The 288,358-nt window shown below is 40.4% G+C and overlaps 1 protein-coding gene across 16 annotated transcripts; it reads right to left on the bottom strand.

The window, feature by feature from the left end:
• Window positions 1–52,188: 52,188 nt before the first annotated feature.
• Window positions 52,189–272,260, bottom strand: LDB2 (LIM domain binding 2). 16 transcript variants are annotated; one of them, XM_037399736.1, is made up of 10 exons: window positions 271,732–272,260; window positions 193,752–193,854; window positions 171,812–171,895; window positions 104,726–104,898; window positions 99,448–99,570; window positions 97,788–97,871; window positions 63,759–63,882; window positions 62,488–62,639; window positions 56,179–56,321; window positions 52,189–53,473 (listed from the first exon to the last, which is right to left on the bottom strand). In XM_037399736.1, the coding sequence occupies exons 1-9, from the start codon at window positions 271,861–271,863 to the stop codon at window positions 56,217–56,219; spliced, it is 1,080 nt and encodes a 359-aa protein (XP_037255633.1). In that variant the 5' UTR covers window positions 271,864–272,260; the 3' UTR covers window positions 52,189–53,473; window positions 56,179–56,216. The 16 variants fall into 16 exon arrangements, with proteins under 16 accessions (XP_037255633.1, XP_037255643.1, XP_037255581.1 ...); XM_037399746.1 differs by having other exon boundaries at window positions 62,494–62,639; XM_037399684.1 differs by lacking the exon at window positions 56,179–56,321 and having other exon boundaries at window positions 271,732–271,807; window positions 271,916–272,256.
• Window positions 272,261–288,358: the final 16,098 nt, after the last annotated feature.

The raw sequence follows: 288,358 nt of genomic DNA, 5'->3' as shown, positions 1-288,358 counted from the left end.
GTCTTTGCACAGAGGCAGGGAAAATAGCGGGGAGCACAGAAAGGCATTGGAGAGGAGGGATTTTTAAAGACTTTACAGTTCCTTGAAAGTTTTCAGACCATGTCTATCATGGGAGACCAGTCCAGCTACACCCGTGTGTTCCCTGTCCAAGAGCTGAGCTAATCTGAGCACACCAACAGGCGTTTGTGTAGGAGGGGAGTCCAAGAAGAGAGCCTTGCAGTCTGGCGGGGACAAACGATGCAGGACAGGCGTGTGTGCAATACCTGCCATGTCCTAGACCCGCCCCCCACCCCCGCCCACCCCCCCCCCCACCCCCACCCCCGATCCTCCTGGCAGTGGAGGGTCTGGTCCTGTGCAAGGCTGGGGCACCACATTCTTCCTGCTGAGAGTCTTTGGACTCTTTGTTTTGTTGTCCCTGAGGAATGTGGGGAATTTCTACTGACTCCTTTCTTCTCCAGGCTGAGGAGATGTGCTGGTTTTGGCTGGGCTAGAGTTAATTTTCTTCCCAGTAGCCAGTATGGGGCCATGTTCTGGATCTGTGCTGGAGACGGCGCTGGTGGCTCAGGGAGGTGCCAGTGGGTGCTGGGCAGCGCTGACACAGAGCCCAGCTGACCTGGCTGGCCCAAGGGACATTCCGTGCCGTACCGTACCGTGGCATCATGCTCAGCAGGCAGAGCTGGGGGTGGAGGAGGAAGGGGCAGACGCCCCGCTCTCCTGGGGGTGGCTGAGCCTGCCCGCAGCTGGGGAGGAGGGAACGAATCCCTTGCTATGCTTTGCTTGCATGCACGGCTTTTGCTTTACCTGTTAAACTGTCTTTATCTCACCTCAACGAGTTCTCTCACTTTTACCCTTCTGATTCTCTCCCCCATCCCACTGCAGGGGCAGTGAGCGAGTGCTGTGTGGGGCTCGGTTCCAGCCAGGGTTGAACCACGACAGAAGACTGTGGATAATTTGTAGGTACTGGATTGATGCCACACTGCAGAGACTGCAAAACCGCCTCAGCAAAGGAGAGAATTCCGTACACATATATGCTAAAATACAGCCTGTACAGAAACTTACATAGCACAAAATAGGAAAAGAAGTGTAAGAAAATACTGACAAAAGTTACTGCATAAAAGTTATTCAATTTACAAAGAAATTCAAAAAGCTGCTTGCAAGGACACAAGTGTGTATGTTATAAAATAAAACTTACGGCACTCTCTTAGCAGTTTAATTCTGAGTAATATTGGCTAAACTTTGCTTGGCCTTCAGCTGAGAAGTAAAAAAAAGGTAGCATCTTAGAGTTACATACAATATTACTTCAGTGCCACCCTAATCCGTAACGGAAGCATTAATCACTGTGTCTTTGTCATGGCAGCAGGGCGGTTTGCAGTCTGTCCATGTACTTGATTTATGAACAGCTGATGGCCATTGAACTGCAGCAATCCTCCAAACAGTGTTTTGTACTTCCTTCTGCTTTGAGTATAAAGGTGACAGAACACCGACATTATATTCCATATAACGTATACAAGGTTAATTTTGTAAGCTCCTTCATTTTCGCCTCTCTTTGGTCTGGTTTTCATGTCTTGCTCTTTCCTCCTCCCGCACAAAATGCGTTGCTGATCTCAGACCCCCAGCTCACCACCTTGCTTAAAAGCCCGGGCTTTCCTGTGCTCAGGAGCAGGATCAGCACACTTGCATCTTCCAGCACTGTCATGATGAGCTTGTGTCCCAGCTGAGCAAGAAATGGCGTGGTCCTCCAGCCTATTTTCCTTCATCTCTCAATAGGTTTTGTCTTGTCCCAAGAGTTTCATGAGCAATTTGGAGTTTAAAGATCTGATGCAGATCCTTTTGGGCATCAGTCCCCAGTATGGCCAAATTCTGCTTCACATAGTTGCTTTGGAAGGAAAAGGAGGGGGGCTAGATTTGCATTTTGTTTTGTAGATGCCTGAGAGGTGGGATGCTCAGCCTGAGTTCCCATTTAGAAACACCTGGCAGTCAAAGGGAGGCCCCTTTCCAGTGCTCCCCCCTGGCCCCAACAGGGTGCATCTCGAGTCCGAAAGCATCAGGCTCCAGTCTCACCAGTTGGAGGGAAGTGGTTCCCTGCTGGTGCAGACCCGCGGTGACAGGGCAGCTATGGAAACCCACACACTTAGTGAATATGCTCCCTCTGCATGGGTTTTCTGTTGCGGTCTGCTCTCTGGGGGAATTCTGCCCATTTTGGATGAAATATCCATGTTTCCCTTTCTTGATGTTGTCTCATTCCTTAGGCCCCCTTTGTGCTCTGGTCCGCAACTTTTAAAAGCCAAGGCTACATCCAAATTTCTGTTAATCACAAGCCTATGACAGTGCAGCGGATTGCTGCATTCGGTAGTGTTTCGGGGCTTATTGCTTTGTAAACTGCACTGTTCACCATTGCCTGTAACAAAGCACTCCTTGTTGGTTAATGGGGTCTAGAAAATAATGGTTAAATTTAAGCATTTCAAATTCTCAACAGTGTGTTAAGAAAAAAAAAGAAAAGGCCAACTGCTGGAAAAGCTAGTTTTTTTAGTGCTTTATCTCACCTCTCTTGGTAAGAGAATGAGGGATGTATTTGAAATATTTGAAGCGTGGTTTGAAGATATAGTGCTGCCCTACAGGAATCCCTGGCATCAAAGGGTGTATAACGAGGCATAATGGGGTGAAATTAAGCCATAAAGCTAGCCAGGTAAGTGGCCTTTCATCCTGGAAGTACGTTCCAAATGTTCATAAATGCAATAGTGATTGCAAACATTCTTTGCAGACAATTACTACGGCCAAGTAGGGCGGGCTCGGTGGGGAGGGGAGGGGGGGGGGGCTGAGCGGCACCCTTGCCCAGCCGGCAGTGCTGGCTGTCACACAGCCCTCTGCCACCCCGGCTGTGCCAGGGGTGTCCCCTTCCCCTGCTGGAAGCCCTGACCCCTGTAAAGCTGAGCTGAACCGAAGAACTATTACGAGGTTCCACCTCACGCTGGTGAAAAAAAACCCCTAGGGTGGGACCAGGACCAGGGCTTGGCCCCTGGCACGCATGGTGGGCAACGCTGGGCTCATTGAGCGGGGATGCAAAGCAGATCACGGCTGCCAGTGTACATTAACTATTTAGGCTATAACCACCATAAGTGATGAGAACAAATTACTGGCCCATTTCTAATGAGAGGGAGTTTGGGAGAAAACATGGAGATGAAGCAGAATAGAGTCAGGTGGTGGGGCTGAAGAGGGTGGCACTGCTGGTTTGCTTTACCTCTTTTGGTTTGCTGTAATGTCTCAATAAAGATCTTGTATTATCATAATTATTTTTAAATTACTGCAAATTTTAAAAATAATAATATTGAGTTAAGCAGAAAACGACTTCGGATCCACCGTCACCCACGAGATGGAGCTGTCAGCTCAGGAGCGCGGAGGATTTCCTTTGTGTTACTGAAAAATGAAACGCTTTTGCTCTCACCCCTCTCTAATTTTTATCTTTTGCTAATATAATGCAGATTGATTTTATACATTATTTATGGAGCCCAGAACTGGTATAGGGAATGCTGTCACTCATTTTAATGATTTAGATATGGTTTTTATTATTATTATACTGGATAGACTTTGGGAAACCTTCATTTGGATCCCATTTAGAATACAGGAAGTTGCCCAAAGCTTGGATGCGAACCTTAATTTACTGAAATCCTTGTAAGGCTGAGAATATTTACTGCTGGCATTTATTGCTCCTGTGAGAGTCAGAGCGAGGGTGAGTGGTGGGTGGAGAGAAAGAAAGGGAAGGAAAGACAACTGTACCTTCAGCCAAAAAAGCGAAGAACATATGCTGGAGTCGTGCTCGGCTGTGCGAGTGCAGCAGCAGGGCAATCTGCCTGTGAGCCCTTTGCCGGGGTGAGGAGGTGCCTTACTGCCTCGGAGGTTCAGGAGAGCTCTGCCAGGGCTTGTGCCGCGAAGAGCTGAGGCTGCTTTTCTAAAGCCTCTCTTTATAAAGTGGGCTTCACAAGCAGTTAGGACACTTGGCTTGATGCGCCCCTGAAAGGATCGGGCCCTTTTTCTGCTGCAGCAGAAGTCCCTTTGGACTTTCTTCTGTGTGCTGCAGGTAAAGACTGTAGGAATTTTAGCTGTGTGGATCTGCAGCAGTTCCGGGGGTGCCCAAGGGAAACCAGATGTGGAACCCCGGGCAGCCCTGGCTGGAGCAAAGCAAACCCACCGCTGGGGTGCAGGGGCTGGAGAAGGTGACCCAGCAGCCAGCAGTAATGGAAGCAGGAAAAGGTCTCCTCTTTTTCCTCCTCTCAGTTACTTTGTGCCTGCACAATAATAATAACCCTATACAAATTTTAGTTGTTAAAACCTGTAGAGAAAAACATTCCTAGGACAGGGGCAGTCTTTGCTCAAGCTACCAGTGCAGGTGTTTTCATCAGGCTCTAGCCTTTCCGAAAATTCTGCACTTCAGGTAAAAGAACAAGTGCCCCAGTAATTCCCACAGTGTGTTTTACTTTAAAGAAAAGCAGAGCAAAATGTTTAAAGTAATGTTTTTGGTTTTTTTTAAGGTATTTTCTTTATGCCCCCCTATTTCTCCAGCCCACTTTCATTCAGCTGCTTAATTTACCTTTCAACCAGTCTCTCTGGTGGATTGTTTTTCCTGCATCACAACGGTACAATGGCTAATAAAGCAGCTGGCAGGAGGACGATGGAAGGGACCATGCCAGCTATTGCGCCTATTGTGGAAAAAAACAACAGTGAAACTTTGATATGTCTTCACTGAAATTTCCTCAGAAACCTGTATATTATGGACCAGAGATTTCTTAAATGGAAACACTGTTTTGTGAATCTCTAAAGAAATGTGATATGTTTTCTGAAGAGCAATATAATTTAAGAGATTGCCTATTTACATGCAATACCCACAACTGTTTGTTACTATTATTACTGAAACAGCTTTTGATGATATACCGTCATTATTTTGAATTTAGGTATGCTTTGTTAGTATTTATTACTATCACTGTGAAAGGATCAAGGAGTTGCTTAACTAGGCGTACCAGTACATGGGGAGAAGACAGTTTTTCTCTAGGAGTTCACAGCCGGAGTATGGCCACAGAGGAAAGCAGGCTGGGGTAAGCAACTGGGAGGTGGTGAAAGCAGACGGGGTCAGCTTGTGGAAAGCTGTCCCTCGCTTACGGGCTATATGTTGCATGCAACAGCAGAGTGAGTCCCAGATACAACAGATGATTGCTAAGGTGTCAAGTCTCAAATATGGCTCAGAGAACGTGATTGAAACAGCAAGTACATAAAACTGGAAGATCTGTGTTCATCTAGATGCTTACAGTATAATTATAATCATAGCACCAGATTGTCTTTCGCATAAACACCGAACATCTTTCCAGTAAAGACCTTCTGAAGTACCTCCAAAGACATGCGGGTAGTTCAGATATGCAGTGTCTGCTTCTAGAATTAGGAAAACTGAAATGAAGTGAAGGGATTTGCAATTGCTTGTGGACTGCAAGGTTAGTGATCATTCTTATTTCTTTTTGTGTGAGTGGGAGGGCACCCATCTTGAACAAACCACTAGATGAACAGTTGTTCCTCTTTACATTAAGATGTCTTTTCACATTAATTTAAAGGACTCCACTGCAAAATATGGCAGCATAGTTTCATTCTCAATAATCTTATAACAGTTTCAATTTTGAGAAGATATTTAAGCATTGGAATAGGTAGAAGAATGTGGGAATTTTATGATTAGAGCTGTTTAGAACTAGTTGGACAAACATCTGTTGGGGATGACTTAGGTATAGCTGATTCTCCCTTGAGGCGTGACCTCATGATGAGATGACCTATTTACTCTGTTTTCTAGGACTTGTGTGAGACTAGCTGTAGGTGCTTCAAAGTGGAAATATTCTGTGTCAAAACAAAGAAAAAAGACCAGCTGTGTTGAAATAAAGTTCAACTTAAGCTTAAGCTAAACAAGAAATTTGTAGGAATCCAAAGTCAAACATAAAAAAAATAGTATCTAGAATTCCAAAAGAAGATGAAATTTTAAGAAAATATTTAGAAGATAGCATGACAAATGCTCAGAAACGGCATCCAAGGAACCTCAGCTGTGCCGTATAACAACATTACCCAATAAAATTATTCCAGTGAGGGGCATTTTTGTGTTTCTAGTTCTGGATTTGAATGTTTGCCTAAAAATAGAAATTATCCTTTTTTTTTTTCCCCCTTTTTGTGTCATCATAGTGTTCCCATTAAGAATATAGCTAGCAGCTACTTTTGTTAAGAGAAGCCTGTGATCTCAGCTGCAGGAAGAACAATGGAAACATGCTGGTCTTCCCAAAATGCCCCTGTGGATACAGACTTCTTCTGCTCTGCCTTTTCATCATAAACTCTCTTCACACCAGCACCGCAAGCCTCACAGCAGCCAGGGAAGAGCAGGGTCAGGCTGGATTTCTGGGTACCGCCGTCACTTGGCGCAGGCTGGGCATGTGCAGGCGGTGTCTGCAGGTTGAGCTGCAGGATGTCAAGGCTGCCGTTCTGCATTGCCTTTGCCGCGCTGGTGCCGTGGGCTGGCCGACAGCCTGTAGACCAGATTTCCTGGCATCTTTCCCAGAAGGGCAGTCATCCCATATCTCATCCCATAAACTACAAAGGTAGCTGGGACGGACGGACAGCCTGAGTTTTGCATGCTGTGAGCGCTGGGAGCTCAGCTGCTCCCTCAGCTACTCCTCAGGTACCGGTGGGCTATATTCTGCTCCTCATAGTATGGTGGACTATATTTTGCTCATATGACCACTTATTCAAGCAGCGTATAGATGCAGCACTGTATTGGGACTTCACTTCCACTTAGGAGAAAGCAACCATTTTGAAAGACAAGCTTCCCACATTCTGCATGAGATTTTCTGCAGAAGAACTTCTAAATATAACAACATTTGGGGAGGAAATGGTTGTTAGTCCTACAACACTGTCTTAAAGTGTGGAACACAGACCTCCAAAGTTTTAACTACTTGAAGAGTGTAAAGAATCATCTATTTTACTAAGATCACATAATCAGGGCCATGGAGTACTACTTTTATTCAAGATACCCTTTAAAATAAAAATTAGCTCCCAAACTGACTAACCTGGTTTATTTATAAAACCCTAAAAATGTATATCTATTTTGTGCTTTCCCTGTTAACAAGGTCGTTACATTTGGCAAGGCTGTGACCATTTTTTTGAGGTCTTAATTGACTGTGTGATGGATATGCTGAAGAAGAACCAGGACCTTTGAGTTGACACCATTTTACTTCAGGATATCAAGTGCTAGAAAGACATTGTCTTGTTGGTTCCATTTGATGAATTCTTGCAGGTGGGATTCAATTGAATGTGCAACAAGCAGTGTACAGTGACCTGATTATTTATCTTGTCAAATGGAGTCCCTGGACGTAACTATCAAGTTGCCGTTGACACTGGAGTATGACCGGTTCTGTATTAAACTGTCCAGCTCTGATGTGGAGACTGCAGCAATTATTTACTGAAGAATCATGACACACAGCACTGAGGATGTTTGAAAGATGTGAAATAGAAGTATAGAAGTATATATAGAAGTAATGCTGCCTCAGTAGCCTTTCTGAAGGTATCCCAACCTCAAATTTTCGCAACACTGCTCTAAAACGTCATGTTTATATCGGCTTTAGCACAAATTAATGGAACATGCCCACAGTTGCAGAGGTTTTATTCTTTTTGTTCATTAGCTACTTCCTTCAGTGTAGCGGGGTATGGTCAGCTAATGAAATATCTAGATCTAGCCCACCAACAGCCTTCATTAGACTTCTTTAGCACAGTCGTGGTGCCACTGCAGCTGGAGGCATCTCCTTCTACTGGTGCCATATGTCTGTGCTTTAACCCAGCAGGCAGCTGAACACCACACGGCCGTTTGCTCACCCCCCTGCAGTGGGATGGGAGACAGAATCAGAAAAAAAGGTAGAACTTGTGGGCTGAGATAAAGGGAGTTTTAAGAGGATAGAAAAGGAAGGGAAAATCCTAATAACAACGATAAAAGCAGATACAAACAAGTGAGGCACAGTGCAATTGCTCACCACCTCCAGACCAATGCCCAGCCAGTACCCAAGCAGTGGCCCACCACCCCCTGACCAGCTCCCCCCCAGTTTTATAATTGTCTTATAAGTTTATAATTTATAATATGATGTCCCATGGTATGGAATACCTTTTTGGCCAGCTTGGGTCAGCTGTCCTGGCTGCGTCCCCTCCTGGCTTCTTGTGCACCCCCAGCCCTCTGGCTGGCACGGCAGCATGAGAAGCTGAAAAGTCCTCGTCTTAGCGTAAGCACCGCTCAGCAACAACCACACCATCAGTGTGTTATCATTATTCTCATCCTAAATCCAAAACATACCACTATGCCAGCTACTAGGAAGAAAATTAACTCTATCCCAGCCGAAACTAAGACACCTCAGTTTCTCTGTTAGGGCTTTTTCAATAGGCTGTTGAGTTTAGGCAAGTATGACATGAGGAGAACTTCCAGTCATTTATGCCAGCTTCAGACAGTGGTACTGGTTCCAGAAAACAGACTAATACTAGGGGCTCTTGACGTGCCCAGTCTACCTCCTACTACTCAGGCACTGTCGTATCTACCTTGCTTGGTGAAGACCAGCCATAGAGGATGATAGTGACTGGCTACATCTCTGATGTAGCTCCGCTCTTCAGAGTTCACTGACCTGACTCTCTTTGGATCCTGTATAATTACAACAATTAGATAAAACAATAATTAGTAACTTATCTTAATTACAACCTAATTTTGTAAAATACACCTTGTGCAGAGGTTTTCAATTAAATTTTAACCACATGGAGAGTTGAGAGAGTCTGTTGTTTTAAGATTGTTCAGGACAAAGAACAGGTGCTAAACTTCTTTAAATGACCAGTTTAATTTTAACATAAAATAACAGATTTGTTCATTGATGCTCAGAACGCTCATCCCATTTTTAAAGGATGAGTTTGGACAAGGTGTGCCCATTTTTTATACATAATAAAAATGGTGGATCTCTGCTTTAGAAGCAAGAGAGAAATCTTCCCAAACGGTAGGGTTGTGACCAGGGCCTCCATACCAGAAGAAAGGACCCAGTAACTTTGTGGTGAAGCGGGGGAGGTGAGCCTTTTTCAAAGAGATTCTTGAAGGTGAGACCTTTAACAGAAGTTTTGCTGTGAGTTGGACCCGATGCGGGGTGTCATGGCAGTTGGGCTTTGCCTCTTCTTGCTCATACCTCCAACAGGCAGCCCCAGGAGCAGGAGGGACTGCATGTCCCTCTAGTGCCACACTTCGTCCCTGTGACCACCACAGGTTGTCTTCTGCTTATCCTTTAAGTACCCTGGTCATCATAAACCAGCGTATGATCCCAAGCTATGAAACCACACTGCATTTTAGACACAAGAACCAGCTTTGAGAGGTCCCCTCTGTTTGCAGAAAAGCTAAGCGTCAAAAAATGCTGCATATCAACACCCATCAGAGTCTGTGATTCCTGGCATTCATGGGGATTAATTGGCTGTGTGAAATCTGAGAATTATACAGGTTCACTGCTAGAACTAAGTCACAATTAGTGCCAAGTGCTTTTACCACTAAAAAAGCCCCATGGATTAGGCCTTTCAGAATAAGGGAAACCTGCTTCTGAACTTTTTGCCGCAGTTGGATACTCAGTCATAGAATAGTCTACATACTGCCAGTACATTTACAATGTAAACGCTTTCTTTTCAAGGTCAGGGTTTTAAAGCACTAGACTGCTATTGAAACTGCAGGGGCAGAGCCTGAACAATTCTACTGGTTTTCTAAAAATAAGGAGCTTTATAGCTAAACTGCAGGATGTATTTTGAAAGAAAGAGTCTCAACATTTTACTTCTTACTGCTACTTGTATCCCATCTCTACCAATTTTTGGTGCTTTTACACAAAGGCACATCTATCGCAAGGCATGGCATAAAATCAACACGCTTCCATTCTAGTAGTTAAGCCCAGTCTTACAATATTTGTGATGTGCCACAATATTCAAATGAATTAATACAAAACCTGACCCACCAAAGGGAATATAGCTTTCAGGTAAAATGACAGAAAGGGAGAATGCTTACGTGGCCAATTCAGACTTCTTATCTGCAACTATTATGTTGAATTTTACATTTCAAAATGTCATATTTTCATTTAAAACCTGCATCCCTCAAATACCTCACGAAATCCTGCAAGGCTCTGAGGAGTAAATGAAGCAATTGCCTCCTTCATTATAAATGATTAATTCTAATAAATCAGGGCTTAGTATTCCCAAACCTTTAGAGCTCTCTTGTTTAGCTTTTGCAGTGCTTAAAAATGTTTATTGACTGAAAGGTGAAAATGTTTTTTCTTATTATTGGAAAAGATTTGCTGTTAGCTGTGATATCTTAAAATACCAAGGAATAAATTCTGGTTGGCTTGTAGCTAAGTGTACTGACAGAAAAACACCGAGGTGTCAGCACCCTTAGAAGGTTACCAAAAAGTTGTCTGGTGTTGCAAGTGAAAGATCATATACCTGCTTATATGCATACTTCCCTGCGGCTGTGGCAAATGGTCATGTGTTTTCAGGTTGAGGGGATGGTTCGATGTGTACCTGGCTGTTCCTGCTGCAGATCTCAGGGTAAGGAACTTTGGCCGTAGCCTAGCTGAGTCTTTTGCCCAGCCCAGCTGCTAAGCGCAGTTCCGATGGAAAGCCCCATGAGTGAATGGAAGTGCTGTGGTCTTTCTTCCCAGGTCTTCACTGGGCACCAGGACTGAGGAAAAGCAGATGATAGTGAAACCCCACCTGTGTGGATAACAGTGACTTGTCTCTCATTTTCTTCTGCAAGATTTTCTCTTTAGCTTTTAATATCAGATTTAAAGGTGAAATACTTAACCTCTATTTTATATGTCTGAAAGATCTTGTTCTTCAATTCCAAGCAAGTCTAATACTGATGTGTTATCCATCATTAGCCAATGTGAGTAAAAGGAGATCTTTTACATACAAACTCTTCCCCTCCCTCCCCCCCCCCACCCCCACCCCCCTTTGGTCATTTAATATTACTGTGGCGATACATGTGTAGATACTGTACATGAACAGTTATTTTTACATGCTATTGTACCTTTGATAAAATATCTGCTTGAGTAAGTATGAAAAACTATGCAAATGAAACTGTGTTCTTTTGCTCCAAAATTTATAGTTCTAAACATAAATCTTTCCTTTTCTACTTATCCTAGCTTTTGTCTTGAAGAACAACTTTATGGTCAGACAAAGTGTGGCAATTTAGTTATCTCAGTCCAAGTATGTCTTGGCTGAATTTAGGTACTGGACTGTAAAATTTCATTTTTCTTCTCTAAACATATTCAGTTGCATCTACATCTTTCAATTTATTTATTATTTTTTTTTTAGTGGTTCTATTAAGGTTTGAAAAAAATATTATGAGAAAAGTAGCAACTCTTTCAGAAATAACAATTATCTTTGATGAAATTGCTGCAGTTTTTAGGACAAGACTCAACTATTAGTATTTTTAGAGTGCAAATTGTATTGCAGAGCTATATTCAATGCATCCTGATTTCATTCCTTCTTGAACCAGGTACACTAAGAAAACATTTCAATTCTTTAACATATGGAAATGTACATATGGTTTGCTATTACTGCTGCCCAGCACAAAAGCCAACATCTCAATCTGTGCAAAGAAACAGGAGGACAGCTAGTGGCTGGGCTTGAAGCATGAAACAGAAGGAAGGAGAGGGAGTGAGCAGGGGAGGGACTGTGCGTATGTCCAGAGGAGTTAAATAGAGCATCCGTCATAGAGATGAAGGACCAAGACTCACATTCTTCCATATGATCCAAGAAACTGGCTTAAACTCAGCTCTACCAGATCCCTAATGGCCAAGTTATTTGGTCATTCTCTTCTTTCCAAATGTCTCTTTTTAGAGATATACTATTATGACTAAAGAAAAGATTTCCATTGGAGCTGGGATGTGCTATATGCTCTTCATGTTAATTAACCAGTGTTCTGTATGTTCTGCTCCTTTTTTTTTTGTTCCTGTGGTAACTATATGAAGTTGGACAGGACCAGTGGGACAGATGGCAAGTTTCATCCTAATCTGACTGAGGTGATGGAAAATGTTGGTTCAGGTTCTTGCTGTGAATGAGAGCAGAGCATGGCTGCAGGATGTGTCTCACTCTCAGGCTCCTGCTGCAGGAGCATAGAGCATAGCTGATCAGAGTCGGGTGTCCAGATTCAGGTGGCGCGGCTGCTTCAGCTCCTGGGGCTTGTCCTGTCCTCTGAACCGCAATTGTACCTGGTAAAGCAGCGCTTGTCTTCCTCCAGAAGTGTTCTCTGCTCCCACAGGCTCCTAAGTCAAGAATGGAGATGGTATTAGATGGCAGCCATCTATGAGAAAGATATTTCAGTAACTAAGTTACTTTGAGGACTTTTTCATAGCTTTTTCTGAAATCAGTGGAAATACACATACAGATTCCTCTGCAAGTCAGCCCTCAGGAGTTTCAATGGGAAAGGAATGTCTGGGCATCATCTATGTTACTAAATTCTATTTTTGGTGTCTCCATAGATTTTAAATTTTTGCAAAAACATGCAGCAAACATGGAATTTATTGATTTTAGTTCATCCAGGAAACGTGCCATGGTACAAGATGGACCGAACATAACAGCTGTTTTGGTTTTGCTTTTCAAATGTTAACAAGTATATGGCAATGGTCTGAAAACTGTTAAATAGATCAATAAATAATTCCAGTGGTAGCATATTGAATTTCAATAGTCAGTGAAACACTTTGAAAATGCTGAACTTTGCTTTTCTAATGACTAAGTCTGTGTCACTTTACCATACTCAACTTTAGCAATTATCATCAAGGCCTTCTTCAACAAGTTTCTAATTTTTATCAAATGTAATTTAATGCAGTAGTGAATTGTTGATACGATACCTATTCTTTATTCCTTAAGGAGTTTAACCCGTAAATTATTATATAACTAAAAAATGTGTGCAGAGGATTTTTGGTTAAGCCTAAGGAATAGGAGAGGAAAAAAACCCAGTATCTGTGACGCTCTTGGGATATAGAACCGAAAGTCCCCTGATGTCTGTCTGACATCCAGAAGGCTGGCAGTATCCAGTCTTTAGGGAGCAGCTCACCTATCCCAGCTTGCCTGGGTAGTAGGATTTGTTCAAGGACCTTTGCTGTGGTTAGTCTGGGTTTACATGGCAAGACCTCAAGTACTTGAGGGCTGAAGGCTGCAGCAGCCAACCTTGCCAGCCTGCCATCTCAGGGTCCCGAGCTGCAAGATTATCAAAGGGAAGAGTCAGACACTGAACATGTGTTCCCAGAAGGAACAGAAGACTTCCAGACCTGACCTGGGAATCACAGGTGGCTTTCCAGGAACCAGTGCCTGGAGAAATAAAGCACTGCAAAGCACTGATTTTAGAAGTTAACTGAAAATATTAGTAACGGACTGCTGCAAATCAATTTGTGTAACAAAAATACTGAATGAAAGAGGTTAAAGAGCAGCATAATTTTATACATGTAACAGAAAGAAACCTAATCCAAAAATTCTTAAAGGTTGTAAACCCCATTAATAGATGGCTAGTTGGTGGGTGCTAAATCTTGTTCAAGCTTTTGCTGTTAAGGTGTGGCAAAGTGAGGATCTTTCTGCTCTGCAGGTGAGAACCTCGGCAATCGTGGTTGTTCAGCTGCGGAGGACTGCTGCTGTAGGGCACTGTAGATCTTTATTATCTCATCCTTAATATCTTATTATCCAAACATTGATACAGGCTGCATTGTTACAAATAACGCAAGTGAATGTAATGCCAGGCAGACTGGATCTAAGTGCATTAGTGAGTATTCTGGGATTAGCTAAACCAGCCTGATCTCACACTGTGGTCAGTCCTATCTGCACCAGTTAATTCCTTTTTGTCATTTTGATTTTTCTTTTCTTGTCATTTCTTCTGGCTGAACTCTGGCAAACAGACTTACTTTCTAAAACGTTCTAGGAGGAAGTCTTATAAAGTATATCAATACCTGTTAGCATTGCTACATCTCTTCAGGGATACTCTTTCTCTGTTCTCTGCCTTATTCTTTCTGTCAGGATCAATCTTTTTTTTTTTTTTTTTTTTTTTTTTATATACTAATGTTTGTACAGCACCTAGTCTAATATGGTTTTGGTCTCTCAGGTGCAGCTGCATGGAGCAGTAACCCAGTAGGATATATGAAGTATGCAAGTGTAATTTAGGGCCCTGGCTAATGAGAAATGAAAAGGGAAACAACAGAAGTAAGAAACCCATTGTTACCATCTGAGGTAGTTAGAATTAGCTACTAGAGCAGGCCCTGAACGTGTGGTCAGCAGGGAGTGTACCCATCAGATGTGTTCGTATTAGGTGTGAAAAATACCCTGACAGTGCTGAGAAGCGTAGAGCTCTGGGTGGTACCTAAACAGGCACCAGGCGAAGCTTCTGTCAGAAGAGGAGTGTTCACGGCAAGCCAAATGGGTTTCCCACAATGGGGAAATATTTCTAGGAGTAGGTTTATAGTAAAAACAAAATAAGAATTTCTTAATTCCGGCATAATGCTCAACAAAGCTCCCATGTTTCATGTGTCTGTTGCCAGGCTGGAAATTAAAGGGTACAATTATAGCCACCAAAACACAAAAGTTACAGATATTTTATGCTTTCCTCTTTGCAAGCCCTTCGATAGCTGCTGCAGGTAAACAACCTGGCACAGGTAATACTGAGCCTAAAACCTACGCTTTCCTATTAAGACTAAATTGTCTGATGACAACTTTTTACAGCTTCCTTCCCTTTCACAAAAAAATAAATTAATTGGCCATGCAAATCCTTTTCGTACCATACTGTATTGTTCCTCATTCCTGCATAAATTGCCTTCTCTGGATAAATAACATGTAGTAAATTTGTATGGCTCAAAGAATTTAGTGCAATCTGTCTGGGCTGGGCTGGTTGCTCTCACCCTGGTTTGTCCCTCTCCCTGCCACCCTCCCCACCCCCACACCTCCCACCCCACCCCGGCTTCCTGCGTTTTGCGGTAATGCTTTAATGGTTTTGTGACCTACTAAGCATGAACACTGTGGAATGTGTGTGGGAGCTGTAGTTCGCTACCTATATTTTAATCCAAATGCAGTACTTTAATAAAAATATCGGTTTAAACTTCTAGGTACATGAAGTATTTTGGTGTCATCAGATGTGTTTGTAAAATCCCTTCAGTCCATTGGGAATTAATTACGTATGTGGAAACTAGCAAACTCTAGAAGAACTATTTAATATTGAGAAAAAATATACCAGCCCAATGGCTAATGCAACAACTTTTGTAACATAACAGCAATAAATTTTCTGCATGCATGAGATATGCTGATAAAGCAGAAAGTTTAGTAACTTATACTGCTGCAAGTTGCATGATCATCCATAATCCCACTGCTTCCAGTAGGTGTACTGGGTACTGAATACTTCTGAATAAACATGTCCATGTGGAAAATTATGGGGTTTTTTGCCTTGCACATAACTTAAAAAAGGGTATTCACATTTTTGGCAGTAATTTTTGCCTGTGAAAGGGGTATGTGTTTAGGTCTCCACAATAATAATAGGAGAACTATTATTTGCCGGTTTTCAGATAAATATTTATACATTATGAAGTATTAATAACTAATTATACATTGAATCAAATAATCAAGTTTTGTTTCACAGTGAAAATGTTTATGCCATTTGATTTGTCTTCATAGTTCTTCCTCATTTCTGTATATATATACATTAGTCAGCACCAGGCAATTCAAATTGGTGTGAAAATATTATCTCACATGCACATTAAAATGATTTATATGATGGAATCAGTAAAAAAAAACCAAAGTGAACTATTTATCACTGAAAAAGATCATAGTTTCTGACACTTTATTTAGTTCATTTATATAACCTGAGCCAGTGCCTGAACTGAAACTAACTCCTCTGGCCTGCAGCAGAGCTGGGCTAGCAGGGACAGACCGTGAACCAGATCTTTGATCTTGATTCCAGTTTTGGTGCTAGCTGAAACTGAGAGCTGCTTTTTCAGTTCAACTCCACACACTGAAGCCAGGGCTGACCTTTAGGAAAGTGGAGATTTCCCTGCAGAGCCCGGGTTTCAGCTCAACTCTGGCCCATTTGCAGAAGCCTTAACAAAGGTCTCACAGTTTACTAACATCACGATTCCTATAAATTTACCTGATTACTGTAGATCTAAAAGAGGTAAAGAGAGGTTTTTGTGGGTTTTTTCTTCTTTTTTTTTTCTTTTTTTTTCTTCCTTTCTCTTTGTGTAGGTGCTCCTGTTACTGAAAGGTCTTGTCTCTTTAGGGAGTAAAATCACTAATCCAGAACATGTTCAGACTGTTCTGCTCTACTCAGAACTACCCATAGCTGTATAAAAGCATGCCATGCTACATTGTGCAACACCGTACAAAAATTTCTAAACTCGTGGTGGGAGTTTCTGATATTGTGTTTCTGATATTATTACCACTTATTAGCAGTTATTAGCATTCCTGGTCCTGGAGCAAGCTTGGACGGTCACTGCTTTGGGGGTTATTTGTACTGAACTTGGCCGAGCTGCGCAGAAATGCTTGTAGCCTGGGATCGATCCAAGCCTGGATCATAGCCTAGTCTGATCCTCCTGAGAGGAAAAGTTTTTCCCATGCCCCAAATACTTGCTTTAACGTTGCCTACACTCATGTCTAGGCCGGGGTGCTGTCCCTTTGGTGACACTCTATGCATAAATATTTTTCTTGCCGCCTCATGGAGTGATGCTGCTTCCTACTCCTCATTAGAAGAAGTGTTACTGACCCCCAGCACACCCCATATTGCGCTCTACCCCAAAGGTCATCTTCACCCAAGTCGAGCCATCTTAGCTACTCTTCCCAGTCTAGGTCATACCCTAAAACCACCTCAGAGGCAGTTCTGTCTTTTCCGTACTTCTCCTTCAGGCATCATGCTTGTCAAGAGTCTTTTGGGCTTGCCTTTGTGGGGAGGTTTGATGCAGAAGAACACAAAGTCAGGAACTGAGATTTGTGGTGGTTTTGCTGCCTGAACTTCTCGTGCTCCCACTCTGCGAGCCGGGCTCTAACAAACTTCTCAAGGGGAAAATCCCAAAGGGAAGGTCATTCAGTGGCTGAGAATCTGTCACAGCTCCTCAGCTTAATGTGAGAGAAAAGGGACGGCGGTGTTGCAGCGCTGGGGACTGCCAGGCACGGTGCTGACCTCGGGCTGGTGACAATACACAAATTCAACCTGCACCCCAGCTGTGGTGGAGTTTCACTTCACCTCAGTATGTATTTTGTTTAAAGCCCTCATTTGCTCCTTTGTTTTTGTTTTGTGGGGATTTTTTTGTTTGTTTTCTTGTATGAGTGTGCAGGTAAGGCTTAGATAAGGAAAGGAACAAGTGCCTAGTCCAATCCTGCCTGCTGTTCAGATATGTCTCTCGAAGCGACACTGCTCGTTCCCATAGGATGCCCCAGATAAGTCAGCAATACTCCGCTGTCAGTAGCATGAAGAGAGACACCTTGCCAGCGCAGCGAGGGGCCTTGTCCTCCCTCACAGATGAGGCAGGCAGTGCGTCCATTTAGAGTTTGCAAGGCATTGCTCACTTATATGGACACTCTCTCCTGCTTTGGGAGTTTTAAGCAGCTTTAAGTTCTGTTAGTAGATGAAGTTTTGAACGGATCCCTTCTGCTCTGCCAAATCTCTGCTGCACCAGTTTGGCCAAGCTGTTGGTTTTATTTGCTTTTAGGCAGATTTGCAGTTTGTTAATGCACTATAAAAAGCCTAAATATCAGATTTTACCATCTTCACATTTCAATTATGGACACTTTCACTTCCTACAAATAAAATTCTCAGCGCCCTTATAGTCCAAATTACCCATGTGCATGACCTTTATATTTGCTGTTTATTTAGGAACAAGACTGGGGAATTTCAGACCATTTCAAATGTTGGTTTTGAGATACACTCTTGGTATAATTTTTGGATTATTCCTTTTTATCACATCTTAACTTTGAATATCAGAAATCCTTCTCCTGTGGATAGGGGTAGTTATTGCCAACCTAATTTCAAATGGACTTTAAAAATTCACTCTTTTTAGCTCTTTAGGTTTGATTGTGAATGGCTTGTAGGATTATAGCTTCTTAGTTTTAATGTCTATTTTTGAATGCTCGTTTGGGGTCAATGGTTAGAAACTCTCAGTATCATTTTTAGTGCTGAAATATCCTTTTGATTTACGTGTCTGAAGCCACAAAACCTCTTATTGTTATAATTTTTGAAAAATTGCCAAGATGCAGCCAAATCTTTCACTGCTTGCTGCACAGAACTGGTTCTTGCCTTCGTGTCGTGTACTGTAGAATTCATTATTGTAATGCCTTGTTTACTTACATTTCTTTCTGATGATAATAGGCTTTTCAGCCTTCAGCATTCAAGGCCTTTGTCCACAGAGGAAAGAAAAGAAAAATCAGGCAAAACATCAGGCTCTTTTCATCAAGCTTTTCAATTCTGATTTCAAAAGTTTGCTGTTAACCATTTCAGTGTCACGAGGAGGAACAAAGACCTTCACAATAAAAGATCCAGAAGCAGAAATACCTCTGCAGGGAAACAGCTTTTGTCCATAAAGCTGTTCTGATGCAAAGCATATCTTCCAAGACGTATATGCCCCTTTCAGTAGTAAGGGCTGCCTACCTTCAAATATATTCTCCAGTGTATTTCTTTCGATAAAGTCAAAAAGTGAAGTGGTAGCATCCTTTCTATTGACATGCTGTGTACGATCATTAACGCGGCAAAGAAGCAGATTTAACTACTGATCTATACTTCTCTAAATACATGAATTTTCTTGTATGGTCCCTGTAAGAATGGCAGCCAAGATTAATGGGTTTCAAGGAGCGGTTGAAAAATTCTCAACCATTTTTCTTTCTTTTAAAAACCAAAATATTGTCTGAAAAATTGCTGGCATTGTCAATCAAGTTTTGTTTTATCAAAAATGTTTTTTTTTCACCTTTCAAAATAGAAAATATTTTAAAAAATGTTATTTTTAGCTATACACATATCTTACGTGACTATTGCAACAGTAAGAAAAGCTTTCTTTACCACCAAGAAACCTGCAAGTCAGAAAGTGCATATGTGCTTCTTAATAAGTAGGCTTCTGTTTTTCAGATGATTTTTAAAAGCTTTCTATTTTTTAATACTAACTTCACCGCTGTTCTAGTTCCTCAGACTTTCCTATTTTACTACCTGCTTCTCCGTGCCTATAAGATTGCTGTACTGTACCAGTTTGATATCATTGATGCATGGCTCAGGAGAATGTCTCAGAAACGTCTTTTTATGCGAGCGAACACAAGTAAACCATCTCAAAGTACAAGGCAAGGGGAAAACTTGTCTTTCTCACGCTGAACTCCCATCACATTTTTGCTGAAAAGATCTGCTCATCATTTGAACCCTACCCATTCTGGGCACTAGAACGTGGTGTAGTTCGACATGACGGAACAAAACAAATGTGTCATCATGCATTTGATGGCCACATGCAACAAATTAAAGTTCATCATCATCCTAGTATTAATTCCAGACTTTTCTGACTGCTCAGTGCTTGCCTTTGCAACCGTGAGTTCTTCTGGCCTGTCTCCATCGTCTTTAGTGATTTGTTTGGCCACTCCTGTTATGAGATCTTAGGACTTTGCCAAACAGAAAACAGCTAGGCTGAAATTTTCTGTGCTTCACTTCTGCACTAGGGTGATCCTTTTTGGAAAGCTTGGGCATCAGTATTTCAGATGGCTTTTCCAGAGTTAAGATGGATTTCTGACTTTCCCAGAGTTGAGATTCACAAAGAAATTATTTTTTCTAGAGTCGAAACGCTACTTTTCAAAAAAGTCTCTGTCATGTTCATATTTACAGCAGAACTTGAAATCTGGCCAAGGGGGTTGGTTTTGTGTCAATGACATTCATTTTTTTTTCAAGCTCATGAAAATTCGTATCTGTTTTCTTCTCGTCCTGTTGAGACACATCAGTTTTGTGGCTAATTGTCAGAAGATTTAATCTAAATTGATTAGGCTCCATCTTGTTACAGCTTCTGCCTGCCAGTTAGACCATTCTGTGCCTGAGCCATCCTCCAGCATGATAAGCAACACATATTAAATATGAGCTGCCCAGACTTCCCAGCAATGCTACAGCTCTGTTAAAAGCATTTGCCCAGTGAGAATAGTGGCACTTCCAATGCAAGCAACATCCCCCTTCTGAAAGACCTGTTGGTCTATAGCAGTGGTGCATCGTCTAGTAGTTCGATGAGGATTGTCAACTCTGAAACTTCCTCTCGAATTTATGGTTATTTTTGGGTTTTTTTAGCTTATGCTTAAGCTCTGGCTAGTTGCTTTTGAAATATCCAAGCTATGCATACGAGTACCTGCGCTTCCCCATACCATGGAACAACACGGTCCATCTGGAAGAGTGTCACAGGCCCCATCAGCGTTCTGGGAGAATATGAGAATATTTTTATCTTTTCCCATCACTTACATAGCATTTACTGATGGCTAAATACCATTATTTGAATTTCAACCATAAAAAAAAGCAGGAGCATATTTAAATATGGAATTTGATTGTTTTAATAAACTGCACACATTTGAAAATAAGACAGTTAGGTTTCTATTTTACTGTAAAGATAAACGAACCTTTATGAGTTGAGGTAAGGATTCATAAAAATAAACATTACCCTGTGCTTTATAAACATCTTATCGATGTACAATAAACTAATTTTATTCATAATGAGTCTTGTAATACTATAAAGGCGAGAATCTGAAATAAAATATGTTTGGAAATGTATGCTTTAATGAGTGCATGCTGCAAGCACATCCATCTGTAAAGCTGAACTTTAGCATTCAGGTAATAACTGTGCTGTCAGTTTGGCATCTATTTTACAGTCAGCACTACAGCACCGAAATAATTAAGAAATATTAAGTGTCTTAAGATCCTCCATTTGAAATTCTGCATTAGAAACAGAGTTTTCCTAAGTTATTTTTGCTTGCAGTGTTGGCACATGAGGATGCACATCTTCTCCTTTAAGGCTCTTGTTCTGGGAGCCCAGTGAAGTCCCCACATTCTGTGCATTCCTGTGGGTTTTGAATTGCGCTTAATGGGTGAACATATGAAGCCATGAAATGCTTTACCCCCAGCCATAAATTATTCATACCAATAGGCCACTCCTGCTGCTCCTACACAGGCTGGGGAAGCTGGTGAACAACACATGGAGAGACTGATATTCCTGAGTGCTTTAACATGAATCATGTTGGAGAAGCATTAAGACAGCCAGCGTTCCCTAAAGATGCAGTGTATGTGCTTTCTTCTTGGAGCATGTGCTCATAAGAAACCCTCAACTTATTCTCCAGCTAGAGTGCATTCAAAAAGATCCTTTTGAGTATATTAAGTGGAAACACTTCAGCCTTCATTAGCAGGCCTCAAAGTGAGCAAGTGCATTAAAGAAAATATTGGCACACAAGTTAGATGTGATCCTGAGCCTGCACCAAGCAGCTTTCAGAAAGCATTAAAGCAGAGCTGAGACTGTGGCTTGCAAAACACCAACTTCATCTGACAAAGAGAAAGAGAGAGAGAGGGAGAATGAATGTGTGAAGCAAAGGCAGGGAAGTTCTTTGGTGTGAGGATGCTGCATCCCCATACTTCAGATCAGCTCAAGCGTGCAGCAGAGACCTGCAGGCTAGCTGGGACAGTATGGTGGAAAACACAAGAAGTCTACGTGGACGGCTGCTAGCTTTCAGGTTATATATGAAAGTCTTGACTATAGTTTTTTCCCATTTAATTTTGTGATGACAGATGTCAATGGGATTTGCACACATATGTTAAGTGCTTTGTTGAATTAGGGCCAATGGCACTGATGGTATCAGTATGTGAAGACCAGATAGTAGGGGTGTAATAGACTCATGTACCAAAACCCAGAAAGCTGGTGTTAAAAACTGCAAAGTTAGTCAAATGTTTCATCTTAGCACCCACAGGCGGGGGAAGGCAGATATATGAGGTTTTAAGTAAGAACTCTGAAGAGGTTTTTAATTGCTTTTTTTTTTTTTTTACTTTGATGTTCTTTTTGTCCTTGATTCCTTTTTACTCATGTATTTAAAACTAATAACAGTACTATTTAAAATATTTTTTTTGTACACCAGAAAATATGAAGCTGTACAACATAAAACTAAAACAATTATTTCTCCCATTAGGAATTATTTTTTGATGAAAAAAACAGTTAAGTTAAACTTAAAAGAAAGAAGATACAGTTCTTCAAATCTTCAGCGAGAATCAGAGGAAAAGCCCTCAGAAATGAAGATCCATTATAGAGGCAGATCAATCTAAAGGATAAGGTCCAGGCTCTCGTGTAGAATTTAAAGATTAGTGCAGAATCTGGCTGTTTCCTCATCACAGTTTCATGTTTGCTTGTCTTAAAATAAAAGAGACTAAAATTGGTTGAATTTCCTTACATCTATGTAATTAATAAATCCTCATTAGAAATCAATTAGCTCTGATAATTCCCATTGGTGCCATGGTTGATAAACTGAATGCCAATCAGTATAATAAAACCAGTGGAATCAAATTTCTTGTTGTTCAAAGTGATGATCAACTACTCAGCGGTAAATTTAATCAGAACACATCAACATCAATCAAACATACTAGTGCTTGCGAGCTATAATGACCTGCTATGTCTGACAAGTTATGGATCCTGAAACAATTGTAGAGCATGCACACATTTAAACATATGGTTTACACATACACGGGCAAGCAGTTTGAACATGTAAGAATGCAGAACTTCCATGAATAAAGTAGTATAGGCTTGTAGTAAATGTGCATTGCTTGAACAGCCTATAGTTTCTAAAATCCGTACTGTGCTTTATTGTTAACGGATCCAAGAGACTCTTATAATCAATGCCAGCTTTTTTGCATGTCCTATGAATGCATCCACACTGCCTGTTCAGACAGAAAAGCTTTAGTCTCATCCCCCTTGCTGGTAGGCAGTAAGTAGGGAGAAAAAAGGACCTGATACATTTTCCTGGATTTTCTTTCGTTAAACAGTAAGGAGGAGGTAAACTGGGGACCCTCACCTGTTCAGAGCCCGCCCACCAGTGGGGACTCAGTCGGATTTGAGATGTCCTTCTGGGGAAGAGCCTGGCAGGACTTGGGAGCAGGGACACTGGCTACAATCAAATTAGCTTCCAGAGCAGTTCTCAAATCTGTGTTGGGAGTCATCACAATTCAGGCTATTTAATGAAGCATTTGAGCTCAGGCATATAGGATGTGTGGGAACTTATTAATTCCTATGGTGGAAATACAGACTTCTCTATTCAGGTCTTGACATTTAAGATGCATATATTTGCAGTGTTTAATTCTGCACTGTACATGTTCGTAGTAATGACTGAAGTTCTGAAGTGTTTTGAAGAGTATTTATTTGATATTAAGAGAAGCATTTTAATTTATCTTCAAATAGACCACAAGTGTACATCAGAGCCGTGTACATCTGTTCAGGGTTAGTTTCTATGGCTGAATGAGTATTTTGTAGTAAATAACCTACTTAATGGATTTAACCTTTCTCTGTTTGCATATTTTCTGAAGATACTTCATAATTTTCTTGGATTAGTGGAAATTACTCTTTCAATAGGTTCGCTGAAGATCACCTGTAGATTGTTTACATTTAAGAGACTCACTATTCAAAATGAAAAATGTAAGATCTTTCTAAACATCACTTGCCACATATCATTATTTCTATTCACAAATTAAGAGAGATTTCTGATGAAACTGCTCCAAGCTAGAAGTTTAAATCCATGTTGTGAATAGTGTCATTATTCTCAAACATTCTTCAACACTCCTGCCTGTGAATTCATCTGAGGGAATAGTCAGAGAAAGTAAACAGAAAGAAGACAAACAGCCAAGATGCATACACTATTTTACTTGAGTGAATATTCTTAGAAAATATTTAGAAGTATTGGCTCTGCTATTAGTTGTATAAATATTCATACAAATCTGTCTATCAGATTGCCTCCCTGAAATTACTCAGGCTTTTTTAGGAACTTGGAGAGAAAAGTCTCTTAAAAATATATTTCTGCACATTTTCCAGAAGTATAATAGACTGGCTATGGCCTTATAAATTACAGGCTTTCCCATACTCATCCAGTCATGGGGCCAAATCTCAAAGTTAACTTTAATGGGATTTTGGCTCAGCGAGGTTGGAGGAAGGGCAGCAGAATTTAGCCTATGATTTATACTGCTTTCAGAAATTGCCCAGTGAAAAAAAAATACAGCAATGGTACTTACGTAGTATAGTTGCATGTGTAATTTATTTTCTGCATAACCCACATGAAATTTAATAAGATATAAAAAAGTCACATTTTTAACTGAAGTCTTACAAATTCTAGCTTTAGTGAAAATAACTACCGGCTTCTCAAATGAGTTGATCAAGTAAGGTAAAAAAGTGGAAAACATCTATTCATTGCAGTGTGGGTTATTTGGCTATTTTTATTTTTTAAAAAGGGAATTGCATTTCACAAAACACACTAACATATGATAGAAATTAGGAAATGTGCTGTAGCTGTGTTCTCAGCGGGGTTGAAAAATGAGAATGCTCTGGCAGTCTAGGGAGATAGGGTTCAAACTCCAGGGCCAGGAGTTATATTAGTCTCCAGGAGAAAAAGACTGATTTTCATTAAAGACAGTGGTACCCACTGACTCAAAAAAAAAAAAAAGAAGAAAAAAAAAAGAAAGAAAAAAATCTTGTGGATTTAGAAGTTTCCTTTGTAGAATATCATAAGTTGGGACAATTGCCATAAAGAAAACTTTTGTAAGCTATCGGCTTTCGTAACTTTTCCATAGGTTTTTATACACAATTGTGTGTGTGTGTGCTGATCAGATACCAAGAGAAGGCAGCAGTCAAGCCCTGATATAGTCAAGGTTTGTGGCAAATAAACAGAATTCAGTGAAAAATATTGTTTGTGGACTTACAGAGGTAAACCTTAAAGCAAAACAAAATAAAAAAACAAAGCAGAGAGCTGCCTGTGTCCACTGGGGATTTCATCCAGCCTGCCACCCAAAGAATAGCTGTCACTCACAGGAGCTTTGCTGTGCACCTAAGACTTAAGCAGAAGAAAATTATATAAAATTATATATATGATTTTACTTAGGTCCAGTAATAATTCCTATTATGGAACATATATATTGATTACAGACCTAGGAACTATAAAAACAAAACAGAAGTGCTCCAAATTTTAGTTGCCAGCAGTTCAGTAAAACTTGCTCCATATAGCCACAGGGCTAATATGCGCTTGTTGTTTTCTGCAACTGTAGCACAGCAGCTGAGAGACACTGGGTTTACATTTGGAGCAAGAACGACTCAAATTAGATACTGGGAATAGATTGCCTGGGGCATCTTTCATGCTGGAGGTCTGTAAGAAGGAATTAGATAAATAATTGTCAGAAATGCAACAGATATGGCTAATCCTGCCTTGGTGCAAATGACTGCCCCCCCCCCCCCCCCCCCCCCCCCCGCCCAGCTTTTCTGGACTGATGATTTAAAAGACAAAGCTATGCGTACAAAGCTACATCTTAGGTCAAAGCTATATATTCAATAAACAATAATTAGGAACTCTTAATTATTATATTCTTTTGACACCTAAAATTAGTCCAAAACAGAGATTTCAATTGTACTGTTAAGGTTTTAAATTTGACCCAAAACATGTATTTCCCTATAATTAAATACAAAGATAATCACAATTATTATTTTTTTTTCTTTAAACACGGATGCTGTTGCCTTATGCTCAAAGGTCTGCACTAAACGTTTAGAATTCCACTAAGGGCAAAATCTGTCCCTTGCATGCAGTGTTCTGAGAAATGAGGTCAGGCATTTCCCAATCCCTGGCAAGAAAACTTTCTGACTCTACTCCACCACAAAGCATCCAGAATTTCCCCTTGGGTTCCAGTCAAATTGTTCAAATGCTTTGGAAAAATGTATCTTTGACATCCCAAGAAAAGGAATATAGAAAAGATGTTCTCATAGCATGAAAGGGTTAGAACAGTCTTAGATTTGAAGCAGAATGTCTAGCAGTTTCCAAGCTATTATTTTTTATTAATTAAAGCAATGGGTTTCAGAAGCACTAAAGGACTTTGCAGAGTTACAGCTTCTACTGTAAAAACACAGATGTGAAAGTCCTGTTGTTATTGACACTGCTGACACGTGACCAGTTTTCTTGTAGGACCCAGAAATCATCAGAAATCACCACTAATTTGGCATGGGAATGATTGAGCTCCCCCTGCCTGATTGCGGGAGACTTCCAAATTCCCCAGAGCTTCTTGGTCCTCAGTTTCAGACATCAGGTGCTCACTTCAAGCACTTTGAAGGCCTCCTGCGTTTTCACTCAGTGATTGGTCCTATATGTTTGTGTCCTGAAACTAATGCAGCTCATCCAAGCCTGCCAAGCAGTACCTGGTCTGCTGGGAGGTCTGGGGTCCTTCTCTGACTCACGAAGCCTCTCATTCTGTTTCTTTATGACTAGCCAATATCTGGGCTGAGCCTACCCACTGCAAAATCACGTTGATGCATTTCCACTCCAACCCTCCTTCCATACCCAGACTCCAGCAGGCTGAATGGGACCTCTGGAAGTCCTCTGGTCCAGGCCCTGCTCAGAGTGGGTCCAACCATAAGTCTTCCCTTCTGTTTTTTCTGGGAGTCTGGCTTAAATACTAACTTTGTCCACTTTGTGTACTTTCATTTTTTGGTTGCTAATACATTGTTTATAAAAAGAGTCCTTAAAGTCTTGCTGTGGACAGAAACGGGCTAGCGCCTGCCATGGTCACAACCAAGGGAGCAGGTCGCTCAGGGCACTGGCACTGCTATCCCCTTACGTCTTCATAGAGCCTCTAAGCTCAAAGAATGGCTTACACAAGAGGTGTCAGAAAAAAGACTGAGGACTCAGGGTTGGTGGCGAGGAAAGAAAAGGCAACACTGAGTCGGCGATGAATTTATATCCCTACATTGTGTACCTGTCTCAAGCAAAGGGGAAAAATGAGGTAAGCAAGGGCCACTCTCACTGTGTTGGACTGGAGAAAAATGGAAACCTACCCCTCCATAAAATGGCAATAACTATAAAAAGTTAACAAACGTACCAGTTTTGCCTGGGATCTTGCCTGGGTAAGCAGACAAGACCGCCTGCCCTGCAAGGTGCTTCAAAGCAGCTGTAAGTCAATACAACGGACAAGGAGAAGCTTTTCCTGAGAAGGGAAGCCTTTCTCTGTGTACATGGCTGGCCACCATTCTCCCTTCTTCTGTCTCTTCTGAACTGCTCCTATAAACTCTAACACTGAGTTTGGTACTGGAAGGACAAGGGTAAAATGTTTGTAGGATCACAAGGTGGTCACAAACACCAGACAAGCCTTCTTCAGAAGCTTTCATTCACCTCAACAATAACATTTTTGTTTAAGCTTGAAGTAAGTAAATGTAGTAAAACAATTAGAGCTAGGTAAATTTGTCATCTTAAAAATGCAGAATTATGCTTACGCAATTAGCTGTTTCCGAGCCATATTTAACAGGGCATAAGACAGCAGAAAAATAGCACTGCTTTGCGACTTGTCCTGGAGCTGGAGAGCCCAAGGACCAGAGGGTTTCAGTGCGGCTTAACACCATTTCGTACCTCTGTCCCCACAAGGCCAACCTCTCCATACGCACCCCTGCTACTGCCACCTCCAGTAACCACATCATGCAAACCTGTCTGGAGATTTTCCTCACTCAGACAAAAAGAGAGCTTTTCCACCCCATTTATTCCATACTGGAAAGCAGTCACAGAAAATCATTTGTTCAGCACATGATTATATATTAAGGACAAGTGGTAACAGGCTGCTTTAGCTAAGGTGAAGTGTCTTGTTAATATATTATATGCTAATGTTAATATTTTTATTTAATATTTCTTTTTTGTGTTTAGATAAGAATTCAACAAACTTTCTCAATCATCTCCCACACGTCAGTTTTTTGAATATCGTGCGCCTTGTCCCTCACAGCACTATTCACACATTAGGAAAATATTGACACTGTGTCGTTATCCTATTTGTGCAAAGACTTCATCTGCTGTTGACATGGCTGTTCCTCTAACCAGCTGTAAGAGTGCTGATGTGTCGTACAATCAGCGACAAACGTTTATGAGCCTGACCCCACAGCTCTTAAGTGTGCACAGCTCCCATTGATTGAAGTGGAGTTTTATGTGTTTAAGGGCAGCAGGATCAGGGCAGTTCAAGAAAACGATCCCGGCTTGCATTCATGGAGGACAAAGTGAAAACTCTTGACTTTCAACAGGGTGTCGCTTACTGGCACTTCCTACGCCATGTTCTTCTTCATTTTTTGGCTTTATATAGCCATTGATTATCCTAATTAAGAAACTGCTTGACATTGTTTAGATTGAGGGTGACAATTTTTTTTTTTTTCTTTTCAGCATATGACACAGCGGTTCGTGGGAGCTCAGCCCCTGCCAGGTTTCCAGGATCAGGCCCTGACTGATCTCATTTTCAGGAAAACTTGAGATTAGAAAAACAGTCTTTCTGCCAGAAAGTGAGACATGTAGATTTGGTTGCTTAGACCAGAAAGATTAGGCTTACCCTCCAGAGTTTCCTGATCAGTTAAAGATGTGCCTCTTCAAGAGGCTTTTATCCCAAAGCAGCATAGTTTCCCCCCTTTTTACTACTCTGCGTTTGTCTCTAACAAAAGCTGGCATATATTTGCTTTCTTTGCTGAAAGACCTATTTTCCCTTATTTAAAAAAGTGTCAAGTCTGCCCGTTACCCCTTGCTAACGCAGAACTGCAGACTGGGCAGCCCAGCAATTGTCATCCAGCCAGTAACTCGCTGAGCTCCCAGGCAGACAAGTCAGACAAAGCTCTCGCTGTGAGCTACGCCGGGATCCATTTCTGAGGCAAGGCTCGTGGGAGACAGCCAGAAACCAGGAGTATGAGCTGTTACACCTTCAGCTTCTTCCCCTCCTCTGGGAAAAGAGGATGTTCGTATACTGGACACAGCAGAAGGCAGTAGTGGGTGTTTGCTGGGCCTCTAGTGACTTTTACAGCTATTGACAGTTTTCAGAATTTTGTATGAGAATGAAATCTCACCGATTTATTACTATCCTGGTTTTCCTACCTCATGATAAATATATGAGTCGTACCACAAGGCAGACATACTACATGTTGTTTGTGTTAAAATGGCAAGCATATTCCTCCCACCTTAAGCAACAAATTGAGGGGCTTAAGTTAAAAGCCTAATTTTCCACTTCTTGCCTGAGCAATGGATTCAGGTGGATGCCTTTGAGGGGCCTCTTGGATTTTTGGGTGGGCTGAATCAGCTAATAGAAAAACCTTTCTCTCTTCCCTAACGAAGGCAGCTTCACCTCCTAACTTATTTTTGGTGAGAGACTGAGTACTTTAAGCTCTTCCCCCACATCCAGACTGGGTTCAGAAGTTTTGCAGTGCTGAAGCAAACTAAGGGAGGAAGCAGGGCAGATAACGATGAAGGAGTGTCAAATAACAGACTTACGTATATCATACCGAACAAGGACTTTCTGGAGGCTGTATTTTATTTTTATGGGGTGTGTGTGTGTAATTTAGAATTCATTTAACTTTTAAACTGCCAGTGAAAGGACAAAACAGGGAGCAACTTAAAGTTCACATTTGCTTGGACTCACCTCGCCTTGAGCACAGTTTTTCTTTGTTGCTCATTTTTCAGAAGAAAAACTACCATAAGAATCATTCCAGGGCATAAAGCTAAGATTTGGAAGTGAAATTTCTCAAAGCTTTGGAGTATATGAAGTGAAAAATGCGCTTCTGCCTGTTGGGGAGGTGGGGAAGGAGAGCAGCTTGAATATAGACCCATTTCCTTCATGTCCTGGCATAGTCAGGAATCTGGGTTTTCGTTTAACCCCACACATGTCTGTTCAGCTGCTCTCCTCTCTCCTGGGCACACAAGAAATGGAAGGAATGAGCGAGAGAGGAATTTATTTCATTAACAAATGGGGAGATTTTATTTTATTTTTTTTAAAGTGTCACAAATTTAGACAATGAATGGAGCAAGCAGTCATTATAACATCTTGTCATTTCTGCTCTGCCTTTCCTCCAGCTTTCATAGGCTGTACTGACACGCAGCTATCTGCAAATCTGTAAGGTATGAATCATCTCACACATTGCCGAGGTGAAACCTGGCAACTATTTAACAGCACCACTGCAACACTACGGAACATTTTAAGACAGGAAATTAAGAATACCTGAGCCAAGTAAAGCCACAGGGGGAAGGTTAGATGGACAGAATTTAATTACCCATGTTGGAATTTGGCCAGGACACCAAAACTTATACCCCAAGCCTCCTGTAAAGTGCCATCAGACCTTTAATACTAACAACTGGTCAAAACATCAGCTTTAGATCTGCTTCAAACAAGAACAGCACTAAAAGTCATCCAAGACCTGCTGAGGTATTAATTTACTACTGACTGACAGGAAAGGGTACAACATACCGAATCACGCAAACCAGCTACAGCGCAACAAGAAAAATACGTTTCCTAGCAGCACTGGATGCTTTTCTTCTCTAGCAGTAGCTTAATATCTTTAGGAGAATTTGGAGTATTTTCAGAAATGCATCAAATGACTTGGTAAAATAACCACAACACTTTCATTATCTCACAAGTCAAAATATCCTTGTGCTCCCTTTGCAGAGTCCCCAGATGTATCTCAGCGCTCAGCCTCTTGTTTATTGCCATTTGTAGCGTGGAGAAGAGGCACGCTATAGCGAGTAACAGTGTGTGGACTTTAAAAGGAAGATTAAAGCCTGAAAGTCTATGCTTTTTCGCTTCTCACATTATTTTTCTAAAGAAAGTTGTACACTATTTAACATTTATTTGTGGTGAAGATGAAAAATTCTGTGGGTTATCTTTTCTAGAAGAGTAGCATTTCTACAAATCATGGTTCTTGAAATTCCTTAGGCTGAGGAATTATGTCAGCCCTGAAAAGCATGGGTTCATTATTCACATCGTGTTACTTTGTTGACATAATTCCCTAACAGACTGGGACATGAGGTGTCCCAGTTTGATACTTCATCCTACAGTCACTGCTTTCGCCTTCTCTAAATAGTAAACACTTCTGTGGCTGAGTTCCTGTTTTTAAAAAAATCCTTTGAGCAGTATATCTCTATGAAAAAGAAAATCTGGGTTAGCTGTGGGCCACCAGCAATTTATCAAGCAGTATTAGTTATGTCTGTGGGATATTTTTCATTATCTGAGGATTATTAATAGAGACACTATATACATAGTGATTATTCCCTCACTAATAATTGAGATAATATCGATACGGAGCCTGGATTCATTACACCTTAGTAAAGAGACTATGATGTGAAGGGTATTTTTTCCCTCCAATTTGTAATCAAAAGTTATTTAATAGTAAAAATCAGTCTTTACTTATAACTGAGGTTGCAATCTCTGGGAGTTGGCAGAGCCAGCTGCTGGGCTGCTGGGAGCCAGACTCTTTTTGATCTTCATATTGAATGGTTTCCTTTGATCACCTAGACAATAGATCATAAAAGAACAGAGCTTTTACCCATATCTGCCTAAATTTGCAGGTAAATAATGAGATGGTCTGAACTGCGGCTGGAGTGTAAGATTTTTAACAAACAATTCTCCCCTTTGAAGTAGGCTTAGTAAAATTAGCATATAAATGAGCAATGCTGCTACATAAGGACATGTGGATGAAGAAGAAGGATAATTGGACTGAAAGGGTTAGTTTCCAAATGAGGTCACTTGCTAAATGACCGGCAGTTTGACTACAGGTGGGTTTGTTTTCTGAATTAGAGATGAGATTTTAACAGTGGGGTTTGCTCAAGTTGGGGACCTCCAGACAGCATGGGGGAGGACTGGAACTTTGTAGCTGGCCTGGAAAGTGCAAGGTTGGGTGGGAGACAGGGCAGACATAGACCATACCTCTGTGGGAACAGATATCCTAACTGATGCTGTAAAGTCAGGCTGTAGTGCATTACACCAATACTTGTCCCTATCAGCTTCAAGTATGCAAAGCTATTATCCATAAGTCTCTTCAGAGCTCTGTTCGCAGTGCCTATGAAGAAGGACCAGTATGCTGAAATATCTGCACCGGTGGGTGCTGCCAGGGGCTGCATGGGCTGAACTCACCGAACTCAAAAAGCCAAAACAAGGGTTTAGTGTGGTGGTAAACAGGTTAACGTTAGGATCTTTGAGACTCACCGCTCTTCATTTCAAGGTGAGTGGACTTACCTACGCCAGTGGGAAACTGCCACCTCATTGCAGAGTACCTTGGACTCTCTCCTCTGTGTGGCCAGGACAGCCTCCCTGTCTGTCAGAAAATGATCTTGTCTTTCCAAGGCAGGGACACATGGCTGGAGCTCTCTCAGTAGTGACGCTTTCAAATTTACTACATGAAAAGAAGCTAAATTAAGTAATATGTATTTGACTCAGCTTTAAAACAAAAATTTCTTACTGTGCTTGAAAGAATTATGATCATTTCACTGGAACCTGCTTCCTTATTCATTCTATGAAAAAAGATTGAGATTGACAGGGGGCAGTAGATGGAAGAGAGTGTGACCCCGAGTAGCAGCTGAATAGCCAGCAAGATAGTTTTTTTACCACACAGAAAGCACTAAGCTCAAATCCTCCATCATTAATATGGAGGAAAGAAATTGTGACAGACACACTCAGCCCCTTAACCAAACGGGCAGTAGTTTGGTCCAGGCTCAGAGGAGGTGAAGGACTGAGCCTGAGCAGCTGCTGCTTGGTAGCTGGGCCAAGAACTCCTTGAAGAAACCCACAAGGGAGCAGAGTGACACAGTGAACATTGATGCGTATGAACTTGGGACGACTATCGTGATCAACACATGAATGGCGGGGTGGCTCTTCCAAGACTCCTTGATCAAGGAACAAAGAAAGTTGTGGGTACAAGGACTCTCAGGCATGCCTTTCCCATTGCATACAGTCTGAGCCACACGCTTCATTCCCTACCTATGACAGCCTGGGCTGAGCCTTCTCTGCCAGGCAGCGTGGCTGCAGGACAGTCATCTCACCTTGAACTGGGACGCCCCTCAAGGTTGCCTCTCAAAGCAGAGACCTTTCACCGGTGACAGATCTTTGGATGAGTCCAGGTTGAGTGCTCCCTGAACGGCGACTGGGCTGCACGCCAGGTGACTCCCCCCTTGAGCAGGGATGCTCTCAAGGTTTGACATTCCATACCTGGAACTAGCTGAGACAGAGATCCTTCCTCACCCAAGGCAGAGAGACCCCTTCTTTGCAACAGGTCCTCGGTAAGGGACTGATAGCATGTGGAATTAATAGTAATGAAATCCATGTAGCCAATTCCATTAGACATAAACCGTTGTCCAAGTCTGAGACCAAGACTGGACTCAGCTGCACATAAGCTCCACCAAGACCTTTAGAAAGGAAGGGGGTCTGCTCTGAGCCTTGTGACTCAGCAGGAAGGCTGCCCTTAGCCTTTTGTGTCTCTGGTCTCTGTGTAAATCAGTCTGGCTCGATTCTAACTGGATTTTCCTTTGTTTCTTCCATGTAGTAAGTAATAGAGTGAACCTTGCCATTGAACTTTCTGAAGTTACGCTTTTATAACAGCATATTACAACCACTTTTGCCAATACCTTTGATGGTGGTTCTTTAAGTGATCTAAATCACTCATTTGTGACAAATTCATGTAGTTGGCAGGATCCTAGATAAGAATTCATGACAAATTGGCATAGTCAGCAGGATGAAAATAGTATCACTGGTTACTTATGGAAGCATGGAATAAGTCAGAGTCTCAAATTCTCAGAAGTATGGGCTTGTGATAACTGGCACAATTGGGAAGCTGTGGAAGAGCAGCTAAAGGTGGCCAGGGATTGAAAGGATGGCAAGAACAATAACTTATTTGTAAAAATGTTAGGCACCTGCCTAAAAGCAGCCTGTCAGGACAGGCTAAAAGATAGTAGAGAAAAACAAGACCGGAGAGAGGAAATAGAAGGCAGGAAAGCAGCTGAATTATTACAGTCTTTGAAAACTGAGCAGCTGCAGAAACAGTTACAGAAAGAAAAGGAGAAAAGACAAATGTTGGAAGAAGGTGTCAAAATATTCTTATATAAGCTCCCTATCCTCCTGACATCATAAAAATTAGGAAATTAATAGTGTTCCTAGAGGATTGGGATGGTGATATTTGGGGTGATCCTGATGACTATGATGAGGGAAATTATGACCCCTTGTTCCCCTCAGAATTCTCTGAATATCTGGTGGAAACCCATCATTAAAGCAGGACACATTGTGATTTCAGTTGGTCCTCGATGACAATTGTTAACATTTCTAATAGATACAGGAGCACAAAGTTCAAGATTAACACAACAGGATGCCGAGAAGCCAGGTGTGTGACCTGGACAGTGGAGAGTTAAAGTCACCGATGTAAATGGAGCAAGTGTTATTTGCCAAATGACAAAAGTTAATTTATGGTTCCCAGGTGAGAAGTACATATGGGCTACTCAAAAAGCACAATGAAAATATTTCAGATTTTGATGTTTTGGCTGGATGAAACTGGTGCTTGCCAGATGGCAGTGTGTGGCTTATCAGTACAAGTACCAGCCCCAACCCTGGCAGAAACTGGGAGGCTACGGTGTGTATACTCCACACCCCTGCAGTCCTGATTCAAAAATTACCAACGTACTGTAGTATCCAATTCCTGCTGTGGAACAAAATGAAATTTCTGATGTAATAACAGACTTGGAATAACGGCACATTATTTCCAGAACCCACTCCCCATACAATTCACCCATATGGACAGTCTGAAAGTTGGGTGGGAGATGGCAACCTGACAATTGATTATTGGTGCCTAAATGCCAACACAGCTCCACTAATGGGTGCAGTACCCAATATTGCAACTTAACTGTCACAATACAGGCAGCCACACATCCATGGATGGCAGCGCTAGGTGTCAGAGATATTTCTTTATGGCCCTTTTGCAGGACAAGGATAAAGAGAAATTTGGTTTTACTTGGGAAGGTGTACAATGCACCTTTAACAGGCTCCCACAGGGATACAAACATCCACCCTTGATTGCTCACACTGTGCTTGCTGAACTTTTACAAACAGTCTCACTTCCTCAGAATGTGGAACTGTACCAATATATAGGCAATATTCTAATCTGAAGAAATTCCCCTGGAAAGGTGAGGGAAGCAGCAGCAGCATGACAAGCGCTAAACAAAGCGGAAGGTGAGATCCCACCTGAGAAACATAGGGGATCAAGCAGAAAAATAAAGGGTTTGGGTACTTGGCGGACCGTAGGCAGTGCAGTGGTTCCTCCAGATACATTAAGAATAGAACAGCTGCAGATGCCTCACTCTAGGAAAGAATTATAACAGCTTATGGGTACTTTAGAATATTGGAGAAACACATACCTGGATATTCTCTCATTGCTTGTCCACTGCACTCACTTTCACAAAAGTGGAAACAGAACCCAGAACATGATGAGGCAGTCAAAACCCTAACACAGGAATTAAAATGAAAAATGTATCAGTCATTGGGACCAGTACACTCCCACTACCCTATTACAGCAAAATGGGGTTTTGCTGAACATGGTACTTCCTGTAACTTATTTCAAACTGGCCCTGATGGATCAAACAGACTTTTATTATTCAGCTCAACTGCATTTAAAGAAACAGATGTACTCTGAGTGGGAAGAAGGACTTCTGTCTCTAGCCTGAGCAGTAAAACTAGTTGGGAAAATGCAACAGAAACAGCATGTGCAAACCCAAAGGCCACCGAGGTCCTTTGGTCTGCCTTCTCAGTGGAAGCAGGGGAAGGAGATCCACACGGCAGCAAAGATGCAAGTGTTACTGATGTATCAAAACCCACAAAAGTGCCTGAGAATTGTCATGTAGGAATTAGGGCTTCTCCCTCCCAAAAGCTGGCAGGGTCAGTAGTGCAACTGAAGTGCATCTGTGTTGTAGCACTCTCAAAACTAACTGGCTTCAACAAGGCTTTTTGTTGAATCACATACCAGGTTAACTTTAATAAGTAGTTCCCACACCTTGCTCCAGCATCGCCACCAATCCCCCACAAGGTTTCAAAAGTTCACCTACTGTCTGTGCTGTTTCTTCCTACTCTTCAGGACAGTTCACCATGCCTCTTGCCTCTGCTGTGTCCAGATTCTTTCTTCTCCAGCTTCTCTTCCAGCCAGCCTCTCCTCATCCAGGCTCCCTTTAGTCTCCTGGGGCCTTTCCTACAGCCAGTGTGCTCTCTCTCTTCTTTTTGGGTCTCTCTTCATCCAGTACTCCTCTTCACCACCACCTTAGAGCTATTTAACTACATAGCAGGAACCAGCCACAGCTGCACATTATCCACATCAGCCAACCCACCACCCCTGAAGCCAGCCCATAGCTGTATATTATCAATGGTAATAAACCCAGCTTCATTCCTCTACACATCTACACCAATGCACGGGCAACAAACAGGAGGAGCTGGAAGCCATTGTGCAGCAGGAGAACTATGACATAGTTGACATCACAAAAACATAGTGGGATGACCTGCACAACTGGAGTGCTGCAATGGACAGCTATAAACTCTTCAGAAGGGATAGGCAAGGAAGGAGAGGTGGTGGGGTAGCTCTGGAAGTGTTTTGATTGTCTAGAACTTAAAGATGGTAACAATAGGGTTAAATGTTTATGGGTAAGAATCAGGGGGAAGGCCAAGAAGGAAGGTATCATGATGGGAGTTTGTTTTATGCCACCCAACCAGGATGAAGAGGTAGAAAAAGTATTCTATAAGTAGGGAGAAGTCTCACAATTACTAGCTCTTGTTCTTATGGGGAACGTCAATTTATGAGATGTCTGCTGGAAATGCAATACAGAAGAGAGAAAACAGTCTAGGAGGTTCCTGAAGTGTGGAGAAGATAACTTCCTGACACAGCTGGTGAGTGAGCCAGCCAGCGAACGGGCCCCATTGGACCTGTTGTTTGTGAACAGAGAAGGACTTGCGGGTGATGTGATGGTTGGAGGCCGTCTAGGGCATAGTGATCACGAAATGGTTCTCAGAGAAGTAAGGAGAAGGGTCAGCAGAACTGCCACCTTGGACTTCCAGAGGCAGACTTGGTCCTGTTTAGGGCCTGGTTGATAGAGTCTTTTGGGAGGCCGTTGGACCCTGAAGGGCAGAGGGGTCCAGGAGGGCTGGACATTCCTCAAGAAAGAAATCTCAAAGGCACAGGAGCGGGCCATCCCTATGTGCCAAAAGATGAGCTGGTGAGGAAGAACACCAGTGGGCAAGAACACTGGCCTGGCTGAACAGAGAGCTTTGGCTAGAACTCAGGAAAAAAAAAAAGAGAGTTTATGACCTTTGGAAGAAGGGGAAGACAGCTCAGGGGGACTGCAAAGATGTCATGAGGTTATGCAGGGAGAAAATAAATCCCATTTGCAAGAGCAGAACTCTGGGCTCGTATCCTAGCTGTGACACAGATTTCCCTTTTCATCTCAGACACGTCATGTAGGCCAAGAGTTTTGCTTTTACGCATCAAATGTAAAAACTTAGACAGGTAAAGAACTGCTTTACTTTGCTGCACGGAGCAAGTGTTGGCCCCAAGACAGGAAAAATTATGAAGCTACTCTCACAGACTCTCCTCAACATAGATTAAAATGACAAACAAATCACCCAGTGAAAGCACTATCCCTACATATCAATCAGGGAAAAACTTTGTGGTCTACATGGCAAGTTGATTATATGGGGCCATTCAAACCCTCCATGGAACATCGATACATCCTCACAGGAGCAGAAGTAGTCTCTGGCTTACTTACGGTGACTAGGTGACAAAAAGCTGATGGACAAAATACAAGGGCTATCGTCTTAGTTCTGAAGTCTACCTACTCCTGATACCAACCAAAGTGAGAATGGCTGACACTTCTCATGCAAGGAGGTGCAAGAAAGGGCAAAACAAGAAAAAATTCAAAGGGTATTCCATAGTCCATATTACCCTCAATCAAGTGGGATGGTAGGAAGAGCTAATGGCTTTTTGAAAAAGAGCCTTAAGCCACATGAGGCCCAGTGGGATACTTGATTTTCCAAGGTACTTCATCAACTGAATAACTGGTATGGGTCCACAGGGAGCCCTGTGAGCCGAGCACTCTGCAAAAGCTGAGTTTAATGCTCCACCTTCTGACAGAATAAAGTATCCGATAGCTTACAGCCAGGACAACCTGTTATGGTAAATATCCCACAAATTGTAACTGCCTATGACTCTAACTAAACCTTAGGGCTCACTTGCCTGGGAGGTTACTGATAGCAGTTGTGAAAAACACAGAATTACTGCATGGTGGATTTTTCCTTCTTTCTAACGGGGTAACCTGTCCAGAATACCCCACTGAGACCAGTCTACTTTACTTCTTTGTCTTGCAGCCTCCTCCAAGAGGAAAGTAAAATACATCATCCTGTTGCTGCTGAAGATTTTTGGTAATTCTTGCTTCCCCACAAATGCCTGCCTGTCTCAATTGAATTGTCAATCAGGAAATCAACTGCAATTGTGTCAATAGAGATAAGCCACCCATCTTGTTATTAACTGATGATAACATAAACATGAGTTGTGAAACCTGACCACCTGTTAATAAAGGGTGTGTATGGTGTTATGATAATTCACAGTAACTCTTACACACCATACAGAAAAGGCTGTGACATCATTGCTCAATATATAGTGAAGGGACAGAAAGATGTTGCAATATCATGCAGATGGAGCACTGTAAAGAGATGCATGATAATACTAGGAACAGCATCTCTCAGAATCACTAAACCTATCACAATGATGTCAGTACCCACTTAGAATATTTCCCCAGTTTTATTAAGAAGCCTTACTGAAGAAACCCTAGGGTGGTCTCAAGCTCATTTTAAGTATACCCGGAGTATGGGAAGACACTCTGATAGGAGAAATTTAGATCTTTCCACCGTGATCATGCATGGAGCTGAAGTATACTTAGAGAACAAATGGAGCTCAAAGATTAAGCTTATGGCAAAGTTCCCCAACTTCAGGGAATGGCAGGGGAAGAAATTAAAATAGGATGCTGGATAACCCATCTGTCTACCCATGAGAAGGCATTCTGTGGACAACATTACATCAAACCCAATAATAAAAGATATGAAACTTTGCACCTATGAAAGGTTGCACTGTTGGAACAATTTTACCTTAGTACAACCTGTTGTATTTTGCCTTGGGGCTCATCATACCATGGGACTAGCATTTAGATTTACAATAGATGTTACTGAGCCCAGTACAACAACATCCACTCCAACTCCTGGGCCTTTGATCACATGATCTCCCCTGATCATGAAAGATAAGAAAACTCTATCCTCACAAATTTCCAAAATTGGACCTTACGCTATTACATATACAGGCCAAAAGTGAGTGTTGCTTAATCCGTTGTGGTCCCTCAAATGAGTCATCTATCAATGCAGATCAATATCTCTGCAATTAAACCTACTTGCTCACCATTCTTAAGTACGTCCTGTGCAGGGTGGTTAGTGTGGCTGCACCCTCACCTCTCCAAAATGATCAACAAGGGATGTGACTGGTATTTTAGGAACAGGATTAGGAGTATTAAACAGCATGATGCTGAAGCTTTAGCAAACAAGACAAGCTCAGCAACAAGTAATTTACGCAAATCAGAATGCCCATTGCAATCTTCACTGTTGGCATTGGGAACTAACCAGTGGCTCTTATCTGATATATTACCCCAACGGGAAAGAATTAATGAAAAGGAGCACCAACTGTGGATGCACTAGGTGCAGCCCAGATAAGATCTCTCCTGTTCATAGTTGTATTCAGGCTTAACTGTGGATACAATCTGCTGTGGCAACAATTGTAAGAGAAAGTGGAGAGGGCACCTTGCCCACTGAGATTCAAAAAATAATCTGGGATAATGCAACTAAATTTGAAAGGGAATTCCAATCTTGGTGGCATCTAGTTAATTTCACTTATAACCCTACTGAGAGTAAAGCCACAGCTTTTGTTTTGACAATATGCAATGCTTCCATATACCATATACCAAATCATTGCACTGGGATTAAATTACAATGGAACTGTCCTCTATCCATTAGAACATAGAGTATGGGCCCAACAAAATGTGAACAAATGGAAAACTATTGATGTTGATGCATGTGTTGTACAGGAACAACAAGGATTTATTTGTGAAAGTCATACCATTAAAGCCCAAGACATTTGTCTTCATGCTAAACAAAATGTTTGTCATTTTGAAACACATCCTGATGAAACCCCTGAAACAGAACTTTGTATATGTTGGAAATGTATGTGTATGTATGAGAACCCTTTGTGATTCTATATTTACAGACATCACCCCCCTAGAAACATATAACCACTCAAATATCTGTATTTATAATTTCACCAAAATTATGGGATACAACTTTAACTATTCAGCTCCTATCACAACTCCCCATTTGCTACAATCTAGCTATATATCATATCACAATTTACTGCCTGCCTCCATTAGAATGAATTTACATTGGTAAGAAAACTGTTGCAACATGATGACCTGAGTCAATTGCTTAAACTAATCCAGAGCAATGCACAAAGAACCCTGATTACCATCCATCGTGATGTAGAGAAGGTACACCATGTTCTAGGAAGAGTGAGTAAAGATGGAGAACACCATTGGTGGGATACCTCATTCAGATGGTTACTGACAGCAACAGGAACTTCAATGCTTCATCCAGTTGTGATTTTATTTTCTCTAACATTATTAAGCTTATTACTTATAATCATTCTATATGTAAAGATTTGGTAAATAATGAAGCAAATACTCTTTGTTCATCATGAGGAATCCCCCCAGTAATGTAATTAACAGTAATACTTCATACTAAAATATATTTCTTACCATGAATCTGCAAGCATGCCAACATAGTATAAAAATAACATTAATATTGACACTTAAATAAACAGCTTATCAAATAATGGGACCACTGATCTGCAACATGCTCCATATTTGTCACATAGATTCAAGAGTTAACTATACTACCACTCTATGAGTCGATAGAGCGGATTGACTGTAGTCATGGGGTGGAGTGTGACAGACACACTCAGCCCCTTAACCAAACGGGCAGTAGTTTGGTCCAGGCTCTAGAGGAGGTGAAGGACTGAGCCTGAGCAGCTGCTGCTCGGTAGCTGGGCCAAGAACTCCTCGAGGAAACCCACAAGGGAGCAGAGTGACACAGTGAACATTGATGCATATGAACTTGGGACGACTATCGTGATCAACACATGAATGATCAAGGAACAAAAGAAAGTTGTGGGTACAAGGACTCTCAGGCATGCCTTTCCCATTGCATACAGTCTGAGCCACCCACTTCATTCCCTACCTATGACAGCAGGGCAGTCATCTCACCTTGAACTGGGACGCCCCTCAAGGTTGCCTCTCAAAGCAGAGACCTTTCACCGGTGACAGATCTTTGGATGAGTCCAGGTTGAGTGCTCCCTGAACGGCGACTGGGCTGCACGCCAGGTGACTCCCCCCTTGAGCAGGGATGCTCTCAAGGTTTGACATTCCATACCTGGAACTAGCTGAGACAGAGATCCTTCCTCACCCAAGGCAGAGAGACCCCTTCTTTGCAACAGGTCCTCGGTAAGGGACTGATAGCATGTGGAATTAATAGTAATGAAATCCATGTAGCCAATTCCATTAGACATAAACCGTTGTCCAAGTCTGAGACCAAGACTGGACTCAGCTGCACATAAGCTCCACCAAGACCTTTAGAAAGGAAGGGGGTCTGCTCTGAGCCTTGTGACTCAGCAGGAAGGCTGCCCTTAGCCTTTTGTGTCTCTGGTCTCTGTGTAAATCAGTCTGGCTCGATTCTAACTGGATTTTCCTTTGTTTCTTCCATGTAGTAAGTAATAGAGTGAACCTTGCCATTGAACTTTCTGAAGTTACGCTTTTATAACAGCATATTACAACCACTTTTGCCAATACCTTTGATGGTGGTTCTTTAAGTGATCTAAATCACTCATTTGTGACAAATTCATGTAGTTGGCAGGATCCTAAATCAGGATTTGCAAGAGACATGGACTACTTTTCTGTGGAAAGCATCAGCATCCTCTAAAGCCACGCTGTCCTCTGGCCCACGTACTGTTAAAATCATCTTTGCTCTTCAACAGGAGATGAGATCACTGTCCTTCCAGTGTAACCCACATGTAACACAGAAGGCTGAGGACTGAGTCCAGTTGTTTTACATCTTAAATGAGTGTTAAGGGCAACATTTTTTGCCAAGATATAAATGACATTTCAGTGCCTTGTGAATGTGACCTGACGAGAGGTTCTGTACATCAGATTTCCCCCATCATAATTCTCCTTTCCTGGCCTTGGAGACCAGTGAGGACAGGACTCTCACTGCACTGGAGAGTGCAGCATCCATCTGGGATCTTTTGCTTGCTGCTGGAGCAGTCAGGCTTTTTCAGGAGGTGGGCATGGGCGCAGTGGTCTGCAGCAGCCATCAGGGAGGAGCCAAGTATGTGCTCTGACATGGATGTCTGAAGCAAGAAGGGGATTTGGGGAGGCTTTTTGGAGGTGCTTGAGGCTAGGGAGCTCTGTGTCGGTTTGGACAGGGAGAGTTTCATGCAGAGCTTTAGGAAGAGCAGTGTGGGATAGCAGAATCTGTGAGATCTCCAGCTGGGACCTGGGTTCCTGAGAAGGACCAAGGGATGTGGAAGATTGTGATGGATGGGTGTGGAAACAGGAGCTTTGGACAGGAGAGGGGGAAATCTGAGGCAAGGGCTGAGGTGGAACAGCAGTGGGATCCAAATGAAAGGGTTTTATTAAAAACCTCTTAGATGTTGGGTTTGGGGCAAGATAATCTTCTGGCCCTTCCTCCCCCCATCCCCCCCCCCCCCGCCCACCCCTGCCGTTTTTTTTTTTCCAGCTGCTGGGAACAGGGGTAGCCTAGCCCAACTAAACAGAGCTGATTCATTTCAGAAAAATAGGCATGAACTTTTTCTGCATTTCTAAAATCTTTCTGTCCTCACCTCTTATATTTATTAGTTCAAAGTGATTCACCAAAAGTTGACCTGAATTTTTAAACTACTTTTCTTCTGGCAAATAAACTCTTCACTAAAAACATATGTGCTTGCCACTACACTAAATGCATGCAGTCTATTTACTTGCTGTTTTGCTGATGGCTGGCCCCTTCCCAGCACTGCAGAGGAGATGGAAGGCATTAAGAAAAGTCTTGAATATTGTAGGTTGAATGTTCTGCAAAAAAAAGTGGATAGGGATGATAAGAATGAAATCCTAGAACTGTTAAGCGGAACCTGGAAGATTTTGCTAAAAAGTTTCTATCAAAAAACCACAATAAAATGGAAGTCATAGAAATAAAAACCATGGACAGCACTTTGAAACCACACCAGTGTGCCTCCATAAATGCATTGGATTTAATAATTAAATAAATAAATTTTAAAATTTCCTTCGTTGTAGGCAATGCACTTGAATGGCTCAGCTCATGGAATGACCTTGTAAATATACATTCCGTAACGGCTCTCTCTATCACATGGAGGAAAGCGGCAGAGAGAGCTGCAGATACAGGGACACAGCATCTGCTAAAGCTTCACTGCCTGGCTGCTGCACTGGCACACCTACCATCCCTGCTGAGGGTGCTACTCGGTGGGACCGAAGCCAGCCCTGTGCTGACCTGCTGCTCTGAAATCTGCAGGCAGCGAGGCCAGGTACACGGGTCACTTTTATAGAAGCAGGAAGGTGGCAGAGGAGCTGAATGTGGAGCTGGTGTTCAACAGCCCCCTCAGCACAAGATGCAGGGGCCCACGAAGAAGCTACTGGGTTGGTTCAAAGCGTTTTTAATAGCAAACAGGGGTGAGGAGGCAAGGCAGCGATGGCTTCAAAAAGGCACTGAGCTATGCTGTGCCAATAGCCTGATTTGGAGACACCACCAGAAGAGTTGTAGAAGGGTCTGCCTGTCCTTAGGCCATCGGAAGAAGGGTCTATTTGCTCTAACGACGTTTCCCAGTGCAAGGGGCAGGCTGGTGGCTCAGGCAGTGGCAGGGCAGAAGGGGCAGTTTCCACTCTGTGGTACAAGGTGCTGTAACGGCACAAGCGACAGCTGCTCCTGGGGCTTCCCTAGGACTGAAAACGTAACTCAAGGGATGACGGAGAGTGGAACAGAAAAAAAAAGCTGGTTTTTTTCTGTATAGGGCATCCATTTGGTGGTACTGGAAGGGAAACGTTTCGCTAGGAAATCAGAATAATCATCAGGGAAAGACATGGGAAACAGAAAAATCACAGGCTGAAGTAGGCATAGTAAGAAAACAACTGGGGGTTTGAAAAATTACCAGAAAAGTGATATTCTCAAGAGTGCAAGCAATCGCACAGGCTCCACTGAAAATGAGGTTAGTTTTGGAAATTAACATCACATCTGTCTAGTTCCAATAATCCTTGTCCATTTTAAAATGGAGCTCACGCCACAAGATACCTGCTATAAATAATCAAATACATTATAACCTGGACATATCCTCTACATCGAATAATCCTGCTATAAAAACTGAGAATAAAGGAATTTGCTGGATGACTAGCACTTAAGAAATTGTTCCCTGGTGGGTTATTTGCAGCCTATTCTCTACTACAGTAGGAGTTTATGTTGAATAACTCACAGCTGTGGAAATACCTGCACAATGGAATTTGATACTGCTAATAAAGGGATCCAAATTGGCACAGCTCCACTCAAGACTCACTAATGTTGAGACATACAAGTGTCTTGGGTCATGTAAAAGACTGAGTGGCTTCAGCGCAGGACGGTGGATGCTCAGGCAGAGGGGTAGTACCAGCCAGTGAAAGCTGGGACGGGGGCAGCTAATCGCCCCGCGCTGCAGGCACCGAGGGGTCAGCCCTGCTCGCTGCACGGGGTACTCGGAAAAGGCAGAAAACCCACCCAGGTACTAAAAGCCACGTTACACTCAGGGTTGTTCACTTCTGGTCACATTTAAAGCACCAGCTGCCACAAGAGCATCCTGAGATGTGCACTTGTACCTGGGAAGCCAGAGCTCACAACTGCTCATGCTGCTTTTTTTTAAAAAAAAAAAACTTTTTTTATTGTGACTTTCCTGGATTAGTCTGTTTTCAAATACTGAAGGGAACTGGGGAAGGAAGGAGAAGAGAAAGATGGCATTACTGATGCTTTGGGTGATCTATATCATTCGTATGTCCTTCAAGCTACTACTCCGCAACATTTACAAGCATATTTCTGTAGAGACCTGGGGAGGACGTGATCTGTGTAATTCACTCCGCAGCATAGTGGTTTAGTCAGGAGCCTTGAGAAGGGAACCTCATCAGCCCACCCCCGGGTAGATCGGAGCTGCTTGTATCTGATACTCAACTTTTAGCTCCAACATTTTTTAACTGTTTGTTTTAAATCAAAACCAAATTTGCCGTGCTTGGACCTTCATGCAAATCAAGTCTGGAAAAAAAAATTATCAAAGTATAAGTTAACATTTCAGTACCTGGAAGGAACTGAAAGAAAAAGTGCATTCAAACCAAACAAAGAAGTTCTGGTTTAATAAAATAAAATTTAAAAAAACTGTGATTTTGAGATATAACTAGAAATGATGATGATGATAAGAACAACAATAATAATAATTTAATATTTTTAATTATTTCTGTACATGTATTCTAGGTGTTTCGCAGCAGCCTGCAGTCACATAGGCAGCATATTGCAGTGAAAGTCAAACGTCCACAGACCTTCCCACTAGGGGAGACACTGGCCTGGAGGAGAGTGCAGGGTACTGGGATGGAGGGTGAGGTGTAGGTGGATGGGTATAATAGTCCCAGAAGATCTGTGACTGCAGCCAGGCCTTTAATGAGACAAAATGACTCTACTGATTTCAAGGTAGGACTGTCCATGTGTTTTGTTTTACCTCAAAGGTTATTTCAAATTAATCCATCTGTTAATCAGTTAAAGGAGATTGTTGCAGTTTAAGAAACCAGAATAGTTTTGGCACTGACCTACATTATCACTGATGATTAAAAAATAAATTAATAAAATGGATAAAAAATAAAGTACAATGAATTTCCCATTTCCCTTTGGAGTCTTGACCTTGCAGCTAAGTGCTCACCCTGCCACCTGGCAGTGCCTAAACAAGGCCCATCTCGGGAAGGTTTTCTCCATTACTGATTGCAATTTTCTTCCCTGGTATACGGGCTTTTCTTGGAAATTGCCATCTTGCAGATTGCCACTTTCTGAAGTGTCGAAGGCAACTCCTTTCTTCCCCAGTGGTTCCCCTCCATACTTGAGAATTGGCTACACTGCAGGCCTCACAATAAAATCATAGGACTTGACAACTCTGTTTCCATTTTAAAAGCCCACATCCCACTCTTACATGGTCTTGAGCTTCAAAATGTTGCCTCCCTGTGGAGTGCCACTGTTCAGTCACTCGTTATAAACTGGCCCTTAGTATTTTTCCCCCCTCCCTCACAGGAATGCAGCTGGCACCTACAGTAAAACCAAATCCTGCTGCATGAAATTTGTGAGTTAGGCTCTTCGCAAGGGAGCTCTGACTTAAAAAAAAAAAAAGGGGGGGGGGGGGCGGTGGTGGTGGTGTGTGTGTTTAAAAGTAATACGTTTTCTGGCAGGAAGAAGGCTGATTTAGGTTATATTTTTTGGAGCCCTTAGGCTGAAATAACAGCAAAACTTGGAAGTTTGATAAACAAAGCCCAATTGAAACTCCCCATTGACACAATGGCAAGCAGAGGAGATAGCTGTGATATGCAAAAATGAAATTGCATTGCTCCTGCAGAGCTTGGGAATCACAATAAAGGTTCTTGATCACTGTCCAGGGACACCTTAGCTATGAGCCCAATTCCTATAAATTGAGCTTCTGCAGCACTTCACACCTGATTCACATCGGAGGAGCTGGTGATTTAAGCACAGAGACAGTCATAGAGCTGCTGAAAAACCTGCATTAAAAGATGGCTGTCTCAGTTGCTCACCTTTTGTTATCACCCTTTGGAACATGAGTTTAACCTCGAGGGGACACTTCAAAGAAAACAGCTGAAAATTCCCTTTCAAAATGGAGTTTGCAGTCAAAGACAGACATAGCCCCAGTATCCATCACAGTTCCTAAGCTTCGCACCTTCTGTCTGCTGAATTTGATCTCTCTTGGCAACCTAGGAGCAACCCACCTTGGTTTTGATGAGTTTGTCTGTGCAGAGTACAGGCAAGTCCTGCATTTTGTTTGACATGTAGCCAGAGGAAAATGGAAAGTTAAAAACTTTGAGCAAAAAGGCAAACAAATTTTCATAAGCTATCAAAGACAGATGAAACAAAATTGAATGGAAAAAAAAAACCACCACAAAACCCAAACCCTCAACCCAGCATCTGAAAGCACCAAACACAGCTCTTAAAAGCTTTTCCAGTACTCAGACCCCCCCCAAGAGATCACTCAGGGAGGATGAAACTACGCGATGAAATGAGAGCTGCAGCTGAATGTGATAAGGAGTGTTAAATGCCTTCTTCATATCAAGCATTTGCTAAAACATCTCCTAATGCACTACAAAGGAGATGCTAGCCTTACACGTTACAGCTGTTCAATACAAAATTATACATAGTATCTCAGATGAATTCAGAGTTGTTGAGACAGAGCTATTAATTAATCTGGGGAGATACACAACTTGAGGATCTCCAGAGATCAGACAGAATTCCTTTTAGCATAATACAAAATACTGCTCTCACACACACTCTAATGACAGTTCTGCATGCCACCCTCTAACTGGTAAGATCTTGGACACCTGGGAAGTATTTGTAATAAAACAAATTACAAGCAAACAAACAAACAAAATCTCCACTCACATAAAATCCCCACAACCACACGCAGAAAGAAAAGAAAAACAACCTGAAGAATTTGGGGCTCCAGCTATGAGACCAGTCCTAGAGGATCCTAAATCTGGGTGCCAGCAGGTGTGGGGGCACACTGGGCAGGCATTTGACTGGGTTCAGCTGAAGCAGGTTCCCCTGCTAATGGGCAGTAATGGCATTCAGTGCCTGAGTTAGCAGCAATGCATTTAGTAGCTTATCCAAACTGAGGCTTATCAATTCCATCCTGCTCCTTGTAAAGTTGATGGAAGCACAATCAGGAGTTTCTTGGGGAGCTGGAGTGTTTGTGCTGTTGTGGCTGGATGCTTTTAATAAAGTTTTTGATTCTGTATTCACAAGTGTATTAATCTCTGATGTCATCTTTAGTGCATAATGGTGTTTTAAAATGTGCTTATGGATTAAAGCTGCCCATAGACCCATTAAAATTATTTCTTCATGTAAGGCATATAGTTCTTTTATTTCAGAAGTGACTCACAGGGTCATGGCATAAATGCTCCTACAGTTAGATTGCTCCACCACCTTTCCTAATAAAGCTTCTCCCTTTGCACGAACTGGTACTAGTCACTGTCAAAATAACATGCTAAATTAGAACATATTTTAATACTGTGAACATTCAGTGTAAATTAATATTTTCTCATGAAACATAGCAGCATGGTCCATAAATTTAGAGACTTCCATAAGTGACTCTTTATCTAAAGGTACCATCTGCCATTCTGCAATGCTGGGGTACCACCAGACTTCCTAATAGAAGCATAATGATATGCTAGAGTAACACCAGTTCAGTGGGATGTTGAATATTCAGTAGCTCCTCTAATATAGTAGAAGATTCAGGCCTTAGCCTTGTATAAAAATACGCTGTCAAAAAGCTCGAAAAAACACAAATCATCCAGTCCTACACAGTTAAACCAGCTGCTGGGGTTACTTGTGCTCCAGGGCAGCTTTAATTTGGACATGCAATATATCACCACCATAGGGCTACTTGATCAGAGTTGCAGTCTCAGGAAATATTTTCAGGACTATTCAATTTCCATTAGCAGTTTCTCCAGGATATATTAGGCACAAACTGGGTTTCCTTCAATATCAATCATTCATGTTTTCTCTTTCATCCTGTCTTTGCTAAAATGGGATTTTCGTGGAGGCCATGAAATTGCAAAATTTAGTCTGTTCTTACATTTAGGCTCCTTTAATGGTGTTTTGCAGTAAAGGCTGGGTAAGGAACCTCTCTCCACCCTAGTGTTAAAGAACACCCAGTAAGGCTCCGTATTTTGCCTTCCCATTCAGCGGTTTCCTTCCCCTTTACCCCATCTCTTTCTGCACACTTCAAGACTGATTATCCTTGGCAGCTCTCTGGTAATGGGTACTTTTGCTTTGTTTCTCAAGGATGCAAGTTGGTTACACTTTCCAAGTGTGTGAGAGTAGGACCTTCTCCAGGACCAAGGCTAAAAATTAGTCACTCGTGACTTTCACAGAGCCCTGTGATGCTGCAAGCATACAAATACTAGTTATACCTCCCAAGGTCCCTTCAAAATTGAATTGCCTTACAACATTATTACATTCATACACACCAATGCATAGATGATGAAACCCGAGGACACCTTCTTTCTGAAAAGACAACAAAGCTGCAAATATAGCTTATTTTTGCTTGTTGTGAAAAGGGAGAAAGAAGAAACTTTAAGAATGGAAATATTTTCATGAGGGGCAGCTGGTGAGACCAGCTGATGACTGATGTGAGTTGGAAACTCTCTGAGAAGTAGACTTTGCTGACCCAAGGCAAACAAACAAACAAATAAAAAAATATCCCCAAACAAAGCAGTTCAAAGAATAACCAAAACCCACCAGAGCTGATGATTCTTGCATGTCCCGAGTCCTTTGTAAGAGCAACCAGTTCAGTTATCAGTGTTCTTACTCAATCACCTTACTAATTATATGATTCTGCTTTTCTAAGTAAAATCCTGGAATTTCCTCCCTCTGATTTGCGAGGTTACTTCTCAGGGCTAGTATTTCCCCCCATTTAGCTAAAACAAACAAGAGCTTACTCTTTGAACATATTTCAGCATCATGAGATAAGCTTCCTTCCTCCTTTTAATAATCGCAGGGCTCCCCAGAGGAAAGCATCAACATTATTTTCTTCCAGATTCTGAGAGAGATACATGTTCTTGTGGGTGGTGAGAGCAGGTTACAGTAAAATGAATCACTGGTTTCAAGCTTTCATTCTTCAGGCTGAATCCTCGGCTCTCACGAACCTGTTACTTCAACTCACCTGTGATCTTTGCTCACCTCTCCCACTTCTCTCTATCAGACGGTCACGGATCACACAAAAGCCACTGTGCCATGGCACTGCAGCCCACAGCCGAAAGGCACAGCATCCAGTAGCTGGTATGATCACTGTACCTTGATTCTCCACCTGTAAGGAGTGTTTCCCAGGACAGGGCACCAGCACACGGGATCAGGCACAGGATCACAGGCTCTGTCTTGATGAGTTCACTGTGTCATTTGAAACACGGTAAGAAAAGCCCACGCAGCAGCCCAAGGCATGGGGATGAAGGGAGCAGCAATGCCGAGGCTGTGTGGCCAGCTGCTGTACACCTCAAACCACTTCGTTGAGCTGGCCCATTTGGACATTACTTTAATAAATAAGTGAATAAATAAAATCAGCTATCTTTGATTGTTATTCACCCCAACAACAACAGGGTGAATTGATAGCTTGTAGATGGGGTTTTTGTGGAGATATGGAGAAAGTGTCCTTCCAGATTAATTCAAGGACAGCACTCTGAGGAGCCTGTTGCCCATTTTTCAAGCGTTCCTATGTTTATTTACTGAAACAACAGGAGTAATATGACATCATAAATCTTTTAAAAATTGAAATAGTAGTGCCAGTCTCGAAAGATTAATAATAAGGAATGCCTTTTAGAGTGTGCTCATGGAAATGTAATATGAATGATTAGTGTTTTTGAACATTAGAATTACAGTCTATAATTGTAATGTTATAGCGGCTATATAGGAGCCGCTGATCCCTTAATGGAATACATTGTGAATTTAATTATTTACACAGAAAAATCAGGACTGATACAGTCACTGAATGATAGACCTATGGTTTCCTACAACCCCTGAGTGTTATGAAGGAGCAGCATTGCTATCTATGCCGATGCACTCGGTCCACATTTGTTATTCAGTTAGGTTTAAATTCTACCCTATAGTTGATATCCTTTGTGCTCTAGATCCTACAGAAACCTGGAGTGCCTTTTAGGCTGTCTTCCTGTGAGGCTTACTACAGATGCTAAAATTCATGGAACGAGGATTTTACTTGCAGGAGAGCGGGGCCCACGCTGGAGACTGAGGCTTGTTCTTCGGGCAGGGAGGGAGCTGAGCTGTCCCCTGCTGTAGGACCAAGTGGCCACACAGGGTGCTTTGCCCTGTATTTCTTCTACAATGGTGGTTTCAAAACTATGTGGTGGAATCACGTCCAGCAAAAGCATGCTTAAAAAACATGTATATACGCTTGCGAGACACATTTCCCTAGGGTGGCTTCTGGGTACACGTACAGCCACCCAGAAAAAATCCCCAGCACTTCTTCAGATGCTTTTATGATGTCAGTAATATTAAAAGTACAGTTTCAGTCAAGAGTAACACATCAGTCCCCCGCACAAAAGGCAGGATGGTGTAGGTTCAGTATCTCTGTCGGCAAGTCTCCCTGTAAGCAATTGCCGCCCACAGGGTGCACCTTGCAGGGCTCCTCAGCTGCCTCGGGGTGCTGGCATGTGCCTCGGGGTGCTGGCGTGTGCCTCTGCACCTCCCAGCTCAGCTGGGTGGCTTTACACGCTGGGCTGTATTCGCAGTGGCCACACCAGTCCAGAGGTTTTGCCTGCTCCCATGAACAACTGATTCGATAACAAAGGGAAGAGAGAAGGAGATTTTTTAAAATCTTCTCAGCCCCAGTTGAGGGACTCATCATAAAACTATCCATCAGAATTTAGCAGAGTGGAAATCCCTGCTCTGATAAGCCCCAGCCCCGGCAGGTGAGGGATGCAGAGTTCAGGATGGAGGTGCACTTGCTGGATGCCCCACACTCCCCTGTGGGTGGCTGTCGCGGCTGTTACTGACCTGTGGTGTTACACCTCATTAAAGTTAAAAAAAGAGCATCTACCCAAATTGAGCTGTAAGCGATTCACACCTAAACTACAGGCTTTCCTTTTTTGCTGGAAAAAGACTTGTGATTCAGTGAAACGCTAATTCCAAAAATTCCTAGTGCGTGATCCTGCACATGGGCGTTGTGTCTTTTGTATGCAAGGAACTGTAAAATCACTGTGTAAGAGCATATTTGTTAACACAGTTTATTGGCACACTTATTGGCAAAGCATACATAAAATACAGTCGTATTATATAACACACTGACTCACTGTGTCTTTACATGATGAGTTGAACATATTAATATGTAAATGAAAAAATTAGTTTCTTTTATAAAGTTTCACATAAATACACCGGAATAAGAAAAAAAAAAAGTAAAACAAAAAATGGTTTGAGGGCTTTACAAAAATATTATACAAGAAATATACTATGAAAAGAAATAACAACAAAGTCAACTCAGATACAATAATAAAAACACAAAAGTTTTAGATTTATTAAGCTGCCCACAAAGTTAATGGATTACATGGCTTTAAAATATCTGGATCAACAGCAATTTTACAAAGCGTAAACTCTCATAGGACTGGGTGTCTTTTTCCACATAAAAATATTTCTCATGTCTTTGATGAAAAAAAGACATTTCTTGTTTCAGTATTTTTATTAAATGATGGAAAGAGTATCTACTGGCATCAGCTAAATGTAAATTAAAAATACTGGATCCTTTAAATGATTAACCAATAAAAAAAAAGTTAAAGAAAGAACAAAAGTTACTTTAAATTACTTTTCCTTAAAAGCTGATCTTTTTCTGAAACAAGAAATTTCAGGTGCAAGTTGAAAAGCAGAAAATATATTACAATTGTAAAAAGTTTTACATAGTTACGTTAATGAGATCCTGAGCACTGATGACTTGTTAAAATATGGCCATTGTTTGATGAGGAAAAAAACAACCCCTTCCAATAAAATGCATTGTCATAAATTTGCCATGAGATGCTATTTAATTTTCAATTATTTTAATTGAGGTCAGTGCCAGTATCATGTATGTGAATGCTTCCAAGAAATGTATATGGAAGCTTATACAAGAGTTTTCCCTACTTAAAAAAAATCAGATAGCTTTAGTTTAGAAATAGATACTGTATCTGTTGAAAGGTGTTTTTTCTAAATTTTGTTTTGAAGGATGGTGTGAAAGTGTAATTAATAACCCACTGACATACATTGCGGTGGGTACTGCTCCAGAATAACCTATTGGGAAGCTTGTGGTGTGGGGTTTTCAGATTTAGTCTCCTGGTTAGCAGGAGGTTTGCTGTTCCACGGGCTGTTATTTCCCAGTGCAGGTGAATTGTTGAAATCTTCTTCATCATCCATGCCATTTGCTGCATCATACTGTGTATTCTCTAATCTAGTGATAAGCCTTTCGTCTTCATCCCCAAATTCGCCTCCCATCAGAGTTGGTTCTCCTACCACCATCACATCCTGTGAACAGCACCCAATATTTGTTATATGGAAACCTTGAGAGAGAAAAAATCAACTTAAAAAAATTATGTTAGAGAATTTGCATCTCTTAACTTTGTGATATTTGAACAACAGAGTTAAAAGTTCCTGCATAGTAGGAACCAGGAGACAGGCTTACACTTTATTTCTAATTTAAAAGAAAAACTACCACATCTCTCTAACTGCATGCTCATGGCTCCAGATATCAGAAACCCCAGAACTAAAAAGCAGGTAGACTGAAAAATGTGCATGATTTTAAGCAAATAAGCAGGCTACGAAACTGCCTTAAACTCCTGCTTGAAATATTTAGCTTATATCCAGTAATTTTTTCCTGAGCCATATTATTTGGAAAGGCACCAGAGTGCATCTTAGTTGGAACTTGGCGATATGCGTGTTTTAAAAGTAGTTTAAAAGAAACCGCATTTCTTATCCTCAGCCTTCTCAAATGTGGAGCACAGCACTCTAATAAAGATGGTAACTCTCTTATCCACGGCCAGCCAAGCCCTTTTACGCATCCAATATACTTGACATTCTGCTACTTAATTATGGTAATTAATTTAGGTAAAGTTTTCGATAAAAACAATGTTCACACTGATTTGACAATTTGCATAGCTAATTAAGTCATTAGCAAAAACCTGCTGATTGCCAACAAGCCCTGAATTTACCATCTGTTATTTCATGGTGCCTGTCACCTAACTCCATGTAGGCAACCCTGCCGCCAATCTGTGCAGTAAGAGGACCAATCTGTCCAGCTGGTACCGTAAAAGGAAGATGAAGAGTGCTAATTATAATTACACTGATGAAGCTAGTAGTCATCAAAAACTGAAGCATGCAAGAAAGAAAGAATTCATCTAATCACTGCTTTAAGTACAAATTGTCCTTCCATGAAAACAAGTAAACCGCCTACTGTACTCCAGTGCATCACAGATTTGCTGCAAAAAACCTAACCAGCATGGGATAGAAAGGTGCAAACTTGAGATTGGAAAGCAAAGGTGCAAAGCCAGAGAGCTCTCTTGTTCTCTCTGTTCAACGGAGAATCAGGCTGCTGTGCTAACCGCTAAAGAAATATGTGGGATGCATCTTTTCATGCAGCTCAGGTGGCAGGGCATCAGCTAGCGTTTGGTAAAAGTGCAGTAATTCCAGCTGTCTAGCTTTGTACCCGCTGATTTAACAAGCCCTTCCAAGAATCCTAGCGAACAACAGATTCATATTTTAAAGGATCTGTTCCTCCTTACAAATGTAAAAGCATTTGTAAAAAGCAAACAGAAGACAAATGTTTGCATTTAATAAGTTTTCTTTTTAATCAGATACGTACTTCCTGCACCATGACACCATACGAATTGTTGCAAGTATTTAGTTTCTCAATATCCCTCAGCAAAGGCTGACATGCTACAGAAGAACATTTATATCACATTTTCAGCCTGTGCTACGTGAAAAATTTGCGAGTAGATGGGAACTGTTATATGATTTCTTCTTTACATTGTCTATATTTTGTTACTCCATATATCCATAAAATAATTGATTAAATAAAACTCACACACAGCTTTGCAACATAGAAGTTTAAAAGACAAAGTTGTTTATAACCAAGTTTATTCTAATTTATTCCATCCCTCTAAACAACAGGCAATGTATAGCGTGCACTGCTGAACCAGACCTGACCCCGTTGTATTGCGAGAGCGTTAATGACAAGAGAGACCTGGCAGAGGACAGCGAGTTGGGTTGGAGTGTGCAGTGTGATACAGCAGGGCAAAGGGACCGCAGTGGCTGAAACACAGGATCACAGACCGAGGTGGCAACCGTTCCTTTTACTTCAATGTTCTTGAGGATGGACCTCAAGTTCTCCCTGTTGCCTTACTAGCAAGAGGTGGGCAACTTGGATGAGACTTAGAGAAGCGCATCAAAAATAACTGTGGGGCTAGGACAGCTGGCTGGGGAGGCCACGTGGAAGAATTACGTATGCATTACGTCTACCGAATGGTTGGGAGGGGTAAATACGCTTCACAGCTGCAAGTGCTGAAAGGAAGAGGATCGCTTTAGGCCAATCCGATGAGATGTAAACTAGGGTACTAAGATGACGTTAAGTAAACGAACATGTAATCCCCACTGCCAAGACAATGTTCCTGTTACTGAGAACTGCAGACTGAGGATTAACGACCCCACTGGAACAGTGCTGCTCAGGTTGCCTAACACTGGGCTGGGAAAAATCTCAGTCTGTGGCAGGAAACTTCTGTGCATCAGCGGGGAGGTGTTCAGTGACTGCGTAAGTATTTCCATCTCTCATTTCTCAGATTCTTTGCAAATATTATTCCTTTAGTATGATGATGCCCACTGAGAGGACAGTTTGCACTTGTATTTCTCTCCATGCTACTGAGACTCTCTCTCTCTCTCTCTCTCTCTTTCTGGGAATTAAACTACAATTATATTGAGGTTAGTGGAGTTTTCCCTCATTCTATTTAAAGGATAGATATCACAGCATTAGTTACAGGACATTTGAAAAAAAAAAAAATATATATATTCTTGACAATCTTGCCACTTGTAGCTATGTCAGGCAAAAATCGTGTCTGAGGAAGCGCACATGCTGGTTCCTCCCCAGAGAGGATTCTGCTCCTCAGACTGAAAGCTGAAGCCCCCACCGAGTGCACCCCATTGAACCTCCACTCACTAGATCCCGTGCAATGACCACCAACCTCTGAGGAGGACTGGAAGTGACTCCTTTTAGAGCCCCTCAATGCTTCTCCTTAAATTGGCCCGTGGGGGTCAGTGCTGCTGAGTGACACAGGGCTCCATCCCTCCCAGGGTTGAGGCTGCAGCTCTGGAGCGCTCCTAGCTCCTGCTCATGGAGTGAGAAGCAGAATCCAAGAATTAAACCCTAGTCTCTTGCATGGCAGCACACACTGCTACGGCCTAGTTATGGTAGCACATATTTGACTAGATTAGTTGAAAAAAGATTTAGACTGTAGTCACTTGATCTTATTAATTTACTCGGTGATTAGAAACAACATTTTTGGTCAAGGAATGTCTCATGATAGTAAAATATGGTTGCAGTGAAGCACTGTAAATAAATCAGTGGATGTTTTACATCATGTGATAGAAATGTATTATTTAATAATATAACCACAAAAGCAGCTTTCATGTATATCATACCTTTCATCCTGAATAAGCCTAATTGCCATCCAAACTTAAATCGATGCACATAAACTATACACAGAGATCACTTCACACACCACTCAAATGCAAGCACTTCTATTTAACAGACCGGGCATTTCTCAGGCTTCATCTTTTCTATACCTGGCTTCGAGTTTAGGTCTGCTATGGCCAGTTACGTAACTAAACTTTTTAATTTTGGATTTTAAAGGTCATCCTGTGGCTGAACAATGTCTTACTGGAATCTGGAGGTAAAAATGGGTGGTGGGCCATGTAAAATTCCCTGTCCTGCGCCTGCCATCTTTGCTGCTGTTAATACGTGGCCCCGCTCAGCATGTGAGAGTGATTAGTTCCTAGCTTAGGTGTCACAGTCCCCAGAAGTAGGCAGTGCTTCACCAGCCTGGGGTAATTAAAACCACCTGAAACTACCAAGTATATTGTTCAAGCAAGTCTTATACTCCAAGGAATGAAAGTTGCACTAGTTTAAGCATCCACCTCTAAGTGCTAAGTCAAAAGAAGAAGGGTACCTCCTCCTGATCTTCCTTCCTTCTTATGGAACTGTATTAGTGGTGATTATTTTAATAACTGACCTCTTAGCTCCTTGCCACAAAAATTATTAATGACTGAGAGCCCCATCGCTGCCCACATCCATAATGGTCAGTGCTTCCAAGACAAAAACATTGGACTGACACTTGTGTTGATCTATAGAAACAGAACTGACATTTTAATTAGGTTTCAAAGTAAACACTTTCTAGAGGAAAACAGTTATCTTTCACATCCCATCACAGGCCTCTCTGTTAACTTGACATTCTGGTCTTGTTTGGAATATTTTTCCTAAAGTAAAAAAGCTGGAAACAGATTTGTTCACTCTTATGGCTAAATCTTAGATTCTGAATTGCATAGTTCTGCGACATGGGATAATTTCCGACACTGCTCTTCTGACCCTGGGCGCTGTAGCTCTGGTACTATGATAGACATTACAAACCACCTAAACCTACCCCTCTTTGTGAAACATGTAAGAAATCACATTGCTCCCTTCCACATCAGCAGGTTTATTTACGGATTTGGATTTTGAGGAGCTTAGAGAGAACTACAAAGAGAAGGAGAGATTATTGAGGTGTGTTACTTGCTTGAAGAGCACAAGGAGGCTTTAATTGAGACTCTGGATGTAACAAAGAACATTTGATTTACTTAGTGGCATGTAGGCATACATTGGTCTTCCCAACACAAATGATATTTCACTGGGTTCATGGTTATAGTATTACAGATCTTCATTAGTAAATGCAAGCAAAACCCACCTGTTAATTTCTATGGCTGTGACTGGGAACAGTCTAAAGCAATGGTTCTTAGAGTTTGTGACAGTTGTGCATCATTGTCAAATTTCCTAATTCAAATAGTTGAAAATGGATCAATGTGCACTGTTCTTATTAAACGTAACAGAAAGTGATAGTTAAGTGATAATGGCTGTGTGGACCCCTTCTGATGATCTTGCATACACCTGCAAACTGCAGATCCCAGTGTGCAAGTCACTGTTCTATGTACAAGGGCCTGGGCTTGCAAGATAGTTTCATTTGATACACAAGAATATGAAAAATGTAAATGAATCCAATTTTATCCAGTAAAGAGGCTTGAAAACCAAATAAAGACTTGGGAAAACACTGCAGCTAGCTTCAAGTATTAGAGGATATTACTACTGTGTAAGTGATAAGGCAATGACACACCCCCAAATTATATAACTGATTTCTCTGAAATCATATAAATGCTAACATTAGAAGGGCAGGGTTTTGATGAACCTTGCAGAAGGAGTCTTGCCCATCTTTGCTCTTTGTTTAGAAGACAGAGGAAATTGATAATTCCAGTTTCAGCACACCGGGTTAACATTCCTTTCAAAGATCAGATATGATCAAGAACATGAACAAATCTAAGAGCAGTTCAAATTACTGGCATCTGCTAAGACTAAGACAGCTGAGTGGACCACAATTTCTGGGTCTCTGTTCTGTCAACTTTCTTTACACATTAGAAACAGCCAATGTATTTGTGAAAAGCACTGGCAGTATTGAACCTGCACCCATGAAAGCCCGAGAGAAGAAAACTTCTGGTGAGAAAAAATATTTTTATATTTGTGCTATTGGAGCGACTTAAGTGGCACTTGGTTCTACTTCTAATACCCTACAGCGTGTTGCCTCAGCACCTATAGGATTCAGGTCAAAAGCATCACTGGACAAGTAACAGGCCAACATAGGCATGAGCTGTGTGGTGCAATCATGCAGCACACTGGCTCACTATATTTGCTTTAAGAATGTAGGAAATATGTAGGAAATACACAATATGTAGAAAAGGTGTTAAACAAGGGACTTGAGCAGAAAGTCATATTGACAAGAGATGCTAAGGGTCTGCAATCAGTAGCATGAGAAATAACAGAGCCGGAGAAACCACTGGGTTTTCCCACCACTCTAAGGGAAAATGAGTGTAACAGAGTGCAAGTGACTGTCAAAAGGGAAAACTTCATATTTTATTTAGCAGAGTTGAGACGGTATAAAAAAATAGAGGTAAGAGAACAGGCTGAGACTTGACCCTTTTCAAATTGCTGATGAGAGAGAAGATGCATACCCACCCACTGGCAGAGACCCTTCAGATGCTTTTGAAGAGTGTGTTATTAAAGATGTATCAGAATGGGTCAGCACAAAGTGCTAATAAATTTAAGGCAACACAAAGGGCACAAATGATACTGATTGATTAGGCTTCAGCAACTGGACTTCAGGGTGCAGTGCCAGCCTGACCTGTGCATGGAAATACAACCACATCATTTCACTTTCTGGGCTTGGCCCCATGTTGTCAGCACAGTTCCTGCCTGAAGAACTGATCAGAAAATAACACAGGTAGAGGCAATGGCACAAACTCCTATTACTGAAGAAGAACGTATGTGATAAGTACTGTTCCATCTCATGGAGTAAGGTTTGCTTAGCCCCATGTATTTATCTGAAGGTCTGGAAGGGGCTAGGGGGGAAATGATACGTTCCTCTGAAGTGTCAAGCTTTGTCATAGCTGATGGTACTCCAGCTGCTTTCCGGTCACTGTCCTGAACAAGGAACATCTGCCTTTGCAGACAGGAAGACCTCAATAAAGAAACAGAAGTTAATAGTGTGAGTGAGAAATGTGGATGAGGTGTATGGTAAGTTCACACATTTGCCAGGGTATACACAGCATCACTGTGGGAGCAAAACTGAATAATTACTAATGTCCTAAACCAAGAAACACGACAGAGAATAGAGGCAAAGGAAACATCCTCTAATAGGATTAATTTACTATCAAAGAGAAAACAACCTAGAAGCACAAAAGTCACAGGAAATTAGGAGTTAGATTCTGTTATGGTGGAGAGACTGTCTTTGCTGGCTGGGAAGAAATCAGTGGAGAAAAAAAGACAAAGCTGGAGCACATGACTTCACATCAATTCAGGTTTGGTGTGGGTATGGGGTTATTGTCGGGGTACTCCAGAGAGGAGGATGGGAAAAATGGAACTCAAACTAGCTCTGTTATGTGAGTTATCTGGACAGAAGATTTGATTCTTTTTCTCTAATAATGAGGGTGGAAATGCTTTTAACACTGGAAATGAATGATTTCAGTAACATTTTTTTCTGCTGAGCAAGGAAGTCCCATTCACGGAAAGCTATATGGCCAAATGAAGCTTTTCATTAGTTGAAAACTGCAAAATTGTGTTTGAGGATATCTTGTCTGCTACTGCATATAAAGGAAATCAAACACTAACCACTGAATGATTAGCTTTAAGGTAAAGTTATCAGAAACAGAAAGCAAGTTACTGCTCCCTGCACCTAACTTCAGAAAGCAGTGGCATGCCTGTAATAAGGCCCACTTCAAAGAATACATAATTTTGAAGAAACATGGTATCATCTCTGTATTTAACTGAAAAGTGTTGAATAGTTTTACACCAGAATATCCTACTGCTAAAATTATTTTGAGTTCTGTCTACTCGACAGGGTGGCCCAACCATTAATTCCATCTGGCTTGCTATCTTTGCTGTGGGGAAGATGGGAAGAGCTGTTAGTATGTCAAATTGAACAGCTAAGCATTTTCCACTTTGCAGAGGGAAAGGAGAAGCATCCTATAAATGGAACCTGATCCTCCATACAAAACAGTTTGGACCATCTTGCTACTACAGTACAGAAGGCAAACAATATTGAAAAATACTGACTATGCAGCATCCTGAAAGTCAATGAAGACCAAAAATCCATCCCTCATACCATGATAAATTTCACCATTATGTCTCAGAAGCTCAACTATCATCTCCATCAGGAAAAGTAGCCTTGAATACTTCATCTGTCAGGAGCAGCCTTTCAGTACCTGAAGTCAGCCTGAGTATCAGTGGGAATGACAGGTAACTATCAGAGGGCTCAATTACACTCAAACATACAAGTACACCTGGCTACCACTGAATCCAACAAGTCATCTCTCCAGGGAGAAGCAGACTGAAGAGAGGCAGGGGGTCAGATTCTGGCCCTACTGAATTGAACTCAGGGCAGGCAGTAGCCAAGAAAAAGTGATTTTACTGTCCTTTAAACTCAGAGACAGCAGGGAACTAGCTGGTTGCTCAGTTTTGCACTTAATTGTTGTTTTTTTCTTAAATATGGTCGATTATTGATCTAAAGGGCTTTCTGGCAGACACAGTCTGCGAGGCAGAGTGGTCCCTGCCACCAGGGGATCAGGTAGCTGGCCTTCTGACTGCTTTGTGCTGCCAGGAAAACCCAGAGATGCCTATATTAGGGAAAGAATCTGACTGCAGGGATGCGAGCCATGTGAAAATTTTAATGTGACAAGGAGAAAATATGAGTTTAATGTACTGAAGCCCAAAGCTTCATAAGCTAGTGGATTGCTGAATCAGTTGCTAAACAAAAATCTTCATTTCATTTCGCTGGTGTTAGTCTACTCTTTTTTTATCTGGGTATTCAAGCTTCCTAGGAAGTGCCTGCTTTGTGCTAACAAAAGGCCTATATTCTTTGTCAGGCTTCAGAGGAGACCTAGCCCTTTCCTATCTGCTGATCAGAAATCCAATAAAAATCCCTGCATGTTATTCCCAAGATACCATTTTATAGTTCCTATAATATCAAATTAACTCCCCCAGCTTTAAAATACATAAGCTTTCTCCTTATTGACTAAGGCACACTTTGTCACAATTTGGGGTCTGATTACCCCTATATTGTGTCTAAGGCAATAAACGTGACATTGTTAAAGTGCTGGTACAGTTCTAGGAATGACTTGGTGTTTCCCTGTATAATTAGGACGTCAACAGTTAAGCTACTGGCGTGGGTAAGCTAAGACCCATAGTCCAGTGGATCTACCCTCTGCAAGTGGAATGGTTTGAAAAAGAGATAACCTCTGCAGGTAAGTTAATTCATGACCTGTCCCACTGAACCCGGCACCGGTTAGAGGTAAGGTATGAACGTAGAGTGTGGCTGTCCCGTTCCACACGGACTCATCCTCAGCACCTAGCGGGTGGAAGTCTGCAAGACTCACACTATATCTAAAACCGTGAGACCTAATCTGAGACCCACCATCAGTGGAAGGACAACCACTGACAAGAACGGGAGTTGGCCCAGGCCTTAAAAAAAGTCACATCTGGTCCTCAGGATACTCCTACTTGGGGGTCATTCATTAAAGCTGCCCTGCAGAACGGCTTCTTTGTATCTCTCCACTACTTGCCCAGCTCCCACAGCACACTGTGCAAGATCACCTTTTGCCTGTGATAGTTTAGGCTCAAGAATGCACCTTCTTTACAATGTAAGGGAAGAATTAAAGCACCGTAAGTGATTCAGGCCTAAAAGGAAAGTGAGACTTACAGGTACCTGACTTGATAGACTCAGGTTTGCAGCAGCTGACTTTTTCTTGCTGTTGGTACTATTTGCATTGTTCCCAGCACTGCTGTTGGAAGTGCTGCTGGTAGAGTTTTTCCTTTTTCTCCGTTTGGTTGTCGGTTGTCTTGTGGGTTCTGCTGCAATAAAATGGTAAGAAGGAAAGCAAGTGGCAGATATTGTAAAGCATGTACTAAAATGATCCACAAGCAGAAGTGCTGAAACATTTTTGCATCTAGTTTTAAATTTCTATGTTTACAAGTAGTAATAGTACTAGATTTAACACGAACTGCAGAATAATATTTGAACCCAAACGAATGGAATCTGCTTCAATTTTGTGTAACAGACTAATGAAGCTTATTCTTCCAGCATTATCTGTAAAGAAATTTGAAAGCATTTTACTAGTGGGAGTATCATGATAACTATCTTGATGCTTTAAGTGACCATGTAACTTGCTGAAGGTCACACAGCAAACAACAGTGCTAAACAAAAATCGAGGTCTTATTCCGATGTAGGGTACAGCCTCAAACGATCCAGCCAGAGGCAGTGGCTAAAGGCAGCTCTCTACCCTACTGCAGCCATCCACGCAGCATACAAGCGACTACCATTTGAGATCCATCTACTTTTGAGGTGGCCTTCACCTTTCAAACTGACCCTCCCAAGAGAAGCCGTGACGGCCTGCTGAATGCCATTTCTCTGCAAGTCTTCCAAACTCAGAGCGAGTCAGGACAATTATATAACTTTGCTTAAATTGGCGAAGAACAGAGGGGCAATGGTACTTCTCAAAATTTGGCTGGGGCACCCATGTGAATAGTCTTAGATATACAAATCTTTAACAGTCTGAAAAGAGAGAGAATTATTATTTTGAGGTGTAAGAGGAAGGAGATTAGGTCCAGGCCTGTAAATAACGTTATATTAGTCTCAAAGACAATTAATTATGAATTGTAGCTGTAATTTCAGAGTCACAGCAGGAAGCTGAATTACACAAATGATGAATTCTAATGGAGCCAGTAGGCATTTTGCATTCCATCTACACATATTTTTGTACTAAATTATATCCCAGCCATAGTGAAACCATCTGAATGTGCACATCTATAAATCAGTTGGGTCAGACTGAAATCATAAAACATCAAAATAATTTTCAGGCTTACTTTTGGAACAGTGCTAATTCTTATTACTTTCCTTTGTAAGTAAATTTTCCCACTGTTTCTATATTAATTTAACTATAAAAGAAGTAAAATACTGGAAATGAAACATACCTGGTGGGGCCACCATTCTCTGCCATTTTTGAAACAAGCAAGTCTTCAAGCAGTCTCGAGGACTTAGATTGTAAGTTTTATGTCTTGACATCAGTTCCTGCATTGGCTCCAGTATTACACACAACTGGAAGAAAAAGAATAGAATGATTTCATCCAAGCAAAGACTCAGTTGATCAGTATTTACATAGCTGGAAAGTATATTCTTGGCTTCTTTTTTACCGTTGCTAAGGGAGTATGCCTTGTACAGCTCAGTTTAATCTGCACTGGGATTGCAAGATCAAAACTCTGAACTGAGAAAACTTTTGCTCACTATTTGCCATCTTAAGTATTTAAAAAAAAAATCAGAAAAACTTCAACTCTGGTCTTCCAGACTACAGAGATTTCAGAAGAGTAGAAAATTTTCATGCTTGATTGCCAAAGTTGCAAAGGTGAATTAATAAATAATAAAATTCCCATAGTGGGTTATCATTCCCACACAACAAAATGTACACACAATGATCTTCTGACCTTCTGCACTCCACAATGAAGACTTCTCATAAACGATCTTTTACCTTGCTATTGTATGCAAAACAATTAAAATAATTGTGTTCCTTTCTAGTTATGATGACTATACATTTTCCTCCCATCACATGAATGAGATGTCTGGGGAAAAAAAGAGGAGTATTTTATTTTCCTTGTCAGCTTGAATGCTTTATGATGTCAAAGCTGGAGATTTCTGAAAATATGGAATTTCAAGCAAACACCTTTTTCAAATGGAGTCTTATATATTTTCTATCTGTTCACTTAATAATTAAAATCACTGTTCACTGCTTTTTGCTCCTGTTAGCACAGTAGATCTAGCATAAAGAAGAGAGTGAGCTGGTTTCTATTCCCTCCTGTTCATCACCACAGAATTGTTTCCAGTCAGTTAAGCCTTACACAAAGCCACAGAAGACTGCAGAATTGCACACATGTAATTGAGGGTTTACTCTTGCTTGCAGAATCTTTGCTTTTTGGTCATCCTACATGAGAAGGAAAAATCCAGGCTGACCCTCTAGGTTCCAACTGAAATTTGCATGGCTGGCACACAGGAGGAAAAGGTTCCCTGCTTGCCAACAAGCACATTTGATAAGGAAATCGTTGACACAGAACAAGCATGGAGCCTGCATGCCATCCTTAGTCACTTTTCAAAGCAGAACTGCATTTAGAAGCAGAGGAAGGTTTGGCTATTTTTACCAACAGAAGTAAGGCACCGAGTTGGTCAAATTGCTAGAAGTTAGAATGGCAGCTGCAGAAAGGTATAACTTAAGCTGAGTCTTGTTTTGAGTTATTTACTAATTCTAGCAAGTCTTGCTGAAGGAGCATTGTTGATTTACTTCAGCGGATGACGTTTTCCTTTCATGCTGTTACAAATATATAAGACATGAGGCAAATTCTTCTCCCTGGGCTGCAGAGCCGATCAATGTTTGCTCCATTCTCCCCATGCGCACCCCACTCTCATTCATATAAATGGAGATGCAAAGTATGCAGGGAAAATAGCTGAAAGGGAGCTGCCATGAGGGCTAAGAGATTAATTCAGCATTTAAATATTATTGTGTACTGGCACTGCCTTTAGATGAGCCTTTCATTAACGGCAGTTAAAACAGAGATAACATAAAGCAGCAGGGAGAATGAAGAGCTTCAGTGTGAGGAATTATTTTTTTCCAACTGCAAAAATTGAATCTGCAGTTGCCCCATTGACTTTTTCCTTAAGTAGGCTTTTTACATATATTTTTGTAGATAAATATCTGCAAGGTAACCTAATAGACAGAGAGCTGCTATCAGATTGTGCACTTTGGGCTCAGATCTTCCTCCGGTTCAATATTCTACCAAAAATTAAGAGCATCAGGTCCTAAAGTATGTGCAGGATCCAGTGTATGCTGTGAAAGAGGTGTTGTATTTTGAGTTCTTATCCAATTTATTCTGAAGCCTGCAGGCACTTGCTCAGGTTTTGTGTGTGTGAGAGAGGGAGAGATTCATGATCATAATGGACACCATTGCTTTGGTTCTCGAAAGTCGGGGTTTCTGGCAGGGCTGCTTAAATTGTCTCATTATGAGCAGATAGTAACTAGCACGAAAAAGATAGCTGTAGTAATTCTTAACAAACTAGTTAGCCTGGGCAAAGCACTACACTCACATAGCTCTGCTGCTGCTGGGACTAGAAGTATGTAAATACACATGTAGGGTTTTCCAAGATTTCCTTAGGGACACTTTATTCATGACACATTTGCTTCTCCATATATATTTATTGTTGGCAACAAAGAGAATGTTTCTTCTTTATCATCTGGCAAAGATGTTTCCCATTGTGCTCTAACTGTAATGCACGCTGAGGAGAACTACGCAGTCCCTGCTGCCCATAGATATCCTGACTGCTAATCCTGTCTAGAATCTCTCTCACTTCTCACACAAGGCTAAAATGGGATACGGACCCAAAATGGAGCAATGCCCGACTGATCCCACACGCATGGATGCAAAGCGACAAGCGCTACGGCCAAAACGGCCCCTACAGTAGGACACGGGACGATCTCATCTTCTGGATATTTGGGAGCTGTATGGACTTGTGAATTCCTCTTCTGGTTTGGGGGAACTCACAACCAATTCCCCCCTCTAAAGTCTGGAAATTGGAAGGTCAGCTTTGGATGCCTGAGTAATAGGAGGGCATCGCACTCTCTAGTGACAAGTCCATTTTAAGTGCGTCTGGCTCATGTGAATTGAGCACAAATGTAAACTGAACTGAATTAACAATGATTGATATTAAATCTCACAGCCTTTTCTGCGACCTTTGAGACCTACTTGAAATCTAAAGTGACTCAAAATCAAATCCCTGAAAAAGGAAAAGATCATGGTCCAATTATCTTAAGTCTGAGGAACCTGCCAGTGACAATCAGTAGCTTGGATTTTGCAAAAATCTAGATTTAAAATGTGGGGACAAGATGCATTTGAGAATTAGGTTGGCCAAAACCACCTGCCATCTTTAACGGCTAGCGAGCAAGGTAAATGGCAGGTTGGTTTGACTGCATCATTTTACAAAGTGACTTCTTTAAACAAAGCTAACTAAATGTTTTACACAGTCCGACATTCATTGGCATATAGAAGAAGCCTGAGGCTTAGACTGCCTATTCCCGAAAGATCACCTAATCTTGCCCCGTGAGATTCCCTTTCAAAATATCTATTTTAACATTGTTTCAAGCATTGGATACTATCAGAAGGCACAAGTCTTTACTATAGTACTAGAACATTTCCAACGCCAACAAAACCAATCTCTTCTACAAGCATTTTCTGCACAGCTCAGAATCAGTCACCCAGGAAAATATCTTAAAGAATTAAAGGCTTTAGCGCAGTGATGATGTATGATCACAGAACTGATTTCCACACGACTAAGGAACCCAGAAGCTTTAATGGCAATGCTTAAAAAGACACAGATATTTCCAAGCTCTGAGTTTAGACAACACAAAATGTGGGATTCATTTGCCCTCCCGTAGGTGTCCAGCGCCAGCCAAAATGCCCTGGGTTATGCTGGATCTCGTCCCTCTGATTGCTCTTGCTGTCCCAGAAGAACACAACACTTCATATGGATTTGTCAGACACTAGATGGTGTCTTAAGTGTGTGGGCAGTGAACAAACCCCAAAGTTAAAAGAAAAAAATTATGCTTCTTTTAGCTTTTAAACAAATGTGAAAGAACGTGTATCATCATAGCTTATGTACTTTCCCTCTGCAGTACTAAAACCTACTGAAAGAACTCCACATGATGCATAGTAACCCAATATTATTAAAATTAGTTTCCAATCATCTTTTCTCACTTCAACTCATGGGAGTGATGTCTGACCAGTACTGCTGAACCATGGCTGTGGGTTGGATCCCACACGAGAGATGAACACGGTGTGTCAGTGAGAGAAGCCGTTGGCATGAGGAGCACCTATGGGTGCCTAGCGCACTCTGGGACACGAGCACACATTTTGGTGCTGTACAGAGGTCAGTGAATTGCCCTAGGGTTCCACATGGATCCTATGGACATTTCATCAATTACAGGGCTTGTATCCAACTTGAGAAAATGGTAATGTTATATACCCTTGTGGCTCTGGGAAGTGAAAGTAGGGAACATAATAAAGCACATGGGTTTTTGTGTTAGCAAAACACATCTGGAAGGACTTGATTTGTTTTTTTATTGACCTTTTTTTTTTTTTTTTCTTAGAGGGGAAGACTAGCATTTACAGGTCTCAAAAAAGAGCGTGTCTCAAGAAAGGAGTTATATGAGGAGATACTGGAGGTACTGCAGACAGAAGTTAGAGGGTTCTGAGAATGTGGATCTATACGTAATTTTCTGTAACGCTTCAGTTATCAGCAGAGCCAAAATTGACCTTTATAGGTAAGTGGTCAAGTTTGGCTCTTGAGATCACTCCAGTCACACCGAGAATGGCTTCAGCCTTATGATTTTTGTTCTAATGCCAGCTCTCTATTCTATTCTGACAATAGATGCTCATTCTGGTGAGTGAAGATTAGCAGAAAGACCAATGTGAAAGCTCTCTTTTACCTTACTTTTGCATACCATAAGATTATGTATTCTATTGCTAATTTAATTAGCAATTGCCCTCTTCAGTGAAACCCCTTGTCTCCATGCCAGTTTTTACATTTCCAGTAGCAAAGGTTTGTTAGGCTGCTGGTGAAGATGGTCCTGCCAGCTCCGAGCTGCAGGTGGCAGAGCTAGCCCAGCTAACAGGCATCCCCTGCCTACATGCCAGAAGCACAAAAGAACTGCAGCCTTTCAGTTTTTCAGTGCCTTTTGCTTTTTAAAGAGAATTCAGTGGGACTCAAGTCTTGCAATACTTAGGTGGTGAGACCGACATAATCACCGAGCCAGTTTCTTTAAAGTAGGAAACGCATCTGGTCAGTAAGTGCTGGCCAGCCGATGAGTCACCAGGTCTACCAAAAGAAGTGAGTTATGAGAACTGTACCTTCCATTGGTTACCAGTTTTTTCTGTATAAGCGAAAGTTTCATTAACCACAATTAAAAAAATAGAATTAGCCAAAATTTTCGTGTAGATGACACTTCAAAATGTTAATGTTTAATGTAACATCAGTTTTTCTGAATGAAACCAGCAAGGAACCTGACAGCTATGGGTGTTTTCTGAAGTTTTACTGAAATTTAGTTTTAACTCTTTAGATGCTTGAAACTTTTCCTAGTTGAATGCCTGTATTAATCACTTGAAAACTATAGGAACTGTTACATAGTCGGAGCTCACAGAGATTTATAACCCTTCCTAAAATTGACAAAAACCCATTTGAACGGGAGTATTAATCACCGTCTTGTGTTCAGGTAGGATGTTGACAGTGAAGGTATACCTGGAATACAGTGTGCAGCCTTGAAGGGGTTCAGTGCTTTCTTTTAGAGCTCATTCTTTATCCTCCAAAAGATTCTGAGTTATTAACTAACAAATCTGAACACAATGACGTCTTATTCCTATGCTGAAATGCAGTCTTCCCTCTGCATACCCTGTACGTGCTCTAGAGAGAACGGCTCCAGTTAACGCTGCCGGTGAAATTCCATCCCCGATGCATTTCCCTGGGAAAGGTCCCTTTGACTTCAGTGGGGCAGGATTCCTGAGCAGAGCTGAAATGTCTCTGCACCCTGTTTCATGGATATCCACAGACCTGTATCTCCACAGGTCCATGCTACGTTACTGACACGCCTGCAGTGAGGAAGGGGACACATTAAGGATATTTTCTCAACCTCTGTGAAAGAGCTACACCTGAAAGTCTGACTTCCAGGAGTTGTGTCAAAGCCCTGCACTCCCAGCAGCATGGCACTGAAACAGCAATGCTGTGCTGCAGTCCTCAGTATGGCTCAGGCTTTGAAATTACAAATAGGGAAGGCTTATAGCTGGGTTTAATTTTCTCTGCTTATGCTTGTTTTTCAAAATTAGTGTAAGTATCATTCCTCTGCAGAACAGAGGGAGGAATGAAAATTTCCAAGGAACACATTGCTGCTTCTTTCACTGGCCGGCTTGCAATTCACTGCTCAAAATAGCTTGTGTTTTTTTAGGAATCACATATGAATACAGAACATTTTCATGTTAAAAAATCTCTGTTTTCCATTAAAACTGTGGAGATATAAATGAGAAATGTTTTGGGTTTTTTATGAACCAAAAGAATTGAGGTTTGGTTTTTTGGGGGGTTTTTTTTGCACACTGTTTTTTCTGGAGGGCATTGCTTTTGCTTTGGTCTAAACTGTTGCCCAGTATGTCAAGTCAAGTACAAGTCTCCTCCATCAGTGCATTTCAGTGGATCAACTGTATCCACGCTCTTTCCCTGCATGATAAACTTTAAGTCAGAAGAATGGGCTTTGAGATTCCCATCACTGAACATACTACTCTTGCTACCTGCTTTCACTTTTTGAAGAGCCACTGTACACTCCTGCTGAGATGTGGACACTAATAAGACAAGTTCATTGTACATCCCATGTGATGACATACATGGAATAAATAAATGATCAGTTTTGAAATTTTGCAGTACTTAGTGTAGCAAGCAGCAAATTCAGTAGCCACTTTGATTTTAATTATAAAAGTAGTTATTTTAACTTGACTGTTCAAAATCCTGTCTTCACAGGATCATTTATTTTAATCAAACCTTAGATGATCTTTGGGACAGAATATGAAAAGGCAGCTCTTAACCCCAATAGCTTAAGTAGCCCAATACCACAGAGTAATCCCTGACTTGTTTACTGTGACTATTGTTCTCTCTGTATTTCCAACTCCTTCTGTGCCAAAGATTTTTAAATTGGCAGTGTATAAGCAGACTGAAGTCCTTGGTTTTGCTACATAGATAGGGAACAAGATGAGCTTTTGGTATCAAGGAGGTGGGAAACTGCCTGGAAATATGGTATAGGCACATTTACTGTATTTACTCCTAAATTAAATAAATTTGATTTAAACAGACAGTAATGAAAAGGTTTAAAAAAACGTTATTAAAATTCTTTCTTTAGGCTTTGACTTAAAAGCTCATTGAGATAAATGGAGTCGTGCCTCTCCCAGAAATTGTTTTAGACTAGTTCAGGGCTCAGCAAGACAGTTCTGCATCAGCTTGAACTTGGCTCATATTTTAAGTATGTCTCCAAAACCATATGGAGTGAATATTTTGTGTTAGCTTTAAAAAATGCAGGATGAGTTTCTGCAGCACAATACCACAGCAAGAGCAGATTCTGGGACAAAGTCCATAACGTGAAATTTACTGGGTCTGGGATGTACTTAACAGCCATCGGTCTGCACTGGAGAAGGTTCCATGTTTTGTGACTACTCGCCATGCTGAGTCAAGAAATATTTATACTTGCATTCACCTAAGAAGCTAGAAATGACAATTCCCAGCTTAACACTTGCAATATTAATGATCATTAGCATCTACAGCTTATTATTTATTATTTATACAATGTCAGACTTATACACAGATATTTTACAAACTACTGAGCCCCTCATTCTGAAAAGATTCCTATCTCAACTAGATAAGAGGGAAAATACTAAGCCAGGAGTAATTTGGCAACAGTAAGGTATGCGCATGAAAACAACGATTTCATGTAGCTATCTACAAGTCCCTTGAGGACCACTGATATATATTTAAATGGTTCTCACGTGTTGTCACTTGAAGATATGGCTGTTTTGCTATGCAGATTGCCTGCCACATATTAAGCAAAATGTCATTCATTTCATTGATAATTTGGTTATTTAAGAAACAATATAAGATCAAATCTGCCACAAGGCTCCTGGATTTCACTCTTTCTTTCCTGTGTGTTGCTAACCCTGCAAGATGCAGTGGGAAGACATGCAACTACTGAAGCTCCATGCTGGATTCACGAGTAAATACTCAGCACTCAGTAATGTTTATTCATCCTATGCTCTGCCCTGAATGCCAGTCTAGGACTCTCCAGTTTCTCACTAACACCCAGAGGTAGCAAATGATTTCTCAATAATGCAGTATTCAGCTGCTCAATTGCTCCCAAGCTACATAGCTCATCATGTTTTTACACTTCTCTGTATCTGCAGCCATTTCAATTCCCAGCAACAGTGAGAACAGAAAGAAGCAGCATTCATTTCAGGTAAGGCTAAGCTTAAAAAAAATATTTTGTTTTCAAGGCAAATACTCTGAGTGGGTAGGAAACAGAAACAGTTCGTAACACAGCACAATTATCACCAGCACTGCAGCTAATTCTCATTAGTGTGCTGGACCCCAATTTGATTTCTTTCTCTCTCTCCTTCCCTATATATTTTTTTAATGTATCAGCTAGCTAACAGCTTCCACCATGCCCTCTCTTCCAGGCACTCTGAAGCAATTCAGGTGGTTATGGAAACTTTGCTAGCTCTCGTGGCCATTAATACTGCCCTTTTGCGTGGTGGCATCAGTGCCAGCATCAAAACTGTGCACCTGGTCAGCAAGAACCCCAACCTCCCTTACAACTGAAAAAGCTTCTTCCTCCTTCCCTGCATCCCACCCAGGAGTTCAGGGTACTCGCTCCCTGCAGTGTGCCCATGCTGGTGAAAGGGCTCTGGGCTCAACGTTTCTGCAACCAGAAAAGCATTCTTGTGAACGTTGTTCTTGCTGAGCTACTGCCAAAGTGCTTTGCAGACAGCTGAGCACACTCTTCCCTGAGGAGAACCTCATTTGAGGGCCTCCTTAGCATCCGTATTGTATCAAACTAAGGGTTTCTTACACTGGACATGAACAGGCTTAGTGACATCTTCAGTTTATACGTAATGAATGGTGTGACGCACCTTTGAGATGCCATGTAACGGATGCTGAACTGGACAGCTGTGGTCTCCTTTCCCCATCTGAGGGGAAGTGCTCATGCTGGAGTTGTATTTTTGGAGAGGAGGTTGACACCTGCCATATTTAGTTACCACTCTGGCAGTACAGTCATCATTACAGTGTGTACTGGAATTAATTCTGTTTCACAATACTCTTAAGCATCAAAACAATGTTTTAGGCCTCCAAGTCACAGCTGTAAGCATTTGATAACCCTCTCCCCTCAGAATTTTTGAAAAAGTAGATCTTCCTACTTTCCTTGTGACTTTACTTAATCTTTCTATTTAGATCTATATTATGGGTTTAGAAAGGAGCTCTACAGTTTGTGTTTTTGCTTCTCTCTTTGAAGTTTGAACACTGGCTTTTGAATAGATTTATATCTTTTGGACTCTTCGCAAGAACTTTGCAACTTTAAATTATTCGCTCTTCCTCTCATTACCCAGCCATTAAAAGAATGTCCTTTCAGTAAATGCTCTTTTTCCTATCCACCCTCTGTACAATGGGGAGATGTTTTGAAAAAACCCTTCCTTCAACAGCATCACACAAGTCTTATGAGCTTTTAATACTGTTTGCACGAGCTGGGCTCATGGCTCTTCCTACTTCCTACACCAAAGTGAACAGTGAGGGTTATCTCGTTCCTTTCCTTTTTCCCGGTAACAAATCAGGCAAAGCAAGGGCAGCTGGTTTCAGTAACACAAGTATGTATTCCTGGAATCCCAGTGGTAGAGCCAAACTGCACCCAGTTGCTGTATGTATTTCCAGCTAATGAAAACAAAAGAACTTGCAGGCAAAGTCTCATCTTCCTCCTGATGGGCTTAGTTCTGGAGGCTGTGAAAACCCAGAATCTGAATAATTCATCATCTGACTCTTCCTTATGGACCTCCTGATGCAATCTGACCTCATCCAAAGTACATAGATTGTTTGGTGTTTTCTGCAATGAGGTCAACCTGCTGGAGCCTTCTCCTTGAGGAGAGATCCTAACTGCAAAAAAGGATCAATACATCAAATCACAAGCCTGTATCACAACCAAGTCTTGTACAGCCCATCATATTGTGGGATTCTTCTCTCACAACTATCTGTATATTCAATGATCAATAGACAAGATTTGTGTCTTACACATCTCAGATCAGAATTAAGCTCTTAAATGATTTTAAGAGAGACCGTAAGATTTATCTTTGTAATTTAATTTAACATTAGTGTTAAATTATATTGCAGAGTGCATCATGTTGACTGCATGATATGATCCTTTATACTGCGCCTGGTATTGCGCTGAGTATCAATTTCAGAGGGCTTGTCAGGACGAAATTAAATTTTAATGTAAATCTGAACAGATTCATTGATTTCAGCCTATACTGGAGTTGGATGGAATTCCACCACTATGTGAGGGTGAAAGGTGGTCTGTAGTAATTAAGAGGAGGAACTAAGCACTTTGGACTAAATAATTTTTACTTGAGCCTTGTCCTGTGAACTAATCACTCCTTTTTTACATCCAATTATGGGTTGTGAATATTATAAAACACAATAGCTGCTGTTTTAGCTCACTGTGTTTCAGTGGCCTGGTGCAAAGCACATGACATTTGAAAGCCTTCTTAATTTCATTTTCTCTAGATAGTTCAAAAAATCATACAGCTTACAATTTATTCTCATTTCATGATTATTGCCTGTGCTCCTAACACAATCACCGATTTTATTTCTTATGCAGTACTGACTTAAGAACAAAAGAAGGGTGACTTTGGAGACTGTTGTGCACTTCAAAAGAAGTGAGCTCCTCTCTCATTCTTTGCCAAGTGCAGATATTTAATAATCAGAATTCCTTAATAATCCACCATCGCAGCCAGTCCGAACAGTATCTTTAGGAAGCAGCATCGGAAAGGTCTATTTCCCTGTTTGCCATCTCCCATCACTATCACGTGTGATGTTGCTGCATGACATTTCCTTCCTCTCTATTTCTCCAAAGGCAAACAAGCTGCTATTCAGCAATTCTGAGTCAAATCCTAACACCTGATATTTCTGATATGCAAACTGTTAGCTTTTTCTATTTGTGCAACAATGAGACCTTATCGGTTTTGCCGCTTTTCATTTTGACTATGAAATGCATCCACTATCACTCTTCACCTGTGTCCCTGGCAGCTCCCTTAGGTTCAGATGGAATCCGGTATGTTGTTTGTCTTGTTCAAACTACTGCTGATCCAAAACAAATCACAGCATTATAAAAAAGATCAAGAGTGTAGGGACTGCATTTGAATTCTGACAGTTTTTAGTGTGCAGCTGCATTACAACTTGGAAATAAGTTTAGGAATGTTTTCATGGCGAAGTGGTCTGCAGACAGCAAATGCTGCCTTAAAGATGCCCAAGACAGAACAGTAGGAGAGGCTATGCCTGACCAAAACACAAGTCTAAAAATTTAGTGGTGCAGCAGAAGTTTTAGTTTAATGTATAATTTTTCAGGACACTTCAAAATAAGTGCCACAGATGAAGACACTCTTTATAGCGAAAAACAAAACATTACCTTTGCCTTTGGTTTCACAAGTCCATGTTTGTGTGAATTGTACTCTTTTCAGGTTTCCATGTATGAGAAATCAGCTTGCTTTCATACAATAGATACACACGAAGATTCATACATACTGAGGCAATACCACAACTATGATTCATCCTTCAGACTAACGTGTACATAGCAACTCTAATCTTATTTACAACCATGCAAAAAGAAAGCTTTTTCCAGAGTATAAGCAGCTAGCTCTTCTGTGTCATGAATCTCTTCCCTTGTCCATATAAAATCCTCTTGTTTCTATACTGCAGCTCAAGCACAAATGCAGTGTTTTTCACATAACCAGTTCTATTTTTAGCCTGAATTGTAGGAAGTCTGCAGCATTAATAAATGGAAGAGAAGTACAGAACTACACCGCATGGTAATGTGCCAATGCAAAAGCTAGCTTGGCTTTTAGCCAATGAACTGTGGTTAGATGTTAGAGCAATGAAAGTAAAAACACCACTTATAATGGAATGATTAATAAGCTGACAAACTTCCATGCATTTATTTCATACTTTTTGAATGCCAGCCTTATTAATGCCAACGTATTTTCTGTTTTATTAGTGACATCTCTCAGCCTGAAGCATAGACATATACGTATGTATTTTTATATATGCAATGGAGTTTTGCTTAATTCTGTGTTCAAGTAGAAAGGAACAATATCAGAAGCAGATGATACTTTGCAGCGCAGAGCCTGACACAGGAAAAAAAGGAATAAGGAAGGAGCTTTTCTTTACAAACTAATAAAGCAACTCCACTAGACATTAAACCCATTGTTTCTTGATTTTCTCTCCTATTGACTCTGCAATTCCCTTGTTTAGTACTGAAATTATGAAAGCAAAAATCCTCCAGAGCTGTTACACAGAGGACAAAAGTTCACAGTTCTTACAGGGACACAAAGTCTTCTGTAATCTCTCCATTTCTCACCCAATCCACAAAACTTGTCCCAGCACTGTTACTCTGTGGACAGATGGATGTTTATATAAAAGACCTTGTGCCTCAATAAAATTCCATTTCGGGGTTATATAAAAACAGCAATTACTGCAAAATGGAACTTTTTAATTAAACGTATTCGAAGAAAGTAGGGATTAATGATTTTAAAGCATTGAGTATTTAATGCTTGCAGTCATAGATCATCCACTAGTGAAGCTGTATTATCACAATCAGGCAACAATGCTTTTAAGTATTGATAGTGCGTGTGTTAATAACACTTAAACTGTTTTCATAACAATATAATTAGTAACACAACTAATGTATACTATACCTATTATTAACATAATGTTTTAATAAACTTAATTCACAGCAACATCCTCGAAATAAATAAGGATACACTTTGGATCAGGCTAGTTGTCCCTTGGTCCAGTGAACTGTGGATAAGCTACACCCTGAATCTTTTTGGTAATGCTGATGTAGCAGGGTACAGTTCCTGATAATTGTCCCAGAAAAATGCAATAACTGCCCATCTGATCTCTGATTTGTAGGTCAGAAGGAAATTTTTACCTTGCACTTCAATTAAATACAGGTAATAAGACACGGGCAAAATCCTTTACTGGTTCTGAAATTGTGCCTGCACGGCTCAGAGCCTGGGTTGCGCTCATCTTAAAAATCCAGCTCTAACTCTGTACTTCACATGGGATCAAATACTATATGGTGCGTACAGAAACCCACACATGAAAGTCAAAAGAAAATAAAATGAAAACACCAACATTAGGTTTGTTTTTCTGTTAAGAATTCTATTCAGGTACAGCAAAATCAATACTTTTCCTCTGAGTGTACACAGTGCACTCAGGCTGTTCTGTCAGGATCTATACAAGAAACAGAGATGGGATTTAAGGTGGGTGGATGTGGTGGTCAGGTGGAGGTATGGCTCACTGGCACGCGTGGCCCCTGCTTCCCAGAACAGCTGCATCTTGCAGCGCCATGAGGGCATCACGTATGGTGATGGCACCACCTCCCGCCCCCCCGCTCACACAAGCGCTCAGTGCTCTGTCGGTGCTGCGGAGGTAGCGCTCAGGGAACACCTAACGGCCCCCTGAGAGGGAAACGTGCCACGACACAGTGGCTGTAGCCAAATGGGGACAGTCCAGCCTCTTCCCACCCACCCCGCAATGCAGCATAGGATAGACAGAAAGATGGAGAAGTACCAACCAAACCGACAGTCACTGTGCACTTACTAAAATCAGACTGCCCAATCTGCCTGGTATCCCAATAAATTAGATACCAGATCATTCAACTGCCTTAGAACACGTGATGCTGTACCTTAACTTGGCCTCCCTTGCACTAATCTTCTGTGACATGAAATGACTAAGATCCATGCTCTCTCTTTCCCCATGTATGTAAAGAAGTGAGCTAAAAAGCAAATAGGAAAAAACAACCTTCTTAACCCTTCCCCTACTTCTGTTTTTCCTTCCCCAGCCTTCGACAAGCCCGTCCTGCAGTAGTAATTCCTGAGATGCACCAGCAACATCACAGGCTACTCGGTGTGGCTGACGTCTGGTCGCGGTGTGTGTCTTGATATGTCTGTGTTGAATTTCTGGGTTAGTTGTACAGATGAAATAGAAAAAGGAGAGAGCAATAACACACAATTGTTTCACAAAAAGAAACCTTTCAATGGTTGTCAAATTACTTAATCCGCAGACTACTTAGATGAATAACTGGGCTGCCAGCTGAAGACGAAACGTATTTTCTGGGAAGTCTTTCAAATGCATCCATTCATTTGAAGTTTTCAATAATAGCAATATTGAAAAAGGTCTGTGCGTGTATCGGTGCTACCAACTGCACTGCAGCACTGCTCTCAATGCCATTAACTGTGCGACTAAGGTTGTGCTTCAGCAGCACAGCAGCCCTGGTGTTAAAGCTCCTGGGTACCAGCGATGCAGACAGCTGTACTTGTAGAAATGAATTTGACCAGTTCAAATTTTTACAAAACATATTTGAGAGATTACTTTTGTATCAGCACACTTCATGCCATACAAGGAATCATCTGCCTGTTCCATTCCAGCACCGGATCAGGTATTGCCCAGCACGAAAGAATAAAGTCAGTCTAAACTCCACAACAGATGCTCTGTTCATATAACAGAAATTAATTTTGCTCCCATCTGATCCAGGCTAAATTTATATGGCTTGGTGATCCAGCGCACACGGATCCATTATTGATGGGTATGGAGCCACAGACTTACGGGTGTATTATGCTCCCAAATAAAAAGGGTGAGGCTCATCCTCCCGCCTTCAGGGCGTGTGACAGCGCAGCGCTTGTGTGCACACAGCTCAACTCTGCCTGCTGCCAGCGGAGGGTAGCACAAACTGCATTTCTTACTGGGAACCATCCCCCACCCGAGCTGCTCTCAGAACAGTACCAAGATGCGGTCTGGGAGACTGCAAAGTGGCATGGGATAAACTGTCTGAGAGAACATGCCAGCAGCTCACCTGGGTGGACTTGTGTATGCCAGTTCTCCCATCGGTGCTGTAGCTCCGTTCAGTTTACCGGACCTGCAGCCAGGGTCTTACACCACAAATACTGTCTACGTCATGACCGCTACAGGTCTGGTGACAGGGAGGTCCTATTTGTTTTCCATGGTGAAGAGGAACAACGCAAATTGGACAGACCTACATTTCTGGATCAGGAGGACAAAATCTGTGATTGCTTGCAGATAGTACTGTCCTTACGTTACTGGTGCAGGCAGACAGTATGCGGTGGTCCTGGTGCTGCTGGGGACGGTGCAGTTGTGATTTCCAGAGTGACCACAATGTTTCTGGAGGCTCACAAGACAGTATCTGTCTCTGGAAACTCTGACCACAACAATTATGATTTGGCTTTTTATACTTAATTTATATGTAAAGAAATATATTTACAATTTACATCATCTTACGTGAGCAAGGCAATGTGAATTTTACTTCTGGCACACAGTAAATTGGATAATTTTGCCTATGCTAACGCATCAATTTTCTTCAGGCAGTTCAGTACTTTTAGAGAGCAAGGACAGATTTTGAACTTTTCTGCTAGTGTGATCACAGTAATGTATCCTCTGTCTTCAAAACAGCTTTTTAATGTGTTCCAGCCAGGACTGAAAATATCACACAACTCACAGAACAATCGTCAAATTCTCATTATCACCACTAGTGTCAGGAGAAGTCAGTTTTATGGGGAAGGAGTTACTGAGACCTTAAGATTCCTGCGGTGTTTTCTTCTTTTTTTTTCCTGAGAAAATAGCCTCCTGGTAGAGCCTGCAGCATCCAGAAAGACCTTCCAACGGTTCCCTGAACTACTCTATGTACCATCTATATAATAAGGAAACTAATAATTCCATAATTTGAAATGGGTACTGTGAGGATACTTTCTGCTCTTGCCAAACACCAGCTATGTCTCAGTGAAATGGAAGCCACCGGGCTCAGTTTGGCAGTAATTCAGTAAAATATAATGGCCTATGACATACACAAAGTCTGACTGGGATCTCTGCTGATGCCTTATGCCCTTTACACTACCTATCCATGGATCAATGATGCTTTTATGAGTAATTTTGAGGTGTTCTGATACTATAAGGACTGAAAATTAAACTATCTAAAAAATTAATACTTTCTACTGCATTTTTAAGGGATCTTTCTAATTTTTCCGATCATGTTCCAGAATATTGTCCTATTCAACAGAAAATTATTTTCCTTCCCCCCCCACCCCCCAAACCAGAATTTTTCAGGTCTTTAAAGTTGGGTCGGTATTTGCAGCTCTTGTGTCATTGCACGCAGGAAGCCATTTATCACCAAGTTCTGTGCAAATGCCTTTTGATTTCCACAGCCGTTATCTTTTGTGGCACAGATAATTAAGTGTAATTATTACCAATTAAATAAGCAACAATTCAATTACGTTTTTTATAGCAATTCATATTGGAAAAATTATATTGGAAAAACTATAACTTCCAATATTTAAACGGTCTTGATGAAGAGAAATAAACACATATTTTCAGCGGTTGAAATGGGTTGGTATAGGCTAATATGCCACATGACACTTCAGAGAGATGCACCAGCACTTCCCGGATACTGGGATCTTTTTTTCCTATATTACTGTTCCTGTTTGGCAATGCATAAATCCAATACCATCTTTTGAATAATACACATTTCACAATAGTATCTGAACAACTGAGTTTCTCAGGTTTTGATCATGTTTTAAAGGAAAGCATCCTGTAACATTATCGATCCAAGGAACAGCTGAAAGGATCCAAATGCCTACCACCCGCTCCGAGCGACACAACAGCTGCATCGTCTAAACCATCTAAAACACAGTCTGCGGCCGTGTCCTGGCACCTGTGTCCAAGCCCAAACTCAGCGTGTACTCACTCACAGCATTGAAGCACATTTGAAAAAGCTGTGCTTATTCTCTGCATAATAACTTCCACACTTGTGTTTCCTATAGTTAAATATCAGTTCCTAGCTGAGGCTGAACTAGACTCCAGAGTAGATAATATTAAACTTCACAACCTTCCCCACTCCTAAAAATGGTAAATGAAAAAATCAGATCTCTGAGGTCTATGAAATGACATCATTCTTCCTTCCCTTTCCTGCATACAGACTTGTAAGCACCCAGATTTTTGTTTTCATAGCTTTCTGAAGCAATTTTCTTTTTCCAAATGCATTCCAACACACAGTCCCATGTGTCTACTATCCTTTCCCCTTCTGATACTTGGTTCAGCAGATGGTGCAAATGAACTGGCATATACAGTATTTGCTTAATCCTATGCTCCTTTGAATTGCTGTTTTGAGACTAATGCAGCTACTTTATTATTGTGAATTGTCTGCATTATGTCCTTGCCTATGTTGTTTGATTTATCTTGTTCTTCCCGGATGCTGCTGATGAAGAATCAGGCAGCTTGGAGAGCCCTTTAGTTAGCTCCACCAAAAGGTGGAAACTCTTGCTAAGAAAAGTCTAAGAGATGACACAAGGTACAAAGCACAGCCAGAGCCAGAGATTTCCAATCATTAGAAATACTCTGAGATTGAATGGGAAAAGTATGAGATCATTATGGCATGAGTCAATTGATCAAGACATGAGGATAAATTAGTCTGCAGACATCACTGACCAGCAAAGCTTTAGCAGGAATATGCTCTTTCAGACCCCTTGTTTTTAAGCTTTTAACTGGTTTGGCAGACTGCAAAAGAACCCTAGTCTTGGTGTTCTGGGAAGCAACACGGTATGTGCACCACAAAGTGAACATTTAGGGTGTGGAGAACATGAATAATTATAGCAATACTTTTATATTCATTAGGTAGGCCACAGTTTCCCCAACCTTCAGCAATCTGTGGCTAAGTGGAGAAACGAGTTAAACATCTCTTGTTGAGAAACAAGAAGACTGCTTTATCCAACTGTAGAACCTGTGACTGAATGACCCACCCAATACTGAATAAGCTGCTACGTAGGAAAAATCCTGTTTCAGAGATGCTGGTACTAATTGGCTACCTTCTCTCCCTTCCCCCCCTCTCCCAGAAATGAAGGCCAGAAGAAATCATGTTGAAGCTTTAGGAAGGGACAGGATCCAATGGACACTCTACACTAAGGCTGCTGTTTCTTAGGTGGTAATGGCAGCTTAAGCAGCACCATGCAGTCCCCACTGCTGTGTGAGCCCAGCTATCTGTGTGGCTGTACAGCAAACCAGCGGGGGGAACAGAACTGTCCAAAAAATAACCAAGGGAATAGGCAGAATGTGGGCAGAAATGTGTGGCTGAATCTGGTGATGTGGGACAAATGCTGCTTAAAAACTGGTACAGATGGCCAATCCATGTGTGGGTTTCTGAAAGCAACTGGAGACGGTTCTCTGCTTGGTGACAGACAAAGGCATTTTTAGGACTGTGTTCTGAGCCAGATCCTTGCTGGCTTGCTTAAGGAAAGCTATCTTACTGAGCACTAATTACTGCTGATTATCTCGGCTCCCCAGAAAGGGTCATTTTGGAGCAGAGACTGATGGTACTGTGGAGGCTTGTGGCTCTCAGGTCCAGACTCAGAAGAGCTCTTGGGGATCACCCTTACTCCACTATGGCTGGGCTGCATAAGTATAATGACCTAACAGCTGGGGACCAAATCTCTTTGGCCAGAAGCCAGGACAGATGACAATGGAGAAAATTACATTTAGTTCTATATTGCATTTAAATTTCTTTTTACCTGTGTATGACTCTTCTAGTTTTCCCAGTAGCCAGGTATGGTGAAGAAGAGAATGGTTTTTAGAAGAACCATTTTCCTGATGGAATTCCAAAGAATGGTCATTTATCTGGCAAGCTGAGCTAAAGCAGTTTTTCTTCTTGTTGTGATAGAAGCTACCCCTGATCCTGGCAGAGTAGCAACACTGGGAATTCACCTTCATCAAAGGTCTGGTATTACAGGATCAAGTAAAGTGTTAGGGACATGTAAACAAACCAAAATGGTTGTTCAGCCATTTAAGATTCAAGAGACTATGTCAAAGTCCCTGAGCCTTGATCCTCTACAACCTCGTATTCTGCCTGATCCAGAGTTTAACACACCTCTGGGTTCATGCCAGGATGGGAAGAGACTGCAGCTGGGCACAGATAAGGTTAAATCCTTACTTTCCATGGTGATCATTTGTAATCCTCAAGTCTCTCTCATATGCGTTGAGAGCCAAGAAGGCAAATTAAAACAGGGTGGCCACTGGAGGAGCATGGCATCGCCCAGAATGCCAAGCTTCTTTCCCGGTCACTGGGAGTCACTGCGTGCACAACGCTGCGTCCGCTTGAAGGATCAAACCCCAGTGCCAATAACACTGACACCAGGCAAGTAATCAGGTTTACATAGCCCCTTACGTCTGGCAGAGGAAAGCCCGTCTTGTGGGCATGCCCACGTCAGAAGACCATTTTGTGAGGCATTCCTGGAACCTTCCCTCCTGCAGAAAGGTCAGCTTGTGTCTGGCTAGCAGGGCGGGCAGCACCCAGCGGAGTGCCAGCTCTGCTCAGCAACGGGGGCTCACCCTGCCAGCACAGCAGGGTCCCTCAGCCAGGCAGGCTGCCGTGTGTTTGTTGCAAGATGCGTAACAGGTCTAAATCAAACATTCAGGAAAGAATCTAAATCATGAATGCTCCCTACCATTTTATATGGGGAGATCAAGCAACACTCTCTGCTGCTCACAGAAGAAAAAATATACAGAAACTCTATCACAGTCTCTCGATAAGACTTTGAGCCACATAACAGCCTAACAGCAAAAGGAGGCACATTTTTTTTCCTATTCTTTTCCTTCTTATTGACTATAAAATAGCCCAAGGTCACCAATAAGCAAAATGAAGGCTCAAAATACCAACTCTATGTGCAGGCTTGAAACAAAAGTTAAAATTATATCAAATCAACAATAACTCATTCCCATGGTGTTCCACCTGCCCTCATTAGGTTATACAGAACAAATGTCAGAGATAACATTCAGGAAAAAGGTGTTCTTCTGATAAGGAAAATAGCTTTGTAGCAGTTCCTTTGGGGGGAAATAAATAGTCTTCCTTCCCTCCTTTTAAAAACAGACCAGCTGATCTATTGCTAGATTTGTGCAAAGTTTTGCACAACAAGGTCCTTAAACTGCTGTTATACTTCATTTGTGTCTTGGTAAAATAACATCATAAGGTCCCAAGATTATTATCTCGCAGTGATTTCCAGATAAGGCTTGCAGTTTACATGTACAAATACCTTTTTCCTAATTGCTAGCACTGCAAACTCTTGCTTGGAGTTTGAAAGTCAAGCTGCGTTCCTCCTGTCTCATACATCACCACAATAAAACACTACACTCAGTGCTTAACAATTCTGTTGTAAAGTGCGACAGAAAGCAGGAACCCCTCTAATCTTTGCTAGCTGCATGACTTTGCAGCCCTAACAAAAGAAACCAAAGAGTAAAGTTTTACTTTACACAGGCACACAAGGACCAGAGGTATTCGAGAAGAAGGTGGCATTTTTTTTTTTTTTTTTTTTTTTAGATTGTAGTCCCATTTTGTGGACCCAGGTACGCACTTCCAAGTGTTACAGGTTCTCCACAGCACCCAGGAGCTGTCCTCACATCCTGGAACAAGTTGGGCACGTTGATGCTTGTCCATTACACACCCATCTCCAGGCAGCTGGCCTCTTCCAGAAAGGTAAGTAAAGGTGTTTCTGTCACTACTAGAAGTGCATATGGGATGGGAATAAAAAGAGACTGCCATTTCTTCTGCTAGCTGTCAGAGCAAATTGTTATCACCAGCTGTGATCCCAGTATGCAGGAGAACAACAGTAGCATTTTCCTGTGACAGAACGAATAGGTACACACAAGCACGCATTTCTGTTAATGCAGAAAAAAAAATGAATGAAACTGTGGTACTGGTATCAGGCTACAAATAGAAGAACTGGTCTTCAAGCTCATTCTCGGTACGTGACTGTGGTCGTACCACTAAATGCAACATCAGGGGAAAAAAAAAAAGATCCACAAGTACCTACATTTAAGCATCCAACTCCAAGAGTATGAGCCATAGAAGTCCTACTGAGGTGCCTGTGTTTCACCTGCTTTGGTTGGGGTGAGCCTTGGCACATACTCAAACAATTCAGAATTCACAAAACAGCGAGCTTTGAGCCCCCTGAAGCCACAGCGACCCTGGTAAACTAGATGTGCCGGTGCTGTTCTCTGGCAGTGAGGCCGACTGGCTGGTAATGTCCCACCTTCCTAATGTTAAGCCTTCTCATGCACCAGGCTGGGAGACCACATATAAATTGCCTTCCAGCAATGGACTCTATATCATGCCAAATCCTAAACTGTGCCCAGGAATTTATTATTTTAGAGTCAGCAAAGCAGGCCAGGGACAGCTCTAATGATATAGACCTTGCATTCAGGTACCCAAGAACATCACTAGATGCTATTTAATACTGGAGGATGGAGATAACCCAACAGTTTTGAACAGACAACTGAGCTCTAAGTGTGACAGACCTGGATGGCTCAAGTACGCAGTTGGGTACACAGAAGAGCAGTCACTGGCACCTTCGCTGTAATCTGCCGTTCAGTGGCTCTTCAATAAAAAAATCATGAATCCCGAGAGCAAGGACCGGAGCACCGAAGTCCTCATTCTTAGTCAGCCACTCTCCCTGTCAGCTGGGACAATCTGGTTCCTTTTTGTACTCTCCTTTGTGGCCCAGGGAGCCGTGCCCTCCCAGTTGCACTGTGGCCCAGTTCCAATAGATCGCTCACAGCACGCGCTGGTTTTTTAGCCTGTTCATGATGCATCAGCACGTGAGGCTTTGAACTCCCTCGGGTTAAGCAGCACATTGACCCATACGTCAAGACTTCTGGGCGAGGGTTCTGGAATACCAGATAAAGCCAGGCATCACTTACCACCTCCAACGCTGTGCTGTAAAAATATAAGAGTGGCCGGCTGAAACCGGCATAGCACAGATGCCTGCGGTATCCCAAGCAATGACCTCCAGCCAAAGATGAAGCCTGTAGCTGAAGGCTGCAGAGAAGACCCTAAATCTGACTGTGGCTTTATGTCCTGAGCATCCTAAAGGTCCTCGCCTGTGCAATAGGTATAATGGCTTTTATAATAATATTGCCAGAGCAAAAAATTAAAAATCGCAAAAAAGATCAGGTACTATGATGATGGGAGTGCAGGTAGATCTAGATTTTCAGAGTCCACAGAAAATGTGAGAAGGCATAACGAAATTCATTATAGGAAATGGCTTTACTATGCTAGAACTTTCAGGCATGTTTTCAATGATGTCATGGACATATACTTTAGTAAATGTATGTGGATGAACTTTTTTCCCCTCTTCATAATTATTTCTATTTTATAATAGCCACAAGAGCCTGCAGGCAATGTATTTTCTTGCACTTTCTGGACGGCTGAAGTCATTTGGTTTTCCTGATGCTATGCAATTCATTCAAGGTGTTTAATACTGATAACCAACCACAGATGCACTCCCTGGACTTTCCCATTGCATCAGTAACACACCGACTAAAATGGCTAACTAATACAGGCATTTTTTTTCCAACTAAAACTGGGAGAAACACAGAATTTTATATTCACATAAAAATATCTATATGATAAGCAAAAAACAAAACAGTCATCATAGATTAATACCTTCTGGGTTTTGTTTAATTTTTTTGAGCACTCCCAAGTGGGAGGTTGACTTGTTCATCACCAAAGACATTTTCTGCACAATCACAATTTCTATGATATTCTATAGATTCATACAGCCTTATTTATTAAAACAGAGTTGAGTGTTATTAAATGCATGTTTCTGACAGCCCCTGCAGATATGAATAAAGTAGCTAATGAGAAGAAAAACTGCCTTATTCCCAAGGCAGAGATCATCTTTAAGCTAGTTTGCGATGACAAATGGTTGTTTTCACCTTTATATATATCACCTTCCACGATTACACATATAGATGAATAGCTTTTTGGACTGTATCCATAACTAGCCTCAGACACTGTCTCAAGACTTTCATTCCAGCCTTACTAGTAGGAAGCTGAGCAAAGATGAACTGTATTAATTGTTTGGGAAAGCGTATGTTTACGTGCCTAAAATAAATGAGTGTGAGCAAAATTCAAGCAGCTCACCTTTTAAAAGCTTTGTAGTTTCAAAAGCAGGCTTGAAGAATATTAAGTGCATGTACTTTTCCTCTAGTTTTTTTCCCCCTGCTTTGGACTGATATTTTGATAACTGGTATCAACAACCCTCTTGCAGTTGATATCCTCTGAAGTTCTTTCTAATCTAATTCTTGTCCAGACAGAAACTATAAAAGAAAATAAAAACTTTGAATAATGAAATCAAACACTGGAAGTTAAAAATGTAAGCTCCCTTTAGGTTTGTGTGAGAATATAAATGATACATCCATCTTGAGAAGTACTAAGCAGCCACAACTTCCATTTAAACAAAGGCATTATTAAGGACCAATAACTGCCTTCATAGCAGGTGTCAAACAAGGCTGCTTTTGTCTTGAAACTCACTTAAAGGAAATTAAGAGAAAAAAAGCCTAAAACATCAATCCAAACCAATCAGTGTTAAAAAAGTATTTCGTTTTCTATTTTGACCCTTCCCATGATTACTCTGGTGTTCTGTCCTCCTCAAGGAAATGGTCTTCAGCAGAATTTGGTGCATGAAACGTGGGAAGACAGTGTAAGCAGAGAAGTGAGAGCATCTTCATAGACAGCATCCTTCTCAAGCCCCCGGGGGGGGGGCTTTGTCTCATGTGGGCAGATTTTGTTTCTGCTGGTTTTCCTCTTGCTTCATGTATTTCTAATCCCTGGTGCAGTAGTCAGTGAAAAAGAAAAAGAAAGCTCTTGAAGCTTCTGTGGTCCTTTTTTTTTTGTGTGTGTGTGTAGAAGGGAGGCACCTTTTGCCTTTAAACTGTGTTCATACTCAGAAGCGTTGAGCAGTGCACGGCTGCTCCCTGTGGTCTCAGCAGAACTGGGCTGACTGGCAGAGGCTTGGGGCAAGCCTTGGAGGTCAGAATATGACAGTGTTCATGTGTCCTTTGCTGCTGTGAAGTTCACTGATTAATCTGATAGCATTTGTACCTTGTATTTCTAAAGGTAATGAAATATATAAATACCACACGAGAAGATTACGTCACTTCGGAGAAAGGCCACTACTTTCTGAGATGTTGTTGCAGTTTGTATACTTGTGCAATTGAAAGCAGAATTTTTCCTTCCCATTTATTATAGCAACAGGAAGCTTACTTTAGGTAGCAAGGTGGCCCACAGTGGGAATCTAAATATTAATATAAGACTAAAGGAACCAACCTATTCTTATACTAAAATAGAAAGAATTTGAAGAAGCTGAGAAAAAAAAAAAGAGACCAGATGGTCTTCAAGATACAATTAGCCCCCAAGAAGGTATACAAAAGAAACAAAAAGTGTCATGAATATGATTTTGGTGATAACACTGAAAGACTCCAAGAATATACATTTTGTTCCGAATAATTTTTCATTCTCCTTACACTGTTAACTATCATAATGAGCAAGCTGTATTTCATGTTCTGTTTCTTACTGCAATTATTTTCATAAAATTAATTCATTTTTAAAATTACATTGTTCAAGGGCACTTAGAAATAGAATATATGATATTCTCTCCTTTCTATGGCTGAGCATTTCATCTTACACACCGGGAAAAAAAATCAGTAAGGCATCCAAGGATACATTGGAATACCACAGTGATATTGGGAGAGTTATAAAAGACAGACTTGCTATTAAATAGACTATAATATTTCAAGTGACACTATAGCTCTAATACATCTTGTCAGAAGCTAATCAGTGGAAAGGTCCAGTGTAGTGTTTAGAAAATTGAAACTTTACTTCCTTCTTTTGCATATCACTATCAGATTATTCCATTTTATATTTCATTGCGTTGATTGGGAAGCCTCTAGAAAGAAGCCTCTGCCTTCTTGTAGACCTGGAATCTACATTACGTTGTGGGATGAGGAGTGGTAATATACCTGATGAAGCTGGTGCAGCGAAGTACCAGCGTGAGACAAGGTCCACTCCGGGGGGGTGCTGCGATCTCTACCTAATCACCGCACCATTTTGTTTAGACAGTTTTGTGTTTGCCTTGGAGCTTTTGATCCAGCACAGCGGGGTCTAGTCCTGTTTTATAAATAAGATGCTATGAAATCTAGTCTAGGAAATATGGCTGTGGGTTTTTTTCATGTGCCTCACACTTTACGTAAAATCATCTTATCTGGGGTAGAAATGGTGCACAGTCCTTTAATTAAATCAGTGCTAAGTTTTGCCTGAATGATTAATAAAATGAGAAAATTCTCTGTCTTACTATGAAAGCTCTATTCTTTTGTATTCCTTTATTCTCTTCTATTACTAAACCCTTTCTTCAAATCAGATCCCCCAAGCTGATATTTGTTCCTTTGGGCTCACCTAAGGACTATAATCTGTGGCTAAATCAAGATAATTTTCATTTGTCACAAAACTCCAAAACAAAACAACAACAAAAAATGCAATAAAAATAACCATTTGTTGTTGTTGTTCATGAAGCATGGCATTTTCATGGCTAAAATTGCCCAAGGGAATGGAGAAATTAATTTCAGTACGTTGGATTTTATAGGAATGAAAGTCCTCTGAATAAATGAAAAACTATGAGATGACATTTGGATCAAAGGAGGTACATCCATTGACTTTAATGGATGTTGAACTGGACCTTTGATTATTAAAACTGCCTTATTATGAAGTAACGGTGAGGCAGCAGCACGGACTACAAAGGGTAACAAGGTCCAGGATCAAGGAAGCAATTTGGAGTAGGGAGGAATATTCAATATAGCACAGTTTTCTAGCTGTGCAGAACATTACATCCTATGGGTGTGTTTACCTTAGGCAAGGTAAACACAAACCCATGGGCTTCTGTTTATTAATTTAATACACCTGTCGATGGTTCTGTTACCATGACCAGAAGGCATGCTTAGAAACCAAAAGTGATATACAGATTTGCACATTAACGACCACCAGATAAACACTGATATCCATACACATGTACATACAGCAGTGAAAAAGTTTACTGAAGTTTTCTAATAGGCTAGTGCAAATGGAGAACATTTGCAATTAATTGGTAAATTACTAAACAGTATGGTTCATAGGATACCTACAAAAATGTGCATTCCATCTATATCCATATGTACATATATAGAGATATAATTTTATTTTTCACTCAGAACCAGTGCAATAAATCAACCTTTTCGTCTTTCTGTTTATTTTGTTTTCAATTCAAGTTTTGTAAATGATGGTAATCTGGTATGAGCAAGAGTCTACTCTAAATTGTTCCACTGAAAGTCAGTAGTAACTCTACTGAAGTGAATAAATTTATAGCAGTGTGAAGCCATAATAGGTCAGACAACACTATAATGTTCCCAGATACAAAAGCAAGAAAGGGAAATTTACATTTTAGGATCTGTAGGATTCCCCAGCACTTTCTTGTCTTCTCCTTTCAGTGCTGGCAAGTTCAGAGATGAGGTCCAACTTCAAGACAGATGCCAGCTGATATGAATCCATACTGCTGCTCGCTTCCCTGCCCAGCCCAAGTAGCACTCAGGGAGCTATTAAGGATGGTCGTCATTTGGGTGGAAAGGACTAGATTAGCGTTTTCATCAGACCAGTCTTCTGACCCAGCTCTGACTGTGCTTGCACCAGTACAAGGGAGGTGACTGGAAGGCGAATTTAGCCGTGTATGTGCCAGTCTCCCAAACCCACAGAAACCCAGGACTATTATTCACTTTTTAAATCCTCACTCTATTTTACTGTTTAGAGTCAGGTTTTAGGGTTTCTGTTGTGAATATAACATGGTGAGATTACAGACGAAAAAAGTGGGAGTACACATACGGTCAGACTGAGTGACAGAGTGAGGAGGCATCCTCCATACAGACAAGGATCAGGGCATCGCAGAAGAAAGATGTAAGATTTTCAGAAACATTCTAGAAATAGGATCAAACTCAAGAACCCAAAGCAAGCCTCCAACATATATAGACATGGAAGAGCCAAACAATCTTGAGACGCATCAAAGATGATCTCTCCAGCAGAGATGGGTAAGCAGTAATGCTGTTTTACCTACATAAAGAGTGGCAAAGGAAGGGGAAGGGACAAGCAGGCTAACTAGTACAATTAACTACATACATAAAATTATTAAAAAAGATTATATGACCTGGTTGCTCGCAATATCACAATAAATAGACTCATGAAATAATCTTTCTGAAGATTAAAAACATGGGGGTGGGGGGTGGGGGTGTTATAGGATTAATTTTCCCGAGCAGACCATAGGGCTGCCATAAGCTTTCCACAGTGAATACTTCAGGTTCCAAGATAACTGCTTCCAAGAACAAAGATCTGAACCACCAGCTTTGCATTAAAGCCTATTTCTTGACCTCTTCTGAGCACCCACCCCTCCCTGCATAACAATTTGCACCAAACACCCATGGATATTCAATATTAAACAACTAATTAGTATTTCTGCCATTTTCATTGCTTTGAACACGAAGCTGGTTTTGGCGTTTTCAGGTCTTCATACAAATCACACCTCTGCAGCTCTTATTCCTAAACTTAATTAATAGTTATTATTATTTATGACTGCACTGCATACTAGTCCAAGCTTTAATTTGGTCTTCTAAAAAGAGAGCCTGTGGCTGTGCTTTTGGACTTTTTTTCTTCATCTTTTTTCTTTTCTGAAATAACATGATTAGTTCAAATCTTGTAGCTTGTTTTTATATGGCTAGTGCTTTGTCTTTGTCTCTCTCTTTCTCCCTTTTATCCTTCTGACTTTTTTATTTTTAAACTGCTCTAACCTAACTTCATTCCGATTTCTTAGTCATGGATGCTTCAAGGACTCTTACCACTGATTATCATCCTTCCATTCCCATTAGTCCAGACCTTAATTTTATTTTGAAGGTCATATGGTCTGTATGTCCAGTGGGCACGGTAGCTGGCTTGTGTTCATACACAATATATTTTTCTCCTTAACTGATACTCATGAGCCTGGTAGTGCCTTTTGTATGAATACTGACCATTACTATCTCCAGAATACTGATAAAAATTGCCATTTCTGCTAAAATCCCAATTCGATCTCTAATCCTTTGCACTTTATTCCCATTCCCCGTTTTTCACTGACTTCTGAAATACCTGCTATCCACAGACAATAAAATCTGTTTGTGAGCCATAAGAAGCAGAAGTGGTCACTACTGTACCGGCTCACTGTACTCTCCAAAGGCTGGTTTGAAATTACTATCCGATTTTTTAAAATGCTGTTGGGTTTTCTCCATCTTTGTTGCTTCTCATGTGTCACAATGGGACACAATTTTCCCATCAAGAAAACAATTCATTTGTTTTAATAAAATAGAGATCAATGGATGCAAAGTCCACCACTATTATTAACAATATGAATGCTGTCTTTCCAACCCACGTCCTATCCAGGGATTGCTTCAGATTCAGTCCTCTCTTCAGAACATTTCTAAGTTGGTGGTTCATTCCCTACCTTTCCCATCTTCCGCAACTCTCCCATCCCTGCTCCCTTGTTCCACCCACTCCACCCTGACCACTTGTTTTTTAAAATTTTTGCTGTATTGTTTTCTCTGATCTTTCCTGCTTATGATGGCCTAACTCTTAATATAACTATTTTGTGACGTTGTGTCGTTATTTAAAAAAGGGAAAAGCTAACATTTGACTGTATGAGCTGTTGCAGAGTACATTTCTTCTCATTTATTATTCTGAAAGTAACATAACACTGTCTATAAAGCATTAGATGCATAAAAGAGAGGAACAAAACCCACTGTGATCGTTACTAGAATAAATGCTAAGAAATTACATTAGCAGAAATCCTTGGCAGAATCAGCTAATTATAGTTGGCACAGATAGATTACAGTTAGCCAGCTAATAGTTATCTGAATCCTTCTGTGAGAACCCTCTGACTTTGAATGCATTTTCCTGGGGAAAGCTGCCCCAAGCTGAATTGGTTTAGGCTGAAAAATTCCATCATTCATAGGACTAAAGTCTAAAACAATGCTGTGTCTGCTTTCAGCATCTCCAGTTCTGATGTTTCTTTAGAATTTTGACAGCTTTCATAGGAAAAGCTCCAGAATGACTATGTGATCCAAACCTCCTCCTTTGAGTGAATCCTTAATAGAACCTCTTCTTAACAACCATTAGGATACAGCAACTCGCTACATACATGATCATAAACTGTTTCCCTAGCATCTCCCATTCAGTGCACAGCACAAGGTAAATGAAGTCGCTGCGTGTAGGACTTCATTCATATCTACTGAAGACCTGGAAATGGGGCAGAAGCATGAAACTGCAAAACAAGAAGGGATGAACTTAGAGTAACCCAATACTGCTTTATCAAACTGCCCCTGCCCCCAATCTCTACTGGGGTACTAAGCCATGGAAAAAGCATTTTCACCAGCATGTTCCTAGAAACACCATCCGCTCATTTTCCAACTACATAGCTAGCCCGAGACAACAGACTGCATCCAACAGCAATAATTTTGTTGTTAGTATATGAGGCGAGATTAAATTCCAAGTGTGCTGCAAAACCAGACCCTTGCTTTCTCAGAATGGCCACCTCCCCTTAGCTGACCCCTCGGAGTGCCCCAGTGCTCATCCGTGTGCCTCGATGCCACACATGCACACTGGGAATGGCAATGCCTCTTCAGCTGGTAGGTGCTACGCAGCCGCTAACATTTGCAACTGAGATACGAGCATGCCGCTGTAGCAAAGCCTACAAGGAAATGAGTAGCACTGGAGCACTTGCTGATGAGTGAGGACCAGTCATCCCGTGCACTGCATGCATTGGGGAGCCTGTAGGAAACACAGTGCATGATGAGGCAGTTCAAAGGTGTTGGCATAATGTAACTCACAAAGCGAAATGAATTCATGTTCCATGGGCGACTATAAATGCAGTGTTTCCCTTCCCCTGAGTACCTGACTTTGCATCCTTCACATGCTTGCATGTAATCTTTCTGCTTCTTCACTGAAGCTACACAAACAGCTGTAAAATATTGACCAGATAGCTGCCACGAACTGTTATGTACTAGAGGCAAAACAGCCCCCAAATAATTTGAGTTCATATCCTTCCCATGGATGAAACCATATTAAGAAAAGCAAATTTCCCTGTGCATTAAAGGAAGCTGTTGCATGCATATCTATTTTGCATGTGCAAAAGAAAATTTTGCATACACAATGGGTATATATACAAATGGCTTCTGATTACAATGTAAGCATTGCCTTTAGAAAATTGTGTTCCATTAAATAATTCACGTTATCCTTCCAGCAAAAGAAATCCAAAAGTGTCTGGCGAGGAGCTAAATTAGTGAAAGCGGGGATTCTGAAAATACTGTCCTCTGTGTTGCAACAGTAACACTTCATTATTGGTTTACACAGAAAACAAACAAATTGGGTAATTTGCAGCACAGATAAGCCTCGGTTAAAATAGCTGTACAGGATGCAAGGGGAAATGGGAGTGTGCATCCCCATGCCCAGATACCTCTCCTGACCCAGAGCGGGAGGGCTCTGCCACACAAACTTCCACTCTGCAAAGGGCAGGTGCCGATTCAGCTCATGAAGGCAATGAGCTGGCGAGCAGAGCAGAGCACAGCCTGGGGAGGACGCAACAGCTGCACCTGGGGAAGAGCTCTCAGAATTCCCTCCAGCCCAGCCAGAAAGCAAAGGCAAATTTTGAAAACCAGCTGGGCCAGGTACAAGTGTATTTCAAGGCTCAGGCCAGGTAGTCCTGCCTAACTGACAGTAGAGGCTGGTTTTTTTATAATGTCAGAAATTTTGAGAGAATAATTCATTTTATAGAAGGCAGTAAGAAATGTTTGAGCTCCAAATTGTGAATAGTGCTGCTGGTATAAAGCGACTGTTTTTAGAGTGCATTCAAATCCATTACACATTGAAGATCTAAATAAAATAGCTAAGCAACTAGAAAATGACATGGAAAAAAATAAGGTAATGTGTGAGGACTGAATTATTGTAGCTCAGTGGAAACTGTTGCTCTGAGTGTTATCTCAACCTTCAAACTCCGTACAGGTTTCCTGTTTGTTCCTAACTCGTACCGACTGAGACTAGGGTGTAGGTCTTGGGCCTTATTGTCTGATAGTTCGCAATATCTACTACTTGATGACTTGATAAGAAATTACATTTTCAAAAGCTTGACATTAATTTAAAACACACAAGGTTTTGCTCATTATTTGTGAAACATTATTCCTGTTCAAGTCCTAGTCAGCAGCTACAGCAAAGTATGCTGACCCCATTGATGAGGTAATCAATTATGCTGGAACAAAACAAACGGCAAACTAGAAGGAAGGGAAGCCTATGGTTTTATAAGAGCCAGAGAAAACAGAGAGAAAGAGCATTTGGCAAATGACACAGGACAAAACATTTCATCTCTAGGTTCCAAGATGATATATTTTGAATTTGCATTAAATATGATTTACAAAATTAATGTTCTTCTATGCTGGACCACTTTACTGGGAGTGAATGAAGACAAACCAGGGCATACATCCAAAGCTGTGGTTCCACAAGCATGTGGCACTCTGGAATGGAGGTTTACATGCCAGCAGCTGCAATTATCCCAACTAGCAATGATTTAGCATTCTGTGATGTCTAGAGCATAAAAAAACATATATATATGTTATTGTGATATATACCTTTATATCACAACCATCTGAAATTCAGGTTTAAATTCTGCCTTTAAAGAGACTGCAGCACAGCTTGTTGCTGTGTGCACGTTGGAGAATAAAATTGATTAATTCTGCCCATCAGTGAAGTTTTTGCTTATAAGTATCACAAGGCTTTGCTGCGTGCAGCAGAAAAAAAATTAAAATCATTTTTATGCTTAGTTTCAAATCCTTATTTAAAACCATGTAACAGTGCTAATTACTAAACACTGAGACGACTGAATAAAATATCATAAAATGCTGACTTAAAAATCAACCACAAAACACCTTAAACCTACAAGCATTTACCACATTTTTTTAGTGCATGATTTTACAATCCTGAGTTCAGAAAAGATTTTCATGTTAAAGTTAACAGAAGAAAGTAATTAGGGAAGAAGTAAATCAAAATGGAATATATCATGTAATATGAGCTCCCATGATGAGCTGAACATCTGAAAAAAGGAGCAGAATGATCAATTCCTCACTGCAAGAAAGAGACACAGAAAGATTGGCTTGGGAAAAAACAAAAAATTTCCTTTTGGAATCACCACAGCGGGAGCCAGAGGAAGCTTTGCACCCAGAGACCTAATGTTGTCTGTTAAGCTAACAAAACTAGTCTGGAAGAAGGAAAAAAGTAAGACTACATCTTTTCATCCCCTTCCACTTCACTGCTCATCTCCCTAGTGCTTATCTTGATCCCGGTTTTCTTTTTCCGAAGATTTTTTTTCTCCCTCCCCTGCTTCCTTTCTTGCTTGTTTTCGACGCTGACAGGGGGAGCAGCATGGGTGCATGATGCCAGCTGCCTCCGAACAGGGACCCTGCCTTTCTCATTTGCATCGTTACATTCAGCAATTACAGAATGTACCAGGAAGGACCCAGAAGGGGTCAGTGACAAAGATAGCACTGCAAATTCAGCACAGCCCTCCTAGCCCTGCGGAGGATGGGTACTGCGGCCGGCGTGGGGCCAGTCCAGTGGTGTGTCCAGTCATGCTAAAGGAATCAAAGATCTCAAAAACAGGGCAATGCCTTGTGCCACAGGACAATTTGGAAAGAAAACATGGGAATAGCCTACCTAAGCCATCTGCTTCCTACCCATTTTTCCATAAGGGTGCAATGCAAAACTTGACATGACTGAGAAGGAATCCCCAGTGGGAATTTCTGGAGAACACGCTCTAGGATGCCTCACCATGAGACAATGGCAGCACAGCTATGGGAGCGTTGCCGAAGCACAACGGTCACTCTCTAGACCAAACCACAGACTAAAATAACCATGCGAATACAATATGCACAACACAGACATATTATCTTTGAATTTATACATGGAAAAAATCTAATGTAATGTATTGTTCCTCGGAGGTTTTATGCCATATTCTTTCCATTATGCCACTGCAGACCTGCCCTGCCCAACTCAGACTATAATACGAACTTATAAGACTATATAACTTTTACGCTAACACCACATAAGCCACAATCAGCAACGTCTTATCATATTGCAAGAGTAAGTGCAACTACAGGCTGTCTATAAGCTGTAGTGACACAGTGAGAGAGATGTCACCACACATCTCAGTCTTGCACACTGTCTCCCCTGCCAGTTCAAGACAGTCTGGGGGTAGGAACCTATCCATAGGGATGGCATTACAAGGTTCATAGACCCAAAAGAAGTGCAGCTAAATACACACTGTCAGGTACAGCTCTATGTTGGGCTGAAAATAACTGCATTTTCTAATGTTCTTGTTATCTTATAAAAGCATCTTGAATAATTACTCACACAATTAAAAGGAATAAGATCAGATATTCTTGGCCAAGTTAGTCATTGAGCAATTTGCCTTCATTTTATCTACTAATGTCATATCTAGAAATAAAAATCTGAATTGTAACCTTGAAATATGAACTCTGCAAACCCATATTTCGGCATATGCGTTGTATGCACACACCAAGGAATACTTTGAAAAATAAAAATAAGATCCCAAACTTTGAACGCATTTTAGGGGTCAAAAAGCAGTGGGAACAAATGCATTATTTAATCATAAAACCCCCACTTGATTCAGTGCAAGGCTGCGGAGGCAGCTCAGGCTCCCAGAGGCAGGCAAGGTGAGGACTGCTTTGAGGGACGGCCACAGAAAGGGCTGAGCTGAGCTCTCCCTCAGCCCTGCCTCTGCCTGGGAGAGGTGGGAGGTGGAAGAGCTGGAGAAGACTGGCAGCTCTGAACAAGAGTGTGCAGCCATTGCCTCAGAGAAGCAGAGGAGAGGAAATGAAGGGGAGCTTCTCACTTCCAAAAAATGAAGCCATTATTCAAAACTGAGAAGAAAGACTGTTAGAAAACAGGGGTTATTCTCACATTGCTTTGACTCCGTGATAATATTCTTCCCCTTATTAATGGCACAGTTTTAGCAGCTACATCTTTATTACAGTCTCTGCATTTCTCCTTCACCCTCATTATGGGTTAGGTCTATTTCTTACCTGACCGACACAGGCTCCACACTCCTTACCTTGACTCAAAGCTAGCAGTAACTTTTAAAAAATGCTCACAATAATAATCAGCTATGGAGTATGCTTACCCTGAGGTAGTTGAGGGTGAAGTTTGTCAGACCCATCCGAGTGATGTTTTTGGACAGCTGCTCCAGCACCTGAGGGTCTTGTGCCTAAACAGAGACAAAAAAAGAATTTTCACTTTGTTTTTTGTTTGTTTTTCTCAACATACTTGGTGGAATGCAAAGAGGGTTCTCTGAAAAGCGGTGCCACTCCTATGGAAAAATTACACATAGATGCTGAATTTGTGTAATAAGCTACAGAGTTCTGTTTGCATAGGAAAAATGTAAAAAGTTCTGAAATTGGAGCAGAATAAAGACTGCTTTCCAGTAACTTCCTCTGTCCTTGTCCATTCAAAAGGTAGACCTAGGAGGTCTAGTCATGGACAGGGGTGCAAATGAGCAGGGCCCCACCAAAGAGCTTCCTGAAGGACCACAGTACATTTGGAGCCTTCCACTTGTTGGCTGGGAGTCCCAGGAAACTAAGCAGATAAAGGCAGGAACAAAAAGGGTATTGCCTTCTTTTTAGGGAGAAGAAACCAAAGCAGAAAGAAATCATCAAGGCACCTTCAGTGGAGCTGATCGTGTAAATAGCATTAAGCACAGACTAGAGAACCCTTCTGGTCCAAGTTATTTTCCCAGAATTAAACAGGAAAAATGCAAGTACAGTCCTTCTCTAACCCTAGCCAGAAGCTTTACCTGTGAGACCAGCCTTTTAAAATGAGATCAATCTCATTACTGAAATTAGTACCTGCTGGTTGCTGGCTAACCTGCTTCCACTCTCTTTGAATTTCAGCAGCCCCCTAAATACATAATGTTGCTCATGGCTATCCTTGTTGTCCCTTAATGGGATACTGCTGAAGAGTTCAGAAGATCAGACCTCTAAAGTAAAAGATAACCCTGGGAGAGAAATGGTAGGGCAGGTTTTCAAAGGTAGTTTTCTCAGGCCTTTAAGAGCATTTTCAAAAAGGTCCAGGCTTCTTAAGTTATTTGAAATCTAAGTAACTTGATGTCAAAACACAGGTATGTATTTGGGCTTGTGTTCTTACCCTCTATAAAACCATAGTCCTGCAATTACTCCTGTATGTGGAGCACTACTACTTGAAATGCTTCTACATTGTTGAACGGGGAGTGGTAATAAGGCTCTGTCCTTTGTTTCTCTGCAGTGGTTTACCTTATAATATTTTGACTTCAAATTGTAGAATATTTACTTTTGTGTGCATTTTCATTCAATTGCAAGTCTTGAAATGTGAAGAAAAAGAAGAGCTGGATTAAAATTCTGAAGGTTTCTAAGTAAATATACGGTAATTACTTATTTTCTGTCTCATGCAAAGGTATAATGTTTGTTTCATTTAAAGACTAAATATAGTTTGTACCTACAATGATGAAAATTCATTGACTTTTGTGTAGCTTGTATCAGTAGGAACAGATTTTGGGCCCAAATCATACAGAACCACCAGATGGGATTAAAAGGAAAACTATGTGCTAAAACAAAGTGAAAACATAGCAACAGTGGCAACAATAGAGCACTGAGAAACAAGGGAGTGATGAAAGAACTTGTAAATAGACGTAGTTGCAGGCAAAACAAAATATTTATAGTTAATTGCCTTGGGTGTGAGATTTGCTGGAGTTTTTCATAAACCTAATCTCATCTCTTTGCATTAGGTCAAGTGAATAAAGGATTACTTACATGCATGGCTAGAATGCTGCGTGGGACTAATTCTCTGTACTGTCTAATAGTAAAGTGCCATGTTTTTATTCTCATAAGATCATCAAAAGTAAACTCCAAGATAAGACGTCCTTCTGTGCATACCTAGAATACATAAAATGCATGAAATAAATTCCCAGGAATTCTGTTTTCAATGGTATCATATCATCAATTAAACAACATTCAGAAATATCAGAGCAGTATTCTATTGTTCATCTCTGCTAGATTAATTGTTTTTTGTTCTCTTGGGGAGAAAAAACCAAATGTGGGAAAATGACTTCATAGGCCTTACCATGGAGACAGTAACTTATACTACTATAGATTTTATAGCATATTACAAACATAGAATATTGGTGTGCTAAATCTTATTTATTGCATCAATTCTCTTTCCCTCACAGTTCACTCCTGCTAATTAATGAATGAACCTCGCAGTGGAGGTGGCTGTGGTGCAACTGCACACACTCAATGTCAAGTTGCTGAACCAGTCATTCTTAAACTGGTTTACATTGCCCTTTCCTTACAATAACTTGGCATATAAACCTTTCTTTCATGTTTGGTTGGAGTACTCAGTGTCCTGAATGCCTGTGGCCAAAACCCCAAACTGATTATTTTTTCCCCTTGCCTTTTCTAAATGTTTTTGTCCTTTCCAGGCATTTTATCCAATTTTTATTTTACTTTCATTTCTTATCTACTTTTATTAATCTCCCCTTCCAAGGAAAGCCAGGTGGGGTGTCTGCCGTCAGGCTGTGTGAGCTGCACTGCCACGGCAGGTTTGAGAGCTGGGAAGCAGAGAGGTTCCGTCATGGACAATGGAGCTGCTTCCACAGAAAGGGGCTCATGCAGCTTTGTGAGGGGTTTTGTCTAAGAAAGGAGAGAAAATCTGGGAGGAGTAAATGCAGCAGGTGGAAATGAAAAATGAAATAAATTACCAGAGATATTTATAAAAAACTGTCCACAACTTTATGTGGAATAAACTGCTGTGGGTCGTCTTTAAGCTGCGAAATATAAGCCTGACATGGTATCTTGACTAGGGGTACCGTGGAGTACTGTAAATGATGCCTGATCTGAAAATTAACTACCTCTGTTGTTGATTTTTTTTATTATTTTTTTTTATATTGGATGTTTAGGCTTACAACTGCTGTTCAAAGTAAACCTGAAAGCGCAGGGTACAGAGATGTTGTGGAAACAGGGTGTAACTGCTTTCAAAAGAAAAGGTTTCTGTAACTGTAATTATAATATAACTAATATTTGATTGAACAACTAGCCAGCCTAGAATCAGTTGTGTCTGTTGAGCCTTTCTCCAAGCCCCAGCTCAGACTTGGCTGTCTCCCACTTGGGCAATATTTGGCTTTTCTGGTTAACAGTTCACTTAATGTCATCATAGTTTTTTCTCCTGGTTGTTTCTGCAAAAGCCCATAGGTAATTTTAGCAGGCAGACTATATAGATGAATTACTGTGGACCTATGAAGGAGAATCTTGCAACAGGTTCTCATCTGCCCTTTTCAACACACTTTAGTGATGCCTTCAGGTTTTTAATGTGACTTATTTTGTCATATGACCCTGATTTTGATTTTCACATCGCTTGCGCTATGAGGGAAAATTACACAGGGTTACACATGGACACACATAAGGATTCATGCAGGAAAAAAAACATTTTTTTTTATTAATGTTACTGTGGTGAGGCCAAAGATCCTGATTACTGACCAGTTAAAATGAAAATATTTCAGGTTTAAAATATATTTTTGTAATAATACCTGTGGCTTCTCAAACGTTTCTTCTCTTAAACTCAAGCCCCCACAGCTCTTAACAGATATATTTTATGCACTGGCATTAACAAATTTTAATTGAAAAACCAGAAAACATTCCTGGTATCACAGTAGTAAAAATTTCCTTATGTAGAGCAGAATTTTACACATTGCTTTTAATCAATAAAATTGGCACTGTTTTATTTTAAATGGGCCCCTTTCTTTTTTTCTTTAAAAGCTGCCTTTTACATAGAATCCAAAAAATCAAGAGGGTCTCCAATTAAGAAAACATTTTCTGTTGTGCTGAATTCATGTTACCGTACTGTGAGCTCTGACATTTTGTTTCTGTGGTAACCAAAATCAGCTGATTAGTTGGCATGGCAACAGAAAAGATGTAATCCCAGCAGACACACTCTAATCAATGCCCCCAGCACAGATGGTCTCCGGAGGATCAACAAGAAAGAGGCTGGCAGGCATTCAGTGTATCACGTGGTTGCTCTAGACTAGGCCAGGAAAAAACTAAAAAAGAACATTTCTCAAACTAACCAATAGCTTTTTAACCCCTTCACTGCACTTATTAATTGTAGGAATTTCAACTGCTTGCACCTACGAAAACAGGGTTTGGTCTTGTGCCTCATCGTTCAGAGTCTTGCTCTCCTACCGTCAGGCAGCTTTTTTAAGTCTTCCCCTTTTATTAACTACCATTTCTCAAACCTGAGCCGTGGCTTGAAAAGAAGCCTAGAGCTTACACAAATCTGGGAAATGCCTGAGATTGTTAGTAAGGATTAAAATCACTGAGTTTCAAGGGCTTCTCCTATAAAATCCAGCTGGTGGCCCCACAGTGGGTGCAGGAAGAGACCGGTTCGAACGCAGGGTGCTCAGCGCTGTGGTGGTGAAGGCAAAGCTTGCTGCTGCCGATCTATCGGGAAATATAAACATCGCTAACTGCGGAGAAACGGCGTGCTTACACACAAAGTTGGAGTGTTGGTAAACACACTGAAAACAGAGATTTAGGAGGACTCCTAAGGCTTTCCTTTACTTGGGGGAAAAAGAAAAAGCAGCCTCTCCCAGGTAAACAAAATGGTAGTCAGGGCTTCAGTCTCTTCTTTTACCCCATTTAATTCATGCCATTGAACTGTATTAAATTCTTTCCAGTATTTATTTACACCTTGATAAAACAATTTTTAAGTGTGTGACTTTACAGGAACATCTTACCCTCTATAGACAAGCCGGACTATTCATATTCTTACTGTTGGGCATGTTCTAGCCACATTTGTTTGAAAAAAATTGGAAATGCCATTTTACGTATTTGTCCAATACTGCAGTGTGCAGTAAGCTGCTCTTGCTAGGAAAATGTTGAAATGAATAAAATGCAGCTGTGGATTCCTGATTCAATACATGATGAGATCTGTTTCAGCCCATTATATTAGAAGTTAGTGAATTTGCAGCTTAGAAGTTGTTTGTGAAACTGAAACAGCTGTTAACAAATATAGTTACTTTGCATTTTTGCATTAAAAAACCTCCTTTGTAGTAGTTTCACCGGGTGAGGTTCAGACGTGATCTAAGGAGCTACACAGCCCATTGGAGTGCTGTTTGTTACAGGAGGTCTGCTTTGTTCCACCACGGATGCTGTGGGAGTAGTTTACCTTTGGGTGCAAGATCTGTGCCCTCGGTACATCTGCTAGAAGTTACACACACACAGCTGAGAAACATTGGGCTCTAACTTATTTCTGAAAGAGTAATATATTCTTTTCTCCCTTATTCCACCAACTACTGTGTCTTATTTTGAATTTGCTCTTACTAACACGTTCATATTTTAAACATAGCACCATCAAACCCTCCCTAATTTGTCACCCAGAATCCAAATCACATCCCCACCTGAACTTTCCTGCCAGGATATAGAGGTTTATATTGGAGGCTGCCACAGGAACGTCGGGGCTGGAGCAGGCCACGTGCTGCCAGGGCCGTGGCAGACAGGGGGACTCACAACAGGAGGTGCTGTGGGAGGCACCTGCAGCCCCACTCACGCAAGGTGTGACCCAGCCCGGTCCCTCCCGCCAGTCTGTCTCCAACGTGCTGGGCACTAGTGTCCTTCCCAAAGCAACAACACTGTAATGTGCTGCCACGATAAGTAAATAAACTAATTGAATTGAGAAAAGCATGTTCTGTTTACTGATTAACCCCACCCCCCCACCCCACCCCCCCCCCCGCCCGCCACCACCTTTTATTTGCTATTGCATTAAAGCTAACACAAAGGGGAATGACACAGAAATGGCTTTAGGGAGCTCCGCAGAGAAGCGGCTACTGGATACCCTTGTCACGTCCTCTGCACATGGCCAGCACGCACAACTCCTTGTGAGCTGTGAGGAGGCCAAGAGGTGCCGCCTAGGAATGTCTGGTCTCTTCGCATCTCTCTGTTAGTGTCTGTGTACATCAGACACAAGGGGGCTGGAGTGGGACAGCTGTAGTGGTGACACCATTAACCGCACACCTCCCAGCTCATCAGTGCTCTACATGCTAGTGGCATCCTCTCCATCTTCCTGAAGCCCCACTCCAAGAGCCATGAAGATGGCAGGGAAGACCCTACGAGGGGATGAGACTCACGTGCTAAACCAGTGTAAGCCACGAGGGCCCTGGTCATGATGCTGTCAATATCCAGTGACTCTCAAACCTCCACATTCCTGCAGGCCAAGGGCAACGTGGATGGGTTATCTCCTCCTGCTGCCCCTTCTCCTTTTGTGTTTTTCTCCATGCAAAGGTTAAAACTCATACAGATGAAAAGGTGCAAGATGGAAAATCATCATTTGCTGTTAAATTTATGAAAGGGGATATTTCCATTTTGAAAATCAGTTTACTGATTTTTTTTTAGTATAAGAAAATTTTGTTTTAATTTGTATTTTCCACCTTTTTGGTACTGTTTTTATAAAATATATGGCACTCAGTTTAATTACAGGGCTAGAAGTGGCCAATGCATGAAGATAATTCACTATCAATTACAAATATTGAATATTCACTAACTGCCTGATCCAAAGCATGTTTAAATCAATTGACTCCTTCCATTGACTTCACTGCCCTTTGGACCAGCATCCTACTGTATTAAATCACTATTTTCCTAGAGATTTATAGTCCTTGGACTGGGTAAGTATCCAGTGTAATGCATACCAACCCAAATGGTAGGTAGCAGCAATGTGAAATCTCATTGCTGCTTTAAAATCAAGCCCAGAGAAAAGGAGAAGGGCAGGCTGAATTTAATTCATGTACAACTGATGGTTATGGCAACCTGGCATTATGTGCTTCTCTTGCAACCTTTCTGGGAGAATTGCAGAGATGTCCACAGAATTTTCCAGTCACATAATGAATATAGAAAATAGTAATTAAATAGCTTCAAGGGTTTTCAGTATTAGAAATAATCTCAGTCTACCAGAAAAATGCAACAGCCAATATTTTTCACCCTTATACACACGGAAAAGAAAACCAAAAACCAACAACATGCTTTATTGAGTCTTCCCTGTTACCTTGGTAAACATGGGTTTTCCATGCTGAGTGACCATGGTGCATTGATCACAGTCCACTGTGATGGATGAGTTGTGGTATGACTCTTTTGAGTGCTTGAGAATGTAATACAGGTCTGTTACACCTCCTTCAAAGACAGTGCTAAAATAACGAGGAATGAGGGTCCTTCCAATTGCTGTGAGGAAAATACAAAGCAGAATTCAGCAAGTGCTCTAGGTTATAAAATCTCAAACCATTTGCTAACAGAACATGAATAATTTTAAGTGCAATGAAATCAAACTTTCATTTAATGAATATAATACATGTTCTCTGTCTGCTGTAGAAACGAAGTTGTGCCTGCTCCCATTGAAATCAATGAAAATGGCTTACTCTATTCATAGGGAGTGGGCTCGCCTTGTTTAAGCTTTTTATGTTGATGGCAAGTTAGAGTTACTCTTGAAACCATCTGCAAGGTTTTTTGTCCTGAAGTAATTATTATACAGAAAGCCACATACTGTCAATTATGACTGAAAATTGGATATTACCCATAAATGTATAAATACAAGTGGTGAGCATTTACAGAAGTATACTCGTACACCCAAAAAGGGAAAGCACATTTATATAGGGAAGTTGTGTACACAAATAAGTTTGTCTGTGTGTGGACACATGTATATTTATATGGACCCACCCATACATACACACACACACATGCACACACACACTCTTGATTGAATAGGAGGTCTACTGCTGAGTCCTGGGGACTGGAGAAGGATCTGAGGATGCAATACAATAGATGTTACACAATATGTGACTACCCACAAGTCTGTCTGAGATCTCTTTTTAGACCAGAAGTATTTATGTCACAGGCTAGAAAGTCTGAGCAGGTGCCTGAACTACCTTATATGCACCACTTAAACCCCAAACTATGGACTCAAGGTACCCAATTCTGCAATACTTACTCGGGCCAAACTCCCACTGAAGGCACACTTCTCACTTCAATAGCAGTTTCAGGTAAGTACTACAAGGTCTAATTCCAAATACGTAATAGTAACAGTGAGCTTCTGAGAGTGCTTCAGATGCACAAACTAGCAGAAGCACCGACATCAGAGGCAATTATCTGATATGTGACTGATGTTTTCCGTCTCCTTTTATACAGATAAATTTGGATGCAACCACAAGCCTGGTATGACAGAACACTTCAGTTTATGACAGACTGATACTTCCATACCGGATGACTCATTGCCTTGCATGCATTAATCAGTCTACGGTAATTCTGAGTGGTGGATACATAAAAATTGCTTCCATTTTACAGAGGGAAAAACCAAGTGATGTAAACTGTGTTTTGGAAGAATGAGATAGAAAAGTCATCATCAACAGGCAAGATTAGAGTTTATTAGTTCCTGATTCTTATTTGTCTATTAGGACTAAGTGGTGACTCATGCCTCCCTCATTTGCTGTATACTTTTGAAAGTAATTTCTAAAAAAAACTATTTTCATATAAATTTTGCCAGCATATGAACAAAGGCTCCTGACCCTAAAAATGTATTTGCAAGTGGGTGTTGTAAACTAAAAAGTATGGTGTTTTCACAGTAGTTCTGTGAAAACCGTTTCTGCTCTGTGCATTACAATGTGAAATATTGCATGTGCAATCATAACACACATTATATAATGAAAATTTATAAATATAGACAATTAGGACTTGTTAACGTCTTTGGTGTAATATTAGATATTAATGTAATTTAATGCACAAAAACATAGCACACTATCTGGAAGTGGCTGACAATTCAATTAATACGTTGAACAACTATTCTACAACTCTAGCTCCTAAAAAAACCCACCCACTCACCATGCATATGTTAATTTTCTACAGTCTTTTAATTTAATTTAGAAAAACTGAAGTCCAGTGTATCAGCATAGGACTCAGCTCAGGCTTCAACTCACATTTCTCCATGCTGGTACGGTATATAGTAAAACGTGAAATTTACCCATCAAGTTAATTTCTTGCTCCCCTAAGGCTAATTAGTGAAAATTAAATTTCCTGCTAATCATCCTAAGCAGCAAATGTGTGATATGAAAATCCAGCATTCCCACTGATTGTGATAAACCTCTATTCATGTGACTTATGCACTGCATAAATATCTTGAAAATATTTTAACTGCGGTTTATAGACCATTCCCAAAGTAGCATGGTCATATGGTGTTGCTTTTTGCAGTATTCACAGCTACAACACATTAAAGAAGGCTAGAAATACATTAAATACCCTATTCTTATTACTTTTCCTAGTAAGCATTATCTGTGTTTGCCACAGGGATATGCTACTATGAAGAACAAAGTGGGGGACCAAAAGGATGAAGAACAGAGGTGCACAAAAGTATATGCCCCATGGAACCTGACTCTCAATGACAGATGCATGTGCAGACTGTCTGCAAAGTTGAAAATAGCTAATGCAAATGTCCACCATAAACCATTATAGCTAATAATGAGCTCCAGAAGAAACATTAATGGAAACCTGTATTAATAAGCAGACCTGTCCTCAGCTCACCATGTTGCCTTGCCACAGAAGACTGAAGCAGCTTCACCATTTTGGTTTTCTTCTTGAAGCGCTCAATGGCTTAAAAAGATTGTTTCATTTCTAGGATAAACGTGAAACTCTCTACAGCGGTAACAAAGCTCATTTTTGCAGGAAATGGTATTTCTAACAACAACACAAGGCTGTGGAACAGCTCTTATAAAGTCTAGAGATCATCACAAACTTTGTCAATTTTAAGTGCAAAGGACTTTTCCTTGATTTTTTTCACCTCCAAAACAGAACTGTGTGTATGACTATTCAAGCATGTATGTGTGTGCACCCCAGCTCTGCTGCATGCATACATACAATCCTTTCCTGGGCATAGGAATATGAATGGGGCAAACATGTTTTTCCTTCTCCTCTTGCAGCAAACGGACACGCTGAGGTGTGGATGTACACACTCCACCTGTGTCTGCCACTGGACATCTCAACAGGATTTTAGCAACACCACGTATCTTCTGCCAGAGCCCTAGGAGGACTCCAGGAAACGTGAAAGCAGGATGATGTGACCATTTGATACCTGTGGCCACTTCAGGATGAAGTTTAGCCATCCTTGCACCAGTAACGTGAGCTCACGCCTTGCAGAGTACAGAGCAAGCTGTATGCTAGCTTGGGTTGCAAAACCTAAGGGTTTGCAAGTCCCCAGAGGCAGTCAGAGACAGTAACGGAATGCATATTCTAAATAGCATAAGCTGCAATATCCAATTGCGCCATCAGGGCTGAATAAAGCTTTACCTGTTACTGCCATTGGAATTCCTTCATGCTTTAGAACTTGGCTTTTAGTCCACATAACACACTTTTACAAATGTATCTCTGTGCATACTTTTGCAGAGCCTCTCCCTCCCACACCATACTTCCCTGAAGGAGCATCGTATGGACGCCCTCAGAGCCAGCATGCAGATCTTTGCCGCAGGAGCTCTGAGAACAAGCACTTGCAGCAGTAGTTTGAGTATGGGGAGACTCTTGTCATTTCCTTTCCTGGTGTCAGGGCCCTGAGAGCACCCCTGCTTCAGGCTTAGGCTACCAGGCAGACTTTCTTTCCAGCTTCTAAGAGGAATCCTTGCCCAGGTACTGCAAGGCTTTCTGCCTATGTCGTCACGCAGTTCCCTGCAACTGGATCTCCTTCCTTCCTGCCTCCTATCCAACTGTTGCTCTTTACTCTTTCTCCAGTCTCTTTACTCACCTACCCCCATGGTCCCATCCTCCGTTTTCTCACCTATGTGTGGTTGCTTTGCATCAGCTATCTTCCAAATTCACTGTTCATCTTCCAGTATCTCCTTGTCTTTTCTTCTCTCCCCCCTCCCCACATGCTGCCCTTTTATCTCTTGCCCAAGGAAGCTCATTAACCTTTCCCAAATCCACCCAATTTCCTCATTCTCTGTACTTAAGCAGGTCCAGCTATCTAGTCCCAGTCTTTTCGTTATCCTCCACTCTCCCCAAAATGTCAGCTTTGCACACACTTTCTTGATGCCCTTCCCACCCAACCAGGCTGCCCCAGCATCTTGTCCCAGACCCCCCACCTCAGCAGTCCGAGCCCTCCTGCGGTATCTTTATTTTGTTTTTTTCTCCCAAGATTCTATCTCTGCCCTTTTCCATACTCTGCCTCCCCTCAACAGGAGATTCTTTCCCCAATCAAACCCCACCTCTCCTTCCTTCCTGCAGCTCCTCATCCAGCCAGGGACCGAGCAAGAGGACCTCTTCCCTCTGTGCCCCCCACCCAGCCACACATCTCCCTATTCCCCATGTTTTTTCTCATTGACTTCCAACTCTCCCTTCCTTAATCATCCTCCATCTTCTCCTTCCACCTCTCAGTTACTATGTCTCTCCCCTCTCTCACGTCAGTGTCGTCTTGCCCTGATTTTTTCCCTTCTCTTTTTTTTCCCTCCTCTTCCTTCTTCCTTCCTCCACACTCAGGTCAATTTGCAGGGCCACCTGGGTCCCTAGTGCATCGGCAGGCAGGGCAGGAGAAGGAAGGGCTTCCTGCTCTCACTGCTGAGCCTTGCCCGTGGGCTTCGCAGTGGAAATGTCCACGGTTCCCACAGCCCTGAGCTGCAACATGTCCAGTTACTCTGCAGTTGGCACGTAGATAGCCCCATTGGGCTCCTACAAGGTGCCTTACTTTGTTCTTGGGAAAGGCACTCCTTGGAAATTTTAGCTGTCAAACTCTGGTAAAGCCTGCACTGAGTACTTGAGAATGGGTGTTTTTCCCCCTCAAAGATTTATAAATTTGCTGAATTCAGTCAGATTTCCACAAAAAGGACAAAACCCCTGCCGCAAAGGTGAGCAGCCCTACTCTAGAGCACACCGACTCTCAGGCATTTAAAAAACAAAATTGCAAGACTTTTGTAACACTGACAACATGGTATTCTTCCATTTTGGGGGAAAGAAGAAATTATTTTGGGCTTAAATAAAAAAGAACTAGCTAAAAGCAGAAACAATTTCAGCTTTATTGGGTCAAGTTTGGCAAAATTATAAATGAGTAGAAAGAAGGCCTTTTAATGGGACTTACCAAGCAACATTAACAATAGATACTCTATCATCTGCCTGCAGGAACACATTAGAATAGCCATGACAGCAGATGCTGAGGCTCTGAGCCCAATACTCAGGCTTAGGAAAGCAGAAGTAGGTTCATACCTACATCTGTACAAATACTAACAGGCTCTTACAGTCACATTACCCAGAAAAGACCTTTTTATAGTGTGAAATGCAACACCCTGCATTGTAAGATATTGGATATACCAGAAGAAAAATTCACTTGCATGTCAGCATTCAAGCATTAATTGCAGATCACTTGAATGCTGCTTTAAATTATCATTTTGTCCCGGGCAGCATCCTTCATCCCTAGCTGAGTATGTAGGATGTACTATTTCCCATGAGAAGCGGCACTGCCCCTTAACATTTGCTTCATTTGTGCTAGCAAATCCCCAGATAGTAAAGCAAACTGACAAAGATCAGCTGGATTTAGCAACAGGGAATAGTTATTTATATGAAAATGTCTATAAGAAAGGCATATCGAAGGGACTATTTTGCACAAAATATAATGCTGTCATCTTCTGGAATGACGTAACTTTAGCCTATTCAGTGCTATAACAGCTTGGCTACATGTGGTTTTGTATACCTTTCCGGTGGATCAGCGACTGAAATACAATTTCAGAATTGAAGTAAGACACGTAGATTTGTGACACTCTCCCAATATGACTGGTCCAGAAATCAATTAACTCAGTCTGCAAATGTAGGCAAGAAGCTTTATAGGTCAGTAACAGTTACAATATATTATATATATATATATATAAAATTTATAATTTCTTAAGTATTAATACTAAGATTCTGAAGAAAAGAATGAAAGTACCTGACATATTAAATGGCCCAAGGTCTGCCTCTTGGGTAAGGATGCACTTAGGCCACACTCCTGCTTTTTGGCCTGGGCAAGCAACACTAGCGGTTAGAGTGCCCCTCTGCCATCCTGATCCTGGCAATCATTATTTTCATGCTGTCCTTTCATTTTTTTCCCCTTTTAAATACGTTTGTCTGAGTGTAAAATACTTTATTCTCTCAGGAATATGTTTAAGTCTAAAATTATTTTTCCATCGCAAATTGAGCCAAAAAGTCCAGCGATCTCTAGGTGGGATGGCAATAATTTGTGACGTTCAGGGTTTTTGCAAGCCTCACACTAGCTATGGGAGAAAACCAATTAAAAAATAGTAGGTAATATAATTGTGGTACCAGCTCGCACCATGTGGTGGTGATGGTACCGTTGGTTTGTTTTTTCCTCCCAAGGATGATTTGAATAAAATAGAAAGTAAACATGTTTTCCTAGATCACAGGAAGCTGGTATTATTTGTGGGCTAGGAATAGAAGAACACTTCCTCCCTTTGTGTCCCAAAGATAGGCTGTCAAAATCTCAGTGCCCTCTACAGAACGCATGTTCACAGGCTCTTTGCAGAAGCAGGGCTTGACAGCAAACCCCTCCTCGTTCACTGAACTGCTCATCTGTTGCCTTTACAGTAGAAGCTCTCAGGGGCAGAGACTTGGATTTAGCATATACATATACACCATGTTAGATAACTGCCAAGTTGGTATAGAACTGAAACAGTGGAAGTGTTAATCAGTGAAATAAAAATATTGGGTTTATTGCTTCCAGGCTGGTTTTTGCAGCTCTGAATCCTGTCAAGTCCTATGTCTTCAATTAGAGTTAGGATATAAAATAAGTAATAAAACAGACACAAATAAAAACATAAAGTATAAAAAGCCTTTAAAAGTTCCACAGAATCAGCAACAGAATGAAGAAAAACCACCCTGTGCCTATAGCTTAAAGGAGCTCTGTTTGGAAGCTCTGGTGCAGCCTGCAGCCGATTATCTCATCAACATGCTATGGATGGGCTTGAGGAACTCTGCTGGTTAGGGCTGTGGGGTTTTTTGGCTCCCAGCACAAAATGTTGAGGTGACCTGTAAAGCTCTAGGCGGACCATGAAAGCCTCTTGCTTGAGTGATTATCGCAGTTGGATCTCAGTAATTAAATGGAGATGCTACAACTAACTCTCCCTCAGCCAGATGTCAGAGCTAGGGAAGCCAGGGGATGACTTCCCATTGACTGCAAATGGGCTTTCCTGAGCACTGCAGAAGAAAGGCTGAGCTTTCCATTAATTGTTAATTGACATCTCTGGGCATGGCTAATTGACATCTGTGTGGGCCAGACCTTGTCATGTTCAGTTATGTATGTTTTTGTAACTAAAATAAAAAAATCAGTACGCATAAAGCAAAACTTCATGGAGTTACACAGTGACGTCATTGCTGTTATTCTGCCTATACTTCTGTTTGCCCAAATTTGTCCCAGTGAAATAGCACATCAGGTGTGTTCCCTCCCAGACACAGTCCATCTGGCTGGGACGTGGAGGGAGGGATCCTTCCGTGAAGCTGGACAACAGTAAAGCTCCAGTTTTCAGTTTTCAGTACTGTGACCTGCTCTCTGGAAGAGCTGCAAGGTAGGCTGCTCGTGGAGTGCCCCTCCACCTTTGTGAGACCTTATCTGCTGACTAGATTCAAACCCAAAAAACATGAAACTGTCAATTCCCAGGAAAAGCTACTGTCAGACTTGATAGTACAGCACAAAAGGCAGTGAAAAGACAGTCTAATAAGTCCAACTTCTGTTTCAGAGACGTGTGGGCCATGTTGATTAAACCACCCACATGTATCCAAGGCAGAATCTGGCACACACAGACCTGTCCTTTTTTTCCTCCCTATCTAGCGGGTAAGATTGGGATCCTATCATTTAGACTACTTCTAGAATAAAAATTCTAATGTATGATTAATTTCCACTTATAGGAAATTTCTAGTCATTTATACAAATCAAATATTAAAGTGAAATTAAATGTATGATTTAAAATCTATTACAACAGTAGTAGTAATAATCATAATAATAATACATGGTATACTATTAATAGTAGTATACTAGGGATACAGTAAATTGTATTTACACATTCATAAAACATCTCTATAATCTACAGACATTATAGATTTTAAACTCCCATGAAGTTCAGAAGACAGTGGAGCACTCCCTCCATATTGCTAATAAAGCACAGCTTTTTAAGGAGTAAAATTAGCCATATATACGTTCTTCCCATGTCCTTACAATTTTGTTCTTAACGTTAACGATCTACTTAGCACTCCATGGAAACTGGGGAAATCTAAGGTTTCCAACCATTTTGCCTTCGTTCTCAATTTTGTAACAAAACTGCAAAGCGGGATGAGCACTGTGACTGAGTGACTGGAATCCTTCCCACATCTGGAACCCAATGTTCGGGGGTGTTTTTGTTTTGATCCCTGATACTTTCATGGTATCTTTGGTATCTCATTTATTTTATGTCAATAATGCTGCCTACAGTTAAAAGCTATAATCCAAAATACTAACACTTATAAAACTGTAACTATCTGGGTTTCCCTCTCCAGTTCCTTCTGTCCTGTGAAATTAAATCATTGTGTTAGGTTTGACTCTGCCTTTCCTCCAATAAGTCTTTTCTAACAACATTTTACCTTGGTGAGGATTTGCCTATGTAATTTTGATTCAGTTGACAAGTGTATTTCATTTTCTCACAAGTCTGTAACTAGCACTTCAATCCTCTAAAACACACTTGGGTCAAGAATAAGTGACAGAAACTTCATGACAACGAGACCTCGGCTTACCGCCTCACACCTTGTGACCCTTATTCTCATAGACACATAATCTGTAACTCAGTTTTAAATTCATCAACTCTCTGAAGAAAGACAATATTTTACTACAATTTATCTTGGTAAAAACAATCAGAAAATAACTGTAAAAAGACTCTATATGTCCCAGTACAAAGCTGAACTGCGTCAGCCTAAGTTTTCACTAAGGCTCAGCCAGACTACCTATTACAACAAAATTTCCTCCCAGCTCTTTCCTTATTATACTGGAGCCCACTACCAGCCATTAAATCATTGCTCACTACAAAATTCAGTCTTCAGATCTCAAGTATTTAAGCCTCGGGCTAAGATATTGTGGACCAGGGGGTGAGGAGAGCAAGCAGGAGTCCAAGATCCCTTCCACAGGATGGCAGCTGGGCTTGGAGGGAACCTCTGGGGATCGTCTGGTCCAGCGCCCCACTCAGAGCAGGGTCACCTGCAGTGGGCTGGCTAGGGCTGTGTCCAGTTGGGTTTTGAGTATCTCCAAGGATGGAGCTCTCCGAACCTCTCTGGGTAATCTGTGCCAGTGTTTGACCATCCTTTGAGGAAGAAGTTTTTCCTTATGTTGAAATGGAATTTTCTGTGTTTCACTTTGTGCCCAGCGCCTCTTGCATTTCACTGGGCAATGCTGAGAAGATCTGTCCCCACACTGAGAAGATGCCCCTTCTCCAGGCTGCACGGTCTCGGCTCTCTCAGCCTCTCGTTGTATGACAAAGCCTCCCAGCCCTTAATCGTGTTCATGGCTCTTCTCTGGGCTCGCTCCAGTGCATCCATGTCTTGCTCCTCAATGGTGAGCCCAAACTGGATATCCTACTCCAGATGTGTCTCACCAGCACTGAGGCAATCCCTTCCCTCAGACCCTCCTGCTGGCTTCTTTGCTGCAACGCCCCGCCGTGCCCCGCCGTCAGCCCCTTCCTGCAGGCCTCAGCACCAGCACCTCGAATCAAGCACAAACAGCAGAGCCCTGGCCCGCACGGTTCCGTACCAGCTTCAAGCTTTAGGTTTTCATTATGTGCCCAGCGACAACACTCCAAGAACTAGGGAGCCTGCTAACCAGTCACAAAATGAAAACTCAGAGTCCATATAATTTGTTGTTTAAACAACTGAACTAGGTTTCTAGTAGACAGAGCAGGCCAGACCCTTACCCACATTGAAAAATTCAGAATTTCTCATGGCAGGCACATTTCTGAGGAAGCTTATGGTCTAAGCTGATTTTTTAGGCTGCAAGGGAGAAATGTCTGAGGGGGTTACCCATACTCTCTTTCTACAGACAAAAGATATACCGTAGTTGAGGAAGCTCCAGTTTTAACTGTAAAACTTCCACATCTTATAAAACAAAACCATCACTCCCCAGCAAAGATCTACACTCAAATATTTTAGTGAAGAGAATATTTATATTTGCATAAAAAAATTCTTCACTCTGAAAGTAAATAAAGCCAGAACAAATGGTTTGCCTGGTTGCAGTATACAGTCACTCACACTTCTGTCTGTGCTAATCATTCTATTTGAAGAAAGAGTATTACAGATAATTTTGTTCAACAACTGCAGAGAAGAAAGTTTTAAAGGCAAGCCAAAGAGGTTATTCACAGCTGTGTGACAAACCACTGTCAAAACATAACAAACCACAACCAAACTCAAGCAGAAAATGACAAAATGTAAGACCATAAAAATGATGGAAATTGTGCAGGACAGGCATTTTAGATGAACAAATGCAATCTGTACCAGCATAAAGGACCTACACAGCACAGAAAATGATACCCAGAAAAGTCGTCTCAAGACTAAAGGCAAAAACATAAAATTCAAATGACAGGACACCAAAACGAACAGACAAAAACCAGGCAAACCATCCAGTTGTATTAAATCAAGCACACCCCTGACCCCTGACTTCATCTGACCTAGCAGAATACTAAACAGCATTAAACAAAAAATTATGTAAAAGCACAAGCAAAATAGCATTAAGATAAAATGATATTTGCCAAACCTCGCATACTGCCACAATTCCTTTATGCAGGTACCGAAGCTGGTCTGGGGCAGTACCTAGACATAAAGCTCAAAACCAAAGCTTAGTTGCTGCAGAAAATGGGTGTATGCCTTTCTGTGGTGGGTTCATGCTGCTGGTGGGTAAACTGACCAGCCCACATGTTTCACAGCAATCGACTCAATTGATCTCTTGATCTGAATCCAAACGGTTCCACAAAAATTAAGCAAGTGACTAGAACCACACCAATTACAACCTGCAAAGAATTTGGCCATTATGCTGGGGTTCTTCGCCCCCCTCCCCCCAGCCCCAGATTGTATAAATAACATTCAAGCCATTCCTACAAACGCATGTAAGAAGATCTGTTTTGCTATATTTGCTGGAGCAAAGTTATTCCGAAGACAGATGTCAGCAAATGGAATTCTTCCAGTTTCTGATCTCCACTCTCTGAACCATGTTGAGATGGGAAGCTGAGGCAGTGAAAATGTATTCGAGAAATACTATTAAACATTTACAGCCTATAGGAGGGAAGAATAAACAACTGACAAAGTACTGATCGGAATAATGCATAGGTCCCTTTCACACTTAGAAACACTAGAAGAGAAGCTGTGAGTGACTGAGACAGAGTACCATGTGTAGTGGATATTTTTTTTCACTTCTAAAGCTGCTGATTTATATCCAGGCAAAATCAGGAGCAACATAAACCTTCCATTACCTGCAACTCTGATAAATCCCATTTTTGGTTTCAGTCCAGTTTGTATCTGCCAGAACAGCACCTCACACCACCACGACCATGCCTGATGAGAAGCCTGAGGACAAGTACAGGCTGCTGGGACCTCGCAGGGCTCAGTTCAGGCAGAATTTACCTTTCTTCTCAGATGCTTTCTGCAGCTCTCCACAAGCTCCCTTCTACTGAGAGAAAGCTAGTAACAGTACTTACGGCAGCTAGTTTAAATAAGTTAAAGCTACTTCCTCCTTACTACAGTGGAAACATAGCCCTGAATGTGTCTATAAACCACATTGTAGGCAGACATCAGCTTGCTCTGCTAAAACTCCAAGTAAACCAAGAGCTACATGTTTGCTCAGCATGGCATCACATCTGAGCAAGTAAACCCTGTGAAGAGGCAGGATGTATTTGTTTGGGCTTTGAGCCAGATGGAAATGGCCACACAGCATCTGGTCAGCTCAGTGTGTGGGCAGAACAGCCTCAAATAGGCATTTGCCATACAGGCATAGCTGACCTCCTCAGTGCTGCAAGACTTCTTGTCATGGCAAGACTGAAGCCCACAGGCAGGCGATGCGAAGGAGGAAGATAGTCCCTTCCCTGAACACAGGACTTGATGCTCAGGCAGTGTCAGTCAAGCATCACAGCATGGTCCACATTCAGGTGAAAAATATCGGAGGTGAAATGCGTTGATACGTGCATCAAAGGGGACATAACGTAGTGGGGAGTGTGTCTGGAGAACTGGTGGGAGGTGAGGGGTTATGGTGATATGATAAAAGATACACATGGCATTCTCAAAATCCTCAAACTGCATTGAGCACATGTGGATTGATAACCAGCATGATTTTTCTGGTAATTTTATGCTGTAGACATATGAACAATATCTCACCAGTGGATAATATCAGTTGTCAGTTATATACATGTTTTATAACAACCAGAACACTCTTTTTCAAAAAGCCGTTGGTGGTTGGCTTTGATTTCTTTTTTTTCTGCAGCAAAGCTTGGTTTCCCACTCTCTTTCTCTTTCTCTTTCAAGCTCATGGAAGCTAACTGCAGAGAAAGTAAAAAGGTATTCAGCACACTAGATAAAATAATTAGGAAAATATTCTACCATTTAAAAATGTTTTGTTGGTTTTAAAAGTGCAGCTTGTTTATTACCCTTAAAACAAAGGCAAGTGCCCTGCGTTCAGCTATACAAATCAGATGTTTGACAAAATAATGTCAAATAATAAAGAACCACTTTCAGAAAAGGGCAAGCAATGTAACAGGTTTATAAGCTTCAGCCTGAACATGTTATACGTAGTTTTTAATAAAATTTTATGCTCCAAGTAATGCAGAATTCTCTTAACTTGAAAAAGGTAACATCAGTAATAAGTGCTGTAACAAATCTGTGCTGAAGTTGAAATAGCCTCTTCCCATGTTTTCTGTCCTTTGAGCTGTATGATACATTTTTTCCACATTTCACAGAGAGTCATTATATCATCATCTTGATATATTTTTGCTACAACGACTCACTCATTTCTGGAACCACTACAGGTAAGAGGTAGTTCCCATGACAATGCTGAACTGCCACTGTCAGGACCACTCCAGGGACCCCCCAAACACAAAACATAACCATCCCCCACACAGGATCAACCCGAACACCCACCCAGACCAACACCTATGCCTGGCAACAGCCAAACTAAAAACCTATGAAAAAAAATGGAAAAAAAGAAGGACGAGTGTGATGTGAAAAGACGAGTGTGATGTGATCCTTGCCTGGCCCATCATATCTGTTTCCAAAAATTAACAGGTGTAAAGCTACAAAGGTGATGGTTGCATGGAAGCCATGGCTGCTAACAGCTATTAACATCCCCGTACAAAGAGAACACAGGGAACTCCATGCTCTGAATATCAACTAACAACTTATAATTTCATTACAGAAAACTATATACAAACTTCCTGATCCCAGACCAGAAACATAAAAAAATTTGTCTTGGAACATAGTTTCTTACAGAACAGAAGAAATTCAAGGCCAAAGGTTTAGCAATAACATTCACCTTTCAGCAGCCTTGATAGGGTTACAGTGAAATGCTGCCAGTAAGCATTCCTGTTGACTTCAGGGAGAATGATCCAGATCAATATCTCAGTGTTCTCATATCTTAACATGCATATGACTATCTAATTCAAAATACTTCTTTGACAAATTAAATATTTTTCAAAATCTACCAAATTTGAAAAAAGCACAGGAATCATCTAATGTGGGAAAACCAATTTAATTCGGTATCTTTCACATCTGTTATGATCAAACAGAACTCCGAATAATAAAAATAAAAAGATATTCCACCTTGCAATCTAAACATGCAAATATGGTGCTGTACATGAACATATTTGAAATATCCCCTGGGTTTCAAATAATTTGTACATATTTCACAAATAGGAATATTTGATTTTTTAACAGCAACATTGTAAATAGCTCAGGATCTGGAAACAAATTTGTGCTGATGACTGCAGTGAAAATTAGCGGACTTACTTGCTTATAAAACCTAATGCCATGTAAGAGTAAGCTTGGTAGGAACCAAACATACATTTGTTATAAGACAAATAAAAAAGGTGATGGAATAAAATGCACAAAATGCCCGTCCAAAATTGTTATGTTGTGGGCATCCATTACACAGAAGAGTAATAGAAACCAACGTTCCTACAAAGTCATATTTTCACCTTAACCACAGAAAAATATCTCTGCCTAAAGTCAGTCTTCCTTCAGTACGCTCATACATGAATATTTTCAAATCATTTTTCTCCCTGATAATCCTGAACTTACTTCAGACATTATTCAAGGACAAATCCTGGTCTCTCATGGATCTCCACTAAAACAGGAGGAATTTTGCTTGCAAAGCAATAAGAAGAATTGAAGATAATGATCTTCATTTTCATGAAGGTAAGGGCAGAGGAGGAGTGCCATACCCTGATGCAGGACAGATAGCTGCACTCTTTCTCCTCCCTGTGTGTCTGGATCACGTCAGTAAAGCACACCGTGTGCAATTTGAAAACCTTAGAAAACATGGGCTTTGCTCTGCAACTACTCGCCAATAGAAACTGAATTCTGCATATTATTTTTTTCAGCAAAATTGTGGATTACTTCAAAACTAAAATGTCATTTTGCTACAAAAAGCTAGAAAAGATGGGAGAATCACCCACAGTGAGGCATAAAGCAATTTAGACAAATAAGAGTGGTTCCCAGACCTCTGCAAAAACCTTGGACTGGACATGACATTTAAAATTTTTTTGGATCAGCACTCTTGTATTTTATACAGTACTTTATCCACATCTCTCCTATCCTCCTGTTCCTAGAATCAGCACAGCTAGAAAGATAAATTAAAAGGTTATTCCCACACACCTCACATTTGGTTAGAGTTAGGAAGTGCTAAAAATCATATAAGGAAGTTTATTCTCGCAGGCTTTTGAGCTGGAAACTCTTGCTTCCTGCCTTTGCAAGAACCTCAGAGGCAAGTGCTTCTTAGAAAGGGATGGCTATTTTGCTTGCCATTGGAAAAGAGTAAAATCATTTTGATGGCCTGAGCTATGGCCTGGAACTTATAACTAACTTATTAAATATTTGAGTGTGTGCAAGTTAATGGAGAAAGAAATTCACAGCAACCAAAGTGATACTGAAGGCTCTTCTCCCCTGGGCTTCATACCCAGTAGGTTTCCACATTGACAGCGCAATGTACCAAGCGCATGTCACATAACTGCAGAAGAGATTTGTGGAGCAGTTTCTTTTTGCCACATGACGCAACTGAATCTAACCTGTTACTGCAGATTAGGCTCACATGGGTATATAGGGTCCTATCCTTAGGAAAGAAGAAAATAGCAACCCTCTCTTACAGTATGTGTTTTGCATCTACATAATGTGCACACCCCAGGAGCAATAAGCTTTAGCAAAGTGATTCTGAATTTCTTCAGGCTAATCCTCTATGCCTACCCACTCACGCAATATCCTACTGGGGCAGAACAGGAGCTTCTAACCATACGCACACTGTGCCAGCAAAGCAGCACGAGTCTGGTTTCCCAGAGCTATTCCCATGAGGTGGCGTGCAGCACACTCACAAGCAGTGGCTCTGAGTGACATTTCTCACCTTTAATTTCCCCTAGAAATCCGCCACTTCCGAGGCAGATGGCAGACTACACCCCCAAAGAGGCAACTTAACAGGAAGCCTTCGCTCTGCGTGGGGATGCTGCGTAGGGGAACTGAACTTTTCCTCCTCCTCTGTTACTTCCACCTGCTTTCCCCTCCCCCTTGCCGAGTTTCATCACTTGTATGTCATCCCATTCACATTTTACTCCCCCATGTCGTAAGCCATCTGCTCCATTCAGTGTCCTTCAAAGGGGCACTCACAAGGAAGTCACTCGCAAGAAGGTCACCCAAAGCCTTTCCATTGAAGAATTCTTGTTTGCCACTTGTTTGTTACCGGTGGTCTGTATGTTCTGAGTAGGGATAAATGTACCCAAACTTGCAGAATCTCAAGAAAGGTGATGGGAATGGTTAAATTTCAGAACACAGGTTTTTGTACAACTGTGAGAAGATTTAAGAGCACATGGTAGTACTAACAAAACAACATTTTTGTTTACTGCATCAGAGCTACAAGTTACACTTGAGGAATGACATTCTTAACAGTGTCAAGAAAAAGTGGTGTTTACTTTATCAGGAGTAAATTTTAACCCAAATGCTATCAGAAACCAAGAAAAATTCTACTTTTTTTCAAAGAAACTTCTATGTTTACACTCGAGTGTTATGAAAAAAATGCCAATATCTATGTTTTGGGTATCTTTTTTGTCCCTCCAGTGATTCCAGTAATTAATAGTTTGGTATATTATATAGTGATTTATGTGAAACACAAAACATTTATGTAACTAGCCTATTTACACTGAATAATCAGCTCCTTCCCGTACACCATACTTACTATACTGACCATGGTACATTGGGTTGACGTACCTTAAGCAAATGTAGCTGTGCTCCCTGCCAAGTCTGCAAACTAGTCGCAGGAGGGTGACTGCCAATGGATGTTCCCTAACGGGCACAAGTGAGATGGCAGATATAGGGGATTCCTCCAACTACCTACCCATCTATGAGTCATGTTCCTAGATTTACCTGGAATTACTATGCTGTCTTTATACATGAAGAGGAGTCTTGGTGAAACATCGAATAAAAACTGTACTGCCAGCAACATTAGATATGTTGAAGGAAAGAATCACTGGCCACTTGTGTGTCTGCTAACCACAGGAATACACTATTGCAAGATGGATGATCCATATTATTGATACCACATTGGTGTCAATGTAATGGAAAATTATACAGGTTTTCTTTTTGTCTTTTCTCACTATTTTTTCTCAATGCATCACTGACAGTAGTAATACGAAACTGCTCTTGTTTGAAACGTAGTGGCCTAGAAAATATATAAACTGATGCCAGTGTGTCTGCTACAGAGCGGAAGGATCCCAGTGGGCTCTCTTTATAAGATTATTCTGGTATGGGTCAACTGTTGTAACACTCAGCAACCTAAATATCATCAAAGTAGTTATTCCCTACTGTGTCCTTTCCTATCTAACTTTTTTTTTTTGAGCAAAACCTTGGATGTTTCCTCCAATACGTATTTTTGCAGAAATGAATCTCACATTGCAGCACTGCTGTTTTCCATGGCATGACAGTCCATGCTACAAAGTAGCGTGTTCATCTGGTTCGCTCTACACCACAGTTCTGCTTCCTGACTCCTATCCGTGGTTATAAGAGACATTTAATTTTTATATGATTTTGCTCTTCAGGTGAAGATCCTTATTACCTGAAAAAGTTTCAGAAATGTAGGCTGACTTCAAGAGCAACTCCCTATATGATCTGGCACAAAGTTACTGTCATGAAAGACATTGACAGCAAGGGATGATTCCCTTCTAGAGTTGCAAGACATATTTTGAAAATAGGAAACAAAACCATTGTGTTTATTTACTTATGCTTTTGATGTGTGCAATGCAGAAACGCCCCTCAGCATCACTGGGAAGAGTCAACAGCAGTTCAGCCTTTGCTGAGATACAGAAGGGACCCCCCCCCCCCCCCCCCCGCCTTGGAGCAGACAAGCCTTCCTGTAACTCTTTACAATTTAGGCTAACTACATACAATACCATTTGTTGCTGCAATCCACTGTTAATTAGCATATGCAAATCGTGAATTAAAATATGCGAACAATATGTAAATCACGCTTATTTTTAAAAGGCTTGCCTAAAGAGGGGGATGTAGCTGTCACTTTTAACAATAGCAAACACCTAATAGCAAACGCCTACATGTAAAACTACTAAAAAGACGCTGTAGTGGTGCAGTGTTGGAGCACATCTGAACCCACATCCTCTTTCAAGACACAAAACAAGTTTTTATGGGGTTTTTCTCTGGTATTTGTTCATGGTGTATTGCATACATTATATGCTTACCAGCAAATGCTTTAAAACAGGATAGCTGGAAATACTGCAACAGATAAGCTCGCAGAGAACAACCCTTCCCCCTGAATATGTAAGCAAGCATATAATGCTGAGACAGTAGGTACTAAAAAACCCTTGTACCCTGAAAAAATAGGAAAGACTTGGCCCACAGTATTATGTCACTGCTTTTCTGTGAGAAGCTGAACCCTAAAATGGAATCACAAACTCACATGATAAGCCCCAAAGTCTTCCTTAATTTGTCATCATTTTCCCTTGAAAATCTTGAGAGCAAATTTCAAAGCCTGTCCCATGTCTTCTGCAGGGTCCTATGGCACACAGTAAATTGGGAGCAATTATTTCATCAAGAAGCAATTAATTATTTTCACTCGTGTCATAAAGGTGGGTACTGAACGCATGGGAAACTGAAAGAGAAAGCTTAATGCAAATACTTCCATTGAAAATACTGCTCTTACAGCCTAGTTCCTAATCTACACACAGTTTGATAGAAGTATAATTGCAGGACAGTAAATATTATTGAAGGACTTGGAGCAGCCGCATTCCAAGTGTGGTCACAGCAGTAGTGGGTGAACAGATATTATTCAGGTAAAGCTTATTCCTCCTTGCACACAGCATGAAGCATGCTGTTACAAACGTTCCACAACAGAAGGGGTTAAGGATGACTTCATGTGAGCAAAGGCCTGTGCTCAAGGCAGACCCATGTGGGAGGCAGAGCGGGAGCAATAGACGTGACCAGCCTTAGCTGCTTGCTGTCATTCTGCTGCCAGTTACAAGCCCACAGAGACACCACAACAGCCCTCGTGGAGGCTCCTACTGCAAACGAGATCCTGGTGGTGGCTGAAGCCTTGGCCAGGCACCAGGTGACAAAAGCCCCCCTCCGGGATCAGCCACCTCCAGAGGAAGAGCAGCAGCAAACAGCGGGGATGGTCACTTTCAAAATAACTACAGCTGTTTCCACATGTGACTGTGCTCGAACAGTGTGGTTTGCCACCATTATTTAATTGTAATTTCAGCTAACCATTTTGCAGTAATTGATGGCTGAATAAGAAATTCAACAACTGCCTATATGGCTGAACAAACTATATTCTGCTTATAATACTTTCTTAACTCAGCCACCCACTATGGCTGAAATATTTGATTGCTAAATTGATTTTTCATTAATTTAACAAGGATGATTATTATTCTGAAGCTGGACCACACACAATAAAAACAGGCATTTTATTAGTCATATAGTCATAGGGCACATCGAGAAAAAGGCATGTGCCCTCGCTGATGAATCCTGGCTGGTGTATAATTTGTTGTTCCAATGCCAACTTGCAGAACACCATTACTTCATCACAGTTGGTTTGATAGAAGTGAAAAGGAATTTGGGTCCCATTACTCCTTTTAAAAAATCTTGACCTTGAAAGTATGAAACTACTTGGAAGAGATTATTAAATAGCTGTAATAATAAAAAATAATCTGAATACTGAAATTTTAAATTAAGGAAAGCTCTTTCTCATTTCAGGAGACATTTGTTATCAGGAAGATAGTGTGTCTTGAAAGTGCTCTGTAATAGTTTCACAGTAAATAAATGCTTTTAAAACCATGGAATGTTATTACCATAAAATACATCCTTGCAAAAAAAATGTAATCAATTAGCAAAAGGTCTTTAATACAAGACACTTTACAAATGCATGTCACTGAAACTACTCACAGAAATAAATGCTTGTGGGAGAGCAAGAGGGAGACCTTAATGCTTTTTCAGTGAAAACTTGCTAGGAAGAAACTGCACCTATTCCAGTGAATGAGAGACGTGATCAGCAACATAAACTAGTGGTCAGTGCAAGCCATCTCAAAACTTCTGCTTGGTAATGTTTCCAAATTACCTCTTTTTTCTGGAAGTCCCCATTTTGCAGGTCTTAACTATCCCAATAGGAAAGCAGCAGAATATTGCTGACCTCCCCACTGTCTAGAGAGGCCAATTTTATTTCTAAGGTTAATATTTTCCCTTTTGGCAAGATTTTCCTTTCATTTCTGAGAGCAACCCATGCCCAAAAGACTTCAACATGATGCCCATCAACTAAGGAATTAATCAGCTACACCAAAAATGCCTAAAACCCTGGACTGAACTGAAATTAGTAATGTCTCAACCAGCTTAGGCCCACCAGGGACCTGTCTTTAACACTAGATTTTTAAAAAAGGAATTGGAGAAGAAATGGAGGAAAAACTAGCTTCTGTATCATTTTCTCTCCCTATTATGGGTACATAAGAATCATAACAGCTTGTGTGATGAAGGTGTGAGGAAAGGAAGTATAATAATACAAAAGACATAGATGGTTCTTGACATGTGTCCTTTTTGCTGCTTAGCAACATGTCATTGTACTGCATTCTTTTTTTTGTTTCAACTTTCTACGAAAAGGATGTTTATACTGGAAGAATTGTTTTTGCGCAGAGCTCTATGCACAACCTTCTGTAATGTCTGTAATAATAAAGCAGCAGATACTTTGTGCTGAAGAGAGCCCAGAGGGTTCTATAATTATAACACCAAAATACTTTTCAAACAAGACAAGTATTCTCCAGTAGTGTGAGCCAAGCAAACCCAAGATGCTCCCCACTAAGAATTTTCTTCTACTTTCTTTTAATAACAGCTCTTGTTATTTTAAGTGTTCTATTAAGACATAACACCACTGCCCCCGCACCCCCCCAAATCCATTACTGTAGGGGAGTAATGTGAAGAACTGTTTCACAGTTGAAATTAGATAACCTGGACTTGCTTTGTTCAGCAGAGCCTCTTTCTTTTCTTGCATATATTTTTCAATTCTTTTTGTTTCCTAAAGTCAGAAAATAATTTAGCCCATTGCAAATGTTTTTAATCAGAAAACTTTCCTGTATAGTTGCTACTGACAGGCATCTAAATCCCAACATTTTTACCTGTCCAGAACCTTCACATTTGTTGCCTTGCTAGAAATGATGTGCATTAGAATTTCTACTGGTGGAATTCACATTGCAAGGATGGCAACGTCCAAGAAGTTCCTTTTATATTCTGAGCCAAATTCAACCTCTTTCTTGAGTAAAACTTCCTACCACTGTTCTGGTGAATTAGTTGTAGAAGCGATCATACAACAGGTAGAGCAGACACTCTGTATTTTTTAAGGTTTGCATTTGTGTCAGCAAAGACAATCCGAGTTTTGTTGGTATTAAAGGTGGTTTATGTCTTCTTAGCAGCCCGGCAGTTTTATTTACACCCATTTTGTGTTTCCTTTGCCAAAATCATGTAATGTTGTCTTAACATAAATGAGAATAATTCCATATTTTTTTTTATAATACAATCAATCTTTTGTACAACCTGAAGTACCTCCAATAAATCTTCTGGTGCTTAGCAACGTGGTTTAGTGATGGACTTGGCAGTCCTTAGTTAATGGTTGGACTTGATGATCTCAAAGGTCTTTTCCAACCGAAATGATTCTATGATTCTACAGTTCTGTGAGTCTGAATACTTTTGAGCAATGTTTTAGGCATGAATGAGGATACCTCTCAAGGAAAGGGAGCATTTTGCTGTTCAATATCAATTTGAGGATAAATAAGCTTGCATGGTCTAACCAAGCTGTGCCGCATATGATGCATACATAGGTGATTAACAGCAAGAACAGAAAGAACATAAGACCTCATAAATCTGCAGATTTAGTCCCCTACTGACTCAGCAAATCACAACATATAATCTTTTGCATGAGCTTACTGAGCTCTATCTCAAAACTAGCCCATTTCTTCCTCCCCTGCTAGTACTGACTCAGATCTGACGACTAGAAATGTTCTTCTAATTTCCAGCCTACATTCACTCACCCCCATTTGTTTTGGTGTCAGGTGCCATTTTTCTCCCATGCTGCTCTTTCTTCCCTTGAAGAGCATGCAGACAGAAGTCGTCTCCTCTCAACCTTGTATTACCGGACTAAAACAAGACACAACTTTTTACTCCGTTTGCACAACATAAGCTTCTGTATCATTCTAATCATCCCTATAACTCTTCTTAATGCTTGCTCCATTTGGATTTAATCTTTCTTAAAAATGGGTGTCCAGTTTTTCAAAAGTGATCTCTCCAGTGCTGCTACAACATTCACATTTCCCTGTCTCCACAGGAAATATCTGATTTGATACTTTCTAGGATCACATTGCTTTCTTCTCAGCTGTATCATGTCGGTGACTCGTAGTTATTCTATGACTGATTGTTACACATAGGTCTTTTGCCACCCCTGTCGTTTTCAACTGATAAGTCTTTTGCAGAAATTCTTTTTAGCAGCCCTTAAGTGCCATCCATACGCTTAAATTTCATCTCATTTCTATTACTGGAGTCCTCAAGGTCAGAACATTTTTTCCTGTGTAATATTCTGATCATTCTTCATATTAATGATGCCTCACAATATTTTGCCATCACCAAATTCCATTCCTCTACTTCTACATTTTGTGCCAACATCATTAATTAAAATGTTAAGTAAGTCAAGTCCTCTAGATTGATCCTTGAAAAATTCTGCTGATATCTTCCTTCCAGTGTGACAGTTCCCCATTTAACATAACCTGTTGTCATCTCTCTTTTATTCAGCTCCATTCAGTTCTGCAGTGTCACTACTAACATCCACCTTGTTGAACTGGACTAATAAGTGCCCGTGTGTGATCCCGTGTGTATCAAATGCTGAACTTCAAATAATATCAGAACTACCATGATTCCTGTTATCTAGGTACTCCTGTAGTTTGGGATAATAACTTTGATAAATCTGTGTTGCATTTGTTCAAATGTTCTAATATTGTGGTTGCTTAAAACTAATTTAAAGGTCAGGCAAAATGAGATGGTAGTAAATTACCTCTTAAGAAAATGGCCATTAAAGAAATTTTATTTCAGAGCAACCTGTGACATAAAGACAACTTATATGCAAGAAATTAACTAAAGCACTTAAAAATCAGCTATTAAGCAGCAGTGATCTAAAATTGGTTGTAAGAAAAAGGATAACTTATCATGTAGATTTGGAATAGAACCTTAGAATACAACGTGTGTCAAGAAATAAACATTCTGATATGACCTCGTGTTTTAAAAATAACTATCTGTATCTATCAAAATAAGCATTCATGCATCTTCACAGTACAGGAAAAGAAGTGGAAAAGCACAGATCTGTGAGGATGTATCAGGCTTCTCATAGAAGATGGAGCATAGCAAGAAAAAGCTATTGTAAGTGCTAGGCAGAAAAATATAAAATGACAAATACATGAATTGCTGCTCTTCAAACTGAAAACACATTTTCCAGTCTGGTTAGAGACTTGATTAGACTGATTAGCATTGTGGTCTAGCAGGGTTATCAAGCTTCCTATTGCTAGAAAGTAAGTCAGCATTGTTGGAAGATCTGTAGCTGTTAGGCTAAATTCAGTAATTAATATGTGGCTGTGGAAAGAGCTTTGGAAGATGTTCTGTGCCACTGGACTCAGTTTTTCCTGGAGCTTTTTAGATCTTTACTGGGGAACTGTACTCACCCAGGAGGCAACCACCATGAACTGATAACAAGGATGTTTCTGGGAGCATGTAACTAAATTAACATGCCTATCTGCAGCTAAAAGAAATGTCTGGCCCGACTGTAATGCTGCAGCTTGCCTGGGCTTTAAGCATCATATTGCAAGAAACCACAATAGTGAATGGCAGTATGCTACCTAATCTGAAGAGATGCTGTGACCAGAAGACTGCCCAGGCCCAGCCCAGAAACCAGCTGTGCCTCCTGGGATTGCCTCGCTGCCTTCTCCTGCTTTCTGGAGCTCCACGGCCTCCCGTGTGTCCCGTCCTGGGAGCGCTCATACCCTTTGTGGCATGATGAAGGCTGCTTGCATGTCCCACCAGGGCTCAGAGGCACACGTGACAAGCGTGTGGCTGCCATGTGGTTGACTCCTGCTTTACCTGGATCGCAGGACAACCATATCTGTAGTCAGACAACAGGACAGGGGGCCACCAAACACTTCCCAAAGGGCCTCTATAGGCTACTCCAGCCAAAAGGTTAGAAATACTGCCAAGAATATGTCAAATCTATCAGCACTAGCTATGCCAGTTCCCTCCAGAATATTACATTAAGGTCAGTTCTGCAGCCTTAGCTCCAAATCACTTAAAGATCTGGGTGTAGGATGTTTAAAAGACTGTTTAAAGCTCAAGAGTGATGACCCTTTTCCTCTGGTGCAATGTCACATGAATAAAGTTAGTTTCTGCAGCAGCTTCTTTCTCTCCTCAGGTAAGACTGAGGCACACACTTCCAGGCTTGAAGGGCAGGTTTTGAATTTATTTCCTTCACCCTGGACTTTGTTAATATAAACCTGTAATGTGAAATGTTTCTACATTTTAAATATGATCTATTTGTGACAGTGAATGGCTTCCTGCTTCATCATTGCACTAAATTTAATCTTGTTCCTCAGAAACATTACACAACACGAAGAAATGCTGCTGCCACCTCAGAGGTTATTTAGTTATTGGAGTTAGTTAAGACCTTCTGAGACACACTGGAATATGCATGAAGGCAAAGTTAGAGTTAGTTAACAGAAGGAATTGTGAGAAAAATATAACCTAACCACACATTTTTTCCAAGAAGAAAAAACAAGAAATTGATTACAGACAACATGAGCAGCAAAATGAAAAAATGTACAGTCTGGAGAATGAATCGGACGATATTAATTAAAAGATGAAAGATACTATTTTCTGAACAAAGCTATCAGCCAGACTGTCAGGCAACTTTCTGTATCAGAAATGAAAGTTTCAATGTCCAGTGGCAAGTACCTGGGTAAGGAACAGCTGAAAACAGTTGAGGAAAATTAGTGTTCCCTAGATATTCACAATAGCTTCTCTTACTTGCTGTTATAATGTTATACGACAGCAATACACAGTATTCATCACAGACACAGCTGAATATAAGACGAACTGATGTTTTTCCTATGTGAGAAACTAGACTACAGACCACTTTCTAGAGCAGTAACTGGCATGACTGTGGGATTAAACTTCATGGGCTTTTGAGCAGTGGTCTTGCACTGAACTACAGTACTATGGCCAGGAAAGCAAGTGGGGACACGCCCCAGTTTTTCTCATTTTGGATGGTAACAATAAAAATAAATAAAAATACCAGAGTTCATTACTGCATGAGCTTCTTCTACTACCACAGGAACTTAAGGTGCCAGAGCAATTCCTCCTTTGCTGTACAGGGAGCATCGCTGGAATTTGCACTGTCTCTAATGCCAAAGCTGTCTTTGTAACCCATCCTGTGAGCACAGGAATTTTACTGATCTCCCTCACAGAGGCAGCATGTTTGCTCACGGCCTTTTACAATTCCTTTCCAAAAGAAAGATAAAGCAAACGGAGGGGAAGCACAATCCTGCACAATCATCACAAAAAAGGCCCAGAATATAAAGGAATCAGTTCTGTAACACATTCCCTTCATTTCTAGGATTTCATGAGAGAGTCTTCCCCTAGCCTTCCCCCAGCGACTGGACAGGTTCTCTCCATGGCATACATATAGCTCCACGTCACAGTAAGGCAATGTGGCACAGGACTGCACCAACCCAGGCCCTGATGCCACACATCAGCTGGCCTCAGCATACATGGCTCACATCTGCCGGACCACATTCTGTACCTGTTACCAATTTGCAAGGGGTCCCCTTGGTGGTGTCTGGTCTCCTGGGGCAGCTTCCAGGAGGTGCCCCTGATGTGGCAATTACGCACAGGTGCAATATAATCTACTGGACAAACCCCTACTCTTTGATTAGCTGAACCCCCTAATAACAACAGCTGCTTTCCCACAGGTATAGTGCAGGAAAAGGTCCGCATGGAGTTTGTTCACATCCCACATCTCACAGGGGAGTGGATGTGAGTTAGACCAGAGAACATAACTCACCAAGGTGAACTCCTGGTTAACGACTACTTCTGTTTTTCCACTGTTTAATTCTTATGGTCTTAGTTTGCTATGGAAGAAGACTTATTCATGGTTTAAACATACAAATATAATGATGTCAAACAGCATAATGAATCTATCGTCCACATTTAGGCATAAATAGCTCACTATTTATAAATTGTTACCTCATTATTTTATACATGTGTCTAAGGGTGTGCGTCTGCATACACCTACACAAAGATATTCCAAATATAATCACCAACAAACCTGATTACAAAACAAAGGAAAACCTTTAAAAATCTAACAAGTGTTACCACACAAATTTTAGAAAAAGTACATGTAACAGGCCAACATGCCAAATAGCTGTCTTAACGTTTTATATTTGGCACTCAGATGATGAGAACCTTGTACTTAATAGTTGAAGATGTCACCTAAACAGAATGCTCTTCAGATATTTTAAGCCATGTAAAATTCAGCATACCCTTTCTAACTTACAGGTTTTTTCCAAGCTATGTGAGAAATGGCTATACAATTTAAATAAAATAAATAATTTGCATCTAATCTGCAGATGCACAGAGCTCTCTGGAAAATTCTTATGCACTGCTTTTACCTGCATACACAATATGTGAATATGCACATTGTAACCACCACCAAAACCATCTTTATAGGGTTTTCATCCCTCCCAGAGGAGTTTAAAACTCGGAATTCAGGACTTGAGTTTTACGTCCTTCCTTTGAAAAATCTAATACTCCCTTCCCATTTTTAATGTTTTAAATTATGTTTTAAATACTAGAAAATACATTCATTAAAAATCATATGTAGAAAAGTAGCAACATATACCTGGACAAAACCTATAGGATGAAGTAAAAGCTAAAGTAGAATTTACAGTCTGCACATTTTGGTAAGTCTCTGTGTTAGATTTTTCTGTGAGAGAAAAGCAGTTTCTACTGGGATGTTATTTAATATGGCAGACAGATTCTATCCAGCTGTTCCTTTTATATCCCGAGAAAAAGAAAAAAAAAAACCCAGACTAGAGAAGTCTTACTATTATTTTGCAAGCTCCTACTTTGGACAAGCTACTTACAATAAAGAAAACAGCTTACAGATTCTTTAATGAGTGGAATACATAGCACAACATTTGATCTTGTATGGAAGGTATTTCTTGTAATGGGAAGTTATTCTACAAGACAGTACAAAATTAAATAAACTATTAACAAGAAAAAATCAACAGTGCACAGATGCAAAGAGTAAATAACAAAAAAGAAATAAATGGATAATACCATTCCTGGGATATTTGTGACAAACATTACTTTATCTGTTATTACAATAATTGCATTAGTCATGTAAATCATAATTAGGTGAAAAGGTTTTTTAGAACAAGTTGTGTTGTTTTTTTCTAATACAGTGATAGTCTCTGAATTAAACCAGCTAAAAATCAAACTACTTCAAATGGAACAGTAAACCATATGCTGATCCATAGCAGCAAATGTTGTTTTCCAAAGGCAAAAGGTTTTAATTATATAGATTCAAAATTTTCTTGGCTATCCTCATTTTCCAGATATCAAAGGTAACAAATTTTATTACTACATTGTATTCTACAGCCTTACACTCTGAATTTTATCAGTCCAATACAGAATTTGACCGTGATAGCTGGAAGCTGAATATTCTCGTAAATGTCCAGTGTCCCTTCCGACCACTCACTTGACAGTTGACCAAAATTCTTCTAAGGATACACAAACCCTTCCAGTTTTTATAGATTGTAGCTAGCATCCTTCCTGACTGAGGGTGCAAAGTATCATGTTAAATGGCTACTGTAATCAGATAAAAATGTGGAAATACTGACACTGTTTTCTCTCTTAAAAGACCACTGCTGCCAGCAGAACTAGCTCTCACCTGGAGAAGAGCTAGAAAACCACCTGCCAAACCGACTACTAATTCTCACTACTCTTATGCATTTACAAGATATGAAATTATATTAGAAATGGCCAACCACTACACTAATGTACCTCCTCCTGAAGAGACTGAAGGTTTTATTTCCACTTTTTTATCACACAGAATCTCATGGAGAGTGCTACATGCTTCAGTGCTGGATACACATTAGTCCTGTGGCAATTTTCCTGAAATTACACATTAGAGAGGCTCATACAGCCTGGAGATAGATTTACGATTAACTGATATTTTGTTTTAAAATCCTAGATTGGAATGCCTGAATGTTGACAGAAAACAGATTTGTAGCTAATGCAATAGAGGACTGCTTATTTAAATATTTAAACTGTAGTGAGCACTGGGTTTTTCACCTGCAAACCATTCAGTAATCCAGATTTGCTTTTTGAGATTATGGGATGTTCATTGGCATATCAGGTACAAAACAGAGAGGCCAGATTGTTGGGTAACATCTTTTTCTTACTTCTCAGGGATGATTCTTACTTCTCAGGGGGTTTTGCCCATGTAGCTAAATTTGGGATGTTTTTTGGGCACACTGCTTCATTTCAGCGTGTGGAAATATATCACCTTCCCTCTTTTTTTGTTCCATAGAGAAGTGACAGGCGGATAGTGTGTGTTTACAGATGTTCTCACAGTAAAAGTTGTTCGGCGAAAAATACTCAGCTTTTCAAGCATGTTACTTGTAAGCGTGTGTTACCTGTTATTAAGTACAAACCCCAACAACAGCAGCATACAATTCTTGTTCAATTATATGAGGTATCAGGTGTCATTCGATGGACAAGATCCAACATACAGCATGACAAGTTGAATGTGTTGGGATATTCTAGTGAAAAGCCAGTATATCAATTCAATTTCAGCTCAAGGATGATGAAGGTACGTTCTAAGGCTTTTGTGCAGGGAAAAAAAAAAAAAAAAAAAAAAAAAAAAAGAAGAAGAAGAAGAAGCAAAAAAAAAGAGCAAGCTAGTGAATGGTGGCAAGAAACTCTTCTTCAAACACCAAAACATGGTGTCAGGTACTAAGGATCCTGGCTAATATATACCATATTTCTGCCGTCTTTGTAGTAAGATCATATGACTCCTTCAGTGTTTTGTGATTATTTTACCTTTCACGAGACTTTAAAATTAAATGTAGTTTCAAAAATTTAAACACTCCACCGAGGGTTTACGTTCTGTATACATCCAAAACAGCTGTCCAATACATTCCCTCATTAAGCACATAGGGAATGCCAATATTAAATTTAAAACAGACACGTTCTGTTTCTCTTTCAACATTGTGAAGTTCAAAAGAATAAACATTGCCTATTGTTAATTAAACAATATATACACTCAGGTTATTTAAATTTATTTTCAAAACACATGGGCTGAGAACTGAATTCCATAGCTGAGTCACACACCAAGACAGAAGTCAGTAAGAATTACAGCTGCCCACTGCAGCTGTGGTATCCATTATGCTGGGATTTAACAACAGACAACAATAGAAATCCCATTGCAGGCTAGAAAGCTAGAGAGAAGAATGGACTATAAATCCAGCAAGTAACACTGCTGTTGCACTTTTAAATGACATCTCTCCATTAGAGATGTCTAAGTAATGGATAGGCAAAACTGTGACAATATTATAGCAAAATTCTTAAAATGGATCACTGAATGTCATCATATTTTTTAAAGAATACAGCTAACATATGAACTTTACATTCATGTGACATTTTAAAGAGTCTAATTTTAATGTAGAGATGCTGGGGTGTTGTTTTTTTTTGTTCTGGGAAGGTTACATACCTGAAACTCAGCATCTTTGAGATGCACCATCCTAACAACAGCTGGACCCGTGCCTTTTCACACAAAACCAGCAACGCTGGTGGGTGTATCTGTCCTGTGTGTCACACGTGAGACAGAGAAGGGATGAACAAGAACATGTCCTCTATGGATATAGCAAGAGAAGGTTTTCTAGTTTTGTGTGAAGGGACATGCATATTCCGAAGGATATAACATACAAATAGAAGCACTCCTAAAAGAAAGGTGACACATAGATGAAAAGGTTAGATGCCTGCAGTTTAGTTTTATCTTAGTTGACTACTTTTGTGAATGAGTATACGCTCAAGTTAAAAACATCTAATACATTGGCACATTTTTTGCCAATAGGCAATTAGGATGTAACCCAAGATGCTGATTTAAATTTTAAACTCTGTAAGACACAGCAGTTCTTCACTTGGCCCAGCCATTTTAGGGCCTAATTTGACCCTTTGGTTCCCCAAAATCTGTTGAGGATTCTTCCATTCCCATCCCACAAACAAAATTCACCTTTAAGTTAAAAAAGTCACCAGCCTCCCGAAGTTTCTTCTTGCCCCATTACTTCATGTTACCTTTGGGATCTATTCTCAGCAGCTTCACCTGCAGGCAACCCTCTGCCCACACCCAAGGAGACTCTTGAAAATCTGATTTTTTATTTCAGAAAACACCTTTTGGACCTTTGATGGCAGCAGTGATTCCAGAAGGCACATCAATTTTTGCAGTGCATGAAAATATACATTGAAAGTCACTACTGCCAGGTTTTGATGACTTCCCTTGTTTTATAGTTGTAACCCATTTTTCTAGAAATCCAATTCTTAAATTTTTGGGGGCATTTGCATCAACATAAATCTTACAGCTTGAATGTAACTGTGATGAATTTATAGCCACAATTACTATGAGGCTGAAAATTTCTAAAAAATCCTAAAGAATATAAATAGTTAAACTCGATATAAATTAAAAGTTTTAAATAATATAAAATAGCAAGGAAAGTAAAACAAAATCAGAAATCACAGTTTTGAAACTTAAATTATTCCCTAGAAAACACTGCAGAAGTTATGTGTCTGAAATTATTTCAACATTGAAAAATAATCCAGATATTTGATATGAGCTCTTTTCAGTGCAGTCTGGGATTGCAATAGCTTTGGTTATAATTTTCATAATATACGTAGGATTCTTGTAGTTCTCAAATTAATTTCTTCAGGGATAGTTCAAAATATCACTTTGAGATTGGAGGAACTGAGAAAGAAATTTCTTTTCTGGATTTCCTGTGGTGTCTTGGTGTTTGAGCTCTGGTCGAACTCCCAGTTAAATCCATGGAACAAACAAACAGCACCAGGGAGCATAGTAACCAGGAAAAAGAAAACTACAAATAGTTAAATAGTTGAGTGGAAGTCAGTTTTCCCTGCCAAATCTTTGGAGTCTGTGTCAGGTCCTTAAAATTACATTCATGTCATATGGCTGACTCCACAGCGTCTCAGCCTGTCCTCTTTTCAGGCTAATCACAGCTGGGTTGTGCCTGAAACGTCCAGTGGAAGCTCAAGCGCTGCAGGATGGACCGGCCATCAAACAAATCCAAGCCTTCCTTTCAGCTGACCTGATGCTGGGCAAGGTTTCAGCCTGGAAGGAATACGCCACTGGGGAAAGCAGATCCCCAAAGAAACAGTCCTCAGCACATGTGCTCAGTGAAATGGTATTCCTCTGGATGTATTTTCATGGTATCTCCCAGCACCAGCTCTGATGATTAATTCTGCCTGCAGGTTGCAATTTCTTCTCTGCAATTTCTGTAATTTACCTCCTGCCCTATCCTAACTTTGTTTTGTGTTGGTTTATTGTGAGCAGTGGCTCTGTTTCACATGACTGAGCGCAGCCACATGAGACAGGACCTGTCAACGCATTTTCTCACCTTTTTAAGGGTGGCATAGCCAGTGTAATTGATCCAGTTGCTATCTGAGTCAGCTACCAATTGCCTGGCTGAATGGGATACATGAGTGAGAGAGTGTAATCATTTTTTAATTTTCAAAAAATCAATAATTTGTTTTCTTGTAAAAATATTTTAAGTTATCCTAGGTTTTTTGTTGTTTTCTGACCACGGTCAGAAAACGTGTAGGAAATACCTAAATGCTAAAGAAGCTACTTCAACTGAGGAAGCGATACATAAACACTTCTATTTGAAATAGATTTCACAGCTTAAAAACCTGCTGTTAGTCATTATTTGTATGTAATTCTTCACCCTCTTGTTCCTCTTTTCAAAAACCTTAATATGACTTCAACATGACTGCAAAACCTCAGAAATTGCATTTTTGGTTTTATAGAACAAAAACTTTTCCCAGTACTCACCTATTTCCATTTATCTGAAAATGCATTGCATGGAGAATTCTGAGTCATATGAACTGTGACATAATAAAGCTCTTCCAAGTTTCTTTTGAAAAGTGGTTGGAAAGTGTAACTTCATGAAAGTAAGTTTGCTATAGTATTCTGTATAACTTCTGCACCAAATCCAGTCTTGGTTGCCCACCCATGCACAGACTTGAGTTTTCCCTTTAACTTAACAGTCAAGAGAGTTCAAACAGATCAGACTCCTGGTGACCAAAGGGACTTTCAGAGTATCTGCTTGTGGACGGCTCTTTATTTGAGTAGAGCTAAGCCAACAAAAGCCCCAAACCATCCTGCTGAACATCTGCACCCCAGCAGAACAGGAACTGGAGGTCCCCAGCATAAGAAGATACTCAGAGGGCTGGAGCTCCCCTCCTATGAAGCCAGGCTGAAGGAGTTGGGGTTGCTCAGCCTAGAGAAAAGAAGGGAGACCTTACAGCAGCCTTTCAATACTTAAAGGGGGCTTATAAGAAAGATGGGGACACACTTTTTAGTAGGGCCTGTAGCAATAGGACAAGGGGTAATGGTTTTAAACTAAAAGAGGGTAGATTCAGATCAGAAATTAGGAAGAAATTCTTTACTGTGAGAGTGGTGAGACACTGGAACAGGTTGCACAGAGAAGTTGTGAATGCCCCATCCCTGAAGTGTTCCAAGGCCAGGCTCGATGTAGAAGTTGGTCTAATCGATGTTGTTCCCTGCCCGTTGCAGGAGGTTTGGAACTAGATGATCTTTGAAGTCCCTTCCAACCCAAACCATTCTATGATTCTATGATTCCATCATCCCACCCTTGCCAGTAGAGGATTCATGCACACAACTGTTGAGATACTCCAGAAACAAGCAAAATGTAAAATCTGTGTATTAATGTATCTTCCCTTCCTTTTCCAGGAGAACAAAAAAAAAAAAAAAGCACAAAAAAACCCCCAACAACAACCACCTATAAACCACAATAACTTATTTGTGGAAAAAGCCAGAACTTGCATGTTATCTTTTTTATTTTCAATATAATACAACTGTTTTGCACAAAGAAAGCATGAAAATGTAGAAAGCTAGGGTTTGTAATTTAATTGCCAGTATGCATGCAGCCATATTTTAAAATATTCTGGATTTTCAGGCAGGTAAATTCATAATGTGAATACCACATTAATATTGTAGAATATGATCCTGCAAAAGAGTTATGCATGTATTAAACTTTACATATACAATGAGCCCCATTGAATTCAGGAGCTGGCTTGAAAGAGTACTGCAAATGATACAGTTCCAAAAATAATGAACTGCATTATTCATTACATATATAAGAAAATAGCACAGTATATACATATGTATGCCTGCATACATTTTTATTATAGACAAGAGCTGTGGTTAAGTTTGCTTAATATTTTTTAATATAATACATTGGTTTCAGTTGCTTATGTCTTTGCCAAGCTGTAATTATTTAGCTGAAATTTTCCAGGCTAAATGTTTGCCTCAGATGAAATTTTATTTTTTAACTTTTAACAAAAGCAGTTTCTGTCTTTCTGGAAGAAAAGAGTGTTAGGGAAACATGTTATTTGCCTGTGTTAAAAAATGATAAAAAAAAAAGTCAAAGCCTTTTTCTTTACTGGGAAGCTCGAATGCCTTGATGCGTTGAAGCAAGAATAGGAAGTATGGCAGGATGAAGAGAAAGGGAAAAATGCAAAGGTTTCCTTAGTATCCAGGATACGGTTGTTACTGTGATTGAAAATCCACTTCTCAAAATTCTTTACTTTTCACACAATAAAATACATCAGAGGCTGTTAGATCAGCCACCTCTGTCACCAAATGTTATGTCTGTACTGACCATGCTCTCCCCTTTGGATGTGGCTGCTGAAGTACATCTCTTAGAGACGGAGTTTTCTGTAGCTGCCAACTGCATAGTTCAAGAAATTGAGACTTATTCTGTGTAGCAAAAGATTCCAACAATTCTCAAGACAGTGTTTGGTTTTAAATTGTAGAAAAAGGGATATATATTTTTTTTTTTAATTCAAGGATATTTCTATAATATCAAGGTTGCTGACTCAGGAATAACATAAACCTCATTGCAGGAGATGAAATTTTACATCTAAAACTGTCAGTCATGCAGGGCTTGACTGAGATGGCCAATGTTAAGTGCCTGGTGCTATCTAAGATGCTGTAGGCTATCATCTGAGACATCCCCATGGGGCTGGCACAAATACCATAGACCTTGGGAAGATCAAGGCCAAGGTGGGCAATGCAAGGGTGCTTTGAATGGCTCTGGCCATCTACACGGTAACTGAAAGCAACCCACAGTGTCACAGCTCTTCACAGCACATGAACTAGAAAAGATGACTAGAAGGGTTTGATTGGAAGGGTTCAGAGCTCATTTCATGAAAAGAGATGAAATTAGAGCTAATTTTTCAGTACAGAGAAGTGAAGCCTGAAGGTGTTGTACCATGGCAGCTTAAATGGATGTAATTCACCACTACTGTATGCCTGTTCTTTTTCCTATATATCTATATTTCTGTCTCTGTCTTTTTATTCCAGGTCCCTCCCTCCCCTTTGTGCCACCACTAGCACATGAGCAGTCAGGTAGCGAGTGAATTTAGGGAGTTGATGTGGCAGGAAAATAACCCAGCATTTAAATTAAGCTTCCACGGACCTGTACTTTGAAAGCTGTAATGTAAATGAAATTTTGGGAGGGACACGGGGGGGACATGGGGACATGGACGGAGGGACAACGATGACGGGGGAACACATGGGAGAGGTAAAATAACTATTTAATCTAAAAAAGAATGTTGATGTAAGAAAAAAAAAAAAGCTTTAAGCAATCATTGAGAAAGGTAATCTAGACATTTCAAAAGAGTTTTGAGCATTACTGCCTTGTACTCTAAAATAACTTTCCTGCAGCAGTAATGAGAAAACAATCCTAAATAATGGACCTTGACCAATTTAACAAAGAGATTATATGACATGGTGGCCTGTGGTATCACACCACTGGACTTACTGCATTTCTCTGTTTTATCCCTTTGGTACTGTCATTCAAAAGAAAAACTCCCTGTCCACAAAAGCAGCGTGCAACGATGAGCACCAATGTGATCTGTCACCCTCTAAAGCACGCGAGAACCCGTGTGGGCTCAGTGTAACATGTACCTTACTCTGCTACCAGGTGCAGTTGGAGCAGTTGTCTGTAGACAGCTTGTTATCCTGTATGAGGCTCTCGTGTGGAGAACATCACAGGTTACTCAGCATGTCATATTTATGCCCTCCTTGCACTTACCACTCAAGTGCCATGTACCTACTGCTAATGATGCAGGAGGATCCTCTCAGCATCACATCAGAAATGCAGGTTAGAAAAAACCCCACGTTACTGTTGCTCTTTCAACCCTAAATTGAGGTCTTGTCCTCGTGTGCAACTTTTAGTTACATGAGCTCCATTTATTTTTTCCACACTCTTGTAAAAGGATCATTTAAAAACATTTTTTCCTAATATACTACATACATCCTGACTTGCATGTGAGGTGAGAGTAGTTACTACCTACAAAAATCATTCCAATGCATTTCTCAGGCCAACACGAAGGTAACTTCCTACTCCAGTTCCTCATTTCACTGCATGCTATAGTTCACACGTTCCCTTAGGACACAATTTTTATTTTTAGAGAAGCCTCTATTTGCTGACTGTTGTGAAAGGAACACTCAGGAGATGCGATTAGCAGTCACTTGTTTCAGTAAACATTGAATGTAACATATGCCTCTCAAGTAATGTGTATCCAAACATACAATTTACAAATAATTAACATCATGTTAATTAGTCACATTAATTTATGCCACTTTGTGGAATTATTTCCTCAGAGTCTTTAGGAATGCTGCCAGCAGTTTGAGCCAAAGAGTGTGAAAATTTGCTTGAAGTAACTGTTGTGACTGGCTGTGACACACAGCTTGAACAACAAGCGACTGGGGGCCATCAAGACTGACTGAGGCTCAGGAAGCCGTCGGGGTGGATTGCTGCTGACGCCCGGCACGGGCAGCAGGCAGCGAGCGCTCCCCCGGCAGTGCTGGCGCACACGTGCACGCTGCCTCGCGTCCTGCCCCACGCCTCTCTCAAAAAAGACACGTGCATGAGGTGATCGGCAATATCCTGACAAACTCTTGTAATTACTGCGGGTTATTTCAGATGACGAATCTTAGGCAAAAAAAAGCTGTTGAAACCGAACATAACTTCAGAACTGATAAATGCCAAAATTAAGCTTTAACTTCTCAAAAACAAAAGAGATGCCATTTGGATTATTGGCACAATCTCAGAAAAATCAGGCATGGCTATTCTTAAATGTGTGAGGATGGAGCTACTAAACACAGCTGTACATTTCAGTAATACAATATGAAATGTGCCTTGTGTAGAAGAAGAAAAAGAGCTGCTGTCTAAGAATTTAGATGGTGAGGCCAAACACAGTAAGAAACAAAAGCAGCTATCTGCAGTCACTTATGTTTTGCAATCAATAGCTTTGCTTTCATAAGTAATGATATATTAAAACCATGTAACACTTGTATTGGAATTGTAACTGTTCAATTTTTAGGAAAAATAAACCGACTCCAGATCAGTAACTGACTGGGCAAGGAATAGCATCACAAATTTGTCTTAATGCACCTGAATTCCAAATTATAAGGATATTAGAAACACCTCAGCTTGCACTATCTTGCATTAAAATTCTACAAAAAAAAAGCAGGCTGACAAAGTAGCTCAAATGATAAGTACACACGGCATTCTAGGAAGGCCACAGTGTGACTGGTAACTAGACACCCAGAGAAGCAGGCAGTTATGCAGGTGATAATGCAAAAACCAACGGGCCCTGAGAAATGTATTAAGAATCTTTTTTTTTTTTTTTTTTTTAATTTATCCTTCTTCCTGTGCCAAGGACCATGAGCCGTGATGTTAATACAAATTGACCTATGCAGCCTCTGAAAAAACTGCACTGTTGGCCCAGACCTGGGGTTTCAGTGCAGGGAAAATCCCCACGGGCGTCTGTCTTGCCTTCGAGGACCCTTGCTCTGCCTCAGACACACGCAATACTTTGGTGAATGACTTGACTTGCTGGGAACTACAGATTTTCTTCTGCTGCTCTTCGTAAAACTCTTCAGGAGAGACTTCTGGGAATTTAAAAAGGAACGATGATGAACAGTATGGGCCTGATCTGTTGCCCACTGAAATCACTGGACAAATCCCACTTTTCAAGCGATCTACATTTTGGTTTGCACAGTGTACTTCTGCACAGTACTTGTATATATGAGCACATTAGCAAACCACTGCCTCTGCTTCCTAACAAGCTCTAGGAAGGGCTACAGATAAAAGTAGCATATATAGTGCACGTTAAATGCCATCTGAGATAGAGGTGACACATAAAGGTTTGAAGCTCTCTATCACCTTTTATACACTCGTCCCACATACAGCTATAGACAAACATATCAACATGCATACTACTGCAGGTAAAGATTATTTTCCCCAGTCCATCAAAGATGCTTTCCCAGAAATATTGCAATAATTGTAGGTTACCTAGCATAGCCAGTTGAGCCAGCTACAGAAGTAAACAAATAAGTAAACAAATACTGTACAATACACATTATATATAATTATATATATATATGTATATATATGAAGCCCATTATATTCCAAGTATTAGAAGTTGTTTTGGGGGATGCTTCTCTGGCTCCTTTTGTCTCTTATCGTCTTCATCCTTTAAAAATAATTAACTAGACTCTTGCCTGAACAGTGTCTGAAGGTGTGAAAAGTACCCAGCAAAGCGCAGGATGACACTGAGGATTTGAAAGCAGGGCATCCTTCACAGGGTTTAGATACACTCTTCCCTTCTGAGTGATCGGGAAGGAAGCAGTACGACTCTTCTCAGCCTAAAAGCTCAGTTGGTACAAGCAACCATTCTCACTGCATATTCATTCTAAACTTATTTTAAATGGCAAGAGAGGTAACCCATCTTTTCTTGGAGGTGATGGTAGAACATCCATTACTGCTCAGATATTTTTGGAAGTAGCTGTTACAGAATAGAAGTATATATTTCTAGGTAGGCTTTTCAAGGAGCAACTTTAATGACCCATTTCAGTTTCTCTAAGAATGCCAGCATCCTTACATTCAACATCTTCTAAAATAAGGACGTTGAAAATATTTATATTTGTGTAGGCCTGGATTCTGTGCCTGTGCTCCCTGTATTTGCAGGGTTGTGGTACTCTTTGTCCTCTGTTGAGCCTGATTCTTTGACAATTAAATAAAATTTTCTCCTTGTCATTTTTAATGCTACTTCTGAGCCTTTTGCTAGAGCAGCTGGTCTCACTGAAAAGTCCCTAAAGTCCATCCAAGCATGTCTGGACAGATGGCACCTTATCATATTGAACAGAAACACTTCAGTTCTACCTGTTATTGTACCATCCTTCGGCCCCCTTCAATGTGGCTGCTGTGCCCACCTGTTGTCTCACATGTTATCTTTTGAGTGTAAGTTCGTTTACAGTTCTTTTTCACATATAATTTGTTACATGTGCATATACAGCTGCAACGCAGAAGGAACTTAAGTACTAACTGGCCACAAAACGGACCACGTTAGAAACATGTGCCATTAATTAATAAAAATCAATGGCAGTTATGCTGGAGACATCATAAGAGGGAAGAGTCTAATACAGGAGACAGTAAATTAGTTTCTAGTTTAGGTTGAAACATCATTCTCTAAATTAGTTTGAGTTCAATTTATAATTTATACACTGTGGCCAAAAGAGACTGCTCTGATCATCTAGTCTGACCTTGTCTGTACACAGGACTGAATTTTTCTGAGATGCAACTCTTTTAAGAGTTATTTCATTTTAGTCTCCAACTGATGAGTCTGCCACCTTCCCTGGTGAGCTGTTCCCATGCTAAATTACCTTAATACAAGGAAAATCTGTCTCCTTCAAGGCTGAATTTCTGTAAGTTCAACTTTTACCCACCGGCCTCTTATGTGCTTTTGTTTGCGACGTCTAAGCTTCCATCAAGCCTGTCTTCCACAGGCAATTATCCTTGTTCAGTCCTAAAGTTATGTCTCAATCATCAAGTGATTCAGCTCTTTCTGCTCCTTGGATAATTCCTTTAAGACTTCTAATTTTATGTTCTCTGGGCCTTTTGTTTCCACAGCATTTAATTATAGCAGATACTGTTTCACATTCTATTTCACTGCAGATGGTAAACTTCTCATTTCATCCACCATATTATCTCCTATTTCTCTTCAAACATTGAACAGAATTATTAATTGAACATTTCTGACTTTTCTGTATTACTTGATTTTACATTCTGCATCTTATGATGGACCTAGTCTTGTATTAAAGTAACTTTTATTCCTAATATCCTTTAAAATCTTTCTTATTATTTTAATTCTATTTCTACTTATATCTCATTGATTTCTTTAGCTTCTCTTATACACTGCATGCATTTTTAACCTGTAATTTAAATTCACTGCTTCCACTTCCACAGTTTCCCATTATTTCTATATTTACTTGTATTTACTTTTTAAAGATGATTTTACATGTCTTCTATCACAGACTTTTCAGAACTTTTTTCATGTTTTTACAGTCATGGCTTTTGGATCAACCAGTACAATCTCTTTCAACAATGCCAAAGATTTACAATTCCAATTTTAATTATAATATTGCCATCACTTCTGCCAGGAGAGAGTTCAGTTTTGGTAAAAAAGATGTGGGTGGTTTTTTTTAAGTATTAAATGTAGACATTATTGATTGGTGCCATGATTTCTATTCACGGACAGAAAATGTTCATGATCACTAGTTGCATACGCAACAAATGCTTTTTAGATAATCAGTTAACTGCTGGTTCATCAGAACACCCTGTACCGAGCAGTATTTCCTGAGCTAATGAACCGTCATCTTTGCTTTAGGAATTCAAAGGTAACTTTGATTCTGGTTACATCCAAATTGTCCATCATGCAGTAAATGGGGAATCTTTATGTTCACTAGGATTTATGCGCCTAATGAGGAAAGCCTTTTCTTAAGAGTATATCAAGTTTAACAGTGAGTGCCTTAATTGGAGTGAAGGAAAGAATACGGGATTTCATTTCTGTCACCTATATAGACTGAAAAATGATGAGCCATGTGCCTCTTCAGACACTTGAAGACCTTTTGGTTCACATTAAGGTGAATCACTGAGATAAGAATGAATGCATTATTTGGTCATTTCCTGAAACCATGTAAACTAATTCCCCGAGATACACTTCTGTGACTTTTCCCAACCCTTCCTTCACTTTTTTTTTAACCCAACACAACTGTTTTATTTAACCACTTCTCAGTGGAGAGCACTGTAGGGCCTATCTGACATTCTCCCATAACATTTTAGTCTAAACCTCTTTTTCACTGTTGGCTGCAGTTCTCATCCAGACCATGCCCATCCATCGCTTCTCTCCTTTTCCAACAACAGGACTTGTCCTTTCAAGCAATGACAGTCAGTCCATACCCACTCAATTACAGTGTTCTCCCAAAGCCTCCCAGAAGCCAGTTCCTGCTTTGTCAGGGATCTCTTTATGGTTCTGCTGTAGCAAAGAGTTGTGGTAACAAATTCTGGGACAAAACCACAGCATCTCTCAACGCTTTGATGATCTAACATCTACTGATCTCAAATATTTAAGAACAAAAAATACAACCTTAGAGAGAACAGAATGCCTGCTTTCTGGTGCATACAGCTAAATGCGTTTCTTAATGCTTACACATGGAAGCAGAAGAGATAATAGCCTTTAAATTCTTATGTAAGCAAAGGCATAAATAAAGCCAGGCACGTGCAAAGAATCCTTACGAGAAAGGACTCAAAACACTGGCCATAGACAGCTGAATGATCAGAGATGTGAATTCTCTTATGGGTGGAGGGTTTCATTGCTGATGTAGTAATATATCCATCTATGACAGAAACAGGCAGATGCACGCAAAAGCACAGTTACACAAATTAATTTAATTTACACAGCCAGTCCTCAGTGCCGTATGTTTGCATGTGAGATGTGCATTATTTGCTTAACAGTCTATCACAACTAAACATGTAACTCCCTATTAAATATATTAAAAATACAATACTTAAAAGCTTCTTCAGTGCCTTGATGTAAATGTTGTATATTTCATACTGATGGATGACTAACTATATTGAAGTCCACACTGAATCAGTCCAGAGCAGAGATTTGTTGTAGACATTGTATATTTATTAACTTCTGGAAAAGGTTGTAGTCTAGAAATAGAAGGTATTTCTAAGTGTTCCTACAATGCTTGTGACATGTATGTTTGTCTGGAATTTTTGTTCTGTTACATTTCTGAGAGATTTCTCAAATGAAAATTGGATCCCGTTTCTTTACAACACTAACAGACTCTCAGCAAATCTGCCTGGCAGGGTGAGACTGGATTCCGTAAGGGAGAGGACTGATAAAAAAAAGCTTCATCCTTTTAACACAGGACCGTGTGCCTGTGTGGGCAATGTGCCTCAACAGTTCGAAAAAGCCTAAACTCACTTTAGATCTTCGGCCTGTCAAGTTATCTTTGTGCTGCCTTATGGGCAAGCATAAATTGCAGAAAATTATTTATAATGAAACCACAGGCAGTGGCCTCTAGCATAGCCGAAGTGGGCAAGGGAGATGAGCAGTGACCAAGGCAAGTGGAAACACATGGTTACATTCTGCCCCACTGACGTGGGACCACACAATCTGGAATCCAAAGTTAATTTTTACTAAATGTCAATGCAGAATTGAAAAGATACTTTAAAAGGCATTTATGCTGTGTGTTCATGTCTTTGTACTGTTTTATCTCTATATGAAAAAATACATAGTGAAAGGAGTGAAGACAACAAGGGTTTAAAGGAAACTTGGGGGGGGGGAGTTTAGCTTTTTGTTCTGCTTTGAAAGCCGCCTCAGACATATGTTTTTGCTTAGAGTTTTTGTTCAAAAACAGAGGTCAATAAATCAGTTGATCAGCATTCACCTAGAGCTGCCTGTATTCACTTTCTTGGCATGATCTCATCACTTTGGTCAACATGACTTAAGAGTTTCTCTAACAGTTTGGGGTGTTGTTTTTTTTTAATTGCCTCTAGTTCTATACTGTTCCTGAATTTAAACTTCAGTCTACTGAACAGAAAAACGGACAGTTTGTAGGAATGGAGTGCCCAGGCACTTACTGTTGTAAGAAGCAGAAGTCCTCCTTGCAGATCTGAATTAGTGAGCTGCTTTTCTACAGACATAAAAAGTTCTCCATATGGCCAACTTTGTGTTTATGAGTAAATCAGAAGTATTCCAGAAGGAAAGTAATCTTTCTACCCTTACCACAGTCCTCTATATTACTAAATCAAATACATTTATCTCTCTTCTCTCTAGACTTTGCTGCATATTGCTTGGCTGCAAAAGCCAGACAGTCCATTTGAAAAAGTACATTGTGGGGAAATGCCACGTGGACTTATTTGGAGACAGTGGCTCTTTTTCTTACCACTTGTGAACACATTCAGGGAACAAGTAGATGCAAATCACCAATTTGTTCACTCAGATGTTTACGTATCGGCTTATTTTCCTAAGTGACTACATACTTACAGCCAATAACGAGGCCTTCGTTTGCACCTAACAAAGGCGCGTTTGGAAATGAACAGATGTAGGTTGCAATTTGGCAGCCGCTGCTTATCCCCAGTAGCAGTTTGTACAACCAGGCAGAGCGAAAGGAAGAAGAAACACACTCGTACTCTAATCCCTGCATCGTCCAAGTGAGGGGACTGGGGGCACCCACATAAGTGGGTTGGCTTTTGTGGAGACACGGGAGCACGGCGTGGCTGGGCGGTGGCAGAGTCATGCTGCACAGCCCTGCCAGGGGTGGGTGTTGCGGCAGGTGGCAGTGCCAGCAGTGCGGGCAGCCAGGGGAGTGCTGAGCTGCAGTGAAGGCACATGGCAGGAGGCTGTGTCCCCTGGCCATGGACACGCTGCACGGGGAACTGCAGCCAGGCGATGCGGAGCCCCACAGCACCTTCGCTGGCAGTGCCCGAAGTGCTGCAGAAGAGCCTACAGTCACTTCAGGAAACAAGGCTGAATGAGCTGGGGGGACGCACAAGAAAAGACTTTATGCGTCAGTGAACAGATTCTTTTCCCCTGGAACCACTCCTGGCACAGGCTGAGCTTTCCCCCGGGTCTCAGTCTGCTGCTAACTAAGCACAAGCAGGTAACAGCACAGCCTGGTGTGCAGTCTCCAAGGGGCCCTGCCTTCCCACAAAAACTGGCCATCAGCAAAACAGACATCAACAATATTTTTTTTTTTTTGCTCTAAATCAGCACTCTTTGCTGAGATGCCTGCTGAAAAGATCAACACTGAATTTTCATAAAACAGCAGAACAATTCTCAGATCCACACACAGAATTTGATTTAGTTTTCTAGGCACACACAGTTATCTTCTCCTCAAATAAATAAAAGTGCTTTTGGGGTTTTGGGGGTTTTTGGGGGGGTTGTGGGGTCTTTTTTTCCTGTTCGACCTATTTTCCCCCTGTTCTTTTCTTGTAATTCACATGTGTTGCTCCTGGACACACCAGTCTTTTTACAAGAAATAAATCTAAGGCCCTGCCTACTGGGGACATTGGAAATCTTGTAAAAAACAATTGAAGGTAAGGTGCTAGTTTTGCCCAGTTTGCCAAAATCTAATTTGGGTTGTCACATTATGCTTTGTAATCTTCCCTTGCAATTTCAGCTGGATAGACCTGCGCACTGTTACCATCCTTTGTGTAAGAGCTGCTTCCCGTGCTGGCATTTGTGGTGCAAGCAAATCTATAGGTTAGGTCATACCTTCCAAGTATCAACACTTACTTTTTGTTCTAGTGAATATTTTCTGAGGCAGAATGTCCCTTGACATTCACAACGTTGGTGAAGTAGTGAACAAAAACTGACCAAGAACAGTAAGATCTGCTACAGGTTAAGTGTAAAGTGTAAAGATTACACTTTAGCAAAGTAATCATCCACAGGCTTAAATTTAAGCATCTCTGTTGAACTGCCACACTGATTCAGAATTGGTAAGACAAAGACATGAAAGTATATTGTCCTATTTTGTCTCATCAACTTATATATAAGAAATAAACCTATTAAAACAACACCACAATAATAATAATAATAATGATAACAACACCAATAATAACAATAGTAATAATAGCTACAGTACAATACAATAGAAGCATGGTCTCCTGATATTGTAGCTAGCTCAAAAATCAGCCTGTCCGGGGCAGTGTATTTGATCTTCTGGGGAAGAATTAAGAACAGCTTTGAGTTTTGTACAGGCATTTAGAAAGAAGGATTACATCTAGTTGATTATTTTAACTTTTTATATTCCTAAGCAAATTCCCCATTTCCCACTAAAAAAAAAACCCAACAGCATTCATCTCCAGCAGTGGTTATTTACTCCAGTTTTAACAGAACCAAGATATAAATTCAGGACCAATTGTCTTTTTGATATTTGGTCAACTTAGTTACAAATACAGAACTGTTTGGTAAAAAACTGTTACAAGTTGCTCTGTGGTGCATTTTTTTTGGAGAGCAGCTGCACTTTGGAGGAGGCTTTCATGAGCTACTTGCCCTAATTAGGATTTAATCTACAAATCTCATTATGTATATCAGTTTGTATTACTGTAGTTTTACATTTAGAATTACACTTCACTTGCTACTGGAATAAGCACAGGACAGGCACATTTGGATTTTTTTTTTTTTTAGGTCAAAATAAACTGCATGGAGTAGATGGGTATGCAATGAATCAGGATAACAGGAGAACAAAAATAAAAATGGATACAGCCCCCCGACACCTTGTTGGGTTAAATCTGAAAACAACTGTTTATGTTTAGGAGTAAATCAGAAGTATTCCAGAGGGAAAGTAATCTTTCTAGCTTTAGAGAAACAAAACCCACACAACTCCTCTGCCCATCTTTTAAATATTTCCAGACACTTCACACTAACAGTTTACAGTGGGCATTTGATACAATTACTTCAGACGGGGAAATGCAAGTCCTGTTGAAAGCACTGACGAAAGAAACCTCCATTTAATACTGCGAGATGATACTTGTGTGGAAACAGGCACAATGCAGAAGCACGGTTTGCATGAGGTGTCAGCAAAACCTCCTCATGATTAGTATGGAATTAGTAGTCAAGGCTTAGTAGTCATTTGAACCCCTTTTTACCTACATCTGCCTTCAGTCTGTACCAAATGAAGATGTCTGATTTTCAGCTTTACCCACGACACCAACTTCTTTCTACAGAGAAAAAACTAGAGTGTTTGTGCTCAGTTTATAGGCAGATGAGCCACGACATACATTCGTGCTGGAGAAGGTTGTATTGTAACTTCTCCTGTAACTGGCAGCAACGGGCACTCGGAATGATGCTTCCTTCACATCTTCGGAGTCAGACAAGAGCTGCAGTTTGTACAGCAGTTGCTTCTGCCTGCCTTCTTGGACGTGGGCCAGCACAGACCACTTCTGTAACCACAGTCTGAGGGGCAATGAGTGACAAAAAAGGTGATAGCTCCTACAAGTGTCAGATCCACCTATATTAACTTTTCATAGCATACCTTCAGTGTATTTCCCCATAAATCACGTGTAGACACCACAGCCAGCACCAGCATCTGGGCTGGAAACCTGGCAGGGAACCTAAAGGCAGCAGAGGCAGCCTTGGCTGCAAATTCAGCAGCTCTATTCCACCCCAGGAGCCTGGACTACAGGGCTGCCTTCCTCCTGCAGTGCTTTAGGCCGTCAAGCTGCTGGACATACTTTTGTGGGAAATATAAAAGTCAAGGCTTCCTAAAAGGCTCGTGCCACCCTGTAGAGATCAAGAGCCCTTAGACATGGATTTTTCCATGGGATGGTGATGCTACTGCTTCCACTGAACCACTCCTACAGTTTCTGTGTCAAGAAAGACCTTCTTTCCCCAGATGCGCTGGTTCTTGCATTGTGCTGCTTTTTGCTGGGCACGTTTTTAAACAGCTGTCACAGCTCACTCACGAGCTGGCCGCTGTAATCCAGTTTGTATTCTACAAAAATAAAAAATCCTACCTATTCCCCAATAATGGCCCAAATGATTTCAGTCGCACTAATGCAATCTGTAGTGTTTCAGACCATTACTCTGAAAACAGCAATTGTGTTCTGTTTTATAAGTGTCATCTGTATAACAGTTTAAGTTTGTAAATCACCTCTGGATCCTTTGTGATGAAAGGTGCTATATAAACTTGAGCTATTATCATTCCTACATTTCACTGCTCCATAAATGAGATACTACAGCAGCTCCACTCCAGCAATATGTTTGCGATCACACAACCCTCCCTCCCCAATATTTCATTTTTACTGGAATTAGTGATTAACATGAACATCACACCTTTTCCTATATCCCACCCCTTTGTGGGGTTTGGATTTTACACGTGGCAGCATTGCGCTGCCTTTCTGTAAGTCATTTCACTGGAATCAGAGAACAGCAATTAAATTGGCTATTAGGATGGAAATTGTGTGGGTCAGTGCAGAATCTGCTGGGCAAACCCACCCTAAAAACACGGCCCTGAGAGTCTCACCTGTTTCCGAAAGATTCAGGAGACTATGGAAAGCGCTCAAGCACAAATTGCAGAAAATAGCTCCTTTACAAATAATGGATTATTTCCGTTATAATTGCTTTCTATGGGCAAAAGTTAAGGAAAACAATTGCTGATTTCTGCAGAAGGTTTAAAATAGGAGGCGGTTGGCGTCCCGGTCTTCGCTCTCCCCTGCTTCCCCCACAACTTTTCTCTTTTGCTTCAGCAGGTTTTCTCTCACCAGGGCCCCCACAGAGCAGATCCCATTTGGACAGTTTGCTATTTCCTCTCCTCCTTTTTGATGTGCCCCAGCGATCTGAGGGAGCCAATAGTTGAAACAGATAACAAGCTATGACAAATAATGCAAGAAAAAATGGCCAGGTGAAAGTCATTTGCCAGCACCTAGTTGATACTTCTCGGCAGCAAGGGGGAATGCAGTGCACCAGCCACACTCTGCCGAAATTTCTGTCGCCAATGTAAATTAAGCAACATGGCAAAAGCAATCAGAGGGTTAAAAGAATCTTGTCTTTGCCCTTGTTTGCCTCATTTCTTGTTTCTCTCTTAAACTGCACCACTGGGATGAACCACAAGATTTCTGTGCTCCTTATTAAAAAAGCAAAAACTGCTTATGCAGCAACTGCAGCAGGGCTCTGTTGTTAGCAGATAGTAAGGACGTATGGAGATGAGCTACAAACGGTATCCATATCAGCGAAGACACTTCTGGAGAAAAAATTGTTCTGTGAACATTACAAATTCTGGCTCTAATTAAACATTCATCTCTCACTCTTCTAGGGGTGGAGAAGAAAATCATTGTCCTTTTATACTGCAGTTAAAAGTGGAAAACATTGCATCCAGAAATACAAAGAAGAAATATTTTTCTGTTCTGTGACAGCAATGAACGCTGAAGGTTATGCTGACTGAAGGTAATTACCACAGCTCTTTGCTTGTTCCTCAAAAAAAAAAAAAAGGACTGTGCATGCCTCAAAATATTGCCTTTTAGAAAATATCTGTAAATCATTCTGTGCTATAATTCCTTTAAACTGTGGGTACAAGTGCAGACAAGATTCTCTCCTTGCTGAGCTTCCTGGCCTTAAAAACACGCTGGAAGATACACAGACACAAAGCTGAAGAGACGCAGATGGAGAAGGGTAGAGAAGGAGAGGTGTTCCCAGCTGAGATCAGGTTCATCGAGGGAATAAAACACTCCTCCTTCCCAAGTCTCTGGTGAGGTAGATGAAAGACATCACCAAATTTCTTAAGCGTGGAAAGAGGCAGATGAATATTCCAAACATTAGGTAGGAAATGACCAAAGAACCAAAAATGGCAAGTCTCACAAGAGTCTCATTCTTGCTTGCTCTCACAAAAAAACTTGGATGAAGAGTGCAAAAAACCTAGAGCTAAGCTGCTTTATGAGAGTAACCTAGTGACATTTTGGAAGGGCATATACACTGCTTTGGGAACACCTCTAGTTTGGTTTTTTCCTCTCCCCTCTTTGAGTTCTTTTTCTGTTATCTGTGCTTTCCTCCTTTTTCAGATGGTGAATCCTCTAGGGGTTCAGTGAAGCCTGAAGTTCTTTCTTGTGGAGTGGAAAGACAGGGCGGTTGTATCTATCAATACTAATAAAACATTCCACATGATTGATATAAATGTTTTTGACTTTTCGTGTACATTTGGGAAAGGCCTCAGCTGCCAAAGCTCACTGGCCGTGTTATGTTCCCATTTGCCTTCAACAGGCAGGGAAAGGGGAAGACTGACTCCAGTGGTTTTGAAGACTTGATGCAATGAACTGGAGCTCGGCTCCACAGAAATGTGTGGCACTATCAGAGGCAGAAGAGGAGGAGGAGAAGCAGTCGGTGTACAGTTAACACAGCTGGTCTCCAGGGCCCAAAGGCCCCGAGAGCCATAATTTATGTTCTTAGAATACCACCATGGACTCCTTACGCCCCTCGCTTTTTTTGGATTGCTCTGCAAAAGTTAACAATATAAAACAATGCAAAGTGACCACTGAGGCCAAAATATATAACTGCTTTCACAGCTTCCCATCTGCAATGCCTCTGAGGAGAAATACACACAAATCCAAGTCTGAGAAGTCATTGAAATGTAAAATACTCTTATCCAATTGTATGATTTCAACTGAAAGATTAAGATTAAAGTTTACTGCAAAACATTGGTGTTCATTGCAGAAGATTTGTTTATGCTTTCAAATCAGTAAACTCAATTTGATTTCTTTTCCAGCCCTGTTTTGTCTTGTCAAAAACTGGGTCATGTTCTTACATGTTCAGCTCCTGACCATGGACTTCTAATGCCCTAACAAGTTATATAGCTTCTATATGAACTAAGAGCTAGATGGAAAAATCACCAAGTTTCTGCTATTACAATTACTAGACAGTAGGGAAGGAAACAGAAATGTGAGTTTTTATTTCTAGCTATGGGAGAAGCATGTATTTTAGTGTGCATGAGCAGGACAGCCAAGCAGAAAGAACATGGTTTTTCCAAACAAGTGGATAGAAGTTGGATCTATCAGCTCGATTCCTGTCATTGCCTGAAGAGATCTCCTGTAGCCTTTCAGACTACTTATCTGTAAAGTGAAAAGGAGTGGTTTGTTTTCCTTCTAGTATTTTAGCATATTAGCAAGCTGAAGCACCAAACATACCACTAGCCTAGCAAATCATACATACAAAACGATGGAATTTCACTGAGCTAAGATTGCAATAATCCAGACTGTGTTATACAATACAGAAACCTATACTTTAAAGACCCACTACTTAATTTCTGGAAGAACTGTCACTTATTTTCCTTTAGAAAGAAAAATTAAACTAAATAATTTTTTTACATTTTTTACATTAATAATGAATATGCTATTTTGCCACTGACCAGATCTTAGACTTAATTCTTTCAGAATACTTTCTAGTTTTGATGTTAGCACTGCTTTGAGACAAAGTTTGGACCAGATGGCTTTCAGACAGCCCTAGCAACCTAAATATTCCTATGATTTACTTGACTGACTAATTTCTGGTTTAAAAAGGCAGTAAACTTTTGTCCATCTTCCCCTACCAAAGGATGACAATCCTCAGAGTTTTTAAACTGAGCTAGTAAATGAAGCACGAGCATTACAACCCCATCATATTTGAAGGTTCACACCACACTAAGAGGCTAAATTAGCCTCCAAGAGTTGACACAAAGTGATTTTTGTATGTCCATGAATCAGACAAATAATCAGCATTTATTTCTATAAATAACCAAATTCCATTGAAACACAAAAGCAACTTCAAGATAAAGAAAACCTGGCATTAATTTAGGCTACAGATTAATTTCTTAAAAAGCTACTTGCTCAAACACTTATTGGTACTGCTAAATTGCAAAACCTTCATGTGAGGTAGTGGAGCATACCATAAAGAAATCAAAGATAAAAGTCATCTGTTTTCACTTAACATATACAAAAGAGAATAAGATTTACTAAATAAAATGTGCTTCTGTAATGCAGAATTCCATGTAGTTCTTTGCCACATTCCTAATTTTTCCCGTTAGATACCCAACATCACTGGTATAAAACACCAAGAGACAGCTATAATCTTCCTCATTTCTAAACCCAAGTCAAATATTTGTTGAAGGAATATGTTTTCTGATTATGAGGATACATTTGCATTGTAGTTTTCTGTCAGTTTGATAGTAGAAGGAAGAAAATGTTCACCTGATCACTGAAATTATGCTTTTGTTCAGAATGTTACCAGAATGACTCATTTATCTATCTATCTTCTGGCACAATAAGTAATTAAGTAAAATAATTATAACTTATAATTGGAATTATTACTTAATTTCAGGGCTAAATACTCAGAGAAAGCTTTTTATTATGTAACTTCTACTACTGTTGGAATCATTTTGATGGACAGAAATTTGCAAATATCGCACTAACTTCATCCAGTCTTCAAGGTGAACTTCCACCATGAAAAAGCATGCAAAGTGGAGACCCTCACAGACTAAGTGTAGAAACTGCTTACAAACCTCAAAACTAATCATGGTAGAAAAAGATCCTATAGGCATCATCTTTATTAAGCCTTAAAGTTACAAATGCTTACGTTTGACCTCAAATCTAAAATTAAATTGAATTAAATTAAACTAAGAGTTTAGGTCCTGATCCCTGTTTTGATTTTTAATTTTCTCCACCTAACCCCGATAAGTATGCCACAAGTACAGTTCTGCTACTTTGGATTTCTGGTGAAATACATGCTCTGCATGACTGTCTGTATCAGCCTTCATCTCACGGGAGTCAGAAATGGTGGCCCGTGGGTGATAGCATCTCTGTGGCTCATTGACAGTGCCCTGAAGAATGCAGTCTACCATAAACGATTAGGTGATAATTTTACTGACGGTCTAATGATAGCTGACGACTTTCTTAAGCAGCATGTCCTGGAATAAGAATCAGCCTTCATGTGATAAAAAGAAAATCCTTACAGACTTAATGGTTGCAGAAGAAAACCAAAACTGAACCAGCGCACACCCAAACCATTTGAAATCAAGCGATAAAATGTAAAAATATTATGTTTAAAGCTTATGCTATTTTAGAGAGTGATCTATCACTTCAAAGCAGTTAGTTTTGGCCATGCTAGTTGAACATTTGAGAATGAACAGGTTTTTCTGGAAAAGTTAGTTCATTAAATCAGTTCCTAATGTTTTTGGAGCTCACAAAAACAGGGTCTTGTATTCTCTAGACACTGGCTGATATCTTCCTGTTGCTTTCACTCTCAGAAACAATCCTATTCTGCGAGATTGCCTTAATCACAAAAACAGTGCAGGAATAAACCCACTGTCGGTATAACACCCGCATTTATTCCCTTCCATCTTTTTCCAACAATAATGCCCAGATTCTTAAATCCTGGGGGGTTCTGTTTAGTCATTTTGTTGTTGGTTGGATGTTTGTCTGGTTTTTCATTGGTAATCTGAAAAGTTTGTATCAATAGCCTTCCGAATCTCATTACAGCTCTCTTGTGTCAGTTCACAGAAATGTGTGGTGGACACCAAGGATGCTGCTGCCTCCCGTGTAGACCAGCTCAGGCAGAGAGAGATAAAAATAGTCATTGCTACTTGTAGGCTAGGTATAAATACTACAAAGGCAACAAAGCACCATGTACCAGGGTGCTCTCTTCTTTCTGCAGGACATTGCAGCAGAGAGGCTCAGCACTTAGTAACAGAGTAGTTGTACCTAAGCGTATCTATCATCAACCTGAGCTAAATCAGGAGCTGCTGGATGCAAGAACTAATTTTTCTGCTTCTTCAGCTAAAGGACTGACACAGAAACCACAGAAGAGTTCTAATCAAGTTGTGGTCTAGCTACCAAAACATGGCACATTATTGTACAGGCAGATCTTATTTGCCCTAAGCATCCCAAAATAACCAGTGGAAACTGGTATTTAAATCTGTTCCAGAAGAAATCTGGGTTCCAACACCCGCTCTTTCTGAGGGGGCTTTGCAATAGTCTCATGGACTTCAAACTAAGAACAATGCATATATATATACTGATAAGTGTGCCGTGGTCTGTATTTCAAGCAGTAGCCCAGAGACCTGAAAATCAAATTGAGGTTTGGTTGAATAGCTCAACAATTTTGCAACACTCCTTTCTGTCCCATATTTATCACATAGGTGGAATTACACCACTCACACCTGGCACTGCGTTATATGTGTATTTCATTTCTCCCAACCCTCTTCTCTAGTCACTTATTCACTAAAAGTCCTTTGTGATACAAACGTTGTTATTATTATATTTACTGTTATTGTTATATTGACATATTGTTATTGCTATATTATTGTTATATTGACAAAATGATTGGTAAGCAACATTACAGAAATATTTATCGCTAAGCATTCTAACCATTTCTTTCTCCTGAAATCTACTGGAAAAATAATGGCAGGGAAGCTACACTGAGGACTCAAATCCCTTTCAGGCCATCAGCATTTTTAGTGGAGGACTGAAAATAAGATTATTATCATGGGTATATTTAGCACATGTGAATTTCTCATCAGATAGTGGTCAGAGGCAAAAATAGCTTTGAAGCAAATGAACACTTTAAAGAGACAGACATGTTGGGGAATGTTTAAGAACTGCCACATAAATTAAATACAAAATTTAACATCTTTTCAAATTGTTGTTCTTGTCTGTGACACAATTAGTAAAGCTATTTATGTTTACTGAAAATAGTACAATTTTTCAAAGATCACCAGTTCCTTCTGCAGTAAAGACAGTAGTGAATTTAAGAGTTGGTATTATTTTCCCCCAAAACAGTCTCATAATGCCATAAGCAGAAAAGATCCTCTCCTGAAGCACTAATGCACAGAACAATAATTATGTTAGGGATGTCTTGTCTACATTAATACCTGACAATCTACTTAATGTGTTTATTTCTTTAAATAGGGTAGCATTTACTTAAATTATGGGAACATCAACGAGCCCAAAGACAGCTGAAGATTATGAGGAAAATGAAAGGATATCATTATTACTGGCTGTGAGCAGTTTGCAAAATGAAGACTGGAGACAGGCAGAGAGATGCTAGGGTGTGTGGTTGGGGTATTATGATGAAAGGGAGAAACAAAGTTTGATCCAATGAGTAAATTCACTGAATTCAATGGTGAAGCAGAAGTAAAGCAGCTTTAAAAAGTTATCCACAGCATAACAAGAAGAAATACCACAAATTGGACAGTATTCTTGTTTACTTTGGCTTAGGATGGAAGTTCTTCTTAAGCATTGTAATCTGGACAGTGTGGGTTAAATTATAGAGAGATTTTGTGTAGGAAGATGATGTGAATGCATGAAATGAGGACATAGAGAGTCTCTCTACAGCTTATACAAGACCCAGCAGAAAGCTACACATGAGCACTAACCATGTGGGAAGCGTATCTGGGAGCATATCATCCCCTGCAAGAAAAGTGCTCAGCTAAAATGAAGTTCATGACAAAGTGAATTCCAGGCAACATCTTCTGCCCGAACGTCAGAGCACTGCACAGTGGACTTCTCTTGTCCAGATCAGCAGCAGAGCCTGCTTTCCTGCACGCTCCATTCCTGCTTGTATGGGTCCTTCAGCTTTAGGATGGACCAATCAGCCAAGGATTTTGGCATCTCCAACTTCCTTCTGTCTTACATTACTCCTCCCAAAGGACCAGTCAGAAGTTCTTCTGAACCATGTCAATGAAACACGACAGCATATTTATCTCAGCCTTTCAGTAAAAGTTCACCATTTCCTGCATCCTGCATCCTGCTGCTGTTGAATACATATGTATTTAATACAGAACCAGCATCTACATTGACTAATCGTTAATACTGAGTAAGACTGAAGGAATTACAAAGCATCACAGAATGTGGACTGAAGACATTGGGCTCTCTTTCTTGCTCCATCTCTGACTTGTCAGGCAAACTTGGCCAAGTCATTATTTCTCTCAATGATCTACAGTCCACCTTTACAAAACAGACGTGAAAAAAAGTGTGGATAAAAATACTACAAATTATTACTCCAGTGAGTGCACCTTTAAGATAGGATACTATCTCCTTAATAGACAGCATAACATTTGAGTAAGCTTGAACGTTCTCCTTTCCTCCCAACACCCAGTACCTATAGAAGGGTTAATTCAAAAACACCCTCAGAAACCAGAGAACTACAGGTACTCTTGATACCCTGAACATGTAATATTTATAACAGTCATACAACTTTAATTTTACTTCTTTGCCTTAGAAAAAAAAGAGTGCAATTTTTCTAAGCACAGCACTGCAGAAAAAAAAAATGAAGCGCTCGTTAGTTTGGAATTTTCCATTCCTTTTTGCTTCTGCCTAAAAGGCAGAGGACTGTGGGGGTTTCATAGTGGAAAGAATTTAGGCCTGTCTCCCTTTGACTTGCAAATTTTAGAACAGTGGGCTATCCATCTAACCGGTTGGCAAGGATTTAAGGTTGATTTAATATCCCTTAAGCCAGTCATGAAGTATTGTACAGCCTTGTCTCCTCTTCCTCCTCCCTCCCTCACCCTTCAACTTGAGTATAAAAGCTTATCGCACATAGAATTTACATCCATGACAGTGGTGGTCACTAGCGTCACCATAAAGTGTTACAGTAAGAGCAGCTGGAGGTCTGGCAGTGATACTGCCATAAACTCCGTATTTCCTTGGGCAAAATGATGCCTCACCTGTTAAACTCACGCTGGTCCAAAATAGGTGCCCATGCACCAAATACCACAATTAAAAAATAATGTTTTCACAACAGACTGGAAAGTGATAAGAATCATTCCCATCACATTCTCAGCACTCTATCAGTGTGTATTTATACGACCTCTTTTCATATTTTAGCTTAGTTTTTCAGATGTCTAGAGTAGTAGTAAAATGAGGGACCTAAAATACTAATTATGTGTATTATGGGCAAAAATATATCATTGTTGAATTCACTTTAAAAGCTCCTCAGAAATAAAATTTCTAAAGTGCTTCCATCTGTTGTCCTTAAACTGTATAGGAGTTCTACTGTGCTCATCACAGTGAATCTCTCTCTCTCTCTCTCTATATATATATACACAAATTTAGCTATATATATATAAGCACTTGTCCAGTCTATGCTTGCAGGTTTTTTCCTTCTTTTGACAGACCTGCACTTTGAAAAGCTGAATTTTTGGGGGGAATTAATTCAAAATACAAGCATATCTAAGCTAAAGCTGTGTACATTTTTTTAAATTGCTTGAATAGTCATAGGAAGAGGTAAGATTGAAGAAAAACCTGCATATTTATTGTGTCACAAGCCCCCTGTACTTTCAGGAGCAAAAGGTAATTTGTACCTAAAATCCCATTTGTACATGTTGCTCTCCCAACCAGACATGACCTTTGAATGTAAAAAGGCAGGTTGGTGCAGACGTTATCTCCCACAGGGGGAAATGGTGGGCTACTTATCATCCCATCAACCTCAAAGTCTAAGTCACATTTGACATCGAACTAATGTCACTGACATGAGTGACATTCACCTATTAGAAAGTACTCAGAACCAGATAAGCTAGAAAACTAATGTAGTAAGATGGGGCCATCAAGGAAATATTGGCACTCTCTTTCATGGCTACTGTGCTCACTTCGGCCCATGCAATACAAGGAAAATACTATTAATATTAAACTGCAGAATTCATATATAATTTCATCAGAATCTATACAAAACCAGTAAGAAGTAAAGGCATAGTCAGTAATGCAGCCTTTCATTACCTCTGCTTAAACACTACAGTGTCTGGTATGCATCTAATCATTCCAAAATAAATCAAGATTATCAAGATTTTTAGCACAGTTCACAATTAAAAAAATAATCTGAAATGCACAGCACGTTTGGTGTAAAACCACATCGTGTCTTCACATTAGGTGTTAGGAATTCTCCTGCACAAACTTTCATGTACGCTGCTGTCAATTTTTTCAGAGAATGAAATAACAGTCCTACAGCAGAATCAAACCAAGCTATCAGTCCCATTTTGCCGTCACGTTAATGGACAAGGTATAGCAAATCAGCAACAAACAGATCAGCAGAACAACCTTATCAGTAAATCACTTGCTGCACTCTAAATAGTTGCCTTTCAAAATGTTGTCTGCAATACTTGAAGAGTTACATTGATTTTATATCTATCTCTGAACTTGTCTGTGTTTAAGTTTAAAGTCTGCAAATAACAGTTAGCTTTTAATAAAGTGCCATTTACACAATCATACTGTAAGCAAGGCTGAATTTCACACATGCACAAGTGATAAGCTGTCTTCCTCCCTTCCAAAGCAAGAAGAGGACTGACAGCTATGAAAGGAAATATCTTTTTTTTTTCATGTTGGTGGTATTGTCTGTGTTTTTATTACTAGCTATGGATCAAAGAAGGAACCCCTAGTGGCTTTGCTTCTTCCCTCCTATGGTCTATTAGCAGAAAAGAGTAATCTTTGCATAACCAATTATTTATTTACCGACATTTTCAAGCTCTAGGGCTAAAATGATTTGAGCAATTTAAATAAGAATTTTTTTTTCCTTGAGGCACACTGCTGGAGATGTTTTACCTTTGCACATTTTTCTAGTTTGCTTTTGGTTTTTTAATGCTCACAGTGGCAACCTGTCCTTTTGCTAGAACTGGATTCAAGGCCCAGGATCCAGCTGTTGCAGCTCACCATTTCAACTGGTACCACTCCATTACCATTTTGTGCCATGCTGGTTTATGTACGCCAAGCAGCTGGGAGAATGGTAAGGCTGTACTGGTTAAGCATGAAAATGTGAAGAGACACCAAAATTACCTATGCTCAGTCCTCACATGTCTACGATTTAATTCCAGATGATGTTTTTTCAAATAATATTAGCGACATTTTACAACATTCAACTGTACATCATCTTCCAATGTTTTACAATGAAAGCGTCCCACTGCCATAATCTGTGCGTCTCCCTTGCCCAGCTCCATCCACTCTTGCCAACAAACACATATTAAGCATTTTTTTCCATACAGTCTGCCCTAGGTTAACCAATTAACAACATAATTAATTTAGCAGTGAATAAGTTGGCTTTGATATTGTGTCAGTTTGTATTGGGGAAATCTGGCAGCTAGAGGCCCAAGGAAGAAAAGCATCCCTTTTCTGAAGTCTCCGTGGGGACAAAGTCCAATGGGGTCAGGAGCTTTACTGGCTCTGACGGAGCCGGACGGGCCAACGGGCATGCCTGAGCAAGCGTGAATGATGAGAATGTTTGGCAGCTTTTCCAGAGAAAACAGCTTTGTAATAAAGACGATATGAAAATCATGATGGCCATTATGATAGGTATATCTGTGATGGATCTGCCCTGCTCTGGCACTCTGATCTCCACCTGCAGCCTTTGGTGAGGGAGCTCTGGTGAAGGAAGGTCCTGCAGGGAGGTTTGGGTCACCTCACTGCTCGCAACTGAGAAAATGCTTTGCTCCCCGAGCACTGGCCTGATCTCACTGCTTGTGTTTGCCGGCAGGGAGTCACGACAGGGTTCACGGAGAAGTGTTTTGGGGAGACTGGGCCCAGCCCTCTTGGACCTGGGGTGTCAATCAGTATCTGCCAGAGGAATTACAATTGGGTGGTGCTTTAGACAGCAAAACTGCACAGTGTAAAGTGCTCGGGCTGGTCAGAGATAGCCTTCTAAGTATATATTGGGTTCAACAATTTCATCTACTTCATGGGTGATGGAATTGAAGATCTACTTATGAAGTGACAGCCAGGTGACACAGCTGGATATGGAAGGAAGCTCGGGGCTCAGTCAGTGAGAAGGGAAGGGAGGTGCTGGGGAGCTGGAGCCAGAGCAGAAGGTGCCAAAGCTCAGGAGAGCTGCTGTATGCTCAGGGAACATGTCACACGTCCCCTCTTCTGTCCTGTGCCATCAGATCCAGAGGAACAGTTTGAACTTTAGGGAACAGAAGACTGTAGACACCCTATGGGAAGTCTACACCAAAAAAAACCAAAAAAAACCCCAACCCCTAAGCTTTGGTAAAGGACTGGGTGGAATATGTTGGCTGGAAAGATGGCTGGAGAAAAAATTAATTTGAAGGAAATTAAAAATATGTGAGATACTTGAAGATTGATTTTCAAAGATTTAAATGTGGGATTGATATCAGCTAGAATCAAGGACACTGAGGCAGCAGATGTGGCAAGTGATGGATTAGATACACCTGGACCATGGTGTATATGGCATCATAGATCTGCTGGATTTTCTGTAGCGTGACCGTAACATCATTTCAACTCCATAAGAGGTTAAAAACACTTGTACAAAGTCTTTTCCTTCTTTTGTTTGTCTGGGCTAGAGTGACAGGACTCTGCGTGTGTAGGAAAACCTCCTTGCCTGTGTTATGAGCATCAGTTAAATCTCTAAGAGCTGAGGAGAGAAGGAAGCCTTTGGCTTAGTCCCTAAAAATTTGAAGTTATTTCAGTGTGCCCCTCATACCTTATAAAGTCCCAGCCTCAGGTGCCTCCACCCATTTTCAGAAGCATATTGCACTATACTGTGCACTTCCACTAAATTAACCATAGGCATGGAGTCTTTCCTCTGCTGCACACCCTGTAAGCTCAGAGAATATTTTTTCCCCCCACTTGCTCAAAGGCTTACAGCTCAGTCAAATCAAAAGCAATTTTCTCTAGAAAAAGTAACAGCACTTCTCCTTCATGAGAGCTATTTCCATGCCAAATTTCAAGTTTCTACCTACAGCCAAACAAGCTGTCGTGTCCACAAATATTCTCTGTAAAAGTGGAAAAGAATGTTTTATCTTGGTCCGTATTAGGAAATGGCTCAAATCGTGTTCAGGCCAGCAAATGGGATTTCCAGGCAGGTACGCAGAGGGAGCATTTTTAACCCCAAGTGAACAACTTACAAGTGACTGAAAACAAGAAGTTCAAATGACAACTACTATGCAAGCTCAACACGTAATGCAATCTGTAAGAGACTGTAATTGCACCCAAAAATTTGCTAGTGACCCTTGCTTCAAATAACAACAGCAAACAAAAGGCATTTGAGAAAATGAGCTTTGTTTTTGTATTTGCTTTGCATACGTGGCAGAAGTTGCACATCATCAGTTTTACTCTTCCCTGTGCAGAGGCATCTACTTGCTCAGCTCCTGCCATTTGTTCAAATGTTGCAGGCAGTAACCAGAGGAGAGAACTGTTTTAAGGTTCAGGATTATATGATTTAAAGCCACAAAAAGCAGCAGCAAAACAAATGGATGGATTCTAAAAATCCTGCAGTCCTCATGGGCCTTGGATTGCCATCCCTTGCTCCACAATACTGAAAATCAGGCCACCTACTTATGTCCAAAATAAAATTTAAAATAATTGAGACATCTTATTTGGAAAATCCTTGCCATCACCTTTAAGCCTGTGGTTCTACTCTTTAAAAAGCAAATCAAAACAACAAAAATCCTAGCCCCAACCTAGCAAACAGTAAAAATATCTTGCCTTTTCAAAGACTGCTTGCACTTAAATCTTGTGTGACATTTATCTTATGCAATGTGGTCTAAGGTGAAGAAGGGAGCATTTATTCTCCCCCCTCGCCCCCAGCTTCACTCCTTCATTTTGTGTGGAAAAAACTTACAGCTAAAATTCTGTTTCCATTGAGTACTACACAAATTTGTCAGTCAGAAACCAAAGGAGTTAATTTGCATCTAAAAGCAAATCAGCGCACACAGGAACTAGAGCACATGAGAAACCCTGAGATAGTTGTTTGTTTATGATAATAACTTTATTTATTTTTGTGGGCTGTATGCTTCCTTTGGCAGTCAAAGCCAAGGCACAATTATAACAGATGCAACCTGATGCAGTCTATCTATCCTTCTCTGATCAAACAGCAGTAAAGATGAATACAACCTGTTCTGCTTGATCATGTTCATTACTTCTGACATTACCGAAAGCCTAAGATAATATTAAATTACATATTATGTACAGTTATTCCTAAAATGGTATTGTATATAACCTGAAAAAAATGGAATTATAAGCTAGAAATAATTAAAAGCCTACATAAAATAACCCGAATTTACTCCTGGATTAAGTTGTATTTTCATATTTTCAAATATTTTAACTTCTAATATCTAACAGGAATACATGTGTACATCTGTGTGTGTATAGATATATAAATAGAAAAGTAAATTTACCCCCCCTTAAAATTAATAAACCTATCTTATTACTGACAGTTAACAGAATTTGCTGGACTGGTTCTTTTCTATGGCAAAGCTGAACCCACTTTCAGAGTGATAATTTCTAGGGTTAATTGTCATAGCTTCCTCGACACAATCTTCTCCACCAGCTTTATTTTATCTGCCAGAGCACCAATATGCCATGATTAGCATAAATTAGACTAAATAAATTCGGTGGGTTACTATATTATTTTACGCTAATCCGTTTATTTATTTATTTTTAAACATTTCAAGGTTAGGGATGGCTGAGCAGTGGGATGGCAAATTCCTAACAGCAGCTTGTTCAAATTCAGCTCAGAAGTGCTTAAAAACTGTGTGATATTTTCAGAAATGTTTAGCAGAAAAAATCCGGTGTGAAAAATGTCGTCAGGTACAAACTGCTACATCATTATATACTGACCTTTTACAGATGCACCGGTGGCACGCTGCTATGAGGCAAGGAGCTCAGTATGTGCAACTCAGTAACACAGGACAAGAGAAAAAGAAGCATCGAGCAAATTTGCTTGCATCACTCCAACGAAAGGCTTTCCTGATGTTAAAAAAGATACACCCGACCTCTTAGTGCTCCAGGCAATGTTTTTTCACAGACTTTAGAAAGGGGTTTGCTCATCCTGAACAACTGGTTCGTGCCAGCTGCCTGTGCCAGTACCCACAAAGGCCATCCTTGTGACTCCGCCAACTACAAATAAACCAGAGGCAGCTAGAGGATGGGGCGGTGGTGCCCACGAGGAACATACAGCAGAGCCAAGCTGATGACCGTCCGACAAAGTGGGTGCCTCTCTAATACCATTCTGCTCGGAATGGAAGTTTTCTCAAAAGAGATGTGATGAGCACATGCAGTGTGTTTACCACTGACTGAATCTCTCTTCAGGAGATCTAACACAAAACCAGAGCCAACTACTGTTTGATAAGGCTACAGTTGTTCTAGGAAAGTATACGTTTTCCATCCTGTCAGCACAGTTTGTGCAAACACATTGTACCACCTCACGTAAAAATGAAACTAGCGGTGAGATTCACAAAACACTTTAATTTGTTTCTTGCACATGACAGCACAGAAAAGACACACGCTGTTCTGGTTTGTCAAGTGTGCAGCAATGTAAGAGGTGATGGGTACAGACACAGACCTTAAAGGAAATGGAAAGCCAGGATGAGATTTTCACTGGAGAGTTTGGATGGAGTGAGTGAGTAGTTGAAGTAAAGGAAACATGGTGAAACTGTAATCGTTCCAACTGCACTTGCACAAGCAATTCGGCTTTTCATTTATTGATGATGTTAAAATTCTCTTTGTTCTCTATTATCAGATTTTAAAAACTTTTCTTGTTTGGCCAGTTCTATGTAAGAGAAATTGTGACTCATTCCTCTTCCAAACAAGATGAAGAGCGAGCTTGCCAGTACAGCTATAGAAGAGGAGACACAGTCCCTATGTAGACAGGGACAGAATTAAACACAAGGGCCCAAGCAGCAGCAGGAAAACTAAAGCCAGCTCCGGAATGCACAGCTAAGACAATTAAATGCAAATTTTAAGTGCCTAGGCTTGAGAAGGGACAAACTGATCACTTAAAGTAGATCTGTATAGTCTCTGCCAAATTAACAGATAGCTATCGGCATCTTTTAAGGTCTCTGCTTAAATTAAGTGCCGAAGTGGCAGATGATCCGCGCATGTTCTGTACATTCCATGGTAGCAGAAAACGGATGAAGAAAACACCCAACAAGAGCAACGTCCCACTAATAACTTACAGATTCTTACTGACCCTTCAAAACCTGAGATTGTCACCTGACTAGTCCTGCCAGTGGACTGGCTGGTCTTACCATATGTTTCCTTTCCGTATGCCACCAGGGCTAAAGTTTACGTGGCAGAAGATATACAGGACAGCACCTTCTACCATCCAGAAGCACATGCCAGCAAGACTTTGAACTGAAGGCCTCCAGTTCGGAAGTCAGGCTCAGACCAAGACTCAAAACGGAGCCTCAGACCATCTCCATTTTCAGGGCTGACACGCTGTTGGTGCCATGTCTCTGGTGGGTCTTTTATTTTGCGGTCCACAAGGTTGCTCCCTCCCCACATCCCGCAGCCAGATGTGAGCCCTTCGCTAGCGCTGCGCCGAGTCAGGAGGGAACCGGGCTGGGGTAACCCTTGGAGATAGCACCAGAGCAGCAAACGCCTTGTAGGACCCAGACCGTGGTGAATTATGTGAAAACTGTTGTCAGTAGTATGTGTTGGCTGTGGAAACAAGTTCAAAAACACCTATGAGTTTAAAGCTCTTGAAAAAAGGGCCGTTTTTTTAAAAAATGCATGAAAGCAGATACCAGATGCATTGTGTCACATACATTATAGTAGCTTTTCTTCGCAATGATTTTCAAGATGATATCTTAAGGGATCAAAACCTAGAAGCATTAAGAAGGGTGTTAGACACCGAAAGCCATTAGAATCCCTTCTTCTATTGCTCTGAATACATCATTGCCTCTTACTTTCTATTGCTGAAAATGGATAGATTTTCAGATAAAAATTAGGAGAGCTTGAATTGCACTCCCTCTCTGGATTCTTGTATGCATTTTCATGTTTTGTGTAAAGCATTCAGGGAAAAAATCGCATACATTTATGGTCAAATTACTGGCAGCTTAGCTTCGCAAATGCTGTAATTTAACTGTTTAACAGTAAATTAAATTTACAGTTTGTAATTAAATAAAATGTTCTTTTTAATTCAAATAATAGTAAATAATATGTGTATAATAGAAATTCTATTTAACAATGATGGACTATTTACACAACAGATAAAATTTACTTATTTCAGCTTGTATTTATTGCTAAACAATCTCAAAATAATAGAGATTGTTTCCAACTATAAATGTGTGTTAAAACATCTAACTTTAATAGTGGAATCTTGTCAAATTGATGTACAGTAATAGAACGTCATAAAATCTTATTCCAAATTGTAAACTGAAGCATTAAAAATTAACTTTATAGGCTAAGAAAGACAGGTTGAAATTACTGCTGTATGGTCAGAAAGGTAATTTAAAGCACAGGTTAAAAATTTGATTCTGCTTAATACATTTAAACCAGAAAAATCCTAAAACTGTTGGACACTTGTAAACAAATCAGAAAGTATTTAGGCTTCAGTTCTGCCAGATTCAGGGTGATCTTTGCTAACAAACCTTGCTAACCTATCCAGCTGCTCTGACTTTAGCCCTCTAGGGTGTGCAGAGGCAGATGAGTTTGCAAGATAAGGGCCCTTAAGTTAAAAATTCATGGGAAGGGTCATGTTTCTTCCATTTCTGAAGTGCTGAGCGGATCAATGGAATGCACGAAACAAGACAGTAAGACATAGAAATTATTTCCTGCTGACTGGCACTCCTGGAAGTAGAACCTGGGAAATGCAGTGGATTGAGGATTGCCACCACTACCCAGCTTCGGGGCATTCTCTGCTTCTGTCCTGCGAAAAGGCAAGGGCTGGAAAAGCAGAGCGCCAATTCCACTGCCAGGAGCAAGTGCGCCGGTACCTTCAAAGGCCACTAATGAAGTCCACATGCTGAGCTAAGCCAAGATAACCCACTTCTTAAAAAAACAGAACATAGTTGTGTGGGAACCTTCTGGATAGCAGCAAGTCTCTAAATCTCTGGTAATTAGTTCCCCTTGGTGCTGACCTAAAGACTTTGTGTCATGGGGAGGATGTCATTGCATGGAGCAGGGGGTTCCTCACCCTGCGTGGTGGGGGCAGTTTAAAAGCCAGCACTGGCCAGTGTTCATCCCAAACAGGAATGAAAACACCAACCTGTGCAACATGCCTCTGCTTCAGGTCCTCTGCTGTGAATGTAGCCACACCAAGTCCTCTCCCGTCTGGGGCTGCAGCCTGGCCTGGTGGAGCCCGTCACACTGGAGGCTTTTCCCTTTGCACCAAGTCCTCACAATATGTCATAATGAGTCCAGCACAACCCGACCCTGAATTTCAATGCCCAGCTGTATGAAAGTCAGAGCAACACAGGGTCTGTCTCATACAATCACAATTGTTCTTTTGATGCTAATTCTTTCATTTTGTATCAGAGACTCTTGGCTTGGTTTCTGTTTCATCTGCTTCCCAGAGACCAGATTTACCTCCCTTAGCAATGTTTTGCCCCATAACTGCACATTTCATGAGAGATGCACTACTATACCTTAAACATGACTTTTCCTGCAGAGCAAAAAAGGCTTTTAAAGGGACTTTGTGACTTTATCCTACTGAAGCTGAAGAAGGCCAGATACAATTGAGAATGGCAGTTGGCTGGCAGTCCCACAACAGCAGTCCCACTACTTCAGTCCTTTCAAAATCAGCAAAATAAAAAGCAGGTTGTTCAAAACTGTTTTGTGGCCAGGCACTTGCATGAGAACTGAATATGATCTAAACGTATCACAGCCTGGTACTATTCAAAATCACACCACAAAATACAAAACATTTATTGATGATTTGGAAGTGGAGGTCTTAATAATTGTTTTTGAGAAATCTCTGAATATTATTTTTGAGATTTTTCTCTTCATGTATAGCTGAAGGTTTTATAAAAGGCATTGTTTTTTAAACTATATATATTATATACTGATGTGTATTCTTTTGAGGATTACATCAGCTACTTTGACTCCTGTGTAATAATAGTGCATTCAACACACATCCCCACTGAAGTTGATACAGGATTAGGTACTAGCTAATGTAAGGACTAGCATCAGAGTCTGACCCTTAGTACAGGAAAACTCAGACAGCATTTTAACCTCACTAAGAACCCAAAGTGCTTTACAGATTGAATATACAGTAATTGATCACTCAGGCTGAGCTGTCCTCAGAAATCTCTCATCAGGATGTCAGTGGTACATGAGATATGACAAGACTGCAGCAAAGATGGCAAATTTACAAACATAAGCTGAAAATATCTAGAAGTCTTCTAAAATGAGGGACAGCCTAGCTATTAAGAGCAAGATCAGCTCCCATCCCTTAGCCGTTCTAAGTCACCGACAGCTGGTTCAATCTTCCTACAAGTAGCTCTAGTTTATTCAAGAATGCTTAATTTTGCCTGAATCACCTCTTGCAATTTGCTATTTCCTGCTTACAGGGAAGATAAAAAAGGATGTCTAATTGAAAATGTAAAGTATATAAGTCATGTATCAGAAAAATTAAAACACATAAGTCAAAAGCATTGCTTTACTTTTTCACAAGAGTCGAGACCCATGTCTTCTCATGCTCCCCCCAGCCTGTGCCACAGCTCTGCCACCGTATCACACTGCCTGCAAGAATGCTGCTGAGTTACTCCTTGCAGCTTTCTCTGCAATGAAATATTCCCTGCAGATTCAGCTTTGTTTAGTCAATTTTTAGTCAACTGAATTTCCAGGTGGTCATGTACCCAGTGGATGAAATATTAGCTGCTTTCCAAGTGCTTCAGGGAAACATGATTTTATTCCTATATTTGTTTCCTTTGGAATTTAAAAATAAATGTGGCCAACATCTCTATCTCTAGGTACTGAAAGAAACCAAATTCTAGATCAGGCTAAAAATTATTTTTAAAAACATCCATTTGTTCCATCACTGGACAAAACAACTTCATCAGAATAAGAAAATGAGCAGCACTGCTGAAATGATGTGTTTTCCTGCCACTCCGCCTTGCATTCGCCTATCTTTCAGCTATGCATTTAAAAATAACACAGATACTTTCACACAGAGCAACTCGGTGATGCTTTTTATTTATCTGGTTCTTTGCACTTCTAGCTAATGTCCAATGCAGGAGGTCCCAGCTTTGTTGTGAAGGCGTCTTGTTCAGCTTTGCTAGAAAGCAAGCTGTGAAACGCGGCCTCTGTGAAGGAGCCACAGTGCTGGACTTTAACAGCAATTCTCACTCTCAGCATCCAGAAGCCACTTTGCATTCAAGGGATCATAACTTAAGCATAAAGTATACAATGCTCATAAGAAATTAAATTTAAAAAGGAAAAATACGACTTCTGCCTGCACTGAGAAATCTGTTGGCAGGGCTGTGCATTCCACTCCTGTACAGGAGACAAGGCAGTACAGTTCTCATCAAGCTTTCTAACTGTGTCACAGAAAAACTGGAGCCCTGCCACTGACTTATATTCACCCTCCAGTGAAGACAGCAGCTTGCTCCACCTCTTGTTTGATTTCAAGAATTTTATCCAGAACAGTGGCATTTTAGCAGTGAGAAATGTGCCTGCTAATATCATGGTGGCCTAAGCTCAAACCCCGTTTATCACAAATGCAGCAGTGCCTAAGCATGGCATGTTCCTGAACGCAAGAATCAGCCGTGGTCAAGGAGCAGGATTTGATGAAGTCCTGACATAAATTCTGTTCTAAAACTCACTGTTTTCATGTGGCGTGGACACACGAAAATCAGACTGTGTGTGTGGAAAATTAACAAATCTTTGAAAAAAAAAACCAAAGCTGCATAATCTGCTGTATTTCAGTTGGTCTTTATCCGCAAAATCCCAGATCTTTGTTTAAGCTACAAACAGACTATAAAAATCAGCTCACTGGCCTCTCTCCTTATTATCCACATCCCTGCACAAATCAAATGAAGCTTTTGCTGTAAAGCTGATAAAAAACACCACACACATGAGCAAGCTGATGTATTTAAAAAGTGGTTATCGTTTCTAATCCTTTCCTCTCTCTCCAGGGAACATCATCTTTCCAAGGAACACACAAAACTCCACCACTGAGCACACATCAGCACTTACGCTTGTTTTGATTAGAGATTTTCTAAAATAACAATGAATGAAGTAGTCTGGCATTAACATTGATTTTTAGCACCTAGGGAAGTAGTAAGACAGTTGTCCCATTGTTTAAAATCAGTGAATAGCCAAGACCAGTTCTGACAAATATTTGCACTTACATAATCTATTTCAGAGACCTCACAAAATGAACTATAGTAGCTGGTTTGATAGTATGTGGATGCTTTTGCCATTTCTTCGTAGATAAACCAGAACCCCATGTGTAACACAGAAGAAGAAGTCACAGATGCTAAACTTACTCCTGACTCTCCTAGCAGGCAGTGGGATTTGTCTGCGACTCAAAGTACCGGCTGAGATGTTCTCCAGTTCCAGTTCCTTGCCAACTGTGCCAGGAAAACAAAGCAATTTTTATTATCTAATGTAGACATATCCAAATGATATGTCTAAATCCACTCTAGAAAATCAAGCTTAGATTCAGGGATGAAAGGACTAATGCCCATTTCACAAGGTGTAAATCTAGGCTTTATTGTCCCAAATCATTGCCCCAAGCCAATGACTGACAGCACTGGGAAACCAACGTGATATCAGATTCAGGTCCCACCTCCTAGAACTGAGTCTTTTAAATGGGAAAATTTCCCCATAGGTTGAAATTCCTCTCAAAATATTAAATTATCAGCCATTGCATTCCCTGATTTCAACCTGAATTGTCACAGACTTGAGCCAAAGACTAGAAAATTTGACTTACAGCTTAAGCAGTGCCGAGAGGTTTAAAAGTCCCTCTTCACTCTGTGCATATTAAAACATTGTCCATTCCAAGACTTTGCTTTATAAATAAAACTGCAGACATGAGTTATGGTTTTAGACTCTTGAAAATATACACATCCACTCCCATGCACAGAGTAAGGAGCAGAACTACAGCACTCAGCGTCACACACAAATTTCTAACTGCGACAGAATGGAGTAAGGTGGGCTTCAACGTGGGCTTGAGCACAGTGAGTCTTGCATCCATAGCTGTGGTTCTGCATCAAACACCACGTACATTTCATGTCGTGTGTGATTTTTAACTTGTGTAACACACCGCATGCCTTAACGCTACTTAGTTTCTATCAATTTAAGGTATTAAGAGCCTCACCTTTTACATGAAGGCAGTCAGCAGTTTACGTAGCAGGGAGCAGGGTGAGCTATCAGCATGCTCCCTGTGAAGCACTGCCTGATCTTGAAAAGAGGAAAGGACAAGGAAATGGAGATGAATCTACTAATGCAAAAAGCCTTTGCTCTTTGTGAATTTTTAAGTACTGCTAAACAGCAGGAAGAGCACTTCAGAAGCAGCAACAGAAGTTTGGGGATTATGAAATATCAAAATAAAATCTACTCAATTCATTGAAGCCGTTCACATCTGTAGGACTTTCTCCTGTAAATAAGGTCTTTCCATTTCAATTTTCTCTCATCCTTTTTGTCTTTTTTTTGGACATTAAAATACATAAGGCAAACACTCAAGCCTGGCTTGCTTCAGAAGCAGCACAGACAACTAACTGTTTGAGGAAACCAAACTTAATTGAACATAGATATGTATTTTAAAGGAACGGAAACGAAACTGACATTAGGGAAGTAGCAAACACTGCATTCCAGCAAATTCTCCTCTCTTTAGCTAAAAGAAGTTGTCAGGGTTTTTTATTTGGCAATTTCTGTTAAATGAATAATCAGATAAAACAAATAAAACCAGAAGTAACACCTACTTAGTCTGACATAAGCGCAGAGGTGAATCGGATTCAGCCTTTAACAGCTGCCCTCAGGTGCCTGCGGAATCATAGCAAGGTAATTCACACACCGTCAGGGCAATTTTCAATGGACTTCTGTCAGTTGAACAGCTGATAAAAGCCGTCTGGATGATCAAATACTGCATAGTGCAAGATACAGAGAGTGGTGAATGTATGTAAGCCCAATCAGTCTGAATGACAGATCTGCCTCCTCACTGCCTAGTTTTTTGTGACTGTTTTTGACAGCTATACATATTCCATTTTCAACAGAGTTCAGAAGTCCAGGCCCTATCTATATGGCATTTTTAATTCACATCTACACAAATGTCATGGCATTTCTCTAGGGGAAAAAAGTGTATAAGTTGACTTTTGTGTCAGCTAATAAAATTATTGTATAATTCATGCAATTATATTTCCTTAGCTATGTATTTATATGGATACCTAACAGTTACAAGACAAATGCCAGACACAGACAAGATGATGCAGTCTACACAGAGTGTCACTACTACCCAAAAAGGTGTGAATGAAAAAGTATGGAAGAAGTATGAAGAAGGTATGGAAGAGGCTCAGTCTTTCACAAGGACCTACCAGGTTACCTCTCCGATCCCAAATGAGATGGGTATGAATCACTAACCGTTTAGCCTCACAAATCCAACGCACGACTGTCATGTGATTGAACACGCATTGCCCTTTTCTGTCAGACATTTAATAACGGAGAGAGACACCAGCATTTCTCTTCCGCGTCTAAGAGGCTTTCTCACCTATAAGAAACCTAGAAATACAGACCAAAGGTATCCTGGATGCTAAAATCTTAATGAGTGAAAATGCTGGCTATTTGCATGACGAGTTTTTTCTGTGGTACAGATTTGCTCTTAGAATGTGCTTTGATATTCAGGTCTGCATTTTCAACTGCATTAGTGGTATCAGCCACCTAACCTCACGCTGGCTTGTCATATGCACACGGCATGTATCTCCTCTGTGTGCCCCTGGCAAACCTCCCCTCAACCATGCAAATGACTTTCACTGACTTTGTGGAAAATTAGGTGTTTTGGAATTTTGAAAATGAGGGCAATTTTTTAAGCCATTAAATATATGCCCTAGAACATATTCTAGCACCCTGTTGTTGAAACCTGTTGTCCATGTTCATCATCCTCACAGCCTAACACTAAAGCACTGCCTCGGTAATAAGGAATTGTAGATACAAGAAACAGAACAAAGTAGGGCTGCCCTTGCAAGTAAAGACAAACACTATATTGCAAATTTGATGACCAAAAATCACATCATCTAATTCCATCTAAGATGTAGATGGACTTCCATTTACAAGAGGGTCAACTAGAAAGTCTTTACAGTTGATTTGTGCAGAAGATAACGCTCTGATGAGCCTGGGAGATCCCAGTACCTATGCAGTCAGATACCCATCTCCCCTGTGTGGCAGTGTTTAGGATAGGTGGCATCTGAGCTTGTCCAACAGAACAAATCTTACCTGAATTTAATTTCACAACCTGAGTAGACAAGATTTTGATCCTTTGCTAGCTGAATCCCTTAGACCTCCTCTAGATGTTGAGGGGTAACTTCAGTCACAAATACAGCAGAAGGCAACAGCTTTATTTAGCACATACATCATTTGCACAGCATTATCTACAGTAGCTTTTCGTTATGAATTAAAGAAGAAAAACTCACTAAAAAAGTACATAGAAGCACAAATTCTCAAAATGGCTACTGGACAGGAATCACTGGGTTCAGAATTTTTCACCTCCAGGATGATAAAACTGGCAGAGACAAAATAAATGAAATCATGTTAATTTTCCACATAAAACCAAGTGGTTTTACGATAAAAAGCTGAAAAAGACTGTGTGCTGAAGTGGAAACTGTCTTTTCTCCATTGATAATGTGATGCAGTCAGACACACCATAGAAGATTAGAAGTAACCTGCAAGGTTTTATTACCTTTGATTTTTAGCTGTGTGCTACATAAAATTAATTTGTATTTTGCTGCAGAAAATGCAGAATTAATGATGCCAATGTGGAAGAGAGACTTTTTTTCTGTGCAAGTTCTGTGAATTCTTAAACCTCAAGCAATACTTAGAGCAAAAGAAAAATATCTGCTTTGTGTTTTATGGTGAGATACAATTCACAAGAGGTCCGGTTCAGATCATGCATGCTTTCAAACTTTTGGTTGCATAGCTAGACCTCATTGACTCTGATCTTTAAATCAGATTGGACCTCTTAGAAGGATAAGTAACTTAGCATGGTATTTGGCAATTTTTCAGATCCTGAGAAAACAGCGGTTCCCATGCTATTTCAGTGCCTTCTCTCCAAAAAGATGCAAAATGTGGCTATGGTGGCAAAACGAGAAAAATAAGTGAAATACATAATAGTAAAAAAAAGTAGTTAACCACAGAAATAATTTTCTAACTAGGTAGCATCTTGTCCAAAGCTTTAGGAAGGGTGGTCTAAAGAGATAAATCTTACTTTATAGTGAAAGTTCAGGAATTATAACTCAGAGGATTTGTGTTTTCTTCCTAGCATGTATAACTACAGCAAGACAATTCCTCTTGGACATTTTCAGAGTTTTAAGAATACTACTTACCCAGCTCACTCTGTTGCCTTTCACAGGAGATAAGACCTGAGAACACTCAAAAATGGTATTAAGAAAAAAATCCATCTTGATGTTTACTTGGAAAAAAAATCTCACAACACTCTGGGGAGGATCACTGTGTTTTTCAGGGGCTAGGTTTCCCTGCATGTCTGCTATAAGCCAAATACTGAGCCTCAAGTACGTCTTAGAAATGAACACACAAAAATAGGTATTTGGGATCTGTTCTTCTCCTACCTCCTTCTCCAGCGTTCACCCCAGTAGCAGACATTACAAACTCTTACAAGCCTTCATTCTCCCTGTAACAAATGCCCCTCAAGGTCTCAGTTCCTTTTGCCCTGGCCAGCCCCAGCAGGGACCTTCTATCTCCAGCCAGAAGAATTTCCATCTGTGGTAGGGCCCCCACTAACTCTTTTCATGCACTGGAGAGGAGGAGATGAAGTGGCAGGAAATAAGGAGCTTGGAGGTTCCAAATAATGCAGAAACAAGAATAGGAAAATTGTGCCCAACTGTGTCAAATTTGTAGACCGTGACACTTGCAGGTAGCATCCTTGTAATTCCAAAAGACACGCACCTGCCTACGGAGACATAGCACTGATGAACACCTGTGTCCCACTAAACTGAAAACAAATAGCACAGCCTAACCAATCTTCAAACGAAAGGCAGGTAGTCTTCAGTAAATTCTGCATAGCAATGCATTGCTATTTGAACAGGGAAGGAAGGCTCAGACTGATTTTTGTAGATTTCTTACTTTGACCAAAATTAGGAAACAAACCCCAAACCCCAAAACCATATAAATACAGATACCTTTTAACAGGTGGTTCAGTTGGGTGGGATGAATCAGTAAAGCGGTATTTCCAAGGCATTTCAGGGATCCTTGGAACTAGAAGTGCATGGTGAGGGGAAGGCAGGCTCAACGCATGCCGATAAATGTTCCTGAACTCATCTGGTTCTTCCTACCAAGAGGCAGGGAGCAGTTGCTAGAGCTGATTCAGCTTCCATCCACATGGGAATTACAGCCATCCCAGAGGTTGCGGAGGCACTTCTGGATGTCATGTAGCGTGGTACTCTGCACTGACAGCTTTGGAGCTGGTAAGGCTAACAAGTCCTTCACAGGGGGATCCACCAGGCCAGAGCCCCTTCCTGCCCTCTCCCACTTTCATCTTCTCAGATTATGCACAAGGTCAGGATGTGAAAGCGTATGAGGGAACTGGGCACGCAACTGCCGTACAAAGTCAAAAAAGAATAACTACTTAAGATGTCATGTTAAGTAAATGCAAAGGACTTTGAAACACGGCTACCCACACCTCTGTGCCGTTGGTTTTTTCCCCCCCTTAAGTAGAAAATTGGACTTCCCTACTCTGCAGCATGTCTAGAATACTGGGTGGAGGGCTCTGATGAGATACACCTTTAGCAAAGCATCTTATAACCTTCCAGCCATCCTGGACTAATTTTCATTGCACTTTTGGCAACGTATAAAATTAGGTTGATTTCAAACAAAAGGATGCTCTCATGTGGTCTGAGGGAAAACAAATAAAAGCTCGAGTCACTCCTGACATGTCTTGAGGAATTCAAGGCATCAGATTTAATAGTCTATATTAAATGTATTATCCCTGAAATAACTTCTGGCAGTTTTGAAGCGCCTGAGAAAATACTGCGGATTGGAAACTTGAGGAAGATGATCTTTAGTGCCACTGCAATTGTAAATAGTAATGACGGCAGACAGATGAAAGCTTCTCTGCTGTTTTGAAAGAGAAATACATTACAGAAATCATAAAAGCATCTTCTGTGACAGCAAAGGAATCTATACAAAAGCTCTGTAAGAATAAACAGGATATTAGCTGAGATTCATTATTGCTGTCTTTGTCGATGTCTATATTTAAGCTAGTTCAGCAACAGGATAAACCTGATTGCTGCTCAGTGAGCACAAGGGATCTGAGATGTGAAACAGGAAGTTAGAGTTCTTCTGGAGGAAGAAAAAGAAGAAAGTGTAACTTTTAAGAAAGGTTTCCACGGATCTGTCAACCGCACTCAGCAATCCCACCAAACAAGTCTCAGTTCCCTTTGAGGATTTGTAGCCATTCTCACATCATCCAAGGAAACGTTTACATGTTTTGTTGAAGGATTCTTATGTTTTCTGCCTGCGACGTGAACGACATCTCTCTCTAGTCTGAAAAAAACATGTGATGAGTTTAAAAGGTGGTATATATTGTTCTTTCTTTAATTTCAGCAAAGGAGAATGAACAAGATTTAAAAAATAATCACATACTCTTTGGTTTGTACTGAGACATGGAGTTCTTGCCATTTATGTAGAACTGGGCAGGACTCATCCAAACACAGGCAACTAAGTATGGCATAATTTGAAGTATCATAGCAGAGATAAGAATGGGAAAAAGACAGTGGCAAATGATCCAGGGGGAATCTGAGAGGAAGCTGCTTACTACAGTCCAAAATATCTAAAACTCAGTTAAATTTCCAGACCAATACTTTGATGAAGAGTGCTGGATCTCTGCCATGAATTAATGAGAAGTTTTTTTTCTAGATACAGAGCTAGCTGGACACTAGCTTAACAAGGTAATTATCAAATGAAAGAGAACCGCTGTACTGCTGTGAACCTGCATAAAGACTTATAATTACTGATGTTTTGACCTATCTTTGTTTTAGAAGAACCATGCATTTTAATATTTTTGCAGAAAATACGTTCAGCTATGTTGTCTGAAATAGTAGGTTTACTTATGTATAATCAATCAAACATTATCTTTCCTAGACTGCTTTTCAAATAGAAAGGCTATATATGCATGACGTTTTACCAAGTCAGTTATGCCAGAAACCTGGGAACACTAGTAATTATTTTATGAAAAAGTAAAAGTTTAAGTTTCATGAATAAGTTTCATAAATGATGGTAAGACTCTAAATACACAGCATCATTTTTTCAATAGTGATTTCTCTTTTCCTCAAATGGCTGTATATAATGACAGTCATGGATATATTAATGCGAAGTTTACATGAACGCTTGTAAAAATGACCGTAAGCATTCTCTGCCTCTGAAAATTTTGGTCATTGCCACTTTGCCTCATCATTGCATAGGTAAGGCACATGGGTAAAAACCAAAAGCACTGCTTTGCCCAAGCATTGTTGACTTTAATATAATGACTATACTAGGTTGCTAAATTCTTGTTACCTCGTTTCTTCATAGCTAAACTAGCTAGACATGTCAAATAGCATCTTCCATAAAGTGAAAACAGTGACAAAAATCCAAGTATAACTATGGCTGTATAAAGGAAAAGAGAAAGACATAAGCGCATGAAAAGCTTGCAAAAAAATAATTTATAACATTCTTCAGAGAGAATGAAAATTGGATGGTAATGTGTACATGAGAAGCTGTACATGCTATTGTAACACAGCTGTCTGATCCAGGTTCCCAGCTCTTTTTCTCTACTATTAGAACTGTTTCAAAATTTCATGGTAAAGGGCTCATGGCTGTCCCTTTCAATCCTGCTGACTTTTGCTTGCGAATTCAAAGCACATAGAAGAAGTATAGTTTAGATCCTATCAACAGGTCTAGAGAAATGTGTCACGGTCTGGTGAGTAAATGTATCAGTTTCATAAGAACAAATTACAAATGCTGTGCAATTGCAATAACCCTTACTTTAAAAAAGAAGTCACAGAAGTGGAATACTCAATTAGAAAGACAGGCAAGCCAGAAAATTCTCACATGTCAATATTATCTCATTAAAGCCTTGCTTTAAAATGGCTTTAACATGCTCTTTGTAAATAATATTTTTGTTTATTGTTTCCGCATATTAACTAGCAATTTCAGTAGATACTAAAATGTTTTTAAACAATCATTCAACTTAAACAGAATTGAATGACTACCTCATGATACATCATACAAACAAGCAAGAATCAAATCCTGACATTGTCCTCCTTACTAGGAGGTCTAAAAGCTGGGTCAGTCCCTTTTTTCCAGAACTGGCAGCTCTGTAATGATGAAGGCAAGGAGAGAACCGCTCCTTGCTAACTGTCTTGTGGGAGACTTCATTTTTTCTTGCAGCAAGATGCACTAGTGGTGGCCAGGTCCAGAGGATGCTCTGGCACTGTGAACTTGGTAACAACTCTCACTGTCCACTTCTGCTGAGGAGCTACACTGCCATTTTCTGTACTAGATAACGACGTTCCCCATGGACGTTACTTCCATTCCTAACACTTTTTTTTGTGTGCTGTGGGTGGGTGACCAAAGCACTGATCAGAATCACCAGGTCCACATAATTTGGTTTAGTATAGCAGTGACTTGCCAAAGAGAAGCAGGCATTGATCCTAATTCTAGCAGTTGCAGCAAAATCTTCACCAAAAGCTAATGTTGCATTGCAATGTGCTCAGATGCCAGGGGATGTTCAAATTGAAGCTGACAGCACAATCTTAATCCTGCTTCCCTACGCAGCTGTATTGCAATAATGCAGACTGTAATTACATGATCACATACATTTGCACAAATGAATTTGATAGTACACAAATTTACTACCACCTAGATCTGTGTGTACCTTTCTACAATCAAGGGACATACCAAGGTATAGTAATACTAATTTGAAGTCACGGCAGTCCACAATATTTTTACTGACATATTGGTTACATTCTTTTGAAAAAAGTTATGGCTAGGAGCAGCTAAAGTTATATTTATTATACCTGAGCTCTACACTGTAGAATCACACCATGGGATTCTAAATAGGTCTTTCATCTTTGTTCTTATTAAAGAGAATTACGGGGGGAAAGAAGCTTCAGAAGAAGGCGTTTTGGGATGTAAGACTGGCTTTCAAAGTATGCTAAGAACACATACAACCCCACTCTCTGAGCGATGGGGTTTCCTTCCGTACAGCACTCTAGGACTGGCCGCTGGGGCTAACTGCTTGACCAGACATGAGGGAAAGCGGGTCTGGAGCAGAGAAACAAGTTACTACTGAGCCTCACCACCGTCTTACCCCCCCAGGAAGGTCAGCAGCACCAGAAAGGCAGAGACATAGCTGAAGAGCAAGACTGCAGACCTCACAAAGACTAAAATAAGTGAAAAAGATGGGAGGCAATGTGCTGAGGTCTACTTTCTCCATATCTCTAGAAGAAAAAAAATGAAGCAGGTGTTTGGGGAAGAGCAATAGCCATCAGACCAGAGAAGAGCATTATCACAGGAGCGTTATCAGTGCTGGATATGTAGAACAGACACCTCTATGACTAACATGCTTTTTTTGGAAGCACGGGAGAACAGAGGATTATTCCCTCTATGCTATAAATGATACAAAAAGTAAAATTAAACTAACTTTTTTACCCAGGATGCCAGCCATGACACCTGGCAGGATGTCTAATGAAGGATTATCACAAAGGGGTTCCTTCTCCAGAGCTAAATTCACACTCACTTTTTAGCTCAGTTAACGACCATCGTTCTGAAGTCAGTGGCTGAATCACCCCACTTTGGTCTGTGCTGCGGAGAGGTCCCCAAGCTCACAAACTGGAGTCCCTTCACAAGAGAGGAATCGGACGAACTCCAGAAATACATCTAATGCATGCCAGCTATTAACAAACACATAGCTCTCTAGACTGGAGGGGACCTAGTCCAAGGTAAACCTCTGCAAAACGTGCTGTGTGGATGTCGTGTCCTCAGCACCAGCTGTTTTGTTCGTCAGATCCTCTTCTACTACACTGCCCTGCTTACTAATATCAATGAGGCCTCCAGCTACTAGCACAAGATTATAGCCTTAAATCAACAAGCTGCACCTGGCAGTGCTAATAGCACAGACTCTACCTTTCTGAAGGTGGCTGGAGGCGCTGGATCACCAAGTTGGAATGTATTGCCCTTTCTATTTTCTTTCTATTCAAGCACCTTCTCACTACCATAACACACTTCTCAAGTTGTACACAAATTCACTTCACGGGTTGTGCACGTTTTACTAAGCTGTTAACTCCTTCTCTCAGCATAAGATATCCTCTATGTCATTTTCATTCTAAAACTATTAACCAGTTCAATCAATTTAGTTGTGCATGCATGATGAAGAAAAGCAGAATATTGAAAAGAAACAGTGTAGAAATGGGAAAGGGCAGACACTCCTTTGTTTTTCAACTTGATAAACATTTTCTTGGTGCAAGGCCACATTCTGGTTCAACATCTCTTTGCCTAGACTTTTTTCTTTTCTTATATTTTTTACTTTTTTTAAAAATAACCATGACCTGGAGCATCCCTTTGGATTACAGAATTTGATGCATAGCCAGTCATGCATGTGCAACTGTCCCTAAGAGCCAAGCCTCAGCAGAAAAGCTGGTGTGCATACAATCTTGAAACAAAAATAGCTGTCAAATCAAAGCTAATTTGCCACAAAAGAAAGCATTGATCCTCAGTTAGGGAATACCAAGATGGTTTGAGTTCAGGATTGCTTAAAAAAAAAAATCATAGGAACTTGATTTTAGAAAAGTGTATTTTTAATCTCTATAATCTCATTTAATAATGGATGAACTGATTTTCCTTAAGGCTGAAAGGCAGGACAGGTGGAGGGAACACATATTGATAATACGAGTTCTTGAGAGTCAAAAAAGTTTTAAAGTCTCTGAGAAACTAAAAGAGGAGAGGGAAACGGTTTATACAGCAGGCTGCTGCTATCACATGTGCCACCAAAAATATTTTAGTTTAATGCTCCCTTGGACCAGGGTTCTATTTTACCTCATTTTAGTGAATTAAATCATACTACAAAGGAACTTAGATCTGAATGAAAGGAACAAGATTGATATCAGGATGAAAAGTAATGCTGTATTAATTTAGGTCCAAACATTAAAGACAAAAATAAAGTTGAATTACACAGTATTCTAATATTTTGGACTAGATAAAATTATATGTAAAAGCCTTTTTCATAGCCAAATGTAGATGGGAGTAATGGATTTTTAAGAGATATAACGAAATGGTCAACATCCAGGCACTCAGTGAACCGCACAGATGATGTTGACTCAAAAGCTGCTGCTTTTGATAGCTGTCCACTGGTGCTTCTCTGTGGTGCCCACATCCTTCCACTACAGCCAAAATGATAAACTTCTAAGATTAGCCCAGGTCAGAGATGAAAAGCAGCTGTTTCAAGCTGAATGGTATGAAAGAGGCAACGCTGATAAGAAAGGAATAGCACTTCCAAGTTCAGTGTAGTCAAGGCGCAAGCCCCTTTGGCTGAAGTAACTCTTCCAAGCAGGCGGTACATTCTGGAGTAGAGATACGAAAGAGGCATCACCTAGACTCTTGTCCAACGCTAAGCTACATGTGACAGCACCCTTGAGCAATAAACTTTTCTCAACCAGTGAATGATCCACATGTCTTGGCTGGGTGACAGCAATGAAACAGACCTACAGAGTGAAACTAGATGATTGCAGGTACCTCCATGTGCTGCAGCATCATCTCCTCAGCAGCCCAGCCCATCCCTAGTACATCAGAGCTAGCCTGGACTCCTTCTCTTGGCTTTCCCATACAATATAAAACCAAGGTACCAACACTCACTTTCAATGACTTGGAGTCAAGATCCTTCAAAAAAGAGGAGCTCTGGAATACTGGACCAGTAGTTGAGTAGAAGAGTAGTCTGAACTCCACAAAACCAATGTCACAAATCTCAATCGTTCTGTTTCAAATACAATACATGCTCCTGTAAACTGTCCTCTCTGGTGTAAACTTTTAGTAGTATCTCTATATTGGCTGCAATTGTTTTGAAAAATCCTAAATGAATACCCCACAGAACCCACTTCTAGGAGAAAACAAGGAAAGAAGAAACAAGAAATGCAAGGTACTGCTTACACTGCTATATGTGCCAGAATGAACTTAAAATACTGTGGTATAAAATCTGTATGGATCAGACTAGTGGAACAGCAAAATGTCAGCAACATTTTAAAGGTAATATAATTTGGAGTGCAGAATTCAATATGATATAGAACGATAGCCACTGTGTAATATCTCAGCCTTCTCATACACAGCAGACTTTGAAAAAAAAATTCATGACTACATTTATTCAAGGAAACTTCCAATATGGAATTGGGAACAGTATCTCAGTGTCCAGAGTCAGCTTTTGGCTCTATTGCTACTAATCATGGTGCTGCAGCTGACCCAGTTTAAATGTATTTCTATAAAGATTCCATAATTTTTGGTGATGTTGCACATTGTATTCTCCTAAGCCATCTAAAAATATTGCAGTACAGTAAATACCTAACACCTGAAAATAAGGTGCATCATGTGGAACAGCAGTACTGCATCATTGAAATACAATGTAAGAGTTTTATTAAAGTTTTATTTGTACACTAAACACAAGCATGCACATGTGTGTAATAAAACAAAGACTATATTAGGATTCACGTTTGCATATTTGACTGTGTTCTATCTGTGTGTGCATACATGTCTGTGAGATTAAATGTGTGGGTAAAGGTCATATTTTGCAGTGAATTTTTTATTATCCGAACTTAAAAAAGATTATGCGCAACTACAAGCCTTGTCCTACTAGTGTCCTACAGCCATGAGGTCTGCAACATCACTACTTACAGTGTTAAGTGTGTATACACAATATGCAATTTTCAAATTATTATAAAGTTATCGTAATATACGTAAAGCTCTCAGACCCATTAGGATTGATATTCTGATTCATCTACACCTGAGGATTCAAAGCGGGAAGAAAAAAGTCTGCCAGTCCGCTCTTCAGCTATTCAGTGCTCTATAAAAGGAAATTAGTTTCTAATACCTTCAGGCAATCCGTATGCTGCAAAGTATTATAGTTTATACTGGCTGTGGGTAAAACTACTATACTTAGTAAAATGCCTCTCTTTGGTCTAGAAATGAGATGACAATATAAAAATACGCTCTGCCGCAAAGTTTCCAATTTTTTATGGTATTGCTTAGGTCATTCATAGAGTGGGGTGTTTCACTACTGAAAGAGAAACAATGTAAGTGTAATAAAAGAAAAGAAATGAAATGAAAAATGCAGAAGAAAAATATTTCCTTACTACTAAGGGAAAGACACATACAATTCTAGATTTGGATGAATATTCAGACTGAATCTTGCTTCTTACAGGAAATCTGTATGTTAGAACATTTTTCTGCAAGGACGTAACATATATTAACTGATCATCTTAAAAATCACCTGATAATTTTAAAAGCTGCAGTAATAACAACTGAATGTTTTCAATTTCATATAAAAAATACTTTAAAATACCATAGTATAGCAACAATTTTATTTCTCAATTTAAAAAAAAATATTAATGATCTGCCTGCCAGTTATTCAGCAAAACAGAAAAAGTACTGACCTATTCTTCACAACTGCTGTCACACTATGCAAAGAAATAAATTATTTACCTTGAGTTTGGAATAGTAAAAAGTTGTTTAATATTTTGGTGTAAAAAACTATTGATTCCCACTATCTTGCATGGATTTCCAGCATTGTATTAACATGGTCTCCAGCAGAGAGAAAGAACAGAACACTACATAATTTGGACCAAATGGGTGAACAAAAGCCAACCACAACAAAGGGATTATTTGTATTGGGCAGGGAAAAAGCCCATAAATCACTGTGATTCTCTCATGTTAATTTTGCTTTTATTCTTCCTGCTCTCTGAATGGACTCTAGACTCCTATAATATATCATGTCCTATTATATTATGATTTCTCCCAAAGAGAGCTTATCGCTTAATCTGTTCATACAGCAGCAGAATCAATCTGATTGACTGGGATTTTGGTGTGCCATTGCAATTAGAGGCTATATATAATTGTGCAATATTCACATTAGGAGTTTAGCAGACCTTTTCCAGGTGCCACTTTACAGACATAGGGACTTTGACATTGATTTGTATAACATGCTTAGTAACAAGCAGAAAAGATTTAAGATACCCATTTCTAAAACACCTGAATTCTTGTATTTACTTGCAAAACACTTGGAAAAGAGGTTGATAGAACAGTTTTCATGATAAACCTTTCCATGGAGTACCTAACCGAGGCTGTGTGTATACACACATGCATGCACACAGGTTGCACATGCATTTTACAGTAAAGAAGCCCCTTTGTATTTTAAAAGTAGCGATAACTCAAAAGCGCAGGAACATTATGCTAACTAGCGAGCCTGCAGTGGGCAGAGATGAAGGTCTAATTCATACCTGCTAATCACAAACCAGGAACTAGAAAGAATTATTCCTTCAGCACCTGTCAGTAACATGGAGAAAAAAAAAAATGTATGTTCTGAAGGAAATTGGTGGAAAATTCTTGTGGGAAGTCTTGCATAGCCAGCAATATTAGAAAAACATTATTCATGTTGTTAAAAATGAGAAATAGTAGGGTGTTTTTAATCACAATAAGTTTATCACCCAAGATGAGAAAATAATTCCAGAACTTGTTACGATGGCTGAGACTGAACTGGGCTGAAAGCTGGCACTTGCTTTGGGACCAGTGACTCCAGGGAACCAGAGATGCAGGTCAGACACAGCCCCTCAGCTGGTGGAAGCTGCACAGCCTCCCCAGGGAATGTGCCCCAGGACCTCGTTTTGCTTATCGGTAGAAACTAACCTCTCAATGTACCTTTTTTTTATACAAATTAAGGCTAGCATCTCTTCTGCTCACCGTGCATATTGAAACAGACTACATGCCTTTCCTTGATAGGTCTTGTTATTATGTCCCATTTCCCCCTCTCTTTTTTCCCATGTCTTCTCTTCTGTAGACTGATCAAGACTTGCTTTCCTCTGGACATTCTCAATCGGATCACGTGTTTCTATACAAATACCATCTAAAACGTACATTCAGTACAAACGGACAAAGAAAAGGTAATCCCAATCAGTAGGAGAGATACAGCTGGTGCCTCAAAATACTGGATTCGCCAAAGCTCAACTGCCTGGGACGAAATACAGCTAAAAACTATGCATGAAAATTAAGAATCTGTTAAACAGACTTGGTAAGATATCCAAAAGCCACAACTATACTGTGAGAAAGAAAACAACTTTGGCAAAAAAGTTAGTGGAAAAATCAAGGCAACAATTAGAAGGAAAAAACCCCTGATAATTATGAATAATAATAATAATAACAATTAATATAGTATGTAAAAGAAAAGATAAAAAAGGGGAAAGCATTCTGTAAAAACACATTATGAAATATAAAGTATTAGAATCAGGTGCTGAATGTGTCAGTGAAAAATCCACTGCTGTATGGGCTAAAGAAAATAAGACAGACCTTGAATTTTATTCAAAACTTAATTTAATTTGGAAACAAAAAAAAAGTTAATATCAATACATAAAAAAGCATTTTTGTTCTACTTTTGGAAAGAATATTGATCTTGAGATGAAAAGTGCTTCCTAGTCCATCAGCAGCTAAGAAGGATCTTAAATAGATTCTACTAGGAGTAAACATTTTAAAATCAGCAGTTCTAAGAGTTCCTTTTGCAGATTTCTACCTGGTCTTATAAAATAATAATAATAATAAAAAAAAGAGCTACTGAGGGAATTAAAAAAAACAAAACCAAACCACTACTGTTGTGCTGATATTTAAGAAGGGACACTATACAGTCAGGTGACGGTATAACATAATACACTTGCTTGATATCAATCCAGACAAAATAGTGAAAAAAATTATACAGGATTTAACTGACAAAGGCTGAAGTGAAAGGGATGTAATTAATGCCAGTCAACATGGGTTTATGTAAAATAGGTCTTGTCAAACAAATCTCATTTTATTCTTTGATGAGCTTACAGAAGTTTGGGTGATAAAGATAAGTGCATAGGTGTAATACATTTAGACACCTGTAATGCATTTGACTTGGTAGTGCATTCCTTATATTCTTAATAGAAACTATCAATATATAGTTTTAATAAAGCATACGTAAAATGAATTAAGAGCTCCTTAAAATACCAATTTTAAGAAGTAATAATCAATTAGAAATCATTAACTGGGGGATGGAGGTGCTACTGGTGATCCGCAGGCACTTGCGGACCTGTTAGACCTGATTTTAATGAAATGTTCATCTATGTTCTGAAATTAAACTTAAAAGTATTGCTAAGAAACTTTGGAAAAAAAAGCAAAACTAGAAGAGTGGTATACAAAGATGAAGACCAGGCAGTCGCACAGTATGATCTGTCTCACTTACTGAGCTAGGCCAATTTACTGTGTTGTACCTGAACGCTCAAATCATGTTTAATGACTGGGATTTCCTTGGGAAAAAAATAAAAGGAAAGAGAAAGAGCGCATTCCTGGAAATACTGCAATCTGTTTCTCTTGGCAAATTTAATTTTCTCTGTAAGAGTTATGTGAGAGAAGCCAGACGACAGTTTTATAGAAACCTGGGCTGATAATGTAGTGCGTTAGCCTCTCAAACCCATCTTTTTGACAATAGTTAAGCAAGTGGGTAATGTGTGGCAAATTTTCCCTGTTTATCCCCAAAGTATGTTCCCTGACTGTAAGAAATGACCACTAGGTATGGCTTTCCATCATTGACCCGAACAGAAGTTATCCAACAAAGGGCTGTAAAGTTACTTGTATCGCACAGGTTATAAACAGGGAAAAAAGCGCAATGAATCTGCGGCAGCTCACTCACTGTGCATTCACTAAGTAATTTGTAGTAAAGTCTAAGATACAGCCATGTAATATATTCTAAAGGCACACAGAGAAACTTCAACAAGCACGTTAAAGCTGATGATTTTACCATTTGGCCCAAAGTTCACCGTACTCTGAAACTATTGCCCCCAAAATCTACCTCTAACTTTCCAGTTAGCAAAAAAATCAAGAAATTAAGAAAAACCAAGCAGGGTTCATGACCAAATAGAGAAAATGAATAGTAAGTGCATAAAACGCAAAGCATGGTATAGTTATATTGTACATTCCAAGCACAAACTGCAGTAGCAATTATAACACAGAATGCATATTCAATTATCAGCTACAGATCCAGAGCAACAATAAAGCTGATATCGCTATATTTTTGTAGGGCTACATAAAGCAAAAGAGCTCAACTGGTTCCTTCTGAAATTTCTGATGTGTAACATTATGCAATGCCATATAAAATTGGGTGATGGAAGCCCATAAAAAGTGCTTGAAATTCTCAATACATTCTACATCTATAGGCTTAAATAAAACCACTTTGAGGACTCCATCATACCTACCACACGTGCATTTTTTTGTATGGCTACAAATGTGATAGCTCATGCTTTTACTTCCTCACAGTATATAGCTCCTCCACAAACAGAAAGCATTTAGTGAACAGAAATGTAGACAAGCTCTAATTTTCTGTTCAGTGGCAACTGCATCCATTATGCGTTACAGTGTCACTTTGCTCTGAAAGAGTTAACTTTCTAGCTCCTATTCTCTGCAGTGCTGCATAAACACTGCACATTATTCTTACTGAGCATGCTTCATCTTTCCTGTCTCCACAGTCTTGGGCTGTCAATCACCTGTCAGTCCCTACCACATCAGCACAGTGCGCATCACCAGGCTGTCAGCACAGCAGCTGATGAGACTCTGCTAAGAGCTGTCAATCAAACTTGTTTCTCTTATCTGTTCGGGAAATATTTTGTCTCTAAGAAACAAAGAACCTGGGCAACAATGGATCAGAGTCTAGTATTTACTCTTTTACAGGGATAGAAGGCTCTTAACAGGAAACGAATGTTTTATTCACAACAAGGAAAAAAAATAAATCGGCTCCATTAGGCATATTTTCTTTTTTTAGTTTTGTTTAAATCCTATTTACTTCTTGACCCAATAAATCAGGGCATAATAAATTAAAGCAATTTTCTTTTTGCTCTCACTGTAAAATGAATTTCACAGGTTTACTTCTTAGCTGCTGTTAAATACTGTTCAATGTGGTTTAAAACAGGTAGCATCTCTTTGGTTTTGAGAATCTTTCTCAGTCTTTAAGCGTTAGAATGTGTGAGCTTTCTCTCCATCTCACTGTAGCCAAAAAATGCTAGAGAAAGCCAGGCTAGAGAAAACACACATATTTTACACCTTTGTTACATTAAAAAGTGTTTTTATTTTCTGTCATTTTTCTCATTAAAACTCAATTTCAACATAGAATTTAATATTGCGAGTAGGGTTCATAGATAACAGCAGACCAAAAGAATAGCTGAGGGGTATAAGCAAGCAGGAGAAAAACACACATTTTCAGGGGATGTTTGAAAGAAGATAGTATCTTCTTTCTTGAATGTTCTACCAGGGAGGAAGAATTGCAGAAGGTGAAGTTCTTACATCTAAGAAATAAAATTCTGAAGACAAAAAGAGCTGCTGCAAAGATGGGCACAGCAACAATTTCAGGTCTAACACAGAATCTCCGCATGGGAAGTTGAGCTGGGCTCCAAGTTCACATCTACCCAAGGCAGAATAATGTTCTGCAAAGATAACTGGTCCATATCTAACAAACCTGGCAATCAAATTAATTAGCACTGGTGGATCACTGAACTAACAGACCTTTACTCTTCCCAGGGCATAAGTAAGTATCTTTACATGCTGCGCCACACAGATATACAGGCACATTTAAAGCTCTCCTGAGTATCAGTACATAGTGCTGTCTCATACCAAGCGAAGTAAACATAACCCAGTGACTTAAAACCCCCACTTTGACCCATACCTATTTTCCCCTACAAATTAAAGAATCTCAGAGCTGATAGTCAAAGAGAAACCTCGCAGACTCAACAGTGAGAGTAGCAAAGTGAAGAAAACTGCTTTTTTTCAGTATGGAGATGAGCTGAGTGCTGTAAAACACTCATAATGCAAAAGGCAGCCTAAAAATATTTGGTGTTTTTTGTAAAGCTTCAGTTTGGGGCCATGAAATTAAATAAGCAGCTTACTTTTCTGAGACAAAAAAAAAAAAAAAGTGAGTTTACAACCCTTACAGTTTCTCTGACAGAACTGCATACTAAAAGTTAAAACAAATTGGAGGCAAGTAAAAGTAGTATTTTTTTTCTAAATCTTGTAACACACTATAATTTACAGGCCTGACTCACATGCCCTGGACATTTGCTCTGGCTGTGGGATTGGGCTGTCCAGGTGAGAGCAGAGGGCAGACAGCACCGACTGAGAAAAAGGCTGCGGTAAGAAACTCGAGGAAAGGAAAAGTTTAAAGCAAGCACGGAAAAAAGATCCCAGAGGGGTCTGGGAAGTGCAGTCAAGATTAGAGAAGAAGACAATATGCAAGTTTCCAGCAGCCTCCCACAGTGCTCCTGGGGCTCTGGAGAATGAACCTGGGGCAAAACACTGTGCTACTCCTCATCTCCAGTGGCTTAAGGCAAGATCCGGATAGCCCCTGAGAACAAGGAGAGGAAAAGGCTGGGAACTGTCACAAGCCAGAGAAAAACTGTGGCCATGGACAATGAAAAACTATTTGTTCTTTCTCCACACACACCCCCCCAAAAGATATTTTCTGGATTTTTTTTTTTCCTCCAGAAGAGAATTTTATAATACCTAATAGAGGGAAACCATCAATCACCCAAAGGGAAGAAAATGAGGTGGCAGCCACAACTGAAGTCAGAGATGTAAGCAGATCTCTCACAGGCTGAAGCAAGACAAAAGCAGGCAATTTTGAGCTGAATCCTGGAGCAAAGGCAAGAGGTTGGCATCTTCCATCACCTTCAGCTCTACAAATCACTTCTCAAAGTGTGCCTATTTCTCTTTACTAGGGCCTAATCTTGGTACCCTCCATTACTGTTTCTGCCTTCTGTCTTTTCTCTTCCCTCTCAGCCAGTTCCAACGATTTTCATTCCCACTACACACTAAAGACTATGCACACTGGGCAAGGAGGAAGTGTCTTGCTGCAGACAGCATGGATGGAGACCAGGCACTTGTTTCATCTTCCAAAACTCCACACTTGGTGCTGCCACCACTCAGCATACTCTGGCACACCTAACAGGAGCCCCAGACCACTGGCCAGTGACCAGTTACTTGGAAGAAGGGTACTGGGTGACATTATGGTCTTTTGGGAGATGCCAAGACCCTCCATAGTCGCCATGGAGCATGTGCATGGTCGGGCAGGCAAAACAGAGACTTCGATCAGGTCTCTGTGCTCAGCAAGAACCTGCTACAGGTAGAAGCGATTGTCAACTAATGTTCGCACCCAAAGGGGAGCAGACTGCTCTGTTCTCAACTCCTGGACGTAGTTTTGGACACAAACTTTCCTAATAGGAAGAGAGGGTTGCTCTTAACAACAAGCTCTTAACAACGAGCAATGCTGGAGGTGTCCCAGGTAGGGACACAGCACCCCCAAGGCGGCTCTCAAAGGCTGCTCAGGGGGCAATGGAAGTCCCAGACTGGAACGGCTCAAGCATGCTTTTTCAAGTATCACTAAACAGGAATACTGGGTGCATCAGAAAGAATCACTAACACTGTAGTTCAGCATTACGTAAATATTTACTAACGAAGGAAAGGAAACATGAATGAACAGATAGAGCCCTAATGCTAAGTTTTAATGGCAGATGGTGAGAATAACACCAAGAGCAACAAAAGTTTGTGCAGAGGTCACAAATTAAAACCAGAGGAAAAATCCTGTGTGCCAGTCGCTTTTAAAAATGTGTCTACAGTAACTTGATCTTTCAATCAGGCTTATCAGCAACAATGCTAAGAATCACAGTATTGCCACATACCAAACTGTTCCAGATAGCACAACCATTATCAAGCATTTGTGACAACAGGAATATTTTGCTCTTTGACAGATTCTTTCATATGCAGCACTCTTTTCCAGAAACACAACTCCCTCTGATCTAACTGGACATTAATTGCTTTTCTGCTGATGTATCTGTGCCTTCTGGACTGATAACACAACTAGCAAATCTGATATCTGACAAGTTGACTCAACCTAATCAGGACAGATCAGCTGTTACCAATGTTGCTATAGGCTGTAATTTGAGGACCTTTACAGAGTTATCACTTGCTTTGAAAGGCAAGAAACTGTAATTCTGTCAACACTAATCCCAGAATGTGCGTTCAAAGCGGTTGTTATTTTTTCTCCAGGAGAAGGTAACACTTGTCAAATAAATACCTGAGATAATTGATAAAAGGAATTAGAACTATGTGAATGATACGCTGACAATCAGTCACTCTCACGAAAAAGAACCTCACAAGACTCAGGACATTAAGTAGAGAGTACAAGCTGTCACCATGAAGCAGGGGTCACTCTGAATGGAGTGAAACAATGGGCAACGCAGTCTTTCAATATTTACTTATCTCGCTGTTGCTTAGTGCTAAAGCTGAGTGAATTATTCACTACAAACAATTTGGTCGATGAATTTTACCCCTTTTTGCTGCTCAGCATATGCAGGCAATGGATGCCAATGCCATCAGGTTTATTCACTGCCTCACTGTTATTCAAGCTTTCATTTAGTGCTTGATTGAGAGTATTCTAGACTTCCACTGCTGTTCAGACAATACCCAGGGCAGGTCCTCAATGTGTGCAAACAGCATAGATCCACACAGCTGATGGAATAATGATTAGCTACACCAGCAAGGATATAGCTTTTGGTATTTTTGTTTTTATGATCCCTGTTTAAATCTGGAAGCCCTTCCAGCAACACTACTGAAACTTGCTACAAAGTTCCCTTTCCATGAATAATTTTGCCCACAAGACTCAACACTTGAATGTTTGTGGAAACCAAATTAAAGAGTGCAAGTACAGCCATTGCAAATTAATTTTAAAATTCCAATTATTATATTGTATTATTTGCCCTACTCCACTAGGAAATGATTTATTTTCATGTAATAAGAGTCAGAGGAATTCCACAAAAGATGGATTCTCAACCCATGCAATTCTTTAATGAAATTTGATGGTCACTGAATACAAACAAGTGACTCTGTCATTGCCAGGGTTGCATCTGTCTCTTACAGATAAAACTGTGTTTAGAAACTCAGGCTTAAAATTTGAACAAAAAATATATCTCTTACTGTATCGCTTTGGTCCATCTTCCAAACAAAATGAAAGGGTTAAAGTTGCATCATCTTCAAAAAATTCAGTTGCAAAGGCATCCCACCAGAGGTTGTCACTATCCTAGGAAGCAACAGATCATTCACTTAACAGGAGGCAAAATGAAAATATGTTCATCCTTTGTAAAAGAAATTCGACGGGATCACACATAGTTTGCGCTTTACCAATCATTTTGCGGTGTAGATGTCTATATGATATTTCAAACTGATTTTCCTAGATAAAATTCATTTCTAGTTTAAGAAAAAAGCTAAAATGCTGAGTTTATTATACAATAAACTTTCATTTTATCAAGCATATTAAATATGTAAAAACTTTTGTTCTCATAAACACAGGTTTTTCTTCAAATGTTAAAAACGATTTTATAAATCAGTTGCAAATAAAGCGATTATGACTTCCCCCCTCCCCACCCCCTATTCTGAGCTGTGTATCTCAAATGCTTGGTCCTAATAATGAAAAAACCTCAGTACTTAATTCTATAATGCTACATAACCCGATTATCAGCATGAGCTGACAAGAAAGTTATTTAGAAACTAAATATAATAGCCATTCCACTCCAATGCATTTAATATAAATACAATGGTACTGCGGGTTAATTAAATACCAGCTAGTTACTTAAATGTAGTTGTTGTGAGAAATCTTTACTTTCCAGTGCGATACACGAAGTGAAAACAATATTTTAAGATGACCTCTGTATACTTTGACTTACAGTAATACACATAGCTGGAACATAGCAATTATTAATATAATGTACAATGTAAAGCATATACCCATACACCACTACTTTGACAATTGAACCAGGCATCTTCAGACCTCGGTGACCGACCACAGGCACCCAAACCTCAACGTCTAGCACCTGTGCAAGTGGTCCAGCCCGCAAGGCTTTTCAGAGAAGTCGGGCAACAACCGAATCTACTAATTGTTTCATTCAAAAGCTATGGGTATATTTAACAGCTGGATTTGAAATGTTTGGTGCAGCCTCTTCTGCTCCTTTGAGGCCCTGTGATTTAAATCGCATGCAGCACACAGGATAAGCAACAGAGCAGGAAATACGCTTCTGAAGATGCCCCAGTTGCACCCCTCAGAGGCACTCTATCCCACTCAGGGCAGCTGCCTTCCCAGTGTGCAAAGCCACCTTCATTCAGCATAGTAAGCACTGAGTACCTCTTAGTGCCTACGCAATATATAACTAACCCAGAAATATTTTACCTTCACAGGAAAAAAAAGCTGAGATAAAATGCCAATTTAAGACAAAACATGTATCTATCATATCCATTATACGTACACATGCAGAGAAATAACTGGCTGGGGTTTTTAGTACTGCTCCTGTTTTTCCTGAAGATGTTACTACTGGATTTCACTCCAACCTGCTGAGCAGGGTATCTTTCCTGCCTCACAACTTCACTTTGATTTTTGTCATGCACCCAATGGAGAAAGGGTAGGGACATTTTTAGCATTCAGGTCCTACCAGACACCCCCAAGAGACTTCTTGGCTAGGTCAAAGCCTGTAATTCACCTTCCTTGTCAAGGCTCATCCCACCCTGCAGTGGCAGGACACCCAGCATCATGGCCCTGCAGTGCTCATTCAAATTTCAGTCACGCAAAGAGGTACCAAAACCGTCCCCCACAACTTGGAAAGTTGTTGCCACAGAGAGCTGCTGCTCCTTCTTCTTTGCTGGTGTAAATGGGACGAGTATTCCCACGTGCAATCAACGCTCCATTGACAAGGTGAGTAGCCAAAACAGTAAGAATGGAATATATATGCTGGTGTTCAACAGGAGCCCAGCCACTAGCTTCTAACAACACATCTTAGAGCACCGACCCTTCACTCGGGACAGCCTGGTGGGGGACATTATAAGCCCATACCAGAGTGTATTGTCCAATAAGTAATTAGGAGCTACCACTCTCTGCCATTTGCCAAGACAGGCTGCCGTATTAACAGGGATCTTTTGGACATAATTGTCATAGGGAAGGAAGAGAGGAGAGAAGGATGTAAGAAATGCCACATACCACGTTTGCACTCTCGTTAACTCAATAGTTGAGTATCACTGGATCTACTGATGCAGCACCCAATGACATGGGAGGCAAAAGCAGAACATGACATAGTTGGGATGCAAAGGCACACGGGAAAGACGGAGAAGATGCAAGGAAAGTGCAGGGCCTCACCTCAAAACCACACATATTTGCACTCACTCTTGCTTCCAAGAAGTCTGAAGACAAGGAAAACGTGGAGATGGAATTACTGTAGATTCCCTCCCTGGATAGATGAAACGTCCAGATCCTGTCACAGTTTGGATGCTGTCCAAGTTCTTTATCTTATGCTTTTGCATATTTTATGTCAGGAAGAAGGAAAAACAGAAAAAGCAACACCCCACCCCCACCCACAAAAAAATCCCCAAGCCTTAACAGAATACATAAATCCTGTCAAGCCTGCATATGCTCTGCTGATTAATTCTATGCTCCACCCTTGTCACAGGTGGGCCCAACTACTCTCACAGCCAAATCGTGAACAAAACCGAATGAGGTGTCCCCTAGCCAAGCTGAAAAAGGATCCAGTTATTACCAAAAAAAGAGTAATAATAAAATCATCTCCTTTTTTTTTTTTACAAAAAGGGGATGGTGAAGGCAAGGCTGCCCCCAGGCATCTTTAACTTATGCTCTGACAGGTTACGGGGGATTTTGCCAGAGTAATTATTTTTCTATTCAACAATAATGAGAAATTACCATGGCAACCTCCCTTTCACGTAGTGCACTCACATGCTCAAACATTGAAATAATGGCCTAAACATAACAAAAAAACCCCTAATACTTTAAAAAAAATTTGTATTAAAATAAACTTCAGGAATGTGTCAAAGGAGAGAAGAGGGCAGAGACAGCCAGCAAGTTGGGTCAGCAGTAAGGATGCCATGCTGCTGTAGCCAGCTACCCAAGCAGCAAAACGTCCTCTGCCGCAACTGTCATTGTTCCCTCTGATCCCCTCCACCCTAGTATTATTTGTAATTTGAAGCATGGCTCAACTCTGAATAGGGTCTCCAAGTAAATGGAATCCTAGGGTTTCAATATTTTTCCCTGACTCTGATTTCTTTGGCAAATGTAATCAGACTTTAAATACAATGATGTTCTTTTTCCCCCTCCATCTAATAGTCCCACGTTCACTGTGTGATCTGAGAGTCAAGCTGGGTTCTTCTTTACACCTTACACACTCACATGATTAAGAGTCTGCAAGCCAAATGAGGCTCTCCTACTTGCCTGTGATGGTGACTGCTGAACCAAAATAGATCTTGCAACTGGAATATAAGGCCAACCGAGCCTATGCCATTTTCTCCAAATTCCTTTATTTTTGTTTAATGACTTGGAAGGCAGAATGGAGTTCATGTAAAAAGTCAGTACATGAAACCATGCTCGAGAGAGGATGCAGATACCTTGCAGGACAGAACTGGAATTCAAAATGATTTTGATAGATTGCAGAAATTATCTGAAGTGAAGATGAAATTCAATAAAGTGACAAAAGCACAACTACAAAATGGGGAATAACTGATTAAGCAGTACTATAGAAAATGGTCCAGATCATAAAGTAAATATATCAGCAATCTGTTGCTCTTGTGAATAAGGGAGCTGTCTTAGATGCAATTCCCTTCCACTCCAGCAAACATATCTCTGGAAAGACTTCAACTGGAACATTTCTGGAGTACTGTGGCCAGGCCTGGGCCACCCAGTCTTAAAGAATTTAGCTGAGAACAACAGGAACCATTGAGTTTAAAGACATAAGCAAACAAAAAAGCCAACCCCAAAGCATTCATAGGAAGCAAGGCGGAAGGGCCTAGCTATGTCTAGTATAAGACAGAAGCAGCTTACGGGAAATGTGATGACAGCCTTCAACCATATGAAAAGATTGCTACAAAGAAAAGCCATCACTTGTCCTTAGTGGCTAACAAGGACAGAAGAAGTAATAATCAGCTCAGTTTTGCTGCCATTGTGAGTTAAGGGGTTTAATCCCCTGTTACAGATTTCTAGACTGGTGTTTTGGAGATGGGAAGAGGTACAGAGCATGGCTACCGTGCTCCCAAGAAGAGCGGAGAGAGAGTTCCTGCTGCCTCCAAGCCTCAGGCGGAGCTGCCCCATCGTGCAGCTCCATGGCTTATGCCCAGCGAGAAGCAGATTTTGGTTTTCTCCCTCACATCGCTTTTGGCTGTACACATATGACAGGTGTAAATAGTATATTAAAACGAGAGTCATGGAAACAAATAAATGCAGTTCTGAATACACACAGGAAACACATCTGTTCTGAAATGGGACCTTTTTCTTATATAATCACTTTTCAGCTAAGAACTGAATTTCTAACATCAACTTATGTGGCTTGGCATTGGACAAGGCAAAAATAAAAAGAGATAGTGCCCCTTGGGAGCTTACATTTTTCTTCTGGCACCTGCAACCCTTCCCTATTGACACTTACTATTTTCAGAACTCTATACATCCACACTCCTGTTGGCAACATACACACTTCTCATAGTCTTTCAAGTTAATGCTGCATGAGGAAACTGCTGTCTCCCCAAGGAGAGAATGGTATTCCTCCCCTCCTCCCATTCCCAGCAAATCAAACTATACTTGAGCTTTTAAAATGCAGTTCCAGATAAGATTTTGCCATTAAATACACCTGTAAAAACTGCACAGCCATTACAAATTATGAAACTCACAAGATAAGTACAATAAAAAAATCTGACATTAATGTTTATACTCAGAGCACACTGACAGACTTTTAAAAATAAAATACCTGAATACAAGAAACCAATAATTTTCCCCATTAGCTTTAAATTAGACCCATCTTGAGTCTACCGAACACGTTACAGTTCCAATATAAATGTCACAGGAGTAACAAATTAACAGGGATCTATATATCTTAATTTTATACATTTGGACAGTTGAGTACTGACCTGTAGATTGTGCAGTGCACAATTTTTTTTATAATCTGGCATAGGGGTTTTTTTCTATACGTAAAAATTCTATGTGGAATACTGATATTTTGAGTCTTAAATGTATTTTCTTGGAAACAGTATGAACAGAGTCAAAGAACAGAATACTCACATACAGTATGTAGGTGGCAAACCTATATAGCCAAATGGCTCTGTCTGTTATCACACAGGTACAAGACACACACCTATCTTACATTCACAGTATCTTTGCTGGCACTATATGATACCCTGTAGTTAGTAAAGGCACCTGAAAAAGGGGACCAACCAATCTGGTTGCCCAGGGCTAGTCTGGAAGGACCATCTTTGCTTTTGCATTTGTTATTCTATCCCATTTTATCTTTAAACATAAAGCACATTTTACATAGCTTTAAAGACACCTTTAATCTTGCAGCTAGTGGTCTCTCACAGAATCTCCAGCTCCCCTCCCCCTGCCAGGAATGCCCGACTCTATTCCTTCCATTTGTTATTTCACACATATTCACAGTTTTAATGGTGTTGCTTGCATTTATTTCACTTACTTGTGTGGCTGGATGCCATCTCTCAAACAATATGTAGTAAAACTGGCAGAAAGATTTTAGGACTTGGCTTTGGCCATAAGTAGTTTTCTGTTCCATTATATACTTGCAACTTCTTGCCAAAACTCTGCTCAATGCCCAAAACATATCAGTTTCTTCAGCTTACTTAATAATTAAATTATTGTTTACATTCCACTTTGGAACTTATCTTCATTTGTACAGTAAAGAAACAACACCAAGTTTCTGTTTTACTGAAAAAGCAGAATATAGCCATGCAAGAGATCCCCATAGCAATGCCGCCCCAGAGAGACTGACTCCGGTGCAAAATGGGGGCAACGTTGCTGCTTCTCATGTAAATCTGAATCCACTTTAAGAATCCAATGGAATTACAGGGAAAAGCTTGTAATGGAAAGCTACTCTTACAGATCCACTGGAAATTCTTTATATAGCAAGAATCTGATTTTTATTGCCTATAAACCACTCCACTATAAGGCAACAAAATGGGGGGGGGGGAAGCAGTAACAGCTCATAACAGCTCATTTTCTGAATGGGGAACTGTGAAAATTAAACATTAATTATTTGGTTTCAGACAAAATTGTGAGAAACAAAAAAAAAAAAAAAAGGAAAAAAGAAAAAAAGGCTTTGCAAAATACGCAAATTGATTCATGCCATTTTCTGTGAACCCAGGGATGTGGGAATGAGCATCGCTATAGCAAAACAATTATGTTGTAACAATACCGGTCATACAGCTCAGCTTTGCACATACACTGCTTTGACATAGCGCCACTTGGATTTTCAAATAGCGAGTCCACACTGGGCAATTATACCAGTGGTTCGGATTAACTGCAGCATGCTGACACAGATACAAGGAAGAGAAATATTTTTCTTATGTTTGGAAGGATGGTTGACCTCTACCTTGTTATTTGGCCACTAACATATGCCTGAATTAGAGACTTTTGTTAGAGTAGTTGTGGCAACTGCTCGCTAAGCTGGCAAATCACAAGACCAGTCTACACACAGCTATAGAAGTATAGTTATTCCATTACATGTCAGCCACCCAATTTTTCTGTTTACACAGATGCTACATGTATTTCAAGTTGTATATATTAAAATTGGAGTCTTTAAAATTATGAAGATCTTCTAACTTAAGTTGTCAGGAAAGGATAAGACAGAGTGCTATGTGGTTCAATCTAATAACGGTCAAAGAAGAATGCCTGGTCTCAAACCAATTATCTGTCATTCTTTAAATTTTACTGCAGCTTGTGGACAAAAGAGAAACGAATCCTTAAATATTCACTCTGTGCATGTTCCACCGTTCACCTACAGCAAACAGACACTGATCGCAGAGTTTAATACTGCATTATAAGGGGTACAGAGCAGAAAGAGTTAATTTATGAAATGTGTTATTTCACCTGCTTCTTTAATTTGAATTCATTATTTCCACTCCTGGAACTTGTGCACAAGAATGAATAGGAGAAAGAAAAGGGAAAAAAGAGCAATGAAGCTGGGCTCAAGACATATTCCACTGCCATTTCCTTTTAACCACTATGGCATCATCCTTGATATTTCACAGCAACATTATCAATATATAGCAGAAGAAGTTCTTTTATCCTTTTTAAGTGTATGGGATAAGATTGCTCTTGGTCTCTATGGATAAGACCTATATTCTGCCTTTGTGAACAAAAAGACTGGGCATTAACTAAATCATGTGCAGTTGTTAAAAATAGACACTTCTACCCATAGCTGAGTACTTGTTTGGACTTGGTATATATAGAGTGCATGCTAAATCCATATTCAAAGTTATTTTAAATTTGAGCCCTCTTTTCAACAGGCATGAGGAGGTGTCTAGTTGGCTGGGAGCAGTAATGGGTTTAGTAGTATTCTCCATCCACGATCATTGCAGACAAATCACAGACTTGAGTTTTGTGTTTATCAAAAATGAACCACAGTTACACTTGTCTATTCTGCCACAGTATACCCCACAGCCTCAGCCTTTGAGAATGGTTTATAGAGATGGAATATTAAGTGTGTCTATTATCTATTGTACCACCGTCAGTCATATGAATGTTCCTATTTTATTCTGACATTTTGACCTGGTCTCTTTCTTACCTTGTTTACTTCCATCTATATAAGTAAATGGAAGCTACTATGCCATCTATCCCAATGAAAACGCAGTAACTAGTATTGCCACCAGTGAATACAGAGCATCAAACATTGCATGTCACTGGGGCACACAAAAAAAAAAAAAAAGTCATATTCCCAGCAACGTTAGTAAAACAGTCTCTCTGGGTCTACCTACCCAAGTGCACCAACTCCCAAGGCTCTAAAGTTTAGTAAACACAAATGCCTGTGTCAGTTATTACTGTGAAAGTAAAAATATTACTGACAACATTTAAATACTACAATGGGAACATGATGAAGACAGTCCTTGACACTTCCATTTCACACTGGACTCTCACCACCGCTTTGTTCACTGAAGTCTCATGAAAGCACTACGCATCCTGGAGACAAGTACAAAGCTGGGACCTTCCGAGGTCCCTGCCTCTGAACAGCTACAATCTAAACTGCAACCTAACAGGCAGGATTTTGAAAGGTAAGAAGCAGCCCTTCAGCTGAGTTAAGAAAACATACTGCTTTCATATCGTGTGCCTCTTTCTTGTGCAAGTCTAATGGCTCAGGTAGGGAAGGGAAAACCAGATAAGACAAACCATGCTTCTACCTACATTCCAGCTTCTTGGAAAAGTATCAAATGGTGACAGGGCTAAGGAATGCGACAACAAAGAGTTGGGTTTATCATAAACAAAGATGATATGGGTTGAAAAGACATATGATACTCACACACCTTCTGCCCTACAGACTTTGAGAAAACTCTTGCAAAGACTCAGTAAAGACTTTTAAAATCAAGGATATGCTTAAATGCTTTGCTGGACTGGGATCCAAATATGCATTTGTTAGCCTGCAAGTCAAATTAATTTAAAGATTATGACTTCCTATTAAGCTTTGCAAACCAGCTAAGAGCATATCACAATGTCAGACAGCTCTGTCTAACCAAAGAGCTGTTATTTCTTGGAAAGGTAGATGAAGTGGAAAAGATCCACTATACCGCATGTTCCATCTCCTTTAGAGGACAGGTAATCTCATGCGCAAAAGCTTAACTTAGCAGTAAGTAGGTAGAAAAAGAGAAAACATTTAAGAGGGAAATATTTAAGAAATTACACCCTTTTGTTACTATTTACAAGCATATCTACACTTTAAATTATATATTGTTGGCTGCATTTAAGTGCTTAATGATATAACTGTGGTTCTGGGTGTTCAGGTATAAGTCGAAGAAGTTGTAACAGCACGATGTAATTCCAGACAGTGCAGAGAAGGAAATGTTACAGTTCTTTACTGAAATTCTGGTAAGAAGCAACAGCAAAGCACAAAACTGAGTTCTTTGGTATGTGTTAAAAACAAAAGGAGTACTGTATCTTTTTTACATAAACAGTGCATATTCTTCAGTTAAAAAAAAAAAAACCACCTGTGGGAATTAACAAATAACTTCATAAAAGAGATAGTCACCTGCAAATTGTGTCCCTTAGAAGTTAATTCACATTTTTTACTCATCTCAGAAGCCCTACTCTTGTGATTTTTTTAAAGGATTACGCATAGCTAAAGTACATTTCAAGTTAATTCCTGTATACATTCGGTACTTATTAGAATTAGTAATCACAGCCATTTTTGTCAACTGGCAGCCATGCTATCCACAAATATATTATATTAAAAAATGTGGGTTTCAGAATCTAAACTCTATTTAAGAGAGAGAAGAAAAAAGGTAGCACAAAGGTATTTAGTTATTACATCCATATTTTAGATTCTATTTGGTCCAGTTTTCAACACTACAGCATAATTAGTATCATCCCTATCAGCCATTTGGGCCACTAATTAGCTGAAGTTGTCTGTCCTGGTGTTGGCTGGGATAGAGTTAATTTTCTTCCTAATAGCTGGTGCAGTGCTGTGTTTCAGATTTAGTGTGAGAATAATGTTGATAACACAGGGATGTTTTTATTTATTCCTAAGCAGTGCTTACCCTAAGTCAAGGAGTTTTCAGTCCCCACGCTCTGCCAGCGAGCAGGGGAAAGAGAAGCCGGGAGGAGCAGAGCCAGGACAGCTGACCCCAAGTAGCCAAAGGGATATTCCATACAGAGAATCAGGCCCAGTACATAAACTGGGGGGAACTGGCCAGGAGCAGCCGATCGCTGCTTGAGGACTGGCTGGGCATCAGTCAGTGGGCTGTCAGTACTGTGAACCACTTGGGGATTTTAGGTTTTATTTTTTTCTCTTTCTTTTTGCTGTCTTCCTTTTCATTACAATATTATTGTTGTTGTTGCATTTGTTATGATTATTATTATCAATATCAATATTTTATTCCAATTATTGAACTGTTCTTATCTCAACCCACAGGTTTTACCATCTTTACAGTTCTCCTCCCCATCCCACTGGGGGTGTGTGGGAGTGAGCAAGTGGATGGTGCTTAGTTCCTGCTTGGGTTTAAACCACGGCATTGTCAGATGCTTGGGTTTTTGAAAGTAATACAGCTACATTTACTACTTGTAGGTTTTGATATATAAACACATGCGCATTCAAACTTAATCAAACAATAAGGCTGAGCTTTTCAAAGTTAATTAAAATATGTATGCATTCATTTTCCATTAAATTCAGTGGAAATGAGGTGTTGGAATATTCTGTGCAAGGCTCCAAATCCCAGCATGGGTATGGAACTTGTTACATTTGCTGAATCAAAGCTGGAGGGTGACAACAGGGCTGGGATTCATTTCACCCGGAGACAGTTGTCTAAATTCATACGAGATAAAAAGCCTCCTGGAGATATCCGTCTCTTCACTGACTGTAGAGGGAGCCTAGAGAATAGTTCAGACTAGCCATGTAACTTTTACAGGGATAAAGGTAGGTAAGATAAATCCTATTGTACGTACCTAGCAAGAATTTAAAATTCTGGAAGAAAACTGGTTAAGGTTTTGGGAGCTTACATAGTGAAGGACAAACATAAGTGAAAAGCTGGGTGAAACAACCATATCTACTTTGTCTAGATTTTTACAGTCTTGGCAGGAAAACCTACAAATGATGTTCAAGTTTTTTGCTTGCAGCACTCAAAGATCTCCAGGCTGCCAGGTTCCTGCTGTTTCATATAAAAATCTCCGAGTGGCAGACAGAAGCTGGAGCACTGGTTAAAGATTTCTGCCAGTATGAAATGCTTTAAATGAAGAAGATGTGATTATTTGCCTGGCTTCCTAACTTCACTCCCCGGCTAACCATAGTTGCCAATAAAGTCCCTCGGGTCCTGTGTTTTATCTCACCCTGTATTCAGATACAAAATTCCTGTACAAAGTACAATTAAACTAGAGGCAGAATTCTTGATATGCACCTTCCTACATCCTCAGAAATCTGAAATATAAGGAAATCCCAAATCAAGACAACACATCAGATGTTGCCATTTCTCATGTATCATTCTGCTACCGTCAGATCACTCGGTCACTCCCTGTTTCTGTCATGTAGCGCTATCCTTCTCAAGGACATAACACTCACCAACAGGCATGTGACAGGTAAGGCTGATTAATGAAGGTACAACAATCAGGACTCCAGGTTGCCCCCACAAAGCGAGGATGGGTTTTGCTTAAGACGCTCATGGATTCTCAGTACACATCACGGTTTACAAGTTTTGATGGTGAGAAGCACAGGGTAGTGAACTTTTTAAACTGGCATTTACATTTATAAGTTAAAACTCTGATTCAAATGGAGATGTCTGAATCACCTGCTTATAATGAAAAAACTACTTAGAACCAAAACTTTTACTGTTATTGCTGCTACAGTATTTTATAACAGTGGAACAGATCACTGGCAAGGGTGTTAAGGTTGCTGAATCAAAGGATATTTAATTCCAGTCCTGAAAGGCACTGAAAGAAAGAGAGATTGAAGCACACTTTGGGAAACCCAGAGGTTTTGATAACCGAATGTTTTTGTGTGTTTGTTTTAATTATTAACTTTAAATTTTCACTTCAAAAGAAATGGGAGAATTTATGCTTGCCAAGAAGGGCTCCCTTTCCAAACTTGGTCTGCACTGAGCAAAGTAAGTACAGCTTTCTTATAAATGGCATATCTTATCTTGTCAACCTCACTTAAAGTAAAAAAGCATCTTATTATTATCAGTAGTAATAAGAATGTAGTTTGGTGAACAATTCCTTTACAGAAGCCAGCTATTACATACTGTAACAAATTAAAACTCCAAAAGTCTATGCAGGTCCCCAGAGAAATGCTATTTAATAAAGCAAACACCGATATTGAATGTGACAGAATTCCATTTGCTACAGAATCCCATCCAACTGAGTTTGGCTGCAGCTGAAGCAATTAGAGAAAGCTGTGATTTAATGATTATGCTAAAACCCTAGACAAACAAAGCTCTCACCTACCAAGTGGCCACTTAGCTGTATCACTACCACCAAAATGTATAAAAATCCTTGTAGGATTTTATTTGCTGTCAGTCAACTAGTAGCAACATGAGCAATTATTTACTAAAAATGTCTACTTACTAGCTACCCTGCAGCTTAAAAATGAAAAATGTATAAATCTAAATTTAAACAAAGCAAGCAAGGCCAAGTGTGAACTACATATGTCAGGGAAATCACCCACTAAGGTCATCCTTGTAGCAGAGACCCAATATGATCTAGTCAAAAGATCATAACAGGTCAGTGTTTAATCCTTTTTTTTCTTTTTTAAAAAAATAATCTTTATGTTGTGTATGATAATCCACTGGAGCCTAACCTCTGGGTCCATAAACATCTAATGAAATTTTAAATGTCTTTTCATCACAGGACTAGTGTCCTATGAACCATAGCCTATCACTTCAGACTGTGGACCTCTTAGATCAGCAGTAAAAGTGATTCATTTGAGATTTCTTACCTTCCAATAGATGGTATTTGGCCTTGTCTATTTTCTAATGCTTTCAAAATTTCTTCGTATGAAGTTGTAGGATGTAAAGCAATATAAACATTGACCATGTGCATGTGACAATCTGGAAAACTTGCTTACAGAAAGCTTGGGATTTTGCTTAGAAACTTTGGACTTCCTTGGTGTGTTCATGCCAGTTGACAAGCTCTATTGTGAAAACTAATGGTCTTTCTGATTTTTAACGTTAATATTGGTCTGAGAGCTGAGTGAGTGATACCTGGGACTGCTGATGTAGATTTTTAGCTTCATTGCCTTCCAGATGAAAGCATCTTCTGACAAAGAGCAAGCAAAGCCTTGGGAAAAGCAATTGCCTTCCCCCCCAACTTCTTTAAGGAACAGGATCTAGAGACATGGTGCATATCTATAGCCTAAACAAAAATACCAGTGTTGATACAGCCTTTTAAAACCATAAAGAAGATGAAGTCTGCAAGAAAACTCAAACACACAGAAAACTATTTTAAGAAGAAAAACATTTTTGCATAACATGGTGAATCATGCACAGAATTGCTGCAGAGGAGAGTGAAATAAAGCAGCTATGTATAGGAATGCACTTCTCGGGCAGCTCAGACCTAATTTCAAAGATCTAAATCCTCATGTCGTAACAAAAGCATATAGTGTGGGGCTTGGGGTTGGGTTTTTGGGTTTTTTGTTTGTTTGTTTGTTTGTTTGTTTTGCTACAGCTGTGCAGTTTTAGCTAAAATAAGCAATAAACGTGTTCAGAACCCTAATTTATTTGTTTATTTTTTTAAAGTACTATGTGATCCTCAAGAGTGCTGTAAACCCAGGATACCTACAGCTTCAGAGCTTTTCTAGAAGATGTGTGCCCAGACTACTAAAGAGCCTGAGAAGGCAGCAGTAGCCCTGACAAAGCCAAGAAGCTACATGGTCCCATTTCTAGGAATGTGCAACTGCTAGAGGAGCTGTTATCTGAGAGTGACCCAGAAAATCAGAAGAGATTCAGTGCTAATGTCTTCTTAGACATGGGAAAGCCTATGTCAAGCTCAGCCCAGAACATATGGATCCACACCAAGCAGCCTGGTTTCCACCAATGCAGCGACAACCACTGTGAGATGTTGATGTATTTCTATGTACTATGTTTAATCAGAGCCTACACAACTGATCATAGTTGGATCTCTCTCTAGGTCCTCAAATAACAATTATATCAAAATATCACAAATCCTCTCCTGAGCGCGCTGGGCTCAGGTACTGACTGTTCAAACATCTTAGTATTCTCCTTCTCCAAATCAGTTCCTCCACAGCCAGCTTTACTTTCACACCTGATTTCTGTATGCCACACTGAAGGATCACCTCTCTGCTCTAGAACAAATGACCTCTGTTCTTTTTTCTCCCTCTTGCTTTCTTAGTTTTACTTTCTGATTTGGAACAGTTTTTTTCTACAAACAGATGCACTGGTACAGACATGCATACACTCACTTTTTGTTAATATTCTCAGCTTCTGTTGTAGTGTCTCCTGGATCAGGTCATCTGCCTCTTAAAAGCATGGATTATGTTATCCCTGGTCTGAGGCACTCTAGAATGAACATCAACTTTTTATAACCTCCACAACACGTGAGGTCTGAAAGCCGCAAGAGGCCCATCAGAAACTGCCAGGTCAGCCCAGAGCCCACCATGTATCTCACAGCATATCAGCAAGGACAAAGGAGTGTACTGAAGATCAAATATGCTTCGTATTAAGCAAGCAGCTCCTTGTTCAGACTCCTGTGAACGTTCTAGTTCAGTGAGGCTCAACATCTGGCAGGGGTCAGATCTGGGCTGACTTCCTTCAGACTTGATTCAACACTCTTCAGAACAGCTGGCAATTGCAGCCTTCACGTCCAAAAGCCTTGATGAACTCACAGAACAAGTACAGAATCAAAGCAGCTTCCCCCCGTCTCCCTGAAAATACTCATGCACCTTGTTCTGATGGGACCACAAGCAGGATTACGCTGTCAGTATTCTCCTCATCCCTCTGCCAATATCCCAAGCGCTCCCTAGTAGCAGCCAAGGAGGTCATACCAAACTGCCATGGGGAAATGGCCTAGAAACTGCAGAGATATGGAATGTTTCCAGTTGTATTATACAGTGTGCTACAGACACTCAATCCTATGGGTTGTCAGTTGATAAATGCCAACTGAACCCAGTAGTCAGGATGGGATGCGAAAACTAAAGTGCCCTCTGTGTTCTACAGGATGAGTCTCACAATGAAGTGTCGTAAGGAAATATCTAACCTATCGGACCATCAGCAGCAGTGCCTTGCAAACATAAAGGAGACATGATGTTCCACAATGCTCCTATGATAATAAGCACAGCAGTCAGGCAAAATAAATGTCTCCTAAGAAATGTAAGGTGAAAAGGTGGTACTGTAGGAAGCAACCATAGCTCTAAGAATTGATGTTTCCTACTTGAAAGAGTACACTCCTTTTTCATCCTTAGCAAATGTCAACATGCCAGGTGTACTTCTTAGAGTTAATGAAGTACTTTTGTACTTCCAAGGTGGCTATATGTTGCATTTTGAGGGAAAAAAACCCAAAAGTAACTAACCCATAGTAAAATAAAGAGAAGCAGGTATAAAATTTGTTCACTTTGACTACTGCTACCATAAGGAAACTACTATATGTTATGTTTTAATATAAAAACATTATGATCAAAATCATTCTGGATACCTTGCTGATTTACAGGGTCTGCCCCAGGTGAGATACAGCAGTGTCTGTTCTGCATGGTACAGCACTGGGAGCAAACAGACCTTGTAGCTTAACATTTGAAATTGTCAGTCTTCAGTACCTACTTTCTTGCTAAAATCTTAGAATAACTAGGTCCTCTATTCTTCTGCTGTAGGGTGTGCACTCTGTAGCTTGTCCTATCAAGAAATTAACTTGAAATGAAAGCTCTCAGGTCTTCTAGATCGATATTACAATGTACTACATAGATATTAAAGGTATTAAAAATATCTCGTTCTTTTTTTTAAGAGCAGGAGCCTATCCTGATGGTAGACATGGTTGCAGAGAAGCTTTAGTGTGACAAAATGCATTTAAATGTGAGCAAGGGAATAAAGGGAATTCCAAACCCTTTTTCTTCTTCAATAGGATGATATTTAAGCCAATTGCATGATCTTTCAGAGCCTGGCTTTGCTTTGGGTAGAAGCATTGAGGGGCTTGCTATTTTAATTGCATATGTTCATTCTCATGGCCATCAATATCAGATAACTGGAAGCTCACTTGGAGGCAGGGTGTTAAACAGAGTGCAAATTTCTCATTTGGAGCAGAAGAAACTGTGATCATCTTTGATATTATCTTTTCTCATTCAGCTTCTTTGATTTGAGTGTTGGTATCAAAAGAAAGTGACCTAAACGTATTAAAGACAACGCAAGTTTCACCATTCCCTGTTGCATATGACTTAAAAATTAATGGTTCATTAATATCCAAACAGATCTGCTCTGGGGAGACCTGATCAGAATTCAACACTAGATATCACAAGCATCAGAGAGCACTGCCAATGTGTTTTTAAAAAGGTCCAGAAGAAGCATGTCTTGTACATTATTTCTGCTGCCTTCACCACAAAAGCAGTATCTCTGCTTCAGTGACAGAATAAATACATGGAAATTTAATTTTTTTTTTCTCCAGTTCTCAAAGGGACAGCATTTTGCACCAATATAAGAAAAAATCAGCTTATTTTATCTAATTTATGACATACTACCCACTGGTAGGAAAAGAAAGATGGCAGCTCCCCTTCTTTCATGCTTTGATAGAAAGTCAACAGAGAAGTAATACAAACTGACAGGTTTTTATGACTGACCTCCTGATACCTACCGGTGCATAAACATGCAGTTGTTAAAACTTTCACTAGGGCCAGGGTTATCCCCTCTTGACTAGGAGTCTGCCAAGTCATAAATAAATAAGCTAAAAATAGAATTCCAAAATAATGTATTCTATTTAGTGAATTCTGCCACTAAAATGTCACGTCCCAGAAAATCTCCCAACAGGAAAGTTGAGATTTCACAATTTCATGTCTTTACTTTCCAGACGTCGCACAAAACTTGGTAAATAGGAAGGCCACCTATGTCTCTTCAGTAACGAGTGGTGTTCCTCAGGGGTCCTTATTGGGACCACCACTGTTTTGTACCTTCATCAGTGACACAGACAATGGGATTGAGTGCACAGCCAGCAAGTTTTCAGACAACAGCAAGCTGTGTGGTGCGCTTGACATGCCTGAAGGATGGGATGCCATTCAGAGGGACCTGGACATGTTTAAGAAGTGGGCCCATGGGAATTCTCTTGAGGTTGAACAAGGCCAAGTGCAAGGTCCTGCACCCGAGTCAAGGCAACCCCCGTATCAGTACAGGCGGGGGGATGAAGGGGTTGGGAGAAGCCCTGCAGAGAAGGACATGGGGGTACTGGTGAATGAAAAGCTGTACACGAGCTGGCAATGTGCACTCGCAGCTCAGAAAGCCAACTGTATCCTGGGCTGCATCAAAAGAAGTGTGGCCAGCAGGTCAAGGGAGGTGGTTCTGCCCCTCCGTTCTGCTCTGGTGGGACCTCACCTGCAGTGCTGTGTTCAGCTCTGGAGTCCTTATTACAGGAAAGACATGGACCTGTTGGAACAGGTCAAGAGGAGGGACACAAAAATTATCAAGAGATATGGAACACCTCTCTTATGAGGACAGACTAAGAGAGCTGGGATTCTCCGGCCTGGAGAAGAGAAGGCTCCAAGGAGACCTTATTGCAGCCTTTCAGTACTTAAAGGGGGCCTATAAGGCAGATGGGGACAGACATTCTAGTAAAGTCTGTTGTGACAGGACAAGGGGTAATGGTTTTAAACTAAAAGAAGGTAGATTCAGACTAGTTATAAGAATTTTTTTTTTTTTTTTTTTTTTTTTTTTATGATGAGGGTGGTGAAATGCTGGAGCAGGTTGCCCAGAGAGGTTGTAGATGCCCCACTCCTGGATACACTCAAGATCAGGCTAGACCGGGCTCTGAGCAACCTGATCTAGTTGAAGAAGCCCCTGCTCATTGCAGCACAGTTGCACTAGATGACCTTTAAAGGTCCCTTCCAACCCAAACCATTCTATGATAGACATCCTGAAGGTGGTGGGCTTTGGGTGAGACTGATCCCAGCAGCTGGATGCAGAGTGAGCCACAACAACTCCCTTCCCATGTGAGCATTTCTGCTCCACTCTGCAGCCAAGCTCCTGTTAACAGGACTGCATTTTTTATTTTACTCAGGCTTTTTGATTAGCTTTAAATCACTTGATAAACATCACTTGAACCACACCCTCAAGAAATTATGGAGCTCTTTTGTATACAGTTATTGCTATATACTATTTAGAAATAAAAGTGGCTTTTGAACAGTAAATATTTTGGGAACAATTCTATCAAGGCAATGCCCATAAAATTCAGCCAAAGTATATCCCACTTCTCAAGCATCCATTTTAATACCTTGTCCTACCACTGCACTGCTGAATAATCCACAGGCAGGTGTTTGCAGTGTGACAGTCAATAGAAGTTGCAGCTGAATAATGTAAAAATCTTTTTGTAGGGAATTTTTCAGATTACAAATCTGATCTCAATTTGATTTGCTTATGTAGATTTCTGCAACCAAAGTTTAGTTCATATGCATGTTCGTGAACAATGAATTTAGGGGCAGGTTGCCAAGATGAATGCAATCATCAAAAGAAAAATCACTTTTTGATTAAATTAAATTCATTTCCAGCAGAGAGAGAGGTAGCTTATAAAAAATGAATTGCAGAATTAAAGAATAGAAAAAACAGCATGACAACCTACTATTGCTACTAGTTAGTCTGCCACACAATGAGATTCCTGTTTATTTAAAAAAACACTACTAGGAAATGATGAGTAAAGGTGACCAACCATAAAGCAGGAGCAACAAATCTGAGCAGAGATAGGAAAATTGTTACAAACAGTTCATGAACAATAAACAGTGAGCTATAACACTTACCTGAACAATGTCCAAAAGCAGTCAAAGATTTATGATCTGCTTTTGAACTTTTCATAAATGAAAAACTTACAGATACGCTGTCTAGAAAGAACAGGAAGCCAGAACCAAAGAATGCCTTCAGCACCTAAACCAAAGTCAATTCAAGTCCATCCCTATCCATGTTTTTAATAAAAAAGCCTCCACAGTGCAATCTCTCCCTCTCTGAAAACACTGTCATGTCCACACTGAGAGATCCTAAATCAGATAAATTTTGGCTCCATCCTGCCCAAGACATCTCCTCCCCAGACAGCCGCAACATGGTTTGGCAAGTGCCAGTCAGCACGTAAGCACCCACAGGGCTGGGCCAGTATGGGTAAAGAGGAGAAAATTCCTACATGAGGTTGTGTATTTACCATGTATTTACCAAGAAGGCCCAAATTCAAGTCTCTCGGCGGCTTGCAGCGATTAAAAAACTGCCTTCTCTAGCACTCAGGCAAAGCTCTCGTTTCCAAAAGAGGCACTGTTTATCCCTTTTTAGCCACTCTTTTGAGGCTCTGTCACTGTTTTTAGAAGGGACGACAAACTTCCCTGTCCAAGAAGGGACCAAGCAAAAAGGAACTTTATGCTGGACCTATGGGAGTCAAGCAGCTCTGGGAGCCATGAATCTCATATTTCTGGAGACCAACAGCTTTTCATATGGGTCTCTAGTCACACCTGCATTAGCAAGCTGCAATAACAGCACAGCAGCTGGTGCTGATGGTCCAGTGCCCACGATGTATGGATTTGGGGGGGCAAGGGAGGAGGAAAGAAGGGTTTAATTTCAACAAGCTTGAGACTAATCTCACGGGCTGAATGCTGAGGCGCAATCAGAGACCTTAAGGTCCAGTTCACCCACACCAGGACTGCTTTGCAACAGGACCCAATATGCAGTAAGTGGAGACACTCGGATAATTTGCTTCAAAAGTGGTAATCCAAGTACAAACTAAAACACTAGCAGAGGTGAAGATGCAGCCCCTATTACCTTTTCCAGACACAATTAAGAGGAAAAATAGTGCTTATTTCTGCACCCATTTTTTGAGAAGAAAAGTTTAGGTTGCTGTCCTTAAGGATGTGGGTGGGCAGCTGTGACTGAGTGAATCACAGCTCTGGAGAGGTGCTGATCTTTCACAACAAAACAAACAAAAAATAAGCCCCCTTTCTGAAGACCACCCCATCATGAGCTTACTACTGAACTTAGCAAATGGCTTGTTTGAATCTCTGCTCTGAGGTGCCTGGCTTTCACTTTATGCTTTACATGGAATCAGCCTGTGGTTTTATTCCATTCTAGGGTCTAGGCACCTAGCTGTGAGTTGACTAAATATTACTTTTTTTCACTTAAGTTAATTAGTTAACTAATTAAGTTAATTAGCTTAACTTAAAACCGGTTAAGCTAATTAACCACTTAACTGGTTTTAGCTAGGCCACTCTGCACATAAGAAATAATCACCAAAATAAGAAACCCATGAGCTTTTAATTATGCACGGAGCGATACTCCAACGATACTGCACACCCAGCTTGGAAGAGAGATCTGGGGCTATATTCGGAGGGCAAGCACACTAAAGCAAACCCCACTGACTTCAGAGAATCCCTTCACTTTCCGTGACAGAATCAGTGTGACAGAAATCAAAATTTGGCACTTAGGGCAAATTTAAGCCTGACATGGCTCTGGAATGCTTGACAGGTGCTGCCTGTAAGAGGGTCTTCCTCTTTGTGCCTTCCAGGGGAAGAGCGAGGAAACCTCTCTGATGGCTTAGCTTTAGGAGTCTCTTTGCCAAGTACCTGCCATGTGCCTAAAGACATTAGAGAAACATGGTTACATTTATTATCATGAGACCAGTTGGCTGTGTTAGAATATCTGAAACAAACCCCACGTTTTTTAATGGCCTGGTTGTTTTTTTGCAGAAAGCTGAATCTCGGTATATAAGCTGTCATATCAGATTCTATTTTATTCTTTTATTTTTACAAAGTATTGCATAAACAGGAACAGCTGGTGTTGATTTATAAACACCAGAGTTCTTCTGAGAGTTTAGATATTATTTTGCCAACATTTCAGCCTAATCATTTGCAAGCAATTGTTCTGTACCATAGTGGACAGCAGTTCTCCTGCTGCCTGGAGACAAAGATTTTTTTCTACTAATAATACAAACAACGTAATTCTGAATTACACTTAGAAGAAGGATCTTATGTACATAGATCGGTATCTGCATATCAGATATGCATACATCTGTCCACATAACTGTGTGTGAATGTCTTCTTTCATCCTGAATTTCTTCTTAGAAAATGCCACAACATTCACTTCTCCAATCTCTGGTAAAATTATTGTAGCCTGTTGTAAGTAGCCAGGCAAAGGCCTTGGTCCCTGTGAGAACCTGAATGTTTATTTGCCTGCCTGTGTACCTTGAAGTAAGGTGTGAAAATGCAACGAGTTTTTCAGCTTAATGTTTAACCACCTTAAATGGGGGACACTTTTTCCCCTGTTTTATTTACAGTACAGTTGCCAAGTTCTGGAACAAATACTCTCCAGACAACAGTCTCTTCCCCTATGTTATCCTTGTTCGTTCCCATTACAGAGCCATGCTGAGCACTGAAGCAAGCAGGAATCACCTGATCAGATACCATGTGATCAGTTACTTAGAGAATTTATTATGAGCTAAAAGATGTCCATTAAAGTTTCATAAGCAAATTGAATTCCTGCATCTCCAAGTGGTGGCACTGAAGTTTGTTATGAAAGTCAGGCAGTTTTTATCTTACTCTAAGTTGAATAAAAGAAAACCAAGGCTTGGTTAATAAATCATTAAAAGATAGCAAATAAAGGCTAGAAATAACTGGTGAGCTTTCACAAAAGAGTAAACCTACCAGCCCATCTCCCAAGGACCTGAAATGTTAGGTAGTCTTGTAGGACTTTGAAAGAAGATGGATAACAAGATGAAAAAGTTTACCAGGCATGAAGAGTCACGTTGCCTAGCTGATCTGAATGCTAGGATTTGTGGGAGGCTTGAAATACTAAACAACAATAAAACAGCAGAGGGTATTGATGAATGCAAAGTAATGCATATGAGGGAAAACAATCCTAATTAGATCTAAACCACAATGGACCCTAGCTATTATCACTCGGCACAAAAATCTCGGAATCATTATGGATAATTCCATGGAAATGTTGGTTTAATGATATGTAGTGATAAAAAAGGCCAACCGCATGCTTTCAGCTCAGAAAAAAAGGTAACTGGGGATGGGTACAATAGAGGTTTGCAAGTCATAAAAGTTCTGGACTTTCTTGTCTGCAATTAGGGAATGATTATTCAGGCTAATAAACATCACTGTAATAAATTAATTAAAAAAAATCTGGGGACACCTAATAAAATTAGCTTACAGTTTTAAACGCAGTAAGAGGAAGTAATTTTTCATACAATGCACAAGCTGCAGAACTCATTGCTGCCGGGCTTCATAGAAGTCACAAGCATAAACAAATTTTAAAACATATTAGGTGTATTAGCAGAGGCAGAATGCATTGGTAATTCCTGAACACAGTACTCCAGGTGCAACCTCCCATTTGGGATGAGCTGATGTATCAGTAAAAGTATTTGGTCCTTTCCCAGCTTTGCTCACTTACTTTCCCAAACCATTTGCTGCTGGTGGCACATCAGTGGACGTCTGACCCCTCTTCCCCACAAATCTTTTCTTCTGCACAGGCTGATGCCAACGGCCTGATCTTTTGTGTAGGAAATACAAAATCCTGTAACTCCCTTTGGCTTCCAGTTTCATATCAGTGTCTCACCCCCAATTAACTGTTTCTCTGTTCATATCCCTTTCCCCCTTCCTTTCCCCCATTACTTCCTAATGGCACTAACCAGCGATAGCACTATTTCTTTCCTCAGCTAATTCCACTCTCCTACCTGCCTTCATTAAACTTTCTCAAAGATTTGTAACTTCACCCAATATGATGCCTTTCATAAAAATTTTGTAAGACAAAGATCACCTTCCTGCCAAATTTCAGATCCTTATTCCAAAACAATAGGATGGGGGACAGAGGGAGAGAGGGGAAGCTACAGCTATTCAGAGCAACATTTGCCAGGATTTTTCAGTGTGGTCAAAACAAATATATTTTCCCCTTGCCTATGCCTGGAAATGTTTGAATCATTTTGCTGTAATTTTCCAAAACAGATTCAACTAAGAAGAAAACCAGCATGGAAAGCTTTGCCCCACAGAGATGCCAAATGGTTAAAGTCTGGCAAAGTTATCAGCAACTGCAAACAGAGAGTTAACATGGAGAAGGTTAGACAATCTTAGTAAAACCTTATCTGTTACACCACTAAAGAGCACAAAACATAGTATAAAACGTGATTACTGAGGTTTCTGATATAATTAAAGCATAGCCACCTGTGATAGATTTTGGCAATCATTTCACTGCACATTATTTTAAGAGTGCATTATTTTATTTTGCAAGATGTCATGAAATTTAAAAAATCCTTTTTGCCATGGGCCAAAAGGACTCTTAAAACTAGAAGTAATGAGAACATCAGCCCTGGCAATGACTGCAACAAATACAATTTTCTTTGTTTGCAAGTATCCACAATTTATTTTTTTTTATTTAATGGCTGTGTTATGATTGATTTTCAAAAATGGGAAAACAGCCATGTTTAAAATATGCCTCACTAACTGTAAGAGACAGTTTTAAATGCAGTTAAGTGAAAGGATTCGCAGCTACAATGGAGGCTTGAGGCAGTAATTTACCGCACTGAGCACAGCGAAGCCTGGCTTCACCTCCCTGGCGACGAACACCGAGCACCAGCTTTCAGCCTTGGGTGCCAGGCTGCCTGCATCGCTCAGCACTGGCCCTGCGCAGGCGACCAGGTCCCGGGGATGACAGCTGCAAGGCGATGTACAAAGTCCCTCCTTTTTCTCCAGCCTGTCACACATCACTATCAAGAGATGCTGTACTTGAATAGCCAAAAGAATAACAGATAGATTTGCATATGTGACTTCAGAGTTTCCTGGCTTTTCCATGCTTAAATAAGTAGTGGTCCATTAAGGTTGATCTTTATTAATTATATTTAAGGAGATAAGTACACTCCCAAGCTCACTAATAATGGCCAAGCTCTTAGTTCCCTGGAGAGTGGTTCAAGTGTCTCCTTTATGGCTCTGTAGGCCAGAAAAGCTTTATTTTTCACAGACCACAAGGACTTGACTGAGCTCACCTGTTTCCTTTCTGTAGGTAAACAGAAACCGTTTCCAGAGATGAGAAAGGCTACTTACCAGTTTACAAGATCTGACCGTTAATGAATCTGGTGGTTTTAATCCAGAATTCTGCCAGATCTTCTCCACATCAGGAACTGTGATGTACCTCCCTGTATTTATGGCACAGGGATCCATCCTTTCAGTCGAGCACAACTTCTCTGCCACTAGCCTAAAGGTAAAGCCAAGCTGTGTGCCATGTGCTTTTCCTCCTAATAAAAGCTTCTAAAAGAAAGTCTGCAATAAACTTCATTGAATTTTATAGAGATAAAATATTCAAATCTCCAGGGGCTCACTCCAACTGAACTAATACAGGGGTGATTGGGGCTGTCCTAAGAGGGCACTGCAGAGAACTGGTCTATGGTTTGCATTTGAAACGAGAAGTTACTCTGTGGGATGAACAAATTGCTCTGAAACACCGGTGACGAAAACACTGCTCGGAGGAAACCCCATCTCCCGCCCAACAGTTTACAGTCCTCAGTTTTCCCTACGAATCAGTCAATATACTAACCTTTAAAAATAGCATGGACTGTGAATTTTTTGTCAAGTAGCTTCAGTATTTTCTGCTGAAAACAATTTTAAGCTCAAATACAGCAGAGCCGTTCTCAGCTGGGTTTGACTCCTTTCACCAGCCGTCTGTACCACCAGCACTATATCCCATTTGAAGAATCTTTTTTTCTCAGATTGAGGACAGAGAATTCCAGTTGGCTGCTCACAGGAAGAGTCTGTTGGGCAGGTAATCAGGGATTGTAATCGGGGATCTTATTTCTTTTTTTTCTTTTTTTTTTTTTTTTTGTTTTTTGTTCCCCTTTTTTAAACTGATCAAATATCATACAGAGAATCATGGTGAAACAATAAACATGGGAGTCTAGAATAGCATTTTTGCAGAGACAAGTTTCAGGGTAGAATAACGCTTTAATTTTTTCCAGGCTTCCCACAGTACTGCTGGCAAGCTTTGAAAGCTGTAGAAGAGCAAGCAAATGGATTCCAAATCTCTATCATGGGCCAGATTGTCTTTAGCCCTGCATGGGACTGCAAGGAGCAAGCGCAAGGGGAGAGAAAACAAAGAACCTCCTCCTGTGTCGAGGTATAAAACAGCAGGGAAACATGAGCACTGCCTCATGCAAAGATGAATCATGACATCAGTTTCTCCCAAAAAGGGCTGGGAAGAGTTTAGAAGTGATTGGCAGTTGTCCCTCCTTGGCACCGGCCATCAGAGCTGTTCAAACACAAGGAAACATCTTTGCAAAAGACCGCTGCATTTCACCTGCCAAATTTCTTTACGACTCCTGGGAGGACCTCAGCCAAAATGCATGCTGAGACATCTTTACAAGCAAGCCTTCCTCTTCCAACCTGTCTCCAGCACAGGCCCTGGTCTCAGAGTGGAGAAGGAATGTCTGAATCCCAGGAATTCAGAAATTTGTGGAGACAAACACATATAATGGGCAGACTGACTACACAGCCTAGGCTTCCACAAGATTCTTGGTGGTGGGTTTTTAAAAAAATTTGTTCTGTTCACGATCCTAAAAGCCGAGGAAATATTATTTCTAGAAGAAAAAAGCTTTGAGTATTTTAGCACCCTACCATCATATACATGGAAATAAGTAAAATATTCCATCATCCCCACTGTACAAGGCACAAATGGAAAAATGGGTGGCTTAGTTTTGTCACACAACAGCTGGAGGTGAAACCAAAATGTGCTTGCTGCTTCCCCATCTAACAGACTGTGGTATGCTTTCACGCCTTATCATTAATTCAGTTAAATATCTAAGCAGTGTTGTCAGACTTCAGCCTTCAGGTATCTCTGCTAGTGGATTTACAAACTCTCTAAAGCAATTGATACGGTCTTTCTACTGAAATATAACCTCTTCTTGCCAAAACACTGATACTTATTTAACACACATGCTACATCACTGTTCATGTAAAACACTTTAACAACTAAAGAAAGAAAGTATGTCAGATTGGAGGGCAGGAATAAAAACATCTCCCTGACTAATAAACAAATCCCTGCCTCTGAAATCCTGTCTTGCTCCTTGCCATTTGTTTGTTCTAACTTCTAACTTTGCTCCTAACCCAAACTGTCAACTATGGAGATAATAATTTGCTGAAGAGACCTCATGGTTGTGCAGCAATATTTACTAAAGGTTTTTTTTTTTTTCATGGATTTCTGCCACTGCACCTCCTCTGCAGCAAAATCTGATCAAGATAGGTGCAATCAGCAGGCTGACAAAATTTCTGTCTGTGTTTGAGAACAGCAAACAGCACTCTATGTAATAATTTATCAATCTAGTCATACGACAATGGTCTCTTTTTTAACTATGCTGCCAGAAGACCCCTTTATTTTCAGCAGCATTACAAATTATCAGTATTTTTACTAGTGTACTTTTTGAAGCTACGGGACTCATTCTTTAAAAATAAACACATTGGAAATCAGTTGATCAGACTTCAATGAAGACATACACAAAATGCTTCAAGTAGTAGAAATTATCCTTTTGCAACCATCAATTAAAACCTGCAATTCACTCTCTTAAGTGATATTAGCATTAAAAATTGCTAAAGCATCAAAATGGTAACACAATGTTACCCTGTACAGCTTAGTTCACAAGCTTTTGACTGGTGTTGATGTATTGTCACTTTTAAAAGTTCTCCTCATACAACACAGGTGCATAGGGTGCACAGCAGTCTCTAACAAAAACACCACCAGGCAATCTTCCTCTCTCAGCTGGGCAGAGCTTCACCCGTATATACCAGCTGTGGGTACTTCCAGAGAAACGGCAAAATTATTATATGATAAAAAGTTAATGCAGACTTTACAATTTTAAAGTAAGATGCATTCATGATCCTTTGCAAAAAAATAAACAAGTAGCTTTGGTGAGACAGAACTGTTGACAGTTTTGAACTGAGGTCTCTAAATGAATACTCCTTTCTTTCCCTCACACTGGCCCCTGGTGTGTTTTATGTGACAATATTTAATAGACCCCATCAGCTCACAAGGCTCAGAATTGGTTGCCTTTACTGAATAGGCTGGGAAAGCTGCCTCAACAAATCTGTTCACGCTTAAGGTCTTGTTGCTGCCAACTGACGTGCTTGAAACTCCTGCCTTTCCATCCTCTGCTGTTAGTTTAACTGCACATTCACAGCAGAAAGGGCAAAAGATATACTCTGCAACTATGCCAAAGTGAAAAGCAAGACCACTCTTATGCCCAAAATTCAACCCTGCTGGTGCAGAACCAGTATCTTATTTTCCCTGGCTCAAGAATTTTGAAACAAACAAAAAAACCCAAAAGAACAGTCAAGAATTTAATCAGTCCTCTGGAGTCTGAGGCTTGTGAGAGCTCATGTACTTAGAGAGTTACCTTCTATTAGCTATAATAAATACATTGCGGGGGGGGGGGTGTGTGTGGAAAAAATAAAACGACAGTAGATGCAAGGCTGACACTGGGGCAAAACTGATGAAACTGCTGGAGGATTCTGTCCTTATATAAAGACCCTGTCATGCTGCCAAGGTCAGCTGAAGCTTGGGTTATCTGTTGCCCGAGGCTAGTCTACCTTGTTTTTCATTCAGGGATCATTGTTCTTCAGTTGTTTTTGTGGATTTTACTCCACCCTTTTCTTCATGCTTTGCTCCTTTTTCAGCTTGCCATCCCTACAGCACATACCAGAAGCACATCCTGCTTGTTCACTGAGAAATCCAGACTACTCTAATGGGAAAGAGTAGCTATAAGTAAAAACGGTTTTCCCCTTTAAAGGAGAGGAAGAGAGACAGAGAGAAGGTATTTAACAAATACTTCGTGAAAAGTGAAAAATTCACGAATTAGTTTTAAGGATAGTTCACATATCTAAACTGGGGAGGGGATGCCACCTAAATGTCTTTATCAGCATAAACAAAGTAGTTAAACAATACACAGTTTTCTCTGTATTTTACTGCCTTTGAATACATTACATTTATCAGTACTTCAAAAATTCATCAGAGGGAACAACATAAAGGAGAAATGATGGAGAGATGAAGAAAACAAAGGGGAGAAAGAAAGGCAGATAGCATAGTGTATAACATATCATATACATAGAAGAATAATTGAGATTTTAGGGTGAAGGTTTTAGGTAAGATTTTTATAGTAAAATGTTGTATAGCATGGGGCAGGGGGAGAAAGACCAGAGAGACCAGAATCTCCCACCACAAGTGTTCCACTTATCTTTTGCATCAGTTCATTTAAAGCCATCCCAAGGTATGCCAAAGCTCTATTATTCCTTTCTTCAGTATCTGTAGAAAATTTTACAGGAAGCATTTGCACTGAGTTGTAACACACAATACATTCAGCTTTCACAGGAAAAATTATATGAAAGGGGCAGAATCAAACCCTACCATTAGCAACGCCAGCTCCCATTGACTGAAGTGGGAGTTGGATTTGCTTCTATCAAAGCTGACTTTGAGAGGTACTCCCAAAGAGCCATGTAATAGGCTTCCTTATCCTTTCCTCTCTGTGAGGTCTGAGATGTTTTTTAAGCTGCTCCACGGCTTACACGCCCCTGAACGCAAGATACAGAACTAATTAAATGTTTTGCCTAGTCTGGAATTCAAACTGTTAATTTGTTGTGCAAGAAAGGGGGAAAAGAGTTTAATGTAAAAAGAAAAACAATTAATGTTATTAATGTAGCTATTATTTTCTGTTTGAGTTTTGTTTCAGATATGACTCTGTATTTTAGGAAGATTTCTTTTTTTCCATTGGTCCTCAAGGGGTTTTTTCATCCTTCAGGCCACTTAGAATTTGCTGGTAAAACAAGTAACTATAGAACTCCAAGATAAAACTACTGCACACATTTGGAGGAAAGTGTGCATCACTGTAAAAATAGAAATAATCTGTTACTTAGACGTGAAAGATAACCAACCACTGGAAGCCTAAGGAGCCTAGATTTTTAAAAGATTACTGGACACTTGAAATCAGATGGGATCAGTTCAAAGTTCCTCAAGTGTTAAATAAGAACCAGCTGAAAAAAAGGTCTACTCTGCCTAAATTGTATACTTTTCCATTATACGTACATGTTTTAAATATATTTTTGTCATGCAATAAGGTTTGTATAGCAGAATAAGTACACATCACAGCTTTTGGTGATGGCCCTTATGTTGTAGAAAAAATAGCTCTGTGAAAAGAAAACACCTGGCAACTTTTTATCAGCAGAAGAAACTTCTTTTTCTTTGAGAAAAAAAAAAAAAAGCCTCATTCTGTGTGCATACAGAAAGTTCATATGCTTTCTCAAAAAAAAAAAAAAAAATCAGTAAAAGCTTTGAAAAGCACTTTCCAAACAGTGAACCTCATCAGAAATGGTTTTATGTCCCTTGTATGGGATTTACAACATTCTTTGAGTGAACAGCATTAATCAAGGTCACTATTTGATACAAGATCTGTCCCTACACTGTGTCTGTTACACAGCTTTGGGAAAAGATCTTTAAACCTCTGTAGAAAAGACTACATGGAAATAGCTGATAAACTGGTATTGATTTTCACATATCGCCCTTGTCAAAAGGATTTATTGATGTGTCAATACATGTTGAGGCAAGGATCATAGCATGATAGCTTTAAAGGATTTATGGTGAATCTATAGGCTTTAATACACTCTGTGGTAAATAACTAACAAGTACTGTGTATATTGATTCTTGTCATGTGGTCAATGGAATCTTTAGCCCCCTAATTGTTAGTATTGATGAACAGTTCATGATCTAAATGAGCAGCAGGACATCTTTTCTAACCAGCAATGCTCCAAACAGGCTTTTCTTCACCATTTACCCCCCCAGGAACAATGGTTACTCGCAGAAGTATGTGTCAGGACTCTGACTTAGTACCTTTAGGCAGAGCCTGTATAGACTCTTAGTGTTCATATCCCTGTCCTCTACTCTGCAGTGGTTCCACACACTTTTAAACATCTTTAACTCAATTTTAAACAGTCACAGAACAGTTAATTGTGGCTGCAACTTCCAACGGGATTATTCCACATTAGGACCTCCAAATGGGCATCTTATTCCAAACCCAGACACCTGCCTGTACTATTAGAGGTTTGCTATTTTCAACTTTTAAAGAATTCAACATCTAGATACATATGGGTACATAGATCAGAGTTCAATTTGATGTCTTCAAAGAATTTCAGGGGAAAAGTATTATGGGTTTGTATAGGTGTGTGCTCATTCTTGCCAGCTGAATGTCTCAGCCATGACTTCTAATTTTATTATCTACAAACAAAGAGATAAACAATTAAATAGTTGTAAAAAGATTTATCAAATTTACTGCTAGTGTAAAATCAATACCCAAACCTAATATAGCTGGTTAATTAATTATTAGTTAAACAATAAGTAAAATTTCCATTCATACTTATGCAGAACTAGGTAAACACAGCGTGTGTATGCAGAGCATTATCGATTCATTCCATTAGCCTTGCATTGTACACAGAGTAATAAATACAGTTTACAGTGGTTTTGAATGTCTATCAGATACCCCAGAGACCCAGTAGCCTGGCTCTCAGCATCTTAGACACATGAAAAAAAAAAAAAAGTCTCACCAAAAAACCCAACATCCCCCAAAACCAACAAGAAAGCAAGCCCTAAAACTTGAAAACTGGTCTTCAGTACGCCCCTTTCTCCTCAAAGTTTGGAAAAAAAAAAAAAGATTATAACATTAAGCTTATCAGAGTTGGATTAATATGGGCCAAAGACAGAAGAATAAATCAAAAACTGAAGATCCCTAAGAGTAAAAGGAGGGGTTTCCCTTTTACATGTTTATGCACACCAATCTGTAGGAGGAAAGCTAGGGATGGCATTTCAACCTTAAGTTTAAATACCGACAGATCATGCTGGACATTTAACATTACCTTCTTTGTTTGTTTTTAATTTGAAGCTTGAATTGCCTTTGTGTGTTTCTACAGAAATGTTTGCAAACTCCTTTGAAAAACTGCTTTTGCCTAGGCACTGCTACCCTTGCCTTCAGTTTGCTGCGCTTTCCGAATAGGGCAATTTGTGGCTTGGAGTGAGTGAACTTTTGAGGGGACAGCAGTAAACCAGCCCCGGTATCTAGCCTGCTTTAAGGAGAGCTGGCTTGAGATGGCACTTCTCTTCACACCAGACCTATACCAGCCAGGCAGCAGCTTAATAACTAGAGAAAAACCCAACAACTTTCTAAGTAAATATTTATCTGTTCAAAGCATGGTGCCAACTTGGTACTCATACATACATTGAATATATGGTTAGAGAAACTGTTTCTAGCACACAGCAACAAATGTTAAATTAAGTATTTTTTAGCAAAATGCTTTAAAATTAAATCTATAAAAGTATTTAGTCTTTGGGCTTTCTTGAGAACTTGAGCCAGTCTGTTACTGAGCTCCCTTGGATATTTTATTCCCAATAACTTTTGAGTAAAAAGATGCAATTGCAGCACACAGTTTACTGAAAATACAAGTCAAGGGAAACATACGCAGACATTTTCTCCTGACGCAATTACAAACTTCAACAAACTTTCTGATCATGATTAATAATAGCAACACTAAGGTATGCTTTTTACTTTATGTATATTCCTAAAGCCCATTTATTTAGCAGATCATCACAGCTCTCCTGCACAGCGATCCTTTCCTCAAAAAGAAACTTCATTATAGGCTAGCTACTGGCCTCATTTTTTATCCTTATAAATTCTTACCATTACATTATAAAATTATCTTTTTGCTACATTCAGGTCATCTGTCTTAGAAGCAGTGGATATGAATCTAGCATACAGCCTGACTATCTTGTATCTAGGGTAACAATATAAGCAGAAGGGCAGCAAAGTTCTTAAATCTTCCCAGTATCCTTTTATACCACACACACAAACCTACTGAGCACTGGTTTAGATCTGAATAAATAAATTTTTAACCTGTTCAGTCAAATTGTATTATTTAATTCTTATAATACCTTAATTAAGATCCTGCAATCCTTCTCACGTCATAACGCATGATGAGTAAAATAGAAAGTTATTAATAAAATACACCATGAAGGGTAATATAACTAATAGGTTCTGTTTTGCGTGGTTAGAAGGCTGACTAATTATTGGTATTGTTCTTTACAACCTCCTGATGAGATTAATAATAAAATACCACATGGGACTTCATCATCTACTGCTCAATTCAATATTTAGCTGGCAATTTAGCTTCATCTGAATATCATTTTCAGCAGGTCCTTAGACCTCCAAATGTTACAACTAAACAACACAGGCACCAGTTGCAGGCAGTGTTGTGTATCCTATGCAAGAAACAAGAAAGGGACTAGTTCAAAGTGCAGAAAAGGAGGTACAGAGCAAGGAGGAAAGGATCCTGCATCAAAGATGTGACACCCAAGCATTTAAAAAACAGAAAAAAAAACCCCCAGTTCTTGTAAGTTACTTGACAGGCAGAACTATAGTCAGTGAAATCAGAATGATATAGGACTTTTTCCTGAGATTTCTACCATTGTATCACCATTGTGCACAGTGCCCTCCAAAAAACCCCACATTTTTTTAAAAAGCATAAACTAAATAACAGGGAAGTTGCAACAAGTGATACTTAAAAGCAATGCAAAAGAAAAAATTCTAAATAAGAAAGATTTGGAAGCTCTTTGATACCTGAATTCTCTGTTAATTGTGACTTTTCACTCTTTGAAGTTATTTTCTTCTTCATCTCATTCCACTCCACCAGAGCAACTATGGTGCAAAATACCAAAAGGGTGGCTAAAAGGTGATGATTAGTGGTATAATGCTGATCACGGGTAGCAAGGTTTGGAAAACAGTTTTAAACCTGGCAGGTAATTAATATGCCTGCTGCAATCCAGGCCAGAGCCAGCAGATCCCAAGGCAACCTCAGAAGGATGGGTGTATCCACCCCTGTCTTACACTTCTCCAGTTTCATTACTGTTCTGTAAATTTTAATGTGCAGAGCTGTAAAATATTTTAAAGAATGGGAAAAGGATTGAACTGAGAATATCTTGATAAAATGTGGTTGGCAATGGTGCCTATGGTGTTTGCTGGGGACATCGTCCAGACTGATCAGAGAAAAGGCAATGAAGCTCCACCATGAGCTATTTTATGTTTCAGTAACTATCAGCACTGCCACTAAAGGCTGATCTGCAAGTGTCTCCTGTGTCCAATTATCACTATCCATTTTGGTAAATGACAAGCTATCAGGACAAATCTGTCTTCCAGACTCCTTCGGGGTATTTAAACATAGCACATTTCCCTGCTACAAGCTAAATCTGTGGACATAAGCACTATAAATGCAGTTTACCGAACTTATGGTAAGACTGCCTTTCATCTTTTGAAGAAACCAAAAAACCTTATTATGGTTTGAGTACAGTTCATATATATATGTTATACAGAGATTGTTTGATCCTTCTATACCACATCAGGTCACAGAATGAAAGCAGGACTTCAGAAGAATCAGGTGAATCCAGCCACTTTCAAAGTGATTGTAATATGCAGCAGTAAATGGGATTCTACCTAAATACAATTCATCCCCCTGCAAATCAGCCCAATGTTATAACCAGGTCTCTTCAAACTACACTATGTGACAGAGTGCAACTACTTTTTGCTGGCACAACTTGGGACCAGCTTCACGCTAGTTTCTTCAGACAGGTCTGTGAAGGATTTCATAGATCTCATAGAGGAGAAACAGCAATTTCCCAAAGAATCCAAAAATCTGGATGCTTTCCTCTGGGAATTCTATCTCCACCGGAGAGAGGGGCTTTTCCTCTACAGGACCAGAGACCTTCTCTCTTCCTCCACTCCTATTCTTACCTGGGAGAAGAGCAAAATGATAATGTAAGATTTACCTCCTTAAATACTTCCCTGCTGATGACAAATGTCTGGTTTTAAATATTCCCAATATTATAATTTCAATTTTTTCTCCCATGCTTTTAACAACTTTTAACTGTAACCTGTAAAGCATTCATGATTAGAGGTACCCTTAAAGATGCATGTGAAATTCAAATGTGTAATTCATTTTACTCCAGTCACTGGAACACACTGCCCTGTGGTGGCTGGCAGGAGCTGCAGGAGCACCCTCACCGCTGCTTTCTGCTTTCTGGGGCCAAGGAGGGAATTTCTTTCTATACAAACCTGACTGGTCTCAAAGCCTTGGTTACATCCTGGTATGTCATCCTCCTACGTTCCAACTAACAGTGTATTGGAGACAAGCTGCATCCTAGAAAAAGTCCCCATTTGTTTCTCTGCCGGCTGTGCGCGAAGCTCCTCGAGCAAGCCTTCCCTGCAAACAGCAAGGCAGAAATCTCAGCTACTTTCTCAGGCTCCTCGAAATCACCAAGGAAGGGATCACTGCACAGTCAGAGTTTGGTCACGTCAAGGGTTTTGCTGTGTAAATATGGTCGAGAGACTCCAGTCAAAGGCACAGCTCTGGGCAGCACTCCAGCATGGAAGAGCTGCAAATTAAGCAATCCAACTTACTCAGGAGGCCACATAATATCCCCAAAAGGGCACAAAAGTAGCTGAATGCCATTAATCCCCACAACCTTTGGGATGCCAAGTTCTGTGCCATTCCTCCTTAGCTATCCAAGCAGATTGCAATGTTTATTTTTCTTGAAGTACGTTTCCAACTGTTTTCAACTTGAAAATATTTTCCAAAAACCTCTGCCCTTGCCAGGAGCAAGCATTTCGGTGCCTGTCAGGATTGGGGCTTAGTGCTCAGCTCCTTTCACTTTCTGGTGCTTCCTCCTTGAAACGGGGAGTTACTGTTTCTTCCAGCCCTGTTAACCTTGTTTATTTAGACAGAAAACTTGTTGGGAGAGGAACTGTCTCTCACCATATGTATGTAAAGTACTCCAAACAATCAGGCCTTTGCCTCTCCAGGCACTATCAACGTTGAAGTAAGAAAGCCAAGTGATGATAATTCTTAGAGAAAAATGCAGGGAAAATAACCTAAAAATCACCAGAATTGACATAAAACTCTCCAGCAGATGGGGGCCTAGCACTCCCTGAGGGCCCTGCTTATGTGAAGACCAGTTACTTGTAAACATTTATAAATTCTGGCAAATATGTACAGATTTCCACAGAAGTAATTGCATTCCCCTCCTCTTGCATCAGAAGCAGCTGGTGCCATCTGAAACATACCCCATATTTACGCCATGTCTACACACATGGATACATCTGTTGAAAGAGTTCTTGCATCTGCTGATGTGTTGAGGGCAAAGAAAAACCTCCATGAAAAGGTGTTCTAAGAATCATTATTTTTGATGGAAGTATTGCCTGTGGAAGACACACAAAACAAGCATTGCAGTTGGCTCGCTCAAATTACCCAGATCTCCCAGTCAAGGTAAGTCATGCCGTTCATTAACTGGTAGAGGCATTTTAGCTTAAAGTTTGCCTGACAAAATAATGAAAACCTGTTTTCCAAAATACAAAATGACAAGTTATAATGTCCCACTCAAGTGTTTCAAGTCATAAGTCATTTATATTTATAAAATACAGTGGCTGCCGAACACTATAATAAAGTAACAAAAATCAGATTCAAATTAACAGACTGCAATAAAATCACATAGCAAATATAACCCTGTCATGCTGAAAAACTAAAAGAACGCTGAAAGAGAATGATTAAAGTTATCTTTATTGATAACAACGCTCAGTAAAAATCAGCCCTTTGAACTCCCTATGACAACTACAGTAGCAGAAAAGACACCCAGCAGGACCACAGCTGCTATACACAAAAGCCAAAGATATCCAGCCGGAATGAGACTCCAGGTTCTCTTTTGCTGCTCTGAATGTCCCCTGCCCTGACAGAAACCCGTGGCAATGAGGTTTTCATCAGGGAACAGGCACTGGATAACTACCTGGATATATATAGCCTACCTGTAATGGCAGGCTGCAGCCAGAGCATGCTGACAGCGTATTTTTACAGAATACAAACGGTGCACAAAAGTCACCATACAATCTGAGAACAAAACCTCCACCATCGTACGTTTGGGAATATTAATGTATAATAAGGACAGTGGACAAAAGCAGCCAAGTAGTTTCCTTATCCTAACCTGCCTGCAGGCACTGAATCCCTGTCCTGAGGTGCCTGGAGAAGCCCTCAGCAGCTGGCAGGGTTGTGTCATGGAGCTGGGCTGGCAGCTCCCTAGCCGCAGAGCCACTGCCAGGGATCAAACGTCTCCTCATCAAGCACACCAAAGGCTCAGCCCCTTCCAGCACTGTTAAAAATGAACTTTCCATCACCTGTCTCTAATGTCCTACATTCACCAGCCCCACTCCTGCAGGTACACTGTCAGCACAGCACACAACAACCCATCTGAACAAAGGTCGTTATTTCCATGTTTGCATTCCCAGTCCTTGCAGTGTGCTGGAGGCTGAGAAGGGTTTGCCAGAGCATTAACTGTGATCTGGAAAGAAGCACCTTGATTAGAGGCACGGAAAAGCGGCACCAGGAGTTCTATAACTCTGGTGTGCTGAAGTGTGATGCTTGGTGTCTCTTTCCTCTTTTCCCACCAAGATGGAGACAAAACTCACTTGCTGCTTCTGAAGTACAGTTGTATTTAATTACACTGCCTGATCACTTTAAAGCACTATTTGCACACAAACGTTGTAGAAGCTAAGTGTCTGAGAACGAGCCAGCTGATAAGGGTGGCTATGCAGGTGGGTTTGAATCCCTCTCAAGACAGAAGTTATTTACGTCTGTTTGAAACGTGGCACCTGAGGCTGTGCTGTATACCTGCCTGTCTGGATCCAACCTGGAGAGTCCAGATTTCAGGCTTTGCATGAAACTCAGCTGCCCCTCAGACTGCTCAGAGAGCCGCCCCTCCATCCCAAAGAGAGAACAGCCCCCCCAAAGCCAGGGAGAGCACCTAGTGCTGTCCTAGTTTGGGTCCAGATTGCTCTGGCAAGACTCCCTTAGTGAAACATAGCCAATGCAGCTGTAAATAAAGTGTGCTAAAATTTGCACACAACTCTTGGGTGTTACTTAACCTGCCGAGGTAATGAGCTGATGGAGTGGGAAGGCAGGAGAGGGAGGGAGGAAGGAAAGGGAGGCAACCACCCAATACCCCCCAGGGAAAGGGGGATGCTGGAGCAGGGAGTGAGGGCTTTCCCAGAAAACAAGCAGCTGCCGGAGTGGGTGGTTTAAGTAGCTCTGGTGCTGAACAGTGGAGAACGCAGCACGTGAAAAGTGCAGTAAAAGCAGATGGTATAAGGAGCAAGGGAAGGGCCATGAAGGCAGGGGTAGCCAGAGCAGGGAAGACTGCCAGGAATCATGCTGATTACTTATTTTATAAGCAGCCTGTAGGTCATAGCTACAGGCAGGCAGTGATGGCTATTGGAAAGTTTGTACTCCAGCTATACAGTAAACAGAACCCTCAATGGAATCACGTATGTAATTTGTTTTCTGTGTAATAATTCTCTCCTGCATACTATTATGCTAGAAGCTATTTCTTCTTATGCAGGTGATTCCTGGAGTTTGCTTTCTGGACTACAAATACAGACTGCTCGTGGTCTGGAGAAACACTTTTTCTCCCTTCTCCCCACCTTTGCTTCCTATTCCAAGTCAAGCCAGCATAAGTGATTTTACAAAATGAGGAAGTTCTATAGGAGTCAGCATCATGTTACATTTACATTTTAAGGAGTTTTAGGAGAGGTATACAAGAGTATTGTTCGTCTCAGCTTGTTCTATTTAGGAAGGCTTAGAATAACATTGCAAATGACATGTCTACTCCGATAAAACGCTAGAGGGCTTGGATGCCATGTCGCACTTCGGCAGAACAGTAAATACAAAGAGCCCTACTATGGGAATATGAATATTCACTAGCAATGGAGGGAAGTGAATTGTTATGCAAGCGGCAATATCCACTGCATACACTAAAATTCCTCTTGCTTCACTCTAATGCACAATGTTCCTCTGCTTTTAGATGGATGTATCTGAATATACTTTGTGTCTTTAGCATTTTTATAAATTCTGACATGAACTGATTTAGTTTAAAAAAAAAACCCTGAACACCACATTATTTGTACTATATTACATTAATCAGCTTGTTATAAACATCTAGGAGATGACAGTTTTCTACAAGCTTAAATACTTTTCTTTGCAGAAAGTAATAGATGAGTTAAATACAAATAGGAAAGCTTAGTGAGGTGTAAAGTCTCATATTTGAACTACAAAACTGATGTCATTTTAAACTGACTTAATACTATCCTAAGTCTGACTGTTTGAAAGTCTGAATCATAATACTTGTTAAAGTATCCTATAGTATTAAAGGTCAGAAAATGGGGTTAGAAGTTCTCTGAAAAATGGGTAAAGGAGTTCCATATCCATCTCCAGCTCTGAAACTCAGCACCGCTATTACCAAGCCTCCAGGAAGAATTTCAATAGAATAGCAACAAAACCCTCCACTAGTAGATCTGCTGGAAATGTGTCCACAAAAAGACATTATTTCATCGCTTGGATGTAGTAGGAAAGCCACATTTGAACTCAGCCTATGATCATTGTATGGACGTCGCAAACAAATAAACCACTGAGAATGGGCTAATGGAAGAGAATAATCAGGCCAGAGGAAGTAATACAGAAAAAAAACCCAACCCAACCCATTACTAAAATGCATTATATTATTAACTGTTACCACATAGTATGACAAGGCAAATAAGGAATAATTTAACTGAAGCATTTAGCCATTTCTCCTGCTTGCAAGTGTCTGCAAATAAGCTCCTATTATTATTATTATTATTATTACTCTTTGAAGTTGCTCAATGAACAGTGTGTCGAACACATCTCAGCATATAATGTTTGCAAATGTCCACAGACCATAGTCCTTAGATAATTCATGAGATGCAGTCCAACATTTGCACTGCAGAAGTGGCTGGCTAAAGCACAGGATGAAGTTTATGTTCCCTGACTGGCTAATATAAGCTTATAAAGAATTTCCACCCACAACAAGTTGCAAAAATAATTTCATTTAATTTAATCTCAGCTTTATCTTCAACAATAGGTTTTTACAAACCTTCACTGCAACAATTCCTCAGCAACAGATTTTTTTCATAGAAGATTGTATACTTTTGGAAAAAAAGCCTACAGGCGCATTGTGATGGACTTTAGTCTCTTTACATTTAAGTCAGCAATAAAAATAAACCCCAACAAGAGGCTTCAAGTGTCTTTTTGTTGTGTTAGGAGACAGCAAGGAAAAACACTTGCATAAATGCACTGAGCCCCAGAAGCCACTTATGTGCCATGTTCTGCACACGGTAGCAAAGCATTCAGAAGTGAGGCAGATAATATTCTATAGAGATGCATTAGAATACTTCTCAATTTAAATTTCTCAAGACCTCCATTACAGCAATAAAGCTTACCCCAGTAATTTTACCCTTCTGAATAGGTTGAACATTAACTAAATCAGAATCAAACCACTGTGTGAAGATTAGAAAATAAAAAAATAGATAAAACAAAGCTGCTATGCAGGAGCAACTTCCAATAACAAACATAACTTTTCTGTTATACTTTCCCAAAACTATGACTTAAATACAGGGAAAATTAATGCTTGAAGTTTAATTAATTAAATTACTGTGTTTTCCACCTGTTGCTTCATTATGATTAGTACTGTAGTCATTATAAAACAACTGTCATTTGACTGAAGGGGGCTGCAGTCCATGACACTATGAATATAAATATACAATACTGAAATTTGATTAGTTGTTCATGAATTCATTTTATTCAGATGCTTGTAGTAATGGATATCCATCTTTCTTAAAACTCCCAGCCCATTTCCACTGAGCTATTACTGTTTTAATGAAAAATAAAAATGTTGATTTTAGACTTAAATTCTGAATTTGAGATTGACATTGATGGGAATATATGACAGAAATGCCGCTGCATATCACAGCAGATGTCATTGCCTATGGATAATCTGTGGAAGAGAGAGGCGTCTTTACTTGCCAGCCCTATTTGGCCCTGTGTAGACCTTACTCATATGCCATAGTCCCTGACACCAGCCTTTTTGGATCACGACCACGCCTGTTACATGGAAATTGATATGTTTTTTACAGAATGAAATGTTTATTTCTTTCTGCAGATGAATTAGCATTTATTAGGTCAGTTCAAGTGAAAAGAAACCTTCACAGACCTTCAAGAGTCACGTCACTTCACAAATTTTAGGAAAAGAAGTACCTTGACACGTATTTTACAATTTGAAATTTGGTGGCTTCCATACATGAAGGGCATAGCAGCACAGCCAGATAAGGGGAACAAAGCTGTGCTACCACCAGAAAAGCTCACTTTTTCAATATTCTAATTCTCTCATAATTTCCATAAGGGTCTATACTGAGCAAAAAAAACCCAGAAGTAAATTCAGATACCATTTAAGAAAATGGCACAATTAACTTCTCTTCACTACAACTTTACTTTTAGAGATAACAGCCAGGCCCTTTGGATAGCTGAGAATTATTCTTCCTCTCTTTCCTGCTGGTTTATTTTTTTTGCTCTGCACACACCTGTATATGACCCAGTATGCAGTAACACACCAGCTTGGAGGAGAACTTGCTCCCAATGTGCTATGGCTACCTTTCTGCTGATGGAAAGGCTTGTGTACTGTGCTCAGCCATTAGCTTCCCGGTCTGGAAACAAAATCAGTTTTGTAATTGGCAGGATCAGGCTGCAATATTTCAAAGGAAATTACTTGGTAAACACTGCAAACATTTTCTCAGCTTTGTGGCCACCGGGTTATTGTTTAATATGCCTTTTTTCCCCAATTCTAAATAATATATACATCTTAATGAAATGTAAAAGGCTCAGGTTGACAGAGAGTTGCACAAAACAAATTCTGCTCACTGTTTAAGTAGGTAGACTTTATTCTCTGATGTTTTATGTCTCCTTCATGCTAGGCTTTTTGCTACAAATTCCATCAGAATATGCAACATGAAGTGCATTTTTGAAGATGAAAATCGTTATGCTCTGGGAAACAAAGGTCCTATCCTGTAAGGTAGCATGACCCAGATCCACTAAATTACTTAGATGCCAATAAGAAAATTCAGGCAATAGAATTGTAAAGTGTTGTTCTCAAAATACTGAATTCCTTGGTTACCTTTTCTAAGATTTATCTTAACCAGACTCCTTTGGCGTAGCCATCTACATATGAGCTGCTTCTCTAAATTCTTTATAGTTGGTGGAGAGAAAGAGATGCTCTGACACTGCAATTCATCTGATCTATTTCAAATGTTCACACTGGAAGGTGATAAATGGTTTCCTACGGAAACACGTTTCTCTCCAGTGATCAGAAATGGAGTTTAGAAATGTGACTCAGAGGTAGCCATCCACATTGGGTCAGGTGAATTTGATTCCTCATGTTTGCAGAAATCTCCTCTTCTGCACACAATCAGAACTGTGGCCAGTATACTGGGAGGAGGGATGGATCCATGGATCCCAGATTTTCCTGCTTCCAGGTGCGTGATCTATTCCATAACCTGTGATGTCGAGTCCCTTACCCAACACCATCCTACCTGCTAAGCATGGATGTGGCTCTCTGGGCCTATCTGCCCACCATAAGCAAGAGAGCTGAGGAACGTCTTCATCACCAGCACCTTATGCAAAGACAAGCCAGTAAATTGGGGATGGAAAGGGGTATGTGGCTGCTCCAGGAGGCAGTCAAGCTGACAGTCTCAAATTGAAGCGACTCTTTCCCTGCACACCAAAGGGAAGGCAGGATTTACAGCTCCTGGTTTTTCTCCTGCATTACCTGGTGGCTAGGCTGGCAGATTCCCCGCACAGTGTTCTGGCTGCTGCAAATCCCATTTTAAGACTATGGTTGAGCAGCACAGCTGAGCCTGTCCAACAGCTCCATGTGTCAAAATGAGCAGCCTCTCAGCCTCCTTCCCTCCCTGCCTCGTCCTCTCCCAGCTCTGCAGGCCCTCCACATCCCACACTTGAGCTCATCTGATCCCTTTGTGGGCCAGGTCAGGTCACTCACCTGGCAAAACACTGCGGGGACTGGTCTGTTGGTTTGCTGAGGTAGCTTTCTGTCCCTTAGCAAGCCAAATCACTTCATGGAGGGTTCGAGATGTGCCATTGCAACTACAAGAGGGGGCATGGCTGGAGGATGACTGCCTTGACAAGAACCAGCAGCTTAAGAGGTCTTTGACCAGAAGCCTGGCCAGCAGCAGACCCGAGTTCGCACCATCTTTCAGCCCCCCCTCAGTCCTTCACACCCCTCCTAGTCAGTCCCCTCCATCCCCACTTGGCACCACAGAGACACCGCACAACCATTGCAGCCAGCTGAACTGTTTGTCCGGCCACTTTCTAATCCGGTTCTGTGAACTTTTTTCCAGTTAAAACCAAAAGCCATCCTTTTTGTAAGAGGCAATGGTTTTGCAGAGAGGGGTTAGAGAGCAAACAGAGAGTTCAACAGGCATAACCTCCAGCTGGGGTTGAAGAGTGGTGCATTTGCTCTCAATCTGCAGCTGCAGATCCCACAGTCCCGAGTGGGATGGAAGTAAAATGGGCATCACTGTCCCTCCCTCGCGGCTGTCTCCCACAAGGAAGAAGAAGTGATGGAGATGCTCAGTGCTATGTAGGACTGAGCTCAAAATAACATTACCTAGTCTGACCAATTTTGGTGTATTTTTCCACCTCTACCACTAGAAACCACAAGATATCCTCCAACAATTACATACAGTTAGCATGGGAAATTACATACTTCTTGGCAGAGCAAGTACCCTGGAAAGTTACACTGAATTTTATTTCACAGAGACACACCATCCATACACTTGTTAAAATTCAACTGAACTATAACCAGCTCTTGCATTAGCATTTAGGAGCAATTTTAAATTTTCAGGAAAGCATCACTAAACAGAAGATAATATGACATGATGTTTCAAACGTTAAAAAATATGGTTTAGTTCAAAAAACTGCTGATAAATATAAATATCTGTTACATCATCATTCTGAAATGGGCAGAACTGTGCAGCTTTGAATGAAATGTGATCATCTCAGCTTTCTTGGATGATTTATTTTAGATTTTACAGACTACTTACATTCTGCTCTACTGTTATTTTTTTAACTCACAGAAAAACATATTGTTAGCTATATTTATGAAAGGGTGTATACATAGGCATATATACATATATATACATACATGCATATGAATATATGTTGCTTAATCAAAACCTGAAAATTTTAGTCTTTGGACTCTCAAATATTTTTAGTTGTACCAACTGTAAAGCTTCAGTTTTCTGGATAACAATTAAACACTTACTGCATGAACTCATAATAGGTAAACAATTATTAGAGAGCATAACAGTTTTGAAAGTTTACTCATATAAGGAGACTGGTTTTAGATGTAGACAACCATGCTAACTTTTATTCTAGGTTTTCAAATATTTTTAAAACTACATTGTTATCTACAGTTGCTCATATAATGTGAGTACATCAGGTTTCTCATCTTCCACTTAAAGACTGAAATAGTTTCAAACTGGGAATCCTTCTGTGAGATATTACTTTTTTTTTTTTTTTTTTCTTAAATGGTGTGGTAAAAGCAACCAGATTTTTTTTTTCTGTTTTTAAAAATTTGTACCTCATATGAGATTTCATCAGAGGCCTGGGAAATTCCCAGGGAACCTATATGTTTTGGCAGGTCTCTGGCTACCACAGGAAAGCATGGACAGATTCTTAATGCAAAATTTTGCACATTTTCTCTGGCAGTGAACACAAGATATAAGCATTCTCTATCATCACAAAATCTGTGAAAAGAAAAATAAAATAATAATAATTAAAAAAAAACCAAAACAAAACAATTAATGGAAATTCCTTAAAAAGAAGGAACAAATCAACTAAAAAACATTTGCATTTGACACACAAAAAAAATAATGAATTAGCCTTCTATTCTCCCCAGTTACTTTACCTGAAATTTTCCCTGATCTGTAAAGTTACACAAATGCCTCTTCTGACATAAGGAAAGAAAGGCAGGGTAGGCAACAGGGATAAACCCAAAGAAGAAAGTCACCATCTTCAGTGACAGCAGTGGCTTATGCCTGCTAACAGTGTTTCTTGGGAACTGCAGCTTCTCCCTGCTCTTCGAGCTTCGCAGGCACTAATTTTGTATGTTATGAGTCACAGAGATGAAAAGTGTGGGCACTGCTCTGTAGCAAAGAGCATGCAGTGGAGCCAGCATTTTATTCTGCCTAATTCAGCCCACCTCCTAGAAATTAATCATAAGGGGGGCAAAGACCATCCCAAGATCAGAATTTGTAAAGACACAGGCTATTCACACAGAGGGAAAGGAAGGTGAGAACTGGCTGACAAATTACAGTCAGAAGCTTGAAGATTTAAATCTCGGTGTGGCCAAATGAGTGTAAGTGCAAACTATTGCAGTTTCTTCGCTTGGCTTAGAAAAGCAGTTCATAACTGAAAGGACAACAAGAAGATAAAAATATAAACAGCCAACCCCCCCCCCCAAAAAAACCAACCCAAAAAAACCCAACCACACCAAAGGAAACCAAACCAGAGAGGGAAGAGTCGAGAAGAGGAAAAGCAGGGAAAGGAGGTGACTTAGAGGTGGGGCTAGAAATGCGTTAGAGGAAGCTAATGTAATAGCAGCAATTACTGTCATGGATTTTTTTCTCAGAAATCATTTGCCAGAACAAACAACTGAAGATCATTTCTGGGGACAAAGAAAGAAAGGGGGAGGAAAAAAGGAAATTAGGATACTATTTCTCCATGTCCCACATTTGAAGAAACAATAAAATGACCAGCAGAGGAGGACGCTTCCTCAAGCCAGACGTGCAGGTAGGGAGGGAGGACACCTTCCCTAATTCAAGGAAACTAACCTACCCAGATCAGCTGAATGGAGGTCCTTGCTAGAAATACGAGGTGGTGAGCTCAAACACTTACAGTCGTGGAAAGAAACTAGGGAATATAAACCAGGACACAAGTATCACAAAGATATGAGCTGGTTTCTTACCTACAGCTTTCAAAACTTTTCCACCTCATCAAAATAGCTCATAGTCTTGCCTTCCAGGACAAAGTCTAGCAGCATACACTTATTTCCAGTTATTCTCTAGCCCCTTCCCAAATGAGCTTTGCCTCATTCCAGTTAAAATACGAGTTACGGATGATTCCTTCTCATTTCCTCAAGCAATTCCAGAGTAAGCATTGTGCACACCTGTAAAAATCCATATACACTAAGTAATAGCAGAGATGACAGGGCATATGATCTTTTAGCCTCTAGGAAAAAGCAGACTCCATCTGTCCTTTGGTTCAGACTAAGTTGAAATTGGTTCTGCTGAAGCACCATCTTAGCTTGACCCAAAATACAGAGGGATACTGAAGAAACTATGTAAGAAAAACAGATTTTGAAAGGTAGAAACAGCCTGCTTTTAACTCACTTAGTCCAGGCTGCTGCCAGTGCTAGCTGTGTCCCAGTAGGCTGATAGCTGTGATTCCCTGAACAGCCACCCCTAAACGAGGGAATTGTATCATGTAATTATCTGTATCCCAAGCAATTGCTCTGAAATACCATAGTATTTCAGAAGTGAACTGAACACTTATTTAGACATTTTGAAGGTAAATAATGAAATAATCCAGTCACTTCATTTTGAGATAAAGTTGGATGAACTTTCTGAAACTGCAGCAAAAAAAAACCAACTTGAAAATAGGTATTTCCTTAGCAGGTCCACTTTATAATACTGATGAATTGATATTTGTTAGACAAAAATAGTCTGTGTGTGAGAGAGAAAGAGCAAGAGAGCAACTAACTTCCCCCCCACCCCTTTGTTATCCTTTTCTAGATCTACAGCCACTGCAAGCAGAACGACGCCTGTCCCCTCCTATACCTTCCTGACTCCATACAGGATATCCACCCCAAGGCAGCCTGCTTTCCTAAAACAAACTGTTTCAAGATTCTTGGATTTATTTTATCTGCCTATAAAATGCTTTTCTGCAAAGAATGTGCTCTCCCAAGGCAGGGACACCGAGATACACCATGGCATCTCTTTGGTACCAGAAAAAGATGTGCAGAAACCTACACTTAAGCAAATACCAGATTATCCAAGTAAGGCTGAAAAGGAGAGCCTAGAGATGTATATATGAACCTAAAATTTAGTTTATCTCTTGCTCTGATTCAGCTACATGAGGAGCCTCTGTTCCCTATTGACAAAACAGGGAACTATACTCCTAAAATTAGTGCTTTAAATTAAGCAGCGCGAGCACCCTTGTAGCCATCAAGTCACGGCATTGTTACTCCTACAACCAGTTTAAACTGCTCATTCTATTGCAGAGGTTTCTGTCTAACCAGGACCACCTTGCCAGCCCTCTTAATCTCCTACAGAAGTTTTGCCAGTCACACCAAGCGTGGGCATTGCCATCTCCAGCAGGGCCTTGCAGGGCAGGTTTATTCAAGTACCAAGACCAGCTTTCACACTGGGGTAAACTGCAACTAATCACGCAGCACTCACAGATGGATTACGAGAATTAAATAGTTAAGGCTTTCATAGCTTTTCAACATATCTACAGCACTACAGCACTGCACATAACATCACTGAAATGCCTTCCCCAATAAAAAGCAATCATGCTGCATGTTTACATGAAGTCCCCACAAGGCATTCCTCTCATCTTCCCATTTTAATGTATTCAGCATCTCCAGTACCACTGCAAAGCAACACCTCCTTTCTGGATTGGGAAAAAAAAAAAACCCACAACCCACCAAAACACCAAAACAACCAACCAAAACCACAAAACACCAAAAAACAAAACAAGAGGAAAAAACAGTTTTGGACATTTGCAGTCATACCTACAGCTTTGATCATTTCAGTGACTAATTATCTTTGTATCTAAGGTGAGGTAGGCTAGATATGGCTGATGAAAAGCCATTTGTAGAAAGGCTAAAATATGCAACAGAATCAACTGTATTTTGCCCTGTTCCTATATATTTCAGTAGCATAAATGCAAGGAAACAGGATCACTCAACGTACATGATTAGCATATTCTCTTTATCTGCTTGAAAAGGGGTTTTGATAGACTACCTAAGCTCTGTGAGTCTATCGAAAATACAAAGTCTTAAAGTTGCTATCCATTAACCTCGGGGACAGAACAATTAAGAGTGCTGGAAGGAGCAAGAATACAGATTCTGCTTTTCTAGTTTGCTTAACTTCTGAAGATAACTTCTTAATGTCATGTCATTTTGCACAAGTAGATACAAAAACATTTGTAAAAATAATCCTTTGTATTAAGATACTAAAAACATATCAACCAGACAATACAAATCACAGCTAGGAAACATCCTTCTGTCATAAAAAAAAAAAATACAATTTATTCTGACAGTTTCTGAGGATCTTTGATATCAAAGTCTCTTTATAAGACACTGACAGTCATCAAGTGGATGTTTGTCAAAGTACATTTTCCAGATGTCTAAATAAAACTGGTTTACTTTGATGAGTTTTATACTGATAGCTGAAGGTAGAATACAGGCATTGCTTCTATTTGCAACTCTTTACTTCAATGGCTTGCAAATTTGCTTTAATGCTCCACCTATTTTTGTTGAGGGTTTTGACAATTAATTATTAAAAACCTTACAAAATGCTGAAATCCCTCACTGTATTTTTGGGGAAAAAGGTTTATACAAACTCCTCTGGCTTGCACACTTATTACAGCAGTAGGAATTGTGAGGTTGGGATGGTACAAGGTGATCGCACCAGAGAAAAACCTCCAGGGCATATAATAGAGGGTTTAACCTGTTCCTCTGAAATAAAGGGAAGCCTCGGCACTGATTTCAACAGGAGAAGGAGCGACGCCTCTGAGAAAGGCTTTGACTGAGCTGATCAGCTGCCTCATTCCCCACAGCCCCACAGCCCCATGTGCTGAGGAACGGGGAGACTGGCACAGCTGCGTTGACGTTCGTTGGCACCCTGCACATGTTTTGGGTGCACAGAAGACCTCCACACCGTCCATGGAAGTCCCTCCTGTCTGTCCCCTTTAATCCCACTTGGTTTGGGGCCAAGTTTTAGCCTGTAAGTAAGGCATTTTCTTTTTTATAATCACAAAATATACTATGAAAATTAACCTCCTTCTGACATCTTTTTTATTTTTGGCGGTTCACAAGTTCCTTTCATACACAACATTTGTTTTAAAACCTACTGGAAGACATAGCTGTACAGAGAAAATCTATTTACAAAGGTACCAAACTGTGTTATCCATAGTTACATTTCACAAGCTAATCCAAATAATTTTAAAAAGAGGGTTACTGTGCCCAGCATTTTTTATAAATATTTATCTCGGTTTACATAAACCAGGATTTAGGGAATGGTAAAAAGTAAAGCCATCTCCATGTGGTGACATTTTTACACTGCTTTCTCTGTATTTATAATTTAACTGATGAGGACAAATTGACTTATTCTTCATTAGTAGCCAGTCAGAAAAAAATAACTTGGCTGCTAAGTACAGGCTGAAGCATAAATAACCCTGCAAAATGCCTGAGGAAATTAACTGAGTGAACTGAGCTAAAAACAAGGGACTATAAAGAGGTCCCTACCTGTAAGAAGAGCATGATAAAACTGCAGGGGTGTGCTGATGGGAGCCCCAGTGAGTCCCCATGGACCCCCAGCATCACCAGAGAGGCCCCTTCTCACCCAGCAAGCAGGAGGCAGTTTCTTTGCACCCTGTTGCCACAGCCAACTCCTAATCCGCGCTGCACTCCCCGAAGACATGCATGCAAAGCCCTGCACTGATGGGGGATTTTACCCAAACACCATTCCTAAACAGATAAAACAGTGGCCCTATTCTAGATGAGACACTAAGGACCTCTAAGGCTAAAACCCACATGCTGCTGCAGCCTTGCCTGGAGAGCTGCCCCAATTCCACCGTGCCAAGAGCACAGCAAGGGATGGTAAAGCACACATCCATGGGTGCGCGGGGAATAGGGGGATGCCCATAATGACACACATACAACCCCAAATGTTCACATGTAGGAGAAGACATCTACATTTCAAACACCACAAGATAAGGTGGGCTTCCGTACGTCACATACACGTTAAAAAGCATTATTAGTAAATCTAGCTGTTTCAGGAATACTCGGGTCCCAGAGAATTATGAAACCTAACTCCAAAGATTCCTTCAGTAGAAACAGAGATGAACAACCTTCTTATTCAATCACAGTTAGCTTATGGGAGATAAATGTACAAAGTAAAGTAATTTTTTTGTGTTTGTCCTGTAGAAGTAACACTTGCACGAGGAAATTATGCAGCGTTTAAAGTTACAGATAAGTATTTTACCTAGAAGAGCTGTAAAGCTCAGTGGAAAGGGTGTTGTTAAGATCCATTTTTAATCAGATAAAAATTTAATGAAAAAATTACTCTATTTTCATCTGGCACAGGATCAAGTCCACAGCATTATCACTTATCTGTGTCGCCTGGAAGGAACTCTGGGTAAGTCACAGGAAAAAGGTGGGAGCATTGTCATGGTTTCCTGATGGCCAGAACACTATAGTATTGTTTTGCTTTGCTTTTTTCCTTTCTTTTTTACCTTTTTTTTTAAGAAGGGGTTATCGCACCATGTCATAATTATTTCTGCAACATCCTCTTTCCATACAGAAGCTGATGCACTATTTATTGACTTAGAAAACTGCATCAATATACAATGTCAACTTAGTACTGTTAACTCTAAAAAAACAAGTCAAATCACCCAGTAATGTTACTTTTCAAAGATACTTCTGTTACTGCCGTTACAGCATTGTCTGCTATTTCACTAGAAATTTTATTTCATATAGGGTGGGGTTTTTTTCCTAAACAGTATCTTAAAGTACCAACTATTCCACTTTTTTATGTAAAGATGTATGTTATTACCGTAGTATACTGAAACACAGAATTCTATCATTTGACTAGAAAACAGCTGAGATATTTATCAGTGAATTAATTGCCTCTTGTAGAGGTCCAGGAGACTGTATAAACTGAGTTTACAGATACCTATTAGGCATATCGGTTTTAAAAAAGCTCTGAGCAGAGACATAGATGGTGCCATACGCTAAAGCTGAAAAGATACAGGGAAGCAATAGGCAGTGCCTGTTATATACACTTATTTTGGATAGTGTTGGGGTTTTTTCCCCATAATTATTTGTAGAGGACATATAATGTTAAAAAATCATGTTGGCATTTTAAGACACATTCTCTTTTAACAGCATCAATTAATTATTGTCTCAGCCTCAATGGACCAGTTGAGCTTTGTTTCTTGTTTTATAGGACTGAAACATGGGAAGAATCCATGTGATTCAATAGTGTTTCAATATTTTACTGTTGAATTGCAATATATGATGAGGACTGCTGCTCTGTGTAGGGGAGAGATCCAACACTTCAGGAATATAACAGATCCAACATTCGACATACTCCTTTAATGTGTGAAAAACTGCCTTGTTAGTGAGAACAGATTCAATATTTCAGTGCAGTATGAACATTATGGCCAAGATATTTAAATCTGACTGCTGATACTTAAATTACTAAATCTGAATTAGATACTTTAAAGGAAAGTAGTCTGATTTAAAAAAACAAAACAAAACAAAAACCAAAAAACAAAAACAAAAAAAACCCCAACCAAAAACCACAACAGCACACTAACAAAACCAATTAACGTGATCCAGAAGCAGCCTAGAGGAGGAGGGTAAAAGCCAACAGGCATATGGAGCAACAGATCTCCAACCATGATCAACAGGCTGAAGACTTAAGTAGGGATGCCTGAGTCACCACTGGGATAAAATTCCTATAAAACACAGTTTCCTCTTGCTTTTTCTTTGGCATTCTGGATTGCTTAATGAAGGACCATGGCAGGATTACATGCAATGCTATGTCATCTCCCCCACGTTCTCTCATTTGAAGGGAGGATAACAACAAAATGAGACAAAGTTAGAATAAAATATTCTCTTACTATATGTATTTATATAAAACATATGTAATATGTATTTGGAGAGATTAGTTAGACTTGGAGAAATCAGTTACGGTCTGGAAATCTCAGACTGTGAGTGAAAAATAGGGCCAGGAGAACAACAAGGGTTATGAAGTGTATTTATTCTTTCTACAGGTTCCAAAGCAGTGCTTTTTATCTAATGGATTGTTACCTCTTCGTGAAGATGCCGTCTTACTTTTTGTCAGCTAACTATGTTTAGCATAGTGCTAGGGAACCTTTGTCTTAAGAGAGCTCCTACAGCAGAACTGCCAGTAAGAAATACCTTTAAGGAACCCAGTTTTCAAACCCAGTCCTCTAAATATAGGCCGTTCTTGCTACATTACCTGGGGTTCAGACCAGACAATGAGTTACCACCATCTAGCGTGTGTCTGTTTATCAGTCAGAGAGTAACTGGCTGGGTGCACGCTGTTAGCCTACCACAAATTCAAGGTAAGGCACATTATGGAAACTGCTAACACAGAGCGTTTAAGCTGATGTATTTTATTCCATGTTGTGCAGGTTAAGAGTATATAGGGTCAGTCCTGAGCTTGTCTAAGCTCTCCGTCTGCTAAAACTGCCATTCAGTCCTGAAGGAGGAAGCTGAATTCAAAATGCTCCTGTGTGGCAGGTCCGTTTCTTGTTCCAGTCAGTCAGCTGTGTGGATACTGTTGAATCATACAATCATTAGCACTCACCACCTCTGTTGATGGAGACTAAGACAAGTATATTTAATAGCCACATACCCAGAGTTTTCCTCTGTTCTTTGTGTTAGGAGACTAATTTTAAGACTAACAAAACATTATTTATTGTCACAGGCTAGTAGGAACGGGTTTGCCATGCATTCCCCACATCCCAACGAACAGGTGTTGTTCCACCTGGAAAATGCTGAGTGATGATTAGTGATCAGGCTAGTTTACCCTAATATTTATGGAGATTATGACAGCTCTCAAGAGAGGAAAACCCTGTGGGAATGGAGTGTAGGAACAGCCTACCACAGGAAGAGGGGTTAAAATGGATCATGCCCAAGAAAAAAAGCTTCAAGTAACATTCCTGTGTGGTGTTATATTAAATGCACATGCTAATAAATACAATAGACTGTAGAAAAAGTGTGCATGTGTGAGGGGATTTATATTTATTATTCAAGAGAGCTTCAGTATGTACTCAATTCTGTGAACACAAATAAATGTTTGCTGAAATTACTAAAGCATGAGAGCTATTTTCTGGATTATCCTCCTGAACTATTAAACCAAAGCTAATATGTAGATACAAGGAAAAAACTGTCTAGATTGTGTTATTCAGTGTACCAAATACCTGCCCATAACTGAGTCCTGTGAAGTTCTCGGTACTTCTATTCTTGGTCTCTAAGGCTAAAAGAATCAAGGCAGCACCTCAGTCAACAAGTAATGGCCAACATTGTTTTCCACCATGTGAAAACAGAATGGTCAGGAGACACTTCTTTATCTGCCATCAGCTGTTTTGCCCAAAATGCTGCACAAGTTAGTTCACACTCCCATAAGAATACCCTGCCATCACAGCCACACACAGATTTCTATACAAAGATAAATTGTTCTCGAGCTATATAAATCAGCTTTCCATTTCTTTCCTGCTATCACTTAGAGTTATGGAGGTGGAGAAGGGCTGGCTTAAAAACCCTCCATTCCCAGGAGCGTCTCATTGGCACCAGGAAGCTTCAACTTTGAACAGTGCAGAGTTCAATAGAAAATGTAGAAAATACAACCAATGTTTGCACGTGTGGGAACTGTTGAGAGAGCTGCAGTAACATAAATTAAACAATTACAAATGATTGTCAGGTGAGGGTGTTTGCCAGCCAACCAAACTGTTATTGTCACGGAGGGGAGACTATCACAGGGAGCGATGTGGAAAGAACTGCCTGTGATATTCTGGCTACACTTTATGGAAGAAGAAATACATGAATCAAATCCAGAGCAAAAAGGAAAACTGGAGAATGGAGCCACGTCTAGCCAACAACATTGAGACAGACGATACCCACAGAAAAAAATATCTCTAACATATGCTGGGCAGAGCTCTCCAGAACAGTGCAAACCTCAGCGAAGGCAAGAGATGACACCACTCACTGTACGGTCAGCTGCACAAAGGAAGACTTTTCATTCTCTGGCAGCTTCAGAAGTCCAGTAAGAAATAGATACCTGTATTTTCTCATCTCTTTCAGTATTGTACTAAACATTTGTGCGGTCTGAATAAAAAGCTCTGAATTGCAAGATGAAGGAGATTATAGGAAATACTCTGCCACATTCATAGTACAAGTGAACGAATAGTTGTGCAAGTTCCCAGGATCTTGCAAGTTCCTGGTCAATCTGGCAAAGCTATTCCTCATGAGACTTGTTCTCTTTCCCATGGGAATTCAAGGAAGTTTAAACTCAAGCAGAAAGTAAAAGGAACACAAAAGCCCTCAACCATTCTCTTTTCCTTCCGAAACCATGTAAATTTGAAGTATTTTTAAAGCCAAAGCACTGCCAAAGACATCCAGTCTGGAAACCACTATGCAGTCAAGGGGAAAAGGAAATGAAACACACAAAGGGAAGAGGATATAGAAAGACAACATGGGTTCAGCAAAGCACCTATCAATCACCAGTTAGCACTGGGGTATCCTGTGCATTGACAGCTACTAACAACATCAGGTTTTGTGAACCAAAGGTGAGAGAAACCAAGGAAGGATTAAAAAAATAAGTAGAGAAACAAAGGGAAAGAAAGAGTTCCCAAAGGCCATGCACTTTCCTTCCAAAAAGAAATAAGATAGATCTTGTGGAATCCTTTACTACAAAAACTGAGAAAGCAAAGGGCTCGCATGGCAAGAGATCAAGCAACGTATGCTGGTAAATTGATTATGGATGAGGGAGTCCCTCAAAAACTAACACAGTACTCAGATTTAAAGCAATAGTAAATTTTGGCCTTTGGTATTTTTATCTCTCTGTTGTTTGCTGTTCTAGCAACAATGTGCCCATAGTTATGGCAGCAATTCATACTGTAAATACTGCATTAAGAATTTTGAGAATTACTGATTGTAATGGAAACATCATGCCTAATGCTGCATTGTAACAGTTGTGCCACTCTTGCTGTTTGTATGGAGGGTCAGGGTAGACATACAGCATACTAAAATATGAGCTTCTTAAAGAAGAAATGCAAACCCCCTGCATTTCATGCACTCTGAAAAGCCTAATAAAACGTAATGCTTGAGGATGTGGCACTCCTCTGATCTGACCATGTGACTAGCACATCTGACATGTTCAAGCTAATGTGGTATTCTGCCTTAATGAGGCAAATCTGTCTTGCGCCCTGCAGTCCTCCAGCTCTGAGCCTGTCACCACCAACCTCTCTCTCCTCTGCTGCTTCTGCCATCAAGCCCATCTCAGGTGAGTAAAGGATGAAATCTCTCAGAGCTCTCCAGCAAAGGGTATGTGGACACTGCTAAAATGTTTTTGAGCTAAATAAACAAATAAAACCTTTGGCCAGGAGCATATTCTCAGCAGTGGATATAAAAATATTTTTTCTTCCCCACAAATATTGTCAATTTCTGGCAGCGTGACCTGCCAACTAGAAGGATCCTGCTAAAGTCACTGCCTTTGGGAGAAGAAGTTACTAGACAGAACCCAACTGCAGCAAGAGCTGGGGCCTACCCCCAGCTATATGACCTCCACCATGCACATTTGCCCATACAGTTCATGTATGGCTCTCTACTGGTTTGTGAGAGAGAAGTAACTCCCCTTCCTTGCTATCAGGCATTTTATATAGGTTTCTGCACTATAGCCCATTCCTGTGAGGCTTCATAAGAGAAAAATACATGACCTCCTGGTCCTGCAATAAATGCTTCTCGCCAGATCTGACTTTAGCCTTCTAAAGCTCTTCTATCTGACCATGTCATCAAGCCTCTTCCTTATCAGTCTGCTTCATGCAACATCTCACCTCTTCCCATCCGCACTTCTGCAACCAGCCACTTAAAGCCTTCCTTTCCTCTTTTGAGCTGTGCCAATGACCAGGAAGCGAAGCTGGCAAGTGGGCGTGCAACCACCACAGAGCAGGAAGACAGCAACAATGGGTATGAAATCCACTCATCCAGCTAAGTTACAAAACCATATTGTTAACCATCCTGGCTCCCTGACCCCATTTAAGTTCCCTTATGAGGAAAGACCAAACTAACCCTTTCCATCCCTGGCAGGGAAGAAAGAAAGAGATATCATTGTTGTTCTGACACTTAGGAAGTGCTCAGATACAATGGCAATGAGTGTTAATACAAGATCCTAGACAGGCAGATTAGGACGTTGTCCAAAAATTGTTTCACTGTAAGAGAGAGAGATGCCAGTCTGTCAATGAGCTCCTGTCAGGGGCACCAAAACAGTTGGATAGGCTGAAGGAAGAAGCATGTAATTCATATGTTAAACATCCACTGCTAGCTTTGAGAGTTTCTCTCCTTCCATTCATCCAACCTAATGCAAAAAAATATTTTTGCTGATCCCAGCTCAAACAATGAATTGTTGTGGGAACACAGAGGCACAGAAAGGGGAAATTCTTCTAAAAGCTCAAGTGCAATAAAAACTATAGCAAAAGTGATCTTCTTTGCAACAGTCTGTGCTGAGAAACCCCATTTAGGCTCCAGATTTACAATAATGCCAAGAATCATAACAGACTTGTGTGCGGGTGCAGAACTTCTCAACGGTAGGTCACTTCATAGGTGAAACTCTATGAGAATGTAACACACAGCCCCATTCCAAACTATCTTTCAAAAATTTTTATGCAGGGGAGAATGTTTGAGGTCTAAATTTTCTATCTAAATGTAACCTTCTGAATGGAAGCAAGATGGAGGTGGATGGATGAAAGGAAAACAGCAGAATTTACCCACTTCCTTCATATTCTTATCTGAGGAGATCAGTACTTCTAAAAATTTCATGCAATGTAGAAGGCTTGCATGCTTGTGCTAGTTTGTGACACCCTAAAAAACAAAACTGCAAAGCCTCTTCTGACATGCCAGCCTGTGAGAGCACTGACATGTGAAAAAGTGTTCAGTCTATAGATGCTCTTTCTGAGTTTCTATGCAGATCTCGCTCACTATCTCTGAGAATTTAAACAGATAATGTCTGGCAGTTCAGCTCAGGCATCCAGTCCTTTTTTCCTTTCCTTTCTTCTTTTTGGTGGTGGTGATGATGATCTTTTTAAGGCTATTTTTATTATCTTTAATCAATTAGCAAACAAACTTGCAAGTTACACTCTCTGTTGAAGTTTCTGAGCCGGCATATTAGGACACAAGTAGAGGACAATGAATCAGTTTATTTGTAATCCAGACACTGCACAATGGAGTTAGTGTTTCAAAAATGACAATGAAACCAAACAATGCATCATTTTTCATTTTTTTTTGTATGCAGAAACCCACAGACTTTAAACAGAGGATATGCCAGCCCCTGTAAGGCAAATAAAAGGCTACCAACAGGGAGTTTGCTCTTCCTAGTTACCTTTTATGAAACTCTTATAAGCACCAACCAGTCCCAGAAAATTGTTCTCAAAAATCCACCACAAACAGATTTAAAAAAAAAAAAAAGAAAAAGAAAAAAGAAAAAAGGATTAATATATTTTCACTACCAGGTAGAAAAGACTATGCAAATTTGAACACTACATAATAAATAGTGCTAGGTATAAAAGACCTTTTTTTTTAAGAAAAATGTTTCTTCTATTTATAGCTCTACTGGTAAGGAATTCTGGTTTCTTGCTTTTTTATTTTTTATATAGCTAACCATATTATTTTTAACTAAAATTTCAAGTATGAATCTTAGACAAAATCAGATGGGAAGTGTGGATGGAAAAGTGACAACAGACTTTTCTAGGGTTTTGGTTTTGCGCATTTTCAAGTGCTCTACACTCTCCTAAGTGACATTGGATTCAACTATGAGAAATTCACAGGACCTAAACCCATACTTCTTATAGAATATGTATTCAGTTGCTCCTTTTGGCAATATTCTTCTTTTGAGAACACACTGCCTATTCTATTTCAGTAAGTAGAATTGGCTACAGACCATCCTAGAAGTGTACAATATTTTGCTTTCTTTCATGCATACACTACTTTCTTACATACGGGGCCAGGGGGCCGGGGGCTGGGGCGGGGGGAGGGGAGTGGGCACAGAGCACAGAAGGATCATGCAATACTGTTTCCTTCTACAGCTACAGAATATTAGATATATTTTTAGAGTCTGTCCTTCACCTTCTCCTCTCTGTATTACAGCTCATGGAAAAAGGCCAGGTAACACAGTTCAAGCCATGTATCAGTTTGGCCTTTGTATGAACATGATGGTCACACAAGCCAACTGTACACACTCATTGCTAAATTATTCGTGAAAAAACAAGAGCTACTCTACTGATCATCAGCAGGTGACCCTTCTTAAGCCATCTGTAAGTCCATAGGAAGACTTTTCTATGAAGGAAAAAAAAAAAGAAGAAGAAAAAAAAGATATTTAATTAAAGCAATCCTTAGCATTAGAAAAACAGCACCAAAGTTGACTAATCTAAATAGCATCTATCAACCAGCTTTACTCTTACTGCCTAATAAAAATAAGAGCCTCCAGGCTGTCCTAAAACAAAAAAGCTGTTACTTTGCCAATATATTCCTTACTCTGCTAGCCGGTCCACAGTATTACTGATTTTGAATCTGTTTTTTCATGGTGTTCCCAGGAACATGAGGGTTTATGCCAGTCTGTCCTTCCCTGATCTCTCTTTCTAGGCAGGCTGGCCAAGCAACGCAGGAGAGATGGCACTGTATCTCCGTGTTTGTGCCCACACGGGCAGGACAACTAAAGCTAGCTTTAGGGTCTACTTTAGTTCTCAGAGCTTTGCTGGCATTCCTGTAAGTGAAAGGACCCTGGCTAGTTTATACAGCTATCATGTATGAAGCTGTGTTCATTTACTAAACCAACAGTTGTGGAAAGGATTTCCAAAAAGAAAAAAAAAAAAAAAAATAAAAAAAAGGAAACTTCACAGCTATTTTAGTGTTTCATCTTCATCTTTGTTCACAGTTTGCAAATACAAGTCTAGATTGGTTGCTACTATAAAAGCAAACAGACAGTTGAGTAAATATTTTGGGGTTTCCATGCTGAAATACATAACCTCCTTTTTATCAAAGCATATTATTGATTAAAAAGTAGCACCAATTGTGTGGACACAGATATTAGCTATTGGTGGAGCATTTAGTCTTGATGGCATTAACTTTTTTTTTTCCTTCTTTTTTTCTCTCCAGTTAAGCAGCTTTTCTCCTTTGAAGATCACTAGATCACCAGATAGCAATCCACTCATAAGCACAGTCAAAAGATGCCCTAGATAAAAGATTTGGGTTATGACTCACAATGTGTGCAATGGATGTAATATTAGGACATTCTTGACTGGTACCGCTGTACTGCATATTCATTTGCAACATAGATATATGATGATTATGATGATTTTCAGAATAATACTGAAAGAAGTCCTTTATTTTTCTGTTATTAAAAAAAAATAATTACCACAAAATTAACATCAAGGCTGGAAAATTCAGAATGGTGAATATATTGGTCTTTTGGGTGCTGCTCCAGAAAGCCTAAGAAACGATCCAGAAAAGTACAATATACATTACCGAACTTTACTAGCAAAAACGTAGCGCCATATTATTAACAATCTTTCCAGGGCCAGAGGACAAGAAGAGGTATGTCAGAGCATGGCATTGAGAAGGTCAAGGTCTAGGTCTGAAAGCAGGTTGAGAAAGAAAGGGTACTGCTCAACAAATGAAAGACAAGCAGCATAGCTCATACAAAAAGGACAGCAACTGAGAGGGACACAGATGGTCCAGACATATTTTTAACAGCTGAATGGGAAAACAGGTGAGATTTGAACAAATTCATCTTCTGGTCATGGCCAGATTGCCTCCAATAGTCCTGTCCATTAAATTTTAAAATAATCTGTGGTAGAGCACAGCAAGTTACAGGTACCGAGTCAGTCTCTCTGGCACATGATCCAAAGGTTTCAGAATGGACTGAATCAACTGCCTGGTCTGTCCCACAGTCCTCCAGAAAAACCTGCACTCACAGGAAGGGCAGTAAGCAGGTAAATATTATTTCATTTGCATGTACAAATGGTTTGCCAGTTCAACACAGGGGAAGAAATGCAAAGGTGACATTTCAACCAGGCACTCTGAGTGAGGGTTAACCTAACTTTGCATTCAGTCACAGAATTTATTCAAATATAGTACAAGATAGATAATTATTAAAGTGTTCATTGGGTCTGGATTAGAGCTGCGAGAATTATTTGTGGAAAGAAATCTTTTTGCTAGGCATTGTAGATCTAGACTGTAAACTACCAATTGAGTAACAGAATATATGAATATATTTAAATTAAAGATTGTAACTATAATTTCAGACTTTCTTTTTCATTCCAACAGCAAAACAACCTCTTAGCTCTGCAAATGAATTCTCATAAATCTAGAATCATTCCAAGTGATTCTATAAATCACCTTGGGATGACATGCTGTAGCAATAAACAGAAACAAAGGGCATGTCACAGAGACAGAAAAAAAGTCACTACAGTCTTTTCCTTAACTCATGAGCAGAATTTTAACAACGAGATTTTACAATTGTTTAGTACACCTTTCTAAATCACAGACAGCCAAGTCAGGTCTGCGGTACTGTTTTTAAGGACTTTTTTAAACAAACTACATAGTGAAATTAAACTATAATGTTTTTCAAATCATACTAACCAGGACCTAAAACATATTTTGATGAAGGTGTACTAATGTGCTTTCAACATTTAATTACTGACACTTCATTAAAAAATGCCAAAAGTACAAGGAGAGGTTAATGTCATAGGTTGACAGTTGCAAATAAAACCTCTAAATCAAGACTTTTTATACTGGACTAATCACAAAAGTTAATGATTTCCCCAAGTTTTCTTTGAATTACATCTGAAGAATACACAGCTCATTGGTCCTCCCCCTTTTAAAAGCAACTGGGTATCTCAGCATGGTTAACCATGGCTCCAATATGTGTAACAAGAGAAAAACCCTTTGAGGACAGTTTAAACAGTAAAAGTGTGATGCAAACCAGAAATATCTAAGTCTTAGTCTTAATAGAAGCTATGGTTTTTTACACAGCATACAATAGACTGAGGAACAGCACAGTAACTACGAAACCATTACTCGAAATATTATTATTTTTTTTTATGGCTTTAGTAGGAATCAGTAGGCCATGATTGAAAAAACATTACAAATACAGGTATTTAAAAGGGATCAAATTGTGAGAATTGTATGTGAGAGAGAAGTAATGCCAAAAAATCCTAGACACTAAAAATTTAAGTATACCTAACTAAATATTACCAATTTTTATACACACAAGATTATGTATAGGGAAGATGGTAACAGAAATACTTAAGGAGAGTGATTCTAAATGTGAACTTACAAAGGGAATATGACAGTATAAAATTTTACATGAAATTTGGTACTTGATTACAGGAAAAAAACCCAAACTCAGATCAACCAAGGTCAATGAATGAAAAGGGAAAATATTCTGCTCTGAAAATACACAATTGTTCAGATCTGTAACCTATATTATTTTATGATTTTATATTGTATCTATTTCATTAGCTATATTCCAGCAAATTAAGTTTTCATTTTCAAAAGCTTTGCAGTGTTTTTTGATTTTGTGAGTTCCTTCAGAGTTCCTGCAGCAGCATTAAAATGTAACCTTTTCTCGCTACTGATCTAAAGAGAAGTTGGCCTAATTAATATTGGAAATTGATTATAATTGATGAACTACTTAACTTGACACTGGTGCTGATGTTGGCTCCAAAGATTTACTCACAAACTGAACACAAAGCATGAATGATAGATAGGTTTTCCTAAGACATTTGTTCTGTTTTATTGTTTTCCTGTTGTGAACCACTGCACTTAAAATATGCAAGATGCCTAATGGAAGAACAACTTCACAGGCAAAGATACGACAGGACTGGGGAGGGAGTTGAGATGTACTCTGTAAGGATGTGGTGCATGTTCCCAGTATGAGAAACAATCTGGGGACACAACGCGATGGAGGAGAGAAGAGGGCACCAAAGGAGAGATAAAGCAAGAGAACTTGCAAAAACTCAGACTAACTGAAGGCATTATTTGGAGGAACTTCAAAGCAATCTATGAGACTCTGAAGACACCACCATCTGCCACATACTTCTAAAGATCTGAGCTCTCAAGGGGCCACTTCCTGCAAGACATGCACATCTTCACAGAAGAGATTAGAGATACATCATGAACTATTTCATCCTGACCATTTATCATGATAAACTTGCCAAGTGCATTAAATTTGCATAAAAGGATGTGGTCGCCTTTAATAAGCTACCTATTTCTTGATTTCTCGGTGACAAAAAATGAATTGAAACACATTTAGTAAGAGTGCTGCAACTAATCATTGAGCGAACAGTCTTTCACAGAATTACCACACTACGATCTAGCTCCAAGATTTTGTAAATGTCCTTTTTCATTCATAGCATAAGTTTAGGTTGTCAGCTATTACAATATTGTGCATTTCTCTAAATGAATGAGAAATGCCAAATTAAACTTAAACCAAATATATATATATATCTTACAGTGTCATTTAAAAGGAAAAATCCACAGCATTGATCTTTTGAATGATAATCAAAATGGTGGAATAATCTGTATTTGTTGCAGTTCCCTGTATCAGCAATGGAGGTTCTAGGTGAAACTTTGACTAATTTCACTTTTCTTTAAGTTTTTATGCTGACATGTCTAACGTTTTCATGTGTAGGTTGTGACAACACCCAAAGGGAAATCCTGAAGGATATTCAAATCTTTGTAATCTAGTGAACATTTGTTGATAAATAATATATTAGCTTTTTGCTAAGTTATTACTTCAGTATAGTTTTTTTTAAGATACATCCTAGGCAAGTTTTAAATGTAGCTTTATCAAGGTAATAGAAGTTAATTAAGTAAATCGTCCTCACTACAGGATATTATCCAATCTTGAACTTTCACATCAGGTCACAACAAATTTCAAAATGTCCTTTTAAAGACACGGTATGCTGCATCAGCAAATCCTTCTGCTTTTACTGTTCCCTTTGGGTTAATACTGTATATAAAAATGGTATTCAAACATTCATTCTGTTCATGGTCAGACTGGTATATTTGCTGGCAAGTCATTTCTGAAAACATTTCACTTCCTAAAGCTAACCTTCAACATTTACTTTATTATTCTCCTATTTCCCTGAATCCAAAAATGTGGAAAATTCTGGTAAAATTCATGATGGGAAGCATGCCTTGAATGCACCAATTATCTGCAAGTGTGCATCCCTTTTTCCTTCCTTTGCCCCCAAAACAACATGGTTTCCAGTTAATTCTTTCCAGATACTGTGTTCAGAGTCTCCAGTAAAATCAGCAAGCCATAGACAATATCCCAATTATATTTTACAAGAGGGTTTCTGTGGGATGGAAGGGACTCTGCCTCAGCTGAAGGACTGCTACCTGGTAATGAGCTCCTCTTTCCACTAGCCACTATAAATAGGATTTACAATCTTCTTCCAAAATGCCTGTAATACTCTTAGGTTAATATACGAGATCTCACCCCCTCTAGTGACTGGTCCCAGTGAGAATAGGATACAGTTACTTACTGATCGTTAACACAAGCCATTCCTTCAGCTTTTTGCTTTTGATGCCGAGGATCCCAGGCACTGTGCACTGCCGACACAGGTACCTGCGCGCCCGCAGCACTGCCATACTGCCTGCTCCCGCGGCGGGAGCCCCGCCGGGCCTTCTCCTTCCCCAGGGGCCACCCGCCACTACTCGATTAATGAGACCAGCCTACACAGTTCTTCAGTTTAGAAATTAAATGTGTTGGCTGACAGAGGAGCAAGGCAGAGAGGTGCATTCACAAAGCAACTACAGGAGCCCACGGTCTGGAAAACATAGGCCCCAACACAACAGTTGCGGGGTTCAGACGTGGCCTGTCCCTTCCAGGTGCGGGGCTGCCCTGCGGAAAACCTGACAGCACTCCAGCTCAGGCCTTTCCTTAACCAGCCTCCAAAAAAGCCCAGTAGCAGCACTGCCTGTTGCCCAAATGTCTGTCTTTAACAATATATTTACAATCTGCCTGGTACTGTGGTGACAGAGCACCTCAGAGGCTCTAATCCCCTCGCCCCGTGCCCTGCTCTCCCCTCAGGCCCAGAGGAACGCAGGGGAGCTGAAGAGAATTAGCAGAGTTTGTGGAAACTCAGCCAACTCCTGATGAGGCCTGGGCTACCGGCCTGACAGCCTCCTTCTCCCTCCAAAAATATTACATGATTACACAAGCACGCAATGTCCTTGGAGGAGGGTGCAAGTAGGGCATTATTTGAAAGTGTGGTAGTGAGAAAATTTCAGGCCATCACTTTCACTGAAGACTCCAACAAGGTTGCACCTCAAAGGCACAGTGTAGAGAAAGCACATAAATGCAAAGGCGAAGCATTTTCTGCCATAAGCCACAGGAGAATTGCAGAGTCTCTTATCTTTAGGAAGAACCTGGCAAAGTCTTTCTATCACCACAATAAATAAATAAACCAACGTCCAGCAGTTGTCACCTTCCTTGCGATTCCCCTACAGTTACATCATGGGGTCCCTGCTTTCTAGCCAAAATCGCTTTGCCATGCAACTGTTTGTGTGGTGAACTTTCTTTAACAGATTCATGTTCAAAGCATAAAAGGCAAGCAGCAATACACATGTCAATATTTAAAAGCATAAATAAAAATCTTAATAGATCCCAGATGTTTCATTTCCTCCAGCCCTTGCCAGTGATTGAGTTGGTGCTGATGTAGATGATTTTTTAAGATCAGTGGTCAGTTTGATGCTGAAAAAGGTTTAGGTGTCTGGGAATTCCAAATGCAATTCCTAGAAATAAAGAAATCATTAAGTAGATGCAAGAGAAACAACTATGATTGCAAGTGGCTGTTATTTTGTAAACTTATTTTACAGCCTGAAAAGCACCCACAGGTTTTAAATGCAACTGAGTGTGAAACAGACAGTAACATTTTGTCAACATATATAAAACCTTGTCGACATAATTGTTTCAATCTCATTTTCTTAGCAAAAGAACTCCAAAGGTACATACAAATAAAAGCATGGATTCCTTCAGCTTGTTAAGGTAGATACATGGTGCTGGTGCTGTTGAAGCTGGTGAAGAATTTGTTATTTAGATTTGCTCACTGCATCCATTTTTCACTTATTAAAGCAGCAAGTGATCATTTACTATACCAAACAAATAAAGCACTATACAGAAAGCACATCTACAAAAAAAAAAAAAAAACCAAACCACAAAACAAAAACAAAAAACAAACCTGCTGGGCCCAGTAACTCAGGCCATGCTGCCAAGCACACAAGTTTGCAACTGTAATGAGCGGCTCAATTCTTTCTCTCTGATTTTTACTGGGAGAAGTCCTCAGTCTCCTAAATGAAAGCAACTGGGGAGTGGGGGCTGGAAGCCCATACCTAGCTTGCACAGCCCCATGATGTGTGCACTTGACGTCATAAAAATGCTGTAAGTCTGCCAGGCCAGCAGCCACAAACCCCACATGCTGCCAATTGCGGGCTGAACAGACACTAAAAGGCCATGAATTTCATTTAGTTGCCCCCTTTCCCCTTCCTAGTAAAGCAGCAGAGGCTAGCAGCTGCTGGAGAAAAACGTTGAAAAATATTAGCTGTGAATGTCCAGGCTTTGGTTTTTGATTGGTACTAAAACCAAACAAATGAAGAATAAACCTAATGACAAATCTTGCAAATTTTGTTATTTATTAACACAGCCAATATTGTAGGCTTCTGAGTCCACTTTCAAGGAGCATGTGGATAAGCTCAGCTAAATTATGTGCTTCATACAGCCTGCCAGATCGACCTACTATTCTGCTAATTTATGGGCCATACATTTCTCTCTAGCTAAATTTCTGATTGAGAAAAACTTTACCCTCTTTCTGTTATTTGTTCGGCTACACAATATTCCTTAAGAGTGCTGCTTGTTCTTAACCATGTTTTTTGTGAAATGGTAAATGCAAACATAATCTAAGCCCCTGAACACGCAGTTTTATCACATAGCCAACTATGGACAACACATAAAAGCTGAATATGCCCTTCTAGTTCTTTTAAGGTGCCTCAAAGCCATCTGTAAGAACTAAGTCACCTAAAATTGCTAAACTCATTAGAATAAGTTCCACAAAACAAATTTTTGCTGTAGCAGCTTCTGCACCTTCTTTTAGCACCTTCATGTATATAGGGCCAAAGGCTCATTTCATTGACATAAACAGGAAAGCTTTGAATGGGATGAGGAGCTGCAGCTACAAGATCAGGCTGAAACAAACCTAGGAAGCTTGTGATCGATTTTTTTATTTTAAATTTTTTTCTTTAAATCACAACAGCACCCTTGGCCCACAAACTGTTATTTGTAATTGTGCATCTGTGTGCCATCAATCTCTAAGGAAGGGAAAGACTGCTGCTGAGCTCTCAATTTATGTTTCTCAGTTGACTCTTATAATCACACTCAGTGTTCTCAAGCTTAGTGCAGCTATTCTGGTATCCAAATTTGCACGCTAGGTGGGTTTATCCAAGTTCCCATGGTCCAAGTTTCATATACTTCCTAATAATAATCTTGAAAAATATATAGGTAATTGTGTTTCTAAAAAGCCACTTCAAGCAAAATTGGGAGAGTTCTTTCAACAGAAAAAAATATTTTAATGAAGTAGCTTGTACACACCTAGAAAAATGGTGAGAAAAATACTATTGGAAAAATCTACCCTTTTTTGATGTTGTCGTTAGATGTGGCATTAAGCAAAGCTAAGGGGATTCTGGGGTCCACAGATGATGAAAGGTCCCAAAACAGCATAAGCAAGGAACAGGATCAAGGATCCCTTAGCCCTGCAAATACTGCAATCCAGATGAGGCATTAATATTCATATTCTAGAGTGCGATTGGAAAGAAGACTCTAGCTCCTGTGCAGGGGTGGGCCTAACCCAGCGGAGGTGCAGTGAACTGCTTCACTTCCTCAGTGAAATTCAGTCCGTCTAATTGATAGTGCAGAAGGCGGTAGCGTACTGAAATAGCGCAGAGATTATTTCAGTAGTTTTACCCATTTATGCTCTCCTGCTCCTGACCAATGTATAACCCCCACAGAGGACTCCACTCTTTCCAACTTCAGTCTCAGGAACGATTTAAGTTTCTATAATATGGTAATCATTAAGATACTGCTATTAGATCACCATTCAGAAATGTATCAAGACTGAGACTACCTTCATTTGTGTAACACCAAACGTGGTTTAGTTTTGCTTAAGGTAACCCAGTTCCTTTCAAAATGACAATTTAAACAGTGCCTTTCCCTCAGAACCAGGATAAAATATTTATAATACCTCATTCATTTGCAGGCAAATACAGGTAACGTCTGTTAAAAAGCAAAATCCATTTGACTGGGTAGTTGTGGTACTGTATGCAGTTTCCATAAGGCAACAGATGTGGGGACAAGGGAGGGGGGGAGTTGATTTTGTCTTTTTAATATTCACAGTGGGTTTGTTCTCACTGGCTAATTAAATCAGTAGAGTGCAAACAATAAAAGAAAAAATAAGTGTTGCCTTTCTTCCCTAGAACAACCTCTCTGGTTCATGTCTACTTATTTACTACAACAATTTATTTATTACAAGACTTTGCAATATTTCCTCCCAAAAGGGTCATGAAATAAGATACATATGCCACAGCACCCATTCCCGTCAAGAAGAATACGCTTTTCCTGTGGAATTTAAGATAAGATGGTCTTTCCACTGTTAAGAAAAAATGGACTTGGAATGAGCTTCTTTGATTGACATGAAGCTACTGAAGAATCACACTAAAAAAGTAATAGATTTAATAACAATATCAGGTGTACAAATCAACTGGCAGAATGCTGCCCCAAAATGTATTTGTACCTGCTTGGCAAAGTCAGTAGGTTTGCACGGGCGCGCTGAATTATTTGAGAAGTAACAAAATGCATTAACAACATCCAACAGTCATCTTCCAAGAACCTAGGCTATTATGGTATTTTCTAGTCAGATAATTCTTTGTAGTGCATAAATACATGTAATTTCAATTAAAACATTTTGATTTGTGAAATCAAAATGAATGTGGTATACTTAGATTTGGTTTTGAAAGTATTTTAAACACTATCTACTTTTTGCATTTAGTTAGTTATGATACATAGCACAATGTTAAAACCAGGCTGTGGATACAGACCAGAACCCCACTGTGCTAGCACTGTATAAGAACAAAGAAGGTGGTTCCAGCCCTGGGAATCTTGTAATAAATACAATGGTACACATCATGAAGGTAGGGCTGTCTATCGGCATCAGATGCCAATAAAGCTCAGCAAAGGATCAAAATACCTATGCATCAAATAAGGTAGATTGCATACCCTGCGCCCTGTGTTGCTACTGCTTCCCGCACCAGCAAGTTAAATGCAAATTTGGGCATGTATGTCTACATGTTATATTTAAGTGACAGCATTGTTGGATGTACCTGAAGATAAGGGGCAACAGAGGGATGCAGCCTCCTTGCATCGTAAGGGAGTGTACTCAGCACTGTCGGTATTTGGCAACAGAAGGCAACTATTTCAGCCCAGCTGTTGCCAAATTTTTGAAAGCATCAGAGCCAAGGAAAGTGTTAGGGGATGTAATCCATGAGTTTACAGGAAACTACTCTCAAATCCTCAGGATCATCATGGAAGGAAACATGGACATGATTGGTTTAAGATGTAACAAGTGACAAGAGACTAGTGTCAGGTACTGTGAGGTCCTGGGTCTTTACAGAGTGCAGAGTTCCTTCTCAGCTCCATGTATTACTGGCCCAGTTTTCAGTTTATTGAGGATTTCTCTGCAAAATACGGCTTCATTGTCGTTAATGAATTATCCACAACAGAAACACTGATCTATTTAACCCCAAAGTCAGGGTTTTACTGAGTTGTGTACCCACTACCAAATGCTTACTATATCTTAGTTACTTTTAAACTCTGCTACTGTTTGAACACGCTCAGCACCAAGAAGTACCTTACTCCCTTCAAGTGTTCTTTTGGTTAACCAAATTAATGTTTGCAAACAAATAAAATATTTACTCTGTACTGAAGCCAAAAGAGTGTTTCTTTATGCAATCTGAACGATGAGCAAACACCAGAGCACTGGAGATAACAGCAGCAGGTCAGACTTAGGAAACGATGCCCCATCTTATGACACTTCACAGTAAAATACGCACTACGAGGACTTTGAACTGAAATAAGCCCACTACTGCTTAATTTAACTGTATCGCAAAACGTGGTAAAGTAACCCAGCAAAGAGCTTTCTGTTGATAGTTGTATGAGAGGGCATTTATCAATACCCATTAACCTCTGGCTTTTACCTGTTGGTTTTCTAACAGATGCTTGTGTTGCTTCATAAGCCACAAGGTGTCACAGTGGCTCAACTGGTAGGATTCTTGTCAGTCTAGACACGCAGGTTGTGGCTTCAGGTTACATACCAGTGGTAACACCGCTCTGTACGAGGAAGTCTGTGGTACGCTGTGTATTTAGAAGTGCAGCCCTCTGGATGAAACAATCAGTCAAGGTGTAACTCAGTTGCTTCAGGATGCTCTTGATGTGGGTGTTAAATAATCTCACAGCACCGTCAGAGAAGAGATGTACTTGGTGCACTGGCATCTTGACCGATCTTTTTACTTTGCATTATTAACCCTGACAAGAGTGTTAAGAGGACCTGAAAAGAGCTGAGCTCATCATTCACATCAAATAATAAATCCTATGAATTCCACTTCTTCTACCGAGAGTTGCTAGGAATTAATACCAGTTTATTTTAATGCATTAATTATTCAAATCTAAGACAAATTTTTGCCTGTTTTTCATAACAAGCAGTGTGCTGTAAGCATGTATTACTCTGCTAAGACTATATGCTGTGACTGGTCATGTATCCTGTCTTACTGTTTCACATCCTTGACTGGATGAGCACAGATGGAGCTAGAGCTTAAAATGCCAGGAAGATTTGAATTTTTTCACCAATTCTTTCTTATTACATTTTTGTAAAGTAACTGCATGGTAAGCAGCATCCTGTCCCATGGAAAAAATAGGTACATACATCATATTTACTGGCCTGTAGTTTTCCCATTACCGCCAGTCACTGCCGTTAATTTGCTTTACATTCACACACCAGTCAGTCCGCACTGCAAAGCAATCAAAGATTTTTCTCTGGTGCATTTAATTTCTAAGTATCATGGGTCTATCTGAGAGGTTTCAGAAACTCAAAACAGGAAACACCACCTCTCAGCTTATCTCATATAGAATAAGCAACTTCTTTCGAGAATGCTTCACAATTTGAAATTTACATTCTGCAATTATTTGTGAGAATAAAACTCAATTGATCAAAAATTCACAGAAATACATAAAGAGCACAAGCATAGCCAAAGCAAATTCACTGTTAAACTCAAGTGAATAGTCACGGAAATTTTGCATGTAGTATTTGTTGCACTCAAGTAATGAACCTTTACCCAGTGTGTTGGCTTTTCATGTCCCATTATTCATGCCAACACATTCATTAAAACGGGCCTATGCTTTTTAACATAATCAGCATGTGCATAGGTGTGGCCTTCAAAGAGTTATTACCATAGTTTACAGGCATGCTGTTCGTAAATACAAGCAGAACTCCAGTCAGTGCAAAATGCCAAGCTTCCCACAAAACATATGGTAATTTTTGCTCTGTAAAATGGATAGATGCGCTATATAATGCATAATTGCATCACATTATATCTGAACTTCTAATTGCTTAAAATGATACTTCAAATCACATCAACAACATTATTACCTAATTACCCTAAGGGTCAACTGATACTCCAGTGATTAGGTCTAGGCAGAAGTAATAGAGGTATTGTATTGCCTTCATTCACTACAGCAAGTGGTACAGTTGCAAATGCACATACAGAATCTATATCCTGTCAATGCTTTTAACATCTTGGTATGGCAAAGAAGAAAGGTGGAGACATGCTGGCCGAATACCAAAAGGACTGAGGGTCCCTCCTGCAAGATGCTGAACAAGAAGAAGAATTTTCATTTGCTCTAAAGGAACTATTTCACAGCAGTTCCCTTTTCTTTCTAGTCACAATAACGTTACTGTGATGCGAAATGGAGTAACATGGAAACAGTTTTGGTACTTCAAGTGGATACAAGAACTATGGAAGACAGTGACACTCATCTGAAAAGGCAAGTTACTATCAGAATATGGGGGACAGAGTAAAACTGACAGTTATAGGCCTTCCTCCATTGCTGCATAACCGATGCATAAGACTTTTGTAAACTGCATGAAGAAGACATAGCATCCTAGGTGCGAGGCATTTCATATTCCTTTTTTCCAACTGTAGATACTAACCTGGTTGCAAACCTAGTGGCAAAGCAGGTTTCATGCATGCCTTGCCAATCACACCCTGGAGGATCTCTAGTTCAAAGAGGAGATGGTTAGCAATGTTGGTGCTGCTGACTGCCCTGCGGAGGGATGAAGTGTGCTGAGGGTGCTTCAGCTTAAAGATATATAAGCATAATAAAACAAAAAAGTTTCACCCTATTTACTTTCTTGTTTCCTGAGCATTTTCCTCTCTCCATGTGACTCTGTATTTAAAGATTTAGAATATTTCTTTTTGTATAATGTGGTCATTAATATTTCAGAAATCTCTTTGTAACCTGCTCTAGGACAGATGGCAGCTCTTTCTCTGATAAAATCCTCTGCTAATGGCTGAAGCAAAACTATACAACTGGAACAAGAATCACAATAAGATAAATGCACAATGTTCTGGAAGTCATAATTTTCTCAGTTTACTACTTCAGAAAATAACCTAATAAAAATGTAGTTAGAAAAAACAAATGTTTGAAAGTCCAGAAGAAAAGTAAAAATAGTCCACTGCACCGGTGATCTAAGACTGCACATAATACTCAAACAGGGACAGTTCTTTTTTCCAGGTATTTAGTTTCTGAAGAATGAGCACAGTGGACATACAATTAGGTCTATTCTTGGGTCTGGCTTAATCAGGGGTTTCCAAATATGATCACTTTTATACATACATAATGTTTCATTTGCCCTCCAAATGCCACAGAAAGGGTCATCCAACTAGCCCACGCAATTCTTCTGGATCATGAGGGATGTTCCAGACTGCAGCTACCAGTTGTGTAAAACGGATAGGATCTGAATCTGCCATACGTGAGTAATCTGGTGGCAAAACTATACCAGAGATTAGATTTCCCCCTTCCATTTTTAAACACACACACACATGTTACATGTAGATTTGAATGTTTCTACTCAGCTAACTAGGCTTGGCAAGGTGACTCTGTGGCTTTGAATCAGGAAAAATGGATATCAGCAGGTACTGCAGATCACACGCATAGATATTACACCAATGTTCTAATTTGTTACTTGCTTGAAAGGATGCAAAGACCAAACTAATTCATTTTCAGGTAACCTGGCAGTAGATTTTAAGTACATTTAGACAACCTCCATAAAGCTATGGCTTTGCTGTGTCAGTTGTGAGTTTGTGACTCTGCCTTGGCCCAGTACCCGGATGTGAATATTGACAACAGAAAGACCTTAGGGAGAAGTTCTGGTTTGATACTTACATTTTGGCTGTAGTTCTCAGAGTTGTTCATACAGAAGAGGTCTGCTATGCTCAAGTCTCATGCTTCAAGTCTGCATAATGCAGGCAGGAGCACTACCCTGGCCAGGAGCTTCATCATGCGTATGTCTTCTTCACAACAGTGTATAAACAGCCAGGCAGTGCCAAGACAACTTAAGCCTCATGGAGAGGACAGCATCCTCCCGTAAAATTTATGGCCTTTGCAAAGACTCTTCACTACAAACACTCTTGAGTCCTGAAGAGATAGGCTTGGAGAGCTACCACGTCCTAGTTCACGTTCAGCTCTGCAAAGGTCTCATTTTTCCAGGTCGGTGATTTTTCACTAGTCCCATAAGGCACGAAAGCACCAGAGTTGTCTCCAGAAGCATCAGCCGATCCCATACAGAGGTTTAGGGTCTGCAGATGGCTCTACTTGATCCCTAGTTATCTCGGGAGTACCAAGTGTACTATTCGACTTCAGTCAGTAACTTACAGGCTTTAGTTTGGAAGGGCATGGCTGTCCACCACAATGTAACAGAAATGGAACCAGTATTGTGACATAAATTGCTTTCTCTCTGAAATTCTAACAGCAACCAAACACAGGAAGAATGTACTGAGGAGAAGAAAGACACAAGCCTAGGGAGACAATTTCAGCGAGAGGTTCAGGGAGGTTTCTTTCACTACTATTTTTGCCTAATAAATAAGACCACTGAGACCTGGCCAAAAGGCCCTGCCCTACCACACTCTTTTTTTGGAGACAAATCATCAGCCACTTTGGGGCAGCCTCATCCCTGCCAGTATCACTCCTCTGAGGCTTCAAGTAGCCCAGAAACAACTTTTGAAAAAGAGCACCCACCAAAAGTGAGGGTATATGCTGGCCTGTTTACACAGTACAGCACAGGAAAGAAAGCTCTTCTTGGGAAGGAAGCAACTGAACAAAGTATCGGCACAGTTGGAATGCCTGTTTACAGCAGATATGCAACTTCTGGCAAAAAGATACAAAAGAAATACCATTTGAAGTGAGGAGTCCAGCTAAAAATACTGCGACGAGTTTAGCAATCTACCCATACCCTTTTTCTTTAAACAAAGAAAGTGTGTATACCAAACCCAAATTATTATTTTTTTTAAATCTGATCTTGCGATCCTACTGCAGGCAAAACTCCAGCTTAAATAAGAGCACAGGACTGGGCCCTTGTTATGATCTCTATTTTGTTCCTTCTCACCATCCAGAGGCTTCTATTTCTGAGACTGGATCTGCATAGTTAATCTTGTTTACATCAGGGAAAGACTGAGTTTAAAGTTTAAGTGGATTTGTGGTTTAAAGAGTAAAGAATGAAAAAGAGAAAAGGAAGGGTTGAAAAGGTTCCTTTATAGAAAATGATCTAGTAAGTAAGCATCAGAGTGATTTTCAGATAAGATCCATTTTTACACTTTCACACCAACTCTCTCTCCCCCCTCACCAGCCCCTGCCCCCAAAAGCTCCCTGTTCCTTACACATGCAGTTTACATTCTAAATTATAACTTGGGGGGGTGGGGGTGGGGGTGGAGGGGTGGAGCGGAACAGCAAGACATCCCTGATTTGTAAGCTAAGGAAAGGAAGTAGCCTTTTTTTCCTCCCCCAGCCTCATAAGAATTGTTAGTTTGTAGCAATTTTAATTGAAAACAGCTGCAACTGAAATATTTAAAAGGGATGAAAAAACTATATGAAATAAAAGACAATCAGTAAAAAGAGCCTCGAATCCATTCTGAAGTCAGTGTCTGCCTAAAGGAGTTCAAGGGTTTTCTTTTAAAATTGACCTTTAGTTTCAGCAAAGCATAGTTTATAAGTACTCTGTTAACATACTTTACTTATGTTTCTACAATTGCGAAGTATTAGTATATTTGTGGGTGAAAGAATATTTCCACACAAATACTTTGAGACAGAAGCTTATGTGTTTTCCCTTCAACAAAACAAACTCATTGGACAAACTCAGCCTTATGTATACAATATGAGAGATCTGTTTGCAATGCTAAGTTGCTATGTGAACAAATGTGATGTCACAACATAGATTTTTATGACTAATATATTAAAAATGCATCAGGAAGAAGAAAAGATTATTTCATCAGATAGAAATGTGAGGAAGTAAAATCAAAGACTTCCATTAAACTGCAGAAATTTTGGTTTGCTTTGATTTGCTTTAAATATTTAGTTGAATCTGGATGTCTGTGTAAGCTTCCGGTTCATTTAGTAGCTTTAAAATAATCGTAACATTCGTAACATCCTCCTTTATTTTCCTTTTAATTTTCTTTATATTTTCTTCCATGATGAAATCTCTACTTTGTTAAATTCACCAGTTTAATAGGAGTTTAACATGATTTGATTAAGCTGATTGTCTTTAAAACAAACATGCTACTAATCATGTTCTCTGATCACCCTTAAAACTCTGCTGTCTTAGGCCAAAGAAAAGCTGTGTTTTGCGTATAATGGTGATGTAAAGCATAATCTCTAGGAGTGACAAACAGAGATACAGGTGAATTTATTATTATATAGCGATACAGAAAAGCTCTAACAATATAGGGGACTAAACAAACAACTGAACGGCTTGATACATTTCTTTGATTATTGACACTAAAACAATGTCTCAAACTTTAAACTGTCAGCAACATTAAGTGATCTATCCACAGCACACTGTAATGTTACCAAAAAACAATTATATACAAGATATAATCACCTTTTGTTTTAAGTGTGGACAATTTCAAATTATTAAAAATTAGAACAGGAAAGAATTTACAACATCAAAGAGGAAAATAGGCGCTTTTTTAAAAAACATTGAGCTTTATGAAAAACAGTGAAAATATTTAAGCTAATTTACCTACGTTGTATATTGCTACCTAGAACTTTAGAAACTGCTGATTATACCACAACAGGATTGCTCTCTTGAAATGTTAAACTAACACAGATATAAAAATGTTAAGATAAACTGTGTTGGAGTGGATGGTAATGAAATCCTTAAAACCACACACAGAGCAAGGAAACAGCTGCATTTTGGTTAACCAGAAAGTTAATCAACTATGATAGAAGTAAATAAGATTTATCTTACTATCTGCCAGAGATTATTAAACATTTAAATATTAATTTTACTTCTTTAAATCAGGATTGTTGATGCATCGCAAAATGGCACGAGATGCTCCCAAAGTATTATTAAGAAAGTGTGTATTAATTTCCATTTAGAAAAATGCATTACCAGATTAGACCTCTTTGAACAACTTTTAAGGAAGGTAAGGTGTTCCTGTACACTAGTTGGTTTCTCAGACCCCCTGATTTACTGTAGATCACATAAGAATTGGCTAGGTGGTGGACTTTTGCCAGTACTTACATCATAAAACCACCCCCTGCCTGGGTGTGATTGGAATTCTTCGCCTAAGACTGACCTTGAATTTAAAAAGGCAGTTGTAGGTTCTGCCTAAGGAGCCTGTAAAGTTGTAAGAAGTTGGAAGAGCAAAGGTTTGCACATCTAGTACAGGCTAGAGTTGCTAATTCTTTACATTCATGACTACCATTTCTTCCTAAAGAAAATGACAACAACAAAGATAGCCATGCTGCATCTAAATGACCTTTCTTTATCACTCTGTACTTTGTCTGCTTAATACACTGAGCACATCCCTCACACCGACTATTATTCCCTTACACCCAGTGCTTACAGAAACCAGAGTGGAAGCAGTGGATTTCTCAGGGAAGGTGCCCAAGCGCAGAGCCACTTTGAGGATGCTTCTACCTCCCTCAACAAACCGTGGACCCTCCTGCTGGGAGAGCTGGAGGAGAAATGTCATTTACCGGTGGATTCCCTAATGGTGTCTCTACCAACCCATTGCTTTTTTTGAATCATTTCTCACCCACCTGCAAGCTCTGGGGAGCAGCTACAGGGATTCACTACAAAGGCGGGCTCTACAGATGGAGGGGAGAAAACAGATTGACATGACATACAGATACTCCTGTCACAGGCTCTCCATCCAACCCCTGTATGACTTGATTAAATTACATACATTTTGCTCTGCCTTGAAACTTCCACCACTGCAAGGGACAGCAGAGAATCTGAGTCTAAAGGATTGTTAAGAACATTTATATTTTGTAGGAAAACAGGAAAACCCCATAGGCTTTCCAAGGATGTATTTGGGATAAGAGATTTAGTTTTCCATTTTTTAACACATCCTCACTTGCCACTGGCTCTCTCCAGAAGCTGGGTCCAAGTGGAATCTGCCAGCTTGCTACCCCCAGTCTTTTGGAGAGTCTCTTTGTAATTCCTTTTCCCTTAAGCTGCTTTGCTTGTGCTCACCTACCCCCTGGGGCTCACAGAGCAAAAGCAGCCTCCTTCAGAGACCAGTGCCTACATTATTCCAAAGACTGCCTAAAGAGAAACGTTCATGCAGTAAGCTTGTATCACCCACATCACAAGCACATTCCTTCCATGACATACAGGGCTCCATCGATCTGGACTCAAAAAATTCAGAGCTAGTTATACATGCTCCAAAAGCCTTCAACTACCAACCAAAAACATGCTTGGAAGTGCATAAAATTAATGTGAAACTTCCACTCCCAGCCTGCCCCAGAAGCCAGCATGATCCTTTACAGGCTGTCCACACCTAGTCACTTGTAAGTGTCCCAGGAAAGTAATTTTTTTTTTTTTTTTATTAAGGAAGGTGTTTTAATTGGAGGACTGAATGAGATGGGCTGAAGCTACCTAGAAAACACATATCAACGACAAATACTTACAAGCACAGAGCTCAGAAATTAAAGAACAGGGAACCAGAATGCAAACAGTGAACAATCACAAGGGCAAAAGTATTTTTACTCTGAGCAAATAAAAGAAATGCTGGAGCCGAAGGCCTTCATTAACTAAGCACTGTCTGTCAAAGTAAAATGCTGCTGAAACCCATGGCAGCACTAGCAAGGAAGAGTAGGTTATCGCTTTTTGCCCACAACAACCCATGCAAACATGCACAGCAAAAACTGCAATTAAACATGCTGAAGTCTAACTCAGCACACCTCAGCAACGCAGGACTGGGAAGTTGTTTCACAAGTGCCTCAAAAACTTTTCTAGTGTAACATTTGTAAAGGAGCCGCAATCAGAAACTGGTCAGTTACTAAAAGTACCACTAAAGTAATATGTAAAAAGGCTAAATTAGCACTGACAGCTTTTCAGAACAGCTTGTATATAAAACTCTGAAGGAATCACTCAACGATACATATTTGTTCTTTTCCCTTGAAACAGTGTAGAAATTATTACATTAATATGTACAGGAATGTAAGGAACAGAGTTGCAAGACACTGACAAATAAACAGTAGCAAATAAACCTCCCAAGCCCACTCACTCTATGTGAATGGCAGTGACCCTCCCCAGCCAACAACTTGGGGCAAAACTGACAAATAGTTGCCATGATTTTGGGAGCAATGAGCTGCTTGGAGTTTTTAGCCAGCACTAAGTCTATTTACCCATTACTCCAAAGCAATGTTTTAAGACTAGCAGTGGTAACAGTGTTAGAAGAGCAGTTACCCCGTAGCAGTTACCCAATCAGAAAGCAGGTCACATCTCGTTAGCTGTATCATATACATTAAACGTCACAGATTCTCCACGGCTTAGCTGACAATTCAGGCATGTGTGTTTTTTATTTTATGATAACCTCACATTCTCTTAAAGAATAACAATACAACAAACAGCTCCATCTGAGATCCTTTACAAAGCTTCATGGCACGAATGTGGCAGGTCTTTGCCTTTACATAAAGCCATTCACTATAAAAGATTAATACTTTCTAAAAGTGTTTTCAGGGCACCACTAGTAAACTACTATGAAAAATTGCAGCACAAGAATGTGTGCTGCACAGACACAGACACATGGGCTGAAATGTAGCCTGATTCACTCCACACACTTTTCACTTCAACAGACCAAAAAGTGTGCGTTATTTAACCACGTAAATAACCAGATGCAGCCTCCACTGTCTTCTGTCTTTAAGTGACAAAAGTATGTCCCCTTCCCATTCAGCATACTCTTTGTGGTGGCTGATCTGGATGTAGAAGCCAGGGTGTATAAACCACTAACAGATTATACAAAGCATAAATGACAGCGAATGTAGTTTACATTATTGGGTACTTTTGACAGCTATATGATAAAGTCGTGAACCGATCATCCCTCTCGCTAAAAGCAACTGCATTCTAAATGTAAACACGGATTTCTCTTGTTGGTCATCCTGAACATGTGTTCTTTAAGTGCAGCCCAGGAATAAGTTTTTAGAACTCTGCTCCTGTTTTCTGCTACCATTCATTTTTAATTTTAACGAGTTTACAAAACAAAACCAGAGAAAGGTTCTTCTCTCCCCCTAAACCTGCAACATTTCTGAATTAATTTTGTGCAAAAGCTCAAGCAATACCTTGCAATATTGCAGCTGCAAATGCCAGTAGGACAGATCCTGAGCAAACAACACACTAAGGCAAAGAAATTTCCTGAGACCAACATTACAATCAATCCTGAAGTGCTGTACTGTAATTTCAAGATTTCAGCCTAAGCTGGTATCTCCTCAAAGAGTTGCTCTGCGTGGAAACATAATGAGGGATTACCCAATTAAACTACTAAATTAATTAGGGTTCGTGCCTGCATATACTGTACTGTCTAGTGGGACGCTTCAGCTGGAATTCGGGCTGAAACCTACCACGGTCCATGCACAGGAAAACAAGGCTGGGGGACTTACCTCCGTCCGCGACTGCAGCCTCTTGTTCATTTCATATATTCGGTACTCTGGTTGCACCATGTATGGTGTGTGTCTCCTATAAAATGGGCCAAAAGGAGAAGAATAGAAAGGGTCATGTGGTGTGCTGGACATCTTGCCTGCTTGCAGAGATTCAAGCTACACAGAGTATCATCAACATCCATACAGAGCACATGGGCTGTGTGTTCTTCACAGTACAAAGTAGCGGCGCGCACACACACACACCCATCCAGGCTGCACGCACTGGCTGGGAACTGCTGTGGGAGCCCTCTATAGCGGGAGCGGGGGGGGAGCGGCAGCGGGAGCGGGAGCGCACAGGCTCCACGGAGGGAGCGGGAGGCTGGATAGCTTCAGGCACCGCCGCTCGGGTTTAAAGCAGCAGTTTCTGGAGGGGTCATTTCCTGTCCGCGCTGCAGACTACTTCCAAAATATAATTCTCCGCGCCGCCTGACAGAGGGCTAAGGTTCGGCTTTAATTTCTCCCAGCCAGGACCCCTCAGGAACTGGCAGCACAAGGCTTCTTAGCATATAGGTGGTTTAAAAGCTGCCTGAGCCAATCACCCTCCGCGAGGAGCACGCTCGGGCGATGTCAGGGATGCGGTTACTACAAAACACATAAACACAGGCCACGGCAACCCCCGCCGCTTGCAGCTGGGGGTTCGCCCGCTCCCTGGCGGCTCCCTCAGCGCGGCTCTGCCCGCTCCCAGCGGCCGTGCCGGGCTACCGCCGCGTCGCCAGCGCTCGCCACCCCGGCGGGGGCCGCCCGGGGCCGCCCGGGCAGCTGCGCCAGCGGCGGGGTGGCCGGGCCGGGCAGCCCGCACAAAGGCGCAACCTCCGGGCGCCGCGCTCCACACAATGGAGCCGTCAAACGGCGGCAAGGGAAACCTCCCGGAAAAATGTAAAAACACAAAGAGCCGGGTGGGGGACCGAGACCCCCGCACAGCCGCTGGCGACCCCCGGCCGGCGCGCGTTAGCAATAAACAAACGGCTCGCTTTAAAAGCAGCTCTCCGGCTCAAAGGTGGCGGCGGCTAGGTAGCGGGCAGGTCCCTGCCGGCGGGATGGTTGCGGTGCGGAAACCCAGCAGCGGTTAGAGCACGCTGCAAAGGATAGCTGACACGGTCAAATGGGGAGGGGGGTCCGAGGGAGGAGGGGAGGGCGAAGGGGAGGTGATCACCCTTTGGAGGTGAAGGATGAACTTTATCTGTTGAATCATACTTGCGGGAAAGTGCTGGGAGCGGGGATACCACGTGAACAGAAAGTCCTCAAAATACAGAGGAAACAAAATGGGCTCATCTGCCACATGGGAAAGTGCAAGGTCTGAGAGGGGAGCCTGCCAGCTACCTGTGCAAAAAGCCCTTGGAGCACAGGCTCTGTCTTCGTACACAGCTGTAAAGTATCAGGGCGTTATTTACAGTACTGAATAAATGCAAAAACAACAATAAACAGCGCTGAATTAATCTCTCATGTAAATTCATTCAAGCAAATGGAACCACTCTAGAAACAGATTTAGTTAACTAATATGATTAAGAGAATAACAATCAGCTGCAGTCACAGCGGTTCCCGGCCAGGGCGCTTTGCGGGAATGCTGCGGGATCGCCCATTTCACAGATGGGGAAATCAAGGCACGCGTCATTACATTTTCTAAATTTATGTAATAGTCCCAGAAAATATTTGAGCACGATGTGGCTTTACCCACTGCCAAAAAAATAATTCAAATCCAACTGAATGAAGGAATATTTTAAGACAGATTTGAAAAACCCCAGTTTTCACTGGCATTTGCCTAAATCTGGAAAATCTGAGTTCCCTTTTCGGGATAAAATGTAGAGGTCCATCATTCTACTCTACTGACCACCGATCCAGATCTCAATTTAACTTTGACATACCAGTCGCTGTGTAGCAAAACTGTTTCTGTATGAACAACGGTTTCCAAAAGAAGTGACGTACTGAGCTGTTTTATAGACTTCCCACAGCTTCTGTCATTAAACCCAGAGACAACAGATAATACCTGGGATATTTCATTTCTCTCTTTAAATGCTCCCCAGCTACGTAGCAATGCTATGCTGTCACTCCAGTACCATCACTGGAGGTGCTGAGTTTAATAAACAGCACGTACAACATTTGGCTCGACAGCGCTGCAATGACAGTGACACTGCGCTGCCAGAGTTCACTGGCCACACAAGAAGCCTGTAATATGGCTACACCTAGGAGAAAACTTCCCTGTGTCTACCTTGTACTCTTTAACAGATGCCAGCAAGGCTACTGTGAAGCCTAAACCCAAAATGACCAGAAAAATTACAGTTACAGCACTAATACACAGATTTTTTATATCTGAAGTATCACCTACTTAAATAAATGTCAAAAAAGCAATCAACCCAACAAGTTATGGATTTTACTTTGTGAAGCAATTCCAAAGTAAAACATGTTTGCCCAAGAAGGGACGCACTGCTTTTTGTAACATAAATGGTGAAATTTTTACATAGCTTGAAAACAATATCTACTTTAAGGACTTTTGACTAGGCTAAAAATCACTGTTTCAAGAAGCTAAACATGGCAGTAATATTAATATTTTTCATTTTGGCTGGCATCAGGGGAAAGGCAGACGTTGCTTTAAAATAAAAAAAGAAGACAAACCCAGAGTACTGAAAGTGAATGAGCAGTAGGGTTTGCTTTCATGATTGGGAACCCCAGACACTCCCCCCACACCCCATAGAAGAGCTTCTGTGTACAGGTCTAGCGCAGAGCAAAAATATGAAGTGATATTTTAATAATTCCCATTGATTAAGTGGCAAATTATCGCATACCTACAGCCCACCGGCAAGAACCAAGTCCCAGGGTAGGAACCTGCTAATTACAGGCTCCAGCAGCACTTCCAGTTGCCTGTTATCATCTAGACCAGTGTGATGCACAGAACAGTAAAACAGAAGGCAGAATCAAAGGAAAATAAAGTTACAGGGATCCTGACAGTGTCATCTCGATTCCCACTTGGATCTGCTGCCTTTAAAGTTTCATGTGCTCTGCGGGAGTGGTGGTTAGGGGGTGTGCAGCCAGCCCCTCCTGCCTGGGCTGCTCCAAACCCCCCCACCACTGGCATCAAGCTGCTACCCAAAGCGGCTCAGGGGTCAAAGACAAACATCTGGCCCAAGATTAAGGACAATCAATAAATTCCTTAATCTGGAAAGCGAGTTTAATGTGAGCAGAAGAAAATAAAGGTGGAGGAAAACAGGAATAAGAGACTAATTAGTCTTCCCAAATCTGAAAATGAGTATATTCCTGTGCCTGCGCATGCACAGCTACAAACAGATGAGAGAACAGCGTGTGCAGCGTTTGTAGGGGTGTATGCACACACAAATACTGCCACACCTCAACACGGAGAGCCAGCACACCAGGGCAGAGAGGCACCGGGACACAGGCCTGCAGTTCCTAACTGGGGAAGGGGACGTGGGCAAAAGCATGCTGTCAGACCCCACAGTGGAGACAGAGCCACGTTTCATGTCCCTCTGGCCAGGCACTAACCACACAGGCCCCCGACACCCCAAGGAGCCTCAAGACATGGTGCACTGAGCTGGCTGCTGCCTGGGTGCCGGATTGCCCTCTCCTGGGCAGAAACAGAAGGAGCCACATGAGCCAAGGACTCCACTCTGACAGCTCTGGAGGACAATTTCCCATCTTTTCAAGGAGAAGTGTGGATGTGGTGGAACAGAAGGTTGCAGGTCCTCTTCCTCTGCGCCCACCAGCATGAAACCTGCGGTGCCTGTGAATAATCAGGGTGCGCTATGATAGAAGAACCAAAAACCAACAGCAGAAACTTCCTCCAGGACACAAGCAAGGAGCGAGAAGGGATGAACCAGAGCAGTTTGTTCATCTGTCTCTGCTGTTCATGCCGTCACATGCGGTCAGTGCTGCCTTCTTGTTATGTACAGGAGCCCCTGGCACAGGGTGTCCCATGCAGCCAGCACCGTGAGGGCACCCACACTGTCCACTGCCACACCACGCCAAGCCACACCACCAGGCAGCATTGACAGCGCTGCCAAAGGTGCCACACACAAGCAAGGAGCAGTCCTCGCTTTGCCAAGCTGACAATCAAAGCAGCTCTGAAGGCTGCACTATTTTTAATAACCACTTAGTAATAACAATAATGCAGAAAAGAGATACAGCTGTAAATAGGTGTAATTGCTGTATTTATCCTTGGTATGCATTGACTGTTCAGTCTCTGTCAGTAATCAGGTTTACAAGAATACATTTAAGGTGGTTTGTAGCTGTTGAAAAGACAGGAAAGGAGAGGCTGATCTTAGTTAAAGATACACAGCAAATGAAGAGCTAACAACTAGAGGTACTTGAAATGAAATTTCTTGAGAATATTCAAATAAACATGAATTTCTTGAAAAAAAAAACAAAACTACCTTTCCAAACTGTCCTTTATTTATACAAAAGCCAGATAGCACTGAAGACTTTTGGTGGAGTAACCTTAGGTAAAAGAACAAAACTGTTTTTCTGTGGATGCTCATGAGAGACGAAAGGAAGATTGCTTTTCCAAAGTTAGGATGCACAATGAAGAACCACCAGCAACACCCCATCATCTGTAGCATACACTCAATTGCAGAGCTCAAACACAGGACTTTGACAGGTTTCAGAACTGAATACTGCCATTAATTTCTGCAGCTATAGAATAGAATGTACCAGATGCTTGCAATTTGTAAGAAATCGAGAAGCTGTAATTTGTTAGCATTAAATATTAATACGTTGAAATAAAAAACATATTCCAGAAAACGCTGTCCTTTCACAGACAATTTGTGGACAGGAAACTAAATAAATCTGTTTAATCCATTGTTAAAAATATTTGCTGGGCTCAATATATGGCTCCAGGCTTTTTTCCATGTAGGCTACTTTTTTTTTTCTTTTTTTTTTTTTTTTTGTCATGATAGTTGTCCTTTTCTGTCATTAATAAATAACATGATCATTTTTATCAGAAAGGTTTTTAAGGAATCCGTAAGTGGGCCCGCCAAAACTACTGTGCTTCAGAGTTCACAGTGCAGCAAGAAGTGTTCACATCTTTTAAATTCTTCAGGGGTTTTGCAAACTCAAACCTACCTTGCATAAATTACATATAATGATAATTCGATACGTGTGACAATTCTAAGAATTCTCTTCACTTACTTAATGCTAGTAAATCAGTTACAGCTCCAGCACTCACCAATGATGCTAGAAGTACCTTTGAATAGATGAGAACACAAAAGGGATTTAAAATATTTTTTAGTTCTGCAGTGTACGCAACATCTTCGCCCACAATGAAAATGGATATGAATTTTTGGCTTGGAACTTTATGAATGCTCATTGAATGCGGTCTTTGAGCATCCTGCCCACCTCTGACCAAGCAGCCTGTCTGCCATACCCATACAGTCCATGCAGCACCTGCAGCGGAGCGAGCTGGGGAAGAAAATGAGACAAACCCAAAGTGGTGCAAATCATACCTTGGTGTTACAGTGATGGGCCCCCTAAACATACCAAGATACAGCAGACAAAGTGACTTATCTCTCTGATTAAGCTATGGGAAGCCAGCGTTCAGTGTGTTTTAAGTGTCCTCCCTTTGTGCCTAATGCAGAGGGGACACTGGTCTCAGCTGCCGTCTGGCTCTTCAGCTCACAAGAGACTTATACTTGAGAGGCCTCCATCTATCCTTCATCACACCTGGGCACTGTAACTATTAACATACATCGTGACCATGCCAGAGAGGACTCTTCTCAGGGGCAATAGTGCAGTGAGGTGCTGGGAGGAGAGGATGAGGTCCCAAGTGTGAAATATTCAGCCCTCGACTGCCAGGGGAGCTTCCCTGGGCTGCAATAGCTTCAGGATACTGAAGGATACTGCCCATTAACAGAACCAGATCATCTTCCAGACCAGTAAATGACCAAAGAGATTTTATATAACTTGGTTTTGCTGAATGTCTGAGGACACCACAAAGGCTGCTTTCCAGAATCCAGCAGCTTCAAGAACCCTTCTGTTATGCTTTGTTCCATCTCCCCACTTGTTTCTGTGTTCACTCCATTTCTCCCATTTTCCTCATAGCATCTGTACCTGCCCGTAGCCCCTTTCAGAGTACAGAGTTTCTTTTCCATGAATCATTTCTAAATATCTAAATATCTGCCTTGGTAGTTTCTCATCCTACGTGTTTTTTCTCTTCCCCCCCCCCCACCCACCCCCCTCCAACCCCTATATATGCTGCTGAAGTTTGGGGTGGATTATCACTGGAGGCTGATACTGGTAAGTGCTATTTGAAGCAACTGAGATTCTTCACCCGAAGTGCTCAACAAGTTTAGCTGAGTGTGTTTTCCCTGAAGAAAGCTTGAAGAGCTGATGCTGAGGATGGTGAATCCAGAGTAGTCGAGCAGGGAAAAGAAAGGGATGAAATTCCTGTAATTTGCCTATTGCAGCCATCTCCCAGCAGCTGAAGAAAAAAACAGCCTTCAGCAGCACAGAAGACAGTACTGCGGTTTATAGCATTGGCAGACTGCCAAAAAAATAAATCCAAAGTGGTGGGGGAGGCTACAAGAGCAGACTGTGGTCTGGGAGACTGACCCTCCAGTGAAAAATCAGAGAGGGAAGGACCTGAAGAGTCCGAGCCCCTTCCTGAAACAGTGTTTTCCCTCACAAACAAGCTAAATATGAATTAAATGCAGGTGGCACAGTCACTCAGCTCTAATGTGTTACGCGATGTGTTATTCAAAATTCCTTGTCTATCTCAGTTCAAACCAGGAATCGTTGTAACGACCCCTCAAGATAGTTAGAAAGAAGCAACGCCAGACTTAGTCTTTAAGCAGCCCTTCCTCCCTAACTTGCCCTCAGGGGTGCATGGCAGCACAGCCTGCCTGCGACAGACCGCGAACTGCGCCTCAGAAAGGGGACAGGTCGATGTGTGAATATGGAAGAGAGATGCTCATGTAGGCTAGAGTTTCCCCCCAAAGTTCTAGTCCCTATCTGGAAAATCTTAATATTCCTTCTACGTACCCAACTCCACCATCCAGACTTACCTGTTGGACACCTCACCCACTGCTCAACTTTCAGCATATTTCAATTAGTTGAAAGCTTACTTTTTAAAGGACTCAACTGGGAGCACTCAGCTTTGGAGGCATTTCAGTTGAGTGCTAATTAGCAACTAGCTGACTGTCAACTTTTCTTCTTCGAAGAGAGGGAAGGGTTGGTGATTCCCTTCTGAATTACCTGGCAATCAAATACATGTTGAAATTTATTCATTAACTTATAATAATCATCCTTAGCACTTCTTGGCAATTTTCATCTTCAAAGCACTTTATAAACATTCATAGAGACACTGTGGTGATTAGCACTATGACAAAACTGTGCAACTTCCTGCATATGGGTCTCTCTCCCCATTTTACAGGTGGGGAAGGTAAGGGACTGATGAATGACTGAGGAAGGCAGTGGCAGAAGTATAGTTATACCTCAGGAATTACGGCTTACAGATTTGCATTTGGACCTTGCACAGCACAGGCGTACATACTAAGCAAAACAAGCGATGGACAGACAGGAGAACCGGCATGAAAGGGAATGCTGCATGGACAAATTCTGTGCCTGGTACCGAGGTGGGATTGATTTGACAGCAATTTGGCTCTTGTATTTAGGCCTTTATCATATAACTGAGCCGAGCTCCCACCAAAGCCTTTACTGCATTCACCTCGTTGCTTTGAACCAACAGTTACACCTTCCGACAAAACATGCAGTGCCACTCTGTTTTATTTATCCAATTATTTTAACACCAAGTCCCAACTAACAGTGGAAAGAAATGTGTGTTGGAAAATATGATTTCCTACACAGATTTTTCTAAATGCCTTTATTTCATGTTTCTTACTCATTCCCCGTTCTTTATAAAGATTTGATCTTAAGCTTGAACCTTTGCACTTGCAAAACGCAAGCCAAAACTTGCCAGGAAATGAAAGCATGCTGAATATGATCCACTGAGATTCTGGATATCACTGTTGTAGGAACTCTCGACACCGTTGTAGACTGTACACTCAGTACATGAGAAATGCAATCAGTTACCTCTGTGCATATTTAGTAGACACAGTGCATTTTTTTAATTTGGTCTTTAAAATTTAAGTATATGTTATTGATTTAAATTTTGTACTTTGAAATGTTACCATGCTCTGCAGTGCTTGAATTTTGCCAAGGCCTTGTACGGCTGCATAAATGTGACTGAAATAACCAGGAGTTTTGCTTGGAAAATCTGATTATGCTGCAAGAGCAAAATGTTCCAGCTCATGAGGGTGAAAGACTGGCTGTGCCTCTCCTTTTAGTGAATAATGATTTTGCACAGAAAAATAGAGTCTAAGCAAAATATATACTGAATAAATCTTTATCTCTTCTATGTCATAGATTCTGTTCCTTCTACATTTCATACCTTCCAGGCATGATACTCAGCGATGTATATCCAAACAGCGACCAAAAAAGTGACCATGTATCGAATTCAGTATTAAAACACACCAGACGCATTTAAAAGCATGTCCAACAAGAATATATTGCAAAAAGCATGGAAAGATGCTGACATCTCCAGAGAAGCAGCAGATGTGAGCTCCCTCTGACTTATAACTCAGCCCACATCTGGAGCTGCTGCCTCTCACCGAGACAGGACACCACCAACCAGCTACTCCATGGCAGCAGCTGCATTTCCCAGCTTCTGCTCTCATCACTCGCTTTGATTTTTAATTCTAAGAGTGCATTCTGCTCTCTGCTGCCTGTTGTCTTCCCAGCATCATCCCATTGCACAGATTCTTCAGCCATGCATACTCATTTATACTGGTGTAAAACCGTGGTTGTAACACCACCATGTTTTGTGTATGAAGTACAACAGCTTGTGGAATTTTGCGTACAGTTGTCCATACCTCTTGGCGTGTTAAGTTTGAAGGTTATTGATTAGAAAGCTTTGTTTCTAATTAGAGAAAAAGAAAAAATCTCCAGAATACTGTATTTCTGCCTGACACTGTACCTAGAGAACTGGCACAACACATTGTCTGTAGCAAGCCTTCTTCAGTGCAAGCATCCTAATAAATATTGCCTCGATTTCAACATCTGGTTCATATTAAATAAAACTACAATGTGAATCCAATAAAGATAGACATTTTGGAGGGAACATGAAAGACTTTAAATTAACCAGCAAGACATTTGTGTTAATCTGAAAAAGCAAAAATCAAGTAAAATTACCACAGGACCTGCAGTCACACTTACCTGTGTCTTAGCTAGAAAGAGTTGCACTACAATGCCAATTGTTTTAAAACCACCTCATCCTTAACATGATATGAAATTTCTGACTGAGTTCAGACATTGCGATTCTAACTCACAACGTTCTAGGTTTTTGCATTTTTAAACTTAAAATCTTAAGATTTGGAAGGAAGGATAAATGAAAGTGTGTGGAAGGGCCATTTAGCCAGCTAAAGAGTTATGAACATAGTAAGGACAATTACAGTGCTGTTTTACATTAACAGCATGAGCACTGAAATTTTTCATAAGTATTCACACAACCTTTGTATTTTATGTATATACATACATTATAATCACACTCTAGTTAGTAGTATGAGTTACATGGGGATCAAAACAAAGGAGGTGTTCACACACACTTCAGTTGAGTTTACGTTGAAATTTGCCATTAAAAAAAATAAATGTAAATCCAATCATGTCACATTTTGATGAACTGAGTTTAGATTTTCAGAACAACTTTGCATTGTGGGACAGACCAAAGTGTTGCCAGCCATATCTAGGCTTACTTACAGTTTTCTAGTGGAGTAATAAAAAACCACGATGGGATGGGGGTGTCAGGATGAGTACACGATCAGTATGCTAGTCAAGTTCATGGAGGGACATGTCCATGGCTTGTCTCCCTGCTTCTGCCATTCCCTTTGCAAAGTCGAGGGCAGGCAGTTTGTATATGATCTGCAGTCACATCTCCATTCTGCAGCCCAGGCTTTTCTAAGTAGTTTCAGGGAGCACATCTGATTGCAAAAAAATGAATGGCAATAACAGTTTTTTTGAAGCATTCCATACTTAAGCTTCATTTCTTTTAACTGGTACAGAGGAAACATTTTAAAATAAAGTTCCCTTGTTGAAAACTTGTCCAAACTCATTTATGTATGTTTACTGCTGTTACCTCTTTCACATTTCCCAGAAGGTCTTAATTGTAAATATATTCACTATGGCACAGTTTTAAGCCTTTGCTACTTTGGAAACTCTAAAAATCAAATTCACATTAATTTCCTTGATTCAAAACAATCAAATTGAGTCACACTGAGAAGTTCTTAAAGTATTTCATGTCTAAAGCAAAAGGAAGCACCTGCCACTTCAGGGAAAATGCAAGCTTTTACAAAGGCATAGATTACACTTGTCCTTACAGTCTTGGAGTGTGGCAATGAGGCCATAATATACAAAGAAGAGACTCCTTGCCTCATCTCCCAAAATCCTTATTTGCATGTATTTGGTTTCTTCATGCATCTCTCACAACCATTCTTCAAAGAGAGTGCTCATTGAGATGAAGAGGCAAGAGGTGAGGCTGAGGTGGGAGACTGGGATAGTGAGCTGAGTGACTACTAGCTATTAGATTTTTACAGTATATGATGGTGCTAACTGAAGTTTAACAACCTAAAATTTAAGTTAATGATGTTTCCTGTAAGAAACCGAGAGCATATATCATGCGTACAGCTTGACATCATTTATCGCAAATTTCAGAATGACATTTCCATGGTCATATTGTGCTCAAATCATATTCTTCTGCTCTTCCATATCATAAGAGCATCAGATCAGTGGAATCTGGTGGTGCATATCAAGGCAGATACACTCTCCAGTGTGTCTTGTGGCACTGATTGCCCCAGCTGTCCGAGCTGACATCTCTGAAGTCATATGTGGGACTTCATGCAGCCAGGTTGCCTTCTGCTAGCAGCGAGGTAAAGGGGCAGAGATAACACCCAACACAGGGCTAGAACATCACTGCCAGGCTCACCCATGGCATCCTAAAATGTACCCGTCCTGCAGTGTGGATGTAATCCTCATCATACGTTGGTTAACGTTAACAACCGTGTACAGCGATTGACTGTAGTTAGAGAAAGACGTTTTACAAAGGCTGGAAAGTGTAGTTCAGCTCAGCCAAAGGCACAGATACGAAGACACTTATTTTACTAAATCCTAACAAAGCTTCCTCTTCACCATCATCCTGCCCCACAGTCATCATTCTCCCAGTCCAAACTCACCTTTTTCTTTTCTTTCCATTCTATTCAATTTCCAATTTACATTTCGCCAATAGCCCATTCCTTACATCTTATCCTGAACCAGGATATTTCTATCTTCCCTACAATTTCAGATATTTCTGAAACACCTACTAACTCTTCCTCTGCCACTGTTTTTAGACCTCTCCTCCTACCCAGCATCTACTCTGTTTCAACACTGTTCCTCCATCCCTCATCAACATTTACTCATCTTTCTTCAGCCCCTTGATAGGTCTCAGCACTTCTGGCAAGATGCTAGGGGAAGCTGCAGCGCACGAACCCGGTTTGGTCACAGGAGCCCAATGATGTATTGTGCGTCATCAATCCCACAGAAACCCTGAAGTGCATAAAATATGGTAATGGCAGACAGCCCAGAAGAAACTATCAGATCTGCTGATACTCTGCCAGGGTTTTGTGGGAGATCAGGAAAGGTAAGAGGGAGTGCATGGAAAATCAGGGAGGTAAGAAACTTGGAATTATATGGAAATCAGTGCAGCCAGTCAAAAAGAGTTGGCTTTTTTGGTTTTGTTTATGTTTTTGAAAAGGCAGTGATTTAGGACAGAATATTTTTATTTTATAGGAAAGCAAAGTGCTGCAGGTTAAAGTTTGATATCAGGTTCACTGTCAATGTGAAGATATACTGAAAGTTTACTCCACTGCTACTGTGATCAATCATCTGAATTCAGGTCACGGTTCCTTGAAATATGTATTCAAGACTTGGATATGGTCAGAGGAAAGAGAGTAGGCAATGGTACTCACATGATCTGTGTGGCTTGTAGTCATCCCCATTCAACCCAGAATTATGTCCATTCAGGTGCTCAACGAACTCGTGTTCTACTGTTACGCCAGGTAGGTTACAGACTTCTGTTTCTCATGAATGCAAAAGATTAGTGATTTTTCTTTTTCTTTTTAATATATAAAAGGCTGTTTTGCCCAATCTTGTATTTTTTTTTTTCCTACTTGAGAATTGATCTTAGTTTTAGTTCCCTTAAGTAATGCTCAGATAATGTCCTGGATTTGTATTTTGCTTTTGCTTTTACCACGACTCCATCTTAAATCAAGGATTGAAGATCTTACATACAAAAAGATCGTTTAACAATATTGCCAGAGCTCACCTACAGACACACATGCAGAAAGCTCAGATGAGTTTCAGACAAACATCTGAACTTTTGAATAATGATATGAGTTAAAAATCCTGCCTTTACAGATTTCCTATTCTTGGTGAAAACTGGACAAAGAAAACCAAAATAAAATGGGAACACTTACATCAAGTAACTAAAATGACATGAGACCGCATAATTTAAGGAAAATATGTGGCGTAAGAAAGTTTTCTGTTGACTATTGTAACACGTCAGTTACTTTTGATTCCAGGTACACGTCTCTCAGCTGTCCTAAGACCACTTCAAGATGCAGGTTTCTAAAGGATGTTTTTTGTGTCTGGGCTACAAGGTCCTGCTTCAGCCGCAGAAGGTCAAATGCTGTATAATTGCAAAGCAGGGAAAGACAGGCCACAAGGCAGGTTTTGTTTACTTTGAGCCTTGCTAGTCGCTGTACAGGACAGAACGTGTTCCACTGGTCAGCTTAGACACACTGTATTTATAACTGCCATTTTATACAGGTAATCACTAATTTTACACCCGCAGTCACTCATTTTCACAATTCTGGGTCCAAGGAAGCACTTTTATTTTCCTGTCTTCTGCAGTAGATGATGTGTGTGTGTGTCATACAGACAGCAGTCTGCATTTTAACTACTTCTAATTCTGTTCTGAGGGTTATGAACCTTCAATAAATCACATCTTCTGGAGCAACGTCGAAATGCAGACATTGAAACACACGTTATTGAAAATTAGTCTCCACGACACTAAGCAGTATATTCCAGGCAAATGCACCATATATTGCCTGCTTGACTCTAGCAGGTCTTTATAAAGACCACGTTAAAAATCAGGTCAGCAAAACCTTACCCTATATCTACCTTTCTGTACTCCTTGGTTGTTTGGGTTTTTTTTTTCATTTGGTGGTGGTCCAACATAAGACACAGAGTCAAACTAGGAAAACCTGGTGTGATCATCTCAGGCATCTGTCATTATCACTTGGACATTGAATCATGCTCCTTCTCTTATGTTCTACATTTGACTCCAGGACTTTTCCTGAAGGAAGGGCAGAGTGATGCTCTCTTAAATATTTAGCTATTAACCTGGTGTTTAGGGCACAGTCCTAGCAAGCAGTGTGTGGACCTGTGAACCCATTAAGCAGAAGAGGGCAAAAAAAGTTATGTTTCCCACTTTGTAACCATACAGCAACTGTATAAATAACGGGTGGAGGCAGCACCACTCCTTATTTGTGTGGAGACAGTGGAATGGTGAAACACATACCGCAAGAGTGTTGAACGTAATAATCAAAACCAACAGTGGTACACAATAGACCACCCAAAACACAGCTGTAATAATTTTTCTGCTCTCCCGTGGAAACAATGAGTAGAAACAACAAGCGGAATAGTTTTGAAAATAGCATTTATACTTTTCCAAGTAGGATTTGAAACTTTGAACCAACCAGGATAGTATTTAGAATCTTTTTGCAGATACAATTTTTGCTGCATGAGGTCAGCTTTGCTAACAGCACTGGAGAGGCGTAGACCCTAACAAAGTGATAGATTAGCTGTAGGAGTTAGGTATGTTACAGAAGATGATTTAACTGGATATTTCCTGGTATTTAAAGAATTGCATTCAGAGACAATGGCTGTCAATACTTAGGCAGAACAACCAGCATTTTATATCATACAGAGATTATTACATAGAAAAAAATAATTAAAATAGTTTTGAAGACTTTCAATTTTCATTTTGCTTTAGAAATGATGAGCTTCCTGGTAGCAAAACCACTTTGTTCCAAACCAAATCCGTAAAATTACAACTAGAATAACTTCACAGCATTTCCCGGGCAGGCCTTGAAAGGTGTGGCAGACGTATGCTAAGAAAACATCCAGGTGATCTGCATCCTGTGAGAAACTAGGGGTGATCATAGTTTAGATTTCCAGAGAACTTCTGCAAGACTCTGACCATGATCCCATGGAGTGGCCTGCGGGGCCACCTCCTTTCCACTCTTGCTGAGCATCAGTACTCAGAATTCTCTTGCCACAGGGGAACGTTCTCAAGACAGCATATCCATAAGTGGTTACATCTCAGCCCATGTGTGAACCTTGCCAGCCCTATCATACAATATTCACTACATTTTATCCAAAAGCTGCGCTGAATAAGAAATTATCTATTTTCTCATGGGCTTTTCTAGGAACTTCATCAGTACAGTATGCCTCTCAAGGGGAGGCACCTCTTGCTATACTGATGAATTGTGCTGTTATATAATAGGGAATAAGTGCCTCTGTTTTGCATATGGGCTCCAAAACATAGCAAGATTGAAGCTAAAATCTATTAATTCCTTGAGTTTGGGGTGCCTCAGTGATTAGATGCCCAACATTGAATACCTAGGCTTTTATTTCCCTGAGCTGTTGATCATCTGCCACTCCTTCAGATTTAATCTAAAGTGAGAACTGTTAGCGCTTCAAACAAAGAAATTATTTTCCTATCCATTAAAGCTTCAAAAAATAATGGTTTTCCCCGGTCCGGATTGGAGGAAACATTTGGAAGCATTAGGCAGGAAGACAATCATCATGGGAAATGAATGGATAGTCAAACCCTTTGCCTAAAAGTCTAAAAGCCTGATGTTCATGTTTCTACTCTGAACCTGATGGTTCACACCCAGATCTTCTCTGAATGTTCCCTACACCACAGTATCGGTTGCATAGGATGGCACTATCTCTTTCTCTTACTTAAAAAAGAAAGTCCCTATTGAACTGAGACTTTTCATCAAAAGCAGGGGTGAATCCAGTCCTATTTTAAGAAGGCAGCACTGTCCTGTGACCCCTTTCTTCCTTCCTACTCTCCCCAAAATATTTGAAAAAAACAATCTAAATCTAAACTAGCTTTTCTCTTAAGCTTGGCAGATGAAGAAGCACTTTCAGAAGCTAGTTATCACACAGGAAACCAGTTCACTTCAGTTCTGGTGAGCCATATAGCTACAAGAGTCCATCTGCCACCTTCCTGCTGTCCTTTCCGCTCTGCATGAGCAGTGCACGCCGTACCACTGACTATGGTAAGTCATAATGCTGGGGGGAGGGCTCCCAATGGGTTCCCTTCAGTCAGTAAAAGTCCACATTTCTTCAAAAACCTTCCAGCCTGAGCCCCACATGAGGCAGAGACTCAAGGAATAATTAGGCTGCAGAGAAGGAAGGGTCCTGTGTCCCATCCTTAGTGGAGCTGCAGTGAGGATAGGTGGAGTTGAACGACTCAAGGGTGTCCAAGCTGTGTTCAGCATTTGAAGACATTTAACGGTGTTCTAGGTGGGGGGGGAAAGTAAAATGCTAGTATGTGGCGTGACTTGTACGACCTACGTGGTACTGTGACATTTAGGGACAAACAGCTGAAGAGAAGTATTATATGATAAATTAAACACATTTCTGTAGTAATGGAAATCTATAATAACATAGATTCAAAAAGGCATAACATTTATTAAAAAATTCAAGCTTTAATAAAAATGTAAAGACATTTTTCCCACTTTGCTTTCACTAAAGAGAAAGAAAAAACCAAAAGGACTAGCTCTCTCCTAAACTTCGGTGCCCTCTCACCCCCAACATCTCAGTCTCCACTGAGCACACATAGATCATGTCTGCCTCAGAACGTAAATACACAGCAGTGCAACAGAAGAATTAAAATTAACAGATGAGTCCATGGAACAAAACCAGCTAACAAATGTATCTTGTTAGACTGCTGTCAGAGAACAAGATTTTTATCAGAAATGCTGTTTTTCAGAGGACACCAGGATAATTTCCTCCTAATAAATTTCCATCTTATTGAGAGCGGCTAATGTTCTGCCAGTCAGAGGGAATCTCCCAAGGGTATGGATTACGAAGCTCTCCTACAACTGAATTAGATGTATACACACGTTTTAAAATACAGTGAGTACAGAGTATGCCTAAAAGTGCGTTTGGGTATTTCTAAAAACATACCACAGCGGTAGAAGTTTGCCTCATTTTGAAAAAGATTCACTACTTTGTTTATTGCAGTCCTTTCCCTTGAATTCAGAGAAAATGAGTGTGCATAATTCCACATTCCCTGGAAGGCAAAAGGAAAACATTGGTCTAAATAGTTTGTGGCGTTGTTTTGCAATTTCCATGAATCAAAGCATATTTTTTTACTGCATCACCTATAATTTTTTATAAATCTCTCTCCTTTCCCTTTAAAAATATTTAGAGGGAAAAAAGAACTGTATGTCATAGGGTATTAGCTGATTAGTTCATTCAA

The sequence above is a fragment of the Falco rusticolus genome, chromosome 1 (genome assembly GCF_015220075.1).
Source record: "Falco rusticolus isolate bFalRus1 chromosome 1, bFalRus1.pri, whole genome shotgun sequence".
Classification (NCBI taxonomy): domain Eukaryota; kingdom Metazoa; phylum Chordata; class Aves; order Falconiformes; family Falconidae; genus Falco; species Falco rusticolus.
Note: the sequence above shows the minus strand (reverse complement) of the source record. Positions and strands in the feature narration are given on the sequence as shown.

What these genes read in the sequence shown, in the direction of transcription:
- LDB2 (XM_037399643.1), bottom strand. Translation starts at nt 271,863, where the DNA reads ATGTCCAGCACACCACATGACCCTTTCTATTCTTCTCCTTTTGGCCCA. An exon ending in GGCTGCAGTCGCGGACGGAG is followed by an intron (nt 193,855 to 271,731) that starts GTAAGTCCCCCA and finishes GTTGCTTCCTAG; the next exon opens with GATAGTGACAACCTCTGGTG. An exon ending in GCCTGCTAGGAGAGTCAGGA is followed by an intron (nt 104,899 to 171,811) that starts GTAAGTTTAGCA and finishes TTTTCCTCACAG; the next exon opens with CAATTGGAAGGACCCTCATT.